The 238,737-nt window shown below is 40.3% G+C and overlaps 16 protein-coding genes, 6 long non-coding RNA genes and 1 pseudogene across 28 annotated transcripts; 15 read left to right on the top strand and 8 right to left on the bottom strand.

The window, feature by feature from the left end:
• The first annotated feature begins 13,777 nt into the window (after positions 1 to 13,777).
• Positions 13,778 to 59,243, top strand: LOC128894936 (cadherin-89D). The gene is made up of 23 exons (XM_054157046.1): positions 13,778 to 14,332; positions 21,915 to 22,057; positions 31,981 to 32,111; positions 32,659 to 32,817; positions 35,282 to 35,390; positions 35,734 to 35,936; positions 36,710 to 36,838; positions 40,358 to 40,726; positions 41,024 to 41,618; positions 42,680 to 42,838; positions 43,706 to 43,883; positions 44,805 to 45,066; positions 47,017 to 47,320; positions 47,907 to 49,624; positions 50,952 to 51,164; positions 51,554 to 51,642; positions 51,711 to 51,794; positions 51,878 to 51,946; positions 52,275 to 52,478; positions 54,082 to 54,285; positions 56,213 to 56,377; positions 56,968 to 57,329; positions 57,982 to 59,243. Exons 2-23 carry the CDS (start codon positions 21,964 to 21,966, stop codon positions 58,011 to 58,013), a joined length of 5,832 nt encoding a protein of 1,943 aa, XP_054013021.1. The 5' UTR covers positions 13,778 to 14,332; positions 21,915 to 21,963; the 3' UTR covers positions 58,014 to 59,243.
• Positions 59,244 to 75,285: 16,042 nt separating this feature from the next.
• LOC128892298 (neuropeptide SIFamide receptor-like) lies at positions 75,286 to 138,160 on the top strand. The gene is made up of 3 exons (XM_054152633.1): positions 75,286 to 77,781; positions 119,115 to 119,214; positions 135,776 to 138,160. Exons 1-3 carry the CDS (start codon positions 77,220 to 77,222, stop codon positions 136,551 to 136,553), a joined length of 1,440 nt encoding a protein of 479 aa, XP_054008608.1. The 5' UTR covers positions 75,286 to 77,219; the 3' UTR covers positions 136,554 to 138,160.
• On the bottom strand, positions 80,762 to 83,298 carry LOC128892334 (odorant receptor 4-like). The gene is made up of 6 exons (XM_054152706.1): positions 82,926 to 83,298; positions 82,515 to 82,767; positions 82,194 to 82,300; positions 81,706 to 82,041; positions 81,160 to 81,435; positions 80,762 to 80,911 (listed from the first exon to the last, which is right to left on the bottom strand). The coding sequence occupies exons 1-6, from the start codon at positions 83,118 to 83,120 to the stop codon at positions 80,843 to 80,845; spliced, it is 1,236 nt and encodes a 411-aa protein (XP_054008681.1). The 5' UTR covers positions 83,121 to 83,298; the 3' UTR covers positions 80,762 to 80,842.
• LOC128892317 (odorant receptor 13a-like) lies at positions 83,919 to 88,941 on the bottom strand. 4 transcript variants are annotated; one of them, XM_054152675.1, is made up of 7 exons: positions 88,800 to 88,941; positions 87,354 to 88,062; positions 86,540 to 86,792; positions 86,260 to 86,363; positions 85,803 to 86,138; positions 84,357 to 84,632; positions 83,919 to 84,162 (listed from the first exon to the last, which is right to left on the bottom strand). In XM_054152675.1, the coding sequence occupies exons 2-7, from the start codon at positions 87,549 to 87,551 to the stop codon at positions 84,058 to 84,060; spliced, it is 1,272 nt and encodes a 423-aa protein (XP_054008650.1). In that variant the 5' UTR covers positions 87,552 to 88,062; positions 88,800 to 88,941; the 3' UTR covers positions 83,919 to 84,057. The 4 variants fall into 4 exon arrangements, with proteins under 4 accessions (XP_054008650.1, XP_054008641.1, XP_054008660.1 ...); XM_054152666.1 differs by having other exon boundaries at positions 87,354 to 88,318; positions 88,800 to 88,821; XM_054152685.1 differs by lacking the exon at positions 88,800 to 88,941 and having other exon boundaries at positions 85,854 to 86,138; positions 87,354 to 88,449.
• Positions 107,424 to 112,356, bottom strand: LOC128892395 (uncharacterized). Its single transcript, XR_008461080.1, has 3 exons — positions 110,989 to 112,356; positions 108,093 to 108,601; positions 107,424 to 108,002 (listed from the first exon to the last, which is right to left on the bottom strand). It is a non-coding gene; the product is annotated as an uncharacterized LOC128892395 (long non-coding RNA).
• Positions 118,779 to 120,011, bottom strand: LOC128892392 (uncharacterized). Its single transcript, XR_008461079.1, has 3 exons — positions 119,531 to 120,011; positions 119,075 to 119,383; positions 118,779 to 118,941 (listed from the first exon to the last, which is right to left on the bottom strand). It is a non-coding gene; the product is annotated as an uncharacterized LOC128892392 (long non-coding RNA).
• On the top strand, positions 126,446 to 129,168 carry LOC128892360 (flagellar hook-length control protein-like). Its single transcript, XM_054152736.1, has 2 exons — positions 126,446 to 126,592; positions 128,463 to 129,168. The coding sequence occupies exons 1-2, from the start codon at positions 126,581 to 126,583 to the stop codon at positions 128,709 to 128,711; spliced, it is 261 nt and encodes an 86-aa protein (XP_054008711.1). The 5' UTR covers positions 126,446 to 126,580; the 3' UTR covers positions 128,712 to 129,168.
• LOC128892380 (uncharacterized) lies at positions 131,878 to 140,790 on the bottom strand. The gene is made up of 3 exons (XR_008461076.1): positions 140,513 to 140,790; positions 138,172 to 140,128; positions 131,878 to 132,161 (listed from the first exon to the last, which is right to left on the bottom strand). It is a non-coding gene; the product is annotated as an uncharacterized LOC128892380 (long non-coding RNA).
• Positions 140,791 to 145,248: 4,458 nt separating this feature from the next.
• On the top strand, positions 145,249 to 149,061 carry LOC128892344 (odorant receptor 49b-like). Of its 2 annotated transcripts, none has more exons than XM_054152725.1 (6): positions 145,249 to 145,449; positions 145,828 to 146,080; positions 146,494 to 146,597; positions 146,726 to 147,040; positions 148,689 to 148,862; positions 148,940 to 149,061. In XM_054152725.1, the coding sequence occupies exons 1-6, from the start codon at positions 145,249 to 145,251 to the stop codon at positions 149,000 to 149,002; spliced, it is 1,110 nt and encodes a 369-aa protein (XP_054008700.1). In that variant the 3' UTR covers positions 149,003 to 149,061. The 2 variants fall into 2 exon arrangements, with proteins under 2 accessions (XP_054008700.1, XP_054008694.1); XM_054152719.1 differs by having other exon boundaries at positions 148,587 to 148,862.
• Positions 149,062 to 149,791: 730 nt separating this feature from the next.
• Positions 149,792 to 156,149, top strand: LOC128892308 (odorant receptor Or2-like). Of its 2 annotated transcripts, XM_054152652.1 has the most exons (7): positions 149,934 to 150,058; positions 153,009 to 153,219; positions 153,651 to 153,903; positions 154,437 to 154,540; positions 154,749 to 155,084; positions 155,276 to 155,551; positions 155,843 to 156,149. In XM_054152652.1, exons 2-7 carry the CDS (start codon positions 153,025 to 153,027, stop codon positions 155,921 to 155,923), a joined length of 1,245 nt encoding a protein of 414 aa, XP_054008627.1. In that variant the 5' UTR covers positions 149,934 to 150,058; positions 153,009 to 153,024; the 3' UTR covers positions 155,924 to 156,149. The 2 variants fall into 2 exon arrangements, with proteins under 2 accessions (XP_054008618.1, XP_054008627.1); XM_054152643.1 differs by lacking the exon at positions 153,009 to 153,219 and having other exon boundaries at positions 149,792 to 150,058; positions 155,843 to 156,147.
• Positions 149,921 to 152,338, bottom strand: LOC128892386 (uncharacterized). The gene is made up of 3 exons (XR_008461078.1): positions 152,316 to 152,338; positions 151,926 to 152,220; positions 149,921 to 150,121 (listed from the first exon to the last, which is right to left on the bottom strand). It is a non-coding gene; the product is annotated as an uncharacterized LOC128892386 (long non-coding RNA).
• A 478-nt stretch (positions 156,150 to 156,627) lies between the features above and the next one.
• Positions 156,628 to 159,545, top strand: LOC128892280 (odorant receptor 13a-like). Its single transcript, XM_054152593.1, has 7 exons — positions 156,628 to 156,825; positions 157,034 to 157,286; positions 157,467 to 157,567; positions 157,836 to 158,171; positions 158,477 to 158,752; positions 158,931 to 159,094; positions 159,240 to 159,545. Exons 1-6 carry the CDS (start codon positions 156,628 to 156,630, stop codon positions 158,976 to 158,978), a joined length of 1,212 nt encoding a protein of 403 aa, XP_054008568.1. The 3' UTR covers positions 158,979 to 159,094; positions 159,240 to 159,545.
• A 559-nt stretch (positions 159,546 to 160,104) lies between these two features.
• On the top strand, positions 160,105 to 163,012 carry LOC128892275 (odorant receptor 13a-like). Its single transcript, XM_054152579.1, has 6 exons — positions 160,105 to 160,302; positions 160,492 to 160,744; positions 160,842 to 160,942; positions 161,259 to 161,594; positions 161,916 to 162,191; positions 162,851 to 163,012. The coding sequence occupies exons 1-6, from the start codon at positions 160,105 to 160,107 to the stop codon at positions 162,896 to 162,898; spliced, it is 1,212 nt and encodes a 403-aa protein (XP_054008554.1). The 3' UTR covers positions 162,899 to 163,012.
• A 389-nt stretch (positions 163,013 to 163,401) lies between these two features.
• On the top strand, positions 163,402 to 165,919 carry LOC128892266 (odorant receptor 13a-like). Its single transcript, XM_054152567.1, has 6 exons — positions 163,402 to 163,461; positions 164,031 to 164,283; positions 164,527 to 164,627; positions 164,786 to 165,115; positions 165,359 to 165,634; positions 165,786 to 165,919. Exons 1-6 carry the CDS (start codon positions 163,402 to 163,404, stop codon positions 165,852 to 165,854), a joined length of 1,089 nt encoding a protein of 362 aa, XP_054008542.1. The 3' UTR covers positions 165,855 to 165,919.
• A 1,012-nt stretch (positions 165,920 to 166,931) lies between these two features.
• LOC128892261 (uncharacterized) lies at positions 166,932 to 181,488 on the top strand. The gene is made up of 22 exons (XM_054152555.1): positions 166,932 to 167,260; positions 167,576 to 167,828; positions 168,369 to 168,469; positions 168,569 to 168,892; positions 169,340 to 169,615; positions 169,797 to 169,861; positions 171,475 to 171,652; positions 171,997 to 172,195; positions 172,815 to 173,209; positions 173,262 to 173,342; positions 173,489 to 173,764; positions 176,180 to 176,432; positions 176,677 to 176,780; positions 176,994 to 177,329; positions 177,748 to 178,023; positions 178,434 to 178,453; positions 178,852 to 179,269; positions 179,463 to 179,715; positions 180,058 to 180,161; positions 180,298 to 180,624; positions 180,778 to 181,056; positions 181,353 to 181,488. The coding sequence occupies exons 1-22, from the start codon at positions 167,066 to 167,068 to the stop codon at positions 181,407 to 181,409; spliced, it is 4,770 nt and encodes a 1,589-aa protein (XP_054008530.1). The 5' UTR covers positions 166,932 to 167,065; the 3' UTR covers positions 181,410 to 181,488.
• On the top strand, positions 171,453 to 174,233 carry LOC128892338 (odorant receptor 13a-like). Its single transcript, XM_054152718.1, has 6 exons — positions 171,453 to 171,652; positions 171,943 to 172,195; positions 172,588 to 172,688; positions 172,877 to 173,209; positions 173,489 to 173,764; positions 174,066 to 174,233. Exons 1-6 carry the CDS (start codon positions 171,458 to 171,460, stop codon positions 174,126 to 174,128), a joined length of 1,221 nt encoding a protein of 406 aa, XP_054008693.1. The 5' UTR covers positions 171,453 to 171,457; the 3' UTR covers positions 174,129 to 174,233.
• An 842-nt stretch (positions 181,489 to 182,330) lies between the features above and the next one.
• On the top strand, positions 182,331 to 184,696 carry LOC128892255 (odorant receptor 13a-like). Its single transcript, XM_054152541.1, has 7 exons — positions 182,331 to 182,448; positions 182,526 to 182,788; positions 182,989 to 183,241; positions 183,494 to 183,594; positions 183,819 to 184,162; positions 184,370 to 184,562; positions 184,619 to 184,696. Exons 2-7 carry the CDS (start codon positions 182,594 to 182,596, stop codon positions 184,694 to 184,696), a joined length of 1,164 nt encoding a protein of 387 aa, XP_054008516.1. The 5' UTR covers positions 182,331 to 182,448; positions 182,526 to 182,593.
• A 1,850-nt stretch (positions 184,697 to 186,546) lies between these two features.
• On the top strand, positions 186,547 to 189,480 carry LOC128892371 (odorant receptor 13a-like; annotated as a pseudogene).
• A 1,763-nt stretch (positions 189,481 to 191,243) lies between these two features.
• Positions 191,244 to 193,426, top strand: LOC128892185 (odorant receptor 13a-like). The gene is made up of 6 exons (XM_054152404.1): positions 191,244 to 191,438; positions 191,618 to 191,816; positions 191,944 to 192,044; positions 192,221 to 192,565; positions 192,916 to 193,191; positions 193,364 to 193,426. Exons 1-6 carry the CDS (start codon positions 191,244 to 191,246, stop codon positions 193,424 to 193,426), a joined length of 1,179 nt encoding a protein of 392 aa, XP_054008379.1.
• Positions 193,427 to 195,015: 1,589 nt separating this feature from the next.
• Positions 195,016 to 206,558, bottom strand: LOC128892183 (uncharacterized). The gene is made up of 12 exons (XM_054152389.1): positions 206,428 to 206,558; positions 204,961 to 205,109; positions 204,795 to 204,853; positions 204,140 to 204,281; positions 203,557 to 203,721; positions 203,294 to 203,434; positions 196,644 to 196,799; positions 196,351 to 196,409; positions 196,102 to 196,243; positions 195,688 to 195,855; positions 195,401 to 195,622; positions 195,016 to 195,308 (listed from the first exon to the last, which is right to left on the bottom strand). The coding sequence occupies exons 1-11, from the start codon at positions 206,483 to 206,485 to the stop codon at positions 195,479 to 195,481; spliced, it is 1,383 nt and encodes a 460-aa protein (XP_054008364.1). The 5' UTR covers positions 206,486 to 206,558; the 3' UTR covers positions 195,016 to 195,308; positions 195,401 to 195,478.
• LOC128896366 (uncharacterized) lies at positions 198,794 to 201,032 on the top strand. Its single transcript, XR_008461974.1, has 2 exons — positions 198,794 to 198,895; positions 198,984 to 201,032. It is a non-coding gene; the product is annotated as an uncharacterized LOC128896366 (long non-coding RNA).
• Positions 206,559 to 217,532: 10,974 nt separating the features above from the next.
• On the bottom strand, positions 217,533 to 224,009 carry LOC128896362 (glutathione S-transferase 1-1-like). 2 transcript variants are annotated; one of them, XM_054159710.1, is made up of 7 exons: positions 222,909 to 224,009; positions 219,730 to 219,858; positions 219,386 to 219,598; positions 218,982 to 219,040; positions 218,778 to 218,919; positions 218,235 to 218,402; positions 217,533 to 217,793 (listed from the first exon to the last, which is right to left on the bottom strand). In XM_054159710.1, exons 3-7 carry the CDS (start codon positions 219,524 to 219,526, stop codon positions 217,638 to 217,640), a joined length of 666 nt encoding a protein of 221 aa, XP_054015685.1. In that variant the 5' UTR covers positions 219,527 to 219,598; positions 219,730 to 219,858; positions 222,909 to 224,009; the 3' UTR covers positions 217,533 to 217,637. The 2 variants fall into 2 exon arrangements, with proteins under 2 accessions (XP_054015685.1, XP_054015687.1); XM_054159712.1 differs by lacking the exon at positions 222,909 to 224,009 and adding an exon at positions 222,758 to 222,774.
• A 2,812-nt stretch (positions 224,010 to 226,821) lies between these two features.
• LOC128896367 (uncharacterized) lies at positions 226,822 to 228,950 on the top strand. The gene is made up of 2 exons (XR_008461975.1): positions 226,822 to 227,185; positions 227,424 to 228,950. It is a non-coding gene; the product is annotated as an uncharacterized LOC128896367 (long non-coding RNA).
• Positions 228,951 to 238,737: the final 9,787 nt, after the last annotated feature.

Below are 238,737 nucleotides of genomic sequence, written 5' to 3'. Positions count from 1 at the left end.
TGAATTGTCAGGTCCTTTGGTGGCAGGAAGAAATTTTTATGATCGTACTTTGAGGCTTTATAGGTTTTTTTGTTTTTCAGCAGGTTATGGTGGATTGAATTGACAGGTCCGTTGGTGACAGGAAGAAATTTCTCCGATCATATATTGGGGGTGTATAGAATCGTCTTAATGGTTATACGAGGTCATCTTCATTATCACCTGTGCTCTTTTAACATGGTCACAGATATTATTGTTCATATTATTAATTTCTACAATATGTATAAAATAATGATGATATCTGTAGACGTATGCAATATATTAAAATAGGACGCATAATGAAGAGGAAGACTTTCCGTAAACTTTTCACCTATAAATTTGAATATTTTCGTGTATGAACATTCTCGATCTATCGATTAGTATGTGCCCAGAAGATGGTGATTCAGTAATCAGGGATAAAATCTCTCATAACAGTAAAATACAAAAGATAAGATCAAGTAATCCCGAATCTCCGTAATCTTCTCTGTAGCAACTTGGAATTTCTCGCACGGCAGGTTCGCTTCTTCCTAATTGCAAGATTTACTCGTTTCCACGGTTGTTTTCTTGCTCGCGGAGCAACGTGACCGCGGTCTAAGTGGATATTACACACGTATTGTGCGTGGTCTGGCACGGAACGACCCTCGCGCGGAACGTATGCACGCTGGAAGCCGTCCGACGCAGCTTCGAACGGGAATCGCGGCGTCGAAGAAGGGCAAGGTCGTAACATGGAACACATTGTGCATCGACGACGTGTGTCCAGCAACCGACGGAACGATCGAACGATGGATAAACCGCGTGTGCCACCACGGGCATTTCAGGAACGACGAAAAACTAACCTTGCTCAGAAATTAATGGCTGGCATTGCTGGCTCGAATTTATGGCTCGCGGGCGTGATTCGCTCTTAATATTAATACCGCGATTCGCAGCACACGGCTGATGCACGTTTTCCCATTACAATGTCTGGGGATTGCGGCCCTTGGCGACGGAGAATTCTCGAAATTTACCGTAATTGGCTAATTAAGTTTAATGCCCGTGAATTTAAATATTTTCTTAATAAGGTACGGAATGTCGTATTTGTAAATGGTATTTATGCTTGGGTTCATTCGAGCATTTTAATTTAGAGTTAAATTTCAATTTGTGTAATTTCTAAATATTAAAAGACTTTGATGTGTTCCTAGCATTTTCTATAAATTAATTCGGTATATTCAATAGGTTCTAAAGATGGCTTCTAAACAAAGAAACCGAAGATGCGCGATAGTTATGAGATTACAAAATGATTACCCTTCAACATAACAGAAGTATTTGACTCGAATGGCTTAATCTGCATCGAAGTGGTGAGAGTTTGCAAATAAAATTATTTACTTTCACCATAATTCATCGATGATATAATACAATCTACGTGGATGCAGCGTTCTTCGCTCGCACGTGCATTCACCTACCAAAGAATCCGCGCGAATTTGTCAATAACTCCGCCTAGTAGCAATACATCAACAATAATACCAATTGGAAGATTCCCGCTGTTCGATCGGATATCCACGGTCATAAATCTCCCCGAGCTTCGACTTCAATTGACCACGACGCCCAAAACCACGAATTCACGATCATTCTCGTCTTCCTTGCGCTTTCGATTCGAATCTTTACGGCCATTATCGCGAATTTCTTAGCGTCGGATCACGCGGCTGGATCGAAACCAGTTTCCGATCTTGTGGAAGTGGCGTTCTTTTCTTTCTGTAACTCGCGATTAACGTAATCCTCGTCGACCGTAATAAGCGATAACGCCAGACTGCACACGCCGTTGCGCGCAAGAACGAAAGTTACAGAGTACGCACGCGACACGAACGGAAGTTTGTAACAGATGTTGCTTTGCGATCTCGGACGATTTATCGACTGGCCGTGGCGCGTCGAGAAACGAATGTGTACGGTTCTCCGCAGGTGTACCGTTAAGGACTATTATTGTTACCGTACGCAGGTCCTCGCGGAATAGGCTGCGGACAGGCTCGATACTGTTTGGACACACTCGGCGGATTCGAGCATACTCCTGACCGATCTGAATATTTCCTTATATGCCACAAGTTATTTTAAAGTCGACAAATGTAACTGGATTGCACGAGTAACATTTATTTATGAATTTTAATAATTAGGCTGATATTTTTTGATAATTATGTTTGTTGGCTTCCAATGCAAAATTTCATCTAAATGGAGGTTACAAAATCTATGGAAACGTGTTTCATTCTAAAATGGAAATGATAAGGTTATAAATGGAATTATTGAATTTATAAAGACACTAAAATAAAATAATGTAGTATATGGAAATTATCAGACTTACGCATTTTTTTGGGGGGGACGAAGAATTGTTTAAAGAGTGAAACGAATGTTGTCGAGTAACATATAAAATCGCAAACGTTTATTGAGTACTTTCGGGGAAATAACAAAACAACAGCTGAGGAGGCAAGAATGACACAAACGACGCAATGGAGAAAATCCTTGCAGAATAGGAGAAAACGTTCGTACAACTTATGACACCATCGTGGAAAACGTACCATCTTTTATGTGTTTTGTTTATTTTTCTCTCGACGCTCGTGCGATCCGAGAAATTTCATATCCTTGTTCGATCGTGAATATGCATTGTAGACATCGATAGAATCGCGCAGTAACATTGCCTTAACATTTTTTATTCAAACGCGTTTGCTGTATATAGTTTAACGACGATTACGTATATAGTCAACGTTAATTGGTCGCAAATATGGAATTATTTTAGTAGCGTCTGCCTGCGCCAAGCTATTTGGATTTTGCAGCGTCGAGTAATCCCTCGTGAAAAGCTGAGAGGCTTGCCAAGCGATTTGCATAATAGGAAGTTTGAATTCGTCAAAAGCACCAGAGAACTTGGAACAATTTTTTAGTCGACATAGAAATTCGTTCAATTCGTCCTCGTTCGATGTGAAAAATATTTGCGTAACTGTACGATACAATTGATTGAACAATGCATGAAACAATTGTATGTAACTCACGTTACATCATATAAGAACTACGGTCAGTCTTTATTGAACGAACTTGTCTAATTGTAAATTAAAAAATAGCTTTGATGTTTTCAAATAAATTTTTCATTATATATATATATGCGAATGTTAATCTTATCCATGTACATATTTGTAACGAAACATTTATTTGAAAACATCGAACCTATTATTTAATTTACACAAACTTCTTTAATATACAGAATACATAGATGATACGAATATTTATGGGACTGACTGTATATAGAAAAATTAAAAAACGGTCGTTTGACGTGGTGGGTTTAGCGTCAAGTCTGCGTGCAATAAATCTCACCACTCCGATCTTCTCTAAATAACCAACTCGTGCATACGCAAACCATCAGAAACTACTGCCAGCATGCGAAACCGATAAATACAGCTCCCCGTCACATAAACAAACGGAGAAAGAGGAAAGGCACCGCGCATTACAATTGCCGAGAAAAACGAATGGTTTATAAGTATGCTTGCAGCGAAGTTTCCATGGGAAAGTGAACCGAAAGCGACGAAATTCTGGCTTTCGGTTTTCATCCCCGATCCGGAATATTGTGCCACCTGTCGACGTTTGCCAGGTTTTCGGCTAGATTGCTCACTGTACAGCGCTTTCTGTTCCACGGATGAATTCACGAACACGTCCGGTTTTATCGACAAATAGTCGGGTAATAGGGCGGAGCTTGTCTAAATTCGCTTGCCGAATCAATTCGAAAGCTTATTCCGGGCTCGGAAGCAAGAAAAGCCGGATTGGCCTGGATCGATGGTCCCGCGATTAGCGACACCCGAGGGAAGTCGAATTAATTCGGTCCTTGGGATTGTGATTAATCTCTTCAGGACGAGGACTGCCTGCCAAGATGTAAATTAAGAAACATCTGCACCGTCCTCGCGATCCTTCGCGACGCGTCTGATCGATGATTTCGTCGTAGAGGACGATCTAATTGCGCGACAATTAAGTTAATGTCTGAAATTAACGCCTGGAACGAATGGCGATTCATCGCGTGGCCCTGGGCAAATCTGGAAAGATTAAAAAGCTGGCAGACGCGAGAACTGTCCCGGTGGCTGTTTCAAAACGTCACGTTTTGCGGCTTTCAGTTGCCAGGACTTGTAATCAAACGCAATCAAACTTGTAATTAAACGTGATCAAACGTGTTCAAATTTTTTTTTTTATACGGTTTTATTTTTCGTCGCATCTACTGCTTGGTAATTAGCGACGGATTTAATTGGATTTCTGTTTGATTACTGGTACTATATACTATTGTAGAGTTTAGTGCCCTTAAGTATTCAAATTTATAATAACAAATTCCGTGATATTAACACATCATAGAAATGATCGTATCAGATTTCATTACCTTCCGACAAACAAATTCTGAGATGTAAAGTGAAACAGAGAAGAAGTAAAAGAAGCGCGTGCCTCTTAGACGTCCTTACACGCATTCAAACCTACACAATTTTCGTTTTGGCTATTCACAATTTCAAGCGAGAAAGTTGAATAGACATCTCCAGATATCGTTTCTAAATTATTCGTTCAACACTGTTTCATTATGTTTGCAGTGTCTCCTATATGCCACAGCATGTCCTGTTTTTCGAGCTACATGTCGTACAAATTTATGACGTGCGTTTTCTAACAGAATCTCACGCGCAGAATAATAAGGCATATCAACTAGTATTCAAGAATAGGTGAAACTGGTCGTAGGTACTGCATTCCTAATATAGTACGGTTTCTTCGACAATTCATCAAGTTACAAGTATCAGTTACAAGTATTTCTCAAAGTTATTTTTCTCAAGAAAATAAATTAAACGAACGAAAATTAATACATGCAGAACTTTCGAGGAACTCCGAAGGAATTATTCATGGTACCGTATTGTCTCGACCTCTATTTTATACCGCTTCCAAAAATCACAAAAATCCCGTTTCGTGAAATACTTCGATCGTTATTTTTCATATGGCCCCTATAGAGATAACAGAACAATTCGCGTATCGTTCCATACGTCGCCAATTGTCGCAGTTTCGATCAAAATCGAAAGGAATCCCTCGAATGGGAGAATAAACACATTTCGCACGTATCGAATGCAAAATCGTTGGCGGCGTATGCGCGTCCCGATGTCCAGTACGTGCGGAGAATTTAATAGCTCCGGTAAAAGTAACGACGAAACGGGAAACTGTCTCGAATAAGGCTGGATAAAAATAATTACTGCGCTGGTTGGCCGATATGGCTACTAGAAACGGCATTGTTTGCGCCGTTGACACCATATTCGGAATATAAAAGGCCACCATCATTTGTGCATCGTGTCCGTCTGCGGCTGTAACGGGAACGATAATCCGACAATATCTGGATTTAGTGCGGTCGAAAGCAGACTGGATGACATCTTGAATTCAGGATCAATAGATGTATGGAGAAGTTTTTTTTATGTATATATTGTACATGGGCTGAAAGTTGAATTTTTCCATCTATCATTCTATCGAGTTGAAAATCTTTTTTTCAGATCATTAGATGTACAAAGAAGTTATTTTTTTTGGTGTATATATGTACATAGGTTGAAAGTCTTTTTATTCATTAAATTGTAAAATGATTGGTCTCGTTCTTACATTCAATAGCAGAGTACTTTAATACTAATTTAATGCTGAGATCCGAGACGCGTGTTTCTGACAATTCATCATTCGCTACCAACTCTCAAACCTTTTGTTTTCAGGAATCAAGCTAAGAATCAAACTATGCTTAGAAAATGGAAACTAATGTATATTTAGTCGTTCAACTAATATAAGATTTTCCACTGCTAGTCGAAGTACTAAATTTTCATAATTCAGACCAAACAAGCTTTACCTCTGACCGAGAGACACACGTTCTTTCCTGGAACGGATTAAGCCGTATAAATAATTTCACGCGAAACGATGCATTTGTTCTCGCCAATATTCAATTTCAAACGCGACAAATTCGCGATGTATAGAACGATTCGTGGAACTGGGGCAAGTTCTCTCTTTTTTTTTCTCCCGGATAGAAATGAATCGGAAGGGAAAGAAGTTGAACGCTTGAAGGAGGTATAACTTCCCGTGAACCCGGTTTTTCTGTGAACGCAACGGTGCATACAAGATGTAACTGCAGCTCCCTTTCAAACGGAATCGTATAATTTTTCTTTGGATAAAACGATTCTTTCTGTGTGTAAAAGTATTAACTCGGCGCACGGAAATTTTGAAACCGTTTGAGGGGCGAGAATCAAGTGACTGACAATACGAGGTCGACGTCGATGTGACACGGCGTCGGTCATGGCCGCGGCGACCGCTATATCGCCCGTGGCACCCTGCGTCTGGATCGATGCATTTGGCGACCCCACCAATCTCGACGAAAGTGAAAACTACCTTGTCATTCCTTCGTGCGAATATTAATCAACCAGAATTCAAATTGTTCTCATTGATTAATCGATCGTTTGCTCCTTCGAAATTAAACATATAACAATGGGTGAAGGTACCCGTTCCTTTTTTTGTCGATATCTTCGAGCAAAACATGCTCCAGAAAAACATGCGTGGGGAGGAATATTTATCGTACTTTTAACGGATCGACTTTCATGTGTAACTAGGAGATCTGGTTCAGTTTCAATCAATCGATTTTATTTGCGAATTTATATTATCGTTTAGATGGAATGTTTGATCGTGCTTGTACAGTTTGAATATTATTCTGTTTTTCTAGATTCAAATATCCTCTGTATTTATTCGCATATGTAGAACATGACAAAATGATTATTTTTATGAAAACTAAAGAAGGTAAATTTTTATTAATGTATATGTACTTGTTTATTATGTATCGTGTACTTAAAAATATGCTAAAATTTTCTTGCATCGATTACAAAATTATCTATAAGCTCGAATGTGGATCACTATGTATACACGTGTGTACGCAGTTGTGGATGCTGCGCGTTTGCATGTTGACAAACAGATCCTCGGTTGGAAGTTCCTTGCGCCAAGACTATTGTTCGTTTTGAAAAATGAACTACACTATACAAAAGACGATTCACTTGGTCGCAGTGGAAAGAGTAAAAGATCGCGGAAGCAGTTACATGACAAAGGAAACAGCGATGCGAGGTTTGCTGCATTGACGTACCTTGAATACTACGCCGTTTTATTAAAATTGTTCCTTGGTTGGTGATATAGCTACGAATTAAACAAAAAGGAGTTGAATATATGGGAGTATTAAATGTTTCTAAAAATAAACATTAATATGGAATTATTAAAAGGTTTCCAAATTGGATCTCCAAAAGGTACCACACTAACCAGAGATTTCAGTGGCCATCCCTCTCAAAGTAGTTGACCTCTGTCTCTAATTCTTGGGAATCAATCCAACGGTCTCAGCAATTCTGTCATTACTGAAACTATCTCTAAAAGTCCCCTTTCTTCATACTTTCATCACGATCCTCGTCTCTTCTTGAACCTCCTCAACTGTGTCAAATCTTCCTTCTATCTTCGTCTTCGTACCAGGGATGATGAAAAATATACAGATGGCCAAATCAGGGAAACGGAGAGGTTTATCTTACCTAGAGTGAAGACGAATATAAAAGGATGCAGTTTCGCTACAGTCAAGAAGATTCAAAGAAAAAGGAGGAAGGAAGAGGATTTTAAGATGACATTTGAACAATACGGAACATTTTTGACAACTTTTGCTTGTATAACGATTAACAAAGTTTGCTAGACCTTAGTACAAACGGTAGCACATACAATTAGTCCCATAAATATTCGTACCTCCTACGTCTATTAAAAAAATCTGTCTAAATTAAACGATAGGTTCGCCATTTTCAAATAAATATTTCATTACTGATACATACAAGTGCAAAGTTTGTTCATGTACGCATTTATAATGAAACGCATATGTCGATTCGCATCGTTTTACAATCGAACACATAATGCACCCTGCAAGCACTTCGGAGCTTTTCATCAACTATGTTCTGTACAATTAATCCAACGCTCTAGACATTTTTCTCCCAATTTCTCTTTCGTTGCAACCGTATCCGTGGCACGGATCCCGCGGCTGGTCGACCCAAGGCCCCGCGACATCTTTTCTTTTATCGACTTCCCTCTCGCCCGTCCATTGTGCGTCGAATCGACGGGGGTGGCCGAGGAATCTCGTATTAAAACCCGAAACACACAGGGACGCGTCGTCGTCGGCCGCATTGTTCGACGCGGGGAACCAGTAACGACGGCGCAAAAGACTCTTGACCTCCTTCCTTCGGCAACCTCACACTTCACGCTTCGCGTTTCCGCGTAATAATCGGTAGACGCCAGAGGACAGATACTCGGTAACGAGTTCCCACCTCTGCATATTCGCCAAGCAAACGCGACCGTCTCGCCAGGCTCGAACGACTCTGTGTCTCTTTGATAAAAGACCGCTCGCGCTTTGAGACCAACAGAAGCGGAATTTTCAGTTCGAAAGGGTGGAGGAAGAAGCTCTGTACTCGCGAACCTAACCAACACCTAACCCGCACCTTAGACTTCAAGTTTTACCAACGCTTATCCGCGTGAGCAAGGTACATTATATAGGTCGGTAAGAAACACGGGAGTTGGGTGTAAGCCGTCCAACAGTTATTGACCACCTGAGACAGCTAGGAAAGTCAAAGAAGCTCGAAAAAATGGGTGCCGCATGAGTTAGGGCGATCGCACACGGGCGCAATCGATCAGTTTCAAACCGCTCTGAAACTAGCTGCATGCGACCATGGATCTAGGTAAAACAAAGATAGTGGAGTAGGTAAAACAAAGAGGGCAAACGGTTTGCAACACTAATTTCAAATCGGTTGCGCCCGTGTGCGTTTGGCCTTAAGCGTAGACCGAAAACCGACATTATTTTCCTGCCAGCCTGACGAAGAAAGCTGCGGTTGTGGATGTTTAGCGGAACGGGGCTGTTCAATTTTATTTGCCAGACCTAACCCCACACCTAACCCCACACCTAACCCCACACCTAACCGAGAAGCAGTTACAGTTTTACCAATACTTTTCCGCATGAGCAAGTTACTTTGTAGATATCCGCCGAAGAAAGCTGCGGTTGTGGATCTTTGGGGAGGGGAGCTGTTCAATCTTAGTTTACGCGGCGAAGTTTTGTTTCGAGTGCTCTGTTTTCTGAGGATTTCGGTAGAATAACTGTAGCAGGAGAAGTTCGATCGTTTTTGCGCGAGATTCCTGCAATGGAAACAGGAATTGTTCATAATGTAGTATCCGCGCCCCCCGTGCCCAAGAAGATGGAGCCAAACGAGAACACGAAATATTATTTTTCGATTAGACTCCTACAATATCTAAGCAGGAGGTGTTTTTGTAACGTTAGATGTTTATTAGCGTGCTAATCAATGTTGAATAAGAAATAAAATAGAACACAGGCTCGTATTGTACTGCACGGACAACAATAAAAGGCAAAGAAACCCTTCTCTTTCATCTCTATACAGAATGCATGCAGCAGAATCCTCAGAAGACTTTGCCAAGCAAACTTGGATGTCTCCTCTCCCTTCAAGATCCACAACCGCTCCTTCGCTCAGGTATCTGCAAAATACCTTGCCAGCGGGGAAAAGTATCGGTGAAAAGCGAGTACAGAACTGAAAGAAGAGATGCACCAGATTGGGCAACGTAGAAACTTTCAGTTGTATTTCGGCTAGGAATAGAGAACCTCGTTGCGAAAATTACACAGGTTAGGCCATGCGATTGGGACGGTTCATGGCTTCCTTTTTCGTTGAAGATGGAAGTAAACAGGGAAAGAGTCGGATGGTGTAACAAACTCTGGCTTCCTGTATTCCTACTTTCTTCTTAAGTGCAACAACGCTCGGGAAAAGCGTAATTCCAGTAGAAATCGCTCCGCATGTTCTTCTTACATACATCGATTCTTTTATTTGATCCTACAATACGTAATTTTATGTAAATTTCACCGCAATTGTTCCAATGGAAATTCGTGCTCTCAACAGTTCCATTAAGAAAGAATTAAATTAATTTACAAGAATGGACTACAATTAACCTGCAGGTTCCTTTGAACTAACTCGTAAATAATTGAACTCGTAGTTCGAATTTATTGCAATTACTCGAGAGATAAGTTTATAGCCTTTTGGGTCACGAATTACTGCAAAAGAAGATCGTAAATTTTCTTTTTCAAACAATAAATTTTACATCACTTTTTATTATCACAATGATAACTTATTGTTAGATTACACATCTGTATTAAATCTTGACGTCCAAGGGCGAGACGTTTTAAAGTCTAGTAGTGAATGGATTAATATAGATGCAATTTAAAAATACCTGACGTTACCGGATACTCCAGAAACCGTTACCTCCTCGTGCGGTTAAACAAAACAATAAAATGTACGTTGCCCTATGCGTCATTACGTCCTATCTTCGAAATGACGACGGAATCGATTACGCTGTCGATAAACATTGCGTCAACGATATCGAATCGAAGGAATTCGAAACCGCACAATGCTCGCGATTCGTACCTATACCTGCTCCGTATGCAAGAACCTTTCAAGGTAATCGCGACGCGATCGAATTAAGCAAGGAAAAGTGAACGTACCGAATCATGCAAATAAGTGGCAGAACTGAAACGAGCGATTGTTTTTGCGGTAAGGCAAACCGACGCGGCGATGCCGAGTACGCAAGACGATCAGAAAAACCTAACGGCACTTGACAAAGAGAAAATGTTTGCGTTTCTACGATCGTGACAAAAACGATTTATGGAGCACCGAAATCGTTGTATGAAATTAAAGATTAATCGAGACAAGGGGCGTTCTCCGACGTGATTAGCGTTAACTATTAGATACAATTTAGGGAAAGCATAGGGAGATCGATTTCCTGGAACCGTTAGCATTACAGTTGTAATTTGTTGAACAATTATAGAAGGTTGTACTCTAATGTGCATTTTCTATTTATTTAGAGACTTTAGAGTGACAAGTGGAAGATCAGTTTGTATGAGAGTGAAATGATATCGATATTTTGACGAATTATGTGTTCTTCGGTAGTATTTACAATGTTCTCCACTTTTACAATCAAGTTTCTAGTCTGGTCCTCGTGTAATCGGAGGAAAAATTTTTCTCTGGATATTATGATGTTCTATAATATTTCCTATATTGCAAATCAGGTTTCTAATACACATATTTCAGTGGAGATGGGCTAGGTAGTGTATTCCGTCGGTAGTGCAGTGAATTCTGCCGGGATGGCTCGGTAATGTAGAACTCCAATCGTTCAAAAAATTTATCAACAGAGTGATCAACGTTACCAACAGAATTTAATATCCGTGCTACACTCAAAGTCCAACCTTTTGACACGCATCCAACCGAATTGCAAAATTGGCAAGAATGTTGCCAACTTTTAGCGTTCGAAGCAGACGATTTCTGCTAGATTCCAAGCACATTCAACACGAGGGTACTATCGCCATACTAAATCTCGGGGCCGTAGCTTTTACTAAAAGACTCGTAGAACCCTCGTCAGTGGGATCGTCTACAAGTCGCGATCCTCCGAGCGGCTCCTATTTACCTTGGCGACTAAATTGAAGAGGCGAGTCCCAGGCACAGATTGCACGGAATTGCTTAGAATTCGCGATCATCCGGATCCGAGCTTCATTCGTGGCGTGCGAAATGGTTCAAGAAGCCCGCGAGGAGGCTTAATTAATTCCCGCGGCAGTCGATGGTTCGAGCGGGATCAATTTAGCTCAAGGTTCGCCACAGTTCTGGCTCACTCATGCAACAATGTAATCAGCGAGACGTAACGTTGATGCTTCCTGCGAGCGTTTTGTTTCTTTGTCGAATATTTCTGAAAGATTTCGCTCGTGTTATCGCGAGCAGCACGAGCATCGTCGACGATAAAGCAGCCGTTTGGCGCCGTTACGATCGAAGACACAACCGGTGACTCCTTTGGTTCCGTTCCTCGCAACCTCGGGACAGTGAAAGACCAATGAGAGCTGAATCGTAGGGGTGCGCTGATGAACGAGGGCATTTGCAGTCGTGCAAGGTTAATCGAATGATATCCAGGGAAAGATGGCGGGAAATGAAACACAAGGCCAACGTAGGAAGAAAGTGGAGCGGGTGAAAAAGCTCCAGCGAAGATTAAGACGCTGGGGGAAGGAGGAGGAAGAGTATTATTGAATTAAGCTGCGCTCATTGCTCCGCTTAATCACGGCTACTTCCCGTGATTTATCGCGCGACCGTCACATCAGGTGTTTTCCTATCCCCAATTTAAGATTCGGCTCGCAACCTTAAGTCCGTAATTAAATGTAGAGCTGGAGCATTGTTACGAAAGTCGGGGGATGTTTGGAAGACTAGGAAGGATTGCGCGATACTATCATGAAAATTTGTATGGACCTATCCTCAACAATTATTAATCCTTCCCGTATACCTCCTTAAATCGTTTTCGACTAACTATTAATTTATAAAAAAAAAAAAAAAAAAAAATACGAATCGATCAATTTCTATAAAATCACAGTAGGGAGTAATTCCGTCTTGTCTACATATTGCTAATCAATTCGACACATTAACCTCTTCTATTACCGTATACTTAGTCGTAGGTGGATGGAACGGAAGGAAATGGAAAAGCGACGATCCACTAATTGCTACAAGCAGGTAATTACAGTCGGAACAGAACCAACTGGTCGCTCAAGGCTACTTCCCCGCTTATGCGTCACGCTATGTTAGTTGACTCCAAAGGCAGAGAGTGTGTCTACAGGCTTACTCGAAGGAGCGGTTGGAGTACGAGGTGAAGATGCGTCTGTGGGCTTGAGTGGCCCATTGATTCCGTTCTAACAATTAAAGTATCACGAGGACAGTTGATCTCCAAGTGTTTTAGATCGATGTTTAATTTTTGGTTGCTCGTGCTCTAGAAATCACGTTGGAGTAACGCAAAGAGGGGCATTTCTCAAACATTTTTGATGTAGTAATAACGACGCGCAGCGTTTCGGTTAAGATACAGAACTGCTTTATTTTTCCTGGCACGGGCTATTATATACATGTGCCGTACGTGACTTCTACCAGGTTTTTGGAGTGTTGTCCCGTTTGCAGGGAATGGTCGAAGTCCTGCGTGATGAAGTGGCAACACGTGAGAGCAGATGAATAATTGCATGCTTGATACGCGTGGTTCTTTGTTAGGTTTTCGGAGTGTTATCGGAGTGGTACCGGAAATAGAAATAGAATATCGAATGACGAGGATGATAGGGCGTGACACACGTGAACAATTAGGGGTCCGTCCCCTGGGGTCCCCAGAACAAGAGGGCCCTAGAGCAAAACTCCTTACAATTGCTGGAGACTAGAGTTTCACTAGATTTCCGAGTACTTGCCTCGATGAAGTGTAATAATGGATAGAGCTTGTCTTTCCATTTTCTTTCCCGGTCGGCTTGTGTGGGTTCGTTAGAATAAGAACCCCTACCAGTGGTAACTGGTACTAATAATCAGTTATTAGGCGCCCGTTTGTCGTTCTACAAACCCCTCACCTTCGGGTAGGGTCGGGTATGGCCTTCAGGCATAGGTACCTTTGGATAATTTCTTGGAACACACGTGAACAAGTGTATTCTAGGATTGCTGTCTCTTTTAGTGACTTAGTTGCTCACACCTTCCTCGACAAAAGCTCGAACCAAAATTCTATATACTACGAATTTACCATACTCTACCCACTAAATTCTCGATTCTAGATTCACCCCTCTTTAACGAATCAAAGCCTCCATAGTTGTAGCTGTCACCTCGAGTACGCCGTGGAGCCCAAGACGCTGAAGTGGCGCGGACACGCGGTGGTCAGTGGCCGCTGAAAGCGAAAGGACGAACGTCCTACGCGCGAAAGGGGGGTAAACGGTGGATATACGAAGGTGTACACGCGTCCGAATCATTTGCCTGTTCCTTCCTTCGGGGCACGTAGGCAACGGGTCGGAGTCGGTAGCGCCAGCCAACCAGGCCAGGGAACGATACACCTCTGCTTAACCGAGCTGAAAGCCCTAGGGGGGGCCTTCCTCGTGGGGAACCTAGCGGACAGATAGTGGTGGACGTACGGCGAGTTCGAACCGCGGCCAATGCCAGTCGTCAGTGAAACGTGAAACGCGAAACTGGGCGAAAGTTTTAGACCTCCTCGGTGGCTACTTGCAGCTGCAACGTGAGAGGGAGGGCGCGATTCGTCGAGGGACCTGGCGAAATTCGGGCTACCTTATTAGAACGCGCGCGGAAAATCGGGACGAGTCATTCGGATGACGAGTGCCGTGCTGTGTCCTTGCACTTGGTGTGTTTATATACCCATCGGACCACTGCGGTGTCACAGGACACCGACGACGAGCGTCGGTTCCATTCGTTGGAGCATAGACTGAGCGAAGGTCAGTACACCAGAGGCTGCGTACAGACACTTTGATTTTATTGTTGGGGTTGGTAACGGTTCCGTCGACTCACCTGTTAGGAGGACTCGTTGGGAAGGCTACTAGAGGATAATATTTACCTGCGTTCCTTAACCAAGTGTCGTTGAGGCTTCGACAGGATAACGATGTAGCTACAGTAGCATCAGAGTTGCCAATTATTTTAATCTTACTTACAATTTTTTAGACACAGGGCATTCAGAGATTGGTTTTATGTACATAGAAATTTGAAGAGAATTGGGTACTTGCTGGAAAGGGGTCAGAGAGGTGTCCTATAGTGATAACAGGAACCTCCAGAGGCAACTATAGGTACCTCTAGAGGTACTATAGAGGGAAGTCCTGTCATTGTGTCTTTGATAAGCCCTGACTTGGGAAAACGTTCTTAACACACTTGCAAACTAGCGTGTTAGGATTGGAAATGATTTGTGAGGAAGTATCGTAGGTGTCGCACATCAGGTACTAGTTCGGCACATGATAGCAAGCTGGACGAAGATCTGTGATTGATTATTATCATTACAACGTCTCTATTAATTGTATTAGGAGAAAGTGAACACGTCATAACAGAGTAATTGCCTAATTGCGTAAAGTCATGGTTCAACCGGAAACTGCTCTTAAACCTAACCTCGAAAATTGATGTACCGTTACTTTCAGGACTCGTAAATTATACACGGCGCGAAATAATTCAAGTGACGAAGAGAAGTGAGATAATCACGTGCGGTAACATCATTTTTAAACATTCGTACAGGGAATGGATTATTTTATACGCTTGGTAATTGCCTCTGATGTTAATTTTCTCTCCCCGATGAAACTGATTCAAATTAGATAGAACACTTTTTTTTTATATTTAAATAAGTCAATTTATTTATTTTCAATTAAAGTTTGCGAGTAGAGTTTGCCCATTTGGTTTGTTGGGTTTCTTTTATGACCCTTGGTTTCCTGTTTTGCAATTAACCGAACATGATACAGTGGCAGGAATAAATGTAAATTGCAATAACGATTGCACATAATTCGCGTTCATATTCATGAACTTCATTCCTGACTATAACAAACAGAAATTTTGCGTGATTCGCTCTTGGGGAACTGCAATTGGGTAATTGCTCAGGAACTCATTCGAGTTTTACTGCGCGTAAAAAAATAAATCGAGCGAACAGAATTATGAAATAATGAAAGTCAAATCTCACGTTCCTTGAAATCTGCACAGGAGGAATTCATTGTAACGTCATTTTATTATCTGTTAGCTGTAGGTTAAAATGCACGGAGCACATTTTATGTAGAACGATACTCTTCCAAATCAGTACTTTTGCCAAGTTAGTTCGTTCTTAAATAAAGGATGCTTTAAAAGACGTAAAAATTCATTGAACGCCGAGAGAAGTGGTTGACACGCGTTCAATCATCTTACGTCGTTGCAATTATTTTCTTTGCTGCGGCAACATTCTACGCGAAGGTATTACAACCTTAGAACGCTACACAATTTCACGTTCCTTAGGGAACTACAGTTACATGCTGATCATGGTGCACATATTTCTGATGAACGATTATTCATCCTGTCGGTGAAAACAAATCTTCAGAGATGTTCGAGACAACATCTCGCGTGACGATAAACGCGATAAAGTGTGATTCAATGAACCATGACAGCATGTTGTTCAAATACGATTATGGAAATCAATTTATTAAATATCACTGGCAATCAGCATTCATTATATCATTGGAAGTCTTGTATCTATCAGTCATATCTTCACTTTCGTTTTAAATTGAAATCAAAATTTGTTTCGATTTAATATCTTCCTTTTTGATAGATATTTTGTTATAATTAAATAAAGTGCATGTTCACGAATCGTAAAATATTGTAGAGTATCCAGAATCAACCCCTCCGTATAATGTCTTCCTCGAAGTCTCGCAACGTCCTCCAAGCATTAACTCGTCTTATTACCCAAAACAGCGAATATATTTAAGGTGGAGAGAGTTATCCAAGCACCTGCTATTTGCCTCATAAACAGTCTCGACAGTTTTCACAAACAGAGGCCGAAATGGTTTGACAGTAAGGGGATTAGAATAATGAGAGAACCGAAGAACGCGGAGACAACGCGTGTTCCTTGTTCGCTTGTTGTACTCACGCTTCCCCACGTTTCTTCGTACACGTTTAAACATCCCAGGCATTTCTATTATTCCTCGACAGCTGTTTTGAACCCGTAGGTTTCACCTCGTTTAACGTAACAACTGCTGGTAGTATGCAACACAGTGTTTAACCTTTAATTACCAGTTACACGCACACAGCACGCAGGGAACGCGATGGAAGAATTTATGCTAACCGTTAATTTCCATGGATCTAGTTAACTTCCTCGTGATTTAAGCAGGTCTAGATCGTGGGAAACGTATGAAATGAATGTACATAATAATTTGTATAAATTAGCGGAGCTTGCGGTATTGGCCAATCGAGAGTCGAGCCTCGAGGTATTGACTTCTATACGATGATGTTTGATTTTGCAACTTTATAGATGTTTCATTTATAAATTTACACTCGTATCCTTCACTTTTGTAAGATAAGAAATTGTATAAATTTATATAAATTATTGGAATTTAATTAGAATTTGTGCGATTTAAAGTACATTTACGTGGAATTTAAGTTTCGTTTACACAAACTTTTATAGTATAATTAAATGTATGAGAATTAATTTGAATTCACACGAGATTTAAATAAATTTATGATGTCCAAAGAATGACAAATACTAGCATTTTATTATAGACAGACACGATACAATTTCAATAATATTTGATATAAGCAAAAACAAATAAGCAAATCAGGACCATTCTTCTAGTTCTTGGCAATAGCAGTACACGAACGTGAGAAAGCAGGACAGGTGGCGATCCTAACCACCAATGTTATGAAACACGCTGTACGACACCACTAAATGCCTGAAATTTTAAAAACGTGGAAAACCATAAGGTTTCCCGGTGCACAGTTTAACGCGTTACGGTTCTCCAGGGTAACACGACGACCGAAGGCGTGCGCTCGCGCCATTAAAACAGACACCGTTCACTCGCGCAACACGAAACACGTAATTGAGCGAAAGTTTAGCTTGCTAGTCTCCGTAGGCCTGAACGGAAGTGTCGTTACGCCGTTTAGAAGCTTCTTATTAACCCCGAGTGACTCTGAACTCACATATCCATTATCTACGCCCCTCATCTCTGGTTCGTCATACCATCTGTATCAATTGTGTCTCAAAGCAGCGGTATGATTTACAAACAATTCACAAGAATTCATTTGAAGAATTTTTTTCGGGAATATAATTTTCTTCTTGGAGGATTAAATCCTTGTTATTATGATACCAGGTAGTAATTTTGTACAGTGTCTACCTAATCGTAAATTTGATTTGTACACAAATCAATAAAAATTTATTTTCAAAGGATCTTTTTTCTACGAAAGCCAACTTTGGGAGCCTCTACTTTCCAAACCGCTTCGAAATCATCAAACCGATGACTTAAACCCCCCGTCTAACTTTTCGTGGATCGCAGTATACCGCAATTCCAGCAAGATCCCTGGCAGCAGACACAGATGCCATCGATTTGAATCGGAATGGACCGCACGCTTCCAAGTGTGCCGCTGACACGCGCGATCAAGATTGATCGTCCTGCAATCCCGTGTCTGAGCGTTCTTGCCGTTCGAAAAACCTCTGGACAAGTAACGAAGGAGGAGTTAATCAGTATCCTTGAAGGATCCTCGAAGCACCGCGTTCCAGTGTCCTGTTGAAAGAGGAACTTTGTAGCAGGACAAATGCCGTCTTTTCGTGGCGCGCGAAACGTCCTGAAACTGTTACTCTTTGTTCGCGTGCGGGGGCGGACAGGGGTCTGGGAGTCCCCGATAATAATCCCGGAATAGAGTTCGCTTAAGGCAGCCTATCCGCCTCTGTTTCCCTCAGTGGCCGTTAATCGGATCGAGATCGTCTCCACCGTAGAAAGCGCCGCGAGCCGTCCTTGCACTTGGTGCGCTGAAATTTATACGGCTTTCATTCCTTCGCTACTTTAAAGTAGGTTCGGTATTTCACTTGTGCCCGATTCCCCCCTTTCCACTCTCTTTCTCGCGGTCTCCAGTTTTCTCCGCCTGTTCCTCGGCTTCGCCTTCGCGCTCCGTGATCGATGATCCATGGGGTCTATGATGACACGAAATTTATGCTACTTGGTCATCGATCGGTTGTTATTTATAGCGTTTTCGAGCCTGGTGGAGGGTTTCGTTGGCAATGGAATTTATAATAACTGACGTGGAAGATCAAATGGGTAAATAAGTAGGAACACGAAGAATTTTGTTAGGAAATGTAAGATATTTTAAAAGAAGTTTAAATATATTTAGATCGAGTTAATTAAAATTATTCGTAGGGGTGCACTTGTGTTTACGTTTCTAGTGTATTTATATGCTATGTATTATAGTGTATTTATACGAAGAGCGTAAATTTGCACCATTTGCACACCGTACATATTCTAGAGTATTTTGTTACTGTATTATTTTGTCTGCAGAAATATTTTCAGAGTTATATCACGAAATAAAACATCGTTGTCGTATTTTTAGAATGAAACAACCGTGAAATGGAATAACGTGTTGTCTGAAATGGTATTTCTAATAATGTTATTTCAAGAGTGCTCAGGTCTGTCTGTGACGGGCCGATTCTCCTGAGAGACTAGCCGCATGTATAACTGTCGCAGGGATGATTTTCTATTTTATGTCCCGTGTAAACAACTGGAGTAAGAACTGTAATCCATTGTCACGTTACTCGCGACACACTGCTCTGAATATTCGCCCATTGACCTATTAATACAATCTATTTATGTACAGTCTATAATTGTACCGCTCTATTTTATTCTATCGAAATCACAATTCCTCGTTCATCTTTGAAACTGTTATTACTAGTCTGAAATATGGTAATGAAAATCCATATTTCTATATACACAGGTGAAAAGCAGAGACTTAAATTGATGCTTCGACTCTTAAATGTTGCAACGTGTATTTTGTATTTTATGTTCTATATGTTTATGAATTGTGTAGTTTTGAATATTTGTCTTCGTTATAAGTACGTAAATATCTACAGTTGACGTATTATCTTTAATTACGACCATTTCTCTAAGTCTCCTTTCACGGAATGAATCTCCAACAGTAAACAGATCATCAGGATCCTTTTCCGCGTGCTGTGAATTATAATAGACAATTTACACCGAACAGTTGTAGACAGTGACTGATGTGATCGATAAAAATGGAAATTAGATTTCTTTTCCGAAACCGTGCAAAAGTTCTCAATCTAGTTTAAAGTTATCCGGAGTACGTCGGATTGATTGACAGCAACAACTCGTGTAACGCCAATTTGTTCGAGCTACGGTTACCAGCACCGTCGAAAGTGAAATCGCGCAGTGCAAAAACTTCGACGGAGATTTTCATCATAATTTGTCGTCCAGTTCTTAACATTCCGACACAATTGATGGCGCAATTTTGTAACAGCCTGCACTCGATCTTCCATGATAAATAAATGTCTCCAATTTATATTTTACACGATTTAGAAGATTTCACTGAAAAAAAAAAAATACTTGTGGTTATTTTGACAATAGTAGCAAATATATAATAAGATTTCGCTTCATATTATCTTTAAATATTGAAATTTAAGCGGATACTTTTTACGATGTAATTGATGTCGAATCACCATCTTGCTTCTTATAGATAAATTGTTTGTATAATTCATATTACACCTCCATTTACTTTTTTCACTTTATGCAAACGCTTTAAGATGGTCTATAATAATATTAAAAACTTCAAGTGTCTTAATCCGAGTATACCTCCTGCGTTGAATATAATGAACCTTGCACCTTGATCTCCATTCGAGAGATTAAAATCATTTTTCTTGAAATTCATTACATACATACTTCCTCAAGTTTCGCTTATTGCTGCGGAAACAAACTTTCACACCTTTGTTGGACGCATAAATCATTGCGCTTTACTTACACTTCATTCGTGAGTTCCTTCTTCACCGTGACTAATGCTGTAATAGCAGCATGTAATTATAGAAACTTAATAATTATGTATATACATACTGTTCGTTGCTGTTCCAGCGAAAGATTGCCATCTTAATTAATTTTGACGTAACCTTTGGAATAATTTCTTGTTCATATAAAATTATGAAAATTCAATGTGTGGACTCTGCTTGTGTTGTTTATTCTTAGCATTAATATTAACAACAAAATTAAATAGACAATTTTTATCAAGCTTACGTATTACTAAAAAATATTTAAATACAGATTGAGGAAAATATTTGATCTATCAGCGGAGTAGAAGTTTTCTATAATTCCACTTAGAGTTTAAATACCTTTATTAATTCCTAGAGGGCATTTCGTTTTCGATAATGAACATGTTTAGATTTATGATACTTGTTATGTAAACTTCTCTCGAAAACTTCCAAAGATCGTCTTCTTTGTTTCCACGTTTTTTTTGGTGAATTTCTTCAATGGAATCTAATTTTATTTTTCCACCATGTGAACTTTTCCTCGCGAAGGATTTCATTTTCACGCATTCCATCGATTTTTCAGAGGCCATACACGGGTTTCGCAAGTTCCCGCCTAATTTATACAATTTCACCGCGGGAACAATTACACGATCCTGCCGCGGACGTGAATGTATTACACCCAGGGATGCCTGGTGCTTTCTCTTTAACTTGAACTTAATTGCACGGCGAACGCAGCCTCGCTTCCCTCTCAATGCGAGCGTTGTTACGCCTCGAACGTGGGTTACATCGTTTTCTAACCGACTTAAGTCTAACCGGTACCGTAAACAGAGGAGAGCCTCCTAACCTCGCTGATCGTGAACCTAATTGCGCTACTGAGTACGGAGCGCCTAGCCATTCCCGCTCGAGCGTAATGCGGGCTTTCCACGTGCGAGGATTTTATCGGCACCTTCGACTGGCCCCGGTTTTCTTGCACATAGAAATACCATGGCGTTGACTATTTATGTACAGAATTCTGATCATTTAAATGGCGTCAGTTTCGTTGCATCTGGAAAAACGTCGATCAACCTGCTAACAATGACTTTGTCTACAAAAATATGGCGATTCGTTCCTTCTTTGTTAATACAGTCTCTACAATTTCTGGCAATGTTCTCGCCTACAAAAATATGGCGATTCATTCCTTCTTTATTAATAATAAAACCTCGCAAACATAAAATTCCTCCATGCAATGGTGGAAGTGAAGGAGTGCAAGCTTGACAAATACAAAATATACAGTTTTTACCGGGTTTTGAATGGAATACAATCTCTGCAAGAGCCATAGTTCCAGTGCTGTTATTATTGTCATGAAACTGGTGTAGCGATACAGTCTTGGCGTCAACAATCTCACCACGTGTAAGCCCTGCCATAAGCCTGCATCGTTACGCTTTGGCGCGCCTTTTACTGGAACCGCGCGATGCATCAGCCGTTTGTATCGGATGCACGTTGCATCCAGTTCAGTCGGCGAAGATGCAACGTCACGGTGCACTGACCTCGGTGTTTGTCGACGACTCACAGTAAATACATAATTTCAGACATGTGCGAGGCTAGGCCGTGACCCGGGACGAAGAAGAGGACCTGAACATGACGCCATCAGGGAGGAGGTCGTTTTTGAATTCGCTGACCCTCGTTGCAGTGACCTTTCTGCTGTTTTGGAGTCATCTCGATCGCGTGACAGGTGAGTTCACACCTTGCATGTTTCTTTATTACTTTATTTTCTTGGTTTACCGTGAATATCGGTACAGATTAATGTTAGTTGCATCGAGGATGCGTAATTACCAGCAAACATCTCGCCTCGTGGAAACGAGTTTATAGTGCCAATAAAATTTAATTAAAACAATCGAAATTGGAACGTTCCGTATTAAACAAGTTTCGACGACTGCGGCTGACTGATGTATCGTCAATCACGTTTTGGGTGCGCGGCACTCGACAAGCATTTTAGCTTAATGAAATGAATTTAATCCTGCGATCGCGCAAAACGATTTCACTCGTCGTTTGCAAATATTTGCAGGATTCTAATTGTATCGGAATAATACTTTGTTGACATCGTCGCATCGAATTTTCTGATTTCCATCGTTTCAGTGCAGCGAACATTACACGCTTCATTTGAAATTAATTATGTAACCGAGGGATTTAAGTGTTAATAAAATTAATAAAATTCGAGTACGAATCTACGTGCGAAGCTACGTACAATTATTAGAACAGAGCAAAAATAAAATAGATGCAAACTTAAGCAGTGGCAATTAAACGAACGGCGCAAAAACTATTCGTGTTATAACTATTTTATCAAGATTCTTTTTAAGCTGGAAATATTAAATATTCTTTTGATTACAAAAAAAAAACGACAGAAAAAAATTGTATCCGTAGCCAGAGTTGAGAAAGCAAGAAACGGAGTTCAGTTTCCTGTAACTGTATTCGGTGCGACTGGAACTTTTTTCAACCGCGAATTATTAAAGCGGAAGGAAAAGCTTGCAACCCGCCAAATTGTTCTTGTTTACCGATGGAAAAGCAACTCTCTGAGTTTTTACGCCACGCATAATGAGAGGCAAAATAATGAAAATAATGCCTACTTCACGTTGCGTTTCTCCACCTTGCTGAAGTGCAAGGCAAATATACTGGGTGTTCCGTAATATGTTCAGACAAATTCGGTGTTCGATGATAAATTCAAAGTAACTAAAATTATTATACAAAATTCACATTATACTCGATGTCTTTGAGACTGTTGACCACAAGTGAAACGAGTAAATGATTTATTCTTAAAAATAGTCTTGGGTCTTCTTTAAAATGAAATAAACATACATACATATTTTATCAAGTTTCGTCGAATAAGTTTCCAAAGATCGTTAAAATTCTAGGATCAGTGTTCACGTACTGTTGGACACCCTGTGTATTTAGATAAACCTATTCCTGACCTACTATAGCACACGACACTTTCAGGAATACAGTTCCTCGCGAAGATGGATCGTTGATTCCCATCGTTACCATTTTAGATCGTGAGATCGAGGCCTCGTTCGTATCCAAACCGCAATTTGTTCGTCGTTAATGAATCTTTTCTCGCTCGTTCGAGCGCAAATGGATTAATTAATTCGGTGTCTCGTTACGCGCGCCGGGTCTTGTCAATTTTAAAGTAGGAATGAACGATTTTTAAATAATAGGCAAATATTGGAACGGTTAGAAATTGTAAACTGTTCGTTGAAAAAAATTCCAGAAAGATTCGATTGGAAAGGGTACACGATTTTTCCGAACGCTCAATAAGCAAGTTTATTTAATATTCGTTAATTGTGATCGATTAACCTCGCATACATCAACCGTGAAATCTCCGAGAAATTTATTATTAAATATCGAATTCATCGCGAAAGCATTTTGCAGTAATTTGTGTTTCGTTCCCGTTGTCTGCTTTTATTATCCTCCGCGTTTCAGTGTTTATTTTCCCCGTTGCATACACGAATATCGTTATTTATTGCACCGAAGGATTAATCTCTTCATAGATGGTATCAGTTAATAGTTCCAATTCCGTGTTCGCTAACGTTTCCGTTTAAAGCCCAGCGAAACGTGTATTTGTTTTATTCATAATTTCATCGTCAGTTGGAAGCGATCCCGTTGACAGCTCTTCAAAAGTAAAAGTTCCTTGCTTCCTTAATGTTCGTTTCTTCCTGCTCTTCACCTCGCTGAATTTAATTGTTTCCACGCCATAAACACATACAGTCCGCTGCAAAAGTCTGCATGCTTCTACCATCAAATTCTCAAGGATCTTTGATAGCGAGCGCGAGGTGTATTTAGCCCCGCCGCTCGGGAATTTCGAGGATCCTTTTTCATCCCCGAATTAACGAGGACATTCCTGCTGGAAGACAAGAAAGGCTGGAATCCAGCCGACAATGCACTGTCGCATAAACCGAGCTAGTTAAACGCTCGTGCAATGCTGTGCATAATATTGAGACAAGTCCGCGCTGAATTCGAGGCGAATTGTTCTTCGGAACTTTCTCTGATGGTTATTGCGATTTTTGTTGCATACTTCTACGTTATTTGTGGAGGACAAAGGATCGACGTTTGTTTGTAATACGCATCACAATATAATTAGAGTGTCGTCCAATCGTGTAGCTTTAGCGAAGGCTGAAGATCCTCTAGGCGTTGAAAGGGTACTGTCACTTCTACTGTATCCTACATCTGGTGAAAAACAATTATCGAATCAACTTTCTCAAAAAATAAAGCGAACCAACTTCCAAGAATAAATGAACAATGCACGCCTAACGTGACATTATTCCTACTGAACGTTCAACGCGTTGATTGCCACGTCACCCACATATGGGTGACAGGACTCTTCATTAAGAAATCAAATAAATTAATTCGGAAGATGAGATGTTAAAGAGAACGGCGAAATTACAAAAATAAGTACTAGTTTGAATTCAACAAAAATGAGTTCCAGTCATATGTAACAAAGTGTTAAGCCCGTATAAATTTTCACGAGTAATTTGGCAGTGAACGTGCGAACAAGCAAGTGGCACGTCGAAACCTCTAAAGTATCGAAGGATACCCCTGAACGCCCGTTAAAGGAGACGTAACAGCGAAAAATGAAAGGGAAAACATATTCTCTCCCTCGTTATTCGAATCTATTTTAAAATTAATAATCGGCGCTGTTTCGTTTCCGTCGCGTGTAGCAATTCGGACAAAGGACGCGATGACAGTCGCGTATCGTCCCGAAGCAGGTGAGAGATAATTACCATAATCGCGGCAGTTTGTTCGGCATAACCCGGCACGTAAACGACGCAGTGTGCCTCGGAATTATGGCGAGAGATGTGTGGATACGTCTAGCGATACGCTCGTGTCCGCGACGTAGCTCCGTCGAACCGCTGGAAGTGCGGAAACGTGCAAAAAGCTGGCCGACCTTGTCCCACTTCCGTCGAAGCTTTGGGGAACGAGCTTACTTGTGTAAATGATACACAACACATGCACCAGCCGCGGCCTGTGGCGCGTAGTCGAACCGTTTCGTTATGTAATCGTTTCGCTGCGCACACACTGGGTGTTTCAGAATTGAGGCTATCGCGTGCGACAGCTTTTTTCGGTCGTGGGATCGGAGAGGAGTCGCCGTCGGCCAGGGATGATGAATAACCCGTTATAGTAATTTATCGGGAACGTTTAGTCGATTGGATGGTTATTCGGAGAAACTTTTGCTTGTTCGACGGTTCGTAATTGAGATTCGTACATTTTGTTTAAAAAATCGTCAAATGTTATTCGATGTATGTGGAGTGGTTGCTGAAATAGGGATTTAAAGAAACTGGTTCACCGTGATTGATTTTGTCTCACTGGGTCTGGCTGACATCGCGTGGAACAGAAAAATGATCCTTCGTAAGAATACAGACTTCACGAGTTCCCCAAAAATGGCGTTTTATCTTAAATTGCAGTCGTTAGGAGAGTAAGTCTGAGAAACAGGTTCGCAATGTTTGACTTCGTCTATTTAAGTTAGCTCGAATGGTATTGCTAGTAAAAAAGAACATCAGTCCTCGAAGAAGCTGCATGTCATATTGGGTGAAAATCCCTAACATAATCCCACTGGATCGGTTTTTCTAGCCGATGCAGACCTCGGAAGTTTTACAAACATTTTGTTTCCCAGTAACAGCATTTTATCTTAGGTTGTGGTTCTGAAAGATTCTAAGAGATTGGTTCACGATGATTGATTATCTCTTCCTGAGTAGGGTCCGATAATGTTGCAGGGAGAATGGAAGATCAATTCTGCCAGGAATACCAAGTCGTATTAAGACAGACTCCTATCCTGATATCAAAACTTTTTGGCAAAACTTTGTTCTAAACAAAAAAATGGTGCCTCATCGTCGAAATTAATTTTCTATCGATCTTACCTAACGAGGTGATCCATGGTTTAGTCAGTGTTCGTAAGGCCTCAAATGAAATGCAACCAATACTACTCGACGCGGTTTGCAATTTATCGTACCACATTCCCTTTAATCCAGCTCTGATCTCTCTCCATCTCCTCCCTTCCCCGTGTTCTCCTTCTCAACAATATCAGTCACATTCTTCCCTTTCTTGTTGAATCTTCTTAAACAGTAGTTTCTACATCAGAATTCCGGAGTGGTTCAATTAACGGCTGCGAGTACATCAAGTATATTCCTTACCATATTCTGTAATATTCCTCGATAACAGCTATCTTTCTACATTCAGAATTATTCTGAATATCTTGCGCAAATACTCTGTACTTATGGATATTATGTTTTTCTTGAAGAGGGCCACGAAACGTTGAATAGAATGTCCTCTTAATTAAAGTTATGTTTCATCCTGCTTTCATGACCTACTTTCCATTATTGACATTAATTTCGAGACAGCGGAAGATACCGCGTTTGATTCTTATTCATGGTCCTCGCGTTGTTCATTCAGCTACTTTAAATACACCTGAGTGAAATATCCGTGAACGCTTGAGAGATAGTACATAGTTTAATAATTAGAAGATTACTAGACGCGATAATTGAATATCGACTTGAATTTATGTTAATTTTGAACAAAACGATATTCGTCTGAAGAAAGAGACCGTCCCCCTTCCCTCAGGAAATTATACTTTCAACCCATTCGATGCCAACTACGAGATGTCCCGTAGTTCGAATTGATCGCAATTATTCAAGGGATAGGTTTGTAGCCCTTTGAGTCACAAATTATTCACGCAAAAGAAGATCGTGAATTTTCTTTTTATAAAACAACAAATTTAATATCACTTTTTAGTATCTTAATGATAACCTATATTACACATCTGTATTAAATCTTGGAGCACAAGGCAGATAGCTTTAAATTTGCCTGGCAGTGAATGGGTGAATTGATTAACGCGTACAAAAATAATTAAGAATCCAAGATAAAACGAATCGAATAAACCTTGATTTTCTGCTTGAAAAGAAAATAATACGAAGAAAATACGCGGTTCACCCTGTATACGCTGTGTCCCGTACATCCATTGTCGCAACCGACATATAACTTGTCGCGTTGAAGATCCGTCTGCGACGTTTCTTTCGGCCGTCTCTGGAAAGTAATTCTCTTCGAATCGACTCGAGGCAGAATCAGACAGAGGGGAATGGAGGAAGACGGCAGTCGCGGGAACAAGGCTGCCAGGAGAAAAAGTGAAACAGAAGGGGTGGAGGGAAAAGAGGCAACGGGGGAAGGACGAGATTTGCGAGAGGATTTCTTTTAAAACAGCCGCAGCTCTTCCACCGACTATTCGCGATCCTCGAAGGCGCGTTTCCGAGCGGTTTGACAGTTCCTACGAGGGCGGAACTTCCGGCGGATTATGCGCCGTCGGGAGCTTTATCCGCGTGATCGATGAAAAGAATCGAGCGCCGATTGCTTCCACTAACAAACGTAATTCAGACATTTCGAACACAGTGGAACGCTACCTGAGGTAGCTTATTAAACGGTGAATTTCGTACCTACAGTTAACACGTTGACAGTCAAGCTAAAATTCGTGATAATGTCTATAAAGTTAAAAGTTTGTCTCGAGTCTATTAAAGGTTAGATAATTTAACATCTGTCGTAATATTTACTTTTTCAACGTTGTCCAATTCACGACTCCTGTCCAAATTTATTCTCATTATCGTCTCACCTTTGAAATTAATTTTTTTAGTTCCCTAATCGAAAGTCCTGTCGCCCATTTCTGGGTGACGTGGCGACCACGTGTTAATTTGGGACTCAATTTTGTTGAGGTCGATATTTTAATTAAGATAAAAGCAACATCGATGAATTATATATTCTCGATTTTGTAGGAATTTAATGACGATTTTTTCTATATTATGAAAGTGGTCGCTTATTTAAATAATAATTCTTCATGTGGAGAAGTGTTCGTTTCCTACCGAGGCTCCCTCACCTAAGCCCACGTTCGTCATGCGAATCTAATAAAAGGCAATCTCTATGTCAACCTAAGCCCAAAGATCTTACTCAACCTGTCGAACTACACATTGCCCCATGTTCATGTAACGTACCACTTACAGCCCAATCTGAAAACAAACTAGAGTTCTCCTTTCTCATGCATGTCCAGTATCAGCTAATTTCTGCCTTTCGATAAAAGTTCTCCGCGTTAAGAGCCCGCGTCGAAAAAGGTTCGCGATTGGCCGCCCCGTAACACGCGCGACGATAAATAATCGTAGCGTGAAATCTGGTCCAGAATCGCGTCGGCTCGGTAATCGAATTCGATGTCTGGACGAAAATTTTTCCATCGGTACCCGCTTACGTGTTCCGCGCGAAAAGCGTAATAACGCCGCATTGCGTTGCGGTCAATGCATGTGCATGTGTTTAAAGGCACCATTGGGCCAAGGAGTTATGCGCTATGACGTACGATCGATAGCTGCAACAGGAAAAACCAGACGCGAAAAGAACGGAGAACCGATCGCCACACGGCTACGATGCGTGTCCGACTGTTTAGCTTCGGTTTCCAATCGGCAGGCGATCTGGTGAAAGTATGGAGTACGTGTTTTCTGGAAACACCTGTAGACGTTTGAAAACACGCCGCTCCTGCTGGTCTAATGGTAGCACCGGGTTTAACGAACCTTCGCTGTCAGCCAGCTAATGATAATGATTAACCGTGGCCCACTCGTGGGGGAGATAATGACAGTGATTTTCGTTTCGGAAGCAATACTGATCGATATTCTTTCAGCGGAATGGCGCGTTTGTTAAAATGTCTGGAGAAGTGGAGGCGGTGGTAACACTTCAAGGGAGGGCGTGGCAAATGAGCAGGTATTGCTGGCTTTCGATAACCGCGTACCCCATTCCAATAGCAACAGAATTTGGGAATTTAAAAATTAATACTGCAATACTGCAATTTGAATTGTGCAATTCTGTGTTGAAAGTGACTCGAAACCGAGTTAGGTAGCCATTTCTATCTGAAATCAACCCAACTGTATCTCTCCCTTCAATCCAACGTAAAATTTCTCTAATACATAATATACCTAATAATCAATTACTGTCCCCAAACCTAAGTCAATGATTAATTCTCTGACTTCAAGCTCCCCGTAAAATTGTCACCTGAAACCGTGGTGAGCAGCGTCGTTCGTCCCAGAATTCAAGCAAATTCGATACCAGGCTCCCTCGGCGTGACCTTAAATTATAAAGCGATCCGGCAACGTCCCAAGACGCCGGGATACGAGCGCGTAATGAAGCAAACAGAGAAGCGACGACGTGTTTCACCGCAGAAATATGTTCCGCGGGGCGAAAACCAACCGCTCGTGCCGTGGTTTCATTCGCGTCGACGTGCAAAGCGCGGGGCTCACATTTCAAGTGGATCCGTTGAATCCAGTTCGCGGGCAGCCCGGCTAATTAGCCCGCGCCGGCTGGACGAGAGCGTAAAACATTGTTTCCGACTGCGAAAGGGAAAAGATCGAGGGACGATACGGGGAACGCGTACGGGTTACCTGGAGGATGTTCGTGTCTCGCCGCTCGGCGAGATGCTATCTCAATTTATTCAGGGCCCCGTCGATCCGATCTAGGGAGCCTGCAACGCGTCGTGGAATTGCTCACGGTTGCATCAGGCCGATTCGATGATCGCTGGTCGAGGAGATTGCTACCCTCACTGCCGGTTTGATCTCTGCGATTCGCGATGGGGGAACAGTTAAGGGATTGTCGTATCGGGAAGAACGATACTTTCTGCTTGGAAGCGATGATTTTTGCAGTGGGTTACTTTGATGGAATCGATGTTGGCATCAGAGATGGAGGAAGGCATCTAACTTGCTTCAGATGAGAATTTTTGCGTGGGAGTTAAGTGATAGGGTGTTGGCACCAGAGATGGAAATCGACACCTTTCAAGTGAGAATTTTTCGAGAAGGTCTATGATACAGGATCCATTGGCCTCATATTTTCTGGATGATTCTAAATATAACGTTTCCTGGGTGAATCCATCTTTGTTCGGTATGTCATATTTCTGAGGCAACCCTGCACAAGAAATATTCTTTGCTTGACCCTCAGGGCTACCTTCCTTAGGTGACCATTGCATCGCCCATCTCTGCTTTCAAGTGAGAATTTTTTGTAGAAGATCGACGATACAGGATCTATCGGCCTCATATTCTCTGGATGATTCTAAGTATAATTTTTCCTGAGTGAATCCATCTTTCTTGCGATCATCGTGTTATCTTCCTGAGACAACCATGCGTATAATATTCCTTGCTCGAGCCTCTGTGCCACCTTCCTTCGGTGACCATTGCGTTCTTTATCCCAATCAAATCCCCTGCAGATCCATGTTGTTTCGATGCTCCAGAGCACGTGGCGACTGTTTCGATGCATGAATTATCACCTCCACGAGTGAAAGCGTCCGGTTCTGATATAATACACAGTTACCTCAAGTATTGAACCTTCCTCGTCGACGTTTGCCATTTCTAACGACCATTCTCCTCAGAAACGGATTAACAGTGTCCCAACTCGGAAACGGATTAACAGAAACGCGGTGTCCAACTGACCCGTATATTTTTTTGCTACGCTGGCGTTAGAAAGACGCCGACGGGCGATTTACGTGCATCACGGGACAGTTTGCGACGACAAATTGCCCTAGGCCAGCGTTGGATGCGTCCCGCGGATAACTCCCGACCTTTTCGAACGCTTCCTGAACGGCCGAGAAAAAATGTTGATTACGTTGCCTCGCGTTGCGGCACGTTGAACCGCTCCAATCCCGCAGAAATATTAGAAGGGGAGAGGAGGAAAATCGCGTTATCGAATCGCAACGATACTTTTTACGCCGTGTCTGGGGAAAAATGTTGCCAACTCGTATCTCGCCCGTGCCACGACAGTTATCGACGTTCTGAATGAAATATGCGCGCGCCTGGCCGACGCGTGCTACTTAATTGCTGGGCGGCGATTAAGTCGACTGTGTCTGAAGCGAATTTCGTAACGCTGATAATGAAAGTGGAACTGCACCAGTTCGTTACTAGAACGAACCAGACACGAATTCGTTCCTCTATTTATTTCATTATTTATTTTATTAGGGACAGGGAGGAAGATGCGATGGGTAGAATACGTGGAAATTGGGTTAATAATTATCTGGAGTTAATATAAATGTTGGAGCTTGTTGGTATACCTATGTTTGATCGTTGAAAATCTTTTCTCATTTGAAGACACCGAGAATGATGGAATATTTGTTTTCAGCAATAAATAATAACAGGTTCATGATACGCTCAATTGCTTCACTTTATCCTCGTTTACAATCTTAGGTTACACCGCACGACTGAAAACGTGTTTTCGCCACGCTATGGAAGCTTGGATCGCGATAAAATTCGACAGCCAAATCAAACCTTGCAATAGGTAAATTCCTGACGTTGGCCCTTTCACTTAAAAGTGAACTCCATATTTCTCTGACTTTTTCCGTGGAACGTGTTCTTATTACACATGTGGGCATGTGCGTACACGCTGTGCAGGTTTTCATGTCATAATTAACCTTTCCTGTATGAAAGTCTGGTTTGTTGGCAAGAAACGGTAACGGTCGAACGACGACAAGCGAGACAATCATTCTGTTAAAAATTGACAACGGGGAATTTGGGAAACTTACCAAGTAATTGCATTTTAATGGACCACATTGAATTTGGTTAAATATATTAAATAAACTAATCAATTTTCTGTTTGGATGGATGATTGCAGGATGTCAGTTTTACCCGGTTGGGGAGTACCTGAAGTTCGTGAGGGTACCGGAGAACCTGGCGAAGGGCACGGAAGTCCTGTCGTTGGAGGCTCATCCGAGGAACCACCTTTCGATTATGCCAGTGGATAAGGTAACTCATTTCTGTATTTTTTCAAGAATTAAAAAATGGTATTCGTCGCTCTATTAATTATTCTCAAATTAAATTCTAACCAAGAGCTGTCACCTAATTACTATTAGAGACAGAAGTCTAAAATTATTATTAATTCTATCATTCAAGAAAGAACAAATAATAAACCTTCCACTTCTATAATACTTTAGTTCTATTTCTATATTACATCCTGTATAATAATTCTTGTCCATGGAAGGAGACTCGAACCCAGAGCCAAGTATTTTTATATTATTATAAAATTTCTCAAGAGTTTCTCCACGTCCATTCTCATAAATAATCGTCGCGTGATCGTGAACGCGAAACTTGTCTGCAAGCAGATGCGCGAAGCGTTAACTCGAACGCGTAAAGGAAGTTTCGTGTCACCAGCGAGACGATCGCGCCGAAGTGGTGTATTTACCGTTGAACGAGAATAAATAAACGACGAAACGAAACAATTATCCCCCGAGCGACGTGTTTACCGTTGAACGAGCGTATTGCCGTGACATAAACGCGTTTGCGAATGTTGCAGGACGAAGACGCGCGTTTCTTCGCGTACAAACAGACCAACAGGACTCACGTTTCCCTGGTGCTGGCCCAGTCTCTGGAGGATCTGGTGGACGCCGAGGCGCCTAGAAACCTCCTCAAGTTCCGCGTGGTATGCGATTACAACGATGGCGGCGATTCACTGGTAAAATAGTACAATTAATATTCATGTGAAACATATAGAAATATTTAGAGTGGATGAAGACGAAGAGGATAAAATTTAATTAAAATTTTTTCTATATTATAGAGGGTGGAGAAGAAATTTATTTAAATTTATTATGTAGAATTTATTTTCCTTAAAGATCTGTTTCAAACATTTTATGCATCTTAACGAATTAAATACTAAAATAATACGAACACTTTCACTTTCACTTTATCGGCTTTTGATATGTTGTCGTTTCAACCAAAAATATTCACAATTCATTTTATACAATGATACAAGTTTCGATAGATAACGAAATGAATGAAGCGATGAAAACCCAATATTTACGAAACAGTAACTAATGGAACAAGTAAATCCAAGTAAATTCTCTATCATAAATAACGGCGCAAAAGCGGGGCTGATAAAAATCGCATGATAAATTCGAAGTGTTCCGCGAGCAAAAGTTCCCGAACGCGTTTCCCACATTTCCCCTAGAAGTATAGTTCTTTTTCCACGCACGTTGCGATAACTGGAGCGTGCAGATACCGGTCTCACAGAGCCAGCGAGCCCACGCCACCGGTTTCGCAGTCCTGTAACGCGCTAATCAGCGTTTATGCAACTATTTCGACGGAATGCCGTGGATCAACGAAACCGTTACGATAACGATTATGATTTTTTCTTTTCCATTCGCCCGCGAGGCTTTTAATTAGCTCGGTATACGCGCACGTTACGCGCGGCAACGTTCGGTGATTTCTAACCCGTCGCTGGAAAACGAAACCGCTTTCAACGAAATTGTCTACTCACTCGCATTTACTCGCACTCGAGAGCAATTCCATGCGGCGGTGGTCGAAGGTTTCGATTCGCTTAGTCCGACGGGGCAGATGCGGTGGCACGTTCCCGGTGAAACAGTATCGTCTCGTGTCGCAAGTCCTTGCGGTATTTTGTTTCGGTAAATTGTATTTGCGAAGGATGTGTGCGCTGCGGAAAATGTTAATCGTCAGAGGCAAGGTTTCTCCAACGAAACTTTTCGCAACGACAATGAAAACTTTTTAGCAAACGTTCAGGATTTAGAGAACAATCTTTATTTTATAAATACATTCTGAAATTATTTTGATAGAAAATCGAAAAGGTTTGGAATGTCTGGTTCGACAGGAATGGTTTCATAATATTCAACTAAAATTTTGTACATGTTATTTGTTAAAGCAATTCAGATAAATGAATGTAGACGAACTAGTGTGCCATTTTGAGATTTACTATCCATTTTAATTAACTTATATCAAACGAAAATTTTGTGTCTTGAAAGGGATGAATCAATTACACGACTAATTAAGGAATGACTTGATCCGTTCGATGGAATGGAGAAGCGAGGTTTCGTCGAAAAAGACGTACGCCATCTTCAAAGTACTCGGGAACAGTTGCTTTTGATGATAGTAATAAGCAACTAAGAATCTGTAATGGAGCTCATCAGTTATTATGTACAGTTACACAAGCGTAGCGAATTTCTGCACGGTCCTCCTCTTTTGCGATTTCTTGTAATCTGTCAAGGTATACTGAACAGTTAGTCATTGTTCCCATACATATGAATTTCACGAGAATATTAAACTATTCATGGATGAATAAACGATACGTCTGTTTGATATTTACATTTGGCATCGAATATTACATTTCCCTGTCCACAGAAAGATATTCATATTTGATCGCGAATATAATTATTCAGCTGTCCCTCGGAACCGGGTTTTCAGTCGGCGAACCGTTCTTTCGCGCAAGTATGCAATAAAACTGGCAGAATGTAGTCGGAGTACCGCTGTTACGCAGTCTAGATTTTTTTTTTTCAGTTGCGACGATCAGATGGTATGCCCCTGCATGCGTTAATACAATCTCGGCAAATAAATCTCGAGCGATACTGTTAGGCGTCTCGTCGTGGATATTAAATATTGAAGAGAGAGGAAGGGAGAAAACAGAGGATATATATGGATCAGTTAGGGCGGAAGGGAAAGGAAAAGAAGAATGTTAAAGTCCATGCAGGATATAGGGCTATGCAAACAGGATGTCTTGAATGGTAACCGTAAACCCATGGGTCTACTCGATAACAATTTTTTTTTATTGGTTATAGTCGTTTCTTTTTTGACTATACATTGTGTCAATGTTCTCTTATCGTAAAAGAATCCGTGGTCCTTTTTTATCAGATGTATTTAATAAGGCAATTGAAAGTGCTGTTGACCGTAATAAGAAGGAAACATTTAAATATACGAATATACGAATACATAGTATATAGTAGTAGAGAAAGCAAGGTGAAAGGACGAGGTTTAGCGAATTGCTATTTCGTAACCTAATCCTAAATGTTGAAGGTATCATTGTTAAAAATGAAGATTTAATTTTTTCTGTTCCTTTATCGTTAAAAATAAATATCTGCTCGAAGTAAGAAAGGTACGCGAATCTTTAAATATATCTTTATTTATGATTGCAGGTGACATCGCACCTGTCAGTGACGGTCTACGTGGAGGACATAAACGATCATGCTCCGCAATTTGTCGACGCGCCTTATCACGTTTCCGTGGATGAGCTTACTCCAGTCGGTAAGATGCACTGCATACCAACTAGTCTTAACTTGCACTTCCTCACTGAGGTGTCTTTTATTTTCGAGAGACATTTTCGAGAATTAATTACAATTAACAATCGTGTTTGTTAACGTTCAGAGAGACCTCCTGACGTTCAAATAACGATTCATCTTCAAAACATAATTACACGATTATTGTCCAATCTTCGACATCGAGAAAAATGAAACAAAAGAATTAATCGATAGACAAGTTGTAACAATTAAAATTCTTTTTCTTTGCGAATTACGAGACTCCTCGCGTAGCCTCCGAAATGTTTCGTGTCAAATTGGAGCTAAAGACCGAATTTTGTGGCCAATCGCAGGTGTCACGATATTCCGTGGGATCCACGCAGTGGACGGCGACAAGCCGAACACGCCAAACAGCGACGTCCACTACGCGATAGTGAAAGGCAACGAGCAGGGCAAATTTTCACTCGAATCCGGCCACAGAACCGCTCTCATACTCCGTAAACCAGTGGACTACGACAACGGCGATCGCGAGTTCACGCTGGTCATTGCGGCCACGGTGAGTACACGCCACGATATTATGCGGAGTTTCCACATGCAACAATTACGGGCAGAAGCTGCAATCTTAATGGAATTAAGCGTTCGACTGTATATTCTCGTTCAAATAGGCGCGCAGCTGACGGCGAATGTCTCCCGTGCGTCTACCTTACGCAGACGCGCAGTGGCTCCTCCGAGACCTAAACATTTTTTATACTACGTGTTTTAGATTCTGTAAAACTTATATTTCATTTAGAGTTAGATATAACCTCTACCATTGCCCTCGATGCTCAATATCTTGTTTGAATTCTATATTTATACCATAAAATCTCATCATAGACACGAGTACTGTTTATATACTTCTAAGAAGTTTTTGGTTTTTTATAATTGGAAAAAAATACACACGTCCTTTGGTAGGTTTTATTAGGAGGTAGAATATATACGTGCTTTCGTATGTTTGGTGCTGCATAGAAAGCACGTGTGTATTCTACCTCCTAATAAAACCTACCAAAGCACGTGTGTATTTTTTTCCAATGAATAAAAAACCAAAAATTATAAATTCTAATGGCACAACATTGCTACCAGCAATGAAATTAGTGGCGGCAGTTTAATTGACACGATACCATATCCAAGAAGACTGGCGCCAGTACACGTTGCATGTGGGAACCTCGCATAACGTTCCTATTCGGTGTAGAAGCCCGCCACGGTGAAAGTCCTCTGCTCGTCGATGTTATCGGCATAATTTCTGGTAACGAGCGCGTTACATTGTCGGCTCGTCTGACCGTCGTGTTTCAGGATCGTGGAGTGCCTGCGAGGACCACCAACACAACCGTGAAGATCACGATACTGGACAACGACGATCTCGACCCGAAGTTCACGCGGGACGTGTACAAGGCGAAGATTCACGAGTTCTATCCGATGCCAGTAAGTACCGAGCTCGATGCTGCATGCTGTTTCGTCCTTGAGAAATTGAAAGCTTCTCCGTGATAACTCGTGTCTCTTCGCAAGAGATATAGACTCGTCGAGGTGTCTTGCAGATGAGCACCTCTGAGGCCATATACTCAGAAGCTAAAGTTAGGTGACATCTACAGCTTAAGCGGCACTTTAAGATGCTTCGAATAGTTTAAAGATCGATTCCTTTCATAAGTCGTAGTTGAGCCATCTTAGGATAATACTACGCCATTTCATTAGCTAATATTAGAAAACCATTGATGTGTGGTTTCAAGTCTGATGCATTCCTGCGTTAAAAGAGAAGACAGTAAACTAAACGAAGAAATTATTCACGTAGTTGTATACCTCCTGATGCGATACCTTGTCTTTCAATAGGTTAAAGATAGAGACTACGAGTTACCGGTGTAAATGATTGATGGAGCTCTAGAGTTGCGGTGTCGTGCTATGTCTTTGAATGACTCATAAGCAGGCAGATGGAGATCATAAGCTAAAGGTTGAAGTCATTGATTTAGCTTCGTGTTCCTTTGTTAGTGCAAGGTTGTTAACGCGGCTCTTCGACGTATTTTTATGAAGCGAAGCATAGAGCTGTTGACGTATCGCCACGTCTTCGAGCCAGTTAAAGATGGGGACCACAATGTGAACATCATTTGTAGGACTTCATAGTGTTTTATTAGGAGAAACAGGTGGTTCTACCGCGCGGGTACCCGTGATCTACAGCTGAGATCCGTTGATCAAGTGTCGCATTTATCAATAGGATTCAGACAGAGACATCAAGATAACGGTTGGAATCGTTCATCTAGTTGTAGGACCGTAACGTAGTTTGTTTTTCAGTGACTTGTAAATAGAGACAGTTAGCAGCTTCATATTATATTATTGCATAATGGGAGATGGAGTGCAAAATGGGCATCGTTCACATGGTAGATTCCTCGAATCGATGATTGGATCTATCCATTACATTCTATTGGACATATTAAATGCTGGACATCTCAGCTATAGTCCTACATTCTTCTAAAAGCCAAAGGTGAAGACTCTAAATGTTGCCAACATCCTTGCACATGTTAAAACTGAAATCCACAGGTGTTAGATTAATCTTAACCGCTCGTCTCTGTCATTTCTGGAAAAGATCACGCGCCGAAGAATATAGGAACTGTTTAAGTTAATTATTTTGCGAGGAGTCCTGCAATGTTGAATCCGAAATTTACATAGAAACTACGAATAAAAGACTAAGTATCTTTAGCTAACAGAGGAAGCATAATCATCAGACTCGAATATATTACAATTTTTATCTATCAGTACTCGAGTTTGCAAGCGTTTAAATTATCATACAGGCAACGAAACGGCCGGGAGCAACGACCTCCGTGCAATCAGCGTTATGGCACATTGAAAATTCGAGGAGGTACACGGAAAAATGTGTCAGCGGTAATCAGGCGTTCGTGGCGCGGATGGCGCAATGGCGTGCCGGCGGTTTGTAATTTCGTACTAGAAAATACTACGGTGTGACTGTGTTAAAGTTAGCCGTAATTAAGCACCGATCGGAGATTACTCAATTACGCAATCGCGAAACGATCGCGCTTTGCCACTTATGGTAGATGTATCCGCCGGCAATGACCGCGTCAATGCGCGACGGTGGATGATCCTCGATGGAAGTCGCATATTACGGAACGAACGAACTTTCTACGCGGCCATCGAGGCGCATCGCTTCCTCGAATCGCGACGTTCGCGCGACATCGATTCCTCGTCATTTCTATGAAAATAAATTCGATCAACCCGATGTCGTTTAACTTATTGCCAGGTTTTACGAGGAAGACAAGGCTGTCGTGATAAAAATCACTTTATCTATTCGTTAAATCATCTGTGACCCTATGTATAATTTGTTTAGCAAGAGTGATGTATTGATTTTTATTTCTATGAATTTTTAGTCTATTATATTCACTAAATTGTAACTCATTATATATATTACTCATTATACTTATATATTACTTATTTACTGAATTAATTGTACTTTTATACTCAATTTTACTCGGAAAATTAACGTTTCCTATTCACGTAAACAATTTTTTTTTAATTTAAGCTTCTTGAGATTGTCTAATAATGAGAATTATATGGCGTTACATAGCTTTGCACATGATACAATTTATCCTATGTACCTGAGGGTTAATACAAAAGTACTTGTTCTTATTTGTACATTGTGTTTAAAACGTTTACAGCATTTTTTATATACATATATGTATATTGTACATGTATGTACATGTATGTAGATGTATATGTACATTGTGTTTAAAATGTTTACATTTTTTATATACATATATATTACACTCCTTTATAAATTTGTTATATGTATAGTTGGGTTGCATATAAATATTGAATTCTTTTTTGATCAAATAAAATAAAACACCAATACCTTCCCGCTTCATAAAATATTAATTACAATATCGAAGATGACTCTAAAAATGACCCGAAATGCCGTATTTGAATTTTCATTACAGAAAGGCAATTACCTTAATCTCTAAATACAGAAAGAATGAAAAAAGTCGTGTCCTCCCTTCATTTACCATTCATTTGGTTTCATTTACCAGCCGCTGAATGAAGGTGCGATCGAAGGCCCCGCGAGCATCAAATTGAATTTCACAGTCAAGTGCGCGCGGTAACTTTTAAAGTCAATTCCCACGGAAACGAATCCTCGACGCGATAACAATTCGTTCGGAAACTTCGATACTGTACCCCCGTCTCATTAGTAACGCTGCGCGTCGCGACGAATGTCTGGTTCTGTTTGCGTTAACACGCGATCATTCGCGATCTAGGCTGTGCCACATCGCACTTACGGGGAATGTCAAAGGTTAATACTTTCTTCCGCGCTGGAACCTTGAGGTATAAATTTCGTTCCGATGGAAAACATGATCGCGCAACTCCATTCGCCCGAGATATTTATCGCGGCGTGTTCGACTTTCGAGCGATTCCACGGAGAGATTTATTTATCGCCAATTCATTTCAGGTTGGACTCGGGATGGTGGTCAGAATGTACTGCGATGCGCTTGGAAAGCGCGTTCTGACGCGTACGATGTTCGTTTCCCGTCGATTTATAGTGGTTCGACAACATTGGATTTATTAATGAAACTCGTGGGTAGGAATTTAAGCGAAGAGGGGATGCGTTAAGTGTTACGAGCTATTTTCTCAGGAACTCCCTTCCTTTACATTCGGTAAAATCGTTTCTGGTCTATTTTGGTCTGCGGTCGTTCGGGGTGGGCGTTCCCCATATTTTTGTGGTTTTGGACAGTTATGTCCTTTTCGTTCATGAATGAATGGTAGCGATTTGTTAACCAAGAGTGGAAAAAGTAATCACAATTGTTTTGAAACCATTGGTCAACGATCAGCAGTGGTGTATCGAGATCTATCGAGCCCCTGTAGCTAATTATTCTGAAAGAATCTTTCTAGAAAACATAAATGAATCTTAAAAAAATTAAATTAGTTAGTTAGAATATTTCTGTCTCGCAGGACTACCCCATCTTCACGCAGATCAATTTTACTACATCGATCCAAGCGACGGATTGCGACCGAGACATAAACGTGCCAGTCCGTTATGACATAATCTCTGGCAACGAGCGAGGCTTCTTCCAGCTGGATCCCAAGAATGGCAGCCTGTTTCTGAAGCGGGCCATCGACTTGGACGCAGAGAAGAATTTGCCATCGAACACCTTCACCTTGCAAATTCACGCGTCCCAGGTGGACAACCCTCTGAAGACAGCGGTTGCCAGAGTCGAGGTTGAAGTGCTGGACCTGAACGATAATCTGCCAGAGTTCGAAGTAGACCTGTATAATATCAGCATCGTGGAGAATCTGCCGAACGGGTTCAGCGTATTGCAGGTCAGTATTTGAGAAAAATCATAAATTTATACTCAATACGTAATCACAGGAGAATCACAAATTAGTTACAGGATGCGATCTCAATATGTCACCAATTAATTCACACAATGATCACAAGGAATACAGCAAATAATTACCTCGTAATCACAAACCTATCAACAATTGGATCTTTTAACTAATAAACGAATTTGTAACAAGATGCTATCTCGAAATATCACCAATTAATTCACGGAATGATCACAAAGCACACACAAAATAATCTCCTCGTAATCAAAAACCAATCGACCTCTATTCCAGGTGATTGCTCGCGATAGGGATCAAGGCGAGAATGGTCAGTTCGACTACGAGCTCTTAGATCCTTCCGGAGCCTTCTCTGTGGATCCGAAATCGGGATGGCTGACCGTGAAGGATCAGTCGGTTCTGGACCGAGAGAAACGGGACCATTTGCGAATGAAGGTCCTCGCAATAGAGAGGAGGGCCAGCGTGGTCCATTGGGATGGCTCGAGAAAAACGAACGGCTCCTCCGTGGACGTTGAAGTGACGTTGCTCGACGCCAACGATAACAATCCCATCTTCGTGCCAGGGAACCTTTACGAATTGGTCGCGAAAAGTGACTATAAGGTGGGCACTGTGCTCGGACAGGTGCACGCAGTCGACGAGGATCTCGGTCCCAATGGTATGGTTAAGTATAGACTCCAGAAACCAGGGAACTCGACTGCTCGCACACCACCTTTCCACGTAGACGACATCACTGGCATGATCACCGTCTCTGAAAGCCCCATTCTAGAAGGAAGACACGCTATTTTTGTAGAGGCCGCGGATCAACCTGCCAATCCTAGCGAGAGGAGATTCTCCCTAGCTGTCGTGACTGTTGACGTATTCAGGTCCAATGGTGAGCTTTCTTTAAGATTTCGTCGTATTTTTTTCAATATTTTTTTTAGCGGAGTAGACTCTCACATTTCGCAGTATAACAGATTTTATATGTTTGCATTTACGATGTATTGACATAGTTTTATTGCTTAATTCCGGGTCACGCAGAACACAGCATGTGTAGTAATCCAATCTTGAGGTTACTCAAGGTCACTTGGCATACTGTGAATAATTCGAGGTACGATTTCTATCTGCGCTATGACAGCTGGTTTACATCAGCCAGAGGCAAACATATACATATACTTGCGCGTTTATGTGGAGAGTCGGGAGGTAATGCGGTATGGCAGCAGTACCTTTTCAGTGGCCTTGAACGGCTAATTAACTTTGCCTCGACTTTCATATTTTCTGAGCGATCGCTTTCTTTTTTTTTTTTTTTGCGAGCGTTGTTACAAAGTTCTTGATTGCATGGTACGTTTTGACGTGGTATAGTATTTACAAGTACGTGATTATATTAACAAACGTTAGAGTATGAAATGATAAGACAGAGAACAATACAAGAAATATAGAGTTCAATAAAACGAGAAATATTTTTATATTTCCTCGTGAAGTGAAGACTTCCAATTAAATAATCTTATCGAATCGTCCTAGAATCGGTTGTCCTCGAACGAATCCATTCACGACTGACACATTTTGCTATCCTATATGTTATCTTGTACAACAAGCGAATAGCGAGACCCATTCGGAGAAAACGAAATACGCCTTCCGAGCTGTGGAAATCTATAACGCCGTATCTCTAAGTTATTCGGCGCGTGTAGCACAGATACTTTCCATACTTCGTCTGGAATTTTATCGCACCACCTGCTAGACAGAGAATTCTAAGATTCTCTTGCACCGAGTATTATCGTCGTGTATCTGGGGTGGAAGGAATTTTTCATCCCAATCGAAACGATTAGTATCGAATAATAATTTTCATTTTCTTTTTTCTGCTTCTATTTCTGCTTTATTTTTTTTTCCTGCTTTTATATACTTTCGAGGGCAAATAATTAAAAAGAAGAAACGTTCAATTTTCCGCACGTGTTACAGGGCCAGAGTCATTGGAACCAGATTTCGTCGGAGCTCCTTACGAATTCTGGGTCGGTGCCAATGTGCCAGTCGGCACTAGCGTCGGTCAAATTCGCCTAAACGACGCTGTAAAAACGAATGATTTGATATACGACCTTCTGCATGGCTACGAGGAAGGAGGTAAGTGTCCGGTGAAAGTTAAATAATTGAATCAACTTCATTTTTTGTTGCACCATGGACTGATCTATCTCTTTCGACATTTAAATACGTGTTTCTTTCGTTTTATAATATTAATTTAATATCGTATTAATATCCACTGAAATACCAACTAATAACACTCACTTACGTTGCTTTCACTACGTTGTGCCCTCAAGAGTAAACCGATCCTGACGACTCACACGTTGTTCGTGTACAAATGCGGGGGTCATTTAAGTGATAGATTCCTATCCTTAATCAGCTTTAGGCGTTCAAGAATCCGTACGACCTTTCTTAAGCTCCCTTAAATTAATTTTCTCTCCGCTGGATTTCGCTGTCGAGTCACACCGCGATATTTATAGCAGCATCCACTTCTCCATTGGTTTTTACGCACTTGTCTCGCTCGATTGTCGATAACCCAAGCTCTAGTGCGAGAGGATGTAACATTAAAAGCGCAAAGGAATAGTGATATATTTTCGATTTTTTATGGTACTAAAGTTATTCGTCACTCTGTCAGATATCATTAAGTAAGGGGTTACTTGTTTTTATTTTATTTAGACTTTCCAGATCAAGATTGTAATAATACAGTGACTCGTCAGAGGATTAGGACCTAATCGTCTTGTTGCGAAAAATTGCTAAAAATTGCTAAAAATTGTCTCGATCTCCGGAGAACTCTAATCGATTCAGAGACTCCAGCAAAGTTTCTGTTAGGAGAATCACGCCTTATAGGATTTTGACGATCTCCCAAGTCAGCGCCTGAGTAGGCAACCCTAATTCCCGTGCATCAGTCGCGGGAATCCTCTTCCGTTCATGCTAATACGTAACACATGCTGCATACATATGGAATTTCAGTTCCGTTCGCCGTGGAGGAGCGCTCGGGAACGATTACGGTCGTCGACGAGATAGAGCGGTTTGACCGGTCGACGTTCGACTTCGAGGCGGTCGTTACCGACGAGAGGGACCTGATGCTGATCACCAACGTCTCGATACACGTGGTAGACCCTAACGACGAGAGAGGCATCTTTACCAAGTAAGTACCACTCGGGGACGGGCTAAATTGTTATGTAATTGTAAGTGTTACCTAAGATACCTCTTCCAATCCGTTATTTGTTCGACAAGACTTGACATTAGGATTGGAATTTTGATTGTGGATAATGGACCTTTTTTTTCCTTTCCACAAATTCGTGATAATTGTAATCGTGTTTTGGGAGGAAAGAACACAAATAAATTTGAAATCAGAATTCTCTAGGATTAGGATTAGAATTTTGATTGTTGAAGACGTGGACCATTTGTTTTTTCTTAAGAAATTTGTAATGATTCGAAACGTGGTTTTGGGGACCACGGATAAACTCGAAGCCAGAGTTCTCCAATATTAGGATTAGAATTTTGATCGTGGAAGACGTGTGTCATTTTTTTGTTCTCGAAAAATTTGTGACGATCGGAAACACGTTTTGGGGGTCAAAATATAAACTCGAAATCAGACTTCTCTAGTCATACTACATTTTATTAATTATTTCTATAGCCTCGTATTCCGATAAACAAGAGCAATGAATTAATATACCTACAGTGGTCTTATTTTTAATTAATTTGTCATTTTTGAAACTAAACGTCGAATGAATAAATTGTACGTATAAAAAAGTTTCGACTTGTCAATTTCTATAAGGTGGTATTTGTTAAATATGTCTCTGAGCCTGATTTTCGAGGATATATACGCCCTTAGCTGATAAAGGGTTAATGGTTGGAGAGTGTCGGTTTCGCTTCACGAGAATGGCGGTTGTAAAACCAATACCCTCGGGTAGTCAAGTTCGGCAAAGAGACACGCGATTATTACAGGGGTAATTGATACGTTCATTTCTCTATGCGAACCGGAGAGCAAAGGCGTCGAAAGGTCAGGAGTCAACGGTCGTAGTTCTGTTTGCTTACCCGGAAACTCGATGGTCGTTGATTGCAGGGGAACGACCACCGCTCCTCTGGTCTTCCATGCCAAGGAAAACGTTCCTGGCACGTACATCGGACAAGTGCTTCCGCAAAATAGCACTGGCACCACCGCTACTGGCACCAGGTTTTTCATCGTCAATCAACAAGACGTCCCCGACATCTCCATCAGCGAGGACGGCGCTTTGTACGCGCCACGGGGTCTCGATCGCGAGACCAGACAGAATTACAGCATCACCGTAATCGCAGAGAGCCCTCGTGGAGTGGGAGTTTTCCAAGTAAGTTGAGATTGCAAGTTTCATCTGAAATTATAGCGGGTTATTTGTATTAAAGCGAATAAGGAGCAGTTGACGTACTCTAGAGTAGGATACTCTTTATGAATTTATTCTGAGGAAATTAATGCTAGGCTTCACTTTAACTTCCGTAGAATATTTATAAGTATCTCATAGGGTAAGGACATTATTTTCAAATTTTTGTGTTTACGTCTCGAAAGTGGCGCTACAGGTTATTTTAAGATGTTGCATCGAGTTATCAGGGTGACCAGAACCTTAACGATAAAGATATGAAATTTTTGTACGGAAATAGTTGTTAAAATAACAAAATTCGAAAGACGCAAAAATTCTGAAAAAGAAGTCGAGCTCGAGAGACAAGACTCGAGGATGAATATACAACCGTATACATCCAATAAGCGTTATAGGGATTTCGAAACGAGTTGGTCTTTAAAAGGGAGTTCCTCGAAAATATTCTGAATTACAATAGCTCCTTATAGCTTCCTTATAGGCGTGAAAGTAATTATAGCATCAGCGTAATTGCGAAGGGTCCCGGAGGGGTCGGAGTTTTCCAAGTAAGTTTTCCCTCGGTAATTAACCAGCGTCGAACGGTCTGTCGGTGGCCGTCTCGGTGGAAGGGACGTGGCTGTGCGCGACTGGAGTGCGTCGAACTCGTTAAAGGGCACTCCGGGGAATTTCTTTTCCGGGTTCAAAGGGGCGAGGAATTGATGGACTCCGTTTGCGTCTGAGAACGCGTCTCCGAGGGGTTGCGAATGCACTTTAGTCATCGTTTTAGCAAATACTCGCTCAGGGTATCGTGGAACTTTCCTCCAAGATGCATCGCTCGAGCGACGCTCCGATTTTGATGAAACTTGGTGCACGGATTACAGCCGCAACAACACGCTGAAAAAATACCAAACATGTTTTTTTCATTAACCACAATTTTTTATGAAGAAGATAAAAGTGCATTTTATATTATATTTTTATATTACAATAGTAAATGGCGTTAGAGGCTGATTTTTATTAAACTTTGCACCCAGACGTAACCTGATCTCCGAAATAAAATATGTAATTAACTTAATTGGACACTCTACGAATGAAAATTGTATTGTACCTATAAAAATGATAAAATTCGTACAAATTGTGGTTGACAAAGTTATAGTTCAACAACACTATAATATCGTAATTCGAAAAAACACAGAGCAGTTCCTTATTTCATTTTTCGATTTCGACGAAAGCGTGGCTGGCTGCCATTTGGATATTAGTATCAGTAGAATGGATTCGTCGACAGGCCAGAGAGTTACTGCTGCTTGGATTTCTATCGCAGTTCAGCAAACTGCGCGAATTTTTTCCTCGTATAAATCTTGACAGATTTGTTGACCAGTTGACAATAAGAGACAGAAGTGCTTCCTACGCGAATGTGTCCCATTTATTATGCGCGAAAATACGGTATCGGGCTACGATTTTATTCCCATCAATTCTTTCCTCGATCTCGCTGTAAGTTGGTCCATCCATCATGATCGAGCTACAAGTGTGTATTTCGAATCCTACATGAGAATATGATGTATATACACTTCGATCCGCATAACTGAATTCGGATTTAACGGGGCGTTACTCTTACGATGATTTAAGGAGCAGAGAGAAATGCTGCTTCGAAAATTATAATATATCTTATATGTATAAGATGATACATGGGACGTAGTTTATTATTTTAATTAAGGTATAAATCAGTACCTTCAGATACATTCCTGTCGATATATGTATTAATTTACTAAATTCCTTTCATACATATTAATTTAATGAATCCGATTCTGGCATTTACAGAGAAGAAATTACAATCGAATTCATCAAATCAACTAGTAAAAATAATTTATTGAATAAATTGAAAAATTAAAATAAGAAGAATTGAAACGTAGAAAAAGTAATAACTCGTTCTCTATAATTTACGTACCGTTTCAGGTGACCGTGATAGTAATCGACGAAAACGATCATCCCCCGATGTTCACGTCGTCCTTATACGAGGGTCGAATCCTCGAGAACAGTCCGCCGGGCACGAAAGTGAACCTATCAAATCCAATCATGGCTACCGACAAAGACGAAGGCGCCAATCAGAACTTCGCCTTCAGTCTCCACGGTGCTGGCAGCGAGCTCTTCAGGATCCATCCGATCACTGGTTTAGTGTACTTCGAGGGAATCGATGATCGCACCCTGGACAGGGAGGCGAAAGCGAACTATAGCTTCAAACTTGTTGCTAAAGACAGTGGTGAGTTCGATGAAACTTTCAGGTCGAGTTCTCTTAAGACTAGGCGAAAGTTGTGCACCCTCGAATATATCCATCGTGTACGGAAGAATGCAGTTTGGAAGTTTCTCTGCGCACATGGCTGAAACTGTGAAACAATGTTCCGCGGTCGAGCGGGACCGTTGTCGATTTTCTGGCTTTGAATTCCAAGTAGGAATAATTGTAGCACCGACGAGCAGATGTCTTATTCGCAATTGAAATTCAAAGTATTCTTGGCATCGATAAAGCTTTAGATAATTGGCTACTCGGCGTAGAGTATTATATTGTATAGCATTCATAGAGTTATATTCGAAGAGGTATATATTTTAAGCTATTACAATACATGCTGAATTACACAATTGTTAATTTTGACAAAGTAGTCTCGAATTTTAGTTCAGCGTAAAATTGTACCACCCTTGACATTTTTAATAATAAGACGTGTTATTCTTTTAATTTTCTTTTTCTCGCAAAGCTTCGACTCTTACTCATTAAAAACTATAAAGCGTTCTAACTTAACATCTACAAAATTCCGCAACAACTTCACCGATCAATTTTTCTCTTCATTTCACAGGAGGCCTAATGTCAGAATCAGACCTGAGGATAGCAGTGATGGATGCGAACGACAATCCCCCCGCGTTCATCCGGATGATCGTCCTGCCGGATCAGGGTGTCCACGTATCAAACGAGCCAGATTACGAGGCGCCCTTGGAGGGGAACGACGTGTTCGACATGGGGGATCCGTCGACCGGAAGTCAGCGACCCAGCAGCCGTCGTTCGCCTCTTCTTCTCGTGCCGGAAAACGCGACGATCGGAGCTCCGATAATACGACTCCTGGCGGAGGACAAGGACGAGGGAGCGAACGCTGCGATAACGTACAGCTTGGGGAACGAGACGACATCCGGCGAAGATGTTGGTTTGCGTCGTTTCGACACGACTAGTCGAAGGTACTTCCACCTTGATCCGAGGTCAGCTGAGATATCGGTAGCTAGAGGACTTCTTGCCGAGAGGAACATTCGTCTGTTCGTCGTGGCGAGGGATTCTGGCGGTCTATCCGACAACATCACCATCAGGATCCACGTGGTGGACGTCAACGACCATCCACCCATCTTCGACAAGTCCTGGTACACCTTCGACGTCCCTGAAGGGACTTACTCTGGTTACGCAGTTGGCGCAGTGCGTGCCGTCGACGCCGACTTCGGGATGAACGCGAACGTCAGCTACGAGCTGACGTCTGGCAACGACAATCTGGACAATCCCGAAAACGCCAGAAGGACCTTCGACGTGGCCCCTCAGGAGGGGATAATCAGAGTCAGCGGGGTCCTCGATCGAGAAAGCGTGAGCGCCCATCGACTCCTCGTGACAGCCCGCGATAACGGCTCGCCCAGACTCAGCACCACCGTGGAGATCGAAGTGAACGTCCTGGACGTCAACGACAACCCACCGAGGTTCTACGGCTACGATGAAACCGAGACAGACGCTCAAGGAAACGTCCTGCCGGTGTACTTAGCGTCGGTCTTCGAGAATAGCTCGATGGGCAGCCAGGTGATCAAGGTCTTCGCCAACGACACGGACTTCACTGGAAACGGAAACGGTTTGATCCTCTTCGACCTGACCCACCTGGAGGAGCCTGAAAGGCAGTTCTTCGCAATCGACAGCAAGGAGGGTTTGATCACGACTATAGGTACTCTGGACTATGAAACCAAGAAGACCCATCGTCTCTTGGTCACTGCCAGTGACCTAGGGACACCTGTCAGCCTGACCTCTACCGCTATCGTCCTTGTCACCGTCCTAAACGTGGACGACGATCAAGACGAAACTGAAAACGAAGTGCAGAGGGTTCCTGTCTTTCGTCATCGGTATTACGAGGTGGAAGTCGAGGAGAACGTCGACGTGCCGATCGAGATAGCCCAGCTGGACCTTGTCGACGGCCACCAGAGCGATCATATTCGGTACAGTGTCGTGGCTGATGATTCGAGTGCCAGAGAACACTTCTCGATCGACCCCAGAAACGGCTCGCTGTTTCTGACGACGGAGGTGGACAGAGAGGTGAACGATCGATACGAGGCCAAGGTCAGAGTCGACAGGGTGAAGATTGGTCGCGGGATGCCCGTGATGATTTACCCAGTTGTCGGTGAAAGGCTGAATGGTCTAGCCCCGAACGAGGCCAGGGTCGTCGTCAGGGTGAAGGATGTCAACGACAATGCGCCCAGATTCAAGTCAAAGGGCCGACCCATCCTCGCCGCGGTACCCACCACTGCCCATTATGGGTATGAGGTCGTCAAAGTGGAAGTACGTATGCACGCGTGCATTGAGTGTGCCGTGTTCGAAAGTGTGCGCCGGAGACCTCGGAGAGCGATCCAGGTTTAATTCATTTCGGTTCTAGTGTCCCCTTCTTATACACATATTTCCACTCCTTTCATCGTTACATCAGAAGCCGCTTCCTTACCCTCTTTCTCGTTCTTTCCTTGGTTTTTTTTTTTTTATTCATCCCCATCCCCTTTCGCCCGCTGCGTGAGCGGCTCGAGGTTAGGCGACGTTCGTTCTAGCCTGACGCGAGCAATTCGCAGACGATGGGGATTGTTATGGAAATTTTTCGGGGAAAAATATCTTTGGGGAAGTATCGTACAAATTGACATTCTGGAGGCTGTTTTCTTTAACGTGGATGTATAGATAGTCGTTTTTTTTTTTTTTTTTGTTAGGGATTGGAGAAGAGATGGAGGTAACAGACGATTGTTGATTTTGAAGGGAGGAATATTCCGATTAGATACTTCTTGACAATAAAAAGAAAACGAATTTTTGATTTGGGATTCTTGTAAAAATTGTCTAGTTGGCGGACGTTGCAATTTGGGTAATAAATGTCATAGGTGGAACGGAATGGTAGAAAATTGTGTTATTGCTGTTCGGGAAATTGTAGTTATTGCGCGGACATGGTGGAAGGTTATGATTTCCGCGTCTGTAAAGTGTCTTAAATGAAACGCGAACTGGAGCTATTATCTCGTATTTTCTCAACGGCGACCGATTGTCGCTTTGAAGGACCATGCGTCTGGCTACCAACTGCTAAAAGACATTTACCAAAGACCTCCTGCAGGGTTGAATTACGCTTCAACGAGAGTTGTATCCAAGATACTCAGTTACATAAATGATACTCATCTTTTTGTGACTTCTGGAACTTATGTTCCGAAGTAAGATGACTGCTCCGCGATAGATCTCTTTTCCAGTACACTTATATTATCGATTCGATAATGATTGATTTCGTTTGCAGATGAACGATAATTGACATAATTTCCAGCTTGAACGAAAATAACACTTATGATTATTGTATTAGTTTCTGAAAGCAGCGTACCTTTGTTAAGACTCTATCGAGTGCAATGTCCACTTATTTCATTTTTATAACACTTCTATTTTTTTTGAATAATTTCAACTTTATTTCTAAAATGGCAAGCACTGATCCATCGATATTATTTATGAAGGCTGACTAGAAATTCGAAACGGTTGTCAAGTAGTACGAGGAAAATGTTGAATAATGATAGCAAGAACACTGTGCACAGGTGTCGTAAAATAATGGATACAGATTTCTGATGAAAAGTGAATGATTGATGGAAATGAACATTCACAGGCGGAGGATCCAGACGAGGGTGCAAACGCCGAGATCCGCTACCAAATTCTTGGCCGAGAAGACGCCCCGCGATTCGCCATTGACCCACTTAGCGGTCAAGTACGATCCGTGGCGAGTTTTGGCCGTGACGCTGGACGCGTTTTCGGGTTCGACGTCAAGGCAACCGACAGACGGGGCGCCGATAACGGTCGTAGCAGCATCGCCAACGTCTTTGTAAGTCCCTAACCGCATTATGTCGCGTTTCATTTGACAATGTTAAGGAGGCACCTTCTATTTCTAAACAACGCTTATATTTTGGATTTTTTTTTCGGATGACACAAAATGAATAAAACAAATATGTCATACATATGTCCATAATGTGTATCTCGAAGAGTATTTCTGCCGATTTTCATCGGACTATGTCAATCAGTATGGAAAACATAAACGCTCTTGTAAGAGGCTATCAGTATTTCTGAGTCACAGTGTGGATGGAATTTCCCGGTAAAAATTGAATTTAATCGTAATTCGTTTCTACTCGAATTTAAAGTAAAAATTGTCCCTTGCAAATGGGAATTAGTATAGCTTGTTTGTCCCTTCTGTTATCTATTGGTGTTTGCCCAAAGGTGTACGTGCTGGATGACCAAAAACAGGTCGTGATGGTCATCGGTCGAAGACCCATGGACATAGAGCCGCAACTCGAGAACATCACTGCGTAAGTACAACGTAGTCCAAGTTGAAATGAAAAATTCATTAAATAAATATTCCATTCGTATTAATTAGAGTGCTGCACAATGTGACGGGACTGGACGTTCGAGTGAGAAAGCTGGAGCCACACATTGAGAAGAATTTGATCGACGCCACGTCGTAAGCGATCCAAGCTCTATAAGATTTTTCAATTGTGCATGGAAATTCGATTTTACGATATAATAAATGTTCTTTGCTTTCAGTACTGACGTTTATCTTTACGCCATCGATCCTCACTTAAATGTCATGATTGACATGGATACCTTACACAAGTAAGTGGTCTAGTAATTACTTCAGAAAATGATTTCTCAGTAATACCACAAATTCATTGAGATCTAATTCCATTCATACAAAATGGAATTAAAATAGTCATTTATTTTACTTAATTCTCACTTAGTTAGTTCGGCTATTTAAAATCAAGAAACGTAGAACTTATCTTATTTGCTGGTTAACACCATTTAACGAGTAAAAATGAAATTCACCAGGAGTATACAATAGGATAGATCATGATGATTAAAATAAGTCAGCGTATTGACCCGGACAGAAAAGTCAATCACGCTTTTAATTCATTCTCTGTGTATTTATAACTCACCCTTTCAGCGTGTTCCACAAAAAGAAGATGGAGATTAAGCGCGAATTGGACGAGTACGATATCCTGGACATCGCTGGCAGCGCCCCTCGAAGAGGTAGTCAACGTTACCTGTTATCCACTCTCGAAGTAGGCGTCGTGGTGCTTGGATGCGTCATCTTCGTGGGCGCCCTCGCCACCGCCCTGTGCATCACGTGTGTTCGTCGAAATAAACGGTATGAGACTCACGACTTTGCATGATTTGCATTACATCTGATCTTTGTTTAACTTTGGAAACATTTTTCATATTCGACGAACAGGATAAATATTAACTCATAAGTACAATCTGCTTACAAGGACTCTAACACTTCAGCGCTTTACTAGAAATTAGTTCCTAGTAAGTAGGCTCCTGCTTCTTTTGATACAACTTTTAATAAAACTCTCTGGATCACCTTGTACATGTATAGTAATTTCTTCTCTCGCATTAAGCCAAACAACACGCTCTTGAAGTTTCGCTCATTAAAGTTCGGACCTGATTCATGAGTTTAATCCTCGACTGATTACAGTTTGTTCGAAACGATTCGCGCGGTTTTTTCGAACTTTTTTTTCACAGGAAACTTTTCAATTTGTTACGATATTCTGTATTCGAAGGGCGTCTTTCAAAAGAAATTTTAGACAATTTGAAACATGACAATCTCATGAAACTGAGATAAATGATTTTATTTAAATTATGCCAGCTATGTTAGTCTGATATGGCTATCACTCTCTATAAAAAAAAAAAAAATTATATTGCAGAGAACTAAAGATCATCTGCTAGATCGAACTCAATGACAATTCAAATCAAATTATCATCGAGTTAAACGTTTATTATAACATAATCACGATTATGTAAAATCCTGGTATGTTTACACTGGCTGTCTTCCAGTGGGACCAATATTTATTCTATATATTATTAAAAAGGAGGCGATTGTTTATACAAAAATACATCGAAAATGTGGAATGGCGCTGTATCCTACTAGGCTTCGTTATCGAGAAAATTAATACAAAATATTCGTGGAGTTACGTGTCTACGTACCTGATTAAAGTGTCTGACCATTACTCACGGTATCTACAGGCAGCACTATTTGCCAGCATTGATCGCGTTATACTATTATTTGTTTCAATCGGTTTGAACTAGTTGGGAAGTAATAAGATCGACAGAAAGCGGACAATAACACGCCATTATCGACGTTTAGAAACACCAGTACAAGTAGAATTAGCGTGCAATGGTCAGACACGGTAGCCAAGTCGTACACGATCGCACGTGTACCGTATTAACATACAAAATTAATTTTCTTTGGAACAACGACCCGTGTACACAAAATTTCATTCTACATTTTCGACCACCGTTTCCACAAAGAATTACCCCGAGATTAACCTCGATTTTTGGTGTCACGATTTTGTATATACCCTGTGTACACGAACACTCCGAAGTCTCATACGAGTCACAAAAGGTTCGCTGTTCCTTCCCTAAACTACTTACTAATTTTCTATGTAAAAAAAGATAATCCTCTCATGACAAAGTGGTGAATTGAATATGAACAATCATCATTTGCATGCAAGAATAGAGAAATTAGATCCAATGGTTGCTTGGTGATTAATAACGATTAATAATTATTTAATTCTCATTTAAAATATGCTCAATCGGCTGACTCGGTAGTCGTAATATTAATGGTTCGTGGATTCGCGCAATAATTAATACTAGGATCGAATCGTCCGTAATCGAGGCTTCTACTAATTTTCGACGATCGCGGAGCGAGACGTCCGTTCTAAACGGAGTTCCTGAATTTCACCCGTTAGTCGCAAACGTCGGCAGAAAGCAATGTTCTCGACGACCAGCCCGATTGGATTCGCATTGGCAGATCCAGCGGGAACGCTGCAGAAACCGCCGCTTTTCCCGACCTTCGTCGACGGCCTTCACTACGACCCTGAGCCGTTCTGCACCGACATGTCGAGGCGACAGAGCATCTGCGAGCACGGAGCCAACTGTGGCCGCTATCACGCGTAAGTTCATCAATTGACATTACCGTTTTGTTTAGGACCCTCGCGATCCCTCATCGACGAACGCATTAACCATTCGTGTGCGTAGAGGCAGAATCACGTTTCTCGATGATCCGCCGAGACCTTGCGGTCTCGCGCTGGATACTGCCGCGATATCCCCCGCGTTACAGTTATTTAATAGCTATCTCAAATTTGTGCCAGCGATTAAGTAAATAATCGGTTGACACAAAGAGTTCAAAGAGGCGTGATCTATTCTTTTCATCTTATGGTAGAAACGTTTTCGAGATGTAATTCTGATCTTTTCTGGTATATGATTGTTTATTGTTGATACTGTTAAATATATGTGTAGGAGTCTAAACGAAAAATAACGTTTTTTGTTCTTATACATTTCGTGTTCTTATTTGACTCCTTATTGTTGGGTATGGGAGGCGCGGACACTACATATGTAACTTTTATTTTCATATTTCCAAGTATTAATAATATATATATAAATATTTTTGAGAGAATACCTGCGGTAGAATTGAAAGTGGAGGGAATTCACTCTTTACAGTGAATAGTAAATTAATTGAGATTGGTCAAAGAGATGAAATAATCAAAATTGTTGTTTGAAAAAGCAGTAGTCTGACTGTGAAGTGCACGCAGAGTCGTAATAACAAATTAATCGCTGGAAAATATTGTTCTAAAGTATGTGCGACGGTGGCTTTGGTGATTCGAGTACTGTAAGTAGTATTCCCGCGTTTATGGTCAGACAGTGTTCGCAAGAAGTGAACTCGGCCTACACGAAATCTTGAATTCTTTAATCTTCGAATTGTTGTTCCACTCGTTTTCGAAATGGTAGCAATTCAATTAACTTTTATTATTATTTGCTACGTTATTAATTAAAATTCAGATCGGAAATTTAATTTTACAACCAAAGCAGAATTTTACAATTCAAGATTCTCAGTTTACCACCAATTCTGAAATTTTCTGAAAAACGGATGGTGTTCTAAAGTTTTTGAATATTCCCCGCATTTCAATATTTTTCACTCTTACACGTACGTCGAAAATAACGACGACCGATAAATTCCGCGAGAAATCGAACGACCTTCCTCGTGGAGCGTATTTCGGTGTGAGCACAATCGCGCATTGTTGCCGACCTTCCATGTCGTTCGGTGCTCGTCCCGTATCCAAGAATATCAGCGAACGCTAGTGATGGGACCAATTCAGTGACATAATCATCAATACCGATTGGTATCGATTCCCAAACATTTAGCGACGAGGCATCGAACGTGTACCAAAACAAATAGTCATTGGAATCGGAGGGATGCCCATGAGCAGATCAGTGAAATACACATTAATATCGATAGGTATAAATTCTCAGCTCGTAGTTGGGCTCCTTTCATGCCTCGCGTGCTGTGATCAGTACTCATGGAATTCTCAGTTGCCAAACTCAGAACTTTTGTTTCCTTAAGAAGAGAATTGGTAGAGTGACTAGAGGAGTCACGTAAATTTTGATATATTTGCAACTCTAATTCGCTATAACCCTCCTCGAGTTAATTCTTCCACTTGCTAGAGGTCAGTAAACAGCTTCAGAAGCAGCTAGTACACAAAACCATTCACTTACCCTCGATGCCTCCACTACCTTCGTTCTCGAAGACGCCAACAAGCAGATGCCAAATTTAATACAATCGATGCATGTCGACGCAACAAGATTCGTGACGTCAACGTTAGCGTCCAAACACGTCTCAGTCCCATCGCTAGGGAACGCGAGGTACGCGGGCCGATTCGCCGTGGCAGCCGAGGAATTAAATAAAACCGCGACAGAAGGGAATGCATTTATTATGAAAGCATTCCCTCGACCGGCGAGGTCGGTCAGCAATATACCAAATATTGTATCAGGGAATTTCCATATCTTTCGCGATGTCGATGCTAGAGCTGGGGGTGGTTGCAGGACGGGCGGTAGTAGTAAGCACGCAGGGAGGACGACAGGGACCCCGAAAGGCCTCGAGGCATCCGCGACGTCCTTGCATTCCAGCGGTCAGGATTCTGGGATCGTGGCGCGCGCCTCCTGCCACTGCAGTCACTCGTCGAGCCCCTCCAGCGGCGAGAGCAGCAAGTAAGTCGAATTACTTACGGAGCTATTCGTGCTATCTAAATTGAAAAGAGTTCGGGCCAGATCGATCGGCCATTCTTCGCCCCCGACCGGGACAGGAGCCCGGGATTCCCACGCGAGCCGGTCAGAGTTTCAATGAGAATACCACGGGGATCCCAGCTAGAGTTCGACATTTCCGAACACGCGGGAATCTCGAAACCCTGGACGGGACACCCTTGGTTTCCTCAGCTGAGACGAGATTCACGAGGGGGATCTTCAAATTCAAGTTCCAGATTGATCATTGAAAAACATCGAGTCCATGAGACTCTGTAACACGTCTTTCTTTTAATCTTACTCCTTCTTTTCTGTGTATCAAGCTCTATTCTATACTTGGCAAATAACTCATCTATCTACAATTCGCATGAAATTTTATACCTCTCCTCCGAGAATGTTTGGAGACTGTAACTTACTGGCTCTTCTATTTAAAAAAAAAGAAAAAAAAAAGAAACTTCTACAGTATTGACACCTAGCGAAAGAGATGCATATTTCTGTATACAATATTTTCCACCCTGTCTACTATTTACGCGCAGTTTCCTGTCTCTTATCTTCAACAGCGGTTACGAGGACTCCCTGAAGTCTCTGCAGCGACGGGAAAGGGGAAACGACGTCTCCCGAGGCAACCACGACACGTTGAGCGTGGTCGGAAGACGCGCCAATCAGGCAACCTCCAGGAGGCGGCAGCGCTTCAACTCGCTCTCGAACGGGGAATTCGCTTACTCCCAGGAGATGACGTTACAGAGGGAGCAACGTTGTTGCGTCGGGACCGAGAAGAGACGGAAGAACGAGGGGATACAGCGCGAGCACCGTCGCGCCCATTCCGAGGCGGAAAACAATATCACCGAGACGGTGATACACGAGCATCCCGGAACCGAGATCTCACTGTCGAGCTCATTGCAAAATACGTCGAGCCTTCACGGTGAGTTCCTTTCAGCGTGCTCGAGATTTCATCGACATTTCCGCGGAGACGGAGAAACGCTTCGAGATGAAATGATGAGATACGTTGTGAATTATTGAGTCGATGGCATTTGTGTAAGGTGGCCTTTTACAATAAGACGTGCTGGTAGAAGGGTTGATGAAGCATTTGAGGTCGGAGGGCACTTTACGGAGGGAATTTTGTTGAAGTGATAACCTCCCGAACGTAAATTAATTTTAAAATGTTGAATATTTCTTTTGACGCTAGTCGTTCGTGCTGACTTTTATCCGTATAAAGAGATAAGCGTATAGAAATAATAATAATACTTTATTTACGAGTGATATGTCCTTGATATCAAATACAATAACAAAAACTATAAAATATACAGTCAGTCCAATACGTATTCGTACCCTCGAAATTAAATGATAGGCTCGACGATTCCAAATGAATTTTTCATTATAATTATAAGCATATAAATGAATAAACTTTAAACATATATGTACAATGAACCATTTATTTGGAAACATCAAGCCTGTTATTTAATTTAAACAAATGTCTTCGATAGATTTAGAAGGTCTAATTAATTTTAGCAAATCGTCTTCACTTCTTACAGCATTACTTCGGTGAAAATAAGAATTGAAATCGTTGTTTTCAGGTGCAACGAGGAGCAGCCACATGCTGTATTAACGACAGCGAGACCTAGGGGATGGAGAACTTCCGAGGGGGAGAAAGATAATAGTCTTCCTGGCCATGAGTTTTCTTATTGTCCATAGCATTGCCCGTGCAAGCCACGTGGGTTTTGTCCGCGTTCCCCGAACGTTATTCCTGTGTCCCTTCTTGCACGTTGTTTCACTGTGACGAGCGATACGATTAATTCCGTTCGATCATCCGCGTTGCACTGCGAGGATATCGTTTCTGTCTTAACGAATGGCGGCCGTTTGTCCTCCGACGCGCGTAGGACGATTGAAACGTGGATCGATAAATTTCGGGGACAGAGATGCACGAGGGTGAGAGAACAGTTGCTGTTCGGTATAGTATTTATTTTATTGTCTGAAACGATCACTGCGATTAGTCAAGAATCACTTTCCACTCAGAACGGTGACTTTAGAAGTGAATTAATTCTTTTTGGCAGAAGATACGTGTAACGCTTTCGTGCAAAGATGCGTTTGCTCGGAACTTGATCGATTTTTCGAATCACGTTGCGAATTAGAAGAATTTCGTACGACTGATAAGAGTTATATTATTAAGAAGTTACCACTACGAAACGAAGAACCGGGTAGGAACAACACGTTCACGATTCGCGAGTTACTTCCTGTTTTAGGCGAAGGTGTAGTTACGCAAAATGTGTCATCACGTTACCAAAGTACTCGTCATTAATTCGAAAATCACTCATTCCTGTAAATACGCGAGAAAGGTTTATCGGTACTTTGAGATTCATTGTTATTCTTTTCGTACGTGTTGTATTCGTTAGTACTATTATTATTCTTTTCTACGCGATATGAATATTATTTATCATATAAGAATGTTCTTGTAACATGTGAATGTATACGGTATATAATTTGCGTCGAAAGTTGAGCGAATATTATATATTCAAATTGTTATAAAAAAAATAATGTAAATTATTCAAATACAGAGAATATAAAACATTGGATGTTATAAGTACGAATTTTTACATTACTTATTTTTTAATGTACTTTTCTCTGTTTGGAAAATGGATCATCGATCGTTTGGATGATCGCTCCGCGAATACACGAATTCTGTATCGTACATAGCTGTCAACGAACATAACTAATATATTTAAAAACCACTGTAAGAAAGTGTAACATATGTATGTAATAATGTATAATTTATACCGCGATCCGAGAAGGCTCGATAAGAAGTAACTGTGTTAATAAATCGTTAATAAAGGCAATCACCGTAAAACAACGGTCCCCCAATTACGACACTCTCCCCCCCTCCCCGAGCTCTGATTTCCGTAGAGCAAATTATACTTTCATCGATGACCGTAGAATGCATATAAAATCAATAGTCCACTTGCGACGAGAGAAACGAACCTTTCGCAATCAACGTTACAATTGCCAGCCAACAAAGTGGCTTCGTTTCATCCGGTCTGTGTTCCTCTTTCGCCCTCTTCGACTCCGTTCTCGATAGACCCTCCATCGAGTGTAGCTGGATTTATGAGACGAACACGTGGGATTGCCATTTTTGTGGATTAATTTACCAGTCGATTTCTTCACGCGACTTTGACGAAGGATTTCTTTTTAAAAGTGATTTTCGGATAACTTAAAAAGAATTCTTGTAGAACGAGAATACTGCTAGTACGATCGAGTACTTACAGCCATTTCCATGAGTATTCGTATATCTATCGAAGAAATTTGTCTAATTTAAACGAATGCTTCATGTTTCCAGATAAATTTGTAATTGTAACTATGTACATGTGTGAAGTTTATTCTTGTACATATTTATAATGGAAAATTGATTTGGAAACATGAAGCCCTATCATTTAAATTAGACAAATTTCATCAATATACGTAGATGGTACGAATTTTTATGGGACAGATTATATGTAGCACAATCGGTTACAGAAATTTTCACTAAAAATTCCCAGTATCAATTGCCAGGTTCGCAGAGCTAAGATGAGAAAATGTGTTTATCATCGTTCTAATGAGCCCACTAATTAGGATCGATGGGGGGTCCATTGAAAAGGAGAAATGGGAAAATTTATTTCGACTTTGTAATTCAAGGTGAATGGCTCTTTTATTGTTTCTAAGTGTTCTCCTGGCCTAGTGAATGAAAACTTCAGAAGGAACCATCTGGTTCCTCATTGTTCTCGACTCCATTCGCTATAGACCCTCTATTGAGTAAGGCTGGATTTATGATGTGAACCACGTGGTATTGCCATTTCTGAGTAATGGTATTGTACTTAACACTAAATCTACCAAAGTTGGTGGATACCAATTATACATCCAACTATGTATATCTTTGTAATTAGAAAGAGGAATGGCTAACTAATTTATCTATCAAATTAATTCCTTTTAATAATAATTGTCCCTAGAAATTGCACTAAAATTATTGCCCCAGGAAGAAATTTGAAAGATTAAATCGACCAGCTTGGCAATTTTAATATAAAGCTTTTCTTTGCAAGTGTAAACACACTTTAATACAACCCCTCGGTCGTCCCATACAGAATGATCATTTTTTTCAATTATGTTTAAAAGGAAGGTTCCTTCAGAAAGTACAAATCAACGCGTCACATATATTTTCTAAGAACTAACGACGTAACTCTGTCGTTCCCAAGAACAGTGCTCGAGGTAATCCTCCCGAAAATCTCCGCGCGAGATCATCCGGACCATTTCACGATCCCGCATCACTATACTGGAAACGTACGCGTGGTTCACCTTGCTCCCGCGATTGTTCATGGAAAACGGCCCTTGTGTAGACGCCACCCTCGACGATTCTTCTTCGTTCCTGTCACCGTTGCATTTCCATCGGCCGCGATTCTTCGGAGGAACTTGAGAACTCCTTCGCCCAATTGCTGCCGTTTCAATGCCACTGTCACCAGCCGCCAAGGACCCTCGTCGGAGGGAGGGGATCCCCGTGATCTAGAACGCGGCTCACTCGCGGTCGCTTTGTAATAGATTCAAGGACCGCCGATCGACGATATATCGGTGACACCGTGGGACCAGGAATCTCCTCGCACGATTCATTTGGTCGTAATTAAAACACCCACGCTGATTTGATCGCGGCGGATGGAGATTCCTGAGGCGCCCAAGCGTCACCGAGAATTACGCTGCGAAGGTGACCTTGCGTGTCAAGGTCGCGGGACACGCGTCTCCAAGATCCCTCTGAAAAGTTTGTGCTTTTGTGTATAAACGAAGTTTCGTGACTTGGGAGGATTATGCTCGTAGTGTTTATAGTGGAGATTAAGTGGCGTCTTACTAAGTGTAAGTGTCAATTCCGAGTCTAGATTTATCTAAGGTTCTTTTTTTTAGAATGTATGTGAGACGAAGTCAATACGTGGTCAAGATTGAAATATGATTTCAAGATTCACGTTACTTAAATTTTTTTTAAGTTGTAATGGAGATGAGTCTGTTCGGAAGTTAATGTGGATTGGCGTGTACACAAGACTGAGTCGAGACGATGACTTACTATGGAAGACCAAATGTCCAAAGAGTGATGTTCTTGCTTAGAAGATTATTTAAGACTACGTATTATTTAAACTCACTAATTTAACACTATCTGTTCTAGAATGTGCTTGAGACTATGATTATTCGAGTCCAGTCTCACGTTGTCACTACTCACCCTTCCGAGACTCCTCTAAGACATTTTCAGAATGTGTCGAAGACCACGAGTAGCCACTGAACTTTTGAATTCCAGCAATATCAAAAGTCTCGGACTTCGGTAGTGCATTCTATTAAAGAGAAAATTTAATTTAAAAAAATTGCCTAATAAATAAATGCATCAATGATGACCAGAGTCGAAGACAACAGTTCAATTTAAAAATCTGTGAAAAGTGGACCGCTTCGTGCAACCTTACCCTACTACCCTTGGTGTCTGCTACCTTCGAACAGTGAAAACTGGTGGAAATTCGGTCACGTCATTGAGCACGATTTTCTATCGGCCGTGGAAGCGATACCAGGGGGAGGAACTCGGCCCGAAAGGGATGAAAGGGTCGAAGGGGGTAGAAAAGATGGTGTCGCGGCGCGGAAAAGTAGCGTTACGGGGGTCGTTGTGTGCGATGTGTGCTAATTCTTCGGAAGGCCCTCGTAAGAGGCCGAATAAATCATCTGTAAATGGGTTAGGTTGTAATTGTTCCACCCACACGTCGGGCAATCGTGTCGGAGGATGTCAGGGACGCTCGCCATGAGAATCGAAGGGGCGGAGAGGGGTGTGCTGCGACTACATCGTGTAAAACACGTGTGTCGCGATCTCTATTAGACCGCGGTAATTTCCATAAACTATCCTAATTTCCACTTACGTTTTGTCAATTTTTCTCCCGAAATTGGATTTTTAACGCTCGTATACGGAAGCCGTTTGTTTCCATTTCCAGGCTATGGCTTTTTGGGATCCAATTAATCGCACTGTTGTTTCTGCAAACTGCCGCGATATGTGTGGACATATTTTCTGGATCACTATCTTCTTTTCTGTTTCATTTACGAACGATAAATAGTTTTACCGATGTACAACTTTAAACCAAACGTATCGATGTTCTTAACCAGCGTCGAAGCAAGGAGGGCTCGCCTCTTTCCCAAGATTAATTAGTCCAGAATCTGGCAGGTCGAATAGAGCCAATTTGTCGAACGATTGCTTCTTTTCCATCCTGTTTAGAGGTACACTGTCTTTAAATCTTTCTTTTTCCGGCCGAGTGAAAGAAAAGGTAGTAAAAAGCGAAGGAACCAAGTGAAAATTCGCGAGGAAAAAGACCTCACCGACGGGATTGTCGCGCATCGGGTCGTAAATCATTTTCGAAGGACAAGAGCGCCGGGGCGATTTTCGCGAAGAGTATCGCAAATTCGAGTAGTAACTGCGTTGGAAATTTGACGTGGGTTTGATTTATTCGCCGCGACGAATGAAACTGTGAGTGGGGATACTGACGCGTTCGAGAACTACTTGAGCCGATATTAAAAAGGGGCCTGGGCTTATAAATCCACCTGTCTCGAATCCCTCCAAGTTCTACGACGGGAAGTTACTTCTTTAACAAACAGGCTATTTATTTTTTAACATTCTTAGGAGTGGAAAACTCCGAGATAGATAGATTCATCAAATTTTGATAGCTATCTACATATTAGGTTGTCCGAAAAGTTTCTTTCGTTTTATTAATAACTAATACATGCACAATATTTTATGTTTTATGTTACATTACTGAATTGTGCACGATTTATTTTGCTCCGTTACTGTTACAACATGAATATCTATGAAATTAGATCGTCTATTTATATAAACACGACCACATAAAATAATTGAGTGCAACTAGCGAAAGAAACTTTCGGGACAACCTAATACATAGAAGGTACTAACAGGTTTCGAAGTGTGATCACAATTTACAGATTCATCTACCAGTTAGGAACTTGGGTACTGTGCGTACTGTCAACTCCGAGGTTCGTAAGGAATTGAAAAAAATGTCAACGTTGTCAGCCTTTTCGAGCGCCACTCGATTAGCTGCAACCTTACAAGTCCTCCAAGTCTCCGATTATTATCCGAGTAGCAACGAATTTCTTACATTTTTAGTAATGATACTCATTTTTGACACCCCGTACAGACCTCAGTTACCGTTACACCACGTTCGTGTGTTCTGAGCGCAATCCTCGAAGCCCAGAGCAAAGCAGTCGATGCCATGGCGTGTCCGTCATGGTCAATCACAACTGGAACACAGCTAACACAATCTCAGGTTAGACTCGGTGTATCCACAAGACGCATGCTTGTTACGTGTGCTCGTAACGAGGGCTTCGGGCCAATATATCGCAAATATCGATTGTAATCAGTCGCCGCTGTTAATCTTTAGCTACGCGTCCCCCACGCCGCTTTACACGCTGGTTAATTGGAGACGTTGCGCATTCATGGATCGACGGTTTGCTTCGAGCAGCAGAATCGTATGATTGGATACTTGGTTACAATTTTGACGTAAGGTACTGTAATATCGCGGCTTCCATGCCCAAGAATAAGGAGTCAAACATGAATACGAATTGTAGGCTGCAGGTCGCGTAGAAAAAATATACATGTCGAATTGTTTTTCACCTCCTTTGTTTTAAATGGATCGGTATATCTTAAAACGAGTTCAACGACCTATTACACAAGGTCATTGATGGTCATAGAAAATAGAGAAAGGCGATAATACTTACTGGGTAATCGGTATTACTCGCGACGAATCATTGTTCGAACGATCCGACTCGTAATAGCGAGCTAATGGCTGCGAACTTCTATTATAATAAGATCTTTAGATATAGATTAGTAGGGACAACAGCAAGGAGTCAGGGATCTACAAAATTCCATTTTCATTTTCAGTGTCTCGTCATGAAGGTATCGGAGACCAGCCTGCACCACGACGAGGAAAAAGACATAGACGAACTCCCATCCATTGCGCGCAGATCACAAGGGCCGAGAAACCTCGTCCCAGAAGATATTTTCGCTCCAGCGGATAAATCGACTGTTAGGGCACGGTGTGGGCGGATGCGACGGTCTCGCCACACGTCTGATATTTTCGTAAAATGAGTTTTAGTCGCTCGATCGGGCCGAAACGAATCGAATTACCCAGCAGTTAATAGGATAGCGATGAGGTGTCGACTGGCTTAAAAGGAGGACGATTAACGCGCGACCTTGACCCTGGGGCCGCGATCCCTTGGGATTCCTGGAGACTGATATTGGCGAGGGATTGCACTTTCGCGCAAAATGGAGGAAGGAAGGAGTCGATGGGGAGAGGGCGACGAGCGGGACAGGGACGGGGGACTGATGGAAAAGTCGGAAGCTTGCCCTTGCTCCCGTCACGGAATAAGTAGCTAATATTTCACCGGAGTATTCGAATAACGCTTGGAAAGACGGCATCGTGCAAACCGAGACGATGTCGTCGAACACGTGCCGCTTGAAGAAGGTTGCAACCTTCAATTTGATCTCGAAGACGCTCGAAATCCTCCCGCGGCTTAATATCTTCTGCTCCTCCTTGGTTCGAGGATCGACCCGAACACGGGGGTTGGAGATCCGATTGAATGTTTTTTTTTTTTTTTTTTACCGTGCCCCGCTTTTCAGCACCATCGTTCTCTCCAAGACCGCTGCCAAGTGATTTACCAAAGGCTTCTTCGGCGGTTAGTCTCCGCTAATTGTTGTTCCAGGCTGGATCAAGAGGAAACAGTCGAGGGTGTAGTCCAGTGTCTCTTGAAATCGAAGAACGTGATCCCAGGGAGAGGTGAAATTAAATTCCTTGTGTAGTAAAATTGTGGACAGATAGATTAATTAGTGGAATTTAGTGTTTCGTTTAGATTCGTTGTCTCTGTCGCTTGGTGACAACAGGTGGTGGATAATACCGATAACTGAACCGACACCTCCGTTTATCGATTCACTCACATTTTATTATAAGTTGTTGCCGGAACAAGGACTGCTTCGAGATTCCGTAATACGACACTAGATCACGGTTAACACAGACTAAACGGACTCTTTATTCAATTGGTAAAAACCTTTCGGATATAATTCGCTCGAAGTGTGAACACAACGAATGCTGCTTCGCATCTAAAATCCAGCCAGCTTAAACAATAACATAGACGACACAGTGGTAGGACAAGTGGCCATAAGATCGAAAAATGTGCGCAGGTGATAATAACTTTGGAGGACGGCGTATCTCCGCAGCTGTGTACTCCGTTACTACCAGATTCCGGAAAAATTTTTATAACGAGCTCGGAAACCAGGACAATGGACACCTATTACGGGTGGTTCTCGGGCTGGTATCATTTTGCCAAGTACTCGCGGTTAGACCTTATCCTTCGCCTCTAAATTAAAACTATACGTTTCGTCTGTGTACTGTTTGGCCCCAAAAACGGTCTCGACGCCGTCACATTCTTCGCTCCAAGGTTTCTACAAGGTTCCCCGACTCGTAAAATGTTTCATACACAACGTCCAAATGTCCGAATACAACGCAACAAGCTGTTCAACCCCTATGGCGTTCACTCGATCAAAAATAAAATCTCGAGCGGACTCTCACGGAATAGAAAGAATAAAAGTGGCTGATCGGATCAGCCTGGTGTTTCGTTGGAATTAAAATATATTTCTACTGGAGAGTGTCTCCGCTTTCCAGGGAATCAGCGTCCGCTGTCGGCGACAGCAGTAGCTAAATAAGCGAGGGGCGAGCGCTGAGAGAATGTGCATTCGTCGAATCGTAAGGTTAAACGAAGTTAATTCTTAAAGATGTCAAGGATGCTCGAAGATCACGGAATACTTTCTTTTCCGCGGATTCCTTCTTGATCCGAGGGCCGATGAGCGAGGAAGAAAAGCGTCGGGAGAGGGCGGGGGGTAGAGCGAAATTAAAAACCTGCGCAATCGAAACGGGACGCCCCGCCGTCTAGTGTAAATCTATCTTCAAATGGAACAAGAGCGGAGGCCAGGTTGTCGAGAACTTTCGATGCCCCCGGGGTAAAATCGAAGGCTGCAGCCTTCCCTCCGCATTAAAAGCGATTCCGTCTAGTTTCGGGGAAGGGGGAGGGGCAGTCTTGGAACATTATTCAAATACTTCGAGTTATTTATAAATTACGGTATACCCTGGTCATGAAAAATGCAAAGGGTGAAGGGGATGAAATTAAGTACAGCGAGTTCTTCACTAATACATGGCTGGACTTTGAAACTGCAAGGGTGAAAGAAAGGGTGTCTTGATGTCTACTGGCGAGGAAATTTAAAAAATTGGATATTTATTGTGTGTGCAATTATCGGAATGTATTAGTTTTGTAATATTTTCCCACCTTTCTGGCACAGTCATTACACCGTCACTGTAAAATTTCTGTAGACTTTTTTTTTATTAAATATTGGCTCAGTGTCCAACACGAACATATGGGATGATCTAATATTATTTACATATGGGCGTGTTGCTCTTGATTTACTAAATAATAGTTTTGATATTACTAAATGAATTTTTAATTATGAATATGTATACGAATAAGCTTATACACGTATATATTTATATATACATCAAGATATTGTAGTGTCCGCGCCTCCCATACCCAACAATAAGGAGTCAAATAAGAATACGAAACATAGGGTACGGGATTGGTCGCGTAGGTAAAGCGGTCGACTGTGGATCCGAGAATCGTGAGTTCTCGAATCCCCGTGCCTTATTTTTCGTTTAGACTCCTACGATATTTATACAAATATGCACTTGGAAACATCAAACCTACCATTTAATTTAAACAAATTTAATAGATATGGAGGGTACGAATATTTATAGGATTGACAATGGTGTTTTAATGTAAGATTAAATTCTATGATCAATTATTGGGGTTTTCAACGTTAGAGGTAATCATTTTTCAATATTACGAATTCAAGCGAGAACTGTTTTGTTTACGACGAGATTCCCATGGAAATATTCTTCTTTCATAAGTGCGATGCTTCGAGCCAGTAATTTATGCATTTCGCTTTCATTCCGAGCAGTCCTATCATTTCCTAAAGCATTTCAGGGAAAGATGTCCGCAATCAGATTAAATCACGGGAAGTTATGAATACGATTCGCGAGACCGTCCGAATTCTTCTGTCCATTCTCCATCGGGAGAACCATCTTAAAGTATTAAAAAAGAAAAAAAAGACACTCGATGGAAACTTAGCCCCGCGTAACACGTTCTATCACTTTCCAAAACCAAATTAAAAGCGAGAATCGGAGCCCAAACGAAAAGTGACAGCGATATTTCATTCTGCACGTTCAAGGACTCCGATTGCAGCCCGAGGGCTGAAAAAATATGTTTCCACCGCTGGTCTTCCGCTTGTTAAACCAGCCCTCGTCGCGTGAATATTATCGCAGAATCAGACGCAATTCCGACGGTGTACAATTCCAGACGAATCAGGGCCCGTGACTAACGACGAAGATCACGCTCTTCGGTGTCACCTTACGACCTTGCGTCCTCGACTTCGCGAGGCTGCGATTAAACGGTGATTAATTCGAGGAAGAATCGTGGCCGTTCGCAAGAAGCGCGTAATGGTGGGTGGGCGTCGGAATCTCGGAGTAAAATTAAAATTGAAATTCTTCGCTCAAAGTTTGCGCCCGGGGTTCGGCTATGGCCAATTATTCGGCGCATTCCTGTAGCCGGAAGCGCTGTGGGAGCAATTATTAGGATCATTAGCAGCGGCTATATAGACGTTAGCGTGGCTCGCGTTCTAGAGGAAACCATAATGCTGTCTGAATACCGCTAGTATTGTTTCTCTAGCGGTGATTTTGCGGTCGGTGGCAAATTGGCAATCGGCTCCCGATGCCTCCCACGCGTAACTTTAAGGAATTTGATCGAAGAGCTACGAGTTCGATGGAATGTGAGCAAACTCGTGTGTAATATTTAGTTGACAGAATGTAGGAAAGTTTTTTTTAATGGGTATATTTTGCTGAGAAATACGTGCTCGAAGGATCTTACGGTTTAGGAAGTATAAATTATTTTATGTTAGCACTTTGTCATTAGAATATAAAATGATACATATTTTAAACGAAACTTACCTTGACATAATTCTGCAATAGAATCTGTGTCAAAATTAAATGAACGAAAAAAGTTGTCTCGTACTTGAATAGAAACTTTATGAAAGAAGTTAATTGGTACAAAGCTTCCAACATTTTACAACGGAAGGAGAACTTTTTATTTAATTTAAAAAGGAACTTTAATAAGAAAGTTGAGGAACTTCCGATGTAACCAAAAATTTATTAATATAAGCAGAGAGTTTTAAAAGAAGAAGTTGATAAAAATTGAAAGACTATTTCGATACGTACATAATTTCGTTTGAAGCCTCGCAATTGGAACGAATTTAGTCAAAAAGTTACCGCAACATCCACTCGTAAAAACTGATCCATGTTGTGTCGCAGTGTAAATGAATTTACAGTTGATACGACATTAAACTCCCACCTAAAAAAATGTACCATACGTGAGGGAAGCTGTATCAGGTTTTGTCATTGGGGAGCAAATACGAGGTCGACAATAATCCTTTTATCTGTTTACTCAAGCCGTGTTTACCATTCGAAATGATTGAATGCAATCGAGATAAACGTCCATATCACGAACTGTCAATAACTATCAATAATTTGTCCACCGTGTTGGCTCGTCGCTTTTATCCGCAGATGGAATCTTGAAATTAAAGTACCTGTTTCGAAAAGTAGGAGATGCAACTTCTTTAATTTGAAAAAAAAAAAATGTTATCGACTTAAATGATAAAAATACTTATTATACCATGTTACGAAATAAAGTCATGTTTATAAAGAATTTCCACAAGGTGTTGACTCCTGTTGCATATATATTCCATCGTCATCGTCATCGTTCTAACTTTATCCCTTTACCTTGTAAAATGTAAATCGAACGTCGTAGTTCGCGGAATCTAGGAAGTAGGTTGTTTAACGAAGCCTCATTACTGTACAGGAAATCCTTAAAAACTTATTAGTGAAGCATTCCACATTCCACGATCTCTGATATGAAAGTTACATTTGCCATTTAAAAGTTTTGCAGGTCAACTATAGAATAAGCGATTCTCGATTACGTTCTAATAACGTGTTTCGTTTTACCTGATTCTTTCAATCCTTGCTGTGGCAGAAAAAAATCCTCTCAACAAGTTTCTGGATTGTGTTTCTCAATAATTGTGCGATTCAACAGAATGTTGTATTCCAGTTGTCTTAAAGGATGTTGATCGACGATGGTCAATAGTGCAAATTTTAGTGGTATTTGCATACCCTTGAGACACATGACCTTATTACAGCACATCAGGTTCGTGTAATGATATTTAAGCATGCTCTTTTTGCGAGTCGGTATCAACGATCGAATGGGAATAGTAGAAGAGATGCCTTGAACAGACGAAGACATCAATAATTTAGAGACCACGATGGACGTTGGAGATACGTATTCAGCGTGGCAGACAATTTTCTTATAGCATTCGAGGTCCTATCTGAAATCAGCCATGTTTTCATTACACCGATTTTCTTCCTTTCTTTGTTCGGAACCAGTTTCTTAACGAGAACTAGACGATCAAATTGCCCAAAAATAATGTCCTATTGGGGAATTAATTCCAAGGAATCTAATGCAATTACAGACTTTTACACAGTATTAATATACATCTTAAAGAGTATAACATTATTTCTAGTTATATCAAATTTTTAAAGTGCTCGTTAATTTTTATTAACAACGAGATCACTTCTGTAGAACAAAAAAAATCAATTTTTTTTTTAATCTTCCTTGTATGTCCCCCCTTAAGATCGGTGGGAAGTACTCGATGGCTGGTGTACGGGCCAGTACGTCGTCGACAACCACGACAACGACGACGCTCTAAGATTTATGATCCCAAGTCGAACTTCTCGCCCAGCGTTTCTTACACTGGACGCAGTCGTTGCCTTGAAGCGTCAAACTTCACTGTCACGCTTCATAAGGCGACGAAAAAAATTCCCGAATCACCCAGGGAGCACTCTGGTGATTTTAGATAAAAAGATTGATAGTGTTGTTGAATTTTCATCGAAATTCAAGGCTTGAGTCCTCTTCAAATGCAGTTAGAATTAAACTACATCTTCTTGATATTCTTCTTACGTGATCCTCTGGAAAATTCGAAATTCTCATGTTGAAATAAAATACGTTCCAGAAATAAAATATACTATCTATCATACCACGTAATTCTACTTTCGAATAACCAAAACATGTCGATGGTCCTGAAAATCAGGTCATTCTTCGTCGCAACACTCTTTTCAATTCGGTAATTCTTCTGCACTTGAGGACCATTTGGAATTCATGATCAAGATCTCGGTACACATGGCTCAACGTATGCTAAAATATTCTACGCGTGAAAAAATGCCTTCGACCCTGAACACTCCGGAATAAATTTTCTCTTGCGTCGCAGCAATATTTGTTTGTATTGATCGACTGTTTGCTAAAACATGAATGGAAAACGCATTACGATCGCAGACCGCGCGTCTTTCTTCGAATTTGAACGATGTTAACGATGGCTTATGATGTTTGGCCCGGGATTTTTTCGGCTCGACGTCGTAAACGCTCCATTTTTCGGTACGCTTACGCTGCGTTTGTAGAGTCACAAATGGAGATGCGATCCATTAAATATCATTCGGTTAAATTGCGCGGAACTCGTGTAGCGGAACGATTTATGCAACGGGGCTTTCCTAAATGGCCGTGGACGATGGTTTTCGGCAGTTTCAGTATCTGCCAGTTCCCTTCTAACTCTCCTTCTTCTCCGTCAGTGTCTTCGTCTAGTTTTTGACACACCGTGTATGAAAATAACCAAATTCCTGACGCAAAGTCTGATTAATTCGTTGGGTGACACTTGTAATGAAACCGTTGCAACTTAATATTATCGCAAAACTAATTTTGACGCTTTATTCGGTAGAGCTTAATTTTACCAGAAACAGTTACAGGATAGTTCGGATTAACAATAAAAAAATTTGAGATTTATTCGTCGAACAGATTTTCAGAAATTAATTTCTCGCGTTAATGAGGAGTTTAGATTCGAGAAAAGCGATATAAAATATGGCGGAAAACGAAGAGCGGGCGAGGACGAGAACGATAAAGAGGTGGGGGAAGGGTGGAGAGGGTGTGAGAAATTAATCGAGATTCTAATTGAGTTGCCACTGTAATCACATCTTCGTCGATAATCCCGTACCCAGATAGAATATGTCCACAATTTGGTATCTCATATCCGTTAATTAAACTGAAAACTTCCGAGAGGAGGGAGGAGGGAGAGGGGTAGACGACGCGAATATTCCAGCTGCTTTTAGGTGATCAAGGAAAAGACGGGTGACCATGAAGAGATGAGAAACAGACGGGTGCACGCAAAAAAGAACACCGAACATAGTTGTTTGCAGGCAGGAAATTGAAACAGAAATAATTAGGCATGGCGGGAAAAAGAGAGGGCAGAGAGAGAGGAGATGCAAAAGGCTTTGCAAAATATCGAGGATATCGGAAGGATATGGTAAAATGACTCGTGAAATTTCGTGGGAATCGCAGTTCACTATTATCACGGAAAATTGGATGATTGATAAATCTAGGAAGCCGGAGCACCAGTTTGTTGATATTCGGCGAAGTTGTAGATATTTCAGCAAAATAGAGTGTAATATTGCAAAGTACACAATATTTCAGCATCATAGAACATAATACTGCAAAATATAGAATACTCCAGAATGATACAGCATTTTACATAGTCTAATAACATCATGCAGCAAGATAAAACGTAATTCTACAAATCGCAACGCAGTATAATACAAGATAAACCGGCAAAATAGAGCATAAAACTGCGAAATACAGAATATGTATCCACTCCTTCGGCGACTTATCCGTCGACAATTCAGAAATTCTGCGACATCTATTGGCGTCCGTTTTTACGTGACTGGGGAAAAACGGACGAGTTCTCGCGACAAAGTGTGGGCGGCACGGCAAGAAAACTGGTAACAAAATCGACCGCCAACTCGAGAGGAGAAGCAATATTAGAGGAACGAGATATAACATCACATAATATCTTCCCATCGTCCCTAATCAAATATACGAGTTGTAAAGAAAGCCAATACATACGAGGCTGAGCAGGCATAAACGAAAATCGGTACTCTCCCCACGTTTAAGTGAGTCTACGATATATATATATAAACAATTTTATATAACATAGAATACTTTATAGGTTTGTAATTGATAGAGTATAATTCTATAACTCGCAGAGTACTCTGAATCATTATAATGACAAATTTCCATTTTGCGACATTGAAAAAGATAATTTGATGTTAGACAAAAACAGAATGTATTTATTAGGAAGAATGAGAGCCACTGCTTGCAGTCATAAAGCCACGCGAACGTGATCGTGCGAAGCCGATATAAAATCGATCGTTTGCTACAAAGGAAATAACCGTACAGAGTGTGATGCTGGAAGAGAATGGGATGAACCGAGCAAAAGAGATAGGAAGGTGAGAGATTCAAAAAAGGGCAAAATCAAGCGGAACGTTAAACGAAAAGAAAAAAAAAAAAAATGTTGCCGTTGCACGGTTCGCTGTAATAGCGTTTGATAAAATCTGCTGAGGAAATTGAAAGCTCAGAACTTTCAGCGACCGTGGTTACTTGTTTTTACCTGGTCACGTGAACCGACACAGGATTACTCCACGCGACGAAAGTGAAAATCAATTATCGAATTTCTGAATTCAGAAATACTCGTGGACGGAACATGAAAATATTTATGAGCCTCCGGTTTCTTATTTACTTCGTACGTATATTATTACCATTACCACTGTTGCATTAAATTAAGAAAATTAAAAATAAGACATACTCAAATGGAATAAACAATAAATACGGGCAAATTTTAAATAAATTGAAAATAAAGTGTCATCTAATTGAATACATAGAACCCAAATCTTACAAAATTAAATTAGGCAAAAGGAAACAGAACGTTAGAAATGAATATAAATGAAGAATAAAAAGAACGTACATTAATATCGATCAAAATTACCTTTTCCAGGTTCATCGATCCGAATCGATCGACACGTATCGATTAGTCGCAGTCAAATCGGCGAGTGGTTTCCTTTAGACGAATTTACGAGGTGTCGAAGTTCGTGACACGTATTGGTCGAGGATGTTACAGTGCATGCGGGCCGTTGCTCCTTCGAAACAATTCATTCAAAGGTGCAGGAGTTTCCCTGCATTGCGGGCTTTTATTTTCAGTCGGCCGAACGTTCCGTGGGGTACGTGCTTCCAGATCGATCCTGCGTATTTCCTAGGAATCACGAAACGCAGCTTGAGTCCCAACCGAGGGAACTTCTTCGTTTTCCTGTCGCGTCGAAAGACGGGAGGAATCTTCGAGGCGTGCAGAACCGATCCACCCTTCGATCGATCGACGCGCGCGATGCAAAATTCAATTCGAATCGACCTGCTGGGAGGAATCCGTGAATACATGTCCACGGGTTGTTTATTGGTTCTTCCGTTACACGAGGAACTTGAAGACGATTCACTGTCCGATCAACAGTAGAAGATGTTATGTCTGCGTTGAGAATTCTCGGGTACGTTTGATTTACGACAAGAGAGGGATGCTTTTGGTAAATGTATTACAAAATCATAGAAAATTCTATTTTTAATATGATGATGAAGGATTCTATGTTTTATAGAGCCTCAGAATATTTTATAATTTATAGAATTGTAGAGTATAGCACATGGCAAAATTTAAACTACATTTTCAAGTTAATAAAACATAGTGTATCTATTAAATATTATACATAAACTAACCAACGTGAGTAAATCGTAATTTTCCAAGGATAATCAACCTGCCAGTAAAAACTTGCATACCCATTCAACCGTATGATGTAATTAATCATCCCACAAAGTCTCTCAGGCCTCGTTTCCAGTGTTCTTTGGAAACTTGGGAGAAATAAATTCCCCCAAAAACACGATAGAATGTAAGCCAAGATATTTCACGGACACCGACAGTCGAACTATAACGAAATCCTATCGAGCTTGGGATTCGGGTCTCGAGCAAAATGAGTTAGGTATCCGCGATGGGTTGTAGAAAACGAATTACCAACTCGGAAGTTCGGCTAGAGAACCCCGGACGAAGAATCGGGAAGTGGAATCATTCACTGCTTCTTCCGCGACATTTCGTCTTAGAAGGAAACCGAGTGCTGTGACGGAATATAAAAACTTACGCGACGAATGCACAATACTTACTCCCACGTACGTGTCATATGGAGTTTCATGCGAATATCGGACGGAGGAATGGATCCTATCGCTTGGTGAATTAAGCAGCCAAGGACTTCCAAGGCCACTCCATGGACACCATTTTGTAACCTTCGAAACATCAAGGGATTTCTGGACGGTTGGACCGTGAGTCGTTTTCGAAAGTAGTCATTCCTATCTTTCTTATGAAATTTGACATGATTGGCTCCTTCATTGGAGAGGGGATTTCCTGTAATTAAATATGATGGTTAAGGTTGAGGTTCTCTGTTATACGATTCGCATCATGTCGTCGACATCGTCGTCAAAACACTATTTTAAAAAATAGCTCTATACAAACAAAATACACGTGTCATCTGTTTCTGTAGATTTGTTTACACCTGATCAAATATTTTTTCAGCTTCAGTTTTTCAGAATTTAGCTAATTCAATCAAGATTTCATAGGAATTTTGTTATGTGGACGATTTGACGTAAAGGCTTCTATTGGAATATTATTTTCAATTCCTAGAAGCAAGTGCGTACCTGGAATATCCGTGTCGAGAACCACCGCGCATTAATTACTGTAAATAACTCGCGTAGCTTACGTAAATATTGTTACCGCGAATGAAATAGTTTTTTCTATCGGTTAAAATTGCATTGAAAGCATTTCACTAAAAAAGGCGTAAACACTTCAAATGTTTATTCGGATTAAAAAGCGCGAATTCGCCGTTGCGGGTGGGAAAAACATTTCAATATTGTTTTTAATTACTTTTAAATATTCGTAATATGGTTCGTAATTCTATGCGATCATATTACAAGAGAAACAGAAAAGATTTGTCACTTCGCAATTCCAGAACTGAAATGTCTGAAGTAAAGCTTGGCTGTAATATTTGAAGTGAAATTCGGTTGGACTCAGTCAGAGAAATAGCTGGCGCAAATGTTTTTCTTTTTTTCTTTTTTTTTGTGCTTTCATACAGTACTTTGCCCAGCACTGCTGAAATTACGAAACTTTTTCCACTACCCTACCTCGCAGTCTGTGTTCCCCCGTGAGTAATTAATAGATTGCCTACGAATTCATGCAGCGAGCATTTTAATCTGCAGAAGTATTAAAATATTACGAGTTTAATATAATGAAATAATATAATATAAATTTCTGGAGATCTGCGATTAGCGAAATTCTTTGTCAGTTGCGAAGGCGTGCGAAACTCCTATCTGAATAACAATTTTAGATATCGACCCTGGCAACTATTGGATTTTTGTTATTTCAGAGTCAAATGTGAAAAACAGTATTTATTATATTTTTCATCGCACTCTTCTGCACTCATAGATCTAGAAAAATTATTACTCCTATAACAAAAGCGAGTCTACTGTTCATTCACCCTCTAAATATCCACAAATTTCGACCACCATTCAAAACAAACATATAGCAAAACATATAGTAAAATAATACGTCACTAATCGTCTCATTTGCCAGCTCGAGGAGTCCCCGTTCTTCTAAGCCAACATCGAATCTCAACCTCAACGCTATTTCGCTCCGTACGCGAACTTATATGCCTCGATATTAAAGAATGCATACAACAGAACCACGCATGAGATGATGCGGCAAGGGTTCGCTTTGTGTCGAATCGTAACAGGTACTTCAACGAGGATTTTAATCAACGCAAAGGGCACACTTCCATTTCACAATAACAATCGCGAGCCGGCGACAGAGCCGACCTTGGGTAAATATTTTTATTTCGTTACTCGGGTGAGAATTTCGGCCAGCGGTGCCCGCCGCGATCGCAGGGATCCCCTTGTTTCCCTACCATCGCTCGTAGATCGCATGCGGGTGCATGTGCCGGTGGATGTTGCACATGCGCGGTGGTTCCGCGTCGCCAGACAGCCCGCCGCTACGGGTGCATCTCGCGGCAGTTCGCAGTCGTCTTCTAAGCCAGGCTCATTAGTCACTCAGCACTCAGTCGGAACACATTTTCGTGAATCGTACTCGTTGCTCGGCGAACTATCCCACTGATCCATCCGACACCTGCCTCTCCTATCTTCATCCTTCCATCATCCTCCATCGAAAGCACGCGTTATCAGTCGTCGTAGGAGAGAAACGGCGCTCGTTGTTTGCCACCCGCCGTGTTCCACTAGCCAGTTTGCCCGCGAGGGGATGCAACTGAACTCGATGGGCTCCCCTGCACGTGCCAGCTGACTCTCGAGGAGCGTCGAACTCGATACGACCACGCGCTCGCTCCCTTCTTTCCCCGAACGGAAATCCCCGTGATTCCACCCGCCCAGTCGTCGAGACGCTTTCCAGTCTCTCCGCGAGTTTTCCCCGTACCCCAGGAATGACTTCCGTCCTGTTCGCGTGAGGATTCGTCGACGACAGTCACCCGAGCGCCGATGATCGGGGGTGGGGGCCAAAGTATCGAGGTTCCTCGAGAAGAGCCCTAAAGGCAGAGTTCGGTTCCATTTGGTTCGGATAGTTGGTGGATCCAGGTGGATCTAGGTGGAGCCAGACGATCGCGGTGAAAAGCCAGGTCGTCGACACGACGGGAACTACGCGAGGAACCAACATCCGCGTCCCATGGTCGAAACCACTTCGGACCAACGCTTCACGATCAAGTTCCCCATGCTGCAGCCACCGTCTCCCCTCCTGGAGATGGCATCCCTGCGACTACCGGACTCCGAGGAGTTCGACGCCGACACGCGCCGCAGGAGTAACAATGCCAACGTCCAGCCAACGACCGTCGCGGCCGTTCCACCGGCCACCCTCCTGCAGATGAGGAACGACTTCGGAAACTACCTGAACAACCTCATCGCGGAGGCAATCACGACCAACCCGAGAACGACGCTGGACGAGCACGGTGGGCTGTTGAACGCTAGTAAAACGGTGAACCTCTCCACCGCCGAGCAGATACCCGATCGCCTTTACAGGCACAGTATGGCTATGTCCGCGGTCTATTGTGTCGCTTACGTCCTGGTATTCGTCGTCGGTCTGATAGGTAACAGTTTCGTCATCGCCGTGGTGTATCGGTCCCCGCGCATGAGGACTGTCACGAACTTCTTCATCGTCAACCTCGCGGTGGCCGACGTCCTCGTTATCGTGTTCTGTCTGCCTGCCACTTTGATGAGCAACATCTTTGTTCGTGAGTATTCAGTCGTAAAACCTTTTATTCTTCGTTAATTTTTGTTCGTGGAGCTGGGAAGGCGATATCTGGATTAAACTGGTGACCTCTGTTGACCTCTTCTCGATACTATATGAGAGTGGTATTACTTTTTGCGATAAAGTAGCAGAAACTTGAAATATGTTTATACAAGTCTGATAAAGTTGTCTCGGCATAGTCTAGTCTAGAATGGCCGTCTTAAAAGACCTAGTATTGTTATTTGATCGAAGCCTAGAAATATGGGTGTCGATGTAAATCGATGTAACGTAGGAAGACGTGGACAAATGACCTTGCAACTAATTCTCATGTTCAAAAGTTAAAGGAATTGTAACCCCTCGCGTAGGGGATTATAAATGGTGGCAAGTTTTTGCTTAGTCTCAGAGGTCAACTTCTCATCTCCACTCTTGCAGTACTGCAAGGAGCTACAAAAAATTCCAATGATTAACACATTGATTGCCACGTCACCCATGTATGGGTAACAGTGCTTTTCGCTGAAAAAAATTAATTCTGAAAGTTTAGTGTCAAAGAAAATGAATTTGGATGAAATATTTGAACTTTGATAAAGTTATAAAAATAAGTATCACCATAAACGATTTATTATGCAGTTCCCCAATAGTCTGTAAACAAAATTTAATCACAGTGCTAAAAGAAATTAGAGTTTGAGTTAACCACGATGGTACAAATTCTTACAATAGGATCGCAACGGTTAATCGTAGAAAGCTTGTTCCTAGAAAACTTGCTATCTTTATATCAAATAACAAAGTCGTACAAAGAAACCTAGAGTCAGCTTCAGTTACATTAGCTAGAGGCGCGCACCTGTCTCTACATCAATACTGAATAATAAACTCATTCGAACCTAGTGCAAACGTAACACGAATCACCCCAAAAGCAGTCGCCACAACGTGTCCACAAAGTATGAAAATCCGCTTTCATGACCAGTAATGCCATTAGCGGCTGAAAATCCACGCAACCTAATATCCTTTCGCAAAAATTCTGCACGCCGAATCCGGATCCGATTCCCGAGTCCTCGTGCGATCCCTTCTTTTTTCGGAATCACCTTTAATTCTTTAATGCCGTCGATAGTACGTTCTCGAGTAAGTTTGCGAATACGGAAAGGGTCGGTGATTGAATCGATCCCTCGTATTGATCATGCGTGGGCAGAGGGGGAACGAGGAAAATTGGATCGAAGGCGATTAAACAGGCGCGAGAGCGATCCGTTCGCCGATTTGTCGTCGCGCGGGGGTCCTCCCCCCGTTCCAGTCCTCTATCGACCTCGAAGGGTGGCCCGTGGCAGGCCTGGAAGGGGGTTTCCCTTGGTGCCACGGAATCGATCTTTTTGCGACTCTAGGGCGCTGTTCACGCTCGATGCACCGGGCGTATCGCGATTCCGTTTTCAGGCGCGAACAGACTCGTCCAGGGCTAACTGCGGATAAATTATACGATAATGGAATCGCGCGAAGTGTCACCGGCAACGGGAGAAGAAGGTCTCACGGATTCCTTTCAATTTCTGAACTCCGTCGATCTTGGGGTTCCATCGATCAACGACGGAAGGTGTCCCAGAGTCTAAAGATGTCGATACTAACGATACAGCGATCCTTCCTGTTATGCAACTTTATATTTATTATCAGAGAAAAAGAGAGTAAATTCAGTCAATCTAGTTCATTAGTACAAATAACTGTCTTTAAAGATCGTGGCGACAGTTATGCCAACCAATTACTCAATTCGGTTTATGAAATTGTTAATGTGGAACACCGTTTCGTATATCATCTACCGTGGCAAATGTTCGAGCACGTGACCCGTTATATCCGCGGTAAATTCGCTGAAAGCCTATTGGCTGAAATTGCCGATCCCCCATTGCTGTGACATAACCTCGAAAAATCCTAGTTTCATTGGATCGTTAACAGGAAAGGGACTGTAATAAACGCGTGGATGTAAATGACCAATTTGATAACGATTAATTAAATGGGTCAGTTAATTCCGATAATGCCGAGGGATAACGAGGCGTATGGTGGACAAATATGAATTTGTCGCTGGGACGACGCGCAATTAAGCAGAGATCATTATATGTGCAACGGGTATTCGATGTAACATCCATATACTTACAGTTGTATACATTTATAGCTTAAGCCTCGATCGAAGGACAGTGATTGTAACGCCAACTTCGCACGTAAAGATAGATTGTTAACAATTTAGAATTAGCTGTAAATAGAAGTTAAGTCAAATTGATTTTTACAAAGATAAGAACATGTGGTTCCATATAAATAGCAGGTCTTGATGACTGAGAAGAACAATTGTGTAAGCAAAAGATTGGACTCGGTGTCTTCATCTTGCGGAACCGTATAATTTTAGCGCACAGTTTTCTTTTTCAAATTCATTAAGTCGAACGAGGTATATTTTGCTTCTCACGTCTCATACTGTGATATGAACCGTATGCAAAAAATTAAAATCGTAATTTTCGATTTGTGATATATTGCCTTGGAGAAATTTAATTCCTAAGGCAAGATTCGTGCATCTCGCGAACGATCAATTTATTCGTCCCGTTTCGAATTTAAAACATCGACGTAATTGCGTATAGAAACAAAAAGGCCAACGCGAGGCTCCAGATCCCTTCCACCGGCCAATTGTCGACGAGTCGCATGACTAAAGACGTCATTAACACGCACTGGCGCACGTTTATCTTCCTCGCGACGAATTCAAGTCATCCAGGACTGCTCATTTCGCATACAAAATACGCGGATGCTTTTATCAAGCCCTCAGCGATCCGGCGTAACAGATAGGAAACGTTCCTCTCAGCTTTCGACTTCTAAAATTATACTTTCAATTTCGTTGCACTTTGTTCCTATCTTTGTTCATTTTTTGATGGACATTTTGTCACCAAACGCTGTTATTAATTTATGTTACCATTATAAATTCATTTACCATTCCTTCCTCTGTCAGATTGTAAATTTTATTTGCGTATATATATATTTTTTTTTCTGTATGTAATCATGTAATGTACAAATATATCTATTTGTATGTCTATTTTATGAAGGTGCGGCTCTGATCAAGATTCAATTGTAGAATCAGTGCTTTGTCTGAGCAGAGTAAAATATGATACTGCGGTACTCATGATCTGTAATGAAACACATAGGTTTTCTTAATTACGTTAATTACAAGAACTTCGTATGGTTTGTTAATGTATTGTTAATCGTTGAATTCGGCGAGGAACACTCGATTACTCAGTGCTGCATGTTCGTATCATTATTCATTACCTTCTTTCCATCGTATTTCTCGAGTAGTACATTGAAAAATACAATATACACGTCGAATTGAGTAACCTCCTTCTTTTCGAAGTCGGTTAAGAAAGTAAGCTTTCATTACCTTGGTGTACGTTTCTAACGATATCGGGAAAAATCCAAATGCTGTTAAGCAGCAGACGTGTTCAGATCGTAGCATGATCATCATCAGATCTTTTCGAAGGGCTTTCCCAGGTTGATTCATTGGCATAACCGACCACAATCCTGAGTACGCCGATACTCCGACCTTGTCACTCTCGCTTACTATGCTATGGCAACTGTAGGTGAACATCAGCAGCATGAACGCGCTGCCCAGCGTGGAGGATAGGAAACCGCAACGTTTCGCGGTGCTTGCAGTTTCCTACAAGCGTGACGAACCAAAGAATTAGGAATCACTTGAGATTTTGTTCCATTAGTTTCAATTCTTTCATCGTTAAAATAATGTTTCAAAATATAAAAAAAAAAGAACCATGTAATTCATGAAAGTTAGTCGTTACACAAACGATTTAACCAAAATTTCGTTCATTAAAATAGAAACATGGTTCATGGTATTCCGAAGCCCATGATACACAGACTTTTGTTTTGAATTAATTTCAAAAAATTCTATATGCAATACAGAGCGAATACGAACCAGTATTGTTTGATATCCAAGCAGGCAGATCAACGCACTGAAGATGATTACTTGTGCCAATATCATCAATGTGAACATATTCTCGATTTTCACACTAAAATCGATGAGTACCTGGTGCTGTCGAATGCAATTCTTCAATTTCTCGTAAGATGTACTGGCATCGTTTAACATCACATTGTCATATGCATCTTCAATCTCTGTTTTTCTTTCCATGTGACAAAGCGTCTCCAACCTGTATTGAAGTATACGAAACTGTCCAGATAGGTGTACGTTTATAATGCACAAAATGTTGTCGAAACTAAAGTAACAGATTGCAATTTGATAAAACGTGAACGCCTGAAAATGAGTGAAAATCGAAAATCACTCAATTTCTTATGTACATTCTATTTACATAAACATATACAGTAATTCGATACATTTCTAGAGGAATTATCTTGGACAAAATGATAACAAGAGTGACTGGACGATTGGACTATGGCAATAGATACCTGCACAATGAAACATAGTTCGAAGTAGGGAGTCATTGTCAAGGGTAGTTGAGGCATCCACATGTTGAATGGAAATATTCTGTCTGACTCATTCTTCCCTATATTCGCTGATTCATAAATGAATAAATTAACTAATTCACAATAAATTTAATAAGTTGTGAAATATGTATTTTCATGTGAGGTAAGAAACGATCAACTGACGTAGTATAAAAGGCCGCGACTTTTCGATTCTCTTTTTTTCCGAGGAATTAATAGTTTATTCTCTGGTAGTGATATTATTAATACCGACTAATTCACGAAAGTAATTACAATTTAACTCACCAATGATCGGTGTTAGAAGGTAACCAGCTACTGTGCCGTGGCCACTGATGGTGACAATGCTGGTAAATAATATACACGTTTTTTTCGATTGGTCCACGATCTTCTTTTCGGCATCGTAAGAATTGCAATTCCAGAAATGCTCCCTCATGTATAGAATCAATTCAAAGAATTCCATTTTGTGTATGAGGCTTATAAGCACTTTGACACCTACCAATAGCAGACATAAAACATTGCAGAGACAGAACAGAGTAGCCTGAAAGAAGGAAATAAAAAATGTGTGACATTACAAATATCACTTCGAATTCACTCGAAAATAGAATTTTCATCATCCTAACAAACTATAAAAACAAAAAAAAAAAATAATTTACGTAAAATACTCTCTGATCCACGCTGTTGTTATGTTATACCAACTTTCAAGTCTCCCCAGGAGTAGTACACGTCTCTGCACTGCATGACCGTGGCGAAACATGTTGTCCAGATGGTATAACCCCAAGCGATCTTCCTGAGACGTTCTTCGCCGTCGTTCTCCGCTATCCACAAGCCAACGCACTTCATGAAGAACGTCGTCGATCTGATGGAGAAGTCCGGAGTAGTATCCTTCCGCATAGTGTGAAGTTAATGTCCGAGGGCAAGGCTGATTTCTCGCCTATTCGTGACAATTGTAGCTAAAGAGGGCTTAACTTCATTACGATGTCTCTTTGATTTTCATTCTCTTTGTCAGTGGTTAGTGAATCTTGAGTTTCCTTCTGTTCACTGTCTGACAAACTGGGGAGACAAGACGCAAGAAGCCGAAGAAATGATTGACGTTCCTGAGAAGGGGTTCGAAGACTTATTTATATTGAATCGAGGGAATCGTTTCCACACCCTTTGTCACTATAAGGAGCGCCCGTCACGAGGTGGCAGCTGTTAATTTTTAAACACCGAGTGCTACTTGTTCTTCTGAATACCACGATAGTCTCAGTTCTTACTCTAACTTGAACTGGAGATGTCCATTGGGAGAGAACGAAATGACCGGTTGTCGTTCTTGAACAACTTTGAGAAGGGATCAGTGTTTGGTTTGTAAGGGGTGAGTCGTCCTCTTTTATTTAAAAGTTTATTTAAAAGTTAACTACATTTAGTTTTTAACCGACTTCGAAAAGGAGGAGGTTACTCAATTCGACATGTATTGTTTCTTTTTTTATCGGAATTTTAGAGTGGCACTCCACAGATGTCTGAGAGTAAATATTATTTTCATATTTAAATGGGCATTCCTAATGTATATTTATCACTTCTGCTGAGACAATTGCTTTAATATTATTAATGATCTATCCACTATTTATTCATTCATTATTAGTTAAACTGCTTATCATTTTGCTCTTGAATTGTATTGATTTAATGAGAATCAAAGAAATTTTCAAAATATCATACCATATGCATTTTGCTCAAATATATTTGTCGTCTAAAAATACAAAATTACTTACTTAGAATTAGTACCTAAATCATTTTGGCGTCGATGTACTCTTCTTCCGAAACAATCATGTTAGAAATCACGCGCATTCGATAGCTATAAATTAATAAGTTCGTCGGGTATTGTTTCTAATTCAGATTGCTCTGAAAACTCTGTGCTTTGTCTCAATAGAGTAAAGTACGATACCGCGCTACTCATAATCTGTAAGAAGCATGTATATTTTTATGATTGTTTTAAATAATTTAATCAACTGATAATATTCGAAAGAATGGTGGAAATATTAGATGGATATTAATTACAGTAATGGAAATTTAGTGGATCATTGCAATAAATATTTTATTTTTCTTTGCTCTGTCTAGTATCCGATTGAAAAATTTATAGAAAGCTTCCATTACCTTAGTATAAGTCTCTAGTGATATCGGGAAAAATCCAAACGCCGTAAGGGAGCAGACATTTCTGGATCGCGCGATGACTATCATCAGATCCCTTCTCAGCGATTTCCCAGTTCGGTTCATCGACATATGTGGCCATAGTCCCGAGTACGCTGCCCGGGCAATGTTGTTACTCTCGTCTACTATGCCATGGCAACCGTAGGTGAACATCAGCAGCATTAACGAGCTGCCCATAGTAAAGGAGATAAAACCGCAACGCTTCACAGTACTTGAATTATCCTGCAAGTGTGACGAACCCAATGATTAAAAACCGTTCGAGATTTTCTTCCTATTAGCTCTAATTTTTTCTGTTAATACATTGGAGTTTAGAGAAACGTACAATGATATCGTGGTGGTGGTTTCTGTGAAGGAAGAGCGAGAGAGGAGAGAAAAGGAAGGGAGCGTTTCGCTCAGGGCCTGCTAGTGGACTTGTCAGTAAGGTTACCTAGCAAGCCCGTGCCTAACACGCCGGGATGTTTGGAGGTCGGTCGGGAATGGCTTGTACAGGGTGTCCCAAAATTAGCTGAGAAGATTCTGAACCACAATTTCCTTTGCAAAAATGTCGGATGGTGCTCCGTTTTTGAATTATTAACGAAAAATCATCGACCAATCACAGCGCCGGAGTAGCGCGCGCTCAGGCGCGCGAGGACGGCGCATGATCCAGGATGTTCGGCCCAGCCATCGGGCCAGCCTCTCGCGGCTGAGCGCGCGCTATTCCGGCGCTGTGATTGGTCGATGATTTTTCGTTATTAATTCAAAAACGGAGCACCATCCGACATTTTTGCAAAGGAAATTGTGGTTCAGAATCTTCTCAGCTAACACCCATTTCTGATTCTTACACTAATTCTGGGACACCCTATGTGTGAACGTTATTGTGGTGAACGTTTCACGTGGTGAGGGCAGAAGGTGCCATCACAATATTAATAAAATGTCAATATCACGATGATGTTTCAAAATGAAATAAACATCATTAACGAAGGTTAGTTTCTGTACAAGCTATTATACCAAAAATTCTTTCATTAAAATACAAAGATGATTTATAGAATTCTACTTCTCACGAAGTACAGAGTTTGAATTTCGTATTAATCATTTGAGTGTCAAGTGCGATATATCGTTGCTCGAAGCTGTAAGCGTTATAAATTTTGTGAAAATATTTTCTTCATACAAATTTATAAAGGAAGTATAACGTGTTTTTAGTGTTGTGTAAAAATTTCATGAAACCGAGATATACATTTTTGTTTACAATCATGTATCATTGTTTGAAATTGTCTAGCATTTCATGGATATGTGTGAAAATTTCCTCTGGCACTCAAAGGGTTAATAATTGTTCCGTAAGTCGTTTTAAAAGTATGAAACCGTAATCAATTAATTGAAAGAAAAATCCATTGCCGATACAACGCGAATACAGACCAGAAATGATAGATATGCAAGCAGGCAGATCAACGCACTGGAGATGACTACTTGTGCCAATATCGCCAATGTGAACACATTTTCGAGCTTCGTAGAAAAATCGATGAGCCTCTGGTGCTGTCGAATACAATTTTTCAATTTCTCGTAAGATTTACTGACATCGTTTATCACCACATTGCCATTTCCATTTTCATCTCCCATATTCTTTTCCACGTGACAATACGTTTTCAACCTGTATTGAAGTATACGAAACTGTCCTGATAAATGTATGCTTATAATGCACAAAATATTGTCGAAACTAAAGTAACAAATGCTAACTTGATACAATATAGATATCTGAAAAATAGCGAAAATCGATAATCATTCGATGTTTTTATGCGTTCCATCCATGCTACACATTGTTCAAAGATGTATAATAACATAGTTTTAATAATATAAATATGACAATTTGTTGTACCTGCAATAAGAACATCATTTCGTAATAGGGAGTCTTCCATAAGGGTGCTTTGACCCACATGTTGAACATAAGTACTCTGTCGCTTTCATTTTTTCCCATATTATCTGAGGAACAAATACATTTAATTCCTCGTGTCAGTATAAAACAAAAGGTCTTTTCCCATTTTTCGATACGAGCCTTAGTCGACGAGATATAAACAATCTTTTCTCTGATTGATAAGCTTTAATTGCTTATAGCTACGTGCCAAAGCTTACCACTGAAGAATGATATTTCGACTCACCAATGATCGGCGTTGCGATGTAACCAAGGATTGCACCGTGGCCGGTGACGGTAACGATCGTGACAAATAAAATACAAATTTTCCAGGATTGGCCTAGGATCTCTTTCTCGTTGTCATTATACTCGGCGTGCCAGAAATTATGTTTCATGTGTGAAATCAATTCGAAGAATTCCGTTTTGTGTATCATGACAGTAACTATTTTTACTGTCGTCAGTAATATAGATAAAACGTTGCATGTAGCGAAAAGGAGATCCTGAGGAAAGCAATCAGATGGTTGAGTTATTTATTTGTTAACACGTTTGTTAATAGTATTCTTAGAGTGTTATTTCTGAAAGAATTCGCGAATTTGATTGGATGAGACGTTTCAGTTAATCCTTTGCACTCGAGGCCTTTTTTTCTGGTATCTACTAGCAACTCGAGATGCATTCTTAGCATTCTATCGCCACGAATGCTAAGATTATATTCGCTTCGAAAGTGAGATCTCTAATTTGAGATTTGAGAATCAGGTCACCTTTGCCTCAACGACAATCATTTTATTGGCACGTCGAGTTCCAAAGAAATTAAACCTAAAGAAATCCTAGTGGTGACTGAGAGTTACCTCTCGAGTGCAAAGGGTTAACTTCTTCGGAACCTATCACTAAGCTCTAATAATACCACTCACGCTACCACGTTTCTCTGACTCAAAGCACTTCTATCTCAGAGAAGATTTATCCAGAAATAAAATACTAAACAGTTTTCCTCTCACTTTCAACACTCCCCAAGAAGATACTTTCCATCTCTTTGCGTTCCCACACTTTATGCTAGTCATACTCACATTCACGTTACTCCGAGAGAAGTACATGTCCCTGCTCATCGTGACGATGGCCGTACAAATCGTCCCCAGTGTATAAAACACGGCGACGTATCCACGAATTTGTTCAGCGAAGGTGTCTGCTGCCCACGCGCCGATGCACTTCATGAAGAAAATTGTTATTCTGATCGAAGAGTGGAACTCTCCCCTAATCGTCTGCATGGTGGGGGTCAATTGTCTAAGGCCGGGCTTGATTCCTCGTTTACCCGAGACACCTATTCTTTCACGTGAGTTTCAATTAAAGAGAGAATTTCATTCTGACGTCTCTTTGGTTCGTCATTCTCTTTGTCAGGGGCGGATGAAGTCTTTGCTTCATCACGTTCACTGTCTATCACGTTGAAGATAGGAAACGGAACCACAGGATCGATCAATGTTCTTCAGCCTTTAATGTTTGAGAAAAAGTGTCTTCGATCGATGTCGTTGTATATTATTCAGGTAACGATTCCTGCACTGTCTCCGACTGTGAGCAGCACTTGTCACGAAGTTAACAAGTGGTTATTTGTAGACACTAAATGTTACTGTCTGCATTGAGAGACACGAGCACCTCAGTTCTGACTCGTCACTTCCAGCAAAGTTCTCGGTCAGGATGGAATGAAACGTAAGATGTGGCTTCCTTGTGCACCGTTCAACACGCCAGTTCCTGGTTTCCGGGTTTCTGAATTTGGAGCCAGTTCTGAATGATAAAGTAGAGTAGGACTCGCAGTGGATCCATGGATGGGTCTCGAAAATAGTCGATTTAGCCGTCCCGTCTCGAATTTAAAAGGTCGACATAATTGCATTTTCAAGCACACAGAGGCATAACCTGAGGCTCCAGACTACATCCAGAGGCCAATTGTCAACGAGTCGCATGACGTCGTTAACACGCTGCTCGCCTACGTTAATGTCTTTCGCATGGCGAAATGAGCAGTTCATTCTGTATGCGGTCCGTTCTACCAAGAGTTCGGGGATAAAAAGTGCAAACAGACATTAATTATCAACTGTATTTGAAATGTGCCTACGACCTGCATGGCGGTAAAATATAGAAAAATAACACTTAGCGGTATTACAGGAGAAAAAAGGAAAAGAAAGACAGTTTTGGTCAAAAGTATGCGGTTCAATGTCCACTGGTACTACCCAAAAAAGGTATTTTACATAATATTTTATTTTTTGTTGTCAATCAGAACAAGACTTTGACTTATTTAAAAAAATGTATAGAACACAGCACAAGCTGTTCTTATATATGCATTAAAATCACTTGGCAAAGAATTCTGATCACTAAATCGGGATTCAAGCCACTGGCATTATCTCTAGCTCGCCGCTGAACATAAGGCTGCTTTCAGCGGATTACACTTTGAATTAAGCACAAACCAAGTAGAAGTAATTCGATTATTCGAGCTAAGAAAATGGTTCGAAGAAGTCTGCTTTGATTACCGTGGTATAAGTTTCCAGCGTTATCGGAGGAAATCCACGGCTCTGAGTACGCCGCTGTACCAATATTGTTGCTTTGTTCTTCCAAGACACGAAAAACGTCAATAGCTGTGAGACTATTCTTGTTTAGTTGCTTGTTTTTACTTAAATTCGCGACAGACAACAAAATTTAAGACAACTAGCAACCAGGAGTCACTTATTTACCTGGAAAATAAGATAATCGAGGCTTCACGGTTCTTCGTGATGGATACCAATCGAGATAAGATAAGATTCGTAAATAATGTAAGACGTAATTGCCCTAATTTCCAGCGGTTTTGGATAGTTTTCTAAAATCGAGCTTCTCGATTAGCTTTGGATAGTTTTCTAAAATCGAGCTTCTCGAGCTAACTCGAGCTTCGAAATTGCTCCTCGAGCGCACTTCCGGTAACCAAGCTGCCGCCACTCGAACAGCAGTTTCCGAAAGTCCTAACACTTTCCTCGGAACACTTGGCGAATAATAATAGGATTTCTCGCTTGTGTTGCTGCGAGAGAAAATTAATTCTATGGTCTTTAGCGAGTCAATTTAATTTAACGATTTCGACACTGTCTGTTTCTTTGGTTTGTATTCAATTTTGAATTGAATGTAGGTTAGGCTTTACGTATGAGTGAAAAGAGTTATAATCCTTCAGCGACGATTCCTGTCGCTCGAGTTCCTTTATCTACGCGATGAGATTATGGATTCTCATAATTTATTCCTCATCATTCGCGGAGAGTGTTTCGAAAGACCTTCGCTGAGAGTCGCTTGGAACCATTAAAGCTTTCATGAACCTCTATCGCTTTCGAAACGAGCGCACGTGCTGGGCTGTCAGACTACTGTCTCCAATTGGACCATTCTCCTTACTCGTGAATCGAGTTCCTGCTGAATTTCAAGAAATCCGTCACAGTTTACGCTGTTGTAATGGTTATACGAGTTTTTAATCGATTCAGAACCTTTCTTTCCGAATATCGTATTATTATATCGTTTATATCCTTCTGTATACTTTTAGTATATTATTCTGTGTCTCATATTTTCATGTAAATTCAGAGATGTCCATTTTTAATTTCTTATGAAATCCGTATTAATGACCCATTAATTTCTAATATATAATTTTTATTTTCTCAAGCAACATTTTCATTTCCTATGCTTGAAAAGACTAGAATGAACGATTTGTTAATTTTCCATTAAGGAGTCAATTAATCGAACCTTAGATAAGCAATGCAAGATGAGACGAACACCAGACTGGAAATATTCATCAGCTTCGAGAGCACGATTTCTTACGTCCGCGCGACGAGATGACGTTAAACGCTTGTTTACGTCGGCATTAATCTCTTTCCTCATTACAGCGACCGTTCTACCAATCTACAGCAACATGGTAGCCAAGAAACGGCAGATGCTAACGAGACTTCCAGAGTCGCAGGCGAAATTCTCAGTTCTCTCGATACACGATACTCATCACTTAATTCTGTGCTGGTAATTCTTTATCTGTCGCAAGCCTGAGACTCCATTGAAAGAGGTAGCCGTTCCAGGAATTGCTATTACCTGCTTATAGCTTGCTCGTATTTGCACACAGAAGGAATACATTAGAATAGTCGTACCAGTTCGAACAACTCCGACTGCCATTAGCTTGTATCCATAACTTTTTATGTATGCATTTGCACACATACACACACGCGCGCGCGCGCGCGCACACACATTTAACAGAACGTATACCAGATTTAAGTTAATCCTCGTTCGAAGATAACTGAACTCATATGGATTTTTTGTGGATCGAGGAAAGCTCGAGTGAAAAAGGAAGTCGAGGTGACGGAGGAACGTTCAAACGATTTTCACGGATTGCATGAAAGCGGTGCCGATGGTCGTTGCGGCTATTCAGTTGCGAAAAACGAGTCGACCCAGCGGGTCTCCGTTTTCCAGGGTGCATCAGGGTGGTGTGCAGCCGCACGCGGCTCGCTCCTCGTTTGCTTTGAAATGGAAATTGGCAGCGATCTCGGGATTCTAGATTAACGACACGGCAAATCGAATTACTCGCGCTCAAAGTCGATCATTGGACCAGGACGCCGCAACGGGGCTGATTTCATCGTTCGCGTCCGCTTACTCGTGCGCCGCCATTTTCATTGGTTCGTTAATGGGTCCGTGAGACTTCTCAAATATTTGCCTTCTGAACCCTAACTATCGCAGGATCCTGCTGCGACTGTTAAGGAAAGTGGTAGCTGTTTCATGAATCTAATATTTCTTTGCCTCTGACTGCTCGCATCTATTAATAACAATCACAATAATTCAAGAAATTTTGGTTCCTGTACTAAATGCTCTTGAAAAAGTTGACAATTCTTGCTTTAAACCATCCCTTATTTTACACTAATCTCAAATGCTTCGTTTTGTTTCCTTAGTTCTTTTTATAGAAGGACGTCTCAGATTGCTCTAGATAAAAACGAGTCGTAGCATTATTTAGGTTCGTTATCAGGGAAGCAATCATACCTAAATCCAATACTGGCTATACACTGGTAATCTTTCGAATCTATGGCTTTCCTATTCGAACAGAATTCGCTGGAAATCCAGAAGATATGCGATAACCGACCTTGGCGGTGACTTTGATTAATAAGAACGTCTCGATGATAAACGTGAAACAGTTTAAAATAAGAGAAACGGAATGAAATCGCAGTAAACAAACTTGAAATGCAACATTAAATTATCATGAGGCTACGATCAATATCCACGACACTGTTCTCTATTCCATTGTTAAATAGACAAACTTTAAAGGATCGAATGATTGGAACAGTTTAATCTCCGCTGCTCAAGGTTTCTCGACTTCAACTGTGGTCTCTTAATCTCGTTTTCGAGGTACTTAAGGCTCAAGGCAAAGTTCAAGCGACGTATCCTTATCCACTTTCTGATAACCTGTCCGATAAGATTTCGTTTCTCGCCGCGGCAAAGTGGATGGCACGAAACAGCGTTGGCCAACAGAATTTATTCAGCCAGTGAACGGAGTCGATGGAATATGCTTCGCGGATGACTTGACGCGGGCCTTGGCAACAGAAATCGGGGGATGAAGTTGGACAGAGACATGTCTAAGTGTCGAAGAGTCGCTGATTAAATCGAGACTGCCCTTGCACACTTGCACGAAGCATTGATAAACATCGCTAGCATATACGACGAGTATTTTTCTGCCTGTCGTGAGGTCTGTCCTTCAGGTTTTCACAATCCTTGTCCCTCAGATCGACACATTGTAATTTTCACCATTTTTTGAACATGCTCGCACTTGCTGAACGTTAATAGCATGGTTTAATTTAGGAAAAAACACCTCGCAGCTTGAGACAATTCCGAAGAGCTGTACCGTACAGTGAAGGAACTTACTGAATTATTTGCTTATAATAAGAACTGGATGTTCATTGAAAAAATTGCACAACCAGAAAATTGCTTCATCGTCATTTTCATTGAATTTTTCACAATCCAGGGTATTTATTCCGGCCTTGATATTTCATTAAGTCTGCCTAATCACTCGCAACTGCGAGCCTCCGAGCAGCGTGTAAGCTCAGGAACTTCCTTGAACTGTTTGCGAAACAACGATTTGCATTTCGAGCAGACTTCTTTTAAGCTCTTCGGGAACAAGGGGACGCAGAAAAAGGAGCGATGGAAAAATGGGGTAGGGGGATGAAGAACGTTTGGAAGGGAAGCAAAGAGTCGTACTAATTGTTGCGATCGATGCGCCGATAATTAGGTTGCGGGGATCGACGATAAACCGTCGAATCACCGCGAGCATGGACGAGCTGGAGGCGGGGCTGCTAGCAATTACCAGGAACGTGGAAACCGGGTGCAGACGGGGTACTTGCATCCGAAAAGCCTTTGGAAGTTGAACAAAATAAACGAACTATTGTAACATACTCGCACAGTATACGTAAAATAATAAAAATTCTCTTCTCAATGATCATATGAAATTTCTTGTTAGATTTTCGAAGAATTGACATATATCAGTAATAATTAATCGGAGAAATTGGTTCACTATTTATAATTGAAACTTAGTAATATAAAACTCAAAATCTGTGTTACTAAATAATATTGGAATTTGTATCGAAATGTTCTGATCCATTGCAGCGTTCGATAAGTCGCACTAGGCGCTGAAATGCCTATACGTGGCTCTGACAATTATGCAAGGAAAAGGTGCCAGCGTCGATGTTGGCCGATATATAGGACGTTCGCGTGAATAGCGTTTCCCTTGCAACTGACGTATGTCAGTGAGGAATAAAAAGAAGGCAGAGCATATGGGTGGAGTAAAATAATTTTCGATATTTGCAGCGACTAAGAATCTCTAAAACGGTCGCACTATTTTTAACGAAATCGTGTTTCGTTTCGGAGCTAAGCCGACCAAAATTTCTAAACTTTCTACGAAAATCTATAACATGCTCCGACACTTAACGAATTCGGTAACGATAGCAGAAATTGATTCCAATTGTAAAAGAGGATCTTCTTGAACGGAAGTTATTTTTACTCTGACGAACACTGTTGATAACTAGTGGACGTTATCGGTTCAATAAAGGGATGGCAGGAGGAAGGGGATGTGTTCAAGTAAATTTCTAATCTTCCTGAAAAATCACGCGTGATAATCGCTGAAGAATATTATAGAGGAATGTTTCGAGGGGAAATAATTGAATCTCGAGCGGCTGGAGAGCATTGTTGATAAACAGTGGACGTTAACGGTTCAGTGGGGGGATATCAGGAGTTGTCTAGGCGGGGTCATCACGTTCGCCAGAGGGAAGGATCGAAGCACGGTTGCCTGGCATAGTGGAACTGAGCCCCAGTTTCCAAAGGAGACTCTTAGTGGCGTTGCAGGTTGGAGGGTGCGGGACGCGGTCACCTAGGGGCGTTCACCCCGTGCAGCCAGCGCACTCGATACACTCACCCTCTGTTGCGTGTGCGGGGGCGTACGTACACATTGAACTCCAACGGCGCCCCGCAGCCTGCAAGCTACGACCTACAGTCTGCCGTGAGCAGCCGCACCTATACAGGGTGTTCGCGTCGCTGCTACACAACGACAGGGTTGGGCATCGGTTAAATGAACATTTACTTGAGTCGTTGCTCGATTTCTGAGGTAATAATTTTGGAAAACAAGAGCTGATGTATTTTATTATCGAATGAACGTTACTTTTATTACTGGGACAGTATAGCTCTAACTTTTCTGGAATAACAACCTCCATTAAAATCAAACAGGGAAAGGGCATATCAATTTATCAATACAATTTTCATTATGTTTCACCGAAAATTTGTAGCAAAGGTATCGTTAATAAAGGCCTTTTCAAATCGGGCTTCAGGATTTTGATTTTGAATCAAAAACCACCCTTGTCAGTGCAGTCGTCACGGACACACAAACGATACCACTTTTCACGTTTAATTATAACCGTGCGTACTTTCATTTCAGACAAAAAGATTGGATGTAAAGTACCCATCGAAAAATCGTTTCTTTCTAAACCTTCGTAAGTTAATATGGCAGTAAGACGTTTGATGAAAATTTAACTGTATTATACAACCTTCATCTCTGATGTTTCGTTCCTCAGGATTTTTGGAAATTCCCTAAACTCGTTTCGAACGGTGCATTACGTTCCCCAGTTACGAGCAGCCTATCGAAAGCATATCAACACAAATAATTTGTGCCAGTTTTCGCGTCCAATCGAACGGAAATTTCACCTTGCGCTCAAGGAAAGTGTAAAGGGCCATCTGCGTGGAGACAGGGGAAAATAGAGCGGGCTGAAAAAGTACGTCGAGTGATAAACAAATTCACGACCCATTTTGCCAGCGAGTTACCCTTTTGAAGATTATACGGCTCGGTCGCGCCCGCCAGGAAAAAGAATGTACATCGGCGCTATATTTTCCATCCTATATGCGGAATGGCTGCCCAATGGGACGTATCGCGTGTCGAAAATGTTTCGCGCGACATGGTATCTTTGTTAGAGTTTTTAATGGCGAATGCTGGATAGGCTACTGTCACTTTTTAATCCACTCGCGTGTGCCGTGTCACCTGGTTGTTAAATAGGTGATCGAAAAGGAGAAAATATACAGAGTATACAAAACATACAAAGTATTCGATGTCCACCGAATATAAAACACATCCGAAGCTGATTATTTTTCCATCGCGCCGATTTAATTACAGTTTGCGGTAGAAATTACCTCAGAAAGCACCGGGCAAAAATAAACAGGTCATCGAAACGACAATGTCGGCTCGAAACTCGGACGATTAACGTTTGAATTCCACGTGCACGGGAGGGGAAATCCCGAGGACAAGATTGTGAGACGCGACATTACTTTCCAATCATCCTTGCAATTAATGTGAAAAATTTGTTGAGCGGTCACTAGTTCGCCATCTATGGTCCCGTAATAAATCATCGACCTTGACACGTATCGCGGGCGATATACGCGAATATGTGTCAGCGCACACGAATGGGCACGGTCATGGATACATTCGAACAAGTTCGCGATGCACACCCTCACGTAGGCACACGTATAGATTCGCAAGTGACGATTGAATGTGTCTATTTAGTCTGTCTTTGTCACGGCATCGCGAACAGTCGCATCCTTTATGCATACGTAATTACACGTTATTGCGCTTCGGAGGACACCGTCAAGTTCTCCCTCTTGCGCCCGCTGGAATCGACGGTGTGCAGTCGATCAGGTGAGCGATTGTTCAGCGTGGCAGAACGTTCCGTGTAATCCTGATTTCACGAGCTGGATCGGGGGAACGTCGAGATCATGATGTTATCCTTTTGTAACTGCTGGAACGTTTCTGGCAATGGGAATGCCTACGACTGGTCATCCGAGGAGTTTGGATAGGTTTGAGCTTGAAGCATTTCGTGATATCTGAGATATCTTTGTTGGGAAGCTATCGGATATATCCACTTCAAACTCTGTTCGTGGAGCTATAATTGGAACTGACGCTTCTTTTAATTGACGCATTGAGGCATTTTAGCATTGAAGCATTGAAGGATTTTAACATTGAACCACTTTAGTATTGAAGAACTGAAGCATCTAAACATCTTAGCATTGAAACATTGAAACATCGAAGCATTGAAACATTGAAGCATTCTAACATTGAAGCATTGAAGAATCTTAGCATCGCACCATCTTAGCATTGAAGCATCGAAGCATCTTAGCATTGAATCATCTTGGCATTGAAGAGTCTTAGCATTGAAGCATCCTAACAATGAAGCACCTTAGCAGTGAAACGTCTTACCATTGAAGCATTTTAGCATTGCGATATTCATCGACGACTCACTGTGTCAAAACTTGGTGAAAGTAGCGTTCTGAATATTTACTTTACATACACGTAAGTAAAATTTACACTAGTCAATCTACATTCTCAGAAAAAATTCTGAAATATCGGTACTTCGCCAACGCGAAAAGCTTTCCCTTCACAAGGAACCGAGATCCCACGTGGCCAGGGAAGATGAGGGGACTATGAAACGCCGCGAGGATAATGTGACCCGAGCTATCACGAGAAAGGAAGGTTTAACGTTGTCATCGTTCTCGAATTAATCGAGTAGCAAGTTTTCTCGTTTACCCCTCGCGCTGGAGAACAGGGGAAACTTCGCGGAAGTGTATGGACACGAACGACATCATTATTCTCGCTTCCATCGAATATTCCCCGAAACTCCTTCGGTCTCCTTCGATTCGAGTCGGTTTAAATTCGTTTCTAAACGGCGAAGTTTTCTCGTTAGATCGCGCCGAGTTCTTTTTTCCTCCCGTGACCCTTCGCCTTGGCTCGCAAAACGCCTCGCAGTCGAGTATTTACACGGAAAAAGTGTAAACTTCGTTAGGACCAACGGAATTTTTCTAAGAAATACATATTCAATCTCCGTTCGAATAAATTTGAAAATAATTTATTGGAGCCACGTTAACGTTTCAGCATTTTAGCAGTACAATTTCCAACGTTTGGCTCCCTTGCGTATTTGCTAGTAATTATGTTACACAAATACGTTTCATCGCCTACGAGTGCTTTTCGTTTCGGAAGAACCAATAAAACTACTTTGGGCAAATTTCGGAGTCAAACACTCGAACTCGAGTACTCGACTGCGCGCCTTTGAATCGGTCGTCGACGAAACGACGCCGAAATGTTTCTTCAGCTGGAGACGCCAGATACGCGTGCACAACTGGCGTCGTCTCACAGACGCGAACGCTGCTTTGAACACATTGAAACACGTGTTATTAACGGGACAATGCGGCCTGTTTCGCGAGATGAATGACGCAAAACGTCTCATTCTCGAATTTCCACGCGTGGTTCCATCTTGGACGAAGAATTTTTTCTGTCCTCTGGTTGCCGTTGGTTCCAAACCGAAATCAAGGGAAGTCAAAATTCGGTAATATTATCGTAGTTGATTTTCCAGAAGACATCTGTTTAATTCGTATTAGTTTAACTTAAATAAAATAATAATTGCAGACTTTAACGTCATCGATCCTATTTTTCTAAGTCTGAGGTCGTTACATGGTCATTGGACTCACCTTGACGTCAATTACAAAATGGTGCCACTAGAAATACATCGATGACCTTCAAGAGACCTTGAAGATAAACATATTTGTTTTATCCAACAGTAAAACTGTCCTCTTCGACATCTCCTTCTGTCTTCTATGCTGTGTTCTCCTTCAATAAAATCAAATTTATGCGATAGAGGGTTGAAAGAAATGTAGGCTAGTTTATCCTGATGGTGCAATACCTTCAAGCGGGTAGCGACAGTAAAAACTGGACGAGCGGGCTCGTGTTGATTTAACCTTGACACGAGTCGCGCCAAAAATCAAGCGCTCGCCGCGGATCGTTAAAAGTAGGGAGGAACTCGAAATGAAATTCAACGGCGCGATAACAGTCCCCTGGCAGGTGCGCCGCGCAGCGAGATTGGTCGATGGATCGATTGCGCATTTGTCTCGTAGAAGGTTTCTACTTGAAATGTTAAGGAGGTTCGCTCGTACCTCAGGTGAAAAAGTATCGATTCCTTCATTCGCGTTTTCTTAAAATTTAAGATGTTGAATGTACATTTTTTAAATATTAAATCAAAATTTCTCAAATTGTCAGATTTAGGCTACGGTAAATATCATCTTGTATTTTTCAATACTTCGAAAAGATCATGTATAGATCGATACTTGTATGTCTGTTAAAGATATCTGTCTAAATTAAACGATAAGTTTGATATTTTCAAATAAACGTTTCATTATATATATATATGTGCATGAATAACTTTTACATTTGTATGTATTAATAATGAAATATTTATTTGAAAATAGAATATCATTTAATTTAGACAGATTTCTTTAATAGACATACAAGGTACGAATATTAATGCGACTGACTGTGCGTGATAAAATTTACATTTGTAAACAAGAGTATTCGTCAAAATGTGTAATTCGTTCACCCAAGGGACCATCGTAGTTTGAAGGAACACCACTTCTACGAAGGTTGCCATTTTGAATGTGGCGAGCTTGGTAATCCCTAAGAATATTTCTGTACTCGACAAATACAGTATATTCGTATCTCAGTGTCACAAATTTTTCAAACAGATAGTTCTCCTGGAATTCATTTCGAAAGGTGAACCTACCAGGTGTAACCTACAAGAGCCACCATTTTGAATAAAACTCAACACTGGGAATCCGTGAAAAATACCTCTGCGTTCTATGAATACTATCAATTCGTACCCCGAAGAGTAGACATTTTTCAGACCCCCAAATTGCCCCGCAATTAATTTCGAAAGAACCGTGAAGATTATCTGTTTTGAACCTGGTGTAACCCCTTAATCGGGCGTTGTTTCGCGAAACGTGCCCGTCGAGGTGTGCATGGGCGTCCGCCTGGTAGAATTTCAAGAGTTCCGCGCATCGGTAACCTGACCCGAACCGAGATCCATATAACCTGCGTTCGTGTCAAGGCAAAAGGGGCCAACACTCTCGACTGACCTACATCGGGCGATCACACCCACCCACCCGCTGGCTTCGACCCCGTTCGCGACCCGGCTACCCACCTGCACTCTTCGCCAGACCTTCCAGAACGACGCTCCGCCTGGGCTCGACATTTTTCAAACACCCGGGCCGAACGTCTGCGAAAATGACGGGGTTGCCTGTTGCTTGACTCCCGGCAATTACCAGGGTCAAAGGGGGAGGGGAATCCGGTGAAAACAGATGGGAAGAATCGACTGCGCGAGGACGGCTAGACATTTGCCAGCGATGAATCTGTATCTTCCGCTAGACACCGTGAGCCTCGTACTGTTGGCCCTGAAATGTCCAATATTTTTTAGAAGGATCAGACTTTACACGTTAATTGGGAAGCTGAAACTCGTGTAAATTTCTACAAAGTTAAAATTTTGTCTCGAGACTATTAAAAATTAGATAATTTCACGTTTGCCGTAGTATTTAATTGTATAACGTCACAAACTTCACGAATCCTACCCAGATCTATTTTCATTATTGTCCCACCTTTGGAATTAATTTTCGTTGTTCCTGAATGAAATGTCCTGTCATCCATTCCTGGGCGACACAGCGACCAACGTGTTGATACGGCTAGATACAATGTTGCGTATTCCGGAACGTTAGTTTATTATTTTTAGCAAGAACAAGAAGGGCTTATGTAGGAGTGTTGATAAAAATTCTATAACAAAAGATATACAAAACTCTCTATAACAAAAGTGTATTAGTGTTCTAAAAATTCTTTGAAAATAACAGGAAAGTAACACAGTGAAATATTTTCTGAGAAATGTTTGATGACGTTCCTCCCATCTAATTTCTCGAATTGCAGTGAATTAATGCCATAGAGATTGCTGATTCGAATTACCATGCGATCGTATTCAGTGTTCCGATACTGGAATCCGGTTAGTATTCATGAAGGTTAAACAGATGCTGATCAAGTTTCGATGTTACTTGCGATATGATTGATCAGTAGTCATCACCCAATGAAGTGTAGGCAAGAATTTTATCGGGATGAGTGATGGGATGTGTGTTATGATGGAGTTCTATCGGTTTCGCAACGAAAGAGTCTTATGCTGCACAATCCACTCGTACTGTTTTACTATTTATTGCGTTTTACGACGATTTTAGTGCATACCTATATTTTACAGCGTTTAGAGTGACTATAGTCGGGCGAAAATGTACAGATAGGTCAAGGCCATCGAGGGTTACACTTTGACATAGTCTCTTTAACCCGTCTATCTCACGTCTCTTTACAGCAAACCGAAGTCTCTCTGTCTCTGAAAGAGAGGTCAATTGACATTGATCGGACTGTAAGGAATCGTGTCACTGAGCAATTTAAGAGAACGGTTGAAATATTCGTGCTGGAGTATCGTATTTAATATAATAATGGTATCACTGCACATATAACTCGAACGATGATTTCATTTACGTAGGTAGGATTGTTCAATTAGTGATGTGCATCGAAAGAAGGAGCTTCATTGCTATTATGTCTTATCGTTGGTAAGACATGTACCCTTTCATCGATATCGGACTTTCCTTCCTACTCCAACATTGGTTCTAAAATAATTATATACAGTCAATCCCACAAATACTCGTACCCTCTATGTCTATCAAAGAAGTTTGACTAAATTAAATAATAGTTTTGATATTACCAAATAAATTTTTCACTATACATTTGTACATGAATAAGCTCATATATATGTATATATATACATATGTATATGTATGTATGCATATATACATATTTATATGTGTATACATCAACGCATTTATACGAATGCACAGCTGGAAACATCAAACTCACCATTTAATTTAAACAAATTTCTTCAATAGATATAGAGGGTGCGAATATTTATAAGACTGACTATGACTAAAGTAACTGTGGCCTAATCTACCATTTGTTTGGGATCATTGCGAAACAGTGAAGTAGTGAGGTTTCTCTTTATAGATCACACATTAATCGTAGCAGCATAATAATACCATCGAGCTCTCCTGACACGAGGGTCCTGACCGATCAACCTCATCTCCCTTCTTCCCACTACGACAATTACAGTACAATTGATTCGCTGAACTGGAACAGGAGGATACCCGGCCCAAGGTAACCGAACTGCTCGTCGAGCCGCGTACGCGCCACCGGTGTCCTTAGTCCCAGAAACGATAAGGAATCATTCGAAAGGCGTCATTTACGAAAGGGATTACGTTGCGTGCACGATGGAATTGCGAGCTCGGATACGTGCAGGGTCGTTCGTTCGACGGACCGACATCCGCGGACACGGGAGTGTTGGCACTGTTTCTACAGGTGTATTATAACTGGGTCAGCGTTCCAGTTGTCGGGGGTGGCATGGGTCGCAGGAGTGGCGGTGGTCACCGGGGCGAGTTCACCTGAGGACTCTGTGTCGGTCGGCGAGCCAGCTTATAACGTTTTTCGATCGAACGAACATCTTCCTGAAAGACATCCATTTTATATCAGCCATCGATACACCACGACCTATATGCCGCGATGGACGTCGATAGTTTCAAGGAAAAACGCGTTACGAATTCCGGAAAAAAAGAAATTCGATCGCCCGGAGTCTATTTTCTCGCGACTACCGTCCATCCCAATTAACCCATTGTGCACCGCGCCCGAGTTGGAGGACGTTCAAATAAAAGTTTTCCTTATCGGCGGTGAAATTTACTCGAATATCGCGCGGATCCATGGGGACACGAAATTTTTTTCTGTATCGTGGGGGTGCTGTAATATTAGGTCGTTGTAAAAGTTCATGCCACTTACGTTATAAAGAAAGGTAATCTCTCTCTCATTTTACAATATTTTCTCACAACATTTCTGTAGTTTTTCAATTAAATATCAACGCAGTCTTCGGGACGAACTTATGGGATGACCTAATATAAACGGGTACCGAGTTCGGGGATTTCGTGCTTAGAGTATTCCCGAGGATTAACTAATAGGTTTCAAGATTCCATTTATAGGGTAGTGAAATAAATTTTATAAAACGCCACGGATATTTTCACAGTAAAGTAAATTGTTCTTGGAAGAGGCGAACGTGAAATTCGAATTTATAACGATTCGTTACCTAACGGTTTAATTCATCGAGGAGGATGAAGTCGAGCAACCTCCGGCTCGCGAGGGGTTCTAAAGTACGAGGCTTCAGAGGTAGCATCGAGTGCTCGAACCGAGTTCCGCCGCGTGTAATTAAAAAAGCGACGTCGGCCAAGTGTCTCGAATCTCCGTTAAAGCGGATTAATTAAATTATCCCAGGCGATCCTTGAGAATTATGACATATTATTCCCGCGCAGATGACGCCTCCGAGTGTATCCGATTCCCGCGCCTTCAAAGATTCTTTCGAGTGAATCGAAGAGAGAGAAGGAGATGGACGGACGGATGGATAGACCGAGGAAGCGAGAGGGCGAACCAGGTAACTTTATGTACGAAGTAAAACTGGCAGACAGAGACATGGCCCAGTTCGGACTTGGCTCGTCCAAGGTCGTGCCTCGCGAAAAGATAATTACGTATTTAGGTCAGACAGACGGATATCTGCACGGTTCGGCCATGATACAGATAGTAGGCAGAGGTGGCTACGTGCACGTACCCTTCGCCTATTAATTCTGATACTGAATATTTTCCGCCGTCTTCCTTCCAAGCGATATCGTTCGCTTGCGATTGAAGTTAGGGCTTTATTCGCGAAATCACGCGAGTTCGTAGCCAGGAACGGCTGTCGGGGGGCTCTGCATGCATGAATCATGGGATACGCGAGGAAATACTAAGCCAGCCAGGGCCTCGGCGATGGAGATAGGCAAGGGTGACTGCTCTTCAGAGGCCTGCTGCTTTAGAAACCCTCCTTATATCAGAAGGAAACGTCTTTTGACAGAGAACGTTATGGAATGGCCACGTCAAATTGATTCTAGAACTATCCCGATGGTTCGATAGGTGGCATCTGCCAATGGAACTTAATCTTTGATGGAGAAAAGATGTGAGAGAAGTAAAATATATTGGAAGGCATATGGGGCACTAGGACTTTTGAGGAAAAGCGAGGTAGGTATACTTGAAGCTGTTATTTACTTTGCTTCTAATCAATATTAGCACTCTTTCCTATGCAACAACCTAGCACGCCGTAAATCTCCAGCAGAGTTTATTAGAGAAAATGACGAACAGATCAAATTAATTTCGATTCGTTTTTATTTCGACGAGTACTTGCCATCGGGCTCTTCTCGAGGCACGAGTTTATGAATTCCGCTCGTCTAGAATTCTTTATCGTTAGCACTGAAGGAGTTATTGAATTCTGCTTTCAACGCCACTTGGCCTCAAAATTGTCTATTCGGCATACGATTGTCCACAGATAGGAAGGATGATAATCAGATAGCAAGTTGTTTGAGGACCGCCAAGGATGGGAAGGAACTTCTCTATCTTTACTTTGAAGAGAAACTAGTTACAAAGAAAGTGTCACTGGAGATTGCTACGCCCTGCTACTTTTCGGTTTGGACTCATTTAATTTAAGAATCTTCAAGCTCAAAGGAAGTGTTAAGCTTGAATCTGATACGATGCCACACGTGACCAGGTCGTCATCGTTCACGCGTGATTACTTAGGGCATACTTAGGACTTGAAAAGGAACCTTTTAAAATTAGATAGTTGAGGATCCCTAAAATCAAAGGTCAACTAATCATCATTTTCGATAAATGATAGTCCATCACCTAAGCAAAACTTTTACGCAATATTCAGCCACGTCGTGTCACAGTCATCCAAATGCACTCTAAATCCAACGAAATTCAGTCCCAAGGTGATTAAGATAGGTGGTCCTCGTTTCTCCAACGCCCGCTTGAGGGTGAAGAACAGTATCGCGTAGACAGCAATTGCGACAGTTTCGCCTTCACAGTTGACTCCCGCTCGAAACCGCAATGTAATTTCCCGTTGAACCTTCCCCATCGGTCTTCGCGGTTGCGTTCAAGGTCGATCCGTGGTGCCGTATCTTCGTTGGCCAAGCGCTGAAACACGTTCCCTGGTGAAAATTTACAGAATCGTGTCGCTCGCCACGTTCGTTTCCATCGTTTCCAAGCGTTTATGCGGACAATTCGACGGCTTCCGCGGCAGCTCGAGTGTCCGGTCAACAGATCCACCCTGCACCGACATTGCTAACTCCATTGTTCCCGAAGTTCGACGCGCAGTGTTCCAGCGGCAGGGCTGTTGGTCAAGGACGCGCATAAATCCGTTCGCGCCACCACACAGGATTGCGCCAGTAAACTAAATTTTCGGACCCGTCAGGGCGTTCAGGGACCGCCGGAGGATCGTGTATATAGGAGCCTGAAGCGAATTGAGTACTGTAGCGACAACTGGAGGGACATCTAGGGAAAAGTGTCGATGCCGGAACTGAGCGTTCGAGAAGAACTCAGTTGGGTGTCCTGTAGCTGGTGTATTAAACTCCGGTTGTGAGAGATAACCTAAGAGAAAGCCTCATTATGACAGCTAGAGACTATTGTCGATGTGGATAAATGTTGGCGTCCCTTAACACGTTGATCGTCATGTCACCCATATATGGGTGGTAATGTTTTTCACTCAAGAACTAAAAAGATTAATTCCAAAAGTTAGACATCGAAGGAGATGAATTTAAATGAAATCCATGAATTTTAATGCAGTTACGAAAATAAATACCACGATAAATGTTTGATTACGTAGACTGCAATAATCTGAATGATATTTAACCTCAGCAGAAATTTTCAAAAATATTCGTTTGGCAGTCAACGTGTTAATGAAGTATCGTTGAGCAAGGGAACGATGTAGCGACAACTAGAGTGACTCGTAGAGGAAAGTGGCACCCCAGTGTCTTCGATAAGCCCCCAATTAGATACCCTTCGATGCTTGTATTAAACTCCAATTGAACTGGGATCCAAGTACCCACCCCCGACGACTTGTCTAACGAAAGGCTACTTATCACGATCATCGGGGGAAGGATAACTTTGTTCAGTGATCCCGGGACCTAAGAGGCCATTAATGGCCAAGGTACTCTACGTGTCTTCGATAAGCAGTAGCTTCCAGGTAATCCACTAAAGGCACCGAGCGCACCCTCCCTCGATTTACTTCCAGCTCGCTATTACAAAGAGTTATCGTTACGTAACGTCGCGATTAGGTTATACCAGGCCAACGACCCGTGCAGAGGCTACCCCTTTCGTTGGGATCCCCTTTGAAACACTGGCCCGTTATCAGTGGCGTGTTTGCGTCTTATATCGAGCGGCCAAGGAGACCTCCTCGCCGGTATCGAAAGATCGATGGCATTTCCGTTTTGTGCATCCCTCGGGACCACATAGCTCTTTCCACCACCACAACCACCGCCCAGGCGCGTCGTGTTCGAAGAGACTCCGTGCCTCGAAGAGGGTAGAGGCCAGTGGGACACACACCACACCTGTACAGCACCGGTATTCGGGTCATGCATCTCGGCCACTTAGACTAGGTCACTACTTCCCTCGTTCGTTCCGATTCATCCCTCCTCCCCCAGGTTGCTCCTTCTCCCCTCCTCAAGGCTCTGTTTTCCTCGTTTCTGTCTTTCCCTTGATATTATTTTATTCCATCCCCTTTCTTTCCCGGCCCGTGTCTCTCCCGATACGAAGAGCGCCCGCTGAGACACGCGATCCTCATCGATTTCGGGACGTCTCGAACTCGGCGGCTCATGCGTGCGCTTAGGGGACCAATCGACAGCCTCCCCATCACGATCCCACAAGATCCCTACCAGCGACTATACTTCCTTCGGGAATCCTCCTGTTATCTACGGATCGTATCTTTGTTCACGCGGATTTGCGCACGAATCGATTAACTGGATCAGTCGTCCAGGTGCATGAGCAGCAATCGCCACTCTGTCGTCTCGCAACCATGTTCGATTGAAAAAGCTGGAGCGCTTCTCAGGCTATCGCAACGCTCCGAAGACTGTTGCCAGGATTTATCATTCAGCAGTTCGTAAATATCGCAGCATTGTCTTTAACGGTGGAGGAAGATTAGCGCGTGAGCGGCTTACATTTACCAGCTGAAGTCGCCCCGCTGTTGCATAAATTAGGATTCCCAAGAATACTCGAACGGGAAGGAAGGACTGACCCAATTAATAAATTCGCCGTCTCCGCTGTATAAATACGGCGTGGTGTACGAATCCTACGGAACAATGGCGTAACCTCGCCAGGATTGCGAAAGAAGGTTACAGGATGGTGGAGGAACGATGCAACTGGAAGACTGGGCCTGCTGTCGAATACAGCGTAGTGTCAGAGTTCTTCCGAACAATATCATAGACGACGAAGCAAACATGGTGGGAATAGTACTCGAATCATACACATGGATGACTTAACAAATTGATAAAAAATTCGAGAACAGGACTATCACAGGCCTCTACTTCTCGGTAGAGAAAACTGTTTTCTCAGAAGGAATGCTAATGCTTCTACCATATAGCTGCACCTGGAAAGCTAAGCCAACCAATAAACCCAGCGTGCTATGCGAATATAGCGACAGGAATCCTCCTGAACAGTGGGACAATCTCATCAGGCATATGGGACAAGGTTACAGGGCGATATGGTGGGAGTAGTAGTCGATGCACCTGGATGACTGACCCAATTAACGAACTCACTCTCTCTGCTATCCGACTACAGTGGACGAATCCTCAGGAACGATGGTGCAACCTCATCAGGCCTAAAAGTCAAGGTTACAGGACGTATCACGAGTAATAGCCCCATGCACATGGATGACTGCTCCAATTAATGACCTCACCATCTTTGATACTTAACTACACCTTACATACCTTACCTACGTAAGTATTCCTTCCTCAAGAGCAATGGATCGCAAACCTTCACCAGCCAAACGAAAGTTTAAGTAATGAAAATGGCGTAGGGGCGATGAAGAGTGTTTTCGCAGGGGCAACGCGACCGCTTCCGGTGTATCGATGCACCTGGCTAGGTAGAGAAGGGGAGGGTTTGCACGCCGGAGCCGCGAGACCTTGAAGGTACTCGAAACCGGGGCAGTGTCCCGAAGAGAGATCCGCGCAGTCGCAGAGCGTCGACCGTCTACACCGAGCGGCACAGCCAGGTTGGCCTAGATCGGGGCTGCTCCACCACTAAACTCGGCGTTCACACCCGGTGAATCTAGAACAGAAGCCGACTGGTTCGATTCCCCCAAGGGGTCCCTCGTCCGTTGCTCGCCGCGACGTTTTATATAAATCTCCATTAAAGATGATGACGAATGTCTCTGTCCTGCCGCTCCTCCGTTCGCGAGTTATTTACACGTTCTTGGGTCACCTGTCTTCAACATAACTTGATATTCCTACTTACCTTGGCCATCTAAGCTACTCGAAATGGTACTTATTTTCATCAGGTAAATGTAGATTTGAAGATTCCGTATTAGGTTCTAATGTTTATTTCATTTAACGTGGGATGTCATATGGTCCCGTTGTAAAGGGTAGATGTTTCAATTAAAGTTACGAACAAAATTAATTAAAGTTACATTAAGTAAAGTTACCATAGATTTCAACCCTTTGAGTGCCAAAGAGTGATATACTGTTAATCATTAAAAAATCAATTTTGCTTTACGAAAATAACGTCTATATCTAATGCATATAGATTTATTTATGCACTTCAATTTTATTTCAAGTACCATAATGCCAGTTCAATTTTATTTCAAGTACCATAATCTTTTAATAATAAAGGAAGTCTAACATGTTTTTAGTATCGTGTAAAAATTTCATGAACTTTAAAATAAAATTGACCGAAATACACGTTTTTGTTTACAATCATGCATCTTTGCTTAAAATTGCCTGGTATTTCTCGGATATGTACGAAAATTTCCTCTGGCACTCGAAGGGTTAAGCGAGGAGTTTGTTAAACCCAGCCAGACTAAAAATAATTTCACTAATAACGAATCTTCCATAGCTAACAAAATTCTTCCAACAAAGTTCCAACCTACCAAAGTATAAGTACATACACGCACAAAGATTAAGATCGTAGTATCCTTAAATAAAATATCTCAGTCAGCCTTTTCAGGATTCTAGTCGTACCTTTTAAATTCGAAAAGACCTACTCGACTACCATGCTGCACTCGTTTGGGAAGAGTTCCCTTTGAAACATGCATTGGCCCGTGAGAGGTACAAGAAATATGTCCACTGTCTCGCGATACGTTTCTTCTTTACCTTGGTATTCGCCATTCGAGGATCTCGTGGTCGTTCACCATCCTGGTGTAACAGGAAGTCTCGTCTTTTACGTATAGATCCATCGACCGTAAAGTGCAGCGGGGAGGCGTGTTTGTATCCTGCAGCGGCAGATGGTATACAGTCACGTATCAGAAACCGAAGTGATAAACGACGCTCGCGAGCCCTGCGAAACTTCTCCATGTACCTACATTCAAGGACGCGATACGTCGTTCGCTATTGTGGGGAACTTGTCCATGTCCGGTCGATAACTATTATCAGCGTTTCTTCGCTCGGCCGAGGAAGTGCACCGCGAGTTTTGGGACTTCGATAAATCTCGGCGTTTCGTCAACTTCCTGCTCTTCGAGATTTAATATTTCCTTTTTCTTCGTTTATCCATTGTCCGGGAATGATATTTTTAGTAAATTGTAAGCTACTTGGAGGCGAAGGTTAACGCGCGGGTTCCCTTTCAATTATTTCGTCTTCTTTACCCCCGCGGGACTTCATTTATTCGACAAAGCAGAAATTATCGCGACACGTTCCATTTTAAAAATCCGGCATTCTCCTCGCGCTATCTATGCGCGATACTCACTTTTGTCCAAAGGATTTTATAACAAAGGAAGTGGTTCAACGTCGTTTTTCACCGTTAACCGGTACATCTCATACCTTCTTCGCGTTCTTTTATTTCCTCGAATGTCCGCGCGGATCTCTGAGACACGATCTGAGACCAAAAAAGAAATTAAGAATTTCACCTACCTGAGCCGCGGGGCGATTTATTTCTATGCAGTGGATGCACAAAAGGTATTGTTCTCCCACACTAATCCATCAACCACTGTCAAAACTGCATTCTATTACAACTGTCCGTGGGCGCAAAGCGTACGTAAACAGCTTTTGTCTCCTCGCTTCGTTGAGCGCAAACTTTTGTCTCCGTTCGATAACACTTATTGTACTTTATACGGTCCTTTCATCTCGTGTTCGCGATCGCATTCAAAATATAAGAGATGTTTGAGGAACTATTATGGAAATAAAAAGTTTTCGGGACGTTTTAAAAAACATTACGCGGAGGAAAGATAAACTTTGAATACTTTTAACAGGATGTGAAACGAAGCGAAATTAAAGAGACACGTACCATATGTAAGCTATTACGCAATACAAATTGTTTAGGATATTTTAAGAAACATTTCTAAAATATTTCTGTTATTTAAAAAAATGTTAGATATTCAACAAAAAAATAGTCGATTACTTACTTCATCTAAGAAACTCAACACGAAAAACTTTTCTAAAAGGATTCGATTTCTCTCCATAAATTCTTCTATATTTTATATTTGGAAGTATTCGAAATTCAAACGTTGAATAGAGTCCTGTGAATATTTATGGTACCAAGGTACATTCCCTACAGTATTCTGCTCATAGTTCTATTTCATGAATGTTTGTCACCCTACAATTGACAGAGAATTTACTACTATAGATTCTACATTTTTAAAAAAGTGTAAAAGCGTGCCATTAGAACACTCCCTAATAGCTTCGATTAAAAATAACCTCAACGATGTGTGGTTATTCGAAGTCCTCGAAGTACCGTGTAACTTCGACTTTAATCGAACATAACTGTCCAGCCATGAAACATAATTCGTACGTTTCCTTCAACAAAAATGATTGAAATTCTACCTAAAACTCGATAATCTCTGATCATTAAACGCTGCCAAATAGTGCTCCAATTGGTTGCCAGATTTCACGGATCTCGCGTGGATAGAAAAAAAAAAGGTGTTTTGGAGTTTTATGGGCAGTAAAATTGACGCACAGTGGGAGAGGCAATCGTGACGGTAGAACAGATTCAGCGGGTCGTAATTCATCGAAACGAGTCCCCATAGTAAAGGCGATAAATCTGTCTGTAGGGGTAGCGTCCGAATCTCCTACGAACCGTAATGAAGCTTTCGCCATTTTAACCACTCGCCCAGTCGTCTTCCTCTCGTCGAAGAGGCCGCTGCTGGTTCTTATACACGGCCAGGAGCCAGAAGATATTCGAGTTAAGCTAAATACTCCTGGGAGGAGCTCTCCGAACTTATGAAAAATTTATAGCTCGCTTTTAATAACAAGGATCTCACTGGGGGCGCCTCTACTCTGATTTCCACGAATCTTTTATGGGTTATCACGTGAAAATTAATTTACCGGGATAAATACTAACTGATGCGAGTTTATTTGTGGTTTGAAACAATTCAGTGAATGGAGGGTTTTCGAAATAAATTTCAAGAATGTATTTATGGAGTTGTTTTGAGATCATATATTTTTCTAATTAAATAAAATTAGAACGATAAAATAATTGTAGCATTCGAAGACAATCAAGAATAAGATGAATCATAGGACAGAAGTAGAATATATTTGTTCTGAACGTATGGTCTGTCTAGTTTCAGCTAGTGTCTGACGTCAAAATGATGGAAATATTATTAGAAGAGTTGTGTAAATGACCTTCGATCAAGTTGGAACAGTTTCAAGTATCTGCATTGAAGATATTCTTGAATACAGAAGTCGAAGATTTGAAAATTTCTATTACTGTTTAATTGTACCAAGTTTCATATGTAAAAGTATCATTTGTAAATAAACAAGAATTTTTCACCAGTCAGCAATGGTTGAAGTAGGCCTTTCTAAATTTTCAATAGATACCGATCCAACTAAAATTTTAATTCAGTCTCCGTGCTATAATATAAATTTAAACTTGAAGATGGGACGGAATAGCTCGATTGCCTTCGCAAAAGTCAAATGGACTCCGATTCGAGAAGTGTAAACAGTTCTAACGGCTTAGCTTGCAAGTTATCCGTAATAAAGTTATCGAAACTTTCGTTTTGAAAGTTTCTGCGCGGCGACAAGTTTATCTGGAAACAAAAAGTTTCTACGCAAGTGCCACTGTTCGCGGAGTTATGAAACTTCCCCGTCGGGTAAAGGAATTACTATCATTTTGATCGCGAATAGAGAAAGCACAGTTTAACCCTTTATAACGCAAGTTTCTAGCGACGGTGAAATCAATTTCTTAGTAAAGAAACATACTTTTATTCTAAATCACCATTTTATGTTACGTGTGTATTCTAACGTCTATTTTTTCATTTTTTAACCTACCTCGTTTCGATTCAGTTGCACAAATCGGTACAGTGTGTCGACAGTTATTTTGGCACCAATTGGTGGTAATTTTCGCGTGTACCGAACGGAGTGGAGGGGCGAGGGAAACGGAACAAAACAAGAACCAGTCCATTATCACACAAGTTGGTTGTCTAACTACTGCTGATGGATTGGATACGATACACGTCAGTGGTGTTCGAGCAATTGGAGATTTTGATGGCTTCTCAAGGATAATGCAATTTGTACTCATGGTGAAGCTTTACAAGGAAATTCTTTAAATGGCGTAGTTGCAGGAATTTTGATCAAACAAAATAGTTTATAAGGAAATATTACAGATAATTCAGTTAATAAGAAGATACTATGAATATAGATTTGAATATAAATAAGTAGAAAATGAGAAACGTTTTTGAGACCGTATCTTTTTGTTTGAGATTAAAATGAGTATCAAAAGCGGTACTTTATTGTCTGGTATCGATACGGTGTTAGTCCCATCGCTACCGACAGCCAAAGTCCGTGCTGGCCACGCGTGGTGCGCGAAAAAAACAGTTCTGATACATGCTGCACTTTCGAGCTGGCCGATACTATCGCGCGCATAGAAACAGCTCTACGCGCGTCCCTCCTCCTCTCTGTGCCCCTCGACACGAAAAATTCCTGGGCGTCACGCGACGTTGCTCTCCGATTCGCCTTTATTTTTCTTCGAATTTTTTATTCGCGCCGCTTTCGCGACAGATACCACAGAATCCGTTACAAAATTCGAGAAAACAGGTCCTCCTTCAATTACGAACAAACATTATTTTTCATTTCGTTTCATCTATTTTTAACGCAAATTTTCCTGTCGAACGTAAGTTCAAACTCACGGGACGCATGGAAAGGAAATAGGCGTACTAAATAACTGTTACCATTATTAAAAAAAAAAAAAAAAAGGAAGACTCAATCACAGAAAATCATTTACAAGAATAAATCGCAGTCATCATTGCCCATACTATATCGTTGCAAAGCTAATTAAGAACGTGACCATGGTTAATTTGTCGATATGTAAACTCCTTCTACAGTCAAGTTTAATTTTTGCCCACTTTTCCTCTTTTTCCCAATTTTATTTCAACCGTTAGATCGAGGTCGCGGGATCAATGGCGTAAAGGCAGTCGTGTTACGATAAACTGGCTGTTAATGGGACAGATCTCTTGTCGGGAACTCGTTCGCTAATTGAGTCACGCTGCTCGAACGGGATTTCTCCCAAATTCGCGGCCATAAGAAACGAAAGGCACGCATGCAGATTCGATTGGGGCATGTTGTACAAACTAGCGAGTGGAAAAGGTGGAGCGACGAGACATCGATACCTAGTCGATCGCCACGTCGATTTCACCGCTGAATGCTTCAGGAATAAATCCGTCGCTAAGACAGGCAAATTTTATTCGTGAATAACGAATAAAAATCTGATACATTTATAAACTAACTTTCGACGATCTCAAATCAAATTTACCGGGTCTGCAATTTGCCCACTCGAAAGTTCCACCTTTCTTTTATAACCTTGTTTCTGGAATAAAAATTTCTATGCGTTTTTCGTTAATTAATATAGTAAGTTAATTGAGATCAGAAATGAAAATATAAATACCAGAATAAAATTATTAAGAGTATTATAAATTCTAGTGTTCCAAAGAGGGTTTCATATATAGGTCGAAACGTTATCGAAAGAAAGACCTTTAGTAACTTTGTACTGAAAGTCCTAGAACTACATACTTTCTATTTGCTTTTGGAATTTTTTGATTGGAGTTAATGGCAATGGAGTTTCTGATTAAAGAAAAATGGGAGCGCCAAGTCGATGAAAATCAACATTCTCGAGCTATTTTCCAAAGTCCTTCTCTTACCTCGTTTTACGTCATTCTTACACGTTTTGGTAGCATGTGATTCCTACCATCCTGCTCCTAATCATTTCTGAAAATGATCTAATTATTCTACGAACGATTAAAAATGTTTGAAATCATTCAACTTCGACAACATAAAACAATGCATGCAACGAAAAAATAACTGGATCGAAGCGTGTCGTGCAGCGAGCATGTTGTATAAAGACACTCGTTTCGAACTTTTCAAATTCTCAATCGTCGTCTTCGAGGAAGTTTCTTGTTGATGGAGTTCGTTAATGAGCACAGGAAAGTTCTTTTCTTCTAGGTTTCCTGACAATTGTATCGGACGTGTTCTAATTGAACCGTACCACTTCGCTTCAATTATATGTACGAGGTTTTTCAGGAGGAATTGTTTCCTTCATCTTTTAATTCGCGCGGGATTTACGTGATTTAGATCTCCGACGACTTTCTCTTCGTTGCTTAATAGAATCTGAGAATTTTAATTAAAATATTCAGATGGCTGATCAGGTTGATAGTATTTAATTATAATAATGTAAATTTTCTTTCGCTCGCTCTGGATTATCAAACGAGATTTTCATTTCGCCTGAATGTATTACTCTGTATATTTATTATGATATGTATTTTATATTACCTATATGGTTCTCTTGAAACATGCAGAGATCTTGAAAAGAAAGAAAATTTAATTTAGTAAGATTCCACGCTAATTTTGTCTAATGGGCTTTGACGAGTTAATCCATCCGATGTTTAAACAAAAATTCGAGTCGAGTATATAGTTAGTAATATTATCTTTTGACTTTTAATGTATTCAAATTTTATTTTCGATAGTTACCTTTCCCTAGGATTAGATATTAGTGAATGTGAGATCCGATCACGTTCTGATCGAGATTGTGTAACTGTAAATTGCACGAGGAAAAAATTGATATCGCAGCTGATTATTACTGAAAATGAAACCTGTTCGAGAAACAGGGAATAACAGGAAACCGACAGATAGATTACGTGCTGTGAAACGTAACGGTGTCAATGTAACAAAGGTCGCCGAAGTCAGTATTCGAATTGAAGGTTATACTGAAAATTAATTAAAATTAATAAAAACAATTAGAAAATAAAAGAAACTTATAAAAAGAAAAACTGTTCGATTAATGATTTCGTTTTTGCATCATATTAGTTTTCTTTCTGACAAGAGCACGATATTTCTGGCTCACCAATGAATTCCCACAAAATAATTCTGAATTAATCATTGCGAATTAATTCTGACCTAGTTCTTCGAAATTAATTCTGAATTAATTCTTATTCATAAATTAAATCCGAAAGAAACAGATGAAAGTGGTGAATTGGCAATGACAAATTTGGTACGCGAATTGCATTGCAAAGTAATGCAATTGACAGTCAATTGTGGAAAATGTTAATCACTCCTGAATATTAATTCTTTAGTTACCGATTCGACGTACCGTTTGCGCCGCGTCATGAGAAACTGCAGACAGGTCTAAAAATGATAAATATTTCAAGTAGCCGACAAGAAAGGTGCAGAGTTGATCATTAGATAATATATTTGTACTCCCTGTATTACTTTCATCTCGCGAAACTAATTATTATTAAGCAATCAATCAAATATAATCGAGTCAGTTACACAGTAATTTGCGGATAATATCATGCTCGAAGATATGGAACTAATTTTAAGAATGTATTGCGGCATGATCGAGCGTTTCCTTTTAGTAAATAATGACAGTGCAGATCGCCCGACGCAATTTCAAATGTGACCTTTACTACGCGATCGTAACTTCATTGACGATATTATGTAATTACCTGGTTATCCCCTGTAATTAGACGCAGACGTTGTGAAATCTACCTTTTGTTATCGATAACTTCACATTCGTCTCAAATGCAATAACCAAACGACGACAGCATTAAAAAAAAGTTGTTGTTCAATATATTGAAAAGATAAAGGAGGAGGCACATCAAACGATAGATGCCAGCCACGGCACGTCTAAAGTCATCAAGCGATGCTAGAAGGTATGCATAAAATAGGTCGTTCCTGCTTTGATGCTCAACCGTGAACTCCAAGCCTTAGAAGCTTGCATTTAAAGATTGTGGACCTAGCCTAAAAAGCTCCAGCGTTTGGAAGCACGTTTTGAATAGCAACTCGAAGACTTGAAGACCATTTTAACAACACTGCTGTACAGTATACGACAGCGTTGGACACGACGATCTCTCCAACTCGCTAACTAGTGGCGCCACTAGTTCGTCAGCTCGCCGTGCGCTGAATGAGTCCCGGTGCCCCACAACCTAATCATACAGAAAACTTCCCAAGCATACCACCCCACTATATTAAGTGTTTGAACTTCGTGCTCGCGAGTCACTTCACAAGTTCGCCATTCAACTTCTCGTCCTTCAGCCAACGGAGATGTCAAGGTCCGCATCCTCCGAAAGCTCTCGATGCAATTTTTCGCCGCAGGGTCGTTAAGTTTCACTTGAAAGCGGTGGCTCGTCGGTCGTTACGTCCGACGACGATTCGTTTGAATCGGCGGTTAACAGGCTTGCAATTAAAGTTACTCGGTTATGAGTGGCGGCGAACGGTTCGTTTGCCTTCCACGGGCTGGCCGTGGTCGTCAAACCGCGGCCCGTTCTCTTCGTTTCCCTTTTATTCGAACGAGCTGCTCTTTATTCATGGCGGGTCGAGGGAACAGTGCGTACGTTACATGACCGGTGCCTGTCCAGCCGAGCGTAGACAGTGAAAGTACGTGATACGCGAAATCGTGGAATTGTGTACGTGAACGCGTGCGAAACGTGCTGCGCGGGATCGGCGATCGGAAAATTTTGACATTTAGAGGGGAACGTGACTTTGCTCTTTCGCTTGCCGCTTCTTAGCGCTTTCCGGTCTGCCGGTCTTTCTTTTCTAGCCTGACGAGCCGTTTAGGGAGGCTTCGCAGTTCTAGGAATCGATCATTTTGTTTGTAAATTTTTGAAAACTCAACGCTTGGGTAAAAGACTTTTGAAATTTTTATTGTTCGAAGAAAATATTTCAAGGAGTGAACGAACATATTTTCAGTCTCGATAGGTTTTTTTTTCTTATACGTAGAATGAGATGAAAGTGTAGTTCAATCGAGCCCAGTAGCTTTACCTTGAATTTTCACTGAAAGTGACCTGATCAATAAAAGGACCATTTACAGCTCGCCTATCTAAAGCAGTATTAAAGCAATTAAATTACAAGTACGTCGTTACTCCTAATAAAAATATTCCCCTCTTCGTCATTGCTAAAGTCTTAAAGAATGTGAACTTAACTTTCGAATTTCAAGAATCGTTTGCCGTTTCCAAATAATCTTCCTTTGGCGAACGCTTGTCATTGAATGGCCTGATGCTCCAATCGTTTCGATTTTTCGCGTAATTGGGCGAGGCGATTTTAGTGGACCAGACTACAAACGAAGGGCGCAGAAAACGCGATAATGAACAGGCCTGCATTATCTTCTTAGTTCCGAGCTGCGTGAAACAGCTTTCCTGAAACGTGACTAAAATTCAGACATTTAATTTATCAATGTTCCTAGCACATACACAATCGATTACATGGGAAAGTAATGTAGAAGTAGTTTTGATAACGCTCACGTCTTAATAGTCGCTGCGATAGTAAGTGATTTGTGTGGTATGAGTAAAAGCTTGTTCGCGATATGATGGAAGGTCTGGAAACGAAGAAAATGAATGAGTAATCTTGAAACGAATAAAATTCTTCCTGCTTTTGTACAAGTGATTATGTTGGTAAAACAGAGTCTTCTTGTCGATAAAACAGAATACACTGTTGTTAAAATAGAGCATGCTACCGGTAAAACAAATAACTCTGTCGATAATACAGCATCCTCTCTTAACGACAGAGTTCTCTGTTTTACCAACAACATACTCTGCTTTAACAACACAGCTCTGTTGCACCAACGATTCCTCATGTTTCCACTACAGGAACTAAGTGTTCGGAATAAAGTAGAGCTAAATTCGTAAACTGTATCGGCGTGCAACGACGTCCCACGGCTATCATAGAAATATTTCGAAATTGATAATTTGCATATCCCGTTCGTTAAAATTTTTGACCGTAAGCGTGTAACTCTCGTAACCAGCTGTATTCATTTCAGTCGTGCAGAGCCTCGCATATTTACACGAACGGCGCGTGGATTAATACGGGTGGCGTAATAGCCTTCTCTTTGATTGTATCTCGTAAACTGACCGTGGCTGCAGTTTACTTCATTACTTGGCTATCCACGACTTTAACCGCGGCATTTAACATTAACGGCCGATAATATCTCACGTTAATCGTCGGTGGTATGCGCAAAAAAGCGGTCCCACCTCTCTTTCGCTGGTTACGCGTAAACAGACTAAAGGAATTACCAGCTCCGCAAATTGCACCTCTTACAGTATCGAGTGTGTGCGATTTACGAGCCCGCGCCCTCTTCTTCTTTCGATCTGCAGCTAAGGTGTTATTACCATAACCTTTCGTCGTAACGATTTCATTTTTATCGAAACGGGGGGTGCGCACGGGTAAGATTCATGAGATGCGAGTCTGGTAGGGAGAGAAGCGTAAACAAATACTTGACGATGCGCACGATTCTTGGGTGTCTTGGCAATAAGATGCCTCGTAAGGATATGGGATGGATTTTAAGTTAATTCAAAGAAGATTTAAGTTAATTTAAAGAAAAAAAGAAACGAAATTGGGGAATTTTTTTTTAGTGTTTTAGATATTGAAAAATTCTGAGGTATATAAGTGAACAAATATCAAAATATTAAACCAAACGTTTGCCACCGTTCCTAGTTACACTGAATGTTAACGAAGTTTCACTGATTGGAAGGATCCTACTGCCGTAGGAATTAATCACAGAGCGAAGCAAAAATATTTTGTTCGTTCGATTATGAAAACGCCAAACCGAATGTTTTCATTAAATTTTTGCTCGTTCGCCGCGTTTGTTATTGCACGGAATTTCAACGAAATTACGATCATTTGGAGAGCCATTGCCGTATGAAATATCCGACAATTATCGACACCCCATTATTTTCCCTGCCACGACGGAACGACATCGAGACGAACGAGCCGTACTTTCTATAACGTCAAAGAGCGGGCTGCACGTGTTTTTAATTATTATTCCGCAGAAGTGGAGTTTTGACGCATGCAACTGGCGGCTTATCGGGCTCGGAAAGTTACGTATTAGGTGGAATAAATAATTATTAGCGCAACGCTTGATCTACGGCCTACAGGAGGTATCCTTTCTACGTCGCCTCGGCGCACCCTTCACTTCACACAATACTTTCTGTATTATACTTAATTTATAATTAAACTATCCGTATTATTACCGTCCGCAAGTCACGTTCACCGCGAGACCTCTAATCTCCAAATATTATTAATTTAAACACGAGCCATCGTGTTCTGGATTATATACACTAACTTTTATTAGTTTTCTGGTGTTGCCTGTACACGTTTGAAGAGATGTCTTTGATAAACCTTTAAGAGAATTACGTTTTGTATACGAAATTTGCATAAAACTTTTTCTCTATCTTCGTCGATAAAGAATTAATTAACCGAGTCTTCCAACATTTAAAACGATCTTCGTCGGAAGATCTTTTACGTGAACATTTCAGAAAAGAGGTGTCTCGCAACAATAATAGAAGTGTATGTACAGAAGTTTGAATTAAAACACTACGAATGCACTATAGACACCAATGGATACTTGTTATTCATAACTTTAACTACTTTTCGCATTCACGTGCTTCAAGACAGCTGTTTCAGATAATCGATATTGCACAATACACCTTTGCTTGTATGTGAATCGATGTGGAAACTGTTTTCTTCAGTTTCATGTGCCATAGGTGTAAACCGTATAAACAAAGAGAAAGTATACAGGAAAAACCACTTTTCTGGAATGAAAAACTCGTTTCATCTGATTTCCATCATGTCTGAGGCTCTGTTAATCTTTATTCGCAAACGAAAATTTCATTTTCATCAGAGGTGCATTATAAAGTTAAAGAATACTGTGGCTCTTGGCAAGCTTTATATAAAATTCACTGTATCCATACAAAATTTCTTACGTAGACTTACTTCTTCAATCCTACTGATCATCTTCAGCTGAAGTAAATATGTAATAAATATAATAAAATTTTTACTAAAAATGTATATAGCACCTGACGATGGTTAGATTGCAAAGCTTTGTCATAAAGAGAAAAACTCTAATTCGATGGAAATTTAAATTTTATTTTACCATGTGCCGTCCAACGATAAATCGTAATCTTGTGTTTCAGCATGGATCCTGGGGTGGTTCATGTGCAAAGCAGTCACTTATATACAGGGCGTTTCTGTGGCGGCCTCTGTCTACAGTCTTGTTGCGGTTTCCTTGGACAGGTATGTACACGTGCATTGAACTTTTCATAGAATGATTGCGCTGGCGTTTGCCGGCAATCACTCTACACAGTCGAAATCGTGCATTTTATCGACAACTAAGAGCACGAGCGATTACTATAGCCGTCATTGTTGCAAGTTCTCTGCGTTCTCCTTTCGATTTTTGCAGCTTCTACAAAAAGTAAACTTCGTTACCTTCTTGCATCATAGATCGAATTACGAACATCCGACATCATGCAAAATAGAATTGAAAAAAACATGGAGGATCACGCTTTTTAAAACGCCTCAGTCGCTGAGTTGATTAATTACAATTAATCACCTTATACATTTTAATTTTTGCAATCAACATATCCAATACCAATGTCTATCGGTATCGTGTACAAGAATTCTCATAAATAATAATAAATCGTGAGCAAATGGAACATTATTTCAAATTCTCTCTGATCGAAGCAATTCTTGTTTGACCCAATGAATCACCGTTAACAGTGACAGCACATCAGATTAACTACAAATAGTATAATTTACTCCGTCTATTAAAGTCAAGTCTCCAGATGACATCGCTAGATGAATATTTGCTTACACCTGTTCCTGCAGATTCATTAATCTCCTCAAGGATACTGGCGCGTTCGCGCGTGTAGGTTTACATTTTAAATTACCTCACGTATTGTAACACGAATGCAACTAATAACATTTTCACGCCTATTCGAAATAAACATTATAATAATACGTTATTATAAATATTATATCGTAATATAATATTATACTCCCAAATAGAGCTTTTTTATTAAACTACTTAAAGTAGAAATTGTCAAATAATTTTCTTTCAGACCTTCTTCTAAATTTTTCTTAAAAACTACACGAGTAATCCAACAGTGAGGTCGCGAGACGCCCTCAAGATTGAGCGTGTAGTCGTGACAAAGGTGATCCCTGTGTGAACACGATACGTGTATCAGTGTGGTCTCGTGTCAGTTTCAATGGACCAATTGTTACGCTACTTTACAGACGCAATATCCACGTCAAGCTTCCCACCGACACCTAATCACTCTTCCTTCGTGCTGCGGAATAATTAATAGACCCCCGTGCGCATGGGTACTGGTTGAGGTGACTCGTTATCGGGCCATGACTAAGCCCGCGCTCTCAGCGATACGAAAGCAAACCAAGAAACTGGACGAATGTGAGCTGCCTATTACGAAATCAATGACACGCTTGCGACACGTCGTCAACGCATATATTTCACATTGGCACATTTATTTCTCATCTGCATAGCGGTGTACTCCCAGCTGTAACAATTATGGGCCGCGTTACGAGCGGTTACGCGTCCATCGGCGTATTTCTGCGTTATTGTGACATTCTCGCCGCTCTTAATGGATGCCGTTAGCATCATAATAAGAGCAAGGTGAGCGTTGCATCGTCGAATCGATAGACAATCTCTTGGAAAACTTCGATCGTCGATCGAGAAAAGAAAAACTCAAGCGAACTGGTCACTTTTGAAGGAGTTCCAACGATACGAAAATAAATGGTAAACGTTTATTCCACGAGGAACGTATTGGAGTAGTCCCGTGACGATTTGACGGGGAGGTGTGCGAAAATTTGATGGCTGTTTTCAGTAATTGTTTTTTGTCTACGTGAAAGACGGTAGAAGTAAATTCAATACATTTCCATGTTTCTTAATTGTAATTCTACACCTTAGTCGACGGTTAATACTGTTTACTTGTAATATCAATACGAGTCACTGTATATACTCCAGTTTGTTGTCGATTTATGCATTCAGTCCATTCTGTATCGATGTACAGTCAGTCTCATAAATATTCGTATCCTCTATGACTATTAGAAAAGTTTGTCTAATTTCTATAATAGGTTCGATGTTTTCAAATAAATGTTTCATTATAAATATGTACATGGATAGACTTTATACTTGTATATATACAGGGTGTCCCAAAAGTCGGGGAGGAGCCGGAAATGGGGGTTAGCTGAGACGATTCTGAACAACAATTTCCTTTGCAAAAATGTCGGATGGGGCTTCGTTAAGGAGATATTAAGAGAAAACCCCGACCAATCAGAGCGCGCGTAGACCGTTCGAGCGGCCGCGGTAGCGAAGGCTTCGCGCTAGACGGCAGCGTCGATGTCCTTCGATGCACGTCGAGTCACTTGTTCGCGTACAAGCGCGGCGGCCAGCGCGTGACCTTCGCTACCGCGGCCGCTCCAACGGTCTACGCGCGCTCTGATTGGTCGGGGTTTTCGCTTAATATCTCCTTAACGAAGCCCCATCCGACATTTTTGCAAAGGAAATTGTTGTTCAGAATCGTCTCAGCTACCCTCCATTTCCGGCTCCTCCCCGACTTTTGGGACACCCTGTATATAATGAAAAATTTATTTAGAAACATCAGGCCTATCATTTAATATAGACAAATTCCTTCAATAAACACAGAGGCTACGAATATTTATAAGGCTGACTGTACAGACCAGTATACCAGAATCTATATAAAGGACTTCCTTCGAGATTCAACTTTTTTGAAGACAGCATCGCAACACTTCTGAGGGTGATTTTACCCCTAAAACATACGCATAATGTGCGACGTCTCAGCGGACCCGGAAAGTTTCATGAAAATCCCCGCGGAGGGGGAATGTTTCTCGTCAGTGGCTCCCTGCCAATAGGATGGGGACGTACAAAAGGATCGAGTGTCCTTTGAAATTCTTTTTTCAGCTCTCGAAGCCACCTTTTTATGTCTCGAAAAAACTTTGGCATCGTCTGCAAGTCCTGGCGTCGTTCGTGCGCTATGGCGACGGCCGTGGCGTCTCCCTCCTCGAAAGCCAACAAGGTCGTCCCCGTCGTCCCTTTGAAACACCGAAATCAGCAGACCAAGTTTCGCCAAAAGAGTTCTCCAGACAAAGCTCGGCGGGTTTCCGAAACGAGTTATTTATTCTTCCGCTTCGGTTCGCGCAATATTGTCTCTCCGTGTCGCAATAAAATTGATGCGCCACAAAAATCCATGCTGATAACCCTGTCAGAGCATCGCGTTTCTTTTTCGCAGGATGACACAAGGTCGGAACTGCTCCTTGGACATTTTCAGCCCAGTTGCAGGCAGTGCTCACGGAATTTACAAAATCCCCCTCTTTGGGGATGATTTCATCTACTTTTTTCTCTTTTTTAATTGCTTTATTCAAGGTCACGTCAAGTACGAGGTTATTAGTGATCACGTCAATGATTACAATTTCATTGTAATTTAACATGTTATATTTCATTGATATCTTGACTATTTTAAAGTTCAAACTCTATTCGATCGTGTTCTCTATTCCCTGACATTCTTCAATTAAATGTTTTACTGCAAAAGGACTCGTCACAAAAGTTGCATAGTGCTGGCTGTGATTTAGTTATTTTGTAGCATTATTTTTTTATTCTTTATTCATTGTACTTTGAATTATTTTCACCTCGCGTTGGGTTGCCTAGCAGACACTGATACTTCTCTTTTAACGTCTTTCTGTGTGCCTCCTCGAGAGGTGATGCTTACATCCCACTTTCACGAAAATTTCAAGTTCTGCCAACTATCTTTCTATTAAGTTTAGTAAATTAAAAATTACAATAACGATCAAATCAGACTGTGGGTGGTCTGCCAAACAGATTGGGTCCATTGTAAGCTAGAGCTCGAAGAAGACTGACCCGTGTCTCTTCGTATGAAGGTCTTCGTGGTGTCAACGTTGTTTCCAAGATGGTGCGATAGATTATTCTCGCGGAGACGCCAGGTGCCACGGATGGAATTACTCGGAAGCGGGTAATACGGCTGGATATCGTCGACAAATGATTTCCTGTCAATTTCACGTTAGAGAGGCCACGCCGCTGTCGCCGGTCTGTGAAATAGTTTTATAGGATCCTCGGAAGCGTTCGATCTCGCTGAAATTGCCTGGCGAAGGAAATCGTCGGTGACTCGGAATTGTCTTACCCTCTGATCAACGCCTGGCCAGCGATGCATTACCCTCCCGCCGCCATTTTCTCTGGGCTGCGAATTGCCATCCACATACATCTTTTCCGGTGGTCCCGTCTTGGCACGAGACAGCTTTACCCAGAGTAACTCCGCTGACGTAAATCCGCCAGAGGTTTACGAGTTTCCTGGGTTCATAGCACTCTTAGTGCTTCCGCAATTATTAACTCCACTGTTTGAAAAGTCTTAAATTTAAGTTGCAAAGCACTTGGAACAGTCATAACTTTTCACATTTCATCGCATTTCTCAACTTTTTATTTTATAAAGTTGATCAATTTGTGCAATGAACGGCTCGGTATGTACTTTCATGGTGGCCTCGATACGGTTCTTAAAAATATTTTTAATCGCAGTTAGGGATGGGTTAATATCTGATCAATATATCCGCAACTCTCTTAGACCAAAAGAGATTGAAATGAGCTCGATTCTGTTTATCAGCATCCAAGAAGCTAATTATAATTGCCACCAGAAATAGAAAGTTAAACTGACGATAGATTGTGTCACTTATCGTTTCAGCTTCCGCAACGCGTAAATACGTATTTGACAGGGGAATAAATTTCCCGTCTCGAAAAGTTCACTATCGAAACGTACCGAGAGCACACGTTCGATGAATAATCGTGACACGTATCTGGATTTAATACCGATAAGCGCGCGAGAAGTCCGCGTTTATTTTTATCAATCAATTTTGGAGCGATACGATCGGCGTTAGTGGTCGACTGTTGCACGTCAGCCCACATTCCGCACCACCGAAAGACGTGGCCAGGACTTCCGTGAGGTTGTGATACGACACCCTGGTCGCACTTGTTACACGTCTCGTCGTTTCGCCGCGATTGTGATTCGCGTTACGACATCGTGCTTCCTAATATGGCGTAATCCGGGAAGGAACGCGACCAAAGATGAAGAATGCGGTCTGTGTTACATGGGCTGGTAAGTTGGATCATATCGCGTTGCCGAAGGAGTCTGATTTTGCCGAGTCATTCAATATTTCATATGGATATATGAGATTAATTGTAGATGTTGCTGTGTCGGGACTATTAGTGTGCTGATATTTGTCAGCAGATACTAAAAATGGAGTTACTGCTTTTAGATTACATTTCTATCTCTGCATTCATCGTACTTAACCTCTGTTTTAACTAAATTTCCTAATTTTTTATGATAGAACCGAGCTTCAGGCCAACAAAAAGCCACCATAGGTGGAAAGTGTCCGAAGGAAGAAGGGGAATCGTCACCCAGTACTGTCCAAGTGAAATCATTCCCTATCTGTATCAGAGATCGGTCGAGGAACGAATATTTCGTGAAAAATGCAAATGTCTGTAACAGCAGTGGAGAGAAAGTATCATTGAGTTGAGTTATTGCACTTTATTCTAATGCATAAAAATGCTTATTGAACTTTTTACAACACACTTGGTGAAATAAAGGGCGTCGAGGGAAATGGGCTTGAAAATTTACGAGCATCCAGTTTTGCAAAAAATGAAAAATGGCTACCCGTAAAATGAATAAGTATGTGATTTCTTCTTTCGCAATCGGAGCGTGAAACCGAATAGAATATCCAATAATGAAAAGGAAAATTTTTTAGGCAAACGAAATGCGTTGGTTGGGTAGCTCATTTATTTATTTGTTCCATTCAACGTCACTGTTCATCGAAATAAACGTAATTCAGAAGAAAGCGAAATAAAAACATTGATAACATTGAGGCAAAAGGTATAAGATATAAGTCACAATTGTCATGACACGGCGAAAGTGCGATGATCGGATTATGTAATTCGAATAATAATAATACAGCCACGCACTATTCTAGATCAAGTGACTCACTCCGTACTCACTGGATAGCGTGTCGTTCTCAATTTTTCTAGCGACTCGTATATCTATTGCTCCCAGAGTCGACTAATAAAAATCCCGACACTTCCGTCATATCTAGCTGTGATTAAACCTAAAAGAAAACTCGTCTATTTGCTCTCGAATTACGCTCGGTCAGACGGTTACAAGTGTTCCTGAAATCCGATTATTAATCGCGTTTTCACCCCAGCTGTTACATCGACCGATCGAAGCGTCGGGTTTCGGCGGCACGTACCACTGCTCGATTTCCGCAACTCTTCCCTCGATCTGTCGTGGAATTCAAGAGTCGGTCTCTGCGTATCGAGGGACCAAGGGACTCTATGGTTCCCTTGGTAGGATTCGAATTCCATATAATCGAGACACGAGAGACCGAACTACGCGATTCGAGGAATCTCGTAAGATTCCCTGACGCATCCATTCTGTCTTGAAAAGAAATCTTCGTGAAAGGGCTGTTTCATGCTGGAAAAACTAGTCAAGGACAAGAACGACTTCCTTGTACTTTCCATTTCGGAAAGAGTAGGTGTATCGAAAAATTCAGACACTTGCAATTGATTCGAAGGAAAATTTTATGGTTGAAATTGCGTTGGCGGTAGAGAGTATTATTAGAGTCTTATAATTTTTCGTTTCTTTTAATTTTAATTAATCTCTTTCTAACAGGTAGTAAGTAAAAGGAATTACAGTCAGTCCCATAAATATTCGTACCCTCTGTCTTTTGAAGAAAGTCTAAATTAAACGATCGGTTCGATGTTTCCAAATAAATGTTACATCATTCAATCAATATTTTCATACATCATTCACAGGTACAACATTTGCGATTATTGCGTCACTTTTCACATTCAACGAGATTATTATAAAAATACGATTATTTGTACCATCATTTGTACCAAACCCTTTCTTCAACATCTTTGACAAATTTATTTCAAATTCACATTCTCGAAAACAGAGACTGAAAGAAAGCAATTTTCTTTTTCAATCTTAACCAGTTTTTGCGTGAGGAAATTACCATACGATCGATTTTTGGGGGTCAAAATTTCCGGAAAAAACTTAACGATCACCTGGGAGAAAAAAAGTTCAGAGAAGAAGACCTTGGCTGTATGCTTACAAAATCAGCTCGCATTTAGAGCGTATGGTTGGACGTTACGTTTCATACCTGCACCGTATACTTACCCCGGCCGATAGGCTGTGTTGTGTGTCACCCACACACGGTAGCCTGGCCGTGTGATAGCAGGCAAGCGATTGAACTATTTCCACATAAAGTGTCTTAACCCAATTCCCTGGACCGATCGCGAGGGGTTGAAAGCGCGCGATTGGCCGTCGACTCGCCGTTTCGTCCCGATACCGAGCGTGCATTGGCCGAATAGCACCCCACTCCGGTCGACTAACCGGCTGACTCAATCGGTCGTCGTATAACGTCAGACTGTCAAACGACGGGCCACGTGATCAAATTTACCACGATTTTTTAAAACCGAGTTTTGTATAAAAGGACCGCCGGTTGATACATCCAGCACAAGCTTTCTTACTTTCGACAAGTAAACCAAGCAACCTACAACCCAATCAACATGTTCAAGTTGGTAAGAAGAACTTGCTTACTTTATCCTTTATTAATCGACAATCGGTTCGCCGGTTTCGTGGAAAAATCACTGCGACTAACGGACTGACGAATTCGATCAATTCGATCTATTCAAATTGTCCGACGACAACAGATATTTCTGAAATTTGTGGAAGAAAAGTCTCTTGTCTGCTCTTCGATTGTTTCTTTAAATCGTTACTTGTGATTTTATTGCTGTTTTTTAATAGTGAAGTAACTGTCTATATTTTTAATACTTTTTCTTGAACGATGATAGAGAATTTTTGCATGCATCACAATACAAGAACAATATCGTTTACCTTTCTATGCAAATAATTACTTGTATTTCAATTCTTCATGCGATGCACAATTTTCTGACGGTGTACTGACAGACATGCTTACTCTTTCTATATTACTGAAGAATTAGATTAATTCTGCAATATTTTCTCAATGGAATTAAGTAGTATCCTTCTATTAAATTCACTTGTGAAATTAAAACAGAGTGATTCTCGATAACAGTAAAAACAAAAAAGTCTGCAGTACACAGTTTATCAAAAATAAAATCAAATAGTGATTAAACATATAAATCGAATAAATTGAAGCTGTCAATGACTGGACCAGGACCTGATCACACTTATACTCAAAACATACATGCAGAATTCTACCCGGACTACCTCCACCCTAAGTACAATCTGCTCTTCTCTCACGATCAGACAAACGTCGACCATTTTTACACTCACGATTTTACATTTTCCACGATTAATTCATCTGAATCCCCATCGTTTCCACAAGGAAGAATCGGTTCTCCAACAGGGAAGACAAAATTCCCACGCGAATCAACTGACATTAAAGCAGCTTCGGGATTACTCCTGACACGAACACGTCGAAAGACCTTTGCCAGTCGAACGACACGAGTATCGCGGCACTGTAAAAAAATTCCTGTTTCTTCTAACGATTCCCAAGCGCGAAAGAAACCTAATCGCGGTTCCCGTGGCACCGTGACCTTTCCGTCTCGCAAAACGTGCACGCCTCGTACGTGCGAACAGGCCCTTACGTTCACTCGAACGGACACCGAGTTTCCATCCGGTCACAAAAATCCGAGCGAAACCACTGGAGCATGCACATTGTTAGCCAACATCGCCTAGGCCGGTCGAGTCAAACGGCGAACGTAGTCGGACAAAATGGAATGCAGCTCGAACACTTTTCTCTCCTATATATATACACGTGCCCCTTCGCGATACCAGTCGGCGTTTTCCACCATCGATGTCTATTATTACGTCAACGCTACTTGCTTTGCATCTCCGAGACGCGAGTCAAATTATCAGAGTATCGGTTTCTCTGGAACCAATACGCGTACTCGTATGTTTAACGCCATTGTTCAAGCTTAAAAACAGGGATCTGTTTCTGATACCGTATGGAAACCTTCTCAACTGTATCAGAGACGGTTTCTTGATTCGAGTTGGTAGAGTACATCTGGGGGAGGTCGGTAATAATAGTCAAAATTCAAGATCCACGACATTTCTACCTTCTTTGACACTATACTTCCTCACACACCAGTGTAAACGTTACAGTTTCTAATGCACCATTACTAGACGTTCAAGATAAATCCTGTTACTAGTTCAAGCATCAAATTATAGCACATCACACAAAGGTTAACAATCCTAAAATATGGTTGACCTACCCACTCCTCTAAGACTGCGACCTCTCAAACCCTGATACTTTAATAATACTCTCTCGCGGGAACCTCTGAATCCATTCTCTAGAGTGAACATGACGCTGACAGCGACTCTACAACTAGCAAAGCTAGAAACTTCGTATGAAAGATCCATAGAGTTCCAGATGGACAAGAGTAACGATTGTTGATATTCCCACAGGCTGTTCTCGCCGCCATTCTGGCCGTCGCTACCGCTGCTCCCGGTGGTCTTACTGGCATCGTCCCGGACCACGCAATTGGACCCATCCAGGCTCCTCTGGTCTTGGGTGCCGCCGCTGTAGCAGCCCCCGTTGCCCACGTTATCAGCCAGCCCGTTGCCCCCATCGTCCGCACTCCCGCGATCGTCACCAAGTCCGTCCTCACCGCCGCTCCCCTGCCCCTCCTTTCTGCTCATGGCTCTTTGCATTAAATGACGGACTATACTATCTTACCACCACCAACTCACGACGAGACAGCCCCCTAGAAAAGCACACCACACATCCCCACTTTTCCTGCGTAAATCGTCCCACCCCTCCACCTAAAAGCAACAAAGCGAAGGAAAGAACCGCAGCACGAAGAAAGAAGAAAACAGGAAACGCAAAATTTCTCTTCCCCTGCTATCTCTCCGCATCAGGATGACATCCGGACATCGGACGTTCCACGTGCGCGCGTCGCCCACGGCGAAACGACGCGGAGGACATTAGACGAGGGCCCACGGCCCGGGCCTGGCGTCCCAATCGGCTAGTCTCTTTCCCTTCGGCGCAATCGCGACTTTGGATCATCAATGTAATTCGGACATTCGCATCTCAATCATTTTGTACCATCATCCAGGACCCCTCCCCTTTGGCCATACGGAATTTTGAATAAAATTTTATTTAAAAAATATCTTCGACGTCTTGCTGTTATTCGCACCCTCTTCGCTGCGATACCTGATAAGTATTAGATCCGTAGGAATCTAAGCGAAAAATTATTGACAGTCGACCGCTTTACCCACACGACCAATCCCGTACCCTACGTTTCGTATTCTCGTTTAACTCCTTGTTGTTGGGTATGGGAGTGTGGTATCGGGTGTGATCGAATTGCGAAGTGTTTAATTTTGATTGTGTATGTACAATTAGTTTGCAGCTTGGGTGGAGATAGAGTCAGGATCGTGACTTTAAGTGATAGTCACAGAGGTGATTCAGTGCACGGTTGAGTGCATCATTCTTAACAGGGTGATGCCTCGGATATTGATTACATCTGTTGCTTGGATTCGTGATCAGGAGTCATCTATGTCACTGTATATGTTTCTTCAATCTATGAATACGATTTGTTTATCCATTGCCTGTTATTATGCATTTATCTCTGTACCCATAATTTCGCGCGGATGTTCAAGTTTCTTTCGTCTGGCGCCATCTAGAAGACCCAAGATAAAACGCAACCTGCTCGCGTCCACTGATAGAGAACACGTGATAACGGCGGTTGTCACGACGTTGTAATCACTGCAAGAGGAAAAAGAAAATTTTAGTTCTGTTCTTGGTACAATAGACTCATCGATAACGTAACCAAGAAAGTATCTATATCTATATCTATATATCTTGGTTATTTATGGAGTCACAAATTAAAATCTAAAACGCCCCGAAGTCAACTTCAGTTAATTCTCATAAATATATAAATAATCTTGAATTTTAGTTCCTCGGTTATTATTTTTTGCAATCTCCAAAGTCATGAAACACAATATCAGTCATCTCTGATCTAGGTTATCGAATTGTTGATTTAGTTAAGTTGCTGTTTCATATTCAACGCGGACAACTGCGTTGACAACATTTCTGAATATATATATATATATGGGCGATACATCATACCGTGACAATGCAATTACAGGCCGCACTATTTCAACATGGTTTACAAAGATCCAAGGATAAAGATTGACAAGGAAGATCGACGACCAATCGTTCAGTTGGATTACAAATATTTGACGGACTGTGAGACATAAAAATGTCAGGAAATTCGCGGGAGGGATGGTTATTCGAAGCAATTACCAACTTAGAGAATAAAGTGTTATTTACAGACGAGAAAATAGAAATCTAAACAAGGGCGATCGATAGGCGGTCTGGGTCGATAGTTTACAATGCTGGCAATTACTGTCCTTTCAACGAGACTGCAAAGTTATTCTTTATCCTGAAGACTTATACTCGAATTTGAATCAGGTAATGATGCCGGCGAAACCAACATAACGATCATTAGCAATGAGTGGAAAGGATTACCTTTTGCTGTTGTAACGTTGAGCTGCGCGGACCTTCGAAAATGATTGCAATTTAATTCACAGGCGAATTGGCTCAACCACTGCATTCGTTACATTCTATCTAGATTCATTTGTTCCGATTTAGGCTATACTATTAAATTATCCACTAATCCAATAGCATGGCGCTTATGCAAGAACCTTTAAGCTGAGGATTCAAAACACCCACGATCCAAAGTTTAGGTTTATTGCTCGGACACCATTGTAATCTATGACCGTCGAACGGCTGCACACAGCATGAGCTCGGCTCTGGCGCGGGGACACAATTCACCTATTGTTTTGCTAACTCCCAGGAATCCTACAACAAGACATCTTCAGTAGTAGGGGATCCAATGCTTCCTATGCGCACTGATACACATTGTCTGAGCAGTAGACCTACATGTTAGGTCGTATATTTCAAGAATAAAATTGTCAAAATATCTTGCTTTCTTCAAGCAGTATCAGTTGACACCTATCTAAACTAGACGACTAGACGATCGTCACTTAATCTTGTCGTTACATTTAACTGTATTTCAATATCTATGGATAGTCATGCAGTTAACAATTCATCAATTTTAAACAACCTTAACCTGCAGTGCATCATACTGCTCAAACAGATACACTCGTGCTCGACAAATTTTCAAACTTATTTTTTTTTCGAAAATGAAGCGTCCTAAGAAAAAATTTCATTCTACATTTTCGATTCAATTTTTGTACGTAGAATCACCCTCTACTCGCTTGTGCCACCAGTTACGGGACACCCTGTATCTTCTACGAGTATAATGTTCCCCAACCATTCCTCTTAAAACATCCCAAACTGATCACTCAACTCTCTCCTCGAAAAGCCCTCCTTCTAAAGCTTCGGAAAGAAAGAGTTATCGAGATTAAGCGATCCAAAGTTGCTTGCGTCTTCAAATCCAGAGCGTTCACCCTGAGAGCCTGCCTCAGAGGACTCTAACAACTACGGACACGTGTAACGATTCTTCGCCTTCTCGATACTCAAACGCCACCAAACGAATGTCTGCTGCTGTAAATACATGGAGACGACCGTATAAACGTCGCCACTCGGCCATGCTTCGCCCCTATGTATGGATCCAGGACCCTTTCGAGCATCAATTCTTTTACGACCATTCCCTATCTCTGCCCAAAGTTCTTCAACCTTCCCCTCGTGCGGTTTCCCCGACGTTCGCGTGTTCCATCGAGTCTTCTATCGCAAAGAACGTTCGAGTTTCCGAAAGCTTTCCGCTCGCTGCCAAGCGCGTCGCGGGTTTTACAGCCGACGTAAAAGCCGCGGAACGACTTCGACGAGAAAATTAGCAAAAAGGATAAACAGCCGGTGCGGATGCCGCGTGTTTTATTTCAAGTACATTTCGAACGAGTATAAAATTATTTGGCCAAGAGCGTTCTTGGGTGGGGGATCGAGATGCTGGGTCAGTAGAGATACACCGAGCCGGGATGAACCCACTTGTATCCGTGATTGTAAGACAGAGGAACAGCTGCTGGGTGGATTGGCAGTACCTTCACGTACGGGTGCGAATAGACCAGCGGGGGCGCAATCACTGGCGGCACCGGGGCTGGTGCACATGTTACAGCCACCATGGCCACGGCGAGCAATAGCATCTGTCGGGCAGAAAGGATATATTAAAAGCGAAGTCGTGTCCGTGATCCTGTTTCACGGAAAGTCTAAATTGATCTTGGCTTCAGCGACATGTATTTTGGGTGGGTGAAAAATGGTCCTGGACATTGCAAGTCGAAAGTCGCTTGTTTTTGGTAGATGTTGAGGATTGTACGTGATGGAATGCAATTTAGTGGAGAGTAGATAGTGTGTTCATGTCTGATTTGTGATATTTAGACTCAATCGATATGATTTCGTGTGGTGGCAATACGTACACGAATCTTTGGCAAAGCTGATACTTTCAGACATTTTTTAATTTGATTCTCTGACTGAATATTAGAAATTTAATGTAGTGTGCTAGCGATACCTTCTGGATTTTAAACACCTTATTTAGAGATAATCGACGTGATTCCGTGTGGTGGTAGTACACGAATCTTTGGCAAATGTGATACTTTCAGACATTGTTAATTTAATTCTGGATATTAGAAATTTAAAGTAACGTGCTAGTGATACCCATGGATTTTAAACGCCTTATCACAAAAGTAAATTTAAAGCCTTATCAATGCCCTTAACAAACAAGTGTATCACACCATTTCCCGTGATCTCTTTATACACATAAACCAATTTAGATCCCTTTTCGCAGCTAATTGAATCGCGCACTCCATCCAAATCCCAATACGATACACATCTCGTAAGTACAAGCCCCCGTTCTCATTAACACACGCACTCAAAACCGTCGATCGTCGCGACACGAGCGTGCGCGGCAGCACTTAAGTAAGCGCGTATAGGATAGGTATACTTGCCAGTTTGAACATGTTAAACGTTTTATCGGCTTTTCCGTTCGCAAACACGAAGGGTCGCAAATGGATACTGCTGTTGGCACTACAGAAATCGAACTCTTTATATATACGAGACCGTGTCATCTTCATTGTTTGCCGCGACGCTATAAGCGGGCTGCAGCCTCGATCGTTCCGATAATCCGTGTCCGCGAAACGGGCGATTCCTCCCCCCCCCCCCCCCTCCCCTCCCCTCCCCTCATCCTTTCTACATCTTCCCTGAACGGAGTCACCTGAACGTCATAAATATGCAACGGGACGTGCAACACACGGAAATCAACGGCACCGGCCGATCGGTATCGCGATCTCTGATTTATAGAAGGACTCTTCGGCGTCGACAGCGACAGAGCCTTCGTTTAATCGAAGGACGCGACTGTTTGCAGCGGGCCGAGCTTTGATTAAAAGCAACGCGTCATTCTCGCGAGGGAAAACCAGGGAAGCCTTCGCGGCTCAAAAAATGAAAAAACCTCCGCTTCGCTAATGGTCTCTGCGCGCGCGCGCTCACCGATCGCTGAGATTCACGATTGCAGAGAGTTCAAAGTGTCGGCGTGCTCCTCGTCTCGTTTAATTAACGAACGCCGCGGATATTTTCGCGTTTCCTTGATGCGTTGTCGCTTCTTTTGCATCGCAAAGCGACGCTCGCCGTGTTCGGGATCGCCGAGGGTGGATTTTACAGCGGGGCTTTATCGACCTATCCAGGATGCCTAGGAGATCCGCGACGGTCCAATTTCCGGGGTAAGAGTCTATTCGGATGGGAGTTGGGGCGAAACAGGTAGCGATGTATGTAATATCGATAACTTGGCGATGCTAACTTTGCGTTATCGATGGAGAGATCTTTGGTAATATGGATATGGTTAACTTTGCTTTGCTTTGCTGAACAATTTTTTAAAAATTATCCATCGGTCTCTCTTCCTCTGCAGTTTAATTCCCATCGAAAGTCACGCTCGACGCCCAACGTCCCTGAGTACCATAAACGTAATTAAGCGTTTACAAAATATAAAAAGTCACATTCTCCTCGCTTTGGTGACTCATGAGCAGATAAATCATCTCTGATCGCGCCACGTAGATAACGTTCAGGCTACGTGCGAGCAATTCTATGAAGCGTCGAAGATAACCACCAGCAGGGCAAAAACCGCGACAACATGAAGGACGGTGCATGAATGTAGGATCAGAGAGTATAATAATTGCATACTTTACGTTTTCTAAAATCCTCCATTACCACTCTTTGTGTGACAAATACCCTTAGGAGCATTAGCTATCGCCTCTATTAAATTAGGAAAGAGAACAAAAATTTGATAATAACAAAAAACAAAAAATCGTCCCCGAAGAGGTTACAATCCCCTACTTCATTTAATTCCTCCGTACCAGTGTGTCTCAACCATTTTTGTGCTATGGTCCACCTACGCTTTTCTAAAATGCTTATGTCCCTCTCCTAATATATACATAATTTTGAATATTTTAAGTTTTAGGAAGAAATCACTAGGAAATTATTGAGCAAACACAATAAGTAAATTTTCAAATTGCCTCCCTGTGGGATGTGGGCCCCACGTTGGGAAACACTGCTCCATACCATCCCTCTCGTTGTTCTAATCCAACCTGTAAGCCTAAAATCAGGTTGCAGGATAGCATTTTTCGAAATTCCCCGTTTCACCTTACTTTCTCTAACTCCGTACGCGATATTTTCATACGTTCCAATTTCCGTGTTCGCCTGAAGCCGATCGACAAGCTAAATAAAATGGAGAATGACTTTCAACGTCCGCGCGTGGGCCAGATGAGCGGTTCGCGTCATAACGAGCAAGCACAGCCAGGAATCCGTTAAGGGGGATCGTTTATCGAGGGTCTACAGCCATTTTATGATCCCTGGGATACGGGTTTGAAGCACCAGGGACTCCCACGCGGCAACAAAACGCGACCGTTCCTTTTTATGCCCCCCATTATGGAAATGTATATTCTATTCGCGGTTTCGAAAGACTCTCGGATCCGTTCCGCGTGAACGGACTCGGGAGCCGCGTGCAGTCACGGCAAGGTCTCCTACACGCGATGGAAACTCAACATTCCCGTCGAGTGTCTCGGTCTGCGAAACGAGTCGGGCTCACTCGTCCCGATAAGGCGTTGTTCCCGTAGAATTTATTAAGCAACGTTTTCCTAGGTATCTGAATCGGAGATGGGCTCGCCGATTAACGATATCGATGGCTACGATGCCAGTAACTTACCGACTTATCGTTAGGGGATTGATGCTAGAAGAATTTTTCATTATGCAACGCTGGAAAATGCTGAAACGCTAAAAACAAAGTGCGGTGGTTATTTACCTGGAATATTCCTGTCTTACCTGGAGTCCCTATTGCCTTCTTATTGGCTTTTGGATTCCGTCGTGGGTTTAGCTGTATTTAAATTAAGTCAAACATTCCTGCTCCTCGTGATGGAAACTACAGGCTACTTAATGCATAGAGATATCGGATATAATTATTGTGAAAGTAAAATGCTCTAAGCAGTAGAGCGTCCAAGCCTCGTGTCAGCGATTTGTGGAATAAGAATATTTTATATTTTACAAATATTTATAAAATTAACACGTTAATTGAAGCATAGAATCTCTTTCTCTCAGCGCTACCCAAACTACTGATTACTATTTCTTTAAGCTATTACTATCATATTATACTTTGGGTCTTCCCTGAACCTCCATTCGTCGTAGAATCGTGTCAGTCGACATTCGTATTAAAATTACAGCTAATCTAAAATTCTCCATGTCGACTGCACTATCGCTAATACCGATCTCCCGTTTTCAGGTTCCTGGCGATCTGGTGGCCGCTGAAGTGTCAGATCACGAAGCGCCGCGCTAGGATGATGATAGTCGTGATCTGGGTCGTCGCCCTCACCATTACGCTGCCGTGGCTTCTGTTCTTCGACCTGGTGGCCATCTACGAGAGCGAGCCGGACCTCAGGCTCTGCCTGGATAGGTGGCCTCACCCCGAAGATGGCACCCTCTTCTTCCTCATCGGCAACCTGACGTTCTGCTACGTTCTCCCCACGATTCTGATATCCCTTTGCTACATCCTGATCTGGATCAAGGTATGGCGAAGGCACATACCGACCGACACGAAGGACGCTCAGATGGAGAGGATACAGCAGAAGTCGAAGGTGAAAGTGGTCAAGATGCTGGTGGTGGTGGTGATCCTATTCGTCCTATCCTGGTTGCCGTTGTACGTAATCTTCACAGTGATCAAGCTCGGCGGCGATGAAGAGGAGCGAGAGGAGGAGATTCTGTCCATCGCCACACCGATAGCTCAATGGCTAGGCGCCAGCAACTCCTGCATCAATCCCATCCTGTACGCGTTCTTCAACAAGAAGTATCGCCGTGGTTTCGTCGCGATCATGAAGAGCGGGCGCTGCTGCGGCAAGATCAGGTATTACGAGACGGTAGCCATCATGTCCTCCTCGACGAGCATGAGGAAGTCCTCCTACTACGTCAACAACAACAACTCGTCGACGAGACGGGCCTGCCACGGACCCCCTGTTCACCAGGACAGCAACGTTTCCTACATATTCAATCACACCGGCGTCTAAGCAACGAGTCCAGTCCTAAAGATATTTGATGTTCGGTTATTCCGAGGCTGGCTGCCCGGAACGGGTTTCAAGCGAGCCGGTCCGAGGTTCCAGGTCACGCTGATCGCAACCGATTGTCGCTCGGATCGGATAGTCGTCGATAAGGGGGTCAAACGAGCACTGCTGCCAGCAGCTTTTCGCTAGCGCTACATCGCGGCGAGGATCGGTTTACGTAATCGCGGTTGCTGGCGAGGAACAGTGTTCCTCGACTCCGTCGTTTTGTATTTATCGCGTGAATTGTATTTTGTTGAGCGAGAACCAACTCTGGCGGCTCGTGAGGCTCGTCGTTCTCGTGGATCCCGCGACGTGTCCGAGATCGAAGTCGTCGGGATACGTCGCAGGAAACTTTCCACGAGCATCTTTCTAGATTTCTAAGGAATCCACGAACAAAGGGACCTTAGCCGCTGGCTTGACATTTGCGTGTGCGACAGCGGCGAGCAAGAGGAGAAAGTGGTGAGTTGGTCAGGCGACGTGGAAGAGAATCGAAAAGAGATTGAGCTTCTCGTCACTGGACATAGGGCGACAGTTGCTGAGGATTCTTGACCTTCTAGGAAGAAGCCATCAACCAAAACACTTGCCGAAGAAGACGGAATATTGGTTGATGCAGGAGCTGGAGGCTCCCTCCTAGAGTAGCAAGAATTATTCGGACCTAGTATAATTAATCTTGGGGGGGGGGGGGGCATGTGGCACACCCGGTAGATAACTGTTGCTATTCTAGGAGGAAGCCAGGAATTAAGGCACCTGATGAAGAACGCTGAGTTTGCGCAAAAGCTGGTGGCTCCCTCCTAGAGTAGCAAGAGTCATTCGGACCTAGTATAATTAATCTTGGGGGACATGTGGCACACCAGGTAGATGCCTGTTGCTCTTCCAGGAGAAAGCCAGGAATTAAGACACCTGAGTTTACGCAGAAGCTTGTGGCTCCCTCCTAGAGTGGCAAGAGTCATTTCAACAAGGTGTCCCCATCGATCTCCGTCAGCGAATTGTTGACACCTTGCGACTGGAAAATAGAACGATGTCGACTCGTAGGCCCTTAATTAAACACCGCAGAACTTTATCCGTGCATAACACCCGTTACTTTGCACTTGCGCAGCGCGTACGATCTAGAGGAGGACGCATGGTGGGTGACAGAGCGAGTGCTGAACATTACCTCCTCGTACGAGATAAAATACAGATTACTAGGTATTCTACTTGTACTTATCGTAGCACGGTCGGCTCCAACAGTTATATACACATATATTTTCTTATTGGAACGTTAGACGATTCTAGTCTTTTTGGGATTACTTAAGGTGCCATACATTACATATGCCTATATAAATTACTCTCGAGACTATAGATTAAGGGGCGCGGGCCCGCGCGTCAAGCGACCAGGAGTGCACAAGGACGGCCCTATTGTTAACTGATTCGAATGAAATAATTAACGATTCACGCGCTTTTTCGTCTATGCCGCGTTATCAACGTTGCCCCTCCCCTCTCCCTGCCAGCCCAACCTTCGCCTGTCCCCGTCCCAGACCATCTCTACACCCACCCAACCAGCCCTGTGTCTACGTGTCCCAGAGAAAGGCGGAAGTGACCGACTTACCGTTTTGTCTCGAATTATTCTCGATCGATTACACGTGCGACGAATTAACGCGGTCACTGGCGACAATAACGACCTTTTACGCTCCGAGAGGTTGAGCTCTTGTCACGGAGCTAGTTCAGAGACCATGTTGCGTACCAGTCGCATATGGTCGACGATCGCTGCTCCTGTATGGTTTCATCCATTGTAATATCGTTGAAGGAAGAGTAAAGAGGCTCGAGTATTCGCGACCGTTTGTCACGTGTACGTAATTTTTTTTCTCTTTTTTTTTTCTTCTAGAAGTCGATCTCACCGATTGAATCGTAGAGACAATTATATCGCGCGTACTTTCGTGCCGGATGCAACCCGCGGTTGGCTCGTCAGCATGGGAAGACGGTGATTACGATGGTTTCGGTCAGACTGTGTCGAAGATTCGAAGATCGATGGTACTGCCAGGATTTCAAATTCTAATTAAGGCAGGGACTATTCGTCCATCAGAAACTTTGACTCTATTAGTAAGTCGAATCCACTAATAAATAAAAAAAATAAAATGAATGATTTCTCCTTGGAGCTCACCTCTCATTAACCCTTTGCACGCCGAATTATATTTCAATTTCGTTATCAGCAGCTCCCAATACTTTCAAGTGTTTCATTTGAAATTCAATTTAACTAAAAATTAAGGCAATTTAAATGAATAAAGGAAGAAACAAATTGATTTACATACCAGTTTTATTCTCACTTTTGGTGTATTTTGTAATTTTCGAGTATATAATAGCTCTTGAAACAATTTCCTTTACTATTGATTCTGAGACAACAGAATGTCGCGTGGGGACTCGACATAGGAGTGCAAAGTGTTAATAAGAGTATCAAATTAACTTTTCCCACGAGGCAGACACGAATTAAACGATTCGAATAGTCCCAGCGTTATTATCGTTCAGACATTCGCCAGTGCTGCCAACACGTCGATCTTTCCTTGACGGTTTCTCCTGAGATTTACGCGTCATGCTGACGGGCCCTAATCGGGGTTTCAGTCGACTTTTCGCGAATTTTCCGCAACCACCTCAGATGTCAGAGGACAAACATCCGTCGGTTGGCGACGGATCGTTTTCGCGTGAATCGCGTGCCAGGATTGAAAAAGAAATTCGTGTATCGTTCGCTCTGCGTAGACTTCCAACGATCCAACGAACGAGCCCAGCGGTATTCCGCATAATTCACGGGGGAACCGGCGCACTCGCGGTTGCAACCAACCGTCGAGCTTTACTCCCGGGCACTTTGTAAAAACGAGTTTAAAAAAAAAGTATATATGAAAAACAATGAAACCAAAAACTTGTAAAGATGGCAACGTCGTGTAAGAGCTGTGGGATTTTATGATAGAGCAACTATTTTCGTAAGGTTTTTATACGTGGCGAGACAGGATCTAGATGTAACCGAAAACGTGCGAAGTATAATGTATAGACGGTCGTGAGATACCTTAATTCATATCTATTGTGGCTCAAAGGATGCCGGCGATGTCGCGTGACGCAACATAAATAGGATTAAGAACGATTATACTGCTTAGGGTAACAAAGAAACAAGTACATACACAAACAAAAATTTGGAGATAAAGAGAAGACAATTGTATAACGGAGGGCCCACGTTTGAGGAAACATTATAAAATCTCGAGGAGCGACTGTATACGCACTAAACGTGACTAAGTATTTAAGTTTGAAACGACGTAACGCATAAGAATTGTAATGTTTATATAGTATTATATTACACGTGGAACTAAACTTCTATCTGCTGTCTCTATGTAAATATGTATCTTACCGTACGTAAGTGTATATTATATACATATATATATATATATCGTTGCGATGTTGTAACTATATACACCGCCGTTACCTCCATTCTTATTCGTTGTTTCGTCGGAAACCGTAAGATTCATTAAATCCCATCGAAGAGCACGCTCGTTGTTCGCTAGCTCGTCTTCGTGTGATAGTTCCTGTGCAGTGAAACGAAAAGGGTTTTGAGAAGGTCCTCGGGCATTGTTTATTATCGTTGATAACGATATGGATTGTAGAGAGTAGACCAAAGGCAGGATTTAACAATTTGGATAGAAACTGGATGCAGAAAACGAATACAAACACAACCTGGTTCAAACAACTTTATCATACAAAAAATTTGACGATTCTCGAAAATGAGGCAAGCAGCTTGGAATTAAAAGTATTTTGAACGTGGTCGTGTTTGTATTAATTTTTATCGCGAGAATCTCGACAGTTCGTTGATAATGCTTTTGCGAATATATAATGACAATTATTTCAACTCTACGCTTTAGGCTACTCTCTACAATGTTAACTCTAAATATTGCAGTGTTTTCAAGTATTACCAAATAGAATAGCGAGTAACTCGTGAAAATTGTCGGCGATTCTGATGTTTGGAATTTTGGTAATACTGTTGTCTATAATGATATCGTCGTGGCGAGTGCACATGTAGGACGAACAATTTCATATGTTTACTCCGATTCACTATGGAGCTGGTGAACGAGCATGCGATAAATCTGCACACATCGTTTGGTAATGAACGCAACCGAGGGATGATACATTTCAAACAATTCAACGTGATACACGGAACAGATAATTGCATTTTAAATGACAGATGATGACGCTGTTCCCCTCGTACATTGTAGAGTGCTGTCCTTCATGTTGTCGCAGATTTGAGACCAAACTGGAACAATCTGAAAGACAAGACGTTTCAGACGTTAAACGACAAAGTCTCAAAACAGTGATAGCACAATGACGTAACAATGTGACAACTTGAAGGATAGTATCGCAACACTGTAATCCGAAGGACAGTCCCTTACGAATAGCACAAAAGTGTCCGAAAAGTCCCTCGAAATGCGAAAACTTGGCGTCCCCAGAATAATCATGCGCAGCCATGTATTATATTCGCTACGGTTTAAGAGAACTAACACTTAAGCGTAATTTATTCCCGTTATTATGGAACATGCGATCTCTTCGAATACGTAATTGTCGAACGAACGGTGTTTAAATCGATCGATCGGTGTCGCGCGCCGTTCGCCCGGGTCACGTGACGTTTTTCCATAACACGAATTACGAAACGTGATCGCGCGAAGCGTGCGCGATCGAAGGGCGATCTAACGATTACATTGTTTTTCTAAGCTCTTTAACCGAACATCTAGCCTTGCACGCTTCAGCATTCACCGGGACGACGTTTGCGTTCGAATGGATTCCATTTTATAGATTATTGTCGGAGGAAAGTGTTTGTAAATTTTCACTAAACGGAGTACGTTGTCCTTGGAGCGTTTCCAGGCTTTCGTTTGCGAAAGTTTCGCTCGACGATCACGACTTTCAAAGAACTTTTATCGAAATTCAACTTTACTAGAGTATATACATATATATACATAGTATATATATATATATATATATATATATATATATATATTTATATGTGTGTGTGTATATATATACATATATTATATATGTACAAATATACATACATATTATATATATATATATATTATACATGTACATAGAAACATTTGAGAATCGTTGTCCGTGAAAGCGCGTTTGCAATCTGGAAACTTTCCAACACGTTGATGCCGGCCGCAAAAAGATTTCAGATCATATAAGGACTCAGAAGCTATTTTTCTAAGAAAGCAAAAAAAAAAGGTGTTGAATTAATCCTTTTTCCACTCAAGGTCGTTCGTTGGTTCGTATCGCGACGAATTTTGACCTCTAACATCGAAACGAATTCGATCTTGTACCGTCGTCTGTCACTGGAACGACCTTGAACTTAGACATTTAGAATCGTATTTGCAATCACGACAAACGAAAACATTTTACACGTAAGGGACGGATACCTTGGAAGAAGTTGAAAATGAATTCTCACCCCTGGTCGTTCGAAACGAATTATTTTGTATAATAATAAACATACTAGGAAGCATGAATTTTACTCCTATCGGATATCACTCTGCACGTATTGAACACAGGTATGCGAACCTAACGAATACGCAGCTAAGGATAGAGTTCGTAAGTTTAATCCTTGCCTGTTTGCCATAGAAAGCAATAATAAGTCAAATGAAACACGTTGATGCCGGCCACAGAAAAATTTCAGATCATCCAAAGATTCATCAAATATTTTTCTAAGAATTTTCATCAAATCTTTCAAGGTGAGGTGTATATCATAAATGATCACATCCGAAGAATATTGTAACGTAATTATTATCAGGTTGTCGGTTAAGCTCTTTCTTATGTTAACAGACAACGATCGATTGCTAATTTCTAACGATACGCGACGCTGTATAAATTAATGCTAATCGCATTCATAGAAAATTGACGATGTAACGTATGATAGTCGTCGTAATTCGGTATTACCTCGTTAACGAAAGGAATCATATGGCAAGTGTTGTAGAGGAGAGGTCTCTGGTTCAATTATCGAGGGAAAAAGTTCGATCAGTAAACGAGGTAATACTGCATCGAACTCTACTTTTCATTTTCCCCATACACTATCTACTACACGTTTTGAAAGTGATCATCCTTTCTACAGATTTTGACATTCCATCGTGTTAATTTTCCCCACTATACTCATATCTATTAATAATTATTATCGTAATTTTAATAGTATCACGTGTATATTTAATATCAAGATTTTCTTACCAATCGAGCGCAGACCAATACATTTAACTATTTATACCGATGAACTTATTACTTTTCTACTTTTTTTAAATTTAGTAATTCTTATATTTTGTAAAAATTACAAATATTCCGGGTGAATGTAACAATTTTAGTGGCTATGTTTTCCGGGCACCGTGCCGTTATTTCGAAATCATTACACTACATTCAGCTCGATGATACGTTGATGTTGATACAGTTTCCACGAAGAAACCTGTAAAAAGAAAAATGAAGTTTGTAACAATAGCGGAAGTAAGAATCGACTGTCGTTACCATAATACATGGCCGGTAGCTTATGTAAATACATACTTGGTTGCCGTGGCAACCGAGGGTTAACGAAAGGGGTCGAGTGATAATCAAGGATTAAGCTTAAAAATTTTCTCGCGTTGACCCGACAGTGAGTCGAGTATTCGCAAGAAACGATCAAGCTTGTTAAACAACGCGGTTCGCTTCGGTAAATTTACCTTCACTTTGACGAACTTTTTAGCACAGCCTCGATAACGCAACAACCGCCGCGCAATACGAACTGAAGCTATTGCGTGTAACAACGTTACAGACAGACTCCGAGCATTCGCAGAACAAACGCTTGTAAACGTATCGTCGACGCCCGAGAAGAGTGCTACAGACTCCTCCCTTGGCTGGAATCTTGTGGCACTCTTCTCGCGCTCGTACGCTACTTTTAAGCTGTAGAAACTCTTACTTTTTCGTCGTTCCTTTCTTCGAGTGAATTCCATTCAGGCAATGTCATAAGTTAGGTTTACACGCGTGTAATCCGCGATTAGATACGTAAAATAGAGATTCAACGTTTAGATGAATATTATCGGCGAACCAGCTGCGAAGTAGAGCAATACTATCAGCGATCCAGTTGCGTTGATCGTAGTGAAAAGATAAAAAAGAACAAAAATATTGGATTATATCGCGCGCATGTATATTGTGTTCGTGGAATGTTCGTTGCGTTTAAATTAGTTTGGAAACAAAATCGACAAAGGAATTTCGCGCGGGATGGGTAGATCGTAATTTTGTAATAGCACGAAACGTCTGTAATTGTCGAGAAACTCGACGATTGCGTTTCGATGGCTTCAACGCATTCCCGAGTCTGTCGGTGGACGAGCTTCAGCTTCTAATTAGACGATACCTGTATATTTGTACACGATAAGTACTTCGGTTAAACGAACTTAACTAGATTTAATGAAATTACGTGGGAATCGTGTGGTTCGAATACACGCCAACGTTTTCAGTTCCGTTTCCGTTGCTTTGATGAGTACACGTGTTATATGGATAATCGGCGTTATCCAAATAACGATGAAATAATAGAAACATACTAGGTAAGGAAATGTTTGCAAATGAAATTGATAAGTGTTTTAATATTGTATCAAGGTGTACGTACCAAGAACGAAAGGAAAAGATGAAAATAACAAAAAAAAAAAAAAAAAAAAAAAAATGATACAACGGACAGCGTTACCAATATCGATGCCTCTTGACCCTTTATTCACTGTAACGATAATGGGTACACTTTGCGATCGAGACCCCTAATACGTAAAGCACCGCGAAGGGGTAGTCTTTGTTTGTTGTACGTTTCAGTATAGCGTCAGACATTTTTGCGGGACGTTGATTCAGTGCTGGTGTCGCCGAAATTTTTCGTCCACCGATGTTTACCTGTCGGTGGATTTAGCAATAAAATTTCATTTGCCTCCTGACTCCCTAACCCCCAACCCACTCCTCCGCCCCATTGTCAGCTCGAGGATTTACGAATAGAAGCAATCGCAGCATTGAATCACGCCACACAAGGATCAATAAGTTGCGAATAAGTATATGTATTTTCTCAATGAAAATGATAAAAATATATATATATGATAAAATACTTTCACTGTAAAACTTGTTCTTTTGTATCGGAACTCCCGTCTTATCCAGTCTTCCTTCCATCACACGGTTTAACCACACTTATAATATTCTGTAAAGAATAAATTTCTTTATCAAATTGTAGAATGGAGTATTCCACAACGATCCAGCAAAAACTTAACAGTTCAATTGAACGAACTGCTATATACGTTGTCCATCACTGGTAAAAGCCCCTGCTCTGCGAAACAAGCTATTATGTTAAGGGTCGTGCTCGGTACTGCGTCCCTACTCCTTAGCAGATTTCGATATGCCATGAAACCGTTGTCGCTCATTGTCATGAACGGTACGGAAATTACACCCCTCGAAGCATTCATTATTCATCGATTAATTTTCCAGATATAGTTAATCGTGACCGCCGGTGGAAAGGGATACAATGCTATTGCGAGAAGCAATATGTGAAATAACATCTGGTAAGATCAAAGTAAATATCAGACCTCTGTCCGCCACCTCAAAGTACTTTTGATAGATGCTCCCTAGAAAGACTCATGATACAAAGCTCTCGTTATCAAGCGGAAATTTTGTATATGCATAAATGATTATAATCTTAACGATGGGAGACGACATTTCTATAACATTGACGTGCCTTTTGATGAAAGTAGCTGGTCTTTGGTTGGCGTCCAATGCGGCAGAACAGCGACTGAGGTGGCTCACTTTGACGTACACCGTCGGCATGCTTTCTTTGGGTCTCTACGTGAACTTTGCTGATATCTGTAACACCTTGGACGACATTAGCGTGAGTACATAAAATAATTCGTCCATCGACGTGGAAAAGTTGCTTGTGGTCATCGTGCTTGAGATCGACAATGTTTGAATCGAGTAACATCACTGGCGTTCTAGGCCAAGAAGACGTTGGCCCTTAAGTTATCACAGATTCCAAATTTTAGTACATTTATTTTGAGATTATTCTTACTGTTTGTAAGGTACGTACTAATGCTTAAATTAAAAATTGTTTAATAATGATTTTATAATGGTGGGCTATCTTTCTTTAAGAAGCATTACACGGAAGACCTATTTTAATTAACGCTGGAAAAATACCTTCGTAGCAATTCAAATTAATTGAAGTCGATAATCAACAAATCTCTTATAAAATTTTTTATTTTTTCAATTTCAGAACGTCTTGTATGGTATTTGCAACGTTACGTTTGTCATCGTGGGGTCGTTCAAATTTGTCGTGTTGTTTTTGCAAAAAGCGAAATTCGTTAATTTGGTTCAGTACACGGAGTGCAACTTCTGGCATTCGAATTACGATCCACAGGAGAAAATACTTCTGGCTGAATGTCGACGGATTTTCACGTTTATCATTGTTTTCGCCTATTGCATACTAAACTCATCACTAGCCAATTACATACTCACGCCCTTAATTAGTGAGTTTGTTAACATTCGTACGGAAACTGCGTACACAGTAATGGACTAAGTTGTATTATTATTCCGTGCAAAGTGAAATCATAATTTAAAGATGAATACTTATATTTTTTCATATTAATAAAATTCTGTTATTCGGCATATGTGTATAATATCTTTTTTTAGATTTTTATCTCCTTTTTTTTAAGACATACTTTAGTGTTCAACCATATACTAACGACGATATATAATATTATATTATTTAAATATAAATGAAGAGCATAGAAAACTCTGACATTTCGGTACCTATAAGATATATGATTATTAAATTATTCGAGTTGCCTCGGTTTTGGCAGAGAATCCGTTTTTTCTTCAAAATAGATTTCCATGACCACCACGACTAATATCACTACTATTCATATCACTCCTATTTCAGTGGACTATGGTAAAAATCAATCGGAAAGATCACTTCCATTCAATACATGGGTAGACTTGCCACTGACTGTGTCGCCGTATTACGAAATCACGTTCATCATACAGGTAACGTGAATTTCGATCGATCAAGGATTTTCCAAAAGAGCATTTCGCATGTTATTCGGATATTATGTTTGATTTCATTATGTTATGGATAACTCTTTATTGAGATAATCAATTTTCTGTTTACGCAGATACTGTGCTTGGCTCAAGTCGGAGTGTGCCATATTTGCTTCGACACCTTTCTGTCCTTGATCAACTTCCACTTGGCCTATCAATTTCGTATATTACAGTACAGGCTGAAGAATCTCTGGGAATGCTCTGACAAAGACAGGGATCTGACTGACTATATTAATAAATGTCACGTGACGTTGAAGAAGTGCGTTCGCCAGCATCAGGCACTCATCCAGTACTGCGAGAAAGTCAACGACATATACTCGCTGAACGTTCTTGCATTTGTGTTGGCTTTAAGTTTATTGATCTGCTTGACTATGTATCAAGTATTGATGGTACGTATGGGCAACGTGATGATCTGATCTAAACAATGAAGACGCCGAAATTTAGACGCGTGCAAGAGTCATAAAGGGGACGTAGGCATCCAGGGGATTGTGTCTGTAGAAACAGACTCACATCATCCGAAGGATAAACTTGATACTCTAATATCGAAGGCTTAGGTGCTGGCTAGAAATTATTTTTCATTTTCAAGCTTCGAGTAGCTATTTCTCATTTTAATTTCTAATCAAATTTATCTAGGTCAATTTCAAATTTGCCTGATAATAATCCAACGTTTAAATGATCTAGTTATTCACCCTCGTTCATAAATATGTAGACACTAACTATCCTCAATGAGTAATTACTATACACCGTAAATTATTACTATACAACTTTTGTTTTTAAATTCTCTATTGGATGAGTATTTAACATCATTTAATAATATTAAGTGTTTTGAATACCATATTCAATTTTATAACGGAACTCTGGGATCGTTCGGATGAAAAATTTCAGAAAGAATGTCGAAATATAACCAAATAAATGAGATAATATTACTTTGGATACAATGAAAAAATTAATAGTATCCAAGTTTGGTAAAAGAAATTTTAATATTGTAGGAGTCTAAACGAAAAATAAGGCACGGGGATTCGAACTCACGATCCTCGGATCCACAGTCGACCGCTTTACCTACGCGACCAATCCTGTACCCTACGTTTCGTGTTCTTATTTGACTCCTTATTGTTGGGTGTGGGAGGCGCGGACACTACACTCGACCATCCTGAATTGACATTCATTCGCCCTCGAATGTCCGTTTTCTCGGTATTTGCGTCTCAACAGCAGTGCGCGCCGCGCCCTCTTTCGCCGTTTCTCCTTTTTTTTGGGGAGTCTCACTCCGACAACACTTCGAGTTGCCCCTTCCCTGGAGTGTACTCCCCCCTCTCTTTCTCTCTCGACGCCTCACTGCTGCCCGCTCCACCGTCAACACGACACCCGTCATTCGTTTCTCATTGTTGTTCATCGTGACTCATCGTCACTGGCCGGTCGTCTTCGGTGTAGTTGCCGCCGCTGTAACCCCCCATCCCGGACGAGCCCCCACAATGTGGGAGTCTAAACGAAAAATAAGGCACGGGGATTCGAACTCACGATCCTCGGATTCACAGTCGACCGCTTTACCTACGCGACCAATCCTGTACCCTACGTTTCGTGTTCTTATTTGACTCCTTATTGTTGGGTGTGGGTGGCGCGGACACTACAATATTATCTTATTTCTATAGATTTTATCATTACTAATTTGATATTTAAAAAAAAAACTATTAATAAAATATATTCGCTAATGCAACATAAACATATCGAAACATAAATGATATAATTGATATTAAATAATTCGCAACTTTTATTGGATATTTATTTCTACATATTAAGGAAGCGTCTTAGTACTTCTGAGCTTGTATACACTAAAGGACATGCCCATTCTTATTAGCTACGCGAATACGACCCCTCTAATAAATTATAATCTTACTTGATCGCCTTGCATTGATATTGTGTTGTGCAAAATGTGTACAGGTCGATACTACTCTTACGATGCGGGTGACGTTCATACTGCTCACATTCGGAAGCTTTGTTGAGATAGTGATGTTCACGTACAGCTGCGACCTTTTGATACAGGAAAGCAGGAACGTTGGCTTGACAATCTACTCTGTGGGATGGACCAATTTGCCAATGAATAAGATTGGCAAGTCGCTGCGATCCAGTATTAGTATTATGATTCTGAGGGCGAATCAACCGTGTTATATAACTGCCGGTGGCTTCTTCCCCATGTCTTTGGAAATTTCCACCACTGTACGTGACGTCATGTACTATTAAACGTGAGATACTGAAGATATTGCGAATATTAAGTCAGAAATACTATGCTACAGGTATTTAGCACTGCAATATCGTACTTCACATTACTGACAAATTCAACCCAAGAGGATGAGTAACCAAGTAGATTGATCAAACGATGTTGATTGTAGGTAGTTGTCGAATCATTAAGCAAGTAACATAAAGAGTTCCGTGATTGCACACAAGGTAATGTTTCATACGAATGTAACGAATTAAATGCAATTCTACAATTTATATGAAGACTTACTTCGATAATTCGAAACAATGATAAATTGAAAAATTAATTTCAAGTATAATTTTTTTACCCGCATAATAAACAAATAATTTCCTCTTAATTTCTCATAAGTCACATAAGTCATTGTAGTAATATTTTACATTACAACAAGGTGACATTTCAACACTTCCCTTCATTAAAATTTAGATAAATCCTAACAACTACATTCAAGCATAAATATACAAAAACTTAAATGAAACACGTAAATACGTATCCATATATGTTGTCTGCACCATCATCCAACCAGTCACATTACTCGATACCATTCTACACGCCGCGCCGATTCACGCGTACGATTCACGTGAACTCGTTTAACATCTCTTCTAATTAATCGATAATCAGAACTGAATGTCCCCTTTGGTAACTCATTTCTGCATCCTCTTCATTACAACGATACCAGCCCTATTGATCTGGTACCAGTGTTGTCTTTCGTTTTCACCTTGTGTCGGAGACCTACTGCCTGAATTATATACGACGCGTCAATTCACACGGTGGCTACTGCGGAACTGTAATTTTCTCATCGCTTCTTGGTACTCTGGTACTGACAAAGACCGTTTGAACGAGCTTGGCACCCTTGATCGTCGGTCGAAGTGTTTCTCTTTATGACCCCTGACATATAGTAAAAAAAATGGAGAAGTCCGTTCCCGAGGTGAAGTTCACCGTTTCAGATAGCGCGCATACACTCACCAGCGCGTCCCACAAAGAAGACATATCCATACCGATAACGAGAGTTTGCCTGAAAGTTGTTGGTCTCTGGCACGCGAAAGATCACGTGGAGCAACGTCACAGAAAGTTCATGCTGTTTTACACGATATACGCGATGCTGTACGGCGTGGTTCTCCAGACGAGAGACTTTTACTATTCCTGGCCAAACCTCACCGTGAGTGACTATTTAGTGATAAGGCTTTAACTCTGATACGCTAGCTTCTCAATCGCTTTTTTTCTTGCATGTAAAACTTCACACGTGCTTCGAGTTACTTGGTGCTCTATGAGTGTACCTGGAACAAGAAATTAGTATATGAAGGATTTACTAAATAAATTGTTGGACCATACACACCTTTTACATTTTTGTCTATGTAGAACTGGTGCAACACGTTCTAGCAAGTGCACAGTTGTAACAAGCCATTTGTTATTCTTAAATACTTTCTTCGCCAATATAATATGCTTATAATTTCCTCGCTCTAGGCCTGCATATACGCGGTATCCAACATACTGTGTCTGATTTTGATTTTATTAAAATTGTTCATTGTGTACAAGGACAAAAAGAAATTGTTCGAGTTGATTTTGTATACGTATAAGCACTTCTGGCATGGGAATTACGACGATAACGAGAAAGCGATGATCGCTGATTGCAAACGACTCTGTACATTGAGTATCGGAATTATCAATGTCTGCGTACAGAGCACGCTCACTAGTTACGTGCTGACGCCTATCATAAGTAAGTTAATGAATTTAGACGATTATATATCAAATTACGGTCTTATGAACTATGTTTCACAATATACGAACAAAATTTATACATACGTATAGCACATATTTATACGAACTTTTTCCATTGTTTATACAGTCCGTTTCATAAGTATTCGCACCCTCTATGTCTATTGAAGAAATTTGTCGCTAGCAAATGAAAAATCGTTGCACACACATATTTTGAAAGAGCATTTCTATTTCAGCCAACATTGGAAAAAACGATTCGGACAGAATCTATCCATTTAGAATGTGGATAGACTCTCCAATATTAACCACATCACCGTATTTCGAGATCATATTCACGACGCAGGTATTGTAAGCATCGACGCCTTATAATATTTTCACTAGACACGCTAAACTAATAAATATTTATTTTTTTTTTCACGGTGACTTTGCTTAATATGCCATAACGTTAACGTTACTTTCATTTATTCAACCCAAGAGACTCATGTCTCGTACAAAAAGCATAAAGAATATATTTGATTAAAACAATATAGTAATATTAATATTTAACTTTGAATGAGTGTACACTGCATATCTGCATTCTTGTAGGAATTAATTATTGATTGGTTGTCTATTAACATGCTGTTATTTGTTAATGCAGGCTGTAGCTCTGTTTCACATTGGTAAATGTTATATTAGCAGTATACTGAACCTGCACGTAACCACGCAATTTCGAATACTGCAGTACAGACTGACCAACTTGGCCAGCACAGACGCGGAAAAATCGAGCGTAAGTTTGTCGGATTATGCAGAGAAATGTTACTCGCGATTCAAGTGTTGCGTGCGGCAGCACAAAGCGCAACTACAGTATTGTAATATACTGGAGAGTATATTTACGATAATAATACTGGCACACGTGCTAAACTTCAGCATGCTATTCTGCCTGCTGGGCTACCAAACATTTCTGGTTTGTATTTGTCATTTGCAAATTATATATGCTCCTCTCGCACGATTGCTTCATGATTTATTTGCAATTCGTTGGATTCAAAATCATTTTCATTAAATAGATTGCTATAGTTCGAAGGACAATTATACGAAATTGTATTCTCTTCAGGTCGACGGGTCTCTAGTAGAACGCTGTGTTTTTGTATTTCACGTAATGGCCGACTTGTGCTCGTTACTGTTGTTTACAGCCAGCTGCGATGGTTTGATAGAGGAAAGTTCGAATATTGGTTGGGCGATATATTCAGGGCCATGGATAGATCTGCCAATGGATGACGCGGGCAAGAAACTACGGAGAGATTTGAGTATGGTTGTTCAGCGATCGAAAAAACCTTGCTGTCTAACTGGCTGTGGATTCTTTCCTATCTCCTTGGAAACTTATACCTCGGTAGGCTACATCCTTTTTTTCACAGATATATTTCACAGTGCACTGAACATTTTTTTTTGATTGATAGAGAACATATTATTCAAAGAGTAATATAAAAAAGAAAGTGTAGAAAATCGAGCATACAATGAGATGTAATTTGATTGAACAATTCTAAGTCTCAGATATTTTGCTGCAGGTTATCAGTACAGGTATGTCTTATTTCACTTTAATCAGGCAGTCCATGGTGAACTAGTCGTAAACTGTGAGTAACAATAAACAATATTATCGATACGTGTGTGGAACAAATTCAAGAATGTAAAGTATATTTCTTGAAAGAATAGTGATGTTTTATTACCTTTCACCATGACGTCTATTATGACGTCTAATATTAAAAAAGATATTTCGGTGGGAATTTGATTTACACTTCACTCCACTTCACTTCATGCTTGAAAATTTAAGAATTCTATCGAATATTTCTTTAATTTATTCTCCATTCTATTTCACTTCAGGATCGAAGACTTACCTTTCAAATTCTCTTCAAGTGATCATCCTAAGTACATATACTTTCGTTTCATTCGTTATCTAGAATTCGAATAAAATTCCCGTCGCAGTGCAAAACTTCATCGTCTCAATTAACAAACATGTACGTACTATATCGAAGTATAAAAAGAAGTCAGTCCTTCAGAGCGACGACGCGCATAACACCGATCCATCCACTGATCCATGCTCGTCTTCTGCTGTCTTGAGTGAGACTGAGCTCACCCATCGCTGGCAGGCATGAGTAATTGCACGTTGCTCTATTCACTGTCATCGTTTCTTTGTTGTCGAAAAGGGTGACACCTCCCTTGCACCGTGAATAATGCACTCGAATACCTAACGTCATTGCGTCACACGGGACAGGATGGTCGTAGACGCGCGATCTCCGATGGTCGTTGAGGATAATCAATGGATCAAAGTGTTGTCAGGGTGAGGGACGTTCCTTTCGCGTTTTCTCAAACGAAATCGATGCAGAAAAGCTTTCGTACGAGACCTCGACAAAAATTTTCAGCTATTTGAACCCAGCCATGCGCTCGGCGCAGAGTAAGGACGTGTCCATCATTTGGACGTGCTTCTTGATGAAAACCGTCGGCTTGTGGATGGCCGCCGATCGCGCAGAGCAACAACGTAGAAACTTCGCGTTGATATACACCTGCTCTATGCTCTTCATTGCCACCTGCATCGCGATAAGGGACTTCTATTACTCCTGGGGCAACTTCAATGTGAGTGTGCGTTAGGTCCACAGATTGGAAGACGTTTTATTCGAATAATAGGTAACGAATGCAACGAACGAGGAGGATTGTCCGATTGACAGTCAAGTCTTCTGTTCTTTGCGTTTCGAAGTTTGAAGGCTTGGCTTTTAGATTGTTTTGAATAATATAAGTTGGAGCTTTTTCGAAGCTCCGATCTTTAAACTTTCTCGAGTAATACGAATCCGGCACCTTTTCGAATCTCCGGATTTAAATTCTCTTAGGTAAACGATGGAAGAACTTCTGAGGCGATCGTGTCGAATCATTTAGAATTCCTCAGCTTTGAGATCGCCATTGAATTGTCCAATTTTTAATTATCGAAAATAATAATTCTAATTAATGGATGAACATCGAACAAACTTTGACATTTCACGCTTTTGTGATTCATAATTTTGTAATTCCAGGACTGCGTTTATATCGCGTGCAATATTATGTACCTCATGGTCGTACTCTTTAAGATCGCCGTGTTGTACACACACAGAGTGGAATTTTTCGATTTAATTCTGTTCACGCAAAAGAATTTCTGGCATTCGAATTATAACCTACGGGAAAAATTAATTCTAGACGAGTACAAGAGATTATGCGCTCTTTTCATCGTTATTCTTAGCTTTTGCACACAAGGCACTTGCGCTGGTTACATGGTGACGCCAATTTTGGGTGAGTCGAGCAAGGAATTAACAAACATTGTCATTTGCATCGGTGTAAATTATTTTTAAGCCATGTAACGAATGAAAATCGGTATTTATAGTTATTAAACGTTTGATTTCTTCGTTTGAGCCGTTCATTGGACAAATCGATTCAATTTAAACATTTGCACTCCATAAAACAAAATGTTGAGAAATGCGATGAAATAATGTACAGCCAGTGTAATAAGTAATCCTACAGGAACCATTTATTTTAAATTGGTTGCTGTACGAATACTTCTTATACTGACTGTATATTGTTTTTTGAAATTCCCTTTGTAATATAAATTCAAATAAATATTGAAAAAGTGTTTCCTTGTCAGGAAAATTATAATAAATATAAAAAGTTACGATTATATCAAGTACTTTGATACTTGAATTTAAGATTTTTCAAAAAGAGGAGTTAATCGATTTGCCCAGTGTACCATAAAAGTTCTAGAGATTTTGCGATTTGGATGAACTTTTTCTTACATTTTGAAAAATAAACTCTTTCGCTTTACATTTCAGGAAATATCGGGAAAAACGAATCCGAAAGGATACTACCATTTAACATGTGGCTGGACTTCCCCACAGGAACCTCGCCTTATTTTGAAGTACTATTTTTAATACAGGTATACAGCTACATTTACATAGAAAATCCATTCCTTTCCGTTTATAAAATAATTAAAGTTCATATTGTGAATTTTTTCTGCAACTTTCATAGCGACACTTTTTTTGAATATTTATATTTCCAACCTGTTCGCGTCAAACAAATAAAAATTCTACAATCATTGAATAATAAAGTTTACAACAATCTGACAGTGAATCATGTCTGTACAGATGCTGTGCGTGTACCACGTAGGTGTGTGTTACATTTGCTTCGATAATTTCTTGTGCATCCTAAATCTGCACGTAGCAAGCCAGTTTCAAGTGCTGCAATACAGATTGATGAACTTGACCGACATCCTCGAGAAAGAGAGACACATTCGAGCGTCCGATGAAAGCCTGTCGCGTTACGCGAGCACGTGCTATCAAAAATTGAGGAATTGCGTTAAACACCATCAGGCACTTATGGAATACTGCAGGATGCTTGAGAAAATATTCACACTGATAGTGTTGGGTCAGGTGTTGTTCTTGGCTATGATCATATGTCTCGTGGGATACCAAATATTCCTGGTTGGTACTATAGAAGAAATACACTCGCGCATTAACGTTGTAAGATTATCCTGCCAAAAATTGTATTGCAATTCGTATTTTAAATTCTGAATACCGGACCATGAGATGGATGTCATAAGAGCATGCAGTTGTGATATAATTTATATGCAAACCTGTACTTCTATTTGGTTCATTGTTTGATTTTTATGCAGGCAGAAACGCCACCATCGAGAAGCGTAAGTTTGGTGCTGACCATGGCTGCTACTTTGTGTCAGCTCTTAATGTTTACATACAGCTGCGATGGCTTGATACGACAGAGCAGCAACGTCGGCGGTGCAATATTTTCAGCGCCATGGGCCATTTTTCCAATGGATCAAATCGGCAAATCGCTGCGCAAAAATACGACTATAATGATTATGAGGACGACCAGATCTTGTTGCTTGACAGCCAGCGGCTTCTTTCCCGTTTCTTTGGAAACCTCCACTGCGGTAATTAATTATTTTACAATTAAATCTGATGTATTCGTTAATGATTATGAGGACGACCAGACCTTGTTGCTTGACAGCCAGCGGCTTCTTTCCCGTTTCTTTGGAAACCTCCACTGCGGTAATTAATTATTTTACAATTAAATCTGATGTACTCGTTAAAGATACGCGACTGGATTTACTTTGAAAATGTACGGGAATCTAACTAACTCATCAAAGAGGAAATCGACGAAATGTAAAAATTTGTTATATTACTTTTGTATAGCCTTGCGAAAATGAATATCTTTGTTGCAGGTTCTTAGTACAGCGATGTCGTACTTCACTTTATTAAGACAGTCGACACTTGATATGGGAAACGCACACTTAAATTCATGAAACTATTTGTTTATATTCAATGTGCTCGTGTAAATACATTCATACATTCACTCATTCATTAACATGTAATTACTAATACTTCTAATACTTCGAACACTTGAACGTTTACAAATTTCAATATTGACAACATTACAACAAAAACATTTACATAGTACGTTCATATAAACTGTAAATTCTTCTTGGAGGAATAAAATAACAAATGGGAGACAAATTTGAGTAGTGTGTTCACCTCTTGGACATTACGAACCTGAAAAATTGCAAAAACTATTGAATTCTCAAGCTGTGGACTGACTTCGCTAGGAAGATTGAACTGAGAAACCGCCTTATCCAAGTGATACACCGTTACGTACTCTTAAACAGTTTTTCCTCGTTAGCTTACAGAAGTATCACTGTCACCCCTAACTACAGGTAGCTTCGACGCGTCTTTCTATGCATCGTCGCGACACCTGTTCAATTGTATCCTGGTAAATAATGAATCGATTCACCGCTATCTCTCCACTTACTCATCCACTTTCTCCCTTCACATCTGAAAGCAACAGTTACATAGCTTGTTTGAAGTAAGGTAAGACAGGACGTGTGAAAGTTGTACACAGGATACGTGACGAGTACATCAGCGTCGCGTCACTGGGAATAACTATCCTCCGCGTCGATGGCGATCGATCCGAAGTTGAAAATTCTCGACACACGGTCATTTGTATTTCGCCATGTGCGCGAAGCAGAGCAGAGACATCTCCCTCGTGATGACGTCGTTCTACTTGAAGATCGTGGGGATGTGGTTAGCGAAAGATCGATCAGAGGAATGCCGAAGGATGGCTGCCATGATCTACACAGTTTGGGTTCTGTGCCTCGCCATGTCGTTCGAAATTCGGGATCTTTACTATACTTGGGGTGGAGACTTTGGTGTGAGTGTGATAACAACTGACTCTCGCGAATCCACCTGTGTGACATAAAGTACGAACTTTAACTTCAAAGAATATTTATTGTGTTTCTGTGAATGTAAATAAACGGAGAAAACACCTCTAATTTGAGGTGAATTATAGACTTTAAGGACTGTAGCTACAAAGGACCTCTATGCGCCCAACATATGCAAACTGTGTTTTCTGATTATAGGAATTAATTTACGTAATGTGCACCATTATGACTGCTGTGATGGTTTTATTCAAGATACTCGTCTTGTTCTGGCAAAAAAAGAAATTCCTTGAGTTGGTCGCGTACCCGAAAAAGAATTTTTGGCATTCGAATTACGACTGCTACGAGAGAATGGTTATAAATAACTGCAGCCGTACCTGCACGTACTTCATTTGCATCTTTAATTTCTTTGCTCAATCTACAGTTATCAGTTACGCGATATGGCCAATTATGGGTAAGACGGACTCACATCTGCAACGAATAAAATACACATTGCATGATAAGTTCTAAGCAATAACAGCATGATGTACTGTTACAACGAAGTATTCACAAAGTTCTCATATTTTCCTAATGGATAGAGTGTTTATTATCCTAAGAGCCTCCCGATAAAAAAGTAGAATGCACATTGTTTCAGAAAATGTAGGAAGAAATGAATCTGACAGGATGCATCCTTTCAACATGCACATTGACGTCTTAACTAAGTCACCCTATTTTGAGATGATGTTCGTAGTACAGGTATCATGAATTATTATACTCTTTCCTCTGTTGTTATGATATAATTCCCCATTGCGGATTTCATGCATTTACGACGTACACTTATATGAAAAACGTACAAAATATGCATAGTGCATGTAACATGTGTTCTATTAATTCATATAATAATATTAATATTTCGTTGTGCATAGATGCAAATATCATTTGGTTGTGTTTAAAATTAACAGACAGAACTTACACTACTCTATAATCTGCTAACTGTAAATATTAATTAACTACACTTGCTCAGGTTCTAACTGCATACCACATAGGCGTGGGTTACCTCTGCCTCGACAATTTCCTCTGCGTCATAAATCTGCACGTTGCTTCTCAGTTCCGTATACTACAGTACAGGTTCGTAAACATACACACGGTGAAGATGGAAGAGAAGTCGAAGGAAGCCTCAGACTCAGCTACGTTGTATCACTCAAACAAATGTCACGACTCGTTTAAGAGATGCATCAAACAGCATCAGGCGCTCCTAGCATACGGCAACAAGTTAGAGGAAGTGTTCGCGGTAGTTGTGCTGGGACAAGTGGTCCTCTTCAGTTTACTGATGTGCCTCGACGGATATCTGATACTTCTGGTTAGTACACGTTACAAGTGTAAACCAACATCGTCAAGCTAACGAAGTGGATGTTTATTCCTTGTATAGTTTCTTAGCATTTGAAGTAATGTAGTGCATGAAGGAACTTAAGTTCTTGGTTCGAATCTTTCATGTATCAGAATGGTATTTACTACGTCCATTGGATTAAAACTCTATGATATCATTCATTTGATTTCGTCGAATAAATAGGAGTTTTTTTTAAATTAATTTATATTCAGATGTTGCCACGAATAGTTAGGCAGCGAAATATTCAGCTCAAGGTTCTAACACACTGCGTTCTTCAGGGTGAGTTGAGTGAAGCGAGGCGCCTGATTTTCGTAATTCACATAGCAGGCTGCATGTGCCAGCTGTTGATGTTCACCTACAGCTGCGACTGTTTGATTCGAGAGAGCACGCGTGTAGCTTCGGCAGTCTACACAGGACCGTGGCTACGACTGCCGATGAACGAAGGTGGTAGAATGCTTAGGAAAGACATGCTTTTTGTAATAATGAGATCGAGAGTGTCCTGCTGCCTGACAGCAAACGGATTCTTCGTTGTATCGTTGGAAACGTATACTAAGGTGAGCGGTGTTGGGGCTCTCACAACTGGAGAATGTCAGAGACGCAGTAGCTATTCAATTATGCGATAGAAAATCCGAATTTTTGAAAATATTTTGTTTGCAAACTCTTGGGGGTATATCAAAGTTTTCCTGACAATTTCCAAATAGGAATGAGGTCGTTTCATTACATTTGTTAAAGGTGTTAAGTACAGCAATATCGTATTTCACGCTGCTGAGAAGTTACTAAAACGTATGAGAGAAATTCAAAGAGAAGAGGACATTTTTCTGGAACTCCCAGTTGATTTTGAACTGAGAATTTGAACATTATTTGTTTACAATGACTTGGCAAAAACGTGATTAAAGGTAGCTATTATACGGCAAGGTCTGTAAACGAAAAAATAAATTAGACTTGTCGGGACTATTGAGGAGGGACAGTTCATGTAGTTATAATATAATTTATATACAGACTTCTATTTCCAAATGATTTATTATTTAATATTTATGGAAGTAGGTACACCCATCCTCGCGAGGCATTAGTTTACGTACTGTTGCGATCGTTTGATAGGACACCGCGCCATGGGCCATTTTTCCAATGGATTGAATGTAAACTTTGTGAAAATAAAGTTTATGGCAATGAGACAGTTCTCTAGTGGTGAACAATAACCTCAAAGATATCGTTATTTTCCATCTTAAATGATTTACGAAACAAAATTTAATACAACGCTTTGGGGGGTTTGAAATCCACTACATATAATATAAACATGCAAACATATATTTCATACTTAATATCAGAAAAGTGACCGTATGTAGACATTATGTATGAGTCACGTAGATATTAATGATAATGTATTTCACAATTCCTTCCAATGGGTGTATTCATCTTCAATACGCCACAAATCTGCAAAGTTGCAAACACTAATGACACCTGAAGCTGTAGACTTACTTTACCAGGCAGATGCTACTTCATCAGAGCTAATCCGGTGTCAATATGTCTGCTTCAAGTAATACACCGTTACGTACTGTTAAATAGTTCTTCCTCGTTAGCTTACAACAGTGTTACTGTAACCCCTGAGGATACAGGGGTTGCAGTAGCTACAACGTCACCCCTGAATCATAAATAATAAATCGATTCAACGCCATCTCTCCACTTTAACCTTCCACTTTGTCCCCTCACTTCTGAGAGCACCAATTACGTGTACCGTACTACCTTACATAGCTCGTTTGAAGTAGGGTAAGACAGGACGTGTGAAAGTTGTACACAGGATACGTGACGAGTACATCAGTGTCGCGTCACTGGGAATAACTATTCTCCACGTCGATGGCGATCGATCCGAAGTTGAAAATTCTCGACACACGGTCATTTGTATTTCGCCATGTGCGCGAAGCAGAGCAGAGACATCTCCCTCGTGATGACGTCGTTCTACTTGAAGATCGTGGGGATTTGGTTAGCGAAAGATCGATCAGAGGAATGCCGAAGAAAGGCTGCCATAATCTACACAGTTTGGGTTCTTTCGTTCAGCTTGTATATCTTATTGTCCGACCTATACTATACTTGGGGTGGAGACTTTGGCGTGAGTGTGAAAACAACTGAATCTCACGAATCCACCTGTGATATAAATTAAGTACGAGCTTTAACTGCAAAGAATATATATTGCGTTCCTATAGTCACAACGGACCTCCAGAATTCAACGGTTGATCCAAAGTTTTGAGAGGCAGTGTCTATGCGCTGAACATGTGTTAACTGTGTTTTCTGATTATAGGAATTAATTTACGTAGCGTGCACCATCATGACTGTTGTGATGGTTTTATTCAAGATACTCGTCTTGTTCTGGCAAAAAAAGAAATTCCTTGAGTTGGTCGCGTACTCGAAAAAGAATTTTTGGCATTCGAATTACGACTGCTACGAGAGAATGGTTATGAATAACTGTAGCCGTACCTGCACGTACTTCATTTGCATCTTTAATTTCTTTGCTCAATCTACAGTTATCAGTTACGCGATATGGCCAATTATGGGTAAGACGGACACTCGATGAAATTTTCTCACCCGAATAGAGTGGTTACTATCGTAGGAGCTACTCGATAAAAACTCAAAAAAAACGCATTGTTTTAGAAAATATTGGAAAAAATGAATCTGAAAGGCTGCTTCCTTTCAAAATGCATTTCGACCTATTATCTATGTCACCCTATTTTGAGATGATGTTCGTAGCACAGGTATTATGAATTATTGTATTCTTTTCCCAGTAATTAATAAATAAATCCCTCACCGAATTTTATGCATTTACGGCTTACACATATAAGAAAAACATACAAAATACGTATGGTGCATGTAGAATGTTTTATTAACTCATGTAATAATATTAACATTTCGTTGTGCATAAATGCAAATATCATTTGGTTATGTTTAAAATTAACGTTAAAAATAGCTGTCTATTTCACCATCTGCGATCTCCATTTTGTCAACTGCAAGCAGAAATTACATACTCTATAATCTGCTAACTGTAAATATTAATTAACCACACTTGTTCAGGTTCTAACTGCATACCACATAGGCGTGGGTTACCTCTGCCTCGACAATTTCCTCTGCGTCATAAATCTGCACGTTGCTTCTCAGTTCCGTATACTACAGTACAGGTTCGTAAACATACACATGGTGAAGATGGAAGGGAAGTCGAAGGAAGCCTCAGACTCAGCTCCGTTGTATCATGCAGACAAATGTCACGAGACGTTTAAGAGATGCATTAAACAGCATCAGGCACTCCTCGCATACGGCAACAAGCTAGAGGAAGTGTTCGCGATAGTTGTGCTGGGACAAGTGTCCCTCTTCAGTTTACTGATGTGCCTCGACGGATATCTGATACTTCTGGTTAGTACACGTTACAAGTGTAAGTCGTGCAACTCGGTAAACCAACATCGTCAAGCTAACGAAGTGGATGTTTATTCCTTGTATGGTTTCTTAGCATTTGAAGTAATGTAGTGCATGAAGGAACTTAAGTTCTTGGTTCGAATCTTTCGTGTATCAGAATGGTATTTACTACGTCCATTGGATTAAAACTCTATGATATCATTCATTTGATTTCGTCGAATAAATAGGAGTTTTTTTTAATTAATTCATATTCAGATGTTGCCACGAATAGTTAGGCAGCGAAATATTCAGCTCAAGGTTCTAACACACTGCGTTCTTCAGGGTGAGTTGAGTGAAGCGAGGCGCCTGATTTTCGTAATTCACATAGCAGGCTGCATGTGCCAGCTGTTGATGTTCACCTACAGCTGCGACTGTTTGATTCGAGAGAGCACGCGAGTAGCTTCGGCAGTCTACTCAGGACCGTGGCTACGACTGCCGGTGAACGAAGGTGGTAGAATGCTTAGGAAAGACATGACGTTTGTAATCATGAGATCGAGAGTGTCCTGCTGCCTGAGAGCCAGCGGATTTTTCATTGTGTCCCTGGAAACGTATACTTCGGTATGTAGCGATATCATTTTTGTTAGAATGGTATTTCAACGTTCACTCGGTATTTCACGTGGATTCGTTGGGAGATTTGTTTCGATATTGCCAAATGAATTTTTCATTATAAATATGAAAACCAATGAGAAGAATTCAATATTCACACGAACTAGCAAACATACTCCTCGAGTTCTCGGCTAACTCCTACCTACACGATTCAGCCCTTCTAGGTTGCCTAGGAGCAAAATTGCCATTGAAGCGTAACATTGCAGCAGTTTGCTTCGAACCGCGCACGTGAGTTCCTCGTGCGGTTAAACGTGCTTGATATTTAAATATTACCCTTTGGATTGTGAAGAATTTGTCATTTTATTTGTTTGCATTGTTAATACAGTCTTGCTGGTGTAACTGACATGTAATTTTTTAAATATTCTGATCACACGTGATGGGTGCTTCGAAATTAAGATATATTTGAAAAATATAATTGTTGGCTCTCTGGAAAATAATAATATTTGTTAAGATTCAAACCCCTGAGTTGTCATTTCGAGTATTTGATTCTATTTCCTGATTCGTATTGCTTAACCAATTACACAGAAATTTAGAGCCATTGTTTCCAAATTCATGGAGGTGGATTTCATGGTGGAAATTCATTTTGCTGGCGATTCTTTCTTTTATTACAGGTGTTGAGTACAGCAGTGTCGTATTTTACGCTACTGAGGAATTACTAAAACGAAGCTCTGCGAATGACAGAAATTCAAACAAAGATGACATTTTTTGACGATAGTATCATGATTGAACAATCTTATTTGAAATACTCAACGCATCCAATAATTACATTTGGAAGGATAGAATTTAACACTGGGAACCATTCACTAAAATCACCCAAACACTTGGAATCTACGTTCAGTGGTAGAGAACCTTGAGTCGCAGCACTCACTTGCAGTTTGTAACAGGTAATTAGACACGTAATCCCTTCAGAAGATAGTTTCGTATATGCGTGACGATGCTCATTTTCACGAAAGCCATGATAGGGACATCGGCGTGGTGCCTGAATAATAAATAACCCATTACTCGGACATTTGGCGTGTGTCCGTGTCATGAGTGATCTTTCAAAGAAACGCAACAACCAAAGGAACATCGCAGTGATAATGACCACCCTCCTTTACGATTCTTATACAATAATAGTTTGTAAGGGACAATCAGCTTCATCCTCAGGTAGTCGACGTTCACGATGGAAGCAGAAACGTTTTCCGACATTTCGATCAAGATATCCACTTTCTACTTGAAGTTCGTTGGTATATGGATGACAGAGAAGGATGGGGATCTACTTCGGAGGAGGATTGCCACAAGCTATACGATCATTGTGACTGTACTTGCTGTGTACTTTGAGACCAGAGATTTGTATTTCTGCTGAGGTGACATCAACGTAAGTACAGTGTTTACGAACGTACAGATTGTGCAAATGTAATGTTTCAATGATTGTTGACCCTTCTCTTGAACGACTTCAACGTAAATACAACCTTTACGCATTGATACCATTTTTGTAGGGTATGCGAATGAATTCCCTTAAGCAACTGTTAATCTTTGTCTTTTTATGGTTATGCCCTTTTAGATTACGAGGTCTATCGGGAATGGACTCGGTCGAATAATTGCATATTAAAATGTATTAAAAGATTATAGCGAATAAGCATTGGTTATTCGATTATTCAAACGTTGTTTCTCTGAATGAAATTCTATTTACTCGTAAAAAGGGAATTCAGTTTTTCTTTAATATCAACTTGAAATAATCAGTTGAAACAACAATATTTGTTAGTTGTGACAGATCTCATAACAATACTATTGTTTTTGCCATTTTTTCAGGCTACGCTTTGGGCTGTCACCCTCAATGCTAGTCTCCTACTGATTCTAATAAAGGTGTACGTCATGACGGTGAACAAAGTGAAACTTAATGAATTGATTCAATTCATGAAAGACCATTTCTGGAAACATAATTATAACTATCGCGAGAAAGAGATCTTAGCCGACAGCAGCATGGTATGTAGTGTAATTGCCATCGCGATTACCATTGGTGGTCATGCTGTTGTTACAATGCAGTGTTTTGCACCAATCATTGGTGAGTTGAAATTAAGTTTCGTCACATATTTCTATAAATATTTAATTAACCTTAAACATTTTGTATCAACTTCCAACCGTTACAAATCTATAAATATTTCATCAGTTTACAAAACTTACATATTTATGGTACGTCCATAGCAGCATAGAATTTCCTCGATAAATATTACGATTGGTCACCGTAAAGTTAATCGTTCTCACCAACCGGGCAGTAACTAATTAATAAAGTGCATTTATGTTGTAGCCAATATGGGAAAAAATGAAACCGATAGAATACTTCCATTCAATATGTTGTGCGATTTCATATTGATCAGTCCCTACTATGAAATTTTCTACTTCGTCCAGGTACTACAGCTTTCAACATCATATCATCGATTAACAAACGCTACAATTTTAATGAAAATTCCAAACAAATTTTCCCCGCTGATGAATGAAACGAATCAACATTTGCACATGAGTGATCAAATTGAAGTTACTAAATGGTTTCATGTGTTCCCAGGTAGCAGTGTATTATCACTCCGTCGTGTGTTTTTTTTTGTTTTGACGAAATTATCTGCCTTATGAGCCTACATGTGTCTGCCCAGTTTCGTATACTTCAATACAGGCTGGTAAATCTGTATGACACAATAGAGAAAATGCAGGATGACAATGCAAATGTAAATGTAACCATGTATTCCTGTAAATGTTATGAAAAATTGAAAAACTGCATTCGGCAACATCAGGATCTCATTAATTTTTCCGCGAAGATTGAGGAAGTGTTCACGCTGATCATATTCGCTGAAACGACAATGGTCAGTGGACTAATCTGTCTTTTAGGGTATCAAATGCTTTCGGTTCGTATTACAAATTTTTGCTCATTAATATCAGTTAAAGAACATTAAGAAAAGTGTAGTTTTATAAATACACTAATTAAATAAAAAAATATTTTTCATAATCCTTAATACTCTTTTCATAAAAGCTACAAATTTGTTGATATCCCCTTAAAATTTAGCAAAATAATATTTAAGGGTATATAATGTTTTATGAACATCGCGAAAACAATGTTTAGTGAATACTTTTATCTTTTACACGCGCAGGGAACAGTAGAATTGCTATCACGTTTGTCCTGCGGGGCTGGCGCGTTTGGTAGCTCGGTCTTGCTACTTATGGTCATGTACTCTTGCAACGATCTGATAGTACAAAGTGACAATGTCAGTTTGTCGGCGTACTCAGCACCGTGGACGCTTATGCCGATGGATAAATTTGGCAGAAGTCTGCGAAACGATCTGATGATGGTCTCGGTGCGATCGAGACGTGTTTGCTGCTTGACTGCGAATGGATTTTTCCCGATATCGCTGGAAACTTACTCCAAAGTAATCACACGTAACATTTTCAATTTATTCCGTTAAGTTGAAACGTGTAAAAAGAACGTGGCCTTGATACGCTATTATTGTGCCAAATTTGGATAAAAATAAAGATCGATATTCTGATAGGAACCTGAAATCTTCGTTTTGATTCTTATAGATTATGAGTACCGCCGTCTCATACTTTACGTTATTGACCAGCCGCACAGAGAGTATGATCGAAGATTGATTACGATCAACTCCCGACGAATTTCTGAGTATGGACTTTATCAATATGTTACATTTTAGATGTAAACCCTCTAACGTTGATGTTCATCTAGTATTACCAGTATGAAATATCGGTATGAAATATATGATTTCCTCGTTCCGACTACTCTGCAATCTAAAGATTTCTAAACCAACTTTGTCGAGGTAAGTTGTAGATATGACATTCCTATTTTCACTTAGCACAAACATCACGTACGCATGCTCTTGGGGAAAGAGCTAAGAATAGGAAAAGTGAATGGTTCTTAATATTTCCAGTTTTCACGTAATGTGCTGTTTTTAATTCCGCGTGACTTTCGAGAGAAAGAAAGTACTCACCGGTTCGGGACGATTTTCGCTTGCGCCACAGAACCACACAAATCGAAAGGTCTGGATACACCTGTAACATTCAATTCATAATATTATATAAGACTAATATTTTCAATAAAATACATCTCAAGAAATCTGCAAGTGCACTTTACACTTCCACTGTTGCATTAAATAAAAAAAGTATACCATCGACAGAGATGGGGATTCAATTTTTTTTCTTAATAACTTTTTGTACCTATACTCACAAAAGAACTGCGGCTTGTCCAAGTTTCTAGGATCACAATGTGTGTTCATCTAGCCTAACATCAACTATTTCCTGTGAGTAATACTCCACGAGATTATTCCAAGCTTCTCACATCATTAACAAAGGTACACCACGGACAAGTTACATTTAATCACAGAAAAATAAATCGTCTTCGAGACTACTTGTATATCACCATGTACACGCTCAAAAACATCTAGGAAACTGTAGACCTTTGTTCTACCTTGTCGAGTTGTACAGTGTTATCTGCCAGTGGGAATAGAGCGCGTTGCAACACTCAGGTAAATCGTTTCAAGAAGGCACTACTTAATGTCAATCCGGTAACGCTCATTTTATGTACATACGGTGCGACAATCTTCATGTCTGAATAATATATAACCCGTCGAGCTGGCGCTTTTCCACTTCTTTATGATACCTATCGTCCCTGGCTCCAGCGTTTTCTGTCCCCTACAGAGATAACCATAATCAGAAGGTGTCAGCTTCGCGATAAAAGAAATACGATAATCATAGCGAAGATCATCACAGTGGGTTGCAATTCATACGCAAGAGAACTCCCAAAGGATAATTGAGGTGTCACCCTCACCCTTAGACAGGTGACGTCCACCATGGAGATAAAAAGGTATTCAGATTTCTCGATCAGAATATCGGCCTACCTTCTGAAGTTCGTCGGCATGTGGACGGCAGGCAAAGACTACGAAATACGCCGAAGGAAGCTCGTCATAAACATTACGTCCTCGATAATGATCTACGACATCTGCGTCGTGATCAGAGACATGTATTTTTGTTTCGGTGATTTCAACGTGAGTAGAGTGCTATATCTATTTTTTAATAAACCGTGTATGGTGTTAGACTTTGAAGAACTGTCGCGGATATAAAAATTTCTATTGAAGAAATATTATACTCTTTACTCGATACTAGAGACTTGCCGACTTTCCAGTTGGCAGTTGCGATGACAAAGATTTTTGCATCAAATCTGAGACCACGTCGCTTAGAAAGGGTGTAGGATAAATTTAGTTGTACTTTGATCGATGCGATTACTGGTTCCTGCTGAAGGAGTTTTACGTAGTTCTCTTTTTCAAGCGAATACATACATTTTGTTTTTGTGTTCTATTCAGGCTTTCGTTTATGCTATCTGCAACGGTCTCATGGTGGGGATGGCGTTGTTGAAATATTTCGCCATTGTTTTCAAGAAATTGGAGTTCCTCGAGTTGATCACGTTCATGAAGGAGCATTTCTGGAGCACTGAGTACGATTATCACGAGGCGGACATATTGGCCAATGTCAGAAATACTTGTGTTTTCTTCATCACCTTCGTTACTTTCAGCGGTCACGGCGCCGGTGTGGGCTATTTCGTAGCAGCCCTCATGAGTGAGTTGGTTTTATGTGTAATTAGCAGGTTTTTCACCATAACTTCTTTTGGTGGGACAGTTCTATAACCACACGTTTGTATAGGTTTCTCGTCTGACCACATACGACAACCATTTCCCTTGTCTGGCTACGTGTCGTTTCTATTCGCCATGTCTGACTACGTACAGTAACTAGTCTCCTTGTATAACTAGACACAGCATTTATAAAGGTCACAATCAGTTGAATTTGAAACTTGGATTAGTGTAGTTTTCATTCAAACAGTACATACATTCAATGGTCGGTATTCAATTTGTCTGGCCAGGCGTTGTCTTATTCTACTTCTACGTCTGACTAGTGGACCAAGACCCGCGTAAGTAGAATATGATTGTGCGTTGTCAGACAAGCAAAATGTGGCCCAATCTGAGCGCATAAATAGAATGGGGTGTGTGTATGGTCAGACAAATGGAACACGATATGTATCCAACACACTTTTAACCACAAAACTTCTACTTTAAATCAGTTATGAACGTAAGTGTTTAATTTAACGCGTTTTTACTTTAGATAATGTCGGAAAAAATGAATCCGAAAGAATACTACCATTCAACATGTGGATCGACACCTTATCGATGTCTCCTTATTATGAAATTATGTATTGCGTAGAGGTACCACAACGTTCCGTACTCGATCGTCGATAACTAAGTATCATATTTTTGCCATAAACTTAACTGAATAAGGGGTAAAATAATTTTCTCGTTTCACAGATAGTAACCGTGTATCCCGTGAGCCTGTCTTTCTTTTGTTTCGACAACATGTTCTGTATCATGTGCTTGCACCTCACCGGGCAGTTTCGTATACTCCAATACAGGTTAACGAGATTATGCCAAACAACGAAGGATCAGAACGGGAATACGGATCTAACAAGTTACATAAATAATTCTTACGAAAAAGTGCAGAGCTGCATTCGCCATCATCAGTCGCTCATCGATTACTACGAGAGGGTTCAGTACGTGTTCGCGTTCAACAACCTCGTGCAAGTATTGGTCTTCAGCGTGCTGATATGCCTCTTCGGGTATCAAATAGCCGTGGTTCGTATTCGACACGAATAATATAGAATACCTTCAGCTAATGGACGATTATCTGAAGCCAAAGAATGAAATGATTGATCATTACATGTTAAATCGTTTGGAGTTTAGATATATAGATTAGATAATATAGATTACACAATTATTTATACATATCTTAATGGATGTTTAAAAATTTTACTAGCTAACCATATATGAATGGACTACTATCTAAGCTATTATTGTTAGAAAAATCAAAGTCGTTTCTAAACTGTAACAAATTTATCTCTGATTCAGAATCGAATAGAATTCTTGCTTAAACCTTGCAACGATAAACAAAAATTTCAGGTTATTCGAACCCAGAACAAACTCAAAACATCATCTCAAAAAGTATGCGTTTTTAAAATAAACATTTCATCGTGTGTGTGCAAAGGTCGTTATCGTTTGAAAAATATATACTTACGCGTGTAGGCTCGCATACCCATGGCGGCACGATGCGTCTTCTTGTTCCTCCTATCCGGCAGCATGTTCTTGCTGCTTATGTTCACCTATAGCTGCAATGGCGTGATAGAAGAAAGCAACAATGTTGGCATAGGCGCCTACTCAGCGCCGTGGACCATTATGCCCATGTGCAAAACTGGGAAAATGCTGCGAAAGGATCTGCTGATGGTCGTTACGCGATCCAAGAAAGTCTGTTGTCTAACAGCGTATGGATTTTTCCCGATATCGCTGGAAACTTACTCCAAGGTAACCACAGTTTCACGTCTTTGTGCTTTATACAAATTTCAGTCAGCTGAAATTAGTAATAACGGACGTTATATTTCTGAAATCACGGATATATTGTTAGCTATTTTATATATCATACATGCGGACTGGACTAAAGGTATTTTTAATGTGTTTCAAACTCAGTGAACTTCGATTGTTACAGATAATCAGTACATCCGTGTCGTATTTCACGATATTAAGACAGCGGTCAGAGGAACTAGTCGAGACGTGAATAGCATGGAGTCCTGACGAACTTATATATTGATATATATTGTCTAACCATGTTTGACTTCATATGTGCCCACCTCAAAAAGTAAATAAATTTTAAAGTGAAATTCAAGCTTACATATTTGCGATACTGTAAAGGTAAAGTCCTTACTATGAAATACTCTACTTTGTACAGCTACTACATATTTTGCCATCGTATCATCAATTCAGGAATGCTACACATTTATTTGAAACATCTGGAACAAATTTTTCTCCACTGATAAATTTCATTAATAAACATTCGGAAATGATTGTACAAATAAATGTTATTAAATGATTTCATGTATTCACAAGTGACTACATTCGATAACACCAGGATTTTATCTATTATTGCGTAAAACTTGACATAGTGTTCGTTCTTGTCACGTTCACGTAATCTGAGAACAAGACCGTTAACAGAAAAATTCTTACTATTTCTCACCATTGACCGCACTAGTAACGAAGCAAAAAAAGAAGAAAATGCATTTAACACTGTATACATGTGTTACCTGACACTTTTCCACCAATTTTTCCTTCTTTAAAAAAAAGTGATACTCGCTTTTTAAACTTTGTGTTCCACAAAATTGCATCAGGCAGCTAGCCTGTATCTATCCTCGCAAGGTGGATTCGTGATACCGTTCCCCAAACCATGCATAAATCATCGATTCCATACATCACTTTCACGTGGAAGGGTATCAATTGAAGTCGCAGCTCCATTGAGACATTTTTCTCTGAAATAAGAGTGCACGAGTTACTCGAAGTATAAATACAAGGGGCACGAACGATAACTAGAGGGCGTCCCTAGATCAAAGCCCAGATTGAATTCGATTATCGATTCGGATAGTCTGCGTAGTAATACCAAATCGAGACGTGTACTTCTTCAAAATTGTATATGAATTCTGATGTTCGGTATTACATTCGTACACGTTATTCTTATTTGTCTAATGCATCTCGAAGTATATCATGCATTTCGTCGAGTATTGCTCTGTGACGTGGACTACTGTATTCATTCGCGCAATGTTCGCGATAACATTTGAGTGGTTTCAAACGAAAATTGTATTTTATTGGAGAATAGTGAGAATAATATTCTACATTGGCTAACAAGAAATGGATAAACATTTATATGACGCAAGTGTACATACAATATAGAAATATATGACGAGTGTAGTTAAACTTGTAGAATTTAACAGTTGCGATTGAAGAATTTAATTTAACTTCTGTTTTCATGTGAATTATATTGCCTGCTTCTCTACTAAAAAACGCAGAGTTCGAAAGTGTATGTTTAGTAGCCCAGTGTTCTCATTTGTAACGCGTTCCACCTGTCAGTCGCAATTGAGATTCACAGAGGGTAGCGCTCTTCCCAGAATCATGCATAACTTATTAGTACCACGCGTAGATCCTAGGACGGCTACAATTATATTCGAAACAATATCATGAGATCATTAAAAATAAATCCAATGCGGTCGATCCGTGAACAATGGGATTTCAGCAGATCAATGCCATATGGCTTTCAACTGATTATCATCGACACGTGAAAATTGATCCACAGTTTGAACGATACGTTTGGAGAAATTCGAAATGATTTTTGGCCACAGCGACGACATTTCCATAGCCATGACATCGCACTTTATGAAGTTCTCTGGCTTCTGGATGGCGACTAATTACGTCGAACAAAAATGCAGAAATTTTGCCTTGGTTTACACCATCATTGGGATGTTACTTCTTGGTTCAGTTCAAGTGGTAGAGTTGTATTATTCCAGGGGAGATTTCGGCGTAAGTATACGTGCATTGGCGTGAAGTAGTGCTATACTCACGAGAAATATTTAGGAAGAATACTCCAGACGGCTGATAAGTTGATTTTGTGAATATTGTGGAACAAGAAAATTAATTAAGTTGAAATATTAAGCAAGGTATAGAAACGCAATTAATATCAGAGAAGAATGCCTGAATCACATTGTGTTTACTTCGTACCTGTACGAACTTTTAGGACGACCTAATAGTAATGTAATTATGTAACAAATAATATCTCACCCATCCGTTACTGAAGATTGCATTGTTCGCAGACCTGTCTCTACATCTTGTGCAACGTCCTAAGTTTGTGCATGTCTTTATTCAAGATATTAATCCTGCTTGAACATAAAAAGGATTTCTTTCAATTAATTCTGTACTTGCAACAGAAATTTTTGCACGGGATTTACGACGACCACGAGAAGAAGATTGTGGGCGCGTGTAAACGCGTCTGCGCGTTCTTCATTTGCGTCTTCACTTGCTGTGCGCATGCTACGGTATTTAGCTACGTTCTAAGTCCCATCGTGGGTAAGTCGACTAATACCTGGAAAAGTGAAAATGATTAGTGCATGGAAGTTACGAAATACTTAAGAAATGTCATGCTTTTAATATACTACCCTTGGAATTGTATTTGGAAAACCTGAGTAACACACATCCACTTTCTTCTGCGACAGAGAACGAATACTAGATTAGTGTTACAAATTGTTATATTCTGAAGTATCTCTCTAATGTATATCTTATGTCTTTCAATATTGCAATTAAGTTAAAAGTTTCGAACCATATAAAACACATTACTTCAAACGAGATTCGACATTTTCCTTTACGTATTACAGTGACCGTTCACAGACTCAAGAATTCAGACTATTAACTTGTCAAATAGGCTGAACGACAAGGCTACATTATTTATATCCTCATTGCAGTTAACATTGGTAGAAACGAAACGGACCGAGTACTTCCATTCCAAATGAGGATTAGCCTAATATCCCTCACGCCATACTTTGAGATAACGTTCGTGCTGCAGGTATTGTCGGTCTTCGTGTTCCACGAGAAGGTTGAAGAAATTCCTCTAACTTTTATTTCGAATAAAATTCTTTGATAATATTTCAAACCTAGTTTCACGAAAAACTCCTAATTTTATCGTTTTAAGACTACGTAAAAGGCAGTTCTGTAATTAAAATAATCGAGCCCTTGGGCATTATTTTGGAGCAGGCATTGTTCTTGTATCAAGTCGGCGTGTGCTACTTTTGCTTCGACAATCTTCTGTGCATCATAAATCTGCACGTGTCTAGCCAATTTCGTATACTACAGTACAGGATGGAAAATATGCAGACCGTGGACAAGGAAAAAGATAGCGATAGTTTGATAACGTGTAAATCACATTCTACGGATAAATGTTACTCGATATTTAAGACCTGCATTCAACAGCATCAGGCGTTAATTACATATTGTAGCAAGCTTGAGAAAGTATTCAGTTCTTTCTCGTTGGGGCAGGTGCTGGTTTTCAGTGTGTTGATCTGCCTTGGAGGATATCAAGTACTCATGGTCAGTATCAGATATTTGTGATATATATTTATAATGTATTGTGATATTGAAGCTAGCATCAGATACTTACATACCAATAAACCGTAGATTTTATGTGTTCATGATACAAGTGAATCTGCTGAAAGATATACATGTATGCACTTATTAAAATCGATATATCAATAATACTATATTTATTCATAATTCATATCCATTTTTTTGCATGTTTTCCATATTAGCATAAAACATTTCTTCCAAATTTCGTACGATTATAAAGTTGATTACCATTACTTTCTACAGTCAAATGCACCGTTCGCAACACGGATGATTTTCATATTCCACATAATGGGCTGCACAGCACAACTGTTCATGTTTACGTACAGTTGCGACTGTCTGATCCAAGACAGTACCAACATTGCTACCGCGATGTACGCAGCTCCCTGGTCGCGTCTGCCTATGGACAAGGATGGAAGAACCCTGCGAAAAGACTTGATACTTGTAATTTTGAGGTCTAGAGTACCTTGCTGCCTGACGGCCAATAAATTCTTCCCCATATCTCTGGAAACGTACACTGGGGTAATGTCATACTTTCACTATTCTCGTAATTGTTGCTTGGTACAGATACCAATGATACTCAACTGTTGTTTGAAAACTTATGCAAGGTATACATGTACGAGTGATTTAGTAAAATTGATGTAATAGAAGCATACAGTGCGAGTATAAGTATCCTAATATTTTAATAGTCTGATACTCTAATATTCTAATATATGAGTATCAAGTATGAATATTCTAATTATCTTGGAAGTAATAATAACACTACAATTTCGAAAAGTCTGAAAAGTTTCGTGTGAAATTAACATGAGTATTTTTATTGCAGATAATGAGTACCGCAATGTCATACTTCACGCTATTGAAAGGGCGAACCGTGGATACAACGTGAATTCCTTCCAAACGTGTTACGGAAAGCATACACCGATGCCTTGTTTTCTGGATAAAATAGTATCAATTATTTGTACCTGTTACATGAATAAAATAATACACAAAGAAATGTTCATTCGTGGTAAATTTCGTTTAAACTACGTTTCAAGTAGAAACGAATTATTACACTTATTATTACCTAGCATTCTAGACTTATTATTAGCAGTTCACGTGTCCTATTTGCAGGGCGACACACCTCCTAATTACAATGGAGGCTCGCAGAGGGTCTCGTATTCCCAGATGACACGTCAATTCCATACATTGTATTTCAAGCGAAATACATCAATTTTGTTGACATGTACATCATGCACATATTAGAATAAATACAAACTGCGCGATCCGTGACCGGAAGGATGTATCGGTGTACCTAATCCATTTGGTGTTATATCGATCTCCCACGCGCGAAAATCGATACGAAGCGTCTAATGAATATTTTCTATTTGAAACGAACATTCGATCAATAAAAATTCGGATACCAGATCTAATTGGACTCAATTTTTCAATTATCCACATTCGTCTAATTTTTATAAATATATTCCTCATCAGACATTAGAACGAAATCAGCAATCAATAACGATACGATTTTCAAATGACCACGAGTATGAAAAATTCATTCTGCATTTACACGGTAACAGGTTCATCGTATAAATTATCCACAGTAAATAATGTACCTGCAGTAATTCTTTTTTTTTTCACTCCAAAGCAAACGAACAGATCCTTTTCCTAAGGATGTATCCGCTAGATAGGCACTCCTCGATGAAACGATAAGCTTTTTTCTGCTGCAACAGGAACGATATGCAACTCGTCGCTTCCATGCATCACCCTAACGGTTGCAACCAACAATTGCGATGGCGTGCACGACGGAATAATTTTCCTTGCGATAACAGTGCACAATCTACGAATAAATATATAAAGTGGGCGATGAATGGAGGAAGCCGCCAAGATCAAAGACCAGATGGAATCGATTTCTTTCGATACACTTCAATATCCGATTAGAAAACTCTACATGGAAGTTCGGAAGCGGAACATCTACTTAATGTGAGTTCAACGTGAGCGTGGCAGCTCAGTAAAAATGTTCAATAGGAGTGTCAACTTTCTCTATGTAGTGTATGAAATATTTACGTACCAGTGACAACTTTGAAACACTGAATTGTGTCGTGAAATTTCATTTCAGTTTGCTAGGTATCATTTTCGGATTGATTCGGGATGAAATGTTTCCTACTCTTAGTAAAGCTTCGGCGCGAGTGTATGGAAGTAATACAGGATTTGACAATTTTTTTATCTACTTGTTTTCGCTATGGCTTCCTCGATGTTTATTATTTTTTAGAAGTTATTTACTTATTTTGAAACCGAGGCTTTGACTCTCAAAGATTCATAGACTGATGGTGCGTGGCAAGGCAATTTTGAACACTCGAGAGTCACTTTCAATACGTAGCATACACAGGATAAATCATTTCCGTTTAATAAACTACATTCACGAGTTGCTCCCGAGCGAGGACAAATTGCGGACCAATTCAGAAGCCTATATTTCTCATTTGCAATGCTAAGCACCTGTTAGTGGAAATCGAGGTTCACAGAGGGTTGCCATTCCCAGAGTCACACGCGACATACCAATTCGCATACATTGACATACACGGCGATGAGAATAAATACAAACTCTATAACCGGTGATTGAAAAGATAGTGTCCCAAAACCATGGGGGGTTGAATCCGTCATCCTGGCCAGAGTTTGAGAATCGATTCGAGACTTTTAACGATTATGGGACGTCTGAACGAATTTTCCATCGCCTTCACGTTCTTTTTTCTAAAGTTGTCCGGTCTTTGGGTGGCAGAAAATAGCTTCGAGGAGCGATGTAGACGTGTCACTATAGCTTACTCTATCTTTGTGATATTTTGTCACTGTTGTGTTATAACCACGGACACCTATTACTGCAGAGAAGACTTTGGCGTGAGTATACAAAAGATTTAATACAAAAAATTTTTAGCTTTTTTACTGCATTTCTTTCATTTTTAGGTCACCTTGTACAACCTATCCAACGTATTGAGCACGTACATGTCCGTGTTCAAGTTACTGTGCCTGCTGACGCAAAGAAAGGATTTCCATAGATTGATTCGATACATGAGACGAGAATTTTTGAATGGGGAATATGATCCACACGAGAGATCGATCCTGGCCGCGTGCAAGGGCACTTCCACGTTCTACATTTGTACCTTTAGTTCTCTTTCGAACTCAACGCTGATGAGTTACGTCATCAGTCCAATTATAGGTGAGTCGGTACAGAAATGTTTGTACTTAACTTTCAGAAGTGTAATTAATTTAGTGTAAACTTATATCAAAATCATAATTAAATAATTATAAATAGCACGTGAAAGTGAAACAAAATTCTATGTCTATATTCTGCAGTCTATATTATCCAGGGTTTTGTAGTTTCTATTTTTCCAAGAACTTAAATGTTATTTGACACATGCAATGAGTTACTATCTAAAGTCAAACAACTTGCATTCTCATAGTAAATATTGGAAGAAACGAATCAGACAGGATACACCCATTTAACGTGAGACTTGATCTGCCGCTGGCCATGACACCATACTTTGAGATCATTTTTATCCTACAGGTATTGAAATTACTTGTGCATTTTAGAAGGCTTTCAAGCAGCCGAACTCCTTTCAGAAATTTCATAATGTCAGCTAATAGATTCGTCAGACTTGGTGCAAATTATTTTCTTTATTCAGTGATGTTAATTTCAAAATGTTATCCCATATTTGTATACTCCATAGGGTACAATTGCTCTAAATATAGCTGAAATCTGGACATTGTTTTGGCACAGGCTTTTGCTTTATACCAGACTGGTATATGCTACTTTACATTTGATAACACCCTGTGCATGTTCAATCTCCACGCGGCTGGCCAGTTTCGTATACTACAATATAGACTAGAAACTATGAGAGGTGCGAAGATTACGGAGGAACGTACTGGTGATTTGAATGCCTGTCCATCGCGACATGTAGATATATATTACGAGGCGTTTAAAACCCACGTACGACAGCATCAGGAACTCATCGCATTCTGCAACAGACTCGAAAACGTGTTCAGTTTCTATTCACTGGGCCAGGTGTTATTGTTCAGCTTGCTAATTTGTCTGGATGGATACATGATTCTAGTGGTGAGCATAAGTCATCCCAAGTCGAGATACGGACTTGATTCTGGACCTTGTTGTTATTTTTCGACGAGCTATCGAACGATTTAACCATTTTTCTTGAATTTATCAATTGTTCTACCGTTAACACACTATTGACCGTCAATTTTACACAGAAAACGCCTTCACCGGCTATTATTTCGTAATTGAATGTGAAATTAAAACAATCTAAGTAAACTCCGATAAACTTTATTTACATTTTACCAACATTCTGAATTGAAATGAAATACTTTACATACATAACACGATGGGCAAAGCTTTTGCAATATTCTATATCGCCCTGGGTTTCATAAATCGAAGTAGATAATGCGAGTGCAAACACAAGTTTACTCGCGACCAGTCAACAATGTGTTAACATTAATTTTTGTCGCTTTATGTTTTACAGGCAGAGGTGCCCGCCACGAGACGCTTCATTTTTGTGTTTCACTTAATCGCCTGCATAGCCCAACTGTTCATGTTCACTTACAGTTGCGACTGTTTGATACAAGACAGCACGAGCGTCGCCAGGGCAATGTACGCTGCTCCCTGGACCGATCTACCAATGAATAAGGATGGGAGCAGGTTGAGGAAGGAGATGATGCTTGTGATGATCAGGTCTAGGCAGCCTTCCTGCCTGACAGGCTACGGATTCTTCGCTATATCCTTGGAAACTTACACTAGGGTGAGCAATCGAAGCTGTTCAATGTGCATTAACGAGTTCGAGGATTAATTGCTCAATTGTCACGTCTTTATGTTTTAAGAGGGTACATGTAACTGCCACAGCCAAATGCAAGAACCTTTTTTCAAGATTCAAACACGGATATAATCCAAAACAAAGCTTGATTTTACGTTACGAGTATTGAACTTGAAATACAATTTTTTTTGTTACGATAACTTGAGAACTTATTCAATTCCTGTAGATATCCTGTATCATGGCCATTTCTAAATATATACTTGTGCTGTAAAATTGCGCTTTGCTTTGAGTTCAAATGTGTATTTAAATCTTGAAGAAAAATTCTTGAATTTCGGCTAGGACAACTAGTTGTACCCCTTAAAATAATCGTCACAATCAACTTCTCGTGCTTCTTTCAGGTCCTGAGCACAGCATTTTCGTACTTCACACTATTGAGACAAGGCTCCACGACTATGAAATAAAATTAATTTCTATAAAAAGCTTGGAATACATAAGTCAATATAGCCTTTGGTAGTTTCAGTGTAAATGTATGACCACTAGCTAACTACGAAAAGTGACACGTGCGCGCGAGCAAAGGCTCTTCAATCTATCACTTCAAGGTTCCACGGTTCTTCCAGCAGTTCACCATTTACTATTTCTACGATGTGACACAATTTACATAGCTATCAGGGGTTGCATTTCCTATTCTTTTTCAGAACTATACTTCCCTTCCGCGGAGCAAAATCAGACTATGGTTCCCACCCAACAGACAATTTCATAAGCTCCCCGAACGATGCATAATTCATCGCCTCTATTGACTATTACCGCGTCGACCAGTAAAAATAACGTCTACTTATTGTTTGTGCCACGATACTCTTTTACTTTACAACAATGCATCGCGAATAACACCCTCAAAAAGTATAGTGCGCGAACGCTGAACAGAGGATGCCGTTTGATCAAAGAACAGATCGAATTGATGACTATCGATACGTATCAATGCTCCATGCGGGGTCTTCGTACGCGAATTCCGAATCGAAGGTCTGGCCACGAGAAATTCGACATGAGCCTGCCGTACAGTAAGGACTTCTCCATCGCTATATCGTCTTTCTTCATGAAATGCGTGGGTATTTGGTCGGCAAACAATTCCGCTCAGCAACGTTCGAGGAACGTCATGTTGATTTATACAGTTTTCACGATTCTTTTTGCCGTGTGGATTCAGACCAGGGATTTGTACTACTCCTGGGGAGACTTTGGCGTGAGTACACGACGTTTATGGTTTCTCTGATAAAGAGACGCAGTGCCGTTATTGGACATAGTAAGTTACGAATTTTGGGTGATCTTTCCATTATTAAAAATTCCAGGCAACAGTATAGCATGTGATAGTGGATTTCGAACGGCTGAATTTAATTAAATTTTGTTATTCTCATGGATATCTATTTTCGTTTCAGACCTGCACGTACATCGGGTGTAACATTTTGTGCTTGAACATGGCCTTATTCAAGATACTTATTCTGTTCTTGAACAAAGTTACCTTTCTTGATCTAGTCGATTACATGCAAACGAATTTCTGGCAGGCGAACTACGCCCCCAACGAGCAAATTATTTTTGCCAGCTGGACACGAGTTTGTACTTACTTCATTTGTTTCTTCACTTTCTTCACCGAGGCTTCGATTATCTGTTACGTGATTAGACCAGTTGTGGGTAAGACGAGTAATGAAATTAAATATTATTAGATTGGTGATTCTAAGTAGAAAATATCAGGGTCAAAGTGGATACTTCTAATTGAAAATTCTTCATGTAAGAACGATACCCTCCTTGACACAATCGCGACCGGCAGATATTTTACATTACAGAAAATAAAATTCTGAAACTGGACATCGCAAATTTGTATAGTTAGAGGGAAGATAAAACCGACAAAATATGTTTTGAAATATCAATGTTGCAAATATGTAGCTTATAAAATGAAAAGATTTTCATAATTTGTTTCAACGCTCGCGAATGCGTAAATTAAATGAAAATAGACAATTCGATTGTTTTCTTTAGCAAATATTGGAAGAAACGAATCGGACAGAATACTTCCATTCAATATGTGGCTCGACTTGCCATTGTCCATTACACCGTATTTTGAGATAACGTTTATCCTACAGGTATCGTGAATATTTTAAAATATAGGCACTTTTGCTAACACTCTTCTATAACATTATTTCGTTAAAAATACATAATTTGAAATGAAGTAAAAGAGAAAATACAGTAAGTTATTAAAAGAAATTTATATTTACGTAGGTTCTGTCGTTGTATCACGTTGGTGTATGCTACATATGCTGCGACAACTTCTTGTGCATAATGAATCTTCACGTGGCCGGCCAGTTTCGGATACTCCAATACAGGTTGAAGAGCATGCAAATGTTGCGATCTGAAAACGAAAAACATGAAAATTCGAAAGCATATCCTAGCAAGCAATATCGCGCCATATTTAGGAGCTGCATTCAGCAGCATCAAGCACTCATCGAATACTGTGACAAACTCGAGGAAGTATTCAGGATAATTGTGTTGGCGCAGGTGTTAATCTTCAGTGTATTAATTTGTTTTGTAGGGTATCAGGTAGTACTGGTTAGTATTCCTTGTAGTTCACAAAATACTATAAATAAAATATTCGCAAAATTTCATTTGATTAATATTCTATATAGATATACTCATTAATTCTTTTTCTTTATTGTATAAATCTTAAACACTGTTCGATTATTACTATCGTGCATCACGCAGGCGGATTTATCCTCAACGACTAGAAGGGTCACGTTCGTGAACCTTTTAACGTCGACCATGTGCCAGCTGTTCATGTTCACGTATAGTTGCGATTGCTTGATACGAGAGAGTACGAATGTCGCTACCGCGATATACGCGACACCATGGCTGGATTTATCAATGGACAAATATGGGAGACTGATTCGAAAAGACATGCAACTTGTGGTCATGAGGACGTATCGGCCTTGTTGCTTAACTGCTAATGGATTCTTCCCCGTGTCACTGCAAACTTACACCAATGTAATTAACAATCACCACGATCTTTCGGTAACACGTAACGTATTAACGAACAATTTTTATTATGGACAACTTTTCGTTATATATACGACTAACTGTTTGCAATTAAAGGGCAGGGGAACAAACTAATTTATAAATCAAATTAATTCCCTATTGCGACAGTTGTATAAATCGATTTTTAATAATTGTGTGATTTTAGGAAGAAATTTGAAAGTACAAGGGTCAAATTGACCAACTTGGTAGCTACAGTGTTAAAATCGGTGACACATGTAACTCTTTCTTCTTTTTTTATGTTACAGATCCTGAGTACCGCAATGTCCTATTTCACGTTGCTGAAACGGAACACTGTTCAATAGCGCATCGTATGGTGTTTCGAAAAAAGAGTGCATTGTACATATTGAATACAAAATACATTTTGATGTTTGAATATACGCTTACCTAATAAATATACTCCTGAACGTAAGTCTGTGGCGATAGGTAGTTTAGCTATCACTGCACGTATTCGTGCTTGCAGTCTTAACATAATAATAAATCTTTTTTCCTCGAGGGAACATACCTCATTACCTGCCCGTAGCGTCGTGTCTACAAAGTACTTTGAGAGCGATATTGTCCAAAACCATCCATTATCCCATAGATTCTATACATTACTTCCAAGTTGAGGAGTGGGAATTTAAATTGCACGTGCATTGAGACATTTTTCTTTGAAATAAGGGTGCACGAGTTGCGCCAAGTATAAACACAAGGAATACGAGCAATGAGTAGGGGATATCGCTAGATTAAAGACCGGATTGAATTGATTTCTTGCGATAAAATTCGATTCGAGGTATCATCCTTCTAAAGGTACGAAGTGCGTCGTACTCTAGTCTGCGAGTAACTGCATTCGATGTTGCTTTGGGTTGTGTATTAATACGTTTATGGATTGAACGTTCGCTATAGTTTTTATGTGAATTGAATCAGGAGATGTTTTATGTTTTATGTGAATTGAGAGGAGATGGAATCGGTACAAATAAATAAATTTTAGAAGGTTTTCCAAATTCATAGACCAGTTCAAAGAAATATATTAATGATTCTATAGTACACTGATGCACTCAACACAAATTTGTAATAAGTGATCTGAATTGAATCGTACCATCTGCTCATGTAGACAACTCGCACATGCTGTCCACCGTTCACTATCGAAATACGACGTTTCTTTAAGGTACATTTATTTAAGGTACATTTAAGGTCTTTCGAAGCTTAACGTCCTAGTTTCTAACGTGTCACATCTGTCGGTGAGTCATAATTCTCCGTTTGGAATCATGCATAACTCATAAATCCTGCGTGCTACTCCTAGACAAGAGGGGACCAATTACATTGACAGTTACACCATAAAATCAATAGGAACAAATACAAAGAGTATGATCTGTTATGAAAAGGATATCAGTCGGCCATTGCTACATAGCTATTAATTAATTTTTCTTAATTCGTCGCAGAAATACAAACGCATTTTCTAACACGTGTTTGATGCACGAACTGTAAATAAAGTTAGTCGAAATTCAATATGTTACTGTCGCGCAGTGACGACATTTCCATCGCCGTGACATCGTTCTTCATGAAGGCCTGTGGGATTTGGATGGCGACTAATAACATTGAGCAACAATGCAGAAAAATCGCCATAGCGTACACAACTATTGTGATATTGTTTCAAGGTTGGGTACTTACGTCAGCGGTGTATTTCTCCGGGGAAGATTTCAACGTGAGTGTGTGAGAATTGGAACCTCTGCATCTATAACGAATCCTTGAGAATAATTCAAGACGATATAACATTAATCCAGTGAAGTGATTACATTGTTTATTAAATATATGGAAAATAATTATATTAAATGTTTATAATGATTACGAACTCCCGCAAGACGCTCGGAACTGAAATCACATCCGGCATTTAAATGTTCATAGGTCTTCCTAACCAATCTGAGCGCTCTTTTGAGTATGCTCTTACCTACGTTCAAGACACTCATCCTGTTTGTACATAGAAAGGATCTCTTTCAATTAGTTGTATACTTGGAACGGAAATTTTTGCAAGGGAATTACGACGCTCACGAGAAGGCAATTTTGAACGGGTGCAAACACGTCTGTGCGGTATTCATTTGCACTTTTTCTTCATTTGTTCATGCGACGGAAATCTGTTACAACGCGGGTCCAATTGTTGGTAAGTCCATTAATTGATGCCTGAAAAATTAAGAATGACTGGTTTGTTCAAGTTATAAAAATACCTGCATGTCCTTTTTCTAAATGGGGAGAGAGGGGGTAGATTTTAGTCTTCATCTGTAACAAGGAAGAAATATAAGATTAGCGAAAGACTTTGAAATATTATTTCTATTTCATAGATTATTAAACTACGATGTTTTTAATTGTATCCACGGCTCGTCGTATGAAATGATAAACTGTCTTCTCATTGCAGCTAACATTGGAAGGAACGGTACAGACAGAGTACTTCCATTTGAGATGTATTTAGATATCGCATACTGCACACCGTACTTTGAGATCACGTTCGTCCTAGAAGTATTGTCATCCTTTTGATGTGTTTCATACTTTCTTTTTTAACAAAATTTTGATTCTTCGTCACTCTAAGTCTCTAAGGATATTTTTACAGTGCTGTAACCCCTTAGATTAATCAATTACATAAGGTCATAGTATTATACATAAAAATTTAACTAAGCCTTGGTGTTGTCGTCTTAAACGTTGCATCCTATCCAGCCTGAATTCTCTACTTTCATTTTCCACAGAGTTTATTTGCATACCACGTCGCCCTCTGTTACATGTGCTTCGATAACATGTTATGCATCATGAATCTTCACGTAGCTAGTCAGTTTCGTATTCTCCAATACAGACTAGAAAACATGCGAGAGGAAAATAAGGAAGAATCTATTGAAAATTCGAAAAAATCCTCGTCGCGTACGGCAGATGAGAACTACGCCATTTTTAAAAGCTGCGTTCGACAGCATCAGACACTTATTGCATACTGTGACAAACTCGACGATGTGTTCAGTCTTTTTTCACTTGGACAAGTGTTAATTTTCAGTACGTTGATTTGCATTGACGGATATCAAGTTGTTATGGTTAGTATCAGGTACTTGTACTATGTGTATGATAAATGTATAATGGTTGTGGCTCGTCAAACATGCTGCCATTCGTCATTTTAATCGAACAAATTTTCTTTACTATTTCATTCTCATTTACTCGAATATCCACAGCCAGGAACGCCATTTGCGTATCGCTTTCTCTTCGGATTTCACATGATAAGCTGCACGTCACAACTCTTCATGTTTACGTACAGCTGTGACTGTTTACTGAAAGAAAGCATGAACATTGCGCCAGCAATGTACGCTGCTCCGTGGACTCATCTACCGATGAACAAAGACGGAAGAATACTGCGAAAAGACCTGATACTTGTCATTATGAGGTCCAGGATACCATGTTGCGTGACAGCCCATGGGTTCTTCCCTGTATCTATGGAAACGTTCACCAAGGTAATGAATGTCACGTGTATAGTGTTCGCGTAGTTTATTTATTTTATTTCCTGCAGATAATGAGTACAGCAATGTCATACTTCACCTTAATACAGGGACAAACCGCGGATACTACCAGTGTCTCCGAACTGTGATATACAGTACACACATCAATGCGTTTTTAGTTTCTAGTTACATTAGGTAAAGTGGTTAATAATCTACACTAGTTACGTACGAATAAAATAGTCCAGAAATATAAAGATTGCTTTCTAACTTTCACTGAAGCAGAAACACACTTGATAGCAGAGTTCAGGAACCGCTCGAAAAATGATAATAATTAATATCAGATCGTAGATTATGAGATTAATTAGCTTGATTAGCAGTGCCCCGCGGTTTCACCCTTCCTACTCTATACTAATAATGTACCCGATGTTTTGGACTAAAAAATATCCTAACTTAATTTGTCTTTATAATAAAGGAACAGGAAATCAATTACAAATGAAATTGAAAGAAATTAGAACCCCTTTTTGCCCCGTTAGGGGTTGAATTTCTTAAAATGCCAAAATAGGTGTTTTATTAATTAAATCAAAGAGCATTAAGTTTCAAGTAAATCCGACCACAAACAAAATATTCCTCATACAAATGTTGCAACCCCTATTTACCTCCTCAGGGGTTGAATTATTGAAATATCCTTCCTTATTCCTTGTATACGTCATAAAGGAAGCCTCTGTGCTAAATTTTTATTAGCACTGACTTAATCAAACGTTATCGCAAAAGCCTGCAGCGATGGTTCTTGAACCTGTCACTTCACATTCCTCCATCAGTAGTTATAAACTATCACGACAGAGTAACGAATCTTTACTTCACACGTCTTTTGGACGCAAGAAGCGAGAAGCAACTAGTCTGTATTCGTTCTTCCGGTTTCCGGTAGCAATGCTCCCTAAACCATGCATAAATCATTGACTCTATACATCGCTACCGCGTGGAAAAGTAACGTGGAAAAGTAGTAAAATTGATGTTGCATGTCCATCAGGACGTTTTCTTTTTTTCCAAATGAGAATGCACGAGTAGCGCAAATAGTAAATACAAGGACCACGAACGATGAGTAGAGGATGCGACTAGATCAAAGACCATGCCGAATTGATATCAAGCAATGCAACTTGCAATGCAACGTTTGTGATCGATTCGGAAAGTTTGTGAGAAAATTCCAAATCGGAACCTGTACTTGTTCCAAATTCACTATGAATTCGATGTGCGGTGAAGGCATTCTAATCAAGACGTACCATCGTTGGCGAAGTGCATCAGACTCTAGTGTACAAGTGATAGCGTCTAGCTTATTCGTACAATGTGTGCTGGTGGTGTTGCGTGGATTCGTGCAGGATTTATCTTTTGATCCTGGTAAGACCTGAATGTTAAAAAAAATTCCTTGTTGGAAGAGACTAAGAGGTGCCAGATTCTTGGACAAGCACTTGTATGATGTGAGTAGATTCTAAATATATGGTTGAGAGTTACAGTAAGTCTGCGATTGCTTACACAAATTCATATTTTCACAAATACAGAAAAAAAAAATTGAAACTTGAATGAAAGTGATATAACGTGTGTATTTCTGATATATATTGCGCTACATTAGATATGCAGCATTCACGCGTCGATTCAAGTTACAACAGATTACAAAACGTCCAAGAGACACGAATTCTATATTCGGTAGCCTAAAGCTCCAACTTCCAACGTCTGGCAATCGAGGTTCGACTCCGCCCAGAACCTTGCATAATTTACAAGTTCTAGACGGTGTTTTCAGAACGAGGAGGTACAATTACATTGGCCACTGTATCATAAAAGCGATAAGAATGAATACGAATCGCAGGATCTGTCGACGAAAGAGTGTCAGTGGATCAATGCCACACGGTGTCCGACCGATCGTAGTTTCGACACGTGGAGAAAATCGATAGGCAATTTCTGGAGTGATTCGTATCGGAACGGCGAATAAAATTATTCGAAATTTAATATGATCCTGTGTCGCAGTGACGACATTTCTATCGCCGTGACATCTTTCTTCATGAAAGCCTGTGGGATTTGGATGGCGACTAATTACGGCGAGCAACGATGCAGAAATATTGCTGTAGCTTATACTCTGACTGGGATGGTGTTTCATGGTTGTGTGCTAACGTCAGATTTGTATTTCGTGAGAGAAGATTTCGAAGTAAGTACCCTCGGATTAATGCCCTTAAACGGATAAGGAATCATAGGTGATCGTACACCTTGATTTCAATGGAAAATAAAATCATGTCTTTAGAATAATTTCGTACACTTCTAAAAATTTTCCAAGCCTGCCACGAATATTATTTTCTGAACCTAATCATTCCTGAACTAAACTAATGCACAGTCAATCCTATGAATATTTGTATCCTCCATGTTTATTGAAGAAGTTTGACTAAATTAAATAATAGTTTTGTTTATAGGACTGACTGTATATGTCACATTTTAATGTTCACAGGCCTTTTTATTAACCTTGTGCAACTATTTAAGTCTGCTCTTGCCCTTCTTCAAGATAATTATCTTGTTCACGCATAGAAAGGACATCTTTCATTTAGTCGTGTACCTGCAACGAAATTTTTTGCAAGGATGTTACAACGTCCACGAGAAGAAAATTATGGACGCATGCAAACGCGCCTGTGCGTTCTTTATTTGCACCTTCACTTGTTGTGCGAATGCGACGGTGTTTAGCTACATCATCACTCCCGTCTTTGGTGAGTTGATTAATTGTTACCTGTAAAATGGATAGTGATTGAAGTGCGTAGTATATTATGGATAGCTATTGCAGATATTGATTCCTTAGTCAAAACGCACGTTTTCACTGTTATCTAAAACATGTAACAATCTTTGATTAGTAATCACAAAGTGTTACATTTAAAATCATACGTGACTATGGTACATTTATGAGATGCTCTCGATATTCCATTTAAATTATAATGTTTTCAACCGTGGAAAACATGCTACCAATATTAAATGTAGTGTTAGAAGACTGCTTAGACGGCGTTAGCCATGGCTTCTTTACCCTTTTGGAGATAAACATTTCTTATAAGTTATTTGTATTTTAATTCTAGTTAACATCGGAAAAAACGAAACAGACAGAATGCTTCCATTTCACGTATCAATAGATATAGTCTCCATCACGCCGTATTTTGAGATAGCATTCGTACTACAGGTATGCTAAAAGCAACCTGGATACGCAATTATCCATGCAATTATTATTCCAAACGTTCTATCCTATCGAATTTATGACTAAACTATAATTAAAATAAATGAATTCTATACTTTATTTTCGCCCAGTCTCTGGCCCTGTACCAAGTCGGAGTGTGCTACTTTTGCTTCGACAACTTGTTGTGCATCATGAACCTACACGTCGCTAATCAATTTCGTATACTACAGTACAGATTAGAAAATATGCAGAGCATATTTAAGGAAAAACACGACGAAAATTCGAAATTCTCACCGGATACTGCACACGAATATTACGAAATTTTTAAAAGTTGCGTTCAATATCATCAGGCACTCATTGCATACTGTGCCAAGCTTGAGGAAGTATTCAGTCTTTTTTCGTTGGGGCAAGTGCTGGTTTTCAGTTCGTTGATCTGCCTTGACGGATATCAGATACTCATGGTGAGTATCATGTACTTATGCGAATGTTAATATCAGATACAGGGTGTCCCAGAATTAGTATAAGAAATGGAGAGTGACTGAGACGATTCTGATCCACAATTTCCTTTGCAAAAATGTCGTCAGACATTGATTCGTTTTTGAATTATCAACGAAAAACCACCGACCAATCACAGCGTCCGAGTAGCGCGCGCTCAGCCGCGAAAACATAGGCTCGAGCCAGGATTGGCTGACTACGGCAGTAGCCAGCTGAACGCGCGCTACTCGGGCGCTGTGATTGGTCGGTGGTTTTTCGTTGATAATTCAAAAACGAATCACCACCCGACTTTTTTACAAAGGAAATTGTGGATCAGAATCGTCTCAGCTACCCCCTCCCTCCATTTCCGGTTCTTACATTAATTCTGGGACACCATGTATGAATGATTTCTTGAAAACTCCGTTCTGTTACTACATACGCACTGAACTTTCATCTGCCATGCATTATGTCTTATAGTCGGATGTACCTCCCATAGCACGTATGACTTTCGTGTTTCACATAATGGGCTGTACCGCACAGCTGTTCATGTTTACGTACAGCTGTGATTGCTTAATACAATATAGTACGAGCGTTGTGTCAGGTATGTACGCAGCTCCGTGGCCTCGTTTGCCTATGAATGAAGACGGAAGGATGCTGCGAAAGGACCTGATACTAGTGATGCTGCGGTCCAAAGTACCTTGCTGCCTGACGGCTCGTAAATTCTTCGCTGTGTCTCTCGAAACCTACACTGGGGTAAACAATGACATACATCTGCTATTTCATACATTTTTATTAGTTTGAGTGCCTTATGTTTACAATAACAATGAGCAAGCTGGAGTGTGAAAGATCTTAGTAAATAGTTCACTGGTGACGATACGATGCAATTGCAATTGATTATTGGTGTATTAAGTATGAAAATACCAATACGAATAATATTCTTCTATTTTCCTTCGATAATTCCATAAATGTGGCCAGTGTTGTGTTTACTTAAAATAGTACCAGTAAAGTCATACACTTATTTCGAGAATGTTACGTATATTTTGTTTAATTACTGCGTTGCTTAAATTGTCTATTTTATTTCTCGCAGATAATGAGTACCGCAGTGTCATACTTTACACTACTGAAGCAACGAACATCAGCAACGACCTGAGCGTGTCTGAAACGTGTTGTTCAATGCGTGCATTCCTTGGTTTTAGATTAAAATAATGTCAATTACTTATACTTGTTACAATAGATGAGTAAAACGATATGCAAAGAAAAACATGTTCGGTGTTAAAAAATGTATTTGCTTTTCGGTAGGTGATATATTAGCTAGAGTAGCAAGCTTCCAAATAAAAATTGTTACTGTTAAAATGCGATTTTTTAATTCCGTGTACATAATAAGTACAAAAACACCAAATGGTGAATAGAAGGAGAGTAAATAAAAAACTGTACTGAATTGATTGCACGCACTTTCAATTCCTTACTTCACATAGTATTGTTTAATTCGTTCTTGTTTTATTCTTTGTAGCTGTAAAAAATGGATTCTTACTTTTTCGTCTGGGAAACAATCCTTTATATATACAGTATTCCCTCCATAACTGACCGCGATTAAGTTCCACTATTGTTCACTTACGGAGAACCTGTCAAATCTGCTACCATGGGAATAAAAGAAACTCTTGAATAGTAACTTCTTCTGTTGCGATGAAGTATCCAACTGTCGTTATCGAAACTCACAGAAGGCCACTGTTCTCTGTATCATGCATATCTTATCGATACTTAGCATTACTTCCACGCTGAAGAGCAGCATCGAAGCAGCCACATTGTAATACTTTTCCCTTGTAATCACGAAGCACGATCAATAGTCGTGAAAAATATAAGCTGCGCGAGTGATGATGAATAGTGGATGATCTTAGATCAAAGACCAGATTTTATTGATTATTTTCAAACATTTTCAATGGGGTGCGGAGCTTCCACATGCTAATTCAGAATCGAGTAGACCAGATGCTCGAAACTCGACACGAGCTTGGCGTACAGCAAAGATTTTGCCATCACTTTATCGTTCTTCTTCATGAAATGCGTCGGTATATGGTCGGCGAACAATCGCTTTGAGCAACGTTTGAGAACCTTCGCGTTATTTTATACTGTGTTCGCGATACTTTTCGCTGTGTGGATTCAGATAAGGGATTTGTATTTCTCTTCGGGTGATTTTGGCGTAAGTGCGTAATAATTTTAGTTTCGCTGGTAAAGGGAGACCCAAGACGGAACGTTCGAGAGTAGCAATTTCGGTAGCATTCACAGAAGAATACTTCTGTTCTGAGCAACAGCGAATAAGTAGCTCAAAAAACAAGTATAAAGTCTACGAACGATGTTGCAAGATCAAAGGCCAGATGATATCGATTTCTTCGAGTACACTTCTACAATTCATGCGTATGATCTGTGTAGAAATTTCAAATGTGAACTTCTGTTCCGGTTCGGTGCACGGTAGAAGTGTCTCCATCGTGGTACTTTACGCGTACAAAACTACAGCGTGCAAGTGATCGCGTCGAGAAACTTTCAAACACCGAATTCATTTTTACTACATTCGATGATACGTTTGAGTTGATTCAAACACGAAATATTTGTTTCGCCCGGCGATACCTCAACGTGCGAAGATTGTCCTGTTCCCAGCCGAAAGAAATAGCTACATTAATAAAGGCTTTTGACTGCGATTGGTCCTTTGAGTTTTTAATCTTACTCGTATCCTCGAGAATAATAGATTGACGTATTGTTCGAAGACCAATTACTGTACATAAATTTTCAATGCAACACATCTGTTAGTCGGGAGTGAAGTTCACAAGGGGTTTCGTGGTGCCATTATCAGAATCATCCATAATAGATGAATTCTATGTATTGCCCCTCGAACGAAGGATATCTATTGCATTAGTATACGAAGCAATAAGAACAAATGTGAACGAAAGGATGACAGTACACCTAAGTCGTATGAGTTTCATTTGATTATTTTTGACCAGTTACGAGTAACAAGACATCTCGTTCGTTGTGACTCCAAAATGATCTGGGGGTACAGTGACGATATTTCTACAATTGTAGCGTCTACTTTCATGAAGATCTCAGGTCTCTGGATGGCAGGTAATCGCGTGGAGCGGTTATACAGATGTATCACGTTGATTTACAGTGTCAGCGGGTTACTTTTCGTTGCTGGCGTTGTGGCGATAGAGTTCTACTACACCATGGATGATTTGAGCGTGAGTATGCGAAACATTAATTTAGTCCATGGATGTTCGTCACGGGTTGTGTCTGGGATATTACAAAAAAAATGTCGAGAACGTAATAATAAACGAATCGCCTGAATCCATTTTTATGTTTGTAGGACTGCCTATATAACGCGACCAACATTTTAACCGTGATTATGTCTTTATTCAAGTTACTTGTCCTGCTTGCGCACAGAAAAGATTTTCTGAATTTAGTTCGGTACTTGGAGAGGAAATTTTTACACTCGGAATACGACATCTACGAGGGAATGGTCTTGGACACGTGCAAACGCACCTGTGCGTTCTTCATTTGTACCTTTACTTGTTCTTGTCACGGGACACTGATAAGTTACGTTCTGAATCCTATCGTAGGTGAGACCTGTATACATCTCTACAGTAGAACCTCGATTATTGCGAGAAAATAGTCTGGAGAATCCTGCAATAATCGAGGTAACCGATCCAACGAATAGGAAGTAAATAAATTGCATTCTTATTTTAGTCAATATTGGAAAGAACACATCAGACAGGGTATTTCCATTGAATATGAGAGCTGATCCACTGTCGGTGACACCGTACTTCGAGATAGTATTTCTGTTACAGGTACAGGAATTCTTTACGTATTTTTCAAGAGTTTCTTGATAGAAGCTAAATTCTACCTAACGATATCCTAGTAAAATGATCTGTTCTATGTATTCGAGTAGGGCATGGATCGTGCCTAATTTACGTGGCTCAATAATTGTAAATATAATCGAATCCTGATCTTTCTATCGCCCCAGGTTTTGTCCGTGTACCAAGTCGGAGTTCTGTACTTTAGTTTTGATAATTACCTATGCATCATGAATCTGCACGTGGCTGGTCAGTTCCGTATACTGCAATACAGACTGGAAAATATGAAGGGTGCGATTAAGGCGTCGAAACATAGTGGAAATTGCAAAGATAAATATTACGACGCCTTTAAAACCTGCGTTCAACAACATCAGGCGTTGATCGCGTACTGCGACAAGTTGGAAGAAGTATTTAGTTTCTATTCGTTGGGGCAAGTGTTCCTGTTTAGCTTGTTAATCTGCCTCGATGGGTACATGGTACTTGTGGTTAGTACATATATATATGTGACACTTGATGTATACCATGTAAAACTAAAAGTAGATTCATTATATTCCTGATTCTCAGGCTGCATTCCATTATGTTACATACTCAAACTACGTGGAATATTTTTTATATGTTAACAGTGATTCGCTATGTAACACCGTTTCTTAGCAATGTTGAAGACTGATTGGTTGTTATTGACGCTCATTATATTTAGTCGATGACACTGTATGTTAATAGTCGATGCATAATAAATTTTCCACCGTAAATATGTGGAATATCATTTCTGGTTTTCAAGATGCAAAATACCATTCTGAATATTCTCTAACGAATCCTCCTATTATTATACACATTACATTCACTTACAATGCGTTGTATCCTATAGGCAGACGCACACCCCACAAGACGCCTTATTTTTGTGTTCCACATGTTCGCCAGCATAGCCCAGCTGTTCATGTTTACATACAGTTGCGATTGCATAATGCAAGACAGTACTAATGTTGCCATGGCCATATATTCAGCTCCATGGCCTCGTTTTCTAATGAACGAAGACGGGCGAACTCTGAGAAGAGATCTGAAACTTATGATGCTTAGATCTAAAGTGCCTTGCTGCCTAACCGGTTACGGATTTTTCACTGTATCCCTGGAAACATACACTAGGGTAATCAGCAATAGCTGTTTTTTTACTTGAAACGGCAGATAACATTGCAGCAATGGTTTAAAAACTAGCATTGAATATCTAAGAAATTGAGATGTGATCAGAGCATAGCGTAGTTGTCACGTTCTTCTATCAAAAATTGGTTTTATTTAACGAATACAGTTTGTTTTTGCAGGTTCTAAGTACAGCGCTTTCATACTTCACGCTATTAAGAGGAACTTCTACAGAAACACCATGAAATTGCTAAAATTATGTTGGCTAATACGTAAAACATGACGTTCTAATCTGGATATTATATGCTTTGAATTTCTAATATATCTGTACGAAAACAGTGGAGAGGGAAACAGTGTTGCAGTTCCAAAATAGTTATATTCATTCCTTAGTAGGCGTAGAAGATAATTTTTATATGTGAGTATACCAGGTATTATTAATTGAATGTTATTCTACTATTACTATTAATGTGTTTGTAAATTGCTATCCGAATAATTCCTTCTAGATACTGGACAATCAAGGAAGTATTTAAGTTTCTTTTTTATTAATAGATTCTTGACAAGACCTAAGTCTCCGTGAAATTTATTTTAACAAAAATTCAAATTTTACGGCGTATCACAATTGCCGGACTTCCCTTGTTAGTCGTCAAACACACGCATGTATAATGTGCATTACATATGAATAATTCGTAAACATTCTACAATGTATTTCCCAATTAAGAATATATCATGCTATACTTTGCAAACGTAAAGTGATTAATTTAATTGCAAGGCATTGCATCATCTTTCAAATACCTGGGAAGAATAAATCAAATTTCACTATCGCGTGTAACAAGAGTAAGTAGAGTAAGAAACAGCGAATTAATCGACATATGGTAAATGTACTTTGTTATCACGTACCTGAACTGTACCATGATAACCAGTGGCATAACCAGCAGTCGATATTAGTGTATTGACTGAATAATTTTTGAATACTCTGTACGCACGAGTACAGTTGCATTCATATGTCTTTTAAATTATAGTATAAAAAGTAAAACTAGAAAAACTTTAACACCAGATTTTTTCCTATTCTATTAGGTAATGCAACATATTTCCTCTGCCATCATGTGGTATAGGATTTCCTCAGGATTCCTTCATGTACGTAAAGGATTTGGATAAATGTTATAGTTAAATTAGAAATTAAGGTGATTGTCGAAGAAGATTTGAAAAAAAAAAATGTGCTGTTAATGTGTTTCCATAGTATCCATTTCAGTTCAAGTACCTGATAAACTCTCTCCTTTATGTGGAAGAGTGCATGACATGTCTCATGTAGCTCTAGAGCCTACAGCCCCCTATCAATTTCGGTGTCATCCAATTTTGTCAATCTGAACTGGAATGCATTCACACATAAGATATTTGAACTTACTGCTTTAAGAAGTACTCCACCATTGATAAGAAATAGAGTAACAGAGCGTTCAATGGGAATTTCAGTTTTGGTAACTGAAGTACCGATCTCCTGAAAAATCAATAGGTTCAAGTACAACCCTGCGTTTAGGGGTAGTTTCACTCTGAGGATCATGTTCAATCGTACCACCGAAGTCGGTAAAGGCAGTAACCTTAGAAAACTTATACACCGCTTGTTGGTCAATGGAATCTATCGATCTCCGGAGATACTGTAACAGTAGATTCATACTTATAATTCAATGGGATAACAGATGGAGCTTGGAACATCATAAAGATGTAAGTGTGATGGAACTTGAATTCTTAGTATCTATTCGTAAATTCAGTAGAGAGTATTCATTTATTTTATAACAATTTATTCGTGACGTATCTGTTAGTTATCGTTGACAATGTGTAGTACAGAGAAATACATATGTATTAGACTTTTTAAAGTACACCGAATATCTTCCAATATTTCAAAAACACACGAACCGATTGAACACATATATAGAAGTTATTTAGTAGTAATCATTATGATAACAATATTAAAATTTCATTTTGTGTAAGTGTATACATTTTTTTTGTACATTTAACACGAGTGCAGGCTTCTCACTGGTCAACGACTTCTATCGCACATTCTCCCACTGGATACCAGATCTCTTTTGTATTTCATTTGTAGGATAAACTATCTATATAACCTTGCAACGTGTTCTGTAATTTAAAATCATGCAAATGAAATAGAATCACTTTAATAGAAACATTCTGGTCAGAGTTGGTTTGAATAGTTACACAAAAGATCTTACCTTAGTTAAACAATTTTCCGTAATTCATTTATTTTAAACAAATAAATCTCTGGGTGCTTATCGATACATTTATTCGAGTCACTCCTGTTTTAAATTCTCCAGCAATGTCTTCCATATTTGCACTCCCTCGCCGTTAGCCTTCCGATATCCAGGCGCTGAGGATTTTGTTTTCTCCAGCCACTTGGCGACGTTTGGATAGTTATCAATTTCGAAATCCAACATCTGCGATTAAAGGGCACGTTAAATCTCGACAAATTTTTTCTAGTTTCATCGGACGTCCGTTTTACCTCTGTCGTGGATATTGTGGCAACCAAAGAAAGATCCGCGATGGTCAAATTGCGTCCCGTAACGTAATCCTGGCCTTCCAAAAAAGTGTTTAGAATCTCGTACGCCGCTTGTAACATCTTGTACTTTTCCGGGTCGAAATCCGTCGTTTTCCCGAACACGACTGGATACTGCAGCAGGTTTATTCGAGAAACTTCTCAGGTGGCCAGGATCTTTTAATTATGTTACGTAACAGCGAGCAACTAATTAGCGAACTACTTTAATTTCAGCGATTAAAGACCTCTGCGTACTCTTCGTCGAAAACAGAATGATGTACAAGTTCAACTATAGAGATGCAAGGTTTAAGTTTAAAATCTAATATCAGAGTTGAATCTCTCGGAAAGTAAAGAGCGAACTTCTCGCGTTCGAATACTTGCATAATACTCCTTCACGGCTTTGTACATGGTGCCAATATCGAAGTACAATCGTTGATTGACCAACGCCCGTTCACTCGGCGTTTGTGGATATAATCTCGGGTTTTTGCCATACTGATCGACCAAGTACGCCATAATTGCTCGGCTGTAACGAGAACGCGAGAGTACCGTGATACGTAACGTTTCTTTTTTTTCTTTTTTTTTTTGTACGTTGTCAGTAATTAATTAGCGAGTAGGTAATTAGTTACATACCTCTCCGATATTTTGTAATCATCGTCTACTAAAAATGGAACCGTATGCTGCGGATTCATCTGCAACAAATTGTTTCACCTGCTGTTTGCGAGGCTTGAATTGTGAGTAAATATTAGGTGGACTGGAAAGTAATGCCGTTTTTGTAATTTTAAAAATAAAAATTTATTAAATTGTTTGAATTTAGTATAAAAGAAACGACATCACTTTCCAGTCTACCTAATGATATGTTTATTTGTACGTGAATAAATTTCAATGAAAATCATGTTTGGAGAGCAGTGACTGGTTACACCGACCTCTACAAATTCTGGTGCCAAGTGCTCTCCAGCCATCAAGTCGATCTCTTTTAAATTCAAAGGAAGACCGATTGCCTCAGCAGTTAGGAGGATTGCTCTGCAAGGCGCACTCATTGGGGTGTAATACAAATCCACTGACATGATGCGAGCGATTGATTAAAACTGCAAACATTTATGAAGTAGAAGTGACATTAGCAATTATAATATTTATGATCAGTAGATTGCGATTAGTGAATTTTGCTAAAAATTTTCGACGAAAGAAGAAATCATGTTGTTAAATATTTTCTCGATGGCATAACTAATACGTGTCTTAAAATCCACGGGGATCGTATCGGCAAATAAATAAATGCCTTCGATAGGAAATAGGGTTTGTTCTGCCCTTGGCCAGAGAATGTTCGAACAACGTAAATTATTTTTGTCGCGTCGGATATCGATCGACGCTGATCGAGGCACCGCGTACGAGAGCAAATACGCGAAACAGAGAGAAAGTATGAGTTTCATCCAACCCCGATCGAGACGTACATCCTGAATTTCGTTTTCGATCGAGTTTAATCGACAGAACAGTTTTTTTCCGTGCGTCGAAGCTAGATACACATCATCGGACTGCTATACACGTGTACCTACGAATATCCGCCATTTAACAAGCAATCGATACACGAGAATAAAACGTCCATGGTATACACATCGGGTGAAACATCAAAAGCGTTCATTCCCCGATTCCGTAAACGTGGAAAAACGCAGCGAACGAAAAATTTGCATATGTTCGACGATTGATACGCCGAGAACAGACGTTCTTCGTTGCTCGTGAACAGGATTTATGCCTAATTTAGAAGTTGCAAGAACCTCGAGGCGAGTGGCGAACCTCGTTGCACCTTCTAATCACCCTACTTAACGCGATCACGCATGCCGAGGTGTAATTGTTACCTTCGCGATGGCGTTCTTACAGCAGCTGGTATTAAAGTAGTCGCTAATAATATTCGAGGCTTGACGTTACAGGCAAGACGCAATCTCTTCGCAGACGGAAAAAAGGTAAAGTGCGCGCACTCTTCCGTTTACAGAGGTGAACTGAAGGCAACCAGGAGCCTTACAGCGTGTGCATATATTCGTTTATTTGATATACCTGTAGACTCGAACCGAGGGTTAGACGTCCCCAGTTGCTGCGTCAACAGTTTTCCCTTCCTGTTTTCGCTTCATGATGACTCGGAAAATATCACACGGCTATTGTCATTTTTATTTCCGGTTGACACGTGTATATCTATTTTTTCATTTTATTTTATGTATAGAAATATTTCTCGGTGGATTTATAATTTAGAAAGGTATATATCGTGGACAAACTATTTTCCATCCTTCTTAATTCCAAAATTATTTTCTTCTTTTGTAAAATTTGTTCAACACAACACAATGACTATATAAAGGAAATTATTTTAATTAACAGTTTTCGGTTATTCATTTTTCGGAATTGTTTCAAGAATAAGCGTTGGTGTACTTTTTAATTGTACATAATTGTAACGCCAGCGTGAAACTAGATGCGGAATCGCAACGAGCTGCAACATGTGTTTAGCAGATTGAAAGCAGTTTAGACGAGAAGCATGAGTGCAATGTTCATCGCGCCACTAACCACTCCCACGAGCATATGTTTGCAACGCAAATGTTGTTCCGTTTATATTAACTAAATCAAATTTACACGTGCATAAATATACGTAGATGTTGACTATTTACTCACCCCGCGGTTAATTTCTCCTTTAATCGATTTTCGTGTTACGAATTCTACATAAGAAAAAATCCAATTTGCGATATAACATCCATGATGAGCGGAACTTGACTTTTGAAATGATACGAAACCAACGGAGTCGATCAAATTTCATTCTCGTGTTATTACTCGCAACGGAAAAGTTAAATTTCTTGAAAATAAACTCGCGAAAATAAACTTGAGAGTTCCTATTTCTATTAACATAAAACTCGACTTAATTTATTCCAATCAAATTAATTCAATTTAATCGAATTAAATTTACGGTATTACGAGATATGAATATAAAGTTTCAGGCATATTTTGTCCTCCCGTACCCAACAATAAGGAGTCAAATAAGAACACGAAACATAAAGGTACGGGATTGGTCGCGTAGGTAAAGCGGTCGACTGTGGATATTCATATTTTATGGTTTTTCAATGAAAATAGTTGTTTACTCCCAAACCATTCACGAAACTCGCGTTATTTTTCTCCGAGTGCAAATGTATTCGTGACTAAACCAATTGTACTTGAATGTCATTTTATTGAATATTTTCGTTGTATACCAGCGACGATCCGCTGGAACTGTATAATTGATTTTAATTGGGTTTCAGACCAGTAGCTTTGACGTAAGAACCAGCCAGTGTGCTTGGATTGCTAAATTTAGAGCGAAGGTGGAAATTCAGCTGGAACGAGCCTTTTCGCCGCTTTATAGAAAAGGAAATATCGATTAAGGGCTTGTACGTGCCGGTCGTTACACGGTAATTAAAACACGTGTAACGCCGGGGTTCAAGATAATTAGCAAATGCGCATCGAATCAAAAGGGCGACTACCGCTGAGGCAAATTGGCTGCAATGCGAACAACAGGCGGACACCATAATTACAAGGTTCATTAAATCGTATTCGATGGCGATTGTACTGTTCACCGAATCACATGTGGTAACGCTAATTTCAATTCGAGTGAGATCAAAACAACTGCTGCTATATTTTTTTTAACGAGCACGTTCCTATTTTAGTGGAGTTCGGAAATTGTTAGCGTGCCATTTTTACAACACCTTATACATATACCTTATACATATTCGACAACTTCTTTAATTATCGGTTCCTCTACAGTATGAATCAGTAGTGCAGTATGAATTTTCAAACGTACTGTGAAATAAAAGTTACGATAGAAAAAATCGAAGTATGTACTTTCCTTACGAATAAATGATCAGATACCTATACTTTATATGAAATATCTATAGATATGTGATTCAATGGATCTTTTTTTACTAATCTGTATAGACAATATGAAATATCATAATTTTGGTTTTTATCGACAGCGAGAGAAATAATTGGTTTCGTTAACCGTGTAATTCCATACGGAACACTGTACGTACACTATTGTATTCGTTATTTTCAGTTCTCGATAGTTATTAATTACAATGAAACGTATAATTCTGTTCTTGCATGGAATTGTATTGCAACGCACATTTCAAGTTACAACGGTGAACGAAATTTATTTGATTTTTCCTTTGTATGCAGTGGTGGAAATTTTTCAATCGGTAATCTGTAAATAATAAATACGCTAGCTTTTATATCAAGCAGTACTTGTGAAGTACACGTGAATCACTATAGAGCACTATTGTTTTATCAACTTAAATTCCTGTACAGAGTTTTACCAAACATGTAATCTTTTCAAGATAAATTCTTCTTTGCACTTTGAATTGAATCATTGTTTCATTATGCTGTCCAAGGTTTTATCGTCAACATGCGAGTAGTTATAGTTGTTCCCGGCACGAAAGCATGCGCGGACAGAATATAAAATGGCGAGTGTCAAGAATCACGTGAATAAATTGAATCATTTATAACCATCTAACGAAGCGTTACATCACGAAACAGTAAAATACGTTTCAATTTATTTTCACACGAGGAACCATTCATTAATAAAACAATTAACTGCGCGAGATTGAAAGCTGCTCTCCTAATTCGTGAACATTATTTTCCGATCGGATTTCAACAATTCTTAGAGATCAGTATTGTGCGATGACACTAAATAGCTTTCGTATGACCTTCGTCAAGTAGAAATTAGATTCGCTCCAAACGTTGAGATAAAACCAGTACCTCTATGATCGTCCGCTAGCGGAGATTCCACTACGATCACGTTGCATAACACACGATAACGAGTGTCCTCCATTGCCGTTCCCTCTGCCGTTTAGAATACTCATTCAATATTAATTCGACGGGAGATTGTCTGCGCGAACGCATATGTACCGCGAAGGTAAATCCTGTACCTTGCAATCCCGAGAGGATTTAACAGCAAATCGACGCTGTTAGCTCGCGGCAAAATTGCCTTGATCTAAACGGTGTCTAATCCCTTGAGTGTGAATGTTGTTTAGGTGTTAGTTTCGTGGCAAAAAGAAAGCATTCATCGTTCGATTAAACTCGATCCTTGCGCGAACAACCGAAACGGCGGAGTGTGTTTACTGCTTCGCTGCTTAAGTACTTGTTGTCGTTACGAATTAGAAACTAACTTATTTTAACCCTTAAACGCCCAAAGTTTCAAATTCGATTCCGGTCTTTCAAATCGAATTGTACAATTGCTTTGTTTTTAATATTTGCCTGTATGTATGTATCAAAATTGATACCTGGTTTATTTTTTAAATAAAAATATAAAACACGTATTCTGATCTTTTTTACTATTTTTACCTTTATCTGGCTACTGCAATAAGTACATTGATATTTTTTAAAATTTAATTTGGATAATCAGGCTTCTAAGGGTTAATACTATTAAGAGTGGACAAATGTATATATACAGTATTCCCTCGCACGTTGCAACAGATTTTCCCTCGCAGGTTTCAACGAAGTTATCCCCACCACTACTTGGAACTATTAGTATGCAGAGATTCCAAATTTAAAATCAGTATTACAAATATTGGAACTAAATGCGATATGGGTACAAAATGTTATCCCTTTGCACTCCACCGGCGCTGCCATGGCGACGTATGTGATACTTACCTCGGTTATAGCAGTACCAATTAATTAAAATTCATCCTAATCATAAAAATCAATTCACGCGCGGAAAAAGGATTCTACTTCTTAGAAGCGGCGAGTCAAAATTGCCTCTTGGTGTTGCTTGTCACACATGTTATAAAAAGTTATCGGTGTGCAAAGGGTTAATTCGGCACTGATGGCCCGTATAATATTCGCGTGCGCGGTGAGTTATAGAGTTGACGTTCGAGAAATGTACACAGAAATGCACGCGGAATGGATAAGCTCACGACAGCCAGCTCTATACAGGGTGAGTCGTGACAACGTGAAAACGTCGATATCCCTGTTAGAATTGACGATTCGAGACACTATCAAACAAAACAACTGTACTTTCCACATTTACATATAGAACATTGATTTCTTGTTTAATAAAGTAGTAGCTGACTGTAGGTGACTCGAACGAAACGTGATCCTGTGATCCCTTGAAATCACCTTGTACTGAAATTTCGAGACAATTAGTAACAACATACAAAGTATACAATTATTCGACTTGTTGTTATCAATCCACTGTCCAATGTATAGAAGTAACATCTATGACTGTCAAATGACCTCGAAGGTAACATCAGACACAAGGTCTCTTTATGTCAGCCATGACTGCTCGATCGTCACCTAGAACAGTACATGTGCGCCCATACTCAGTTTCGCCCATCTTCGATCCCAATAATGGTATTTACACGATCTGTTTTTGTAACCCACCCTGTATTCGGTGGTGCAGTTAAACTTCTTGATAAGTCTCTCGCCTCCACTCTCCGTTCGCGCGATTGTGTATCGCATTAATAATTGTCGAGCACGTACATGTGAGGCCGTTGCACTTGGATTTCAACCGAGGGGTTATCATTTGTCATAGAAGGCTGAAGAGCCATCAGTTACGCCGAAAGATTCGCCGACTCTCGCCGAGAAAGAGGGGCGAGAGGAGGGGAACGCGTAATACGCCATAATGGAGCCTCTAGTTATCACTTGTACAATGTTTCACCTGAACGCCAGCGACGACTTTTTACACGGGAGGAGGGGGGAATTAAAGTTCGTTCAACACGTTGATCGCAACGTCACCCAGAACTGGGTGACTGGACGTTTGATTAAAGAACTAAAAAAACTAATTCCGAAGTTGAGACGTCGACAAAAATAAATCTGAATGCAATTCGTGAATTCGGAGGGTCTGAAAAATTAAATACTATGACAAATGATGGATTATCCAATTTTCAATTGCTTCGAATGCAACGACCTCGTATATACGTGCTCGACAATTATTAAAATTTTAACTTTGTAGAAATATTCATGAGTTTTAGTCTGGCAGTCAAGGCGTTATAGGGTGAACAGGTAATTTCTCGTGCAATTTAATAAGAAAACTTCAAGGAAACATGCATTTTTGAAACATTTGCCCTAGCATAAATTTATTCTGCATAATCACCAACAAAATTTCTTAGAATTACGATGTCTCCTCATAAGGGACATCCGAATGCAAATGGTTAATTCTCGCGGCTTTCACTTCAATGCACCTTCTGGCTTCTTCAAGCGCTCTATACGAAATTCCTTTTCCCTTTTCGCAGCGTGCTTCGGTCAATCTGCACTCTTTGGACGAACGTTATTCGCACGATCTTGATGAAACCCTTATAAACGGGATATTTGCGAATTATTTTCAATTCCGACAGAGTTGATTCCACGTTAACGGGCGCTTAAGTAAAATTAATGTCAACGTATTAAGCGATCGTGACTCGTCTAAATGAAATTCACTGGCGAGTCGTATTCTGCTCGACGAACAGTAGGACCTGCCGCCTCATTTATTCGTACAAAATAATCATTTACACGGTGCGGATTTAACAGCGAATCAATTCAATGTAATCACAATGCAATCTTTGAATATCGATGAAACGTAACGGTGAAATGGAGTTGTTTATTTCTTCATCATTGATTCCACCATAGTTTTGAACGCTTTCACTCCCTTGTCGTTGCATTCCTCGTATTTCGGCGCTTCGGATTTCGCCTTTGCGTACCACCTCATGACGTTTTTGTACGGACTGAAATCGTAGTTCATAGCCTGCAACGTAAACGACATGTCACACTATCGAGAATGAAGGTTACATTGGTAGTAAAATAGTAGTATTGTGCAAGGAGTTTGCATTTGAAGTCGAAACATGTTGAAATCGTGTAAAGCGTTACCTCAAAGGTGGAGATGGTAGCAAGAAGAGCCAAATCAGCGAGTGTCATATTCTTTCCTGCGACATAGTCCTGTCCTTGGAGGGCTGTCTCGAGGGAAGACAGAGCCTTGCCCATAGCTTCGTATTTATCCTGATCTTTAGGTGCTTTGGCGAAGATTATGGGGTACTGGAAAGGAAAATGATGGTTAATCGGTATCAGCTACGATGAAACCTTGATTTATCCATCGTTTTATGTCAATACTTTTCAAAATACTTTCACGTCAACTAAATCATGTGTATATGTCAGCAAAATATGTGACGCTGATTACGAGTATGCTTAGCGACCGATTTAGCGTTGAGTAATCCCATACGCAGACTAATAATAGGAGTCATGCATCGTGTAACGCAATTAGTAAAGCCTTGAGCGTTCAACCGATTTTCACCTAATTGCGAACTCGATGGTAACGATGACTAGTAGGTACGAACAATACCGAGTCCCAATGCAAATAATTGTTTGTTTTGTGTTACGTAACGGACAACTTTCAGTACCGCTATGCGACATCGCGCAAAGCTCATAAGAACTAGCACATAGTATCATGACTTACGTAATAGTCCGAGAAGGCTTTGTACAACGTGCACGCGTCGTAATACAATACTCGATTAACGACAGCGCGTTTCTTCGGGTCCTTTGGGTATAAGGAATCGTCCTTGCCATATTGTTCCGCCAGGTATGTCATAATTGCTCGGCTACAAAAAAAAAGAGCGAAACGTGCAACATAGGTACGCGCTTCTGCGACTAGTCACGCCGCCCATTATCGCGAGGTTACAGCGCAATATATTCTCGACTGCGTGACAGAAAGATCTGTGAATCAGATACTGCTACAAGGTAACATGTTTCAGAAGAAGTGAATGCACAGTATATTTCGATAATTAATTAATTAATCCGTTAGGTATATTCTATTCGAATGAAACTATTCGAAGGACGTTAAAAGAGATACGAAAAGTCCCATAAATAAAGTGCAGAGGATTTTTGTATAACACGTTTTACCTCCTTTTCAACGAAGTATTTTTAATCTCATCGTAATTGATGTTGAGAGAAAAACGATACATTTGATTCGTAACAGGTTAGCTGAGGTCTCTGTGACTTTATAATTTTATTTTATTGTTCCTTGTACGTCGCGGAAAACAATTTTTTATTTGACAAAGAATAAATATTTAGAAATTGAAATGAAAGCTGTAGCTAGCGATAAGTCGTATTACCTTTCCCACAGGCGAAAGCCATTGTCGTCGATCGTGGGAACCGTGTGATCCGGATTTATCTGCGAAAATAAAATAAAAGAATTGCGCAAGGCAAAGGGTTAATAACTGAATCATCTGTCCGACGAGATAAAATTCGTGAAACAATTACAATTGTTTCGTTACGCACCTTCAAAAATTCGGGTTTCATATGTTCACCGGCCATCAGATTCACTTCTTTGTAGTTCAGTGGAACTCCCAGAGCTGCAGCCGTGAGGGCAACGGCGCGGCACGGAGAGCTTCCCGGAATTCCGTAAAAGTCGATCGGCATTTTAATTTCTGTAATAACGCGGGAAATGTTACTCCAGAATTTCGTAATAATTCGCAGCTCAGGTATTAAAGAAAACAATTTCAAAATTCTGCAGTCGTCGAGCCTTCAGCTTTTCTTCTGCTCTTAATTAAACATTCCAACGCCAACGCGCGATTACTAAGCAGAACTATCGTTCATCCGTCGTCCCCGACCGCTCTGTATCGTTATGATTCAAGCCTCCTAGCAACAAGTTAACAAAAAAATTCTCGACACTTACGCAGGTATACACGACACGGTTGGAGTCAGGACATGCTCGCGTTTACACAAGAGTAGCGTCACCTGGCGTCGAGATCGAGCCAATTATGTCGCGCATTCGTTTTTATCACGGATGATAGAAAATTCGCACGCCGACTTAACTTCGTTCGGAAAGTTGTAAATTAATCGAGTCGACTGTATAAATTGTCTACGTTCATTTACGAAACGTCGGAGGGACTCGAAGAATCGTACAGATGTACAAAATGTCTGAAAATAAAACTGTCGTCTAAAATGTTTGTTATCCTTACATAATGCTTAAAATAATTCTGCCATCGAAGCCTGTGTTCGGTTCGATATTTATCGGTCTCGGGTGGGCGTATATAATTTGACGAGGATGCTGATTCGTTTCTTAACTGCAACTTAAACTTAAGGGGATATTCTACTAATAGCGGAGTTACGAAAAGTAATAGAATTGGAATTTTGGCGAGTCTCGGTTCCTTGGTAATTTATTGCTGCTACGGGGAAATGTTGAGTAATAAATCTTCGCTACGCGACAAATTAAGCACGAAAATGCACGACAATAAACGACTCTGTTGCTATGTTGCTGAGGATTAACAAAGTAAGTGCGATGCGAAACCTCAAAACCTCTAATCATAAACGATCCTTTAAAGCTGTACTCGAAGTCGTATATCAACATTCCAGGGAAGTATCAATTTACTTCGAGGTGTGGTGAATTGATACGGTCAGATTTCATCAGGTTACTCTATTTTTTCTTTTACATTGAATTATATTTTCTTCACTTTCACTCGTAGAGTATATTTTAGCATATCAACAACAGAGATGGCCAAACTACTTATTTTATACACATAAAATCTTGAATAACGAATAAAAGACACGCATTGAGATAATACCAATAACCTGAATTGTTCAGTAAAATTGTTTTATGTCGAACGATTCAAAATTTCTGTAAACATTTTCTCAATAGAATAAATGAGAATGTTGTCCATCTCTGTCCTGCAACAATTTTGCACCATTTTGTTCATAAACCATTGGTTCACTGTATTCTTCACTATCGACCCTCTAAAATATTACCAGATTCCGAATTAACGCCACCGTGTAGTAGCTCGATAACAGAGTGGCCGAATAACATTTTAAAATCAGATTTCAACGCGTCTGTTTATTATTGACGAATTGTCGATCACGTTCTCGTTCTTTTCCGGTTCGAACAGTCGTTAATAATGGGACACAAAGACCATGGATCGTTGATTTCGATCGCGAATCGAGAGCATAACTGGGAAGAAACTCGAAAACGCGGCACAGACATGGTCGAAACTTGAATCTCACGAACAGAATGATTTGCGATGGGATTATATGGCGAAGACCCAGTGTAAATCTCAAGTATACATACACTTCAAGGCCGCGAAACGACGAAATAAACAGAACTGGGTGGGTGCGTTGAATCTCGTGTTACTTTTCAAACACTGGGATGTCTGGTATGCCGGCTCCTTTTCAAGCGACCAACGGAACGTCGACGCGCATGCTCACGAGATCACAAACCAGTTACTGCTACAGAGGTGGTATCGCCGCCAACTCTCCGATTTGATTGCCATGAATCGTCGGATTAATGGGGATACAGGGCGACTAGAAAGAGAACCGAAAGATCAATTCTGAATAAAAAATTTAGGTAACTATTTAATTTTGAATTTAGGTAACTGTTTAAAAATTTAGTAACTCTTGGAGAATAAAAAATAATTACCAAAGACTGGCTTTTGTTTTTATTTATACCTCAGGAGTGGTTTATCAGGAAATTTAATTTCTACATTCAACTAATTCATGTCATTAGATTTTTGAAAAATTGTTTAATGTACAGATATGTATGTGCGTATGTAGCTTCTTTTTCTATTTACGTATATTAGTTATCAGTTGTATCAGTTACATCAATATTATCGGTATCTTTTCTGTAATAGTACTATGCTGTGTTATTACTTTATGATATCATGATCCACTGATATAATCTTGATCTTGCTAATTTGTAATCAAGTAACAAACACTTCAGGTGGGTTTCCTTGAGGATATGATTTCTTTTGGCGATAAATTTGTACAGTATTATTTAAAATGCCTGATTGTTTCCAACCGTTTGAAATTTATTGGTTAGTCGATCCTGGCATACTCAACAGCCGATAACTGGGAATAGAATTTTCATTTTACCGAAAGTTGCCATTATCCGTTTCATTTGTATTGAATGTTGAATTAACACTTAGTTTTGCCGCTCCTTAAGACAATGAATATTTTCACAACTCTCAGATGCATTGAAAATATTGAATTAAAAATTCAACCACTTGAAATTAGCTCCTGATATGAATTAATTTAATTCTAATTTAACAGTGCAGGCAAAAACCCGTACAAAAATAGTCACCGTGACACAAGATGTAAACACTACTCATTGCATAATAGCGTGATTAGTCACAATAATAATTTTTTTGGTAAAGGCGTTGACTACGCGTACTTTAAACAGATAAGATAATTGCAGCTAATGGAAAGTTTTAAAAGCTTCGTTCTGTCCAAACTAAATATTATGTACTACAATCATGCATGGTCTAGATTAAGTAACGTTAGATTATAGTAGGTTAGTATAACGTAGATAGAACGCGAGTACGCACAATAACGTTAACTATATGTTATTGTATATGTTATTCGTTAACTATAACATATCAATTAGTAATATTGTTTTCACATTAAGAACATAATCGTCGTATATTTATCGGAAATTCTGTTAATACAAATTTGTCTACTAAATTCAAATACAACGTTATATTTGGTTACGGATAAAGAAACGTATGATTATGCATTATGTATCACTATTTGTCATCTAAGTAATGATTGCTGTTATTGATGGGAAAAACTGAATGTTCTATACAATTAGCATGTTTTAGCAACAATGTTTTATGCTTATGTGTAGGAAGATAATTGTGAGGTTTGGAAATTGCCTACTCATGCTTTAATTACATTGATTTCAAAAGTGACATGCATACTTTGTACGTATCTCATTCCTTTACGCATTCAAATGACTCGGCAGAAAACGTATACTTGCCTATGATTCATGATCTCGCTTGTTAGAATGATTGATCGCGATAGAACCACTGTAGTCGTCGATATACAAATAGCTCAAACGTCGAAACGATTGAAATTCTCACTTGTACGCGTTTCAATAAGAAAGAAAATTGAAATTGCTGCATGTGAGCATTGTTACTTATTGCAATAATAATTCAAGAATAATATGTAAGGATAAAAATGGTATTACTCTAAACGATAGTATAATGGAGAATATCGTTATTTCAAGTAAAAATGAAGCAAAGAATATCATTAACCTTGAACAAGAAGTCCAAGGTCTAAGGAACATAGACCGTCATTAGCACCGTGCGATAAATTGGAACAATAATAATCGACATTGTACTTTCATTGAAATTTTCTGCAATTTCAATCAGTCATTTCTCTAACACTTAATCAGTCGAGAACAAGACAAATAAAATTTTCTCACAATTCTATTTAACGAGTTAATTAGCAGACACCGAATGAACGCTTCGTCAAAACGTGTTAATTTTTAATTCATACACCGCTCCTAATTTAGTTTATCGCTGTGGCCATCCAATTAAAAATTTTCGGTAACCAATACTCTGTGACGTTGCTACGTAAAATGAAAGTCACGTTAGATTCGACGCGTAATGGTGATCCTGATAACGTTCTATCGCGCACGAATCTCGATAAACATCACCCGAGACAATAGCTCTTAACGATCAGATATAAATTAATTATTACACAGGTGAAACCTTTTGCAACGGAATCGCTAAAATAAAATTGCAAAGCATGAGAGATACATTTGTACATAAGTTAATAAGAATATGTACTGCTTCGTTCAAAATTAGCTTGTTTAGAATTAGACTAGTTTAGCGGAATCAATTTGGTTTGTTTCGTCATTTTACACCTACCTTGCACAAGAAAAATAGTTGTTAACTATATGAATTAGTACAACGGTGACAGTGAACGATGACAGACGAGATCGGACGATGGACAATGGATAAAGAATGGTGAACTGCGATGGATAATGAACCATGATGGACAATAGACGAAATTTGCATACACCCCTTCCCCACACTTAAATATATTCCGCAAATAAGTCCACATACTTCTCGCATCGGCATGCATTCTGGATACAAATGCCCATTAGCATACGCGCATATAAAATCTGGATTTGCACACAAAATACGTATTTACATACTAAATATGCATTTGCATAAACAGCCGCAGTCAATTCATTAGCTTCGCGGTAGATCCCCCGCCAGCTTGCCAGGGAATAGCTCGTTTTCCGCGAAAGGAGTTCAAGCAACCTACCAACGGTTAAACCGGCCAAACAGATCCTATCGTTTTCGCGAAAAACAGTTCGACACATGACAGTTCCACGACTCGAATCGATCATGAGCTTGTAAGTAGTCGACCCACTTTTCAATGGCGTTCTGCGTTCCACGCGTTCGAGTCATTCTAGCAGCGCATATTTCCGACGCGAAACCGCAGAAAACCGCAAATCCTTCGATTTAGCATCGGTGCACGCCGGGTGGGAATGTAGTTCTAATCATTTGCGGTCACAGCCATGGAAACGCACTTTCGAGGAGCACGGATCAATTATGGGTAGTGCTGTTGGGGCCGAGTTCAGTCATGGCTATCGACTCGAGAGAATGACTCGACAGAAAATTCGTGAACTACGAGAGTCGAACGCCTCGAGTTTCCTGGAAAATGCTAATAACGCTAATACCAGAGGAATGGCAAAGACGTTCGCTACCTTAAACAAAATTGCTTTCAAGGTACCGACACGCTTGCAGCATTGCAGATTTAAACGGATGTATTTAAAATATTGATCCTTTATTGAGGATTTTTATTTTTATTTAATAGGTTCAATTCATGTCGTTGCACAAATATTTTTCTGAGTACTCGGTTAGGTACTTTTCTTTATTTGAAATTTCCTCTTTTTCGATGACTTTGTAGTTTCTATTTCTTCGTGTATTTTTCTTATCTCTCTGTGATTTCTGTGGTAGGTATTTACGAGATTCTGTTTTTCGTGTCATTAAGGCATTAATAAAATTTGCACTACCATAAGATTTATATTAAGTTTGTTTGACAATTGGCAAGCCACGCTTCAGAGTCGCTCTGCTACACGCGAATTAAATGAACCGAATTTTTTGGTACAAGAAGAACTAATTTAGGAAAATATATTTTATCAATTTAATAATATTTGATTTCCGAAAGAAAGAAAGGGGCTACTGTAAACGGTAAATGTATTCATCCATATACAAATCGTTAACTTGACAGAAGAACAATGACATCAGAAATTAAATTACGATTCGCTCACGCAGATTTACGACGTTATCAAATAAACAGTTTTCTTCTATCTAAAGATATCTGAAGTAATGAAAAATAAATGAAGAGACTTCATCGATTACGAATTCAAATTTTAATTCTCTAAAATAATACTAAAGTAATCCACTTAGACAATGTGAATCACATCGGTAACATTCAATCAAATAATCGTTAAAATACAATCGAATAACCTATCTGTCTGTCACAGAAACAAGAGGATGTCGTTAATTATGAATTATTATTGAAGAATCCGACGATACAATTATAAAAACAGCCTCGGGACCGTTTTATCGTCGATGCGATAAAGAGTTATTTAATCAACCTAACGACTTGCTACCATTATATCTCAATAAAAGACACTCCTCTTTATTAAATTTTCCCCAAGGTTGTAATTACAATAAAATTTTATCGAGATTATGAGAGGCTTTTATGAGAAGCTTCCTCGAGTGAAATTTTATTCGGGTAAATCTTTATTGGATCGCGAACGTTTCGGTGAGAATCTATTCGAATAAAACGCTCAGCATTACGGACGCCTTCAATGCGTGGGCGTGCGAACGACGAGAGTAAAATTACGCAACGAGCGATAATTCCGTGGCGGGATTCGATGATGACGCTGCTGAAACCACTGTAGCCCCTCGGAATCTTGCCCGACTGCGGTCTGAAAAACCCGTTGCTTCCGTTCCCGGAATTCCTGTTTGACGAGGTTCCCCGTTCCTGAATTTAATTAACTCGCAGTCCATTCGACGGATCCTGCCCGCCGTCCGTGGATCGCGCTCGAGGAAATCATTGAGGGGAGGATAATGTTTTTACAGGCGAAATTGAGAACGTTCTCCGGAAAACTTTCCCAACGCGGAGAATGAACAGCGCAAAATTTTCCCTCTCCGCTGACTCGAGAATTTAGACAGTCTTTTGTAGTCGGAATCCTTTTTTTTTTTTTTTTTTGGAAACCTTTCAACGTTATTCGTGGTTTTTTTCTACCTCCTCTGTTGAACATTATCGTTTCACATGTATCATTTTCCTCATCGAAATCGGAACATTCTTTTCGCGACCTAACTTGAACAGCTTGAATGGTAGGAAATGTCCGCGTAGAGAATTTTAATTTAGAAAAGCCACCGAAATAGTACTTTACAACGGAAATCCAATTTCATAGAGAAACGTGCGCGTTAATCTGGGTCAGATCTGGGTAAATTTAATTTCAAATTAAAAATAATCAATAGCTATTAGAAATAACATTTCAGTCGTTTAGTTCCACGTTATCTGAAAAAAAATATCATGATACTGATTCTAGCAACGATTCAATTTTACATGCAAGAAGAGGGAAATATTTTAGACGTTGCTATTCAATGCTTGTTAAATTCAATTCTTGTTATTCAGTGGAAAATTGATGTTTCTTTGTTCCCGTAACGATGACAGTTATTTCTTTATTATACGGTATAACATAGCGGAGAGTGCACACAGTATTTGTAGCATCAGTTACGATAAAGAGAAGAGTCTTATCTAACTTGTGATAAGTGATACATTTCTTACTGGGCGTTACCACCAACTCATTTTATCTATATATGTCACTACAAACCGTTTCTAAGTATCGTACCGACTAAAATAAAGTATGAGAGTTATTAGATATTTGAAAAATGTGGTTTTCATTTTCTGGCAAATTAGAGTAAAATTTAAATAGTTTTATTTCAATCCGAAATTAATAATTATTACCTAAAAATAAATAGAAAAATATATCGACTATTCGAAACCTTGGTCGATGAATAATCTCGGATGATTCATGTATTCAAGTTCATGGGAATTTCCTCAACGGCTCAGTATGGAGCTGCAAGGTCATAGTGATCGCTCTGTGATCATTGTGTCTAATTACTCGAGGCTAAAATCGTCTTGTCCATTGAAATAATTATAAATCAGGCATTGAAACGACTGAGCTAGGCACGTCTAAGATAGCTACTTAGATCTAGGTCCACTGAAAGTTCAAGGTAGTTTATTTACTTTCACTTTACTCCTACCGTTACGGTACGGATTCCGTCGTCGAATACTGTGTACGATGAATCATTCGACTGCGACGTAAGAAATGTCCCAGCATCGTTAATATTCACAACTCCTCGTATTGACTATCGATAAATCAAAATCGTAATACCCTCTCGATGTGGAAGTGTCGGCCGTTGATTCGCGCGAGCAAACAATAATGCTACGTATTTATTGAAACTGACCTAGGGTTGTGGTGGATTTTACTGGGAGTTTACAAGCTGTTTCAAACCGTTACGTTAGGTGGAAATAGCAAGACTAACTTGACATGATCCGTTTGGCTCTCACAACATTTCGTACCGGTGCGGTTTCACCGAGCTGGAACTTTCGATTAGCTGAGAACTATCGATTGGTTAGAGCGATGCAACCAAATTTCGGGTTGTACAACGATTACTGTACAACGGAATCGGTGAAACGGCTTAGATATTATCAACCGACGAGGGTTAAAGCATGAAAGGGGGTGGAGTCAAAATTCTGCATTTCTCTCAACTGTATCGTTTTTGACAAGAAATGAATTATTGAGTAAGTAAACAGTGTGACGAAATGTGCTTAATACGAATGGATATTTACCTCTGGGGTACTGTCATGTTTTAATCATTCTAAAATCGCAGGTACTTGGTTTAGAATTTTTCTATGAGAGGACTTCATCGACAGAGACAACGATTGTTAGTGTTGTACCGTACTAACTATTTCACTCTACCCTTGCGTTATTACCGAAATTTTTTTTCAATTTTCCAAGATTTCAGTTTTCCAATACACGCAGTTATTTAACATTATCAACATAGAAAATAGTCGTCAATCCTTTTTCCACCTACTCGTCGATACGTGACTTGAACAATCTCACTCCAACGTCCTTGTATTCGTCATATTTGTAGCATACTGTTGCATCATGGAATACCAGACGTCATATAAAACCTAGATGGAACAATTCCCACTTTCAAGTTACAGTAATCATTAAAAGATCAAGTGATGGAACCACCCCATCTCTCGCTTCAATATCTAAATAAATCGATCAGAAGTACTGGGGTTCAGAACTTAAAATAGATTAAGAAAGTACCAGTGTTGATAATTTGAAATTGTTGTAAATGAACGCGAATGTGAAATGTGGCTCACCTCTCGCAGAGGCAGAAACCGTTGTCATCGATCATAGGGATTGTGTGCTGTAGGTTCACCTGTACGCAAAATGATGTCAATTATACCGTATACTGTACTATATATCAAACGTACCGTACGAGCAACAATTCCTGCTTATTTCATGATTGCAGCTATTTTAATTATTCCTACCTTCGCATACTCCGATTTTAATTGATCACCCTTCATCACGTCGACGTGAATGAATTTCATTTCGGCGCCGATGCCGGCGGCTATCAAAATAACAGCGCGACAGGGAACGCTGGTGATGTCTTCATACGAATTAATCGGGATTTTGGTTTTTCTACAGTCGTTTAAATTTCAATCCAATATAAAGTATTTCTAAAACGGTGAGCCATAAGGTTAAACATTTCTCAAGTACAAAGATTTTTGTGCGGGGTGTAACAAAAATATCTATCATTCGAAATTCATCTAGATGGATTCATAAAATTTAGTTTAATTAGAAAAATGATATAAAATATAAATATTTTTCAGTTTTTAGTTTTGGAATTAAATGAACGCTTGCACTACGTTGTATTAATATTGTGGTAACTTGGAGTAAATAATTATACTCCAATGTATACAAAAGTTCAAACAATATCATGCGGATAAATGAGGGTTGCTTTTTTATTATTATCACTTTACATTACAATTTTTTTAGACATGATAAATGTCAACGTTATTGGTCTTGGTACAGCAAGCTCCGTGCCCAATAATTAACATATTTCTCCAACTATTCCTACGTAATCTAATTAACGGAAGGTCGGTATGTTCAAGAGGAGTCGTGTGTCTAAGACAAATTATTTGCTCGCAAAATATCGTTAAAGTTTTGGCCAATGACATTGTACAGAGGTGGTTCTAGACACCGACACGTTTCCCCAAACTGTCTTCCATTACAACGCCAGACTTTGACGCTGTGTTACGACATAGTAAAGAGCGTAGAGGACGACACTGTCGGGCAAAGTATCCCACTCGTCGACTATGTTCGACGAGTAGTAACGGGAGATAGAGTGAACGACTCGCGTCACGCCTACACACAACTCTGTGCAGTTTAATTGGACGAAACTTTAACAACCCTTTGCGAGAAAATATATCCCTTGCGACACATGGTTCTTCTACAACTTTTCATTCCCTCGGCGTGCAGTATACATAGGAATAATAAAAAAAAAAAAAAAAAAATTGAACCATACATTTTTTAAGTGGGTTAGTTTCTGTAAATCGTGAGAAATATTTTCTTTACAACCTGTACAGAAATAAAAGGAGCTTCAGAAATTCAGAGAGTTGAAATTGAGAGAAATAAAATTCCTTGGACCTTGGATTGAACACTTCGATTCAAGTATCAGTACTCCAGTATCAATTCATTATTTTATTTGTAATAAAATGTAGATAATATGTAGCCATTGAATGTAAATTTTACAATTCACAATTTTCGTATTAATTCCTTGTTTGGGCCTCCATCAGGATCTGAATTTGCCAGTTTCTAGATTACCAGATTACGAATTCAATGGTTGCTTCCTAGCAGAATTTCAGGAATGAATATTTAAGTATCCTATTACACGTGTAACAATGATATTTAATATTAAGCGAACAAAATTATTTAAACACCTGAGGGAGAAACATACACGCCCTGATGAGGGAACCACGCTAGAGATTGTCTGAAAAATATTCACTTCATGACGCTAGTTTGTACCTCATTCGTGTTTATTAATCGTACAAGCACGTCACGTTACAAAAATGTTGGACCTAATTGCAACGAAAATTGGTTTTGAATTTCATTTCCTAATTCTAACTACAGTCACTTGTACCCTTCGTTACAAGAGTATTGGATTCATTTGCAACGAAAATTATAGATTTTAAATTCTTTTCTGGCTGATATTCTAGTCTTTATTCGTTTACAGGCTGTCCCAGAATTAGTATAAGAACCGAAAATGGAGGGTGATAGGGGTAACTGAGAAACCTTTCTTATTTATGGATTCATTTCAATTAATCTCCTGTAAGATTTAGTCCATAAATTCGCGTTCTTATTTCGAAATGCTATTTTGCACCAAGGTTTTAATTTATTTACAATGGTGTTGATTCGCGCTAACAACATACGACACTTTCCCAAACACAGAGCGAGCACGTGATTCCCGCAACACAAGAAACCAAAACAAGTGACTGGCAAACAAGAGCACCGTGGCAAATCAGTGACTGAGTTCGAGTAGATTCAGTCACGTGGCACTCCTCGTTCCTCCCTCAGAACCAGCCGAACTTCCTATTCTACTGTCGATCCGATGGAACCGCGTACTTCACTCAAAACAACATTCAAACGTCAACGATCGATAAATTCTATTACAAACTGAAAGCGCCGTCGACGAAACACCGGCCAAACTCTCTTCACTGTCACACTCGAAACTTGAGGCGACTGATTTGTGACAGATAACCGACCAGAGAATGTAAAGTAAATCTAGCTGCGTGCTCTCTTTGGCGACTAATTGAGGATTAATCGGAAACTATCTGATCAAGTTAGTTCCGAAGTCACTTTATAAATACCACGGTAACATCAATGCCACCTGCTTTTCAAGCAACCAACACGGGACGAGTCTGCGCAGAATTGTCTTCGATTTGACGATGAAAGGGTCAACGTCATAATGGATCCATTTTAATAAATTGATGATGAGTACGGAAATAATATTTGAATTCTTTACTTAAGTGGATTTCGAGTTTCAAGTATATTGTTTTAATAAAGCAGGACTGGGCAACATGATCGTGATAATAAATGACGAGTACAAATGGTGCCACTAGTTTGTGTACAAGTGCGCTGAGATAGTTGCAGTCGCCAGGCTTGCTGTATCTTAAACAGCTCCCCGTGAAGTTTAAAAAACAATAAGTTATTTAACGCTATGCCGTCCGCAGATCAAATCCAAATTTTTTCGTTATGAATATTTATTCATATATTTAGTGATCGTTTCCGTGTTACGATATTTCAATCGATTTACAAACTACACGACCATGTGGGTCATAATTAGTGATATACAATACTAGGTTTATAACTGTAGATTAAAATCCTTTAACTTTGATTTTCGACACATGAGATAGTAATCAGCTATAGATGTGGTTCTTTTTGAGAAATTGCTATTTTAATTTCAAGAAGAATTGAACGAAGAACCGCACTTTGCAAAAAGATCGAGTGGATAAAAAACAATAAATAAAAATTATTTTCAGTGCCAAAAATTAATTAACCCATCAACGTTGCACTCTAGTGTTTATTTTAGGGATGGGTAAATTTCTAACCCAGATACAAATTTTGAATAATACTTTTTTCATTCTGAATATCAGAATTCAAATTGTTGAATGAAACAATTACAACTTCGAATTCTCAATCGAATAAACGTCACGAATGAATTCATACAAGCTGCCTGTATTTATTATATATTACTCGAATCAAATTCTTCCCATCCCTGATTTATTTCACTACGAAATTAATTTTCTAAAGGGTGAGCAATTCGATAAAATCCGCCATGTATCGCAAGATCCTACGCAAAACTGTACACTCCACACAAAACCTATCAAATCCTAAGTTAGATACTAAACCGCAATTCCGTACCTCTTGTTCTGCAAATCATCAGCTCGTTTAACGAGACATTCTCGTTAAACGAACTGATGATTTGCACCGACTCGATAGGTTTCATGTTTAATCTCGATCACCAGCGAGCCATCATCGAGCCCATGGTTTTACAAGCTCTGCGGTATCGGTGTTAATTGGATTCCTGTAAATTTGGCCAATACATATCGGCCACTATTTTCCTTCCTGGGCTGTGCACCTCCTCGTATCCGAATTTATCCAGAACCTCGGTGCACCGATTGTACCAAGCCGCCACGTTATCGTATCGGCCGATATCGAATCCGAAAATCTGTCAACCAACCATATTACGATCGATAGCGATTCATCCTTTCACTTTTTAACGATTGGGAATATTTCATTCCCATTTCTAAATATATTTTATGTATAAAGCATGTATTTAAATCTTCAAAAAAAAAAAGTTCTTAAATTTTGGCCACGACGACGTGTACCTCCTTGAACATTTTAATATATTCGATAAGCAGTCCCAGTCGTACGTACAACGCTCGTAATTTCTTAATGTTATCACAGAACTCTTACTTATTAAATAATGAAGTCAGAAGTGAGGTTTCCTATGAATTTACTACTGTTGTAAAGTGTTCCACCCTTTTTTCGCCATAAAGGTATAAAAGTACTTTCTTATTGTCGAGGATATCGCCGCGGTTCTCGAGTTTCCCGGTCTGTATTGGTCGTTGAAAATTATACGACCGTTCGATACTATTCGAATACCTACTTGAACGAGGCAAATGGTCGCGCTGATGGAGAAATCAGCGATGGTCAGAGTATCACCAGCAACGAACTCCCTGTCTTCCAGGAATGTATTCAATAATTCACACGCCGTCTCTACAGCCTGCACATCTTCCTCGAGTAAGGTGTTCCTCTTTCCAAGCACTACCGGGAACTGATACAATATCGATAAGCAGTCAGGTGTTAGGACAATTTGTATCAGTTAGGACGATCGAAAGAGCTATGCGTACTTTCTATGATAATTAAAAGCTTCGTGGCGCACATGACCCTTTATTTACAGACTAGACAACTTCAACGATCTTGGTTCGATTCGAGGATGAGCCATATGGGTTCACGGAATTATTTTCAAATATATATTTTAATTCGTTGAATTCGTTAGGAATTTTGTGAAAATAGAAAGCTATGAATGTCTTCAATAAACGATTACAAGTAAGAAACCCAAAGGGAAGAGAGTAGTAAATTGTAAAAATCTTGTAAAAAAATTGTAAATTGTTTAAATTCACATTCAAAAGTATATCGATATACTTACATAGCATTTGGTTATGCTGTCGTAAAGAACACCGATATCAAAGTACAACATCTCGTCTACCTTTCCCCTTTTCTTCGGGTCGTTTGGATACAATGAGTCGTTTTTCGCATATTTGTTCACCAAGTATCCCATGATTGGCCGGCTGTAAGCAACGCATTAATAAATAGATGCTGGCAAATATTCACGTAATGCGAAGTTATATACCTCTCACAGAGAATGAAACCATTGTCATCCATTGTTGGTAATGTGTGCTGTGGATTTATCTGAAATAAGCAATTATAGTCTCGTAAATTTTCAGGACAGTTTGTTAAAGTGTTCTAGTCTAGGGTATATTCTCCCCCCTTTTTCTAATCGAGAGAATAAAATCTTACGCTCTTGGTTTCATTACACAAGAGAATAATTAATGACCACAAAGCATGGCTCATTCGAAATTAAAGAGGTACCCTTTTGCTTAACTAATTTCGAGGCAATTTTTATGACTTCTTCGCCGCTGAAGTACTTGACACAAGCTTTTGACATTCGCTAAATTTATTTATAAATATATATACAAGATTCTCTTAAATTTTCAACTGTTCTGCTCAATTCATTCGCTCGCAAGTTCAACGTACCTTTAAAAAACTCGGTGTCATGTGTTCATTGATTAAGAAATTGAGCGTCTTTATGTTCAGGTGAACACCGATTGCTTTTGCCAGTAACGCAACCGACCGACACGGTGCACTGCACGGGTGGTAGTAAATATCAATCGGCATCGTGAGCTTCTATCTCTTCCCACCACCCTTCCTCTTCGGTGACTTCCTCTTTTCTTCGCTCGCGTAACGTTCCTGTGCAAACGAGATTTTTATACATCGGCCGCCACCTTCCCTCCCCCCCCCCCTCCCGGCCCCGAGTAAAGAAAAACTTTCGAATCTCTAGGCTTTCCAACGGCGTGTACCTTGTTCGCATACAAATTTACCTGGCTGACGCGTCTAGGATCCTATGGATCGGAAGATCATCGACTGGGTTGCGAGAATTTTTACGGCGTACTCCCCTCTTAGGCGTACGAAGGATTCCAGGATGTGGACCGAAAGTACAAACGAGCTACCTGCATTCGGTAAATGGGGTGTATTTTAATAATATATCGGCACGCTCGACTTCGTCGTTATCAATTTTTAGTGTCTCCAGTGCAGATGCTTCTACGTGTTTATGGTTATCGTGTTCAACATTCCGCTTGATTTGGGCATCGAATAATCGAATTTGGGACTTTGGGGCGCTAGGAATACGCAGATTTATATAATAGAATTTGGGAAATTTTTGTATCGATAGTTGAGAAAGTAGTTAATAAGAATTTAAAGATTTAGATATTAGACACTAGAGAATTATTATTGTACTAGGAATTTTGAAGTGGTATTTTTCAATAGCATTGATATATATATACAGTCAGTCATGTCATGTTTCTAAATAAATTTAATTTAGACTATATGTATATGTAACTTAATGAGACCTGTGACTCGAGCATAATATAAGCACAAATCACTTAAACAGAATTTATGAGCCAGGACAAAATTAAATCCCCGCGCAACGCCGACTACACAAATAAGCCAATAACATTTTCCATAAGCTTTAATAACGGTGGCTGGATTATGATATCATCGGGAAAGGAGTAATGAGAAAAGAAATATAAAAGAAGATCAATAAAACCCGGAGAATGAGCTTTTTTTATGGGGATCGTAATCTTGCAAAAGGAAACAACTTTCTACATAAAACTTTCACTCCGTGCATTTGACACTAAAGTTAATGAATACACTTTGTTATTAAAAGATACAACCTAATAACTCTGGGAGTCTGTGACCCTCCAGTTACGTATATATATTTTCTTTAATTTTATCATCGTTCCACTTATATTCGAGCTCATTCGTATTTTCGTAATTTATACGTCGACGCTGACAATGCCATCGTTATCAAACTTCCATTAATTACGCTTCGAACACGATTCCCCGATAATGCAGAGATCGAAAAGTCCAACAAATTCAAATTATATAAATTTCCGTCGCGCGGAAGTTGTGTACAAAAAAATTGCGATAAAATATACCATTGCGAAAAACTAAATGTAATGAGCACTCGGAAAAAACCTTTCAGCCCCCACCCCAATCCGCTCCTGTGATAATTCAACGGGGTTTGGGTTGAAACTGTCAAACGCAGGATACGATTCGTCGTCCTTTCTCTCGGGCCAATTTCATTATTTTTAATTAATTAACATTTCCCTGGAACCGATTCCCTGGATTTCGTGTCGAACCCATTTTTTTTAACCATACTATTTTCAAGTGGCTTGGCTTGGTTTATTAAAGTATGTAACTGATTTAAGTTTCAATTTTTACACTGGATCCATACACCGTAATAATTACCTTTACATACAATTATTTCCATTTTTATTAACATTACCTTTTCGTCCATAACTCATACATTGTTTTTATTTTTTATCCGCAATATAATGTGCTCAACTCCGGCTTCAGTTACAAGTAAATTGACCGTTACGAGCTTGCAAACTGCAGAAATTACTGCCATGGACAACTAGATAACAACCATGAAATTTCATCTAGCGATCAGAGAAGTTGTCACATCATAGTTTCCAGTCTGTGGCAATTTCCCGAGCAACAATCTATAGTCGTTCCAATTCAAACCCTACTCCTTCGAACATTAGTCAAAATCTGCATCACCGAGTCCTGATTCGTGTTCCAAAACACTAGCTAGTAAACCTTGGACTATTAACCTTGTCCTAACTTCTCCTTTGAAACCCTTAGAAATCGAATCATCAGAGGGAGAGCCAAGTTCCAAATCTAAGTCAGTTGATTCCTGTATGCCTGTTTCATTAGACAATCTAACTCTGGTGACCTCGATAGTTCCTCGGCCAATTCCTGTCTTTGCTGTCTTTGAAAGTTTGTTGCTCCACCATCGCTGAATTAAACATTCCACCCCTGTTCGTCTGCATCGTCTCTGTATCAGGCAATCCGTCATTGCAGTCCCTCCATCTTCATTTACACATCTCCACTGATTAAACATTCTACCTCCCTACCGTTGTTCCTATCAGTTCATTTCTATATCAACACTCATCTACACCATCCTCCAATTCGTTTCCATATCATCGTTCCCACGGTCCAATATTTACCATAGTCAAAGTCAGCATAATGTACATTTGCATGTCACAAACTCTTCCCCAGTATTATTCCCTCGGCAACATCCCTTGACAAACGCCATCTACGGGGTTAGGTTTGTCGCGGTATCTTAGCGGTTGTAACGGAAATTTCGCACAGAGTTGGTGAAATTTCAATTAAAGCGATGCGTTAACGAACGAAGCGCGCGACTGAACCGTACATTCTCATTTATCGCGAAAGATATCGATCACAAGAAATACATTGAAAACCACTTCCTCCGCGCAGCGAGAGCGGGAAATCCCGCTCGACTTCGCTAATGTACACAATGCTGTTCCCGACTTCACTTCGTTTTATATCAACGTTGCGTTGTATCACTCGGCGACGGAATCGGGGTCAGTGCATTTCGCAACACCTACACAGACGTAATGTACCAACCCTTCCAACTAAATATTTCCTTTCCAGCTTCCCTTACTTCATCTGAATCTGCGTGATCATGGGCCCTTGTGGAATCCTAATTCGCGCCGCGAAACACTGTTCTTTAGTCTTTGCTGAACCTTGCCGCAGGAGATTGTAAGCGGATGTGTAAGCGATGCTGGGAACTCCACGCAATCCTCGACGTACCCCAAAAGATCGAAGACGTTTTTCGAAGGTTTCCTCCACGAATACAATCCAAAAAAACCTCCACTACTACACCTTCTCCCGCCCATTTTCCACGCAAGGTGTCGAGAAATAATTTCTTTTTTTAATGAAAAAAATAAAATTCCCTCGTTAGAAGATTAAAGGGTGTCTCGAGTACCCTCTTCTCGCGATCGAGAGGCGGTAGCCCCAGTTGCCAGTATCGCAAATAATTACCCCGCCTCCTCGAGGCATCCACGATGAGCTAACTCTCCCGAGATAACAATTCACTGCACACGCACGCGCACGTACACACAGGTGCGACGTAATTACGTAATTACGAGCGATTCTCCATCGGATTAACCGATCAGGATCGCGGAGCGCTCACCGATTGTCTTGTCCGTGGCGTAGGAAGTCGTACGGTTCCGCAAACAAACGCGTCCGGAAGCGAGGCAAACACTGGCGACGAATGCCACGTCAAGTTGCCATAGCGATCCCGTAATGCCAAACATAAGCATGAAAGTGTAACGATGACATTGTCCGTCGCGTTCCGAAGGTATCGCGGGGAATACGTAGCCGTACGATCGATAACAAAACCCCAACCCCCTCAGGGGGTTGGAGGCGATTGGAACTGGAAAGTTCCTCGGTGCCGTGCGAAACGCGCCCGCCGGCGGTCGGTTGGTCCACGTTTGACGTGGCCCGGCCAAAGAAAATCGCATTAATCTCGGAACAACGCGTACGCCGATGAATGCCCCGAACGACACTGCGGGCGGTTACGATTGAAACCCGAAACAACGAGCGACATTTTACGATAAACGCCTGGTGGCACGAAGCAACAAATTCCGGGGCAAACGTTCGCCGCGGATGTCGCGGCAAACGGAACGGTGGTCGCCATAGTTGTTCCCACCGTGCTCGCACTTTATACGCGAGTTAATAAATTAGCGCAGCGCCGGCCGGCCGTGTTTTGCGAAATCAGCTTTCGGCGCTTGTGTCCCCGGCTCGCGCTTATAATATCGTTGAAATATTCGCTGGTGTTTTGTCTTTTTGTTTTGTTTTGTTTTGTTTTGTTTTGTTTTGTTTTTTTTTTCGTTGCAAGGCTTTCCCGACAATTCGCGACACTGAAATGCTTGTAAATTCTGGAATTAGTTTTTGGGTGGCTGCGCGACGTATAGATATTCGGGGTACTCTCTCGTAAACATTCGCGGATTAATGGACGACTTTTGAGATTTATTTTGTTTACAATGCAGACGATCTAGAGACGGAGAAATTGTTGGGTCGCGTTTGGGCATTTAGAGGTGGTTGGATAATTTTGCCTTGCGTATTTTATTCTTTGATTGCTTTTGTTATTGACGTTGACTGTGGTACCTTATTCGTGGGAATGATAACTCGTTGTTTTGTTTAATTGACATGAAGTTCGGTTCACTTCGGAAAAAGCTTAAGGAAGGAATGCCAAAGCCATTGCGTATTAAATAAAAGCACTATAAAAGAAATTACAACCTGAGGACTTGTTTTATTAGACTCTATTTTCTAACAACACTATTTTCTTCGGTACCTTCATTGAGAATATGAAGTCGAGACTAAAATTTTCAAGCAATTATAGTAGATAATAAATTTGAACAAAATGCAAACTAACAAATCCGTTCGAGTAAATCAACGTATTCGTTGCTTCAAATGTTATCGTTTACTTTGCATTTCAATTAATTTCTGCTCTGGCGCGGAAATCGAATATGATTAAAGTTCGAGAGCGCGTTCGTTAATAGTAAGCATACTAATTTTCACCTCATCGAACTTTAGTTCTATAATGATTTATTACAAACAGACTGTTTGTGATATGTATGCACGGTTAATTATACATCCAATTGAACATGAACGTATAATGACATCCTGCAATATCACAGTATAGAATTTTATCGGGTATAATAGGATATTCAGTATTTCATATTATCAGAATAATAATAGTGTTTATTGGAATAGTAGTATCACGACGTTATTATTACGTCTTTCTCCATAATACATAACGTTTTATAACTCTGGCTATAGGGCGTCAAGATTTAATACAGATGTGCAATCTAGGTTATTATTTTTATAATAAAATGTGATATTAAATTTGTCGTTTTAAAAGAAAATTTACGACCTTTTTTTGCAATAATTCGTGACTCAAAAGGCTATAGACTTATCCCTCGAGTAATTGCAATCAATTTGTACTACGTGACGTTTCGTAGTTGGCAGGGAATGGGTCAATAACCAAAATGAAACCGACGATTCCAAACAAACCAGAACAAACCGGCTCGTGGAACCATATATTTTCAATTAGTTTCGTATCAATTGCCTGGAAAGGAAGAAAAGGTACGGGCGAAAAATCCCGGATCTAATTTCATCGTTCCTTTAGCTGGGACGCGAGTTAAGCATCAGCGTCTTTCGAAATGCAATTTCAAAGCGACGACAGGCGGCCCCGGCGTTCGACGCAACGATACGGGGAACGTTCGCGGCGTTACTATTAACGGTCGTGCTCGTTCATCTCAATAAATTTCTTGCATTACCGTCGTCACCTGCGAACCCCCGACCCGCGATCTCATTTCCCCGGACAATTACATGTGACTTGTTACTGCGATATAATTTTAATTGGCTGCGAAAATACATAGCGACCGCGCGTAAGATAACCGCGTTCGGGGCGCCATTGTAACGTAACGGGGGCTGTTGTTCATAAATTCATAGGGATAGCCCCGACAACTCCCCCACACCCTCCCGGCCCCCGCGCTACACCGACACTATCCGCTGCGTCGCTATTCTACCAATTATTCCCGCGCTTAACATCAGCAAAATGCATCGTTTTAACGGTGTCACCGGGCAACTAGAAACATCGATTACTCGACGAACTAGAATGTAATTCGGCTGCGAATTGCGAAACGCGTCGCCACGTCGCTGACCCCTTCGAATTTATTCGCTGGTATGCCACGGTTATTTAAATTATCTTGTTGGCTATCGTTAAACGGCTGTCGAACAGTTCTCGAGTGTGGATTGGTATATCAAAAAATGTCTGAAGTTGATCTGTGACTAATGAGTCTGAAGTAACGTAGTGTTGAAAAGTGTTGAGGAGAGGCGGGAATCGAGGGTCTCAATTATAATTAACAAGTAATACAGAGTCAATTTGCTGCATTCAGAGTTCTATAGTACACTATGCGATGGGTGATTGTAATTATGGTTGCAAAATGTAGTGATTCAATTAATTTATAAATATTTTTATAAATATTATTATAAATCGGACCATTTATGATTTTTGAATCGGCGAACTTGCTCTACGACTATTGAAATAATATCAAGAACGGCGAGCATTGATAAAGGGACTGTCAAATAAATTCTGCAAGATAAACTGAACGTGACAAAGGTCTGTAGTAACGTGGGTCATCTTTCCATTCACGGTGAAGCAGCTCTTGGCTGGCAAACGCATGGAAGCGCGAGAGCATCCATCTTGTACGCCATATTCAGTCCTCTGTAATTTCTTTTCGTTCTTCAAAGTAGAGTTCTTGCACTGGATGACACGTTTTGAGTCCCTCGTGGCGATGAAGCAGAAAATAACAACCCCTCGAACAACGTTGACACAAAATCGGCAGCAACATGTATGAATCATCAGGGAATACGAGTACGAGAATGCTAAAGAATGAGAGTGCGTTGGATGATGTATGAAATAAAAGTTGCGAATATCTCAAAGCACCATTACCGATAGCAGGTTTCTTATTTTGTCGAAACACTTTGCGTGCATGTGTGCTATTCAAATAAGGAAGCGTTATTGATTAATATCTCCATCTACAATATACATCTATTTCATTTTTTTCTAATTGTGCCATTTGAATAATTGCATGAAAAATAATTAATTTTGATTGACCAAGTAACAATATGACACGTCGTATACCGTGATTAAAAATCCACATAGAAAACAAAAGATGAAAACACAATGAAGAAATATAAATGAAGTTCTATTTGTAATTTGCGTGGCTTTAGAAAGCGAATACGGTGCGAGGAAAATGAATATTCATATGAGCTACAACGTACAGGAGAAAAAGCATACGTATTACCATGAAAAAGAAACATGGGTGATCTTGGAAACACCGAAACAAGTAAAACTGAAAAACAACAGTCTTTGCAACGTGTTTATTCATTGAAACCAATTTGAATAATTGGGAAAAGCACGGGGACACACTGTATATATCTATATACGATACTTTTGTGATCAATAGGAGAATATTCATCTCTACTGTCGACTTTAATTCAGTCCACAGTCCGCGCGTTAAAAATTCAAATGCACCATGCATATCCAAAGACTCGAAGGGTGACATAGATATCTCCTACACCTCGGAATAAATTATTTCTTATATGCAAGTCAATAGAGCGCAGAAATAATTCAGCGTATCGTATTCATTGTCCATTAAATTTTAATTTTAATTAAATCACCGTGACAGTTCCACGAAACACGTAATTTGTTAATAAGCGCGAAGTGATACGACATCAAAGCGCCACTAACCGCGGTACCATTGAACTGACACACTACTAGCGCCAATAATCACAGCTAGCGGGAATCCCACGTAAAACTGCGCAGTCGCACAAGGAGCATCCTACAATGGCACAGTGGAGGAAATTATCTAAGCTTCTTGAGCTTAACAGTGAAAGGTACGTGTGCGGAAATTGATTTTGCCATGAGACTATATGAAGCTCGTGGTACACACCTAGTGTTTCAAAATTCTAAAGGGATTTGTCAAAATAGCCTCGGTTTACAAGGGACTCGAGTTGAAAGTTTTGCACGTTGTTACTATTTAGTTCGGTCGGACATTCCATATCATCAATCAGCGGTATAGTCTTCGACTGCGATGGAACGAATGCCTCATGCTGATTTTCTTCTCCATTGTAGGACAATCACCGCAGACTACCTCTCGGGCCTCTTATCCCTCGAAGTGAAGAAAGCGATCCGATCAAAGAGGAAGAAAGGAAGGAATCGCATTTGTCTCCTCAAAGTGCTTCGAAGAGGACAATGTGAATGCAGTGACCGAAAATATTCGAGACTAGATCTCACGACCGCGGATCTTTTTTAACCAGGTCCTAAAACGGCTCCCCTGACGTTAGTAGAAATGCATAAAAATCGCGTTCATTCAAACTTTTTCACTATAATCGTGACTCTACTTGGTTCGAAAGACTCAGAGCTATAAACGTTAGATTAATACCTAGATCGAGAACATATCAGCCACCTGTTCGTTGCAGTATACATTCCTTGCGATCGCAGACTGAAATTCAAATTTCGTGTCACAAGACGACATACAAAACGAACGATAAAGGTGACCTCAGACCTATCCCACGGCTGGTACAGTACCTGCTCCGATCGCGCGCGAACTTGCTCCAACTACGAAGCAACGATCTCCAAAACGCGTTCCCAAGTCGAGATCTCATCGCGAGCTGATTAGATGACGCACTCGTGAGATAATAGGGCAACTATCATCCATAGTCGGTCGACTGGCTCCGCGGAGTCCTGCGATTTCTCTGGTTCCGCGTTCGCGTCCTGCGTGTCCCATTAAATCCGCGAAATGGCACCGATAACTACTATCGTGTCTGGTCGACCGTCGATAACGTCGCGAAATAATTTTGCATCTGCTCGTCTCGCGCCCCCGCTGACCGAGTTATCGCGTTGGGTGCGCTCCCGCGCTATAACTATCGATTAGGCGAGCGGATCCGCTCGAATGGAAAATGGAATAGCCGCGATCGTCCTCGGCTCATCGACGCCGTCATGGAAATGCAGGATCTAGCCGAGATAGCCGCGTTTTGTATCGACACTGGTTCCGACGTCTACCGGAATTACGCCAAATCCCGGTTCTCCAACGAACGACGGAGTTGTACTCGTATTGTATTCGAGTATGATTCTTGCGCATTTAGACTGTCTTACGAGGTCTTTTCATTTCTAATTGGATATTAAGTGAGGACAATATTTTAGAAATCTAGACTTAAATAATATTTAAAATTCTTTATAAGATGGTTACGATATTATAGAAGTGTGTATGATTCATGCTGCGCTATAGTCAACCTTCATCTCAATGGAAACTTTCACTGTCCCTAAATTAGGTTATGGGGATTTTTAGTTAGAACTTGCTTGTTAAATATTAGTCAAAGTGATTTCCATAGTATTTAAAACTTTTTACGAGATAGATACGAAATGTTCTTTGGAGTGAACTTTGGTCATGTCGCGAAGGTTATTATTTACGGAGTTCTTGTCGACATCCCCGTCCACGGCGAACAGGTGGTTGCTACGTATTCAATCTACGAAAGTCTCTGGGTCTTGAATTTTCTAAACTATATTCAGTAGAGTCCAGATCAGTTGTCAGTTTTATTACGCGCCAATCAGTTTGTAACGACACGTCGAAATTTATAATGAAGTACCGTTTGCCCTGAACGTCAATCTTTAATCGAATAATACTAAGTGATCCCTATTTTCTTTCTCCGATATCGAGGTATAGAACCGAACCGGACATCACATTACGAACAAGTCTTTTCCTCAATGCTCTGATAGAGACAGCCAAGTTTCCATTCCCTGGCAATATGACATTTGGTCCCAGTCCTCCTGCCACAATCTTATTTTAAAAAATATCAAACGCAACTCGATAGCTGCGCGTCTCTGCATCTCATCGCTCACTCTCATTCCCGACACTCGCCACATTCAGGTCACTCCCTGAGGGATCTTCTGTATGTTGCCGAGTTACAATATTCGATTTCTTTCAGTGACAGATATCCCTCTCGTGTATATAAATTGCTCCATACGCTTAGTCCTCGAATGCTCCACGGCATTCAATATTGTCCTCTTTCTTTCCGTCGCTATTTCTTTTCCATATGAAACAAAAACAAGCTATCGCCTATTGTTGATAGTTGATTAGTGAAGTAGTCGACTTATTCTGGCTGAATGAAATTGTAAAGGTTATTTTTGACGAGGCATAGATAGAGACTTAACTGATCGTGGGTATTGACCAGAAATTCTCCACGGTGGCTTGAATATTTCATTCGTAGATATAGCATTGTTCGACGACCGATGAATAAATTGATGTATTCGATGAAAGGTTTTAGTTTTTATGAAATGCTTTATGGCGACGGTGATTGTTTTTTGACGGTGTTAAAACGACGAGTCAAAGGATCGTGGCGTATATCATTCACGACTATTAACGTGCCGCTTTTGGTTTGACAAAAACCGTTTTTCGTTCATTATTTACGATAATAATGTGCGAGGTATTATTTGCTTAAGCACAGCGGGGAATATGTGGTGATTATTATGTTCAAATATTTTCGTTGCTATTTAAACAAAAATTCTACCATGTACAGCGTATCATCCGAACGGAAAACATTACACTGCATGATTCGGTAGAAATATAAATTACCACTTTTATTTCTGTTTCCCTCGTAGTCTGCCGGTGTTAAATCCTTCAAACAGAATGTCGAAAATTCTAAAACCGCTTCATCAAATAATTACTTTAAGGAATAGCTAATAGAATGGTCGCCATTGCGAGAGCAGAAGGACATATTCGCAAAGTATTGATTTTGTATTCATTACTCAATCATTTTTTAAGTAATTACTGGATTGTACATTTATTTAGTAAAATTTTTGCCCAATACTGTACGCACATTTTATGAATTAAAATTTCACGAATTATTTACTTTCAAATTACTTGCATCTTAAAAAGAAGTGGTTTTCAACGGTTCCGTGGCAAAAATGGAAATTTCAGTCGGGCACTCATGTGAACGCAACAAAAGAAGATATATTCATACGCAAGGATTTGTTCCGATCGTGCATCAAAAAGTGACACTAAGGATATTTGCAAATACAGGAGATCCAAGATCAATAAAAGAATTGATGAATGTTTCTTTGTGCATTTATACCATTTCCAATATTAAACAAACGGTTTTAACGTCAGAATATGTTGATTCTGCTATCACTCTGTCCATGATTCTTTTGGTGAATGTTTATCATTATACTTCATTAACTACATGGAATACAGAAAACAATAACGAATATTATTCCAATATTTTTTGAATGAACCGTTAAAAATTGCTAACATTTGTAGGTGATTCTATTAAAAAAAAAAAATAGAGTAGTAAAATAACTGAGAACGATCTGTCAATGGTATCAGGAAAAGTAGTGTTTTCTACCTACTTGCTGCGCGAGATTCTACCTATTTTTAGAGTAACTATTACGTAGAGCAAACATTTGTATATTACTCCAATTAACAAGCTAAAAATTGTTATTAAGACGAATCCATGAAAAACAGTGCGTGTATAATCTATGTACTTTTCAATAGCAGAAAGAGTTGACCTCAGAAACATTCATAGAACGTTGTTTGCTATATTTTTTATTAAAGCAACCATGAGAAAAGTGGTAGAACCACGATGGTGATTAATTACAAGGAAATTTATTTCCTGGAAAGTTATTTAACACATTTTTAATCGCCTTTGAAAAGAAATAATTAAACAAACTTTTAATTTTTCCCTCGGTGTATGTTTCATAGAACGTTAATAAACGTTAATAAACTGCGTTAATCTCATTCGCTTTTAGAATATTAATTTCACATCCAGATGTAAATTAAAATTAATTTTCGCGTGCACGGTAGTCAAATTGAAGTGGGTCACAGTTCCTGCTTTTGACAAATATGTCCATACTTCGTTCCTGGTGAAACCGTGCATACTAAATAAATAATTCAAAAATAATTGGCGACTACGAACCTCGTCATAACAGCTCGTTATGTAATAATTGCGGGGATTGTAATCTTCATTACAAAAATGAAAACGCAGTTCCCATTCTTGCAATACTAAATTTTTATGAAAGCCATCAGCTTTTATAATTTCAGGAATAAAATTTGAAAGAAACTTAAACCCTGTCTCGATTTCAAACGCAATCTAATACTCGATGCGCTAATTATAGCAAGTGCTCGCTTTCGACGTTGAAATAATGATTTACGATATTTCCCTAAATATTGACCAGACATTCTAAAAAAAGAAATCAGTTCATTCATTTCAGGTAATTGGAAACGAACGATTCGAGCCATTAATTCGTAGCCGTACTCAAACATCATCCATATTCCACGCCGCGAGTTAATTAACGTCTAAATTTCCATCGTTTTCGCCTTAATTGATCTACTTCATAACACATTCCATGGTGTTCGTATTCCGCGGTGAATCGCCGTTCTCGAAAATCGGCGATCGCTTTCATCGATATTGCGTTAAGGGCAGATGTATTTTACGAGCGCGCTTTCAAGCCAAAAGTGATAAATTCAATACCAGCCGAATGTCGATTATACAACCATGCTCCCGCCGTTTCGCTGCAGGCTGCTCCTCCTTGGATTATTGCGATCCGGAGATCGAGCTATTTGCGTCGGGAGCTCAGCGATCCGGATAAGATTCGTGTATAGCTCGCGCAAAAAACCATGTCCATACAGCCACAGATGCGCCAGAACCGTTAGTGGAGAGAGCCCTCCATGACCGGGCGATGCGCAAGGGAGATGCGCGGAAGATCAGTACGCGGCTGACCGTAGATTGCGATAACCTTTAACCCTTTGCACTCTGCGCCATCACGTTGCACAATGTACAAACAGGAATCACATTACGCAAAATAGTCTAACTTTGGAAAAGTGACTCTTTTGGTATTATTAGACTTGATTACAAATACTTATAGCTTTCTTGAAGCGTTGACACCATTGCAAACATAAAGGATTTATACTATTTATAATAATTAGTGAGAAGAATTCAGGAAAGACAATGCGTGTATATTCTACATACTTTTCAATACTAGAAAGACTATAAAATATTCACATTATGTTCATCCTGTTGACCTCACAAACATTCATAGAATGTTGTTTGATGTATTTATAATAATTATAAATCCTTCATGTTTGCAATGGTGCCACTAACAAAATTTGTTTGAATTACTACGTCTCCTCATAGAGAACATTCGAGTGCAACGGGTTAAAAAACAACGATTTATAAAAAAAAAAAAATGTGTACGTAAAAGGACAATGGTCATGAAAGGGTTAGGCACGTGTAACTGCATCCTTTCTATTGCAATCGATTCCCATGTGCAACTTTTAGCACTAAAGTCACATGTTCAAGCGTTCGAACTACCCACGTCCAGTGACTCCGAGCCCTTGCTCGCGTCTTTGGCCGCGATCGAGCCTTGCTGGTCACGCCGAGGCAAATGGAATTAAAGGCGACGAAATAAAAATGGCGACGGCCTCGTTCGCCTACGCTCCGTTGGGAAGGCGATCGCGACGGCCGATACAGTGCTCACAAGGCGAAAGATCAAAGGCTTTTCAGTGACTGGCGTCCACGATCACGACGAGTGCGACGGGTACGAATGAAAGTGCCCCGAGGAAGATATAGCTTTATCTTCCCGAGCCTGTATACGTTTTCAGCCTGGCCCCCTTTCGTTGTCACTCGAGACGCAGCGAAGATATTACCAGTTCCAACGAGTTCCAGAGAGTTACGAACCGTCTTCCCGTGGAACGCGTTAGTTTCCGTCTGCTTTCTCAAGGCGCCGCCGAGGGAATTGGTTGTTACGGGACACGCTTGTCATTCCGTATCCACGGGAGACCGGTATCGGGGCTCGTAGAATTTTAAGCTGCCTAGCTTAAAGCCCGCAGGAACGTTCGACGGGAAATGTTCATCGACCGGGCCGGGTTAATCGGATTACCGCCGCGGTGTGTCAACTTGTTTTTCGAAAGCGAAAAACTTTCGAGACCCAGTTCTCGCATTCCTCTTTCCGCGGCCGTGTAGACGTCCAGAGATGTCGATATTATATTTAGCTTGTGGCGAAAATATATGACGACGATCATGTGAAAACAGGAAGATGGGACACTGACTCTATCGTTGGATGACCAACGAACAAAACATAACAAATATCATAGTTTGTTACGACTCATCCTCAACCAAACATCTTAATTTCGGTTCGTCATTGTACTTCGTATCCTTCCTTAGTCATGCTCTCCTTTGACCGCTGTCCTTATCATCACTCATCCGCCAACCGATATAAAAGCCCGAAAAAATCCAAGAACCAGACAATATTCAAATAAAAACCTTTAAGAGTTTCTCTGAAAAACAGTGTTGCCAATTAATTCCTTTCGCTCAGAATCTAACACTATAACAATGTGACGATCTGTGACGGTGTATGTCAACACAACAACGCCTGACGACATTATACTCTGTCTCTTCTCTTTCTACGACCGCCAAAAATCGCATCTTTCGAACAGCCGCCATTGAAGCGAAAAGTTCGATTTCGATTTTTCTGATGGCAACTCGCTTAACTCGCGTGGACGCCGAGAACGCGCGATCTCGTGCTTCTAATTAGAGAAGTACATAGAAAGCACGCACGGATTCGCTCGTTAACGTCCACCGGCGAACTGCGATTCGCGCACAAAAGGGTCCGTTGGAATTTCATAAGCTTTTGAAAGTTCCCTCGCACCGCCCCCCCCCCCCCCCCCCGCTTACCCGCCATCCTTGCGCGCTACTTTGATCCGTGAGCCCTACCGGAAGTCTTTGAACCGAGGATGTCATGCAAGAGCACTGCGAGTTTCGAAGTTCGCCAGTTACAACCGGCTCCCCGTGCAATATGTAATTAATAGAAGTTCGAGATAAGGAGAACGGCAAAGAATCGGGCGTTTGCACGACTAATAATCTCGACTGCGAGTTAGTCTTCATGTTTTCGGTGTATTAGCTTAGGAGTTTGAGTTGGGTGAGTGACCCGAGTATCGACACATTAGAGAGCAATCATCGTTTAGATTCACGATACATAATTCTGGGAGATATTTATCTCTGAGTTTTGATTCCTGAAGGCATGGCTTTGTTTATATAATGGTTTTCAATATTAACTGATTATTTATTGAGAAATGAAAAAATGTTTACTCACCCTTCGTTGGATTCTTGACATTCTTTAAATCAACACTATAATCCTATTTTGTGATAATACAGTGAAAATCAATGAAATCGTTGTAAATGAGAATTCAAATTTTTCATTTAGAGAATCAAATGGAAAAATCGCTGGATGGAATGGAATATCGAATGACAAAATGAAATATGTATGTTAGTATGTGTAACTGAAAGAAGGATGGATGCATTGAGGAAACAATAAATGTTTCGTAATAAACGCGCAACGAAATACGACGGTTGCTTCAAATAAGTTTTATTTAACGTACTGATATTTCTATCGAACATTTGTATAAAATATTCCAATTACTGATTTTCGTTATCGGTTTTCTTCGCGTTTGTTTTGCTCAGAATACGTGGATACCGTACTTGGCGATACGCATCGTAGGTTATTAAATTGTAACCAAACAATTCTACGATTTCATTCGAAAAAAGCCACCGCGGTCTACGAAGCCATTCAACTTTTCTCGGGAATAGTTTTACGCAATTCCTTTACCTCTAAACGCACGGAAACGTGTGTACCTCGGCGAAATTCATATTTCGAATTTCGCTAGAAAGCGTATGCAAAACTATGCTAAGACTCTGCTGGAAAAAGATTAAAGTAACCTGTATGCGAACCGGAAAAGGTCGCATAAAAAATTCAGACGTTCGTAAGATACAAACGCGACAATAATAACTGAAAACCCGTTGTAACTTTTATCCGAAGTAATATATTCCAGACGAACGAGTATCTTAAAGTTTGCTACCATTCATTATATAATTCAATACTCTATTGATCTGACAAAATTTTAAACAATTTGTAAAACACCGGGCAAATTGATGCAAAATATTCCAAATTTTGTTTCAACGTGAGCCACCATGTTGCCCTATAATGCACCAGGAACAGTTGGAGCGCTACGAATACAGGTATACGGCGTTAACTATACGATACGATCGCTTCCCATTTGCTAGTAATGGCAATTCATCAACGACCACCGCATAATAGAACGCTAAGGAGTAATCATCTTAGTTGCACCTCCGATTATCCCTATCTGCGTTGTCCATGCCGGGCGCTATTAGTATTTACTGATCGCCATCCTATCGGGCTGCTGGTTAATGCTCGCACTAATTCTTAAGCGTCAGGGGAGCGAAACGTTCGGGGAATTGGATGTTTCCGTTTGTTGTACGTATGAATCGGTATTAATTCCGGTCAACAGTTTGCTTTCTTTAGTCGATGCTTCGATGTTGTTGGTTGGTCAGTCTGATTGGATTACAAATAATTTGGTTGGATTACAAAATAGAAAACGAGAAACAAAAATCAAGCACTGTAAGCAACTAACTGCAGAACAGAAGTGATCCAACGCGGTTATGAGCGGAAGCTCGATACTGCATTATACAAATGACTATATATATCTGTTACTCAAGGGGTTTGGGAACTCAATATCTGTTGAAGAAATTTGCCTGAATTATATTATAGGTTTAATGCTTCCGAATAAATTTTTCATTAAAAGTATATACACGTGTAGAGTTTATTCAAATACTATATTTATAATGAAACATCTATTTGGAAAGATCGAACCTATCATTTGATTTAGACAGATTTCTTTAATAGACATAGAAGGTACGAAGGTTGCGAGTATAAACATCTTTTAGTACAAGACCTATTTGCGAGGCGTGTTTTTGGGATAGGTATCAACACAAATTCCAGTTAATGTGACTTTTATTACGACCGACTCCCGCTCAATCTGCCGAGCGACTGTCTGTTCGTCGTCGGTTGTCGATGACGCGACACTCTCTTAATTGTTTTTAAACAAAAGAGAGACAATGCTCGTGTGTCGCCCACGAACGCTGACCAGCTAATTCTTAGATATTATCAAGATACATTCCTCATACCAATACGAATCGAAAAGTCCTTTTCCATTTTGCAATTCAACTCTTCGTTACCGAGAAATAAATAATTGAAGTTCACTTTTGTTGGAGTGTCTGGTTTTAGACCTGGGTTATGTCCTTATATGAAGTCCCAAACATGTAAAACCTCCCAGGATAAATTCTTTATGCCAATACGAATCGAAAAATCCTTTTCCATTTTTAAATCTGGGCGCTAGTTACGAAGATACGAGCGTTCACTACAAAAGTGAACTTCAATTAGTTACATCTCGGTAACGAAGTGATGGATTGCAAAGAGCTTTCCGATTCGTCTTGTATTAATTCTTTGCATTCCAGCCATTTTTTTTTTCTGGTATCTGCCAGCAACTCGAGCATTTTATTGAGACACTTCGAGTGTCAATAAAATGATCGTCGGTGAGGCAAAGGTGACCTGATTCTCAAATCTCAAATTAAAGATCTCATTTTCGAAGTCAATCTAAGCTTGGCATTCGTGGCAATAAATGCCACGAGTGCAAAGGGTCAATTCGAATAACTTCCTTCCTTCTTACAGCTTCGGAATTCTTGATTCCCAAATGATGATAACCCTTATCCTCTTCTTACACTTTCTACCCAGACTTCTCACCCCTCTAATCGCCACTAGTTTCGCTGTCCACACCTGGCGAAATTAGTATTACCGATCGCGGAGCCATCGGTGCCGCCTCTTAACCCCAGTGCTAATTTTGCGCCAAGGGAGCTCCAAGCTCTGGGAATTGGATGTTTCTGGCGCGAATGCACGCCCGTACGTATGAATCGACATTAATTCCGGCCAACAGTTTGCCTCCGCAGTTGCGGAGTCGGGTTCACGGAATTGTGACGTGGCGCGGAGAGACGGTACAAAACGCGCGGCAAATACGTGCACGTAGATTCGAGTATTTGCGCGGGGAAGACCGCTTGGGCGCGTTCAGCCGAATGCACAGACCGGCGAGGAGGAATCAGCGAATCTGGAAAGATTATACGTGCGCGGTATGTCAAGTTCCAGCGCGCTTGGGGGATGGTACGGGGGTTGGGCTTCCGCGAATGTACGCGAGAGCGTGTGGCTCGCCCACGAAAGGGTGACGCTTGCCACCAGCACGTCCAAGAGTTTTGAGATCTTCTATCGGGTCCAACGTCGAAAACGCCAGCGCGTTCGCGGCACCCACGACTACCCAGTCGAGTAATAATATTCGCATAAATAACAACCGCGCGCGCCCAGGAAGCAAAGGAGGAAACAAATGCGACGCCCGTACCCGCGAATGAATAAAGATTTCGTGGATATTAATTTCGACGGAACCGCTACGCGACCGTGTTATATTTATTCGGGACGTTTGTCCACGGCCGTTGAAAGAGTTTCGCCCGCTTTTGTGGCCCTGCTGGATGTTTGGGTGGGTGGTGCTGTTGCGCGATTGTTCAGACGGGACGTGGCCAAGTACTCCACTAGCTGGAGCTGGGGAAATACTCGTTGAATTTTTGTGGGTCTTCAGTGTTTGTAACGCTAGAGTAATTCAATATTCAGGGGGTGTGGAGGATTTTATGAATCTATATTGTAGGATTTGATTAGATAATGGCAATGGATGGTATTATCGCTACAATGGTTGTGCACGATTATAGTTAAACTATTGTTGGTATGGATATGAACTGAAATAACCCCTTCGTTGTTATTCGCACACGTAGTTTGACACTCTTATTTTCGCTGATCTTTATGCTTCGCTCTCTTATGTAACCAATTAAGTGCGTTCGACGTGTACACTCGTCGTATAAAATAACAAATTACCAGTGACTATAAAAACTCGAAATTTCTATAAAATTCAATAAGAATATTATTTGGTGGTATGTTTCCTTGATATTACTTACTCCGTCGAAAGCAAATCTCCTCCGAAGATGTGCCGTCTTTTTAAAACATGGTAAACGTAAAGAGTCAATATATATCGTGTAGCTTTGATATTACCAATATCACCAAACCTACCGTTTAATTTAAACATATTTCTTCAATAAACATAGAGGCTACGAATATTTATGGAGCTGACTGTATAAATATATCTATACAAAATGTTACCAGGAAAGTGTCGCTTGCGAACTCAACCGGATAAACACGAAAGAAATATACCTGGACCGAAATAGACAGCGCAGAATTGGCTTCTCATTTCAAAACTTCGCGGAGCGTTCTGTGCTATTCCAGAAAAACATCATGGAAGCTTATAGTTTCAATCATTCCTTGGACGTCACGCTCTATCCACCAACGCAAGCTATTGATTTTCTATCGCGAAACAAATAACTAATTCAGCTATTCCACCTGGATTTATACTTCAGTCTAGAGAAAATAAAAGTAGTACGACCGGATGTTTCCCTTGAATGAAGCTAAAAATTATTTCAAGAGTTTTTCTAAACGGAATACATCTCGG

This window comes from Hylaeus anthracinus, unplaced genomic scaffold, assembly GCF_026225885.1.
Source record: "Hylaeus anthracinus isolate JK02 unplaced genomic scaffold, UHH_iyHylAnth1.0_haploid 0, whole genome shotgun sequence".
Classification (NCBI taxonomy): Eukaryota; Metazoa; Arthropoda; class Insecta; order Hymenoptera; family Colletidae; genus Hylaeus; species Hylaeus anthracinus.
Note: the sequence above shows the minus strand (reverse complement) of the source record. Positions and strands in the feature narration are given on the sequence as shown.

What these genes read in the sequence shown, in the direction of transcription:
- LOC128894936 (XM_054157046.1), top strand. Translation starts at nt 21,964, where the DNA reads ATGACGCCATCAGGGAGGAGGTCGTTTTTGAATTCGCTGACCCTCGTT. An exon ending in CGCTGGTCATTGCGGCCACG is followed by an intron (nt 35,937 to 36,709) that starts GTGAGTACACGC and finishes GTCGTGTTTCAG; the next exon opens with GATCGTGGAGTGCCTGCGAG. An exon ending in TGACGTATTCAGGTCCAATG is followed by an intron (nt 41,619 to 42,679) that starts GTGAGCTTTCTT and finishes CACGTGTTACAG; the next exon opens with GGCCAGAGTCATTGGAACCA.
- LOC128892298 (XM_054152633.1), top strand. Translation starts at nt 77,220, where the DNA reads ATGGTCGAAACCACTTCGGACCAACGCTTCACGATCAAGTTCCCCATG. An exon ending in GATGAGCAACATCTTTGTTC is followed by an intron (nt 77,782 to 119,114) that starts GTGAGTATTCAG and finishes CTTGTGTTTCAG; the next exon opens with CATGGATCCTGGGGTGGTTC. An exon ending in GTTGCGGTTTCCTTGGACAG is followed by an intron (nt 119,215 to 135,775) that starts GTATGTACACGT and finishes TCCCGTTTTCAG; the next exon opens with GTTCCTGGCGATCTGGTGGC.
- LOC128892334 (XM_054152706.1), bottom strand. Translation starts at nt 83,120, where the DNA reads ATGCGGAAGGATACTACTCCGGACTTCTCCATCAGATCGACGACGTTC. An exon ending in ACTCCTGGGGAGACTTGAAA is followed by an intron (nt 82,768 to 82,925) that starts GTTGGTATAACA and finishes TCCTTCTTTCAG; the next exon opens with GCTACTCTGTTCTGTCTCTG. An exon ending in TTGGATATCAAACAATACTG is followed by an intron (nt 81,436 to 81,705) that starts GTTCGTATTCGC and finishes TCACGCTTGTAG; the next exon opens with GAAACTGCAAGCACCGCGAA.
- LOC128892317 (XM_054152675.1), bottom strand. Translation starts at nt 87,551, where the DNA reads ATGCAGACGATTAGGGGAGAGTTCCACTCTTCGATCAGAATAACAATT. An exon ending in CATCGCAACGCCGATCATTG is followed by an intron (nt 86,364 to 86,539) that starts GTGAGTCGAAAT and finishes TTTGTTCCTCAG; the next exon opens with ATAATATGGGAAAAAATGAA. An exon ending in AAATGATGTTCTTATTGCAG is followed by an intron (nt 86,139 to 86,259) that starts GTACAACAAATT and finishes GCTATTTTTCAG; the next exon opens with ATATCTATATTGTATCAAGT.
- LOC128892344 (XM_054152719.1), top strand. Translation starts at nt 145,249, where the DNA reads ATGATTATAATCTTAACGATGGGAGACGACATTTCTATAACATTGACG. An exon ending in AAATCACGTTCATCATACAG is followed by an intron (nt 146,598 to 146,725) that starts GTAACGTGAATT and finishes CTGTTTACGCAG; the next exon opens with ATACTGTGCTTGGCTCAAGT. An exon ending in CTTTGGAAATTTCCACCACT is followed by an intron (nt 148,863 to 148,939) that starts GTACGTGACGTC and finishes ACTATGCTACAG; the next exon opens with GTATTTAGCACTGCAATATC.
- LOC128892308 (XM_054152643.1), top strand. Translation starts at nt 149,807, where the DNA reads ATGGAGAAGTCCGTTCCCGAGGTGAAGTTCACCGTTTCAGATAGCGCG. An exon ending in AAGTACTATTTTTAATACAG is followed by an intron (nt 154,541 to 154,748) that starts GTATACAGCTAC and finishes ATGTCTGTACAG; the next exon opens with ATGCTGTGCGTGTACCACGT. An exon ending in TGGGATACCAAATATTCCTG is followed by an intron (nt 155,085 to 155,275) that starts GTTGGTACTATA and finishes ATTTTTATGCAG; the next exon opens with GCAGAAACGCCACCATCGAG.
- LOC128892280 (XM_054152593.1), top strand. Translation starts at nt 156,628, where the DNA reads ATGTGCGCGAAGCAGAGCAGAGACATCTCCCTCGTGATGACGTCGTTC. An exon ending in AGATGATGTTCGTAGTACAG is followed by an intron (nt 157,568 to 157,835) that starts GTATCATGAATT and finishes ACACTTGCTCAG; the next exon opens with GTTCTAACTGCATACCACAT. An exon ending in ACGGATATCTGATACTTCTG is followed by an intron (nt 158,172 to 158,476) that starts GTTAGTACACGT and finishes TGCGTTCTTCAG; the next exon opens with GGTGAGTTGAGTGAAGCGAG.
- LOC128892275 (XM_054152579.1), top strand. Translation starts at nt 160,105, where the DNA reads ATGTGCGCGAAGCAGAGCAGAGACATCTCCCTCGTGATGACGTCGTTC. An exon ending in CTTGGGGTGGAGACTTTGGC is followed by an intron (nt 160,303 to 160,491) that starts GTGAGTGTGAAA and finishes TTCTGATTATAG; the next exon opens with GAATTAATTTACGTAGCGTG. An exon ending in AGATGATGTTCGTAGCACAG is followed by an intron (nt 160,943 to 161,258) that starts GTATTATGAATT and finishes ACACTTGTTCAG; the next exon opens with GTTCTAACTGCATACCACAT.
- LOC128892266 (XM_054152567.1), top strand. Translation starts at nt 163,402, where the DNA reads ATGGAAGCAGAAACGTTTTCCGACATTTCGATCAAGATATCCACTTTC. An exon ending in GTGTTTTGCACCAATCATTG is followed by an intron (nt 164,284 to 164,526) that starts GTGAGTTGAAAT and finishes TTTATGTTGTAG; the next exon opens with CCAATATGGGAAAAAATGAA. An exon ending in TAGGGTATCAAATGCTTTCG is followed by an intron (nt 165,116 to 165,358) that starts GTTCGTATTACA and finishes TTACACGCGCAG; the next exon opens with GGAACAGTAGAATTGCTATC.
- LOC128892261 (XM_054152555.1), top strand. Translation starts at nt 167,066, where the DNA reads ATGGAGATAAAAAGGTATTCAGATTTCTCGATCAGAATATCGGCCTAC. An exon ending in CGTTCTAAGTCCCATCGTGG is followed by an intron (nt 172,196 to 172,814) that starts GTAAGTCGACTA and finishes TATCGTTTTAAG; the next exon opens with ACTACGTAAAAGGCAGTTCT. An exon ending in AGATCATTTTTATCCTACAG is followed by an intron (nt 176,781 to 176,993) that starts GTATTGAAATTA and finishes GTTTTGGCACAG; the next exon opens with GCTTTTGCTTTATACCAGAC.
- LOC128892338 (XM_054152718.1), top strand. Translation starts at nt 171,458, where the DNA reads ATGATTTTTGGCCACAGCGACGACATTTCCATAGCCATGACATCGCAC. An exon ending in AGATAACGTTCGTGCTGCAG is followed by an intron (nt 172,689 to 172,876) that starts GTATTGTCGGTC and finishes ATTTTGGAGCAG; the next exon opens with GCATTGTTCTTGTATCAAGT. An exon ending in CTCTGGAAACGTACACTGGG is followed by an intron (nt 173,765 to 174,065) that starts GTAATGTCATAC and finishes TTTTTATTGCAG; the next exon opens with ATAATGAGTACCGCAATGTC.
- LOC128892255 (XM_054152541.1), top strand. Translation starts at nt 182,594, where the DNA reads ATGTTACTGTCGCGCAGTGACGACATTTCCATCGCCGTGACATCGTTC. An exon ending in AGATCACGTTCGTCCTAGAA is followed by an intron (nt 183,595 to 183,818) that starts GTATTGTCATCC and finishes CATTTTCCACAG; the next exon opens with AGTTTATTTGCATACCACGT. An exon ending in CTATGGAAACGTTCACCAAG is followed by an intron (nt 184,563 to 184,618) that starts GTAATGAATGTC and finishes TATTTCCTGCAG; the next exon opens with ATAATGAGTACAGCAATGTC.
- LOC128892185 (XM_054152404.1), top strand. Translation starts at nt 191,244, where the DNA reads ATGATCTGGGGGTACAGTGACGATATTTCTACAATTGTAGCGTCTACT. An exon ending in ATATATATGTGACACTTGAT is followed by an intron (nt 192,566 to 192,915) that starts GTATACCATGTA and finishes TGTATCCTATAG; the next exon opens with GCAGACGCACACCCCACAAG. An exon ending in CCCTGGAAACATACACTAGG is followed by an intron (nt 193,192 to 193,363) that starts GTAATCAGCAAT and finishes TTGTTTTTGCAG; the next exon opens with GTTCTAAGTACAGCGCTTTC.
- LOC128892183 (XM_054152389.1), bottom strand. Translation starts at nt 206,485, where the DNA reads ATGTTATTCGGCCACTCTGTTATCGAGCTACTACACGGTGGCGTTAAT. An exon ending in GATTACAAAATATCGGAGAG is followed by an intron (nt 196,244 to 196,350) that starts GTATGTAACTAA and finishes TTCTCGTTACAG; the next exon opens with CCGAGCAATTATGGCGTACT. An exon ending in CCACAATATCCACGACAGAG is followed by an intron (nt 195,623 to 195,687) that starts GTAAAACGGACG and finishes CTTTAATCGCAG; the next exon opens with ATGTTGGATTTCGAAATTGA.
- LOC128896362 (XM_054159710.1), bottom strand. Translation starts at nt 219,526, where the DNA reads ATGCCGATTGATATTTACTACCACCCGTGCAGTGCACCGTGTCGGTCG. An exon ending in TGACACCGAGTTTTTTAAAG is followed by an intron (nt 219,041 to 219,385) that starts GTACGTTGAACT and finishes TGCTTATTTCAG; the next exon opens with ATAAATCCACAGCACACATT. An exon ending in CGACCATTTGCCTCGTTCAA is followed by an intron (nt 217,794 to 218,234) that starts GTAGGTATTCGA and finishes GTTGGTTGACAG; the next exon opens with ATTTTCGGATTCGATATCGG.